Genomic DNA, 288,358 nt, shown 5'->3' with positions numbered 1-288,358 from the left:
AGCAAATCAAAGCTAATCGATTATTTGATCGAAGGACTATGAAGTCATTACAATCAGAAAAGTCGTTTTTGTCCATAAACTTTTTTCTCCAGATCAAAAATTTGGGGACACCTCCAAAGTGGGGGAACCCAACTAACATACCATTTAACGTACAATTTCCATTTTCTGTATGTAATTAGAAAGAAATCGAATGAAACTTACTTCGTAAGTATTTGCATCCATATAGGGGAAATGGATACAATGTCAGCCTAAATACCCCCAATTTGGACCCATACATAAATTCAGCAATTGACTAAATTTTCAATAGCAACCAAAAATATCCATAAGTACCGTCCCAATGACGCGTTCATCTAAATACAATTGATAAATAGCAGATTTTTAGCGATGGACCCTATCTTAGATCCATAGGCCAACATTAGAGCCATTTCCCCTAATATTTACTTTTTCGCAGAAGTTTTATCGATGTGCAGTCGTCGACAAAGATGTTCTGCGTAGAATTCTCAATCTATTTCCAAGATAAAATTTAAGTAAAATTTTAATTATTTGACATACATTTTAAATATTCCCACAAGTCTTGATCTTACGCAAATGTGTTCCAAATTTGAACCGTTGTTGGGAACCTCAATATACATCTGAAGGGCAGTGGGACCCACCCTAGTGATCATTCTTTGCAAAACGGTGCACTGAAATTATTGCATGTTGCATGTAGGGTAGGATGGTGCAAAATGCACCGTTTAAGCAAAACCGTCAATTGCTGGCGTATGGAAGCTAAAATCAAGTAGAAAGTAATGGTGTATGGTTCATTACCATGTTTTCTACGAAGATCAAGTGATTTCGAACTACAAAATGATGAATTTTCATGATTTTCAAGGTATTTTATAAATTGGTTCCAAAATGATAGCGGGGCAAAACGCCTGATTCATGGTGCGATATGCACCACAACATTGGGGTAAGACGCACGACAACAATGGCCAAAACGCACCACAACACTGGGGTAAAATGCACCGAATGATAGACAAACCATAACCCCTACAAGTAGATAATGCAAAGGGATGAGGTATTTTAAATGATTATTCCTTTACGTTATATCTGAAATAATGTCTCAATAAAGTTTTAAACTGTGATTCATGAAGTAAAACATCCAAAAAAATATAAGAAATGCGAATTCGTTAAATTTTTTGCGATTTTGCTGTTAAAAGCTTAATTTGCAGTCGACGAGTTTAACTGTATAATTATTCTCTTTTTGCAGCCTTCATTCAGACTGGATCTATTGATTTAAATTATTTGAGTTTTCTTCCAGCTCTTTGATGACGGAACATCACTAGATTTATACTGTAATGATTCACTCTTACAGCTTTCACCCTGGTTTTGTCCGTTGATTTGATTTGTTTGAATTGGTTTTCAGCTCTTTGGTGTTGGCAGTCGCGGGCGATCAATTTTGCTCATGCTCATGCTCTAAGTTCATTTTCAGCATTTCGATGATGGAACGTCTTCAGATTTATATTATAATGGGGCTTATTACGGATGTCACATCACGGTGAAAAGTTGTCACTTGTCGTCACGGTGAAGTGATTCCCATTTGATTTGTACGGTAATCACGGCTCTTATTCTGAGTATCACTTTCTTATCACCGTGTAGTGACACCCGTAATAAGGCCCAATGATACACCATTTGGTTTTGGCTTCGGGCAAATCCAAGTATAATGCATGATAACACTGATTCATTTAAAACCATGGTCGCATCACTTATCAAGGTGAATCCTGATCCAACGAACCCAACTTACTAACAAAATCTCCTTTTCTGTGTCTTTTGTTGGGGTGCAGAGGTAAACACGGCCCACAAACAACAAAGGTCACTCTAATATTCCTTCCCTACTCCCACCTGATTGCAAGGACGTGGCCGGCGCCGTTATTGATCTACAACATATAGAGTCACTGAAACTTGTACAATGAGAATGGACGGTCACTCCCAGCCCCATTCAGTTGATTCATTGTACAATTTCACTGATTCTGATCAATCACGGAGTGCAGTCAATCTAAGCTAAGCTAGCTATTGGTTATCCTATTTGTATAGTGTTTATAGTAATACATATCTTTCATTATTGACTTTACATCATTTAATATTATTGTAAATTACATTTTATTATACTTAATTCTTAATGTTAGCTATTATGAGCGGCTCCAGGGAAGCATAGTGTCAACTTGAAAAGAAATCTGAATCGTTCATTATCTGTTTTGTAAAAATCTTGTGTTTATTGTATCTTGTTACATGGCATTATAACGCATTTTCAATATTACATTACATTTAAATAAGTATTAACCCGGTTACACACATTTCAGGTCATCCAGGTCTTAAATAAGATGGGATCCGTTCCTTTTATCAACAGTTGTGATATTGCATTATATGCTGAAAATATATGAATTATCGCGTATTTCTGTTGTTCATTACATACCAGGTGAGGGCTTAATCATGTTTTGCCATCTAGTGTTTTGGTTTTGAGATGCTCGATAACCTTAGAGGGATCGGTTTTGCTTAATGAGCAGAACATCATGGGTTTAATCCCAAGCTCTCCCACAACATAACACAAAACAAACATATCAAGTATCATTCTAGCTAAAAATATTTATTTGCATAATATAACCTGGAAATTTCAGGGTTACATCTTCCTTATTGGGAGCTGAGGAGACATAGAGCTGCATCATATTGTATGTAAAATAATTATTATTTTCATTGCGGAATACCAGTTTTTTTATCCATATAAATGTATTTTCATTATTACGTATTTTAATGTTCTGATATATTTCATTTCTCCATTACATATGTTTACTATATATATAAATAAATACTGGGTTGGGAGGGAGCATCAGGGTATCATTTGACCTGGAACTGGACGATTGGAGTGGTATGACAACCGGAGTCTAGGAGGGAATAAACACTATCATTTTCTTTATCCTACCGATTCGATTGTGATGGTGTGAATTCTACTCCAACAGTTTCATGGAGATTGACGCGCCCTTCTTAACAAACCATCCTGTAGGAAGCTTAATAAGTATTGCGAATTGCGTTATTCGATTTGTTGGATCGTATCGTTGGAAGGAGATTCTTAAATTCCCGTGGATTTCGCGTAAGTGCATCTGCTTACGGGTCCACCCCACCGTTTTTGGCCCTTCATACAGCGATATTGTGAATTCAGATCGGTAGCTCAAATTGATCTTGCTATTAAGTGGAGCTGCATACAAGACAAGATCTTCGAAGGGATGGTGGCTACCTTACATACATACATACAATTTGCAGTCGACGAGTTTAACAACTGTGTCATATTTTGCACAAAATGCTATTTTTTAAATAAATCATTAGGTCAATATATGATTTTATGATCAAGAATTATTTGTGAAACCTCCAATTGAAAATAAACACAATCCGTTACCCAGAAAATGCATCTGAGGAAAAGTTATCGCTGTTTTTCTATAACTGGGCATTTTACCCCAGGGGTGCATTATGGGCTGTTCTCCCTTACAGTCCACTTTCGCTCGTTGGGCTAAACCTGTAGCCCAGAGACGTTGAAGAGAGACAAGCATAGACTGAAGTAGACCTGTGCGCCGATCAAAATATTTTCGGCGGTGGCGTGATATGTTGTTTTCTGCCGGCGGCGACGGCGTGACGGCATCACGTCGTTTGCCTTCGGCAGCGGCGGCGTGGCGGCGTTGGTCGGCGTGAGTTAATTTTTAATGATTTAGAAAAAAAAAAATACTTCCCAAACCAATCGCACATCGACAAAAAATGCTACCCACATTTGAGTTCAGATTACTCAAAATCGCTAAAACTTACGTCACTCATAGTATGAGTTAATTTTCCGACTTTTTCATGTGGAAAACTTCTTGAATATGGGGAAAATTTATGAAAATTAGGTTAGAAGTGGTTAGAAGTGTACTAGTAGACAGACTAAAACCACAATCAGAAACTCTTACTCAATTTTGAGCATTTTCATTGGCCGTGCATGCAGAATTTGTTTATAAAAGTATGTCAAGTGCTTGTTAAAATTGCAGGGGGTGTAGTCATACGACAAAGTGTTACAAGTCTTTTGTTAAGTATAAGAAAAGTACGTTATGTAGGGGTGGATAGTATATAATAGCAATCTGTTGCATTACCGAACAGCCACTGCTTACTGCAAAACTCTATTTTCGCAAATACTGTAATTGTCATGAATGGAGATTGTTTTATCCACATTGTTAGGGTGGATGCCTGACCGACATGCAGATACGGCCATCAACTATGTTAAAAACTCGTTCACTTGGTGTGCTGGTGGTGGGCACACACAAAACCCTGCGAACCAAGGCTGCCAACCAAGGATACTTACTTAAGGGTTCTGTACACCACCGGAGGTGCAAAGGGTCAACGCGAAAGACTTCCATCCTAGGCGGATGCTCGCTATTGTCTTGACCTGGGCCCAGGTCAGATTCCTATCGACTGGCTTTATTTCCTTGTTGAGGTTCCGCCATTATGAGCCCAGGGTCTGCCTCTGCTGCGATGTCCTGCAGGATTCCAATCCAGCGCTTGCTTTCAGATTTCGTTTCCGCCTTGTCGAAGTGTGTGGCCGACCCACCTCCACTTTCGCTCTCGAATTTCTGTTGCTATCGGCTACAGATGACATCGAGGATGGAGCTCGGCATTCGAGATCCAATTGTGTGGCCATCAGGCACGAATTATATAACGCAGGCATCGGTTGATGAAGACCTGCAGTTGCTGAGTGTTCTCAGCTGATACACACCACGTCTCGCTGGCGTATAACAACACAGATTTCACGTTCGAGTTGAAAATTCGGACTTATCTGGTTTGATCTTCATACGTTTTGTAAACTCGCAAAGGCAGTCCTAGCCTTCTTGATTCGTGCACCTATGTCGCTCTTGGTCCCGCCGTCCGACGCTATTTGACTGCCAAGATATTGGAAACTTTCGACCTTCTCCACTGTTTGTCCCGCTACCGTGAAGTTGGAAGGGTTGCCCGTGTTGACATCCAACGAATTGGTCTGGTTGACATTGATGGTGAGACCCGCCGTATAGGAGCGTTCGTCTAGGTCATTGAGCTTACTCTATATATCAAAGCGCCGTTGTGCTAGTAGAGCAACATCATCAGCCAAATCGAAGTCGTTGAGATGCTCCATGCTGATAGGCTGCCAAAGAAGCCCACGGTTCGGTACACGGTTAATTCCACCTACCACGATCTCGGCGATTACGGTAGCGGTGATAATATACATCCTTGTCTCATACCAGTGACTACCCAGATAGGATCAGACAAGGCTCCATTATGCAGAACTCTGCGCGTGAAAGCCTGATACTGCGCTTCGATGAGGTGAACGATTTTATCCAGGACTCCCTTGCATCTCAGGGCGCCCCACAGATTCTCGTGATTGAGTCGGTCGAAAGCATTTTCGTAGTCAATGAATACCAAATAAAGGGACTCCTGGAATTCATCGACCTGCTCCAGGATGATACGGAGCGTGACAATATGGTCCACACAAGATCATCAGAATCCTGCCTGCTACTGCCAGAGACTAGCGTCGATCTTCTCCTGTATCCGATTCAGGATAACTGTGCACAGAACTTTGAGAACAATACACAGTAACATCATAGAGGTCACTCTAAGACTAGAAGGTACCGAAGAAACGTGCTCAACTAATGGGCTAAGCTCTGGTACTATCTTCGGTCCCAATTAGCTTGGGGTTCACCCCTTGAAACATAGGAAAATCCAAAAACTCCTCATTTTATCTGTCAAACTTTCATAGCGAATCAAACATTGTGTAGTTCTAGAATTTTGACTAGAATGGGGTACGTTAATCGATTTGTTGGGGACCAATAGGCTAGTCATGTAGTGAGCCAATTTAACATCGTTAGTTTCGTATTGATTGTTGGTAACATGATGCCTCGCCAATTGCGTTCTTCAATTTTGAAAAATAAATCGGTTTTTATATATCATCTGAAAGAGCTTCGTTTTCTGAGCACAGCGATATTTTTTTCGAACCCACACACTTTCATCTCGATTGTTAAATCAATATTTAAAGCAAAATAATAACTTCACACTAAACTGACAAACTGGACCAAGGAAACGTAATGTTTGCCCATTTGTGTATTTTTGACTCATTTCCAAATTTTATTTATTTATGGGAATGAGAAGAAATAACAGTTCTGGCTATGTTACTCAATTTAGAGTAGATCTGGTTTTAATTAAATTGAGTGGTTTTCGTTCAATTTTTAGAAGCCACGAACGAGCGTGCACACAAGTTCTAATTTTAATGCGTTCAAGATGCATTTTACCGAAAAGATGCTACGGAATTTTCATCGCGTGACATAAATTTATTCGGCTGCGTGAGCCATTTTACTGCGACTCCGCGCCGGCTCAATTTCATCGGCGGCGGTGCACAGGTCTAGACTGAAGCAAGAAGAACCAAACGAACCGTCAAACGCTAAACCAGACGAGCAAAGTAAATAAACATTACTGTTCGCTCAATTCACCAGAAAGGGGTGTTGTGCTCAATGATGAAAAAGTGTGAAATTATTCGTTAAAATATTTGATATCTGTTATTTATTTATTTATTGTTGATTCAAATAAATACAACATTTATTAGTGATAAAAAAAAAACAATTTCGACAATTGGTAATGCAAATGACTGCACTGCAAGCAAAACAGTAAAATATGACAAAAGTTACACTATCATGGAGCGAATTTCGTACTTATTTGATCGAACTTTGAACGGCTCATGGATACTCAGCCTAAAGGTAACGAAACGCTCAATATTTTTTCTCCTGATATCATGACACTCTTCAAAAATGTTTGTGCGGAGTGTTTTCATAAGATAACCCAATTTGACAGCAACGTTATCGTTGGATGTGATGGTAAGTGACATATTGTCGCAGAATATATTTTCCAAAGCAACGAAGAAAACGTAAACATGCTCGGTGATATAAAGGGTGATACGGTCAAAATTTGGTCAAGGGAAAACGCGTGTAAATCGGTGAAATCGTTTATTTAAAAAATCAAATTAAATTTCTTTTTCAAGTTCAATTAGTATAAAATTCAGGAAAAATATTCAGTTAGGCTTCCGCTTTTCCAAATCCGAATTGCCGGGCCTTACGCTTGACCCCTGCCATCAGATTTTGTACAGCCACCTTGTTCACCTTCTTCGCCGCAGAAAGCCAGTTTGCCTTGAACTGCTGCTCGCCCTTAGCAGTTTTTTTGGTCTTCTTTAGGTTCCGCTTGACAATAGCCCAGTATTTCTCAATTGGGCGGAGCTCTGGCGTGTTGGGAGGGTTCTTGTCCTTGGGAACCACCTGCACGTTGTTGGCGGCGTACCACTCCATGGCCTTTTTACCGTAATGGCAAGATGCCAAATCCGGCCAAAACAGTACGGAACAACCGTGTTTCTTCAGGAAAGGCAGCAGACGTTTATTCAAACACTCTTTCACGTAAATTTCTTGGTTGACAGTCCCGGAAGCTATGAAAATGCTGCTTTTCAAGCCACAGGTACAGATGGCTTGCCAAACCAGATATTTCTTTGCGAACTTTGACAGTTTCATGTGCTTGAAAACATCTGCTACCTTTCCCCTTCCTTTTGCCGTATAAAACTCCTGTCCCGGAAGCTGCTTGTAGTCGGCTTTGACGTAGGTTTCGTCGTCCATTACCACGCAGTCAAACTTCGTCAGCATCGTCGTGTACAGCCTCCGGGATCGCGCTTTGGCCGTCGTATTTTGTTTATCATCGCGATTTGGAGTCACTACCTTCTTGTAAGTCGATAGTCCGGCTCGTTTTTTGGCTCGATGCACGGTTGTAGACGATACACCCAGCTTATTTGCGGCATCTCGGAGAGAGAGGTTAGGGTTTCGCTTGAAACTACCGGCAACTCTCTTTGTCGTCTCAACGGCTTCCGGTTTTCGATTTCTCCCCGATCCAGACTTCCTGGCTGTCGACAAACGTTCCCCAAACACTTTAATTACATTTGTAACGGTTGATTTGGCAACTTTTAGCGATTTTGCCAACTTTGCGTGCGAGTAGCTCGGATTTTCGCGATGCGCGAGCAAAATTTTGATACGCTGCTCTTCTTGCTTGGACGGCATTTTGACAACTGAAGAGTGAATTCCAAAATAAAAATAGGAGCAACATTCTACACACACACACCTTCAAAATGAGGGGTGTTCAGGTTTTTTAAATGCAAAATTGAAAGAAATACGTCAAGTTGATATTGACCAAATTTTGACCGTATCACCCTTTACAGCAATGCTTCGCCAGTATAATAACATTTTCTCAACAGCATTGCGGCACTGTATGAAAGTCATTTGAAGCCACTCGAAGAAACATGGTTGCCAGTGACATTGCCAAAAGATCCCTCAAAAACCGTGCTGCTGTTTTGACAGAAATTTTCTTTGCACGTTTCTATAAACGCCTCGTCCCACTTAGGGCAAAACTTTCGTTAGTTGGGCTGAGCTGTCAAGCTGAAAATTGCTTGAGGGATACACCGATTGTTTATTATCATCACAATCCTTTAACAACTATCCAAATTGTTCAAACATGAGCCCCTCGCAAAAAATAGCACTGTCAAAAATGACATTTGACTTCACTTTAGGTGGGCTACAGCCCAACTAATGGAAGCCCAACTAAAAGGTAGCCCACCTAAACATAGCCCAACGAGCGAAATTTGACTGTACCATCATGCAAAAAATCAGCGCTCAAGGAATTCATGTACCGCCTGTCGATAAAAGCTAAAGAAGTGCCTAAACCGTCATTTCCCCTAATCTAATCCGATTGGCATCAGTAATTTTCATATCGAACATGAATGCTACGTCAAATAGCACCATTTGCATCATGTCTCCGGATGGCCATCGAGTGATACCTATTTGGTGATACGTCTTTTGGTGGACTTAATAATTATTGACTACACTTTCAATTTAAATTCACCATTCAATTCCTTCCGAGATTCATACCACCACCGGCATAACAAGTTCCTCAAACTTTTTTTGAAACACCATCGGATTACCAGTACGTCTGCGGCACAATTATCACCCGCAACGCAATCAACGTCCATTAATCTAATTCCCTTTCCATTGCACCAGATCACAGCGAATTCCCACACCAACCGACCGGTGCGGTGAAAGCCTTCTGGGTCGTTCCGACAGGCGCGAGTCTGCATCTCAATCCCACCACCACCACCACCAGTAGTGTGCGATCAGTGTGCGGATGAGACAAACTCCTAGGAGCAACAAAAAATACCAAATTCGCGACATTGCAACAGTCCCGAAAATGTGCCGAAATGGACAAGATAAATGGCACAAGTTTAGTGATTTATGGTGACTTTCTTGGCTTCATCTCGGGGTAGAACTCACTACGCCACTTAAATTTGCTCCATTTCTTCGGGATTATCTGTGGAAATCTGGGTCGGATGCGATACAAGGCTAGAGGAGGCGGGAAGAGACGGTGGCAATGGGAATTCCAGGCAGTAAAAAAACGGCGGGTGTGGCTGGATAATCAATTTGTTACCCGTCAACTGCAAACTTTCAAAGATGCATAAGTTAAATAAAGTGGATTTTAGGTCGACTGTAGAGGATCAAACTTTCTGATTTCGGTCAGCAGTCAAATTCTTTGATTTAAAACGACATGTTTGTTATTAGTGTGGTTCTAAATCAGATAAATTTACTGCTCAGCCGAAATCAGATCGTTAATTGGTACAACAGTTTACGTGCAAAATGACAAATTTAATTTATGTTTGGCTTATGTCTATGTCCTGACCGGAACTTTACGCTGGTGATCTTTTCAGTACTTCTTCTTCTTCTTCTTCTTCTTCTTCTTCTTCTTCTTCTTCTTCGCATTTCAAGCTTATAGCTTATCGCATATTTGCTAATTGTGTGCCCTCAACTTAGTGTTCTAGATGTACTTCCATAGTTATTGATTGAGAGCATTCGATGCCTGTACCATTTTTGCATTAGTATAATTGTGTGACAAGTACTTTCATACTCTATGACCAGGGAAGTCAAGCCATTTTCCAACCCAAAAAATTCCTACTCGAAAAAAAAACCGTTCCTGTATTCGTGAACTGCAGCCGCGAGCCAAAAAAGTTCACGGTCCACGCCGTAGAAGGCTCTCGTTCACGAATATGGGAACAGATTTTTTCGCGAGTAGACCGGACCGGGAATCGAACCCAGCCACCTCCAGCATGGTCTTGCTTTGTAGCTGCACCTTTACCGACTGAGATAAGGGAGGCCCTACCACTTCTACACCTGTTAATAGAGAGCTTGATTAACCTCTACCATTTAGCCAACATACCAGGGAAGTCGAATAAAAATTCCTTGAGCAGACCGGGAAGTAAAGCCGCCTCCCGTTTGGTTTTGTTATACAGCTGCTCCTTTACCGACTGACCTATGGGATTCCTCAATGCACTCATAGGTGCACCAACAAAAGCAAAACTCGAAAAGCACACAAATACAGTGAACGAGATGCATCAATCAAGGTTCAAACAAAATGCGCACAGCTTGACCTGGACGTATATTGCATTCAAATTAACCTTCTAAAGTGCATATTTTCCACCTGCTGTCTTCCAGATAGCTTTTACTGAATGCAATCGAGATATTCGTGTGGAGTTCTGATTGCGATGAAGAATTTTTCAATTTATCATCAGGGGGATCATTTATCGGGAACTCAACTGGAATGGTGCTCAAATTCAATGCGATGCAATATTGAGACATAAGCTCGGGATTAAAAGCAGTGGAAGCAGTGAACGACATTTTTAACTTGAAATTTCTGCGACTTGTGGAAATTCGAGGATTTTGAACATTGAACTTGAGATGAAGGAAAAAGGATGCTAATCGTCCAAGATGAAAAATAATCGTCCATATTCGGTGCTGCTGCTAAAGATTCACCGAATAATGGACTTTCCATTTACCATCAATCGTTCCCCACCTAATGCTCAAGACTCCACAGTTCTTTAGCCACCTTGGCCGAGACACAAACAACTACAACAACAACAATAATAATAACCCCAAGCATCATCCATCTGGTTCCCTGGTTAGAAGGCAGACGTATTCTTTTCTCCTGTAATTCCTGTCCCTTCTGCTGCGGATAGTCCAGAATGACATCCCGGTTTAAATCGTACAATAAAACTGGGAAAGCTGTAGGTATAAATGGACTGTGAAAAGAGCCAGTTACCACCAACACGAGCAACGTTGCCAGTTTAACAGATTTTTCTTGACTTGTGCTTCACAGAATTCATTATTTTTTAAAGGAATAAATGTTTTCAATTCGATGCCTAGACACATTAAACGTTCAACAACATTAGCAGAATTTAAGAGACATTGCATTTAACACGTTAAAACTGTCTTTTGAACGGTTATCCAGTGATTTTTTTTATGAATTTACAAATTATGTATCTTGACGAAGTTATTTTTAACGTATTATTTTGTATGGATAGCTGTTGTAACGACTTTTTAATAATTATTGTAGCACTGCAAAAACTATTTTGTTCGCCACGATGGTGATGATGGATTTTTGATATTTGATTTAATAGTAGTAGTAAAAAAAAATAGTAGTCTACAAAGGTTTGAGCATCGCGCGCGTATTACGGATATAGAGGACTGAATTTAACATTCGATAAAAATGCAATTTTGAAGCTTATTTGGAAGAAACTTTGAGTTAGTAGTAAGTTTTCTGGCAAATGTTGGGGGTTCGTGAGCATTCTTGACATTGCTGAAAATTATGATAGCATCAGATTGCGGGGTTACTAGTGTAATAGGATGCTTTGTTGGTTGTTCATTAACTCTTGATTGCTTGTAATTATTTTATGAATATTTTAGGTGGACAAAAAAGGCGAACTAAGAGGTGGACACCTGAGCTTTTCAACATTTATATCGCTGTGAAGCAACTGTAAACTCTAGAGGGAATTTATATCTGTAACTGTAACCAGTTAGATTTTGTTTGCCAACCTGGTTAAAATGTCATATTCAATTATCTTAAAGATAAATCGTCCAGCTCAAACCTTTGTAGGGGTAAGAGGTGGGACCATCATCATCATCTGGGTTCTCCAGATGTGCAGTCGTCTTGCCAGATACGCAGACAGATCACTTTTATTTTCAGATATTTTAACCATTCCTCAGTCGTTCAGCTTCAAAATGATTACATTTTTACGACTAAGCAAACCATCAGCACTACAAAATACGGCTAATTTTGAGTTGCCATTAACACGCAATTAAAAAAAAAGGTTGCCGTAGAAAAAGAGACTGCTGACAATAGTCACACTCACCTGAAAAGTTTAAAGCGTTGTAAAAACGTTTTCAAGCCGTTTTGGACAATTCTGTCGCTTGGAATGAATAGAATAGCAAGCAGCAGGTATATTTTAACAAACAAACACGTCATATGTGTGCGTGACACTGAAAAATTTCTTATAGAGGTGCCGGCGCTGCTTAGATTGCCGAGAATACGTAAATTCCCCTATGTTCCAGATGATGTTGTTTTCTAGATTATTTAAAAATATCACATAATTTATCTTCCATTTCTTTTTCTTTTTACGTAGGACTACGTCTGTGATTTCTATACACACCGAAAATGGAACATGTAACAAAAATATGAAAGATTTTCAACATTGATAACTCAGCTGCCCATATATCAATTTCAATAATTTTATCACCTATCGATCAGAAATATGTCCACGCATCAATAGCAATGCTTATGACTGATGATTTTTTTAAAGAAGCTATGGAAAAAGTGGTATTGCATTGTCCAAAGTACAAATAAAAAGTGATAATTTTATCTGTTAAGTTCTTCCCAAGCCCATTCGTCATAATCGAGTACGCTTAGTTGCACATTATTCTGCTTTAACCTGAAAAGATATAAAAGAGTGCTGCTGTCTAGGCTCAACTCTTTCGCTCGAGTTCTCGATTGGATTTTGTTTCGTTTTGTGATGTCGCGTTGCGCCGTGGAAGTGTCGCCACCTTCTCGCGTTCTAGCAAGTTTACTTGAACTTGCAAACACGAAACAAAATTTGTACCATTTAATGGTACGTAAACGTGCCAATGAGTCAGCAGCGGGCCCTTCATAGAAGCTGCTAATCAAGCCCAGCGCGTCGCAGGATGACGCCGGAAAACGAGTACTGCAAGCCAACCAGTATGCAGTACTCCCGGAAGAAAATGGCGATGGTGACGCGCCGTTCCCATTGCAAGAAGAGAGCGGATTCCCCCGCTTTTCACACCAGTGAAGGATGTTGCCAAGCTGGATGACAAACTGGCAAAACACAAGCTGCTGCCTCGCTTCAAGCTTTGCAGCATTGGTAGCAAAGTAATGTGCTCCAGCCAACAAATAGTATGTTTTCTAAAGGACAACAACGTGGACTTCTTCACGCATGATCTGCCATCGAGCAAGCCACTGAAGGTGGTTGTGCGTGGATTACCGTCGTTCGAGGCGACTGCGATGAAATCCCAGCTGGAGCAGTTTGGACTCAAGCCTGCAACCACAACACCAGTTTCCGTGATCAGTTGTTCCTGGTACATTTCACGAAGGGATCCACCAGCCTTGCGGCTCTGAGATCCAAAATCCGTGACCTGTTTCAGGTCATCATCAGTTGAGAGCATTACAAACCCCAACATCGTGATGTAACGCAGTGTATGAACTGCCTCTCATATGGCCATGGCACCAAAAACTGCCACATGAAGACAAACTGTGGCAAGTGTGCTGGAACTCACTCAACTGCGTCCTGTGAGCAAGTCGATGACACCGAGCCAACGTTTGTCAACTGCGGTGGAAACCACCAAGCCACCAATCGCGGATGTCCCAAGCGAGTGGAGTTCATTAATATCCGTCGGAAGGCTACAATCGAAAACCAGCTCGGTCGCCTCCTGTACTCACGGAAGTCCAGTGCCCAGCTCTCCAGCCCCATCGACATGTTCCGAACCTAGACCCGCTTCCGCTCAACAACCAACAAGCCAATCCTGCGAGTATCCAAATGGTTCCCAACAGTCGGACAGTTCAGCATCGTCTCGCTGCTGCTGCGGCCCAGCCAATTCCAGGTTCATCCACGGCCCCTGGTTTATCATACGCTGGTGCTGTCTCAGGTGAACCGGTCGACGATTCTCCGTTCACCTCGGAGGAACTTGTGAAGCTCGTGGCCGAGGTCATCATCATCATGCGCACCTTCGAGACTCGATCTGAACAGCTACATGCTGCCCTGTCCCTTGTCACTAAGTATTGACCGTGAAGCCATCAATATCGTAAATTGGAATGCTTGCTCCTTGAAGAGCAAAAACATCGAGTTTGTTGACTCTCTCAACGAACAGCACATCGACATAGCCTTCATCACCGAAACTCACTTGAATCCCGAGCTGAACGTCTTCCTTCCCGACTTTCGATTCGTAAGGCTTGACCCCACCAGCTTTTGAAGTGGAGAGGGGCGATCGCTGCGAGATGGAACATCAACTGCTGGCTACTACCAAGCTTCCAGCTGAAAGTTATCGAAGCCATTTGGAGTTGAGGTGAGCACATCGCTTGGTCCAATCACCATCATCGCAGTCTACTGCCCCAAGCAAACCAACATTAGGGACGGCTCGGCCGCAGACCTCCGAAGAGACATCATCAAGCTAACACGAAGATGGCAAAATTTCGTCATCGCTGGCGACCTGAACGCCAAGCATCAAGCCTGGGCGAAAACAGAACGGCATAATATTATGCAACGATCTGCAGGAAGCCCACTACAACATCCTGTGTCCGGACACTCCCACCCGGTTGAGTTGTCACGTGACCATCGACATCTTCATCAGCAACATTGACGATAACATCTCTCAACCTATCGCCTATCAGGAATTGAGCTCGGACCACTATACAGTGGAGGCCGAAGTAGGTTCCTCGGCCAATAGGTTTCAAGTTTCCCGGCGAAATTAACATCGTTTCAACTGGCAGCAGTATCAGCGCTGTGTGGACACAGCAATCGATTACGACGTCCTACCGGAGTCGTTCGACGAAGTCGATCAGTGTATGCAAACCATCGAAGAGGCGATATCCCGTGCCAGGGAGCAACACGTACCAGCATCCAGACAGGTGAGTCATACTCTGAACCTTGACAGCCCAACCAAAGATCTTATCAGGCTCCGTAACACCATTCGTAGGCAGTTCTAGAGTTCTGGGCTGCCCCACTTGAAGACCAATGTCAATATGCTAACCAAAATTATGCAGGCCAGGATGGTGGAACTCAGAAATAACGATTTTGCCAACAAGATTCGCTGTCTCCCAGATTGTGCAAAACCATTTTGGAAGATGACCAAAATTTTAAAAAATAAGTCGAGACCGATCCCTTCGCTTTTCTCTGTTGATCAGAACTTAGACCCATCCCTACTCATAACCCCAGTTGAAAAGGCCAATGCTCTTGGCCAAAATTTTGTGATTTCACATAATCTTGGTCAAAGCATGGTGAGCCCCCATGGGCCTGCCGTACAGGAGGCAATGACTAGAATCGCTGACACCCCCGTAGTAGTGCATGATCATAGTAGAATATCGTCTGATGAGGTGATAGCAGCTATTAGAAGTACTAAAAACATGAAGGCTGCGGGTATGGATGGTGTAGTCAACCTCGAGTTGAAGAACTTGAGTATTGACTTCTTCAACCATCTTACCGTTATCTTCAACAAATGTTTGGAGCTTGGCTACTTCCCTGCATGCTGGAAGTTAGCCAAAGTGATTCCAATACACTAGCCTGGCAAAGATCCTACCAGTGCCAAAAGCTATCGCCCCATCAGCCTCTTGTCCTTCATCTCGAAGCTATTCGAAAAGTTGATACTCAGCCATCTGCTGGTGTTTTCAAATAATAATAACATCTTTCCCAAAGAGCAATTCGGGTTTAGAAAAGGTCACTCTACCATCCACCAACTCGCACGGGTTACTAACATCATCAAGCGGAACAATTCCGTTTCCAATACATCTGCCATGGCATTGTTGGACGTCGAAAAGGCGTTGGACAATGTCTGGCATGATGGTCAAGTGTACAAGCTGCATCCATACAACTTTCCGATCTACCTCATGAAGATCATCAAAAACTACTTTTCGGGCAGATCATTCCAGGTCTACTTGGACAATGTCCCCTCTGTTCCAGGTGACACCTTCATCATCTATAAGGGTCGAGTGATCCGTGCTCTGGCGAGTAAACTACAATCAGGCCTGGCTGTTCTGTCCTGGAAGATTTGTGTCAATGCAGCTGAAAAACACAAACTATTCTGTTTCCACACTCGAATTCACCTCGGCTTGTTCCGCCTGCTAACGTCAAGATCCATCTTGATAGCACTCCCATTGAATGGTCGATTGAAGTAGTCTACCTTGGTCTCACCCTCGATAGTAAATTGCTATTCCGATCCCATGTGGATAAGACATCCACCAAGTGTAACATCTTGATCAGGTCGCTCTTCCCTCTGATAAACAGGAAGTCTACAAGCAGATCATTCTGCCGGCTATTGAGTATGGTATGCCCATCTGGGAGAGTTATGTTAAGTTCCACCACCTAAAGCTTCAGAGGATCCAAAACAAGATCCTCAGAATGATCCTTAACAGTCCACCGTGAACTCGTAGTTCTGAGATTCACCACCTGGCTGGTCTTCAAACACTCGAGGAGCGAAAGACTTCCACGCTGGAAAGGTTCAGAGTCGCCTGTCTGCGATCAAACCACCAGATCATTCGTGATTTGGCAACCTAGTTTAAGTAGTTAGGTCGGTTCCTGTGCTCAAGTAGGTAGGTTATCAAATTTTTAAATTCAAACGAAAACAATCCCATAAGAGGGTATCCTGTAAATTAGCGCTAAACGCAATCGTAACATTAGAATAACCAATTAACAAGAACAAAGATGAAGAGCCAAAGGCTAACCAATTGAAATATTTAAACCAAATCAAGACCAACAATTCAAAAGGCCTCAACTCCATTTTGTAAACAAACCTTGTAAGGCCTTGACTTAATGAGGAAAACTATTTTTGTAGTTCTTTAAAAATTCTACTCTAACTCTTTTATTAAATGAACTTGGTGGCCCTTTGTTACTTGGTTAATGGTGATAATTATGCGTAGACGACATCCACTGTCTGCTCTTGGCGTGTTCAGTGACGGCATCACGGATCACATTTTCTCAGCACACCTTTAGCACACCTCGGGTTTGTAACCAGTTGGATTTTCGTTTGTATGAGTTGTTGTTGTTTGGAAAATTCACGTATTTTAAATATTAAGGGCAGAAGTAATTAGGCGTCAGTGTAGACCGGTATCGTAAAGTGCAGTGCCATTATGTGTACCCCCCCCCCCCCTTGTGGGATTTCTGGGATGTTGGACTGCCTCCGTTCAGGACCTCGTACCGTAAATAAAACGGTCTTACACGGCTCGGCTCGAAAGTCAAGATGGCTTCCGAGCCTAACAGTAAATGATACTCGATCGTCCGTCAGGGACGATTCCCTCAGGTCGGTGGCCTTAATTGCCAAGGAGGGTCCCGTCTCGGCTCGACCAAGGTGGCCATGCCACGGTCAGCCGATGCCGTCCAACAGCGCCATGGCAGATGTTTTCGAAACTGACTTGTTCCGTCTGAGAATGTTTGTTACTCGAGTCAGCTGGTGGACGGTCGAACGACCTTTCCGAAAACCAAACTGTTCCTCGAGTAACAAATTGTTTTCATCGGCAGATGTTAGGAGCCGGTGGTACACTGCAGTTTCGAAAAGTTTTGATAACCCTGAGAGGAGGCTGATTGGTCGATAACTTGAAGGAGAGGACGGATCCTTCCCAGGTTTCCGAATGGGTATGACTTTAGCTGACTTCCAACACGAGGGGAAGTAGCCAAGTCTGAGGCACATATTAAAAATCAGTGCCAGATGGTTGTAGAATCTGGTACTCAAGTGTTTGAGTTCCAGATTCAAAATGTTGTCGAAACCTGGGGCTTTCATGTTTTTAGATGATTTGATATAGGCCAACAGTTCGTCAGCCGTAATCTAGAAATGTTAGGAATCTGAAGAAGATTGGTTGCATTTTCAGCAACCTCAGATTCATGAGGGTTGACGATGTTTTATCCGAGATTATGGGAGCTGACGAAGTGTTGACCTATCCCGGCAGCCTTCTCTTCAGGAGTTATCAGATGAACTACTGGGTTGCCTGGACGATCCAGTGGGGTCAGTGGTGGAATGGACCTAGGCTTGTTTTTAAGAATTATTGTAAGTTTCCAGAAGGGCTTAGCACAATCTGGGAGAGAGTGGATCTTACTAGCAAAATCGTTATTTCTGAGATCCACCATCCTGGCCTGAATGATCTTTGTTAATCGATTACAATTGGTCTTCAAGTTAGGCAGGCCAGTACGCTGGTACTGTCTACGAATGGTGTTACGGAGTCTAATGAGATCTTTGGTAGGGCTGTCAAGGTTCAGAGTGTTACTTACCTGTCTGGATACTGGCACGTGTTGTTCCCTGGCCCGGGAAATCACCTCCTCGATGGTTTGTAGACACCGGTCAACATCTTCGGACGTCCCCGGTTGGACATCGTAGTCGATGGTTGTGTCGACGCAGTGTTGATATTGCGCCCAGTTGACTCGATGGTAGTTGCGCCGGGAAGCTGCGAACCGGAACGCGCAGTTAGCTACCTGTTATATAGACAACCTGCTCTGCCGGTACCATATTTTCTCACTTCTGTTTGGTTACTGTGTATAGCCAATAAGAAGCGAGAATGTGATCCATGATGCCGTCACTGAATACGCAGCTGCCTACACGTCATCATCATCTTCCAAAGCCTGTACTACCATCGGCCCTTTTCAGGGCCACCAACATTTTCCAAAAGAGTTAATTTTCTGAACATGTCCCAACTAAAATTCATATCAAAAGGTTCTTTTTAGGGTAATCATAGTCATACTAAAGATTATAAACAGAGAGAACCCCGCTAAAATTCCTATTCCTACACAAAACACAAGCTCCTGCTGCAGTTAACAAGCATATTTATTATATCATACCACCTAGTCCTACGTCATCATTGCGTACAACCCCATTGGGCTGTCCTTTGTAGTTTTTTGGGATTCTTGGCCCCCTCCCCCTGCGTAGTCAATTTTACATACAAAATTTTTAAAATTTGTATGAGCCGTGGATAATTGCCAAACCCCCCCCCCATAAACTGTCTACGTAGTTTATGAACAGCCCCTTAGTGGAAAAAAGATCAAAGATTTTTTGACTGAGTTTGAGTTTATGTTACGTTTTCCGGGAATGGTCCCATAGTCCATTGAATGTATTGTTCTGTATATCATAATATCGAATGGAAGAACCGTACATCAATCAAAGGTCGTGCGCGCTCTCTCCGAATGCATAACGAAGCTCTATATTTACGGTTTCACCGAGTCCATCCCGAAGTTCAAAATGTTGTTTGGTGAGCAGAGCCGATGTAAATCACGCCTCACTCAAGAACGAACCCCGCTTCACTCATCGTGATGCGTGTTTGTGGAAGTCCAGCTTGAGCATCAATCTGAGCTCGAGCTCTCTTGCGATCTTGGGATTTGACATCATTGCTTTTTATATGTGAGGGATGAACTAGCTCACGATGAATGAGCATCTATACGGCATAATCTGAGTTCGAGGAGTTTAGGCAAGCCTGCTTCTACTACAAGCCTTGCAATAATGGTCAATATCACATGGAAACATGTGATCTTGGTAGAAATATGATACATGTTCTATGGTCATACTCTGAACAACATATAACAAAGCTTGTAGTATGAACAAGGCAATATATTTATTTATATATTAGATAAATTAGTTAAACTTAAAGTGATTGATTGTTAATATCAGTATGGATGACATTTCGAGTGCAAAGCACAGCACATCAACAAAGATGTTCAATAAATCTAAAATGAAGTGATTTGCTCTTGATTTCATCGTGCTTCGATAGGGTAACCAACTGATTTTGGACCCCTAGAGGAAGTGAGATCACGTTTATTTAAAAATAATATTATTTGTTTATTATTATTATTATGCAATTTACATGCGGTTGTGTTCGAAAGCTACTCATCTTGGATGTAAAATGTCACTAGATGTTTTATTTATTGATATATACTCGAAAAATAATTCTTTTCACAACATGATATTCACATATTTTGGACCCTTCCACTTGATTTTAGACAGTGTCCATAATATATTTTGGACACACTGAATGGGAACGAATATATTTTGGACATGCTGAAGTTCTTTCAACCTATGAACCTAAAATTAATTACGACGGTCACTTCTTCCTATCTCGCATTTGTTAGGTCCGTCTAGGTGGGAAAATTTTCAAAGAAGGTGCCGTAAAACGGGGTGAAATTGATCAGCGGGGTGAATTTGATCGCTGAGTATACCCAATATTGTACTTATGCATAATATTTTTACAATGTATACAAAGATACATTCGTACGCTTAGTAACGAAAAACATGTTACACATGAAAAAATATCACGAGAAATTTCAGCGATCAATTTTGCCCCGCTGATCAATTACACCTCGTTTTACGGTATGTATAAAAGTTAACCCCCCGTTACTCGCGCTGTTGTACTTTGTACAACACATATGAGTTTTCCATTGCCATTTTGTTGCTGCCAATCGATCTGAAACCAACTTGTATTCCTCAAAAAACTTGTTTTGAACTAAAAAAGCTAAACTTTGATTACAATTAACCCCCAAAATGTGGATAATAGAGAAAATTTAAATGGAAACCGCCTAAACGGTGTCCATACCCAACAAACAATTTGAATTGATCAACAGCTGAATAAGCAATTTTTTAGCTGAAGAAGCTTATTTTTGCCTGCATAAGCTCTTATTCAACATTCAATGTTTGTTGGGATACTACGTGGGATTGACTTAATTGGTTACAACATGGAATATCTCGAGATCCTGACCAGATAGAAAGTTACTGTCTTCGGCAAAGTTGTTCAAGAGGTCAAAGCCTATTTCTTAGTGTACAAAAGTTCAGAATTATCTCACTTCGTGGTGCTAGTATACATGTGAAATTCTCGTGTATAAAATATCTCTAGATCCTGACCAGATAGAAAGTAAATGCCTTCAGCAAAGTTGTTCAGGAAGTCAAGCTCTTTTCGTTGGTGGAGTAGTTCAGAAATTTCACACTACGAGGCGCTAGTATATACGTGTAATTCTCGCATATACAATAGCTCGAGTTCTTGACCAGCTAGAAAGTTACTGTATTGGGCAACTTGTTCAGGGGGTCAAGACTTTTCGACTGGCAGACAGTAGTTCAGAATTTTCTCACCACGTGGCGTTTGTATACATATACACTTCTCGCATATGATATATCTCGAGATCCTGACCAAATAGAAAGTTACTGTCTTTGAAAAAGTGGTTCAGGAGGTCAAAGCCTATTGCTTGGTGTAGAATAGTTCAGAATTTTCTCACTATGTAGTTCTAGTATACACGTTAAATTCTCTCATATAAAATATCTAGAGAGCATGACAAGATAGAATGTTACTGTCTTGGGCAAAGTTGTTCAGGGGATCAAGGCCTTTTGGCTAGTGGACGGTAGATCAGAATATTTCACTTCATGGTACTAGTATATACGTGCAATTCTCGCATATGATATATCTCAAGACCTGCTAAAAATGTACTGTAATCGGCAAAGTTGTCCAGGAGATCAAACCCTATCGTTGGTGGAAAGTACATAATTTTCTCACTAGGTGACGTTGAAAGACACGTGAAATCCTTGCATATAAAATATCTCTGAATGACCCGCATACTAGTGCCACGTAAAGGGAAAATTCTGAATTACTGTACACCAACGAAAAGATCCTAACATCCTGAACAACTTTGCCGAAGACAGTAACTTTCTGTCTGGTTAGGATCTAGAGATATTTTATATGCGAGAATTCCTCATGTATACTAGCGTTGCAAAGTGAGAAAACTCTGAACTTAAGTCCACCAGCAAAAAGGCCTTGACTTCCTGAACAACTTTGCCGAAGACAGTAACTTGTTATACTTGTTATAGGATTTCGAGATATTTTATATAAGAATTTCACGTATATACTAGCACCATATAGTGAAAAAATTCTGAACTATAGGCTTTGAACTCCTGAACAACTTTTTCGAAGACAGTAACTTTCTATCTGGTTAGGATTTCGAGATATATCACATGCGAGAACTTCACATGTATACTAGCGCTATGTAGTGAGTAAATGTTGAACTACTGTCCACCAGCAAAAAGGTTATGATCTCTAGAACTACTTTGGCAAAGACAGTAACTTTCTACCTGGTCAGGATCTCGAGATATTCCATGTTGTAACCAATTAAGTCAGAACCCTCGTAGTATGGACACCATTTACGCGGTTTCCATTTACATTTTCTCTATTATCCGCATATTTTGGGGGTTAACTGTAATAAATATTTAGCTTGTTTAGTTAAAAGCAAGTTTTTTGAGGAATACTCGTTGATTTCAGATCGATTGGTAGCTCGGCTGCAAAATGGAAATGGAAAACTCACTTGAGTACTCGTGTTACAAAAGTTGGCATTAAGAAGTAAATCTTAATACGGAGACCTGACTCTATGCTTGCAGTCCATATTATTTTTTGTATGGGCTGTTCATAAACTACATAGACGGTTTTTGAGAGATTTCAACGGGGTTCCCCTTCCGTATAAGACAGTCTCAAACACAAAATTTAAAAAATTGTATGGACCGTAGACATCTGCCAAGCGCTCCCACCCCCTAAAGCGTCTACGTAGTTTATGAACAGCCCCTTAGTAAAATGCGTTTGGGAGATAGGAAAACTTTTGTGGAAAACAAGGAACTAGGAAAACTAGGAAAACTCAGAGTGGACCACTCTACGTGTTTTGCCGTTTTTCCCATTTTGAATCGCCTGATAAACAAGAAATATATTTAAAAACAATGAATTCATATAATTTTGATTGATTTACTTACCAATTTAATCAGAAATCTGAGATAATAGCACGATCGACCAACCGGAATTTTGTTTTTTGTCGCTCTTTTGATGATTCTCATTTGATAAGTGTCCAAAATAAGTTGGTAACATTTTTTTACGATCGTTTTTGGACACTTTTTATTTAATGCTTTTTAAGTAAAATCTTAAGGTGAAATCTTTATAAACACGTGAAATACATCTTCCAAAGTCAGATAAACTGATTTGATAAAAAAAATCATTGAATTGTATATTTTAGACCAAATTTAAAACAAGTACATTAACGCCGATTCCTCTTGACAAACGTCGAAACATGAAACTTTTTCGATAACATTTTCTAAAACTGCATAAATTGAGCAATTGTAAGCAATTTGAGGTGAACTAATGATCTTGAGACATAGCAAGTAATTGAAAGAATGTAATTACAACATCAACCCAGATGAATTTGAAGAAACTAGACAGTAAGCGAGGAAAATATATGAAAAGGGTCCAAAATATGTAGGGGTCCAATTCAAGTTGGTTACCCTATGATCTCTTCCAAGGGATCTGTACACCGAATTGCAATGTTTGGCAAGTAGTGCAAATTCAACAGCAAATCATGTTACATGAACATGACGTTTTTTTACCCTGTACAATGAAACCACTGGAAGCGAAACCCGTTCTGATGGATGTGGCTTATCGGATAGTGGAAGGTAAAGTGTCTATTGTGTGGTACCTTTTGACTATAGTTTTAAGATGTTTTGTATAGTGGAAAAGAATCCTCGAAACTTTAGAGTTTATTCGATTAAGCCTTATCAAATCAATTTGATATAGCATTATTTTAAAAACAGGAGTTTTACCATAAAGGTAACTCTAAGACTAGGTCCCGAAGAAATGTGCTCAACTTTTTGGCTCAGCTCTGGTACTATCTACGGTCCCAAGCTTATCGATGCACCCCTCGAAACATAGGAAAATAGTACTACAATTTCGCCTAGAATGTGGTACGTTAATCGATTTGCTTGGGACCAATAGGCTAGTCAAGTAGTGAGCCAATTCAAATCGATAGTTTCATATTGATTGTGGGTTTTACTCAGTTTGGATTTTGCAGAGCATTCCAGATTTTATATTTTAACTGGACTTGAGTGTCATGAAAATTACCTGGCAACACTGACCACGGGTTCGTCTGTTGTTTATTTTTTCTTCTCCTCTTTCTGGGAGCGCCAGCCACCCGCAGCTAGAGCTGAATTAAAGCGCCTGCTGAGCTTCTACTGAGTCTTCGATGCGGTAGAGAGGCAAGTGCGACTAGTTTTGTTTGGATATGTACGGTGGCCAAGACAAGGCGATAAATGGCATCCGGTTGAATCGAATAAATTGCGTCCTGTGTCTTGTTTTTTTTTTATCTGTGCTAGCTCTAGGATGCGGTTGCAAAGATGCTAGCTGCTGATGCCGTCAGCTCCCTGGGTAGTATAGTTTGAGTAAATAAAATTGTTTTTCTTTAACTCTTTTTTTTCTGAATGAAATATCTAATGTGGAGTGAAATGATGGGTATAAATAGTTATTTTCTTTCTCGTTAGTACATGGAGTAGCTTGAGTATTGCAAGGTTTGTTACTTCTGAAACTGGGTGGAGTGGAGGCCAATAGTGCACAGTCAAATCGATATGAAAAAACGGTTAGAAGTACTGCAATCAGTTACTGGAAAAGTTATTCCCATTCTTACAAGAATGTTTGACATAACTACACCACCCTTCTAATTACAAACTAAGCTGAAAAAAACAGAATGAGGAGATGAGAATCAATCATCAGCACTAAAAATCAGAATCACGAGAGCAATTAGTTTATAATTTGGGAATTTATACCCATCGACCTCGGTTGGTCTAACAAACCGTATTTCTTGACAGCACATTTAAGATCATGAAAGCTCCGAGTAAAGGATTGTAAAACAAAATACCGGAAGTTCGGTACTATGTGATAAGAGCAAAGGCTATCATACTCATACATACTCTTTTCTCAATCTGTTCGCCAAAGTTTTAATTAAAACACTGTGTCCGTAGTACACAAACACATACACACTCCCCCGTATACCACCACCAAATGCTCATGGAAGAATGTCTCGAGCGTCGGTCCATCTCTTCCTGCGCTGCCACAATCTTGTAAGGTAATTCAATTCCGTTCGGAAGAATTTCAAACTTTCTCTGCCGGTTCTATAGAAGAACATTTTTATAGCATAAAACCCGTAGACCGGGAGTTGCTGCAAAGTGAACCACTGATGTACCGATTGAAATAACTTTCGCTTCAGTTTTCTAATGCTTCAAGAAGCTCCAAATTATACGGCAAATACAATTTTAATTACGGATGGATTTTAGGTAAACGATGGAAGCCAATTTGATCTCCCCGGGAAGTTCCTCGTGTTAATTGGAGCTACATTTATTTTGCTTCATTTAGTAAATTCAGTACATGTTGGTAAATCTTTTATATGTATGTACATGTACATTTTCAAACATAATTAATCTACAAGCCAGGATCAGAGAAGCCAGTGTGAAGGTAACACAAATTTACCGAACGCATTTTCTCCAAACGGAAACCCTACCCATGCAACCAAAAATCTGCCAACTGGAAAACTTTTCAAACAAGCTGTAAATTACGGTACAAGATGCATTACACTAACTGGAGGTTTTGATTTCCTTTCTCGAGGAAACTTTCCGACAACGCCAACACCAAGCGGGAAGTGGGAACACTCATTAGTGTCGTTTGACTTATGCAGCAGGAGTTGGAAATTTATGATGAAAACTTTACACGGCTCCTGATTTTGGATAGTGACGATACCGAGAAGTTTCGACGGTGATAACCACAAAGTATAGAGACTATCGTCGAAATGTCTGAACTTTCAGCAGTGACAAGGGCACCGGAAATCTTGAATTTTCAATTTCCTGAAACAACACTACTCAACGAAAACGACCACCACGTTTTTGTTCCAAGAATCCATTTCAAAACGAAACGGAAAACCAATTGAGAATAAGAACATCCAATTCGTGTTTGGAATTTTACACGGTTATTTTGCCAGGTAGGTTTTTGACGACTGGTGATAGATTTCTCTCCATGGACAAAAAATCGAATCAACAGTCGAGAGCCCTCGACGACGACGCTGACAAAGGCAAGTGACTTTAACCATATAATTGGAATTCATCCTGCGTGGTGGCAAATCTCGATAATGTCGCTCGTAGGCCCCGCATATATCCAGTAACCGTTAGGAAATACTTCAACATCACACGATAACTTATAGGACAATTCGCTAAACCTGAAGCAAACTCTTTCGTGACAGATGCCCTCCCAAACGGGGACGATGGAATGCGATATGCTAGCTGGAAGAAGGGTTCCACTTGGGGAAGTTCTTCTCCCGGAGACAGTCGATGTGATTGAAGCTGATTGAATTGGTGTTTGATTTGTGTCTGATTGTGCTCGATGCAAGGAGCATCCGAAAGCTGCTGACTTGGAAGGTAACTTTGCTGTCTGAGGAATGATTTAAAGGGTTGAGAGTTTTTTTTTAGAAAAGAATGTGATGCATGGTGTAGAAAATGCCATAACAGATGTATAAATAGTCTCATGTTACATATGGTTTATGTACAATCAAAAATAAATTGTCACCTATATCTAATCATAATTCGGATCCTTGGTAACCTCCCTAGCTGGATTTTCCTTTCAATGTCAAAGGGAGGGGAGACCTTTTTAAATTAACTTAAGCATGACCCATTAAGTAATGGAACAACATCATTTGGGTCTATTTCGAATTTGAATTAACGGATTTGAAAATGATTTTCACTCAAGGGCATACATTTTAAGAAAAAAAAATACGAAACGATTTTAAAAAAACAGCAAAAAAGGTTATCTTCCATTTAATTCCACTTAATTAATTTTGGTATCCATGACAGATACGTATTTCGACTACAATGTGCAGTCTTCATCAGTGTCATTCCCACTAAAGAACTTATCAAAATCTAACCCCCTTAAGTACTCATCCCCTAGGTATAAAAGTCAAGATCACAGGTATATAAATGAAACTACAATGTGTTGAATCGGAACCTACCTAACTAATTAAAACCAAAGATTTAAGTAAGCTAAAGGAGAAAAATCTATTCAACTCTCTAATAAGGAAAATCCCAAAGGCTTGGTAGCCATCATAATGATTTTCCTTATTAGAGAGTTGAATAGATTTTTCTCCTTTAGCTTACTTAAATCTTTGGTTTTAATTAGTTAGGTAGGTTCCGATTCAACACATTGTAGTTTCATTTATATACCTGTGATCTTGACTTTTATACCTAGGGGATGAGTACTTAAGGGGGTTAGATTTTGATAAGTTCTTTAGTGGGAATGACACTGATGAAGACTGCACATTGTAGTCGAAATACGTATCTGTCATGGATACCAAAATTAATTAAGTGGAATTAAATGGAAGATAACCTTTTTTGCTGTTTTATTAAAGCATTCCGCTAACAACCCAATTTCATTACTTCATTACTTCAACACGAAACGATTTATTCATCGCGATTTCGAAGAAATTCTCTAACTTTTCCCTTATTACGACCCATCAAGCGGCACACAACGATCTCGTCTACTATTTTGGCGATTTCATCCCAGTCGGGCCTGAACAATTGGACAATTGGGTGGTTAAGGGTATTCGGAACAAACTGGACTCCGTTGCCATTGTTCCATTGTTCTACTTCCCGACTGTAGTGACAACTCGCAAGATCTGGTGAAAATGTCACCGGATGTGACTGGATGAAGGGCAGAAATCGCTTCTGGAGACATTCGGTTTTGTAAACCTTCGAGTTCATCATTCATCAAAACCTTTTTTTTTGCTGGCCGTAGCTGCAAATTCCCTACCAGATCATATATTTGCGTGCGAATTAATCCGCAAAAACAAATTTGAATCTGCCAGGGATACCACCTCGAGCCATCGCGTTGTAAAATTTTGGTCCAGGAAGCTGTCCGAAGTCAGCCCTTACATAGATTTCATCATCCATAAGTATGCACCACTCACCGGACTTGGTCAGCAGGTTGTCATACAGCTTTCGAGCACGGGTTCTAGCTACGATATTCTGCTTGATTGATTTATTTGGTTGCCTCCTGACGCGGTATGCCTGTAAGCCTTCGCGGTAGCGAATTCACTGCACTGTACTACGGACGACTTCATACTTTTTACTCAAATTGCGATCGGACATGGGGGAATTTACGTATTCTCGGCAACCTAAGCAGCGACCACGATGGGAAATACATAGGTGCCACAGTCGGAAGAAGTGTTAGTTTGTTTACATAAATGAACCATGCCCATTTTGTTATGGCATGTTTGCTATAAGAAATGCGCCTCGTGTTTATTAGCGAATTTCACATCAAAGATTGATTAATTGAGTAGGAAATCAGTTTGGCACGGCATTTGTGACCAGCATACACCTTCCGGTAGTATGAAACAGGGCAAAAACTGTTCAAACCCGCAGATAAAAATTTTTGTTTTGAATTTCTGTATAGCAAAATAGTGAACTTTTCGTGAACATTAACGGCAAAGAACTCACCAACACTGTGAGACTGTGAGTTCCTGCCCACCTGTCATTTACCATCGTGAGCAGCGACCTTCTTTCTATAGCCTTTTGACGTAGGACTACGTCTTTAATTTCTATATGGGGGTACACTTTGTGAAAACCGTAAATGGAACATGTAACAAATTAAGAAAGATTTTGAACGGTAATAACTCAGCTGCCCCTGGTCCAATTTCAATAATTTTATCACCAATCGATCAGAAATATGGCTACGCATCGATAACAATGCTTTCGAGTGTTGATTTTCAACAAGAAACTATTGAAAAACTGGTAAATGTCCAGCATTGTTCAAAAGTGTCGAATTAACTAACAAATCTACCAATTACCTACATGCATATGCTGCTTCCCCAGCACAGTCGTCAGAGAGTAGTAAGTAGACGAAACAAGTCGAAGTGGCATTCGCCTCCGATCCTCGGGCGCGTGCGAATAGGGAGGTTGGAATTGCGTAATATTTTACACACTCATCGCCATGTTCAGAACCAAACGCAAATTCTTCGAGATAACCACCATTCGTCGTCTGGCTCGCGGTGTCTGACGTATCTCCGGTCTGATTTACGAGGTGTGCTGAAGGTGTTCCTGAAAAATGAGATCCGTGATGCTGTCACCTACACTAAACACGCCAAGCGTAAGCGGCCATGGCTGTCATCTACGTTTTTGAAGTGACAGAGACGCACTCTGTTTGGTTTCGGAGGTTAAATCATCACCAACATTGGAAACAAAACGGCTCTTTTCAGGGCCACCAAGCTTATTACAGAAAAGAGTAGGAATAGAATTCATCTGCCTGCTTGTCCATATTCAGAACCACCGACCACACAAAATGCTCATGTAATCAAACTGGAAGCAGGGATACAAATTATTTTGATCAACCTTGATCAACTTTGAATAGCCACGGCCGGATATTTTCGATGGAAGAAGCAACAATCTAGCATCTAATTCGATGAAGACGCAGGAAACATTTCTGGATCAACAATAGAATAGGGCCCATCAGTATTTGCAAACAAACCGTTCCAAAGCCTAACAAATCGAAGGCCGCTCACACAAACCAACACCAACATCTTGTAGGTAGAAGTTTCCCCTATCCGATGATGGTGTTGGTTTGTGTGGGTGGCCTTTGCTTTGTGAGTAAAGGGCTTTGGAACGGTTTGTTTACAAATGCTGATGGGCTCTTTTCTATTGTTGATCCAGATTTGTGAAGCCGAATATTTACGAAAGAGAGTGTCGATGAAGAGAATCGATCAATGTAGATAGGACCTATTGAAAAGTGACGCGAGATTTGTTTTCCGTACTGAGCTCTAATGCTACCGACGCCAGGGAGGCAGCTCCCAGAGATGTTATGCCTTAGAACATGCCGGTGGCGCCGACTGAGATTGGACCCAGGCCTGCTGGGGTGAGAGGTAATCACGCTAACCACAGACGCCAATATCTATCACGGCGAATGAGAACGACCCAAATTTGAGTTTAGTTATCTCAGAAATAAGAAATAAAGTGCAGGAACTCAGCGATGAGTAAATTTGCCTCATGTTTTCCCAGGTTTTTCCAGGATTTTCCAGGGAAAAATTCCTAAATTTGAGAAAAGTAAAGATTGGATTCACTCAGTCTATTGGCACTACTCCGAGACTGAATAAAATGTTCGTCAATTTCCTCATTTTCTGGCAGATTTTTTAGGTTTTCTACACGAAATCATGAGACAAATTTACTCATCGCTGAGTTGCTACACTTTTGGCGATTATAAGTGAAATAAACTCAAATTTGGGTCGTTCTCATTCGCCGTGTACGCAAAAAGAAAATAGCCAGTGTCGCTACTTGATAGCAAACTACTCATAATGGGAGGAGTCTTTGTAGCTTTTATACCACTTGGTTGCACATCATTCTGCTTTAACCTAAAAAAATATAAAGCAGCGCTGCTGTCTGGTATCAGCTCCTCCCACATGCGCCAACTGCGGTGCCGCCCACAAGGCCACGAGTAAGGCCTGTCCGAAGCGGGCCGAATACGCCGAGATCCGGAAGAAGGCCTCGTCCAACAGCCAGCCCGGTCGCAAGAAGGTTCCAGAAAACAACGCGCAGAACTTTCCTCCGTTATCACCGGTCCAATCACGGCCAATTCCAGTGTTGCCGCCGCTCCCGCTCAACCAACAGTTGGCTGCCGCTGCAGTACCCGGTCAAGCCTCCGGGCCATCGACGGATCCCCCTGCTCCGGGATTGGCCGGTACAACCGGTGAAGCTACAGACGATTCTCCGCTGTCAACGGATGAGATCGTCACACTGTTGGCCCAGGCCATCATCATCAAGCGCACCTGCGCAACAAGAACACAACAGCTCCAAGCTATCATCTCCTTCGTCGCTAATTATGGACCGTGAACCCATAAAGATCGCCAACTGGAACGCTCGCTCCGTAGGGGCGAAAAACATTGAGCTTGCAGACTTCCTCCGCAAGCACGACATCGACGTGGGCCTTCTCACCGAGACCCACCTCAAGACCGGTGACAGCTTCTGGCTGCCCGACCACAGCATTGTCCGGCTTGATCGCACCAGCTCCAGGGGGGGCGGTGTCGCGGTCATCATCAAGAAAGGCATCAAGTACTGCACCCTACCCCACTACCGCACTTCCATCATCGAGGCCGTCGGCGTTGAGGTGGAAACATCGACCGGAAACGTCCGGTTCATCGTTGTCTACTGCCCCCGGCAATGTACCGTTAGCAATGGTACAGCACAGCAGTTCAAGAACGACCTTGCCATCATAACCCACACCAATGCCCGCTTTGTAATCGGAGGGGACCTGAACGCCCGGCACGAGGCCTGGCGGAACTACCAGCAGAACCAGAACGGCCGCCTGCTATTCGACCATTCCCAGCATGGTCTCTATTCCGTCTGGTTTCCGGACGAACCAACCTTCACATCACCGACGGGCAACCCATGGACGCTGGACCTGTTCTTGGCAAACACCAGATTAGCCAAGCCGGTTGCCGTCAACGACCTGAGTTCGGACCACCAACCGGTGCTGACCGAGCTGGGCTACAACGTGGCCCCTGCACCGTGCCAGCGGAAGGACTACCATCGAGTCAACTGGGTCCAGTTTCGACGCGTGGTCGACCGCCACATCGACGACAACCCACCGCTCGACACAGTGGAGGACATCGACCGGGCCCTGGAGGGTCTCCATCAAGCCATATCCGTGGCTGACGAAGAGTGCATTCGACGAGTTCCTGTGAGGGGTAAGTTTCAAGCAATTGATTCCCACACCAAACTCCTGATTCGGCTCAGAAATGTTCGTAGACGCCAGTTTCAGCGGACTGGGGATCTGCAGCGTAAATACGAAATGGTCGATCTGAATCGGCAGATCGCTTCCAGAATGGTCTCAATCCGGAACGAGAGTTTCGGGCGGCTCGTTCAGAACCTGGACGACCGTTCCAGACCATTCTGGAAGGTTGCCAAGGTGCTGAAGTCTCACCCCAAGCCCATTCCACCACTTAGAGTCAATGACGAACGGCTTATCACCAACGAAGAGAAGGCCAATGCAATTGGGGAGCACATTGCCCAGTCGCATTTGCTTGGTTCTACAATCCCAAGTCCACTCGAGAACCAGGTTGTGCAGTGCGTCCAGACGTTAGATGCCTCCCCTTGTGCCGTCCCTCCAGAAGAACGGATTACAGAGGAACAAATTTGCTCAGCGCTGAAACACAGTACGAACATGAAGGCTCCCGGGTTTGACGGAATATTCAACCTAGAGTTGAAAAATCTCAGCGCGAGGGTGCACTCGCTGCTGGCTGCCATCCTCAACAGATGCTTGGAGCTGCACTACTTTCCAAGCATCTGGAAGGTGGCAAAAATCATCCCGATCCGCAAACCTGGGAAAGACCCTTCACTACCGTCAAGCTACAGACCGATTAGCCTGCTCTCAGCGCTGAGCAAGCTGTTCGAAAAATTGATCCTCAGCCGACTAAACAAGTTTGTGGAGGAACATGACATTCTTCTTCCGGAACAGTTCGGGTTCCGCAAGGGGCATTCCACCAATCATCAGCTAGTGCGGGTGATGAATAACATCCGAAGTAACAAAGCTGTATCCAAGTCCACAGCCATGGCCTTGTTAGACGTCGAAAAGGCGTTTGACAATGTCTGGCACGACGGACTTATATACAAGCTTTGTAACTCCAACTTTCCACCATACCTTGTGAAAATCACCCGTAACTATCACCAGCAAAGGTCGTTCAGGGTGTCGTTGAATAGTTCCCTTTCGGGACAATTTCCGATCCCAGCAGGTGTTCCGCAAGGGAGTCTGCTAGGACCACTGCTTTACAGCATCTACACGTCGGACATCCCTCCTCTAGGAGACGGTTGCGTGTTCTTTCTGTTTGCAGATGACACCGCGATAGCCGTCAAGGGTAGGATGCCTCGTGAAATTACGAACAAGCTCCAACGATGCCTTGACACCTTTACTGATTATGCCACCACGTGGAAAATCAAAATCAACGCCTCGAAAACCCAAGCAATCATGTTCCTTCACAGACAATCGCCCAAACTAAAACCGTCTCCCTCCTGTACCGTAATAATGGATGGTACAAGGGTCGAGTGGTCCACTGATGTTACTTATCTCGGGATGTTGTTCGATGAGAAGCTCCTGTTCCGCTCGCACATAGAGAAAACCCTAGTTAAGTGCTCCGCCTTGGTTAGGTGTCTGTATCCGCTCATTTGCCGCAGATCCCGCCTCTCAAGGCAAAACAAACTGGCTGTTTACAAACAGATCATAGCCCCCGCGATCTTCTATGCCGCCCCGGTGTGGGAATCGTGCGCTCAGACCCACAGGAACAAAATCCAGGTTGCACAGAATAGAGTGTTGAGGATGATCCTAGATCGTCCATTCGACACAAGAATAGCAGACCTCCATCAAGAGGCAGAAATTCCCAAAGTAGATTCCAAAATTGATGATATGACAACTAAATTTATTCAAAAATGCAATCTTTCTGAACATGCTTTAATAAGCAATTTGTACATAGTAGGTTAAGTGTATATAGTAGAGTAGGTTAGTTTTAAGCTGTAAATAGTAGTATTAAGTAGTTTCTCTTCAAATTCTAAAAACAAAACAAACCAATCCCACCAAGGTGGTCGACCGTGTACTAAGTCTAGGACTAATTCTGTAAAACAAATTTTGAATTTTGCCCATACCTAAAGATGAAGAAAGCAATTAAATCACTTAGTAAAAATTTATATGGTAATCGTCCAAGTTAAACTAAAATAAAGATCATTTAAACTAAAACTAACTGGTATCAGCTCATTTTTGCTTCGGACGGCGTGGTCAGCAATAGCAGCAGTAGGTCGTGGCTGGTCGTGGCAAAGGAGGTGCCAATCGTCATCGCAAATTCTTCGAGGTAACCACCATCCGTCGTCTGGCTCGCCGTGGCAGTGTCTGACGTATCTCCGGTCTGATCTACGAGGTGTGCTGAAGGTGTAGCGTAAGTGGCCATGGATGTTCTCTTCAATAAAACGGCCCTTTTCAGGGCCATCAAGCTTACATCAGTAAAGAGTTGGAATAGAATTTATCTGTTCTTGTTTGTCCATATTCAGAACCACAAGCCCCCAATGACCACACAAACTTGGAAGCAGGGGTGCAAGTGATTTTGATTGATTCTCGTAATCAACTTTCTTTTTGAAAAAGATTACTACAAATTTGGATCGCCTACAATTCAGAAACGGAAAGAGTTGAGATAATAGATATTTCAGGCATAACATTTGATAACGGCACAAAAGCATTTGTAAACAAACATTCTAAGGCCCTTTACACGCGAACCAAAGTACGCCCACGCAAACCAACAACATCATCGCATAGGGGCAACTTCCGAAAGTGGTATTGGTTTGCGTGGGCGTACTTTAGTTCGCGTCTAAAGGGCCTTAGAATGTTTGTTTACAAATGCTTTTGTGCCGTTATCAAATGTTATGCCTGATTTGATCAATTAAAAGCACTTAATGCTCTTCACATTTATTCCGTCCCCTAGCGGTCCTACGTCAAGCTTCCGTTCGTGCCCCTAGGCACAGACCCTTCTACTTTTTCTCTATGGAACGCACACATATGCAGTATTGGTTTGTTTACAATCTTTTGCTGCCAGCTGCTCTAACAATTTCAGTCGAAAGAATTGTCAAAAACTGTTTTGAAACGCTTTTACAAAGCTCCAATCTTCTCTAGTGAGAGCGAGTATTGTCGGCAACCAGTTTTTCTTCGGCAACCGTTCCATTTGAACTGCATGTAAATCTGCTGTTCTATTATCGGCAACTCGAAATCAGCTACAATTTGTAGTGCGTGTGTTTCATTTCAAGAAAACCCTGCTAGATTGCTTTTTATCAGTGGTAAAAATATAGTCAAATTGAAGCTGAAAGCATAAAGAATCGTTTGCATGCATTCAGCGAAGTGTTTTCGTAAGAAAATCCAGTGAAAATAGTGTTTCAATTTGGGTTGCCGAAAATAGTCTGTCATGCCGAAGCCGTCATTTCCCCTACCAGGGTTGTTTCTAATGGACCTCACGACCTTTCCGTGGAGCTGACGGTTGGCATTTCCACTCCGGCGTTTACTTTGAGGCTTCCGATTCGTCGTCAAGGTTTGCTTGTACGTTTTGAGCACGTGCCGTACGGTGTTTCTAGGGAAACTCAACATTTTAGCCAGCTTAAACGCTGCCCACGATGGATTTGCTACACGGATAGAAATCTCCTTATACCTTTTGGCAAATTTCCATTGCTGATTATTCATAAAATGTATAAGTCAACTAATAAGCAGACGCCTTGCAAAAAGTTAATAAAGATCATGTGTCATATGAAATGTATAAGCGGTCACACATACCTTTTATGCATTCTAATAGGACCTATGTGGTTTGTCTTATGGAATGTATAAGGCTGATGCTTTGGCAAAAATGTATAAGTGAAACACATGAATTAAACAATTGATTTTCGTTTCGTGTAGGCACGATTTTTTTCTGCGCTCGTCTAGCATGGTGACTGTCTCCAAAACAAGAGCGTTTTATTAACTAAAAAAAATACACTGTTATTGTTATTATTGTTGTCAACAAATAGACGTCAAAAGCTTCCGAAAACGGCCACTAGGAGTGCTGTAATATGCAAAAGACTTTGTTCCATTACTAAGTGAACCACTTACTTAGTAATGGAACAAAGTCTTTTGCATATTACAGCACTCCTAAGAACGTGGGTAGATCACCTTTTCGTGGTACGTAACGGGATGTAAGATCTACCACCGATTCCTAGTCCTGACTACTTCATAATAGGGGAATAGGATTTTTCAATAATCCAAGGTACACATCTTAGTCCTTGTTACTTTTTATGCCTTGTTAATATAATAAGTCCTCGGGTTGCTTGGACCAAGGATGATCTTGAAACAAGAAAAAAATGAGTTAGTTAGTCTTCATCTATGTGATTCCTTATCTTCTATTCGTTGTTCCCTAGTTTGAAGTGGTTAAGACTAGGGTTCTGATGCATGGTCATTATCGGTGTCATTCCTTAATTTTGTTGCTAAGGAATCCAATTTAGACTGACAAAGGAGCCCGCCTTTGGAGGATGTTTCAACACTCCGAAGGGTATAAATAGCGGAACCTTTCAATTATAGTCAGATCCTTGCGATAAATGCAAGAATGACAACTGTAAAAAAAAAATCGAATACTTCATCATTTCTCAATAGTGATGGAATAATATCAACCGGTGGAAACTGACTATTTTAAATTGGCTCACTACTTGACTAGCCTATTGATCCCAAGCAAATCGATTAACGTACCCCATTAGGTCCCAAACAGAGGAAAAAGAAAGTGAGCCATGGTTTAATATTAACAGTTTACCGTCAATTACTGGATTTGCCATGATAAATTCGTATGTTGGTGCTTCTTGAAATTATCCTAAATTAATTTGATAATATGTAATGACAGATTTCTAGCATGAATACATAACGCGCTGTGTGGATCTTACATATGTAATGACTGATTCATTCATACGTCATGATAGCTTAAGCCTTGAAGCATCTAGACACTATATAAGGGAGAACAGCCCATAATACACCCCTGGGGTAAAATGCCCACTTTTAGAAAAACAGCGATAACTTTTCCTCAGATGCATTTTCCGGGTAACGGTTTGTGATTATTTTCAACTGGAGGTTTCACAAATAATTCTTGATCATAAAATCATGTATTGACCTGCTGATTCCTTTAAAAAATTACATTTTGTGCAAAACAGGACACAGTTGTTAAAATCATCGACTGTAAATTAAGCTTTTAACATCATCACAAAAAAAAAAACAACAAATTTACGTTTCGTATATTTTTTAGATATTTTACTTGATGAATCACAGTTTAACATTCTATTGAGATTTTGAGACCTTATTTCTGATGTAACATAAAGAAATAATCATTTGAAATACCGCATCCCTTTGCATTATCTACTTGCAGGGGTTATGGTTTGTTTACCATGGGGTGCATTTTACCCCAATGTTGTGGTGCGTCTTGTCCCAATGTTGTGGTGCATATTGCATCATGAATCAGGCGTTTTGCCCCGCTATCATTTTGGAAGCAATTTAGAAAATACCTTGAAAGTCATGGAAAATCATCCTTTTGTAGTTCTAAATCACTCGATCTTTGTAGAAAACATGGTAATGAACCAAACGCCATTACTTTCTTCTTGATTTTAGCTTCCATTCGCCAGCCATTGACGATTTTGCTTAAAGGGTGCGTTTTGCACCATCCTACCCTACAAGCATGTACTAACCGTTGCATCATGGACATTTCGACCCACTCAACCCAACATCGCCTGGTGTATACAGGGATATATGGATTTAGGAAATTAAATTCGCAGGTTTTTCCCGGTTGTCCATTATAGTTTATTGGTTTTCTATAAACAACTCAATAGGGTAAAATAGCATACCCAAATGAATCAATTTTTGGAATTTTTTTTATCCTATATAGTTTCATATTGTCAAATCGTATTCCACAATTTAGTATACAAAAGTTTTTAAGAGTCTCAGAATTTTCAAATTTCTCTTGGTGACATGTACAATTTTCAAAAGGCACTGGGCCGAACGCTACTGCCTTGAGAAGATTCGGCCCTTGGATCATATGTTATAAAATAACAAATTGAACTTGGAAATTTATTTTTTTAAACAAACAGATCCACCAAATAATTCTTGGGATCTTGGACTGTGAAATTTAAAACCAAATTACTTGATAAATTTTTCGATATTTTCAGACTAGAGCAGTTTTTAACATTCTTGAAATTTTTCGGGATTTCAGACACCGAAATTTTCCGATCCCAGATTTTAAAAAAAATCATGGCTTGCACTAAATTTTGTGATTCTGACACTATGAATGAATTATAAAAGAAATTGACAAATGAGTTGTAAGGAGAACTGTAGTGGTATTTATAATTATGAAGGAGTTATGAAGAAAAATCTAAAGAAATTTGACAAGAAGTTCCAGGTAATTTTGAAAAGTTTTTCAAGAGAATTGTTAAGAGAACCAAAGGTGAATTCCCAGGTAGTTCTCATTAGACTATTATGACGATTAAGAGGAGTTTTTTTTTATTTTGCTTTATTGGAGAGATTTTCAGTCATGCGCTGGTTCGCCTATTAAATATGAATAATTATACATTACATTTTATTCAAACTTTGTTCTCAACTGCTTGAACTGTAGTAGAGTTCCAAGAAACTTTTTTTTTATACTTTAAACTTTTTAACTTTCCAAATTTTAAGACATTCAGGGAGCATTCAATAAGGGAATGGCATTGTCTCCAATCATCAAATTATAAGTGATCATAATACTTTATGTTATGTTACACTTTAAGTACACTATACTCAGCAAAGGAGGGTCCCTTTTGATACATTTTAATTCTTTTCCAGAAAGGAATAATCTTTTGATTGTCAATAAATCAATCAAGCCGGCTCCGGTGGTGTAGTGGTAAGCGTGACTGCTTTCTAACACCTCGATGGGTCTGGGTTCAATACCAGCCGAGGTCGATGGGATTTTTCTGAGGCATAAAAATCTCTGGTCACGTCTTCCTTCGGAAGGGAAGTAAAGCCGTTGGTCCCGGCCCATGTGTGTTGAATGGGTGCGATATCCTACGCAGGAGTGGAAGCTGCCTTCCTGCACATTCGATTACCTTCAATGGATGGCAATCTATGTCCGTCGGTGATTGGATCCAGATTGCGGAACAGAGACCGACGTTAAGTAAAGGAAAGACAATGAATCAATCAAAGAAAATTCTGAGGAGAGTTACATGGAAATATTCCAGGGGAGTCTAATTCTGAACAAAGCTAAAATAACAATCTTTGGTGAATTATCGGTGTTCCATTCCAGGACATTTAAAGAGATTCTCTCAAGGGCATTTTAAGAAAGATTTCAACAGAATTCTGAGAAACATTTCCGTGGAATTAAGCAGTTGAATGGATTCCAAATTAATTTAAGGGCAATATTATTAGAATCATGTGAATTTCAGCAGCAAAGGAATCCTGAGGACAATTCCTTTATAATTCTGAGGAGAATTTCAATAAAATCATGAGATAAACTCTAAAGGAATTCTTTGTTTTTTTTTTATAATTACTTTATTTGTACAAGCTCAATCGAATAATCTTAACAGAGCCGGGTTATCATTTGCGTCATACATTAGTAATGTCTTGAACCTAAACTTAAAGAAATTGAACCGAATGCTCGCGGTCTTCTCGAGGTTAGTGGATGACATTTTTATAGATGGGGAAAGGGAGAAGGAGATTTTCAATATTTAAAGGAATTATGATGAGACATTTTCTATGAAAAGCTTTCAAGGTTCAAAAACTTAGAAAGTTATGCAAACTGCTAGACAAAAGACATTGAAATAGTTTTGAGATAGCGAGGCTAACATAATTTAAGTGCCTGAGGCTTGTATGATTACAAAAAAAAAAAAATACCACGGAGCTCTAGGATCAGTTAAATTAAATGACCACTTTAACAGATGCTCCGGATCTACCGGTGAACCATTCCGTGGCCTCAAGGTTGCATATTCCGGTCACAACTCATAATTAATCTAAGGCCTGTACTCGAATAAAAAGGCACCAGACAAAAGTGTTCGCCAAAAATTTCTTTTAAGTCGGATTTTCTTGAAACTTTCAGGGAATGAACTAATACATATGGATTATGTTTCGGCATAATTACTTTATTCAATTTCCTTTCCATAGCTGAAAGCCCGCACCTTTCCCTTAAGACCCCTCATTACATTTTGTGCAATGGTGGAGCCGACCTTTTTGGTCACTTTCATCCATTCTTTCTAGAACTCCAGCTCGTTCTTAAACACCTTGGACGAATTTCGAACTTTGGCCTTCATAAAGGCCCAACATCTTTTCACCGGACGAATCTCTGGTGAATTTGGGAGGTTAGCGGTTTTTGGTACAAAAACAACGTTATTGTCTCTGTACCAATCCAACGTCGATCACGCGTAATGGCATGATGCCAGGTCCGGCCAAAATAATTTCTCGCCTCCGTGGGACCACAGGAAGGACAACAAACGCTTCTGGAGGCACTCGGTGCGGTAAATTCCGCAGTTGATGGTACCCTTTGTGATGTACGGTTTACTCAGATTTTCATCAATTTTTACCCACGGATAACAAAGTTACACACAGATAAAAATGGTGCATTTTTTTTCGAGTACAAGCCTTAGAATCTGCCGTGCATTCCGGAAGCGTGTGGAGGCCGTAATTGCAGCAAGTGGAAACTCGATCGATGATTAACATAGTTTAAGACTCTGAAAAACATCCCCCCTTTGAATAAATAAAAAAACTCGAAAAAGAAATTTTTTATTTTTTTTTTTATTTTTGACATTGCTCAATGGTGCAAACATTATCGCGCATACGGTAGAAAAATATCAAGCTTATCTTCAGAAAACTTTAACTTGAAAACTGTTTGTCCGATCGGTTTGGTGTCTTGGGAAATATTGCAGGTAATAGATGAGACTATTTGAAAAATATATGCGCTCTAAAACAAATTAACCAACTCTTTTTAATTTTAACCAAAGTCTTAAAAACAATTTTTCTCAAAAAGGTATTGTTTGTACAACGTCATATATATGTACATTTACCTATACTGTATCGACACTACAGTTTTCAAAAACAATAAATAGTATCTCGCATGCCACCGCCATGGCAGAACGGCCGAACAATCGGTGTGCTTTTATTTCTATTTCTTTCCGTATCAACACAACGTAGGGATCCCACCCGTGCGCGATCAGGTATTTTTTTGTATTTTTTTTTTATTGATATGTTTTAGAAGATTAAAATTGCCATCTTTTGCGCTACAGCTCAAGATGCAGTTATGATGGACAAAAAAGTTATATTTTTTTTTAAAACTCAAGTTTTTGGAAAAATATCCAAAACTTTGAAATTTAAAAAAAGTTGGGTAGTTTTTTTAGAGTGCATATTTTTTCAAATAGTCTCATGCATTATCTGCAATATTGTCGAAGACACCAAACCGATCGGGCAAAAGGTTTTTGAGTAAAAATTTTCTGAAGATAACCTTGATATTTCTATAGTTTTTCAAAAATAAGGCTGGATTCAAATTGGCGATATAAAGATGCAAAATGGCATAGTCGGTCATAAGAAATGTTTCTGCAAATTTTCAACCAAATCAAAAAAATATAAGAATAAACCGATTTGCGAATTTGTAGGGAATTACTCTTCCATATTAATGTCTCGAAAATACAAAGTGAAGGCTGAGAAAAACACTATGGGGATTTTCCGGAGAAATCTCCATGAAAATCCTAGATAATACTAGAGTCGGTGTATAATGAGTCACGCCAAGAGAAAAACAGTTGAACTCGCATCACGGTTTTCAAAAGATTCTTTTTCTTTTCACTTGGCAACAGAGGACTTCTGCATCAACTTCAAATGACTTCTAGCGAGGGAAAAAAAGTAACGGCTGTAGTACATCGTTAAATTAGTGATTTTGTCAATTTATCTTAACGAAAAATAGTAGAAATTCTCATTACTGACCATTACAAAATGTATCACATGATAAATGTAATGCTCACTGCGTGTTTATGATCATTTCATCGATTATATTTTATATTTAATTGCAATACCTTTCGTGGACCTTTCATAGCATCGTAATGCTTGTTTACTTTGCACGATAGGTAGCCGGTTTGACAGTTCAATAGGTAGACTTGGCTTCACTCTTGGCGTGACTCATTATACACCGACTGTAGATAATACTACATAAATTACTAATAATTTGAAGAGCATTGCATATTGAATTCCAAGAGTGTTCTGCAGAGGATTTTCAAGGGTATTAAGGAGCAAAGTATAATAAAATTCCAGAAAGACGTCAAGCGATGATTCAAGCAAATTCTACATAAAATACTGAAAAAATCTTGCAAAAGATTTACAATGTTATCTGGATGATTCCAACACAGATATTTTTTTTTTTTTAATATTGGCAAAAAGAAAAATTAAGATCCATCATTTCGAAAAAAAAAAAAAAAAATAATAAGTTTTGATATTTTATGTTTAGAAAAATGTATGATCCTGGTGAAAATGATAGCGCAAATCGAACACACGACACATTCCCCTTTCTCACATGAGCGAGCTCAATGCTCGGTTAACCGCTCACAATTTCACCAATGAAATGAAGGGAGGAGAAAAGCAGTGCTAATAAAAACGCTTGCCATATCGTTTTCTTCGTCAGGATTCTCTGCTTGATCGTCAAGCAGTTCAGTTCGGTGTTAGCTCGCTCTCTCGAGTTGTTTGAAAAGTTCGTGGCGATAGTGTTCGCGCTCTCTTTCGCGGTTTGTCGTGCGTGTGTGTGCCCCGTAATGGGGAAGCATCGGTCGCGAAGCCCGGGGAAGGTCCAGAACCCCGGTGAAGGAAGCTCCGGTGTGCCTACTTCGAACAGGTTTGCTGTTCTCCCCATGGATGGGAATATCCAGCCGGCTGTGTTGGAAAAACGCAGCAAGAAAAGGAAGAAGAACCGAGGCCAGTCTGATGGCACGATTGGTCAAGACGATGCCTCTGAGACGAACGGAGATTTCGGTGACGCTGCCGATAAAGAAAATGCTGCTGACATGAGCGCGGCAAGAGTGAAGCTACCTCCGCTGGTGGTGAAAAATGCCCATCTCAACGAGCTCATCGCGGATCTGGCGTCGCTGGGCGTCAAAGCCGAATTCAAATTGGGCAGAGTCGGCACCAAGGTGGTGCTCCGTACCAAAGCGGAGTATGATTTGGTCATCGCCCACCTGAGGACTTCCAAGGTGGAATTCTTCACCCACGACATCCCCGGTGAAAAACCGTTCAAGGTCGTCATCAGGGGCCTACCAAATTTCGACCCGAAGTTTATCGAACATGAAATCAGGGACAGGTACAAGCTGGCCCCAAGTGCCGTGTACCGAATGACAAGAAGAGACGAGAATGTGAAGGCGTACCCGGATAGCCTTTTCCTGGTACACTTCCAGAAGGGAACGGTGACGCTCAATGCACTGAAAGCCATCCGGTCCATCAATTCCATCATCGTTCGCTGGGAGCCATACCGTGGCGGCCATCGCGATGTGACTCAGTGCCAGCTATGTCTGAACGCCACGCTGCGGAAATTGCGCTCAAGACCATGCCACCTCCGAATGTGCTGCGGATGAAGCTGTGGCGTTCAAATGCGCCAACTGTGGTGGTGCTCACCAAGGATCCAACAAGCAGTGCCCTAAACGCGAGGATTTCAAGCGCATCCGAAATCAGGCAAGCAACCAGCACGAAGGAAGGATAAGGCCAAAGCTTTCAGGGCGGAGGACTTTCCGCCTCTTCATGGATAAGCGAATCCAAGGGTGCGATCCGCCCCCCTCAAGAAACGTCTGGATCTTCTGCTAGACAAAGCTCTCCACCCCCCCCCCCCTGGATTCTGGAGACAACCAACAGCTCAACCAAATAATCCCGATCTGTTCTCAGCGGATGAATTGATGGAGATTTTCATCAACATGACCGGTGCTCTACGTAAGTGCCGCAATAAGCCCGAACAGATCCAAGTGCTCGGTAAGTTCATTATCCAATATGGTGTCTAAACCGCTAACCATCGTTACCTGGAACGCTTGCTCTGTAAGGGCAAAACAGATTGAGCTTGCCGACTTCCTTCGCAAGCATAGCATCGATGTGGGTCTTCTAACCGAAACCCACCTAAAGTCCGGTGACAGCTTCTGGTTGCCTGACCACAACATTATCCGGCTTGATCGCACCAGCTCCAGGGGGGGTGGTGTAGCGGTCATCGTCAGAAAGGGAATCAAGTTCTGCAGTCTGCCCCACATCCGCACTTCTATCATCGAGGCCGTTAGTGTGGAGGTGGATTCACCAACTGGAAACGTCCGGTTTGTCGCTGTTTACTGCCCACGCCAGTGCACCGCCAACAATGGACTAGGAACTCAATTCAAGAACGACCTGACCGCCATCACCCGTACTAGCTCCCGATTCATCGCTGGGGGTGACCTGAATGCCCGCCAGACGAATCAACTTTCATCTCTCCGGCGGGAAATCCCTCCACGCTGGACTTTTTCCTGTCAAACATCGGACTATCCAAGCCGGAGGCATACAACGATCTCAGCTCCGACCACCAACCGGTGGTGACTGAAGTCGGTGTCAACGTGGTGTCCTGCTAGAAGCTGCCTGCGTAAAGACTACCACTATGTCAACTGGGTGCAGTACGGACGAATGGTGTTGTTCGAGAAACTCATTCTCAATCGTTTGCTCAAGTTTGTTGAGGAAAATAACATTCTCCTTCCGGAACAGTTTGGGTTCAGATAGGGGCACTCCACCAATTACCAGCTAGTACGGGTGATGAATAACATCCGAAGTAACAAAGCTGTATCCAAGTCCACAGCCATGGCCTTGTTAGACGTTGAGAAAGCGTTTGACAATGTTTGGCATGATGGACTTGTGTACAAGCTTTGTAACTTCAACTTTCCTTTACATCTGGTTAAAATCACCCGTAACTACCTCCAGCAAAGGTCGTTTAAGGTATCGTTGAATGGTTGTCTTTCCGACACGTTTTCCATCCCAGCAGGAGTCCCGCAAGGCAGTCTGCTGGGCCCCTTGCTTTACAGCATTTATACTTCCGACATTCCTCCCCTCGGTGACGGTTGCGTGTTTTTCCTGTTCGCAGATGATACCGCAATAACCGTCAAAGGAAGGATGCCTCGCGAAATAACGAACAAACTTCAACGATGCCTTAACGCCTTTGCTGATTATGCCACCACGTGGAAAATCAAAATCAATGCCTCCAAAACACAAGCGATCATGTTCCTCCATCGGCAATCGCCCAAACTGAAACCGGCTCCATCTTGTACTGTAATCATGAATGGCACAAGGGTTGAGCTCCGGTGTAGGAGCACAGGAACAAAATCCAGGTCGTTAAGAATAGAGTGCTGAGGATGGTACTTGATCGTCCTTTCGACACTAGAATAACAAATTTACATGAAGAGGCAGGCATTGCCAAAATAGATGCCAGAATTAACGAAATTAAGACTAAATTTGCACAAAAATGTAATTTATCAGAACATGCTTTGATAAGCAATTTGTATATAGTAGATTAGATGTATATTAGACTGATGCAAAATTTGACTTTTTCGCTCCACAGTGTTTAAATGGTTTCAAATCGGGTCCTGATTAGTCTCCCAAAGTTACAACTCATTTGGTTAGAAACAGACTTCGCACAAGCCATTTGAAGTTTACATGCAAATTACTATGGGAAATCTCAACTTTTTGTTCATTGCCTTCTAGTCTTTTTCCATATTAAGCTGCGAAACAGTTCGATAGCCATTTTTAGAGAAAATTTTCTCAGCTACAACTTTGCTGAAGATCGTTTCTATGTAAAACGAGACAGGAAAAAATTATAAATTATTTAAGAGATTGGTATACTTATGACATGATCAAGCAGCTGCTCTGTAACCAACACTGTATTTTGCAGTGTGACATTGTAGCCATGATTTTTGTGTCCTATTCAACGCCCCAGAAACACCAATGTTGCCTGCTGAGCAGTTGATTGAGCATGATCATAAGCAGGGTTGCTTCCACTCACTTGCTATAAAAAGATGGTTTTCTGAATTTTGAAGTCATTACATGTTATAATGATATGTTGTCCTTGTTAGATACAGGAAGAGGTTGAAAGGCAAGTGTTTGACACAAACTACCTGTCAATTTCGATTCCAGAGTGTTACAATCGGCGATTTTACGATTCGTGAGCGTTCACTCAGAGTGAGCACTCGCGAGTCGTAAAATCGCTGATTGTGACTATCTGAAAGCGAATTTGACAGGCTTTATGTGTTAAATACTTGCCTTTCAGCCTCTTCTTGTGTCTGACAATGACAAAATATCATTATAACATCTAATGATTTCAAAATTCAGAAAATATTTTTTTTATAGCAAGTGAGTGGAAGCAAGCCTGATCATAAGACATCAGCGCATTGGACCATTGATTACTTTCGATCCTTGCATTTAATCAAAAAGTGGTCTTGAGCAAAGTTGTAGCTGGGAAAATTTCCAACAAGTAAAGTTGAAAGCTTTTGAAACAGATCCATATGGTGAATTATTAGATAGACATGCACAAAAATCTTGGTTTTACCATAGTAATTCCCATACAAACTTCAAATGGTTTGTGCCATCTCAGTTTCTCACCAAATGGGTTCAAATTTTGAGAGGTTAGTCAGGATCCGATTTGGAATCGTTTAAGTATTGTGGAGCGAAAATTTCAAATTTTGCATCACTCTAGTGTATATATTAGTTGTAGGTTAGTTGTAGTTGTAAATAGTAGTTATAAGTAGTCTCCTTTTTTAAATTTTAAAACAAACCAATCCCACCAAGGTGGTCATTCTCTAAAACAGGCCTGATAGGACTAGGAACTGTAATTAATAATAATTGAAATTTCACAGGAACTAAAGTTGAAAAGACGCATCTGTGTCACTTGATAAGTTATACATGTAAACCACACAAATTCAAGAAATATAGATCAATTAAAGTCAAAAAAAAAACTTTTCTTCGTCATTTGCTTTCGAGCAACGGACGGATACCGCCGAGTAACATCGCACCAATACAAAGACGACGACGACGACGAAAACACCCACATGGACCGGAGGAAAGGCTTCTCGCAATAGGCAGCATGACTTGGCCGCCGTCATTCGGGCGGCATTGACTACTGCATTGGTGTGGCCACCATTTGAAAAATAACCGGCTATTTTCAGAGCCACCAATTTAAAAACGGAAAGAATTAAGAACTAAATGATCAACATATTTGTTCCGTCCACTAGCGGTCCTACGTCAAGCTTCCGTTCGTGCCTCTAGGCACAGACCCTTCTAGTTTTCTCCTTTACTTTACTTAAATCTTTGGTCATTAGTTTGATACAGTGGTGGCCATTAAATTAACACAAAAGGCCGATTTTCATAAAAACTAGCCAACTTTGGCATGTTGCAACTATGTTTTGTTATGATCAATTGAGCTGAAATTTTGACACAAAACTACAAATATGTTGAATTTTGCGTGTACGAAATATCAAATTATTGGAAGCGGTTGCCGGAAATTGAAAGGCAGGTTGAAAATGGCCAAATATAAACTTTATTTATATTTCGAAATTTCCGTGATCTTTTTTAGGGGATGAGAACTTAGGAAGGCTAGATTTTGAATGACATTGATGAAGACTGCACATTGTAGTCGAAATACGTAAATGGGAGATGACCCTTTTTTGCTGTTTTATTATATTAAATGAACATGCCAATGAACAACGGATGACATTACAGTTTTTAAGTGACTTCCAAGCATGGCTAAGTTAGATATAAAAAAAAAGTATCCGCTAATCGGAGTCACTCAGCAGAACGGAAGCAGAAAATTAAAATCAACTTGTATCGTTGAAAGACTAAAGTAAACAACAAGCTTACAAAACAACAAACTGGTCTGGTAACCACAGAACGCAATATTTTGCTGGCATCCTGAGTTGCAATTAATTCAGCGTTTGACTGCAAGGTCTTCGTTGCGCTATTGCCAGTAGTTTTACTAAGGACTGTATCGGAAATAAGTTGTAAACAAATGTTTCCTTACATAGCCGTAAAAAAATGTATAGGAAAAAAAAAGTTCTTCTATTATTTATGTCATCTCCTTCTTTAAGGATTAATTAATCTTTTTTTGTTCAAAAAATCGATTATTTTTTTTTATTTTTTTTATTTTTTATACTATTTAGTTTCAGTCAAATTTTTAAACACGTTTTCCCAGAACCACTTTTTTCGCTGTCCGATAAGTTTTCTCACTAACTATACAACTTATCGACTTGAGGTTTTAAATTTTGATTCTTCATGCTTGTCTTCGGCTAATCTCCCATTTTCATGTCTAGATATTAATATTTAACATTTTTTCAAGTGCCCGAAAACAGTAAAAATGGGTCAAAATCGACCACTTTTTCGTATGGCCTCCATTTTGATAAATAACAATTGTTTTATGTTAGTGGGAGATTAGCCTCAATGTTTATATGTTAAAGATTAGCAGTTGCAGATAAAACTTATCGGTCAGCCAGGAGTGCACAGCGGATTCGGGTATTTTCGGCCGCCCTTTTTTAGTAATATCAGAAACATTTTTTTTCATCAAGAATATAATTGAAATCTTCTTCTGTTAATAAACATGATTTCAACATTGATGGAGTTAAAAGTATTCATTTTACCTTAACAACATATTGAAAAACAGTTTGAAGACGGCCCCTTAAGAGACTGGTATCATCTAATAGCGAATTCGTTTATTATCGGGGTTAACACCAGTTCCAACCTAGTGCGAAACCGAACTTTTTGTCAGTGTGAACCTCAACCTGAACTAGGTTTTAAAAACAAACGAGCAAACTGACGTTTGTCAGAAAACAAGCAAACCCAATCTTGATACCCGATCCAGGTTGGAACTGAATAATTCCGATTTGATAGGCTGAAATAATTAAAAAAAAATTGCGTTTTCTTCACAACCTTTTCCAAGAATACTAAGACATATGATGAATTTTCAGTTTAATATTACAGATGCAAAATTTTCAAATAAATAGCAGGGTTCCAGACAACAGACAAGGAATCCGTTTTGACAAACACCGTCTTGAAAATTGGCCGATCAACAACAGAAGGATTTTTGAACATATAAATTTATTTTCTATGTTTAAAATTTAAGTGAAAATTCGCCAAATGGAACACAGCCTAAGGCAGCTTAGATGATGAATGAACTTCAAAAATTATTGTACGTTGGGTACAAAAAGTGCGAAAAATTTGTTTTGACGCAACCTTCAAAAAATTGATCTTTATCATAAAACTACCTAATAGATCAGAGTTGGTTGGAAATGCTATCTAACTTGAAGCTTTAGTGTGAAAATTTATAATCTAGAGAAAGGTCTGTAAATGGTTGGTTGATAGTTCCACTAGAGTACCGCAGTATGAAAATTGAATAGAAGTTGAAAATGAGCGAAGGGCCATTAATGCGACATTACTATAGTCAAACGCACACTTCTTTACCTAACGCATACATTAATAGATGAGGAGACTTGAAGTATTTCTTCAAATCTACAGTCATGTTTGAGTAGTTCATGTACTGTGTGCGTCTGTGGAATAGTTTTAGCGACCTAATAGTTTTTTTATTTATTTTTTGTGAAGCTAAATGAAGTTCAATTTTTAAATTTTTAAATATATTTTAATACAAATTTGTTTGCTTCTTATTTTCGATACAGTCCGTATACCGAAGCTACCTCATCGTCATCATCGATGGTGATGATGGTGTCAGGAAGGCGGAAGTCATATAAAGCCTGCTAGGCAAAAGTGCCACTACTCTGTGCAACTATGTGTCTAGCAGCATAGTTAGGATCCCCAGCACGAAAACAGAGCTCAACCGTAGAAAGTGGTTGCCGGCAGCAGGCTGACAGAAATTCATATTTCCTGTTACGTGGTTTTCTGCACAAAGTTGTATTTTCTCACACCCCACATCTCCTGTTATTGCCAGCCTTCACCTACCAGCCCCAATAAAAACAACAACATGATTTTCAACAGCTGAACGGAGTATTCGTTGGTCGTGGAGTGTTTGACTGTTACGTTTACGTTTTAGAGACCTCCACCATGAGATCTCGGGAATGTAAATGCAAATCTTAGCTGATACAGTAATGACCCAATTTAATCAGTCCCTTTATTGATTTTTTTTTCTCATGTTCTACGAAACGTATGCGCTGTTCTAGAGGTCTTATTGCACCAAAGTATACCTTTTATATCCATCTTGGAATATTTGGAATTACGGTTATGTGAAATTATTGAAAGATAAAAGTTGATGCTCGGAGGGGCTGACAAAATCGGGCTATTGCTATAGGCAAACGAAGCAGAGAAGGATGTTCAATGGTCGGTATGATACTGCCTGTCTAGATCCACTTGTGCTTGCTCTATTTACTAATGGGAAATCTCTGCCCGGCTACCGATGGGTTCCGGTGCTTATCGGTACAATATTTGATTGTGCAGTCATCTTATGGCAAAACTTCCCGAAGTTCAAGAACATGTCAATTTGTATACACTCACTTAATCGTTTTCTGAAATTTGAGAACCATTCTTCATTGGATCTCTTGGACGATTTATCGAAACCGGAGGAGATGTCACCAACATATTGTCGATTTGGACTGGAAACCACCTGCTTCCTTCCTTAATGACACTATGCGTTCGTAATGGTTCTAGTCGTATTGAAAACAATATTTGGAAACACGGCAAGCACTTTATGGTTGGCAACTTGTATGGCTGTTTGCTGCTTGCGACTATGGTATCAAGAGCAAATTTTCATTACGTCGAAAGTAACAAAGGTAAACAAAATCGATATATCAGTGTCAATCGAAGCTCCGGCTATTACACTATATACTGTCAGAATATAGGATCACATCTCATTTTTTTAATTTCTATGGAGATGCCGTTTGTCTTAAGTAACAGAGCAGAGAAACCCGTTTAAAGTGTATATTCGTCGTTTCGCTTTCTCATTATTTAAGTGAATAAATCGAATTGTTTGTTGCTATGATGATTTCGGTGGTCCTAAAATGATGAATGGGCTGCACGCAAGGAGGCGTGATTGATAATTCTCCCGAATATCCTGGTAAATACACTTTGACTTAAGTAACATTATGGGGCAACCGAACGACGTATAATAACTTTTAACTCAAAAATTAGTATTCTTTAGCATGAAAGCTAGCGATCTGGTTTGTATGATTAAAATCTTGCTTAATATGTTAAACAATGCTATCACTATGAGGTTATATGTGTTTAATTGGAAATAGGAATAACTTTTCGATCATAAAAACAAAACTATATTTTTTTTGGATCGGTGCGAATGTTACTTTTAACATAGTTAAATTTATCTTGGTATTTATGTTTTGCTATGGAGCTTTTTGGTGTTTAACTGGCGCATACTACTGTACCATTTAAATCGAACGATTGCGAGCAAGAGGGAAACAGATAAGGGGGAAAACAAACCATCCATGCATGTGTGCTAGATAGAGAAAGACGATTAAACGTCAAAAAGGTCTATAGAGCACTTCTAGACTAACATTTTAAAAGGGTAGAATTCCTAAATCACCATATCAAGAAAATCACTTCCGAATTTTAAACAGAGATGTTTCATCGAATCATAAAAAGTGGGACATGGCCAATTGTGACGAAACTATTGACTGTAGTATTTTGAGGTCTTCTAGAATGTTGAGATGCAAAAATGTTTGCTTAAGAGAAGTATACACTCAGACAAAAAATTAACTTTTTTATGTCTTGTTAACTTTAATGAACATGAAAACATTGAAGATGAAGTCATGATGAAGCAATTTATACCCTACTGTTACATATATAATTCATAGGGGAATCCAAGGGGATGTCTGATGAATTTTCTAATAATATGCCTCAATATTTTGTTCCGTTTTGCAGTTTTCATGATCACTTACAACTTTGTAGAACATTGGAAAAAAAAATGGTAAAAAGTGGTTTTTAAGGGAGTACTTTCGTTTGTACTCTATTTTCACCTTATAACTTTGAGAGATAAAAAATTGTCGTTTGCGACAAAGTTTCTTAATATTACTTCATCTACAATGTTTCCATACATGTTCATCAATTTTAACAAGATATAAAAAAGTTATTTTTTTATCTGAGTGTATACCCCTCTTAAGAAATTTTTTTCACAAATCAAATAAAGCACTCAAAAAATGAAGAAACATTCTAGAAGACCTCAAAATGCTACATTCAATAGTTTCGTCGCAAATGGCCATGTATCACTTTTTTGGTTTCGTCCCACTGCTGTTATAATTTTTAATGCACCGTTAATGTAATATTTTTAATACTTTAAAATTTCGAAAAGCGTGTTTCTCGCCAACCATTGCACATAAGAATATACAAAAAAAGGTCAAAGTTTCAAAAAATAAAACCATTTTTAATCGTGTTACGGGTTGTAGTGCGTCAGAAGTAAATCTTACGTAAAATCTTGAAGGTGGAGAAGGCCTTGTCGCATTCCACTGACCAGACGAACTTCTTGTCGGCTTTGAGAAGCTTATCCAGTGGATATCGCAGCGTACGCATACTCGGGACGAATTTCCCGTAGTAATTGATCGCTCCCAGAAACGATCAAACTTCAGAGACGTCTGTCGGCGCTGGCATGTTGCAGATAGCTTCAACTTTCGCTGGATCCAGACGCAGACATTGCCCGTCGATGAGGTGTCCGAGGTACTTGATTTGACGCTGGCCAAACGAGCACTTTTCCAGTTTGATGGTGAATCCTAACCCCTGAATTCAACGAAGGACGGCTCGGAGGTTGCGCCAATGGTCCGCTTCGTCAGCTCCACCGACCAGAACATCATCGAGATATCCCGAACTGCAGTTGAGTCCAGCGAGCATTGTGTCTACTAGCTTCTAAACGCTCCGGCTGCTGCCTTAACTCCTGGTGGAATTACATTGTACCGATAGAGACCTACATGTGTGTTGATGCTGAGCAACTCTAGACAGCTTTCGTCCACCTCCACCAGCAAGAACGCATCAGAAAGGAGTAATTCTCGTTGAAACAAGGCCACCATTGACACATGGTCTTTTAATCTTTAAATATATCCGCTTGGTTGGTTGAAAGTGACGAAAAAGTGAGATTTCCACTTTTCTTAGCTCAAATTTATGAACCCCTCGCTCGCCAAGGGACCATAAAGTTTTCAAAAAAGTTGAATTTCTAGCAATTCTTGATATATTTATCATGTTAAATCTTTGAAATTTCATATGGAACCTTCCTGCAGACAACAAGTTATTATGAAGTGGAGAGATAGGGCTTCTTTCAAAAAGGAAATTATGTTGGCGGCCATCTTGTATCAGGCCGCCATATTGGATTATTATCAGAAGAATGTACTTTTCACTATGTTCGCAATCATAGTGAAAGCTAAGAAAAAATGCTATCAGATAAACACAACAGATTAGGTGAGCAATGACACTAACACTATGAAACAAAAAAATTCCATTGACGAGGTTCACAATTTTCCACTTACATGCTATCAACGTCAAAGTAGTGCCAGCGTTCAGCGAGAGCCATTCGGTCGAGGCTCTCTGACACCGACGTTCTGCATTCCAAGTCGCAATATAATGTCTGCCATACTATGGTAGTCTATCACTAACGTTTTCAAACATCGGTACTACTTCCACGTTAATCTCATCTTCATCATCTGTAACCTCCATAGGCTGACAAGGACGATTCTGCTGCAGGCGATTCGCTTCCAATCGGCAGATTGCACATGTTTTGCCTCAGAGATCTTATATAATAAATGTTATTTGTTAACTGCAGCAGGAGCTAGTGTTTTGTGTAGGAATAGGAATTTGAGCGGGGTTCTCTCTATGTATACTCTTTAGTATGACGCGCTTGGCATAGATGGCCCACAGAGACTCACAAAGAGCTACTGATTCCAATCAATAGCGGTGCGGCTTCTTCCTCCTTCAATGGATGCTCATGTGGGCTGCTGCTCGCTGCTTGCAGGCAGTTTTTAGTTGTGTACTCACCACGCGGTGATTGAATAAACACCGTTTGGTGAGACCGGATGGAATTCAACTTTGAAATCTGTGTTAGGCAAATCGATTTTCGCAGGCAATCGGTGATAATTTTAATTATCATAGCAACAGTTGCACATTCGTAGGGACATTTTGAAAAATGATAAAGGCTTAATTTTAACAAATTCTTAGAAAAAAATCCTATCGATAGGTGTATCCCTCATCTCTGGATCTCATGGAGAGATATCCATGTTCCCGACATTAGAGAAAGTTTTTTCATTCTTTTTCGACAATCTTTTGAAGTGAATGATAAGAGAGTTGTATCAACTTTTTAGCTAATGAAGTTGTAGAACAATTAATTTGAAGCAACTATACTGGAGAAACAATTTGTCTATACCTAATATTTAACGATTTACACTGGTTTGTAAAAAGTATCTTTAGACCCCTAAAATCGGTTTTATTTCAATTTATTTTTTATTTTTAAAATCAATTTCACTTGCGCAATCACTACAAATCCGGGCGCAGAGATGTTGTTTAAATAAAATTTAGTATTCTCAAGAACTTTTTCCTATAGGTTTGGTGGGCGAAATCGGGTTTATTGAAGATTTAAGCATATATTTTTTGAATATTAAAGGATAGGTTTTTTTATGGGGCTTCCACTGTTCAAATTTTCAATATGAACGCTTAAATTTACATAAAACATAAAAACGCGTTGTGGCGAAAAGCACGATTTTCTGAATCTCTATGCTAGTGTCATTATCGGCGATCCCAAACACATGAACTTATCCACCACTTTCAACAATAACATTGTAGAGGGAATCGAAATGAATCAAACTAGGGTTGCCAGAATGATAGATAAGCAGAAAATGAAAATTCTATGGAAGATAGAAGAAATAGAAGACGAATTGTCAGTTCCGGACTCACCAACCAAGACGAGAGGCAGTGCCGGTGGTGTAGTGGTAAGTGTGATTACCTCTCACCCCAGCAGGCCTGGGTTCAATCCAGGGAAGTAAAGCCGTTGGTCCCCGGTTCATGAGTTGATGGGTCGATAGGTAGGGTCCAGGTGTGGGAGCTGCCTCCCTGGCGTCGGTAGCATTTGTGCTCAGCACGGAAAACAAGATCGACGGAAAACAAACCAAAGGAAAAAAAAACAAGACGAGGAGCAAAAATAAGCAGCTAGGAAGCAAGTGAAAAAATGCATTTGAATTAACTGTATTTCTTAACAATATTTTCCATAGACGCACCAGCCTACGGCTGAAAGTCTCTCTAATAAAGAATACTAATCTAATCTAACATTGCAGATGAGCTCAAAACAATTCGACTTCAGCGCAAAATGTAAAAAAAAAGTGGGGATCAGTTGAGAGCAAGTGTAAAGTTTCAGTTGGGATGTAATAGCCATATAAGAAAATAAAGATCAATATCCCAAGGTGGCGACCTCCCTTAGCTCAGACGGTAAAGGCGCAGCTACAAACCAAGACCATGTTGTAGGTGGCTGGGTTCAATTCTTAGTCCGGTCTAGGAAATTTCCGGGTTGGAAAATTTCAGGACTTACCTGGGCATAGAGTATGATTGTACTTGCCAAACTATTAGAATAATGCAAAATGGAACAGAGGCAGGCATGGAAAGCTCTCAATTAATAACTGTGGAAGTTTAACGGCGCCGGTGGTGTAGTGGTAAGCGTGATTACCTCTCACCCCAGCAGGCCTGGGTTCAATCCCAGTCGGCGCCGCCGGGATGTTCTGAGGCATAACATCTCTGATCACGCCTTCCTTCGGATGGGAAGTAAAGCCGTTGGTCCCCGGTTCATGAGTTGATGGGTCGATAGGTAGGATCCAGGTGTGGGAGCTGCCTTCCTGGCACGTCGGTAGCATTGGTGCTCAGCACGGAAAACAAGATCGACGGAAAAAACAAACCAAAAGGAAAAAAAAAAAAAAAACTGTGGAAGTGCATCTAGAACACTAAGCAGCTTATATCCTATATGCAATAAGCTCTATCTAATGCCAACTCCAATAAAAAATAGGGCCATTTTACATATTTTTTTACGAAAGGTGGTATCCAATATTGATAACGATTTTGCTGAGAAATAATCACATGAAATGCTGCAGTTTATGTTCAAAGGGGATTAATGTGTCCTTCGTTGTTTCCTAGCATATAATTTGCCTCTGGATTCCATTCGCTGAAAATTACATTTAATGGACGGTCCACCGTTCTGATTAAACTTTGAAAAGAATATCAACACAATAAGCCGGCTGCGTATCAGACTCAGCTATCAAAGCCAATAGCGAAAATCATCCTTTCATCTTCGCGCAAATTAATACCCCGGCGAAAATAGGCTGTGTTCATTTGCGAATGGCGGTTACTCTTCTCGCTCTCACATCGAAAGGTCTTCAAATCTTCGCAAAACAGCCAAGAGGGTCACGCTCCGTTTTCAAGTCTTACTCGATTGTAAAGACGATCATACCTTGAACGTGCATGCACATTAGGGTCGGTTACCGTAAATTTACCTCACAAAGCGAGAACAGCTCTTTATGGGTTCCATTTTGGGTCCCAAACAACTGTGCAAAATTTTGGGACGATTGGTTGTGACCCAGCTTTCCGCATTGCGTTTGAAATTTGTATGAAATTAGTATGGGAAAAGATTTGCATTTTTATCCCTAGAGAGCACAATTTTCCTTGAACCATGCAACTAAACATGCACAAATATAGTCCAGTAAGTGCCTAACAACTTTGCCATGAACTAGAATGTCTCTGAAAAAGTTATAACTATTCAAATATTGATGGTTTGAATTAATAGCCAAAAATGTACCAATGGAAATCAGATCCCAAACTAAATAATTTCGGAGTTTCTTATCGATTTGGTATATTCAGATGAATTAAGGTGATACTCTAAGGAAGCCTTAGCGTGAAACTTCAATGGCACAAATGTCAGCTTCCACAAAACATACAAATTTGAAATTGCTACTCCTTGTTTGCTGTGCTACTACAAACAGAGAGTACCAATTTCATAATTGTGTGTTTTGTGCAAGCTGACATTTGTGCCATTGAAGTTTCACGCTCATACCCGTTCACATTACAGTCTATATCACGTAATATAGGCTGTCTTGCAATGAGCACTCATACATAGGATTTCCAGTGAAAACAACATGTATGAGTGCTCATTGCAAGACACCGTATATCACGTGATATACGCTGTAATGTGAACGGGGTATAAGGCTTCCTTAGAGTATCACTTTAATCAAAAACAATTGCTCTATCTCATATGCGGTGTTGTAGAGCGGGGGGTAACCTTACTACACCCTTCCACACCCCGCTCACTCATATCAGTGGAAGTAAAATTTTAAACTGAAATAACTTCGGAGTTTATTATCTTATCGATCTTCAGATGAATTATTCAAAAACAATTTCTCAATATCATAGGCATAGTAATAGAGAAGGGGGGGCCTTACTGTACCCCAGCCCCCCTCACTAATATAAATGGAAGTAAAGCTTCAAACTGAAATAACTTCGGTGTTTCTGATCTTGTGAAGATGATATGTTCAGATGTATTCAAAAACATTTGCTCCATTTAAAAGGTGTAGTTGGATATAAGGGTGGGCTTTCTGTATACCATTCTCCCCCTCACTTATATCAATGAACGTAAAGATAAAGACTCAAATAACTTCGGAGTTTCCCATCTCGAATTAATCGGATGGGTTATCCAGTTATAATTTTTTATTTGAAGCGTTCTAGCACCGTACATCCTTAGGCAACGTTATTAGACACTTCTTGGGCTATACTTTTACATGACAGGATGCATGGTTCACGTAAAATTGTGGTATCTAGGAAAGAAGATGCAAAACAGTTGATTTTTCGATACTAAATTCCATAAAATTTTCAAACGCAATACAGAAAACCGGGTTGCTCTCACCCCAGCAGGCCTGGGTTCAATCCCAGTCGGCAGCGCCGGGATGTTCTGAGGCATAACATCTCTGATCACGGAAGTACAGCCGTTGGTCCCCGGTCCATGAGTTGATGGGTCGATAGGTAGGGTCCATGTGTGGGAGCTGCCTCCCTGGTATCGGTAGCATTGGTACTCAGCACGGAAAACAAGATCGACGGAAAATAAATAAAACAAAAAAAAGAGTTTATATGAGGATTGGGATCATCCAAAGGAAGTAAACTTCTAGGGAGCTTTGAAAAGAATTTCAGGGTTTTGTGAGGAATACCTCAGGTTAAATCTGTGGAGAATACAAAGCTAGCTTTGAATAGAATTCAATGATCATCCTGAGGTGAATTGCATTGCGATTGTGAGGAGAAAACCCAGCAGAATTTGAAGGAGAAATCCATAGGAAATAACTAGGAAAATTTTCAAGATAATATAAAAGGAATTAGTAGAAAATTGTGAGGGTGATTTTAGAGAAATTTTATTGACAACCCAAGGAATTCAAACCACAATTCCAAAACAAAAATATGACAAGAACTTAAAAAAAGACTGGCATAAATTCCAATAATCCCAAAGCCGTATTTAGGAAGACAAAAAATTTACAGTTAAACCGTTATTTTTTGGTCAATGGTGTCTTCAGGAAAGTTTTTACATTTTTGATGGCCAATGTGGTTATTGAGTTCAAAAGTTCAACTTTTAAGTTATTTGAGATAGATCAGCGTAATGTTGTGCAAAGTTGTAAAACAATTAATTTGAAGCAACTTTCCTGAAGATACAAGTTTAATATATCTAATGGTTATTCTCAATTTATACTGGTTTTAAAAAGGTTACTTAGGGTGACTGCTAAAAAAATATTTGTGTTTCGTTATTACGTTACTACCCCCTTTTCTAGCTCAGCAACAACATATTTTTAATTTATTTTATTTTTTAGTACAAATTATCATCTCGCTGCCTTAGGAAGACTGACTAGTCAGGACATGAGAGGTTGGTTTATCAGAACTACGTGGGATGCATGGAGCAGGTACTAGAAGGGTTTCCGTGTTCTCTTCATCAGGAACATAATTTAACTCTTTTATTTGAGGAACCGCCTTCTGAGGTTCCCGGATATGATCCCGCCTTTTCTGTGCTGAACTACACCCCATGGGGCCTTCCTTAGCTCAGCCGGTTAAGGTGCAGCTACAAAGCAAGACCATGCTAGAGGTGGCTGGGTTCGATTCCCGGTCCGGTATAGAAATTTTTCAGCTTGGAAAATTTCTTGATTTCCCTGGGCATAGAGTATGATTGTACTTGTTATATGAACAACACGCACTATATCGTCACGCCACTTATCACAGGTTCGTATTCTTCTGGCAGCTAGTTTGATGTACGGTACCGGGTTGTTCGATCTTTGTCGTCGTTGGGGTATTCTGAGATCTGTAAGCACTTTCGCCACGGGTACGGCGAGCTAGTTAGATGTTCTTCCTCACGATGAGGAACTGTACCCAAACAGTGACGGAGTGGTGGTGTGGTTTCTTTACTACTTCTCTGGCTAGAGCGCTCTTGCAGGCAGCCTTGGTAACAAGCTGCTTCCGGGGAGCTTGTCCACCGGTGTCGTGTGTTGGGCGATCGATATGAACACGTCCGAAGTTCCAAAGGAAATGCGGCTTCGGCTTGCTTCGTTTGGAACCAACTATGTGATGGTTGTGTTAGGAAAAACACCTTGTGGTCTAAGCATATGTATGGGAAATTTTGATGCTACCAATTTTAGTTAAATTTCTTAGCTGTTTAACAATTTTCATTATTTGTACTATATGCCACAACATTGCTGAATGAAGCCCCCGTGAAATGGCATATTGCATGACATATGTAACATTACTGCTTTGGAGAAATATGCGTTCAAAACCTGACCCTTTTCGTTACATGTTCATTTTTCGTACTCGCAAAGTGTATCTCCATATAAAAAACAAAGACGTAGTCCTACGTCAAAACACACTACATGCCCCACCACTGCATCGTTCGTCCGGACAGTATTACGACGAAACTACGCGTCGTCTTTGACGCTTCGTGCCCCACTGACACTGGCGTCTCACTAAACGACGCTCTGATGGTGGGCCCAGTAGTTCAAGACGAGCTAAATAATATCATCCTACGATTCCGATTACCTCGCATGTTCCGGCAACTGCTGGTATACCTCATCCATCGTCTTCTGCAGCGCATCTTGTTTCGTTCCTCGCCTTCGGAACCCTTACAAACCTACAAATTGCTGACGAATACTTACGGTACAGCGTCGGCCCCGTACCTTGCGCGCGTTGCCTCCAGCAACTCGCCTCTGACGGTGACTCGACCCACCCAAAGCAGCTAAAGTGCTATCGAAGAACTTTTACATCGACGACCTAATTTGTGGGGTGGCTTCCCAAGAAGAAATCGAACTATGCCGCCAACTGATCGACCTCCTACAATCGGCCGGATTCAAGCTGCACAAGTGGGTAATCCAACAGTCCGACGATTCTTCAGAATATTCCAGCGGAACTTCACGTAGACCGGAACCTATTATTTAGAACTCGATTCGTCATCATCGCCTGTGAAAACCTTGGGGCTATTGTGGCAGAAAGTCAACGACGTATTCCACTTCAAAAGACCTGCCTGGTCCCACAACACCCCAATAAGCAAAAAATTGGTGCTTTCTGTGGCAGCACGACCCTTTTGGCCTAGTGTTAAGATCCAAACTCTTCATGCAGGAGTTGTGGAGGGGGAAAGTTTTAATGGGATAATCCCCTGAATCACCGCCAACAACACTTCTGGAATTCCTGTACTCGACTCATTCACCGTCCCACGGTGGGCGGCTCCCTGCCTAGATCTTGCCACCGTTGAGCTGCATGGGTTCAGCGACGCTTCCGGAAGCGCATAAGACGATTGCATCTATATCCGTACAATGTCATCTAGCGGAAACGTATCGGTGCACTTGCTCACAGCGAAGTCCAAAGTCGCACCGAAGGGAACCGAGAAACTTGGCCCCTTCTATTCACTTACCTCGTCTCGAGCCACTTGTTTGAAAAGGTGGGAAACAATGTGCAAATCAAAGGCCGTCCATTCTTCTGGACTGATTCAACGATTGTCGTCCATTGGTTGTCCGTTTCGCCGTCTCACTGGAAGAATTTTCCAGGCATCGATAAGCCCGTGGAATGCCAGCATGGAGCTCGTCGAACACACGCTGTGGTGACAAGGACGCCAGTCAGTGGTTGCAACAACCTAACAGATTTTGGCCCGATCTAGTTCAAACTTCCACAGATCTCTTCAGCAGAGAGCAACTCCAGAATAGACTGACGGTTTCCCTGCCTACAGTCGTACAAAACACCATATTCACACTTCAATCATAGCTCTCCAGTCTAGTTTGTCTGGTTGCCTACATACGAAGATGCTGCAGCAATACGAAGAAGCATAACAAAGAAACCTAGAGTTCCAGACCCCTATCTACGGCTGAATTGGAAAACGCGCTGGTCAAATTTAACCAACCAACCAAATTTTCCAATTTATCTATCTTTAGAATTTTTCAAGATAACTTCAATGAATCTCGGAGAGCATTCCATGGGTGTTTTGCGAAAGATTTCAAGCATATTTTGGAAGAATACTTAGGGAATACTGGAGAGAGTTCTAAGAAAATTTACAGGAGTATTTTGAGGAGAATTCTAAGATAATTTTGATTAAAACTTTAAGAAAATTTAGAGAAAACTATGAGGATTATTCCTAGGGAATATTAAATATAGTTATAGAGACAAATTTAAGCAAGCTCTTGCGAGAGCTATAAATAATTAAACCATCCTGAATCCCTCCTGACTAGTTTCGCGACTGAAGATGTGTCAGAATGGTCCGACATTACCATAAGTAAATTGATTATTTTTTATTATGCCCACAATGCCTCAATAGTATCCCATCAGCGGTGCTCTTGTTCAAAAGTGTGGCATTCGCGGATAAAGAGAAAAACCGGGATAAATTTCTCATAAATTTCAGCCTGTCGATGAGAAATGGGGTGTTATTTCATGAGACTACTGTATCCTGGGCCCGACGATGATGATGATGGCAGTCGGTCGGTCGATATTAATGGAAAGCGCAATGGGATAAAAGGCAGTATATTTGCTTCCGCCTATATTTTTCAATCGCGTACAAGACCGCGAGGGAATCGGCGTCGTCGATAGGCGCCGGTCGATGGCATGTTTCGAACAAAAGTGAAACGCAAAGTTTCGCTACATACATCTACCTTCATCGGGTGGATGGCAGTGTAAAACTGCAAGCTCGCAGTGTAATTTTTACGCGTCCGTGTGTGAAATACGGTTATGGGCCTCTTTTTTCAAGGGTTGTTATTTATTGCGCTTTTTTCACACGTGGCCTCTCAGGAAGTTCTATGGTTTCGGAACATTTATATGCCACATTAATTTAATGTACGAATGACTCTCGTGAATTATTTCCCCAAAGGTCAAGAGCATCAAATCTACCAGAACCAGTGGGTGATAAAATTGTCGGAAATGGCAATGATTTGCCAATTATTTCTTATTAAAAAGAATAGACTGTCGCATTCGAAGGCTCCACTAGTCGGTCGGTGGTAATAGCAGACTGTTGTAGTACACCGATCGAACCAACGCAACGGGAGACCCCGGGGTAGTTTTCAAAGATCGTTAATTCGATATTTATTGCCTCTGAGGTTATTGGCAACGACGAGCGGAAGCAATTTTCTGCTGGTGGCTGGTTGAGCCGGTGCAGCCCAGCGAAAGTCCCACGACCGACGCCGACCGGGCAGGAAACGATTACGCTAAAACGCGTCTGGAATTCTGCAGTTGGCAGTTGGTTCTGATTTCCCACAGTCGTCGGCGGGGGTGTACACAGGGTGATTCAGAATAACTGTCACCGTATTTTTGTTTTAAAGTGTGTACAAATATCAGTTATAGTACACAGCAAAAAAATAATTTTGATATCACATCAAAGTGGATGCACTACAATCATGTCGAAAATTTCATGTAATTTTTATGACCACATAAATAAACAAATGCAGTAAAAGCAGCGTAATGTCAGTTCATGCATTGTATTAATGATAATTTTGTCCTTTTTAGCAAGTAATATTACACCATATTTTCGACATGATTGTAGTGCATCCACTTTGACGTGATATCAAAATTATTTTTTTGCTGTGTAGGATTTGAAATTTCAATCGTTTTCGATTACAAGCAGCCATGGACGTAAAAATGGAGCATGTCATAAATCTGTAGAAATTCTTGTGTTATCTATTAGAATCTGAAATCTCTTCGAAAGAATGAAACATTTCACAGAAAAAAAAAATAATTTAAATATAACATCGAAGAGCATAATTTTATCCTTTTACATCATATTTTCGACACGATTGAAGTGAATCCACTTTGATGTGATATTAAAATTAATTTTGTGCTGTGTTATTTTTCGCATCCATAAAGAGGTAAAAAGGAACCATGTGTAGAAAATCCGTTCAAAATCAGAGCTTAGACGCATCGCCAGGACTCCAAAAGTGCTGGAGCTATAACGTGCGTGCCAGATGTAGTTCATTTTCGTGATGAATGTGGTTGGTAATTAAAGGTAAAGGGAGAGAACTTTGAATAACAGTATGCTCAGTTGAAGGTAATATATGTAGTATATCTGGAATATACTGTTATGACCATTTTTAAAAGTGACAGCTATTCCGAATCACCCTGTACCCACTGCTGGGAGATTCAATCATGTGGTTTTCATCGAATGGGTTGTTGCGGAATAGAATGCGCGAAAGTTGTGCAAGGCGTGTGCGTTTTATTGTAATTGGATCGAAACCAAAAACTGCCAGTAATGGGGATCTGGGCAATTTTGGCTATTTAGATTCGATTTACTATGAAACTTATTTTGTAATTGCTTTTTAAACTATGTGGACAACCATTGGATTCATCGGAGAGTGAATGGTACTTAAATATCCAAAATCTGCCATCTGTGTTTTGGAAAAATGAAAACAATTAAACGATTCAGATACATAAAAAAAAGTTTATGAGATCCAGGACTTCGAAAATTATTCAAGGTATTAAACTTCACAAAAACTTACTGGTACTTCGAAAAATGTACGACACATTGGATTAAGAAAAAAATCAAGATCTTAAGAACTTTCATCTCATTATTAATATGACTTTTAAAATCAGGTATTTTCAGATTACATTAACCCATATTCTGTTCGAAACGAATTTCCCAAAATTTATTTTGTTTTTTTTTTTTGTATGGGAAATTAAACGAAATACAGAATAGAGGTGATAGTTCCAGGTAATTCTTTCAAGTCATATTATAACAATTTTTAATTATGCATACATATGCTACTGTATAATTGATATTACAGCTTACTGGTTAAAATCATCAAAATTAAATGTATTGTAAAATTTGTAATTCAAACGTACCTGCGCTTTGGTAAAAGAGCGTATAGGGTGTCGTTGTGCCAATTTGGTCGTGGCACATTTCGGGTATGAGAGAGTGATTGCAGTTAGATCAAAGGTGCCTGAGAAAAACGCAAGTACTTTCGCAGTTTACCCGAAGTTGCGATAGTGAAGGTATGACCACAGACAAGCAGACATAACACTCTTAAAATGTTCAACGAAATCGCTTGAACCAGTAAAATCAAATTGTTTATAATGTTTATTGATGTTTTACATCAACAGGCTAGATAAAGCCACAATGATGTTAACCTTATCAACTATAGTAAATAAAATACATTCAAGCATGGTCATAACTAAAAAAAAAACATATATCTTATAGTCAGTTACTCCTGCCGGCGGAAAACAGAAGAAAACTTTCGACGAAGCGCATCACGGGAGAGATGAAAGTCGAAAACACATGCAACTTTGTTGAATGTTCTCTGCAGTCCGCAAATCGCACCGTATGCTCCATAATTTGTGCGACGTAGAGGCAGTCTTAGCATAAGGTTATTACGAAGCGGTCGGAGTTGAACGTTCAGGTCAATTTGCCTCACGATAGCCTCTCTCGATCAAGCTCTGCTTGATTCTCTTCTAGTCCAGAGAAGTTCTAGGTCGATAAGTTGACAATGGCTTTCGTAACTGGGTAATTGAAACGGATCATTCCAAGGTAATCTACGCAACGCAAAACGAAGAAAGCGTCGATCGAACAAGCGAACAATAGAGAGATTTTAGACAGTAGATATCAGTGAAGTTTTTAGCTATCCTAAAAATGAACCCTAAAGTTCTTGACGCCTTATCAACAACATATGCAATGTGTTGCTTGAATGAAAGCTGCGAATCCAAGATCACACCCAAGTCTTTCACCTGATACACGCGTTCGATTGTCGAGCCAAGCAGGTCATAGCTAAATATTATCGGTTGTTGTTTTCGCGACAACGTAATAGCGGAGCATTTGGCTGGGTTCACTACCATTCTGTTTAACCTGCACCAACTAGCGAATACATTCAGCTGAGGTTGAAGAAAATGTCAGTCAGCAATGGAGCAGCTTCGTAGGAAGATTTTGAGGTCATCTGCATAAGATAACCGAGGAGCTTCGATGACCAGATGCACGTCGTTGAAGTACAGTATAAAAATTAACGGTCTCATGTGGCTTCCCTGAGGTATACCTGATGTGGCGAAGAAGCTAGCTAATCTGCAATCTCCTATGGCAACCTTTAGTTGCCGACCGGTAAGATATGATCTAAACCAACTCAGAAGATTACCGCGAACACCGAGCCTGCTGAGTTTAGCAATCACAATAGCATGGTTCAACTTGTCGAATGCTGCGGATAGGTCTGAATAAATAACGTCCGTTTGAACCCGAACTGACATGCTTTCGGTTATATACGATGTGAGACACAGCAGATTGGTGGTTGTAGAGCGGCTGACAGTAAACCCATGTTGATCAGCACTCAAATACTGCTTGCAATGGAACAGCAACGGTTCCGTAATCACTAGCTCGAATAGCTTCGAAACGGCACGAGTGTACCCCATTAGGCATAAATACGTTAGGCATACGGACGTTAGGCATACGGATGTTAAGTATAATGAACGTTAGGCATAAAGTCATTAGGCATAATGGACGTTAGGCATAATATACGTTAGGCATAATGGACGTTAGGCATAAAATACCTTGCTGCTGTGCAACTCTAGAAACCTGCTTAACCTGTAAACCTGTAAACAATGCTTAAATTAGGCTTAGCGTTGAATGAAAAATGATACAAGTTAAACAAACATAGTTCTTTTAATAAGCACAGTTTGGAATCCATTATTTATCATATCATAAGAGACGTATCTACATATTTACTTAGATCCATGATTAGTAGCGATAAAGGTTAAGTAATCTTACAATGAAAACTCAGCTTAGTTTTGAACTACATCTTGAAATCAATCGCATCTAGAAATAAAAAAATCACACATTTGTTGTAATATATTCTTACACACATATTACAAAAGTCAAAGAAGAAAAGGTTTTCCTCAAAGAACAGCTCATGAAATAAAGAATGGTGAATTCTGTGATTTTTCATTCAATAACAAAAAAACAGCCAAGGTTGAATAAAATATGATGCCAAAGAACAGCTCATGAAATGAAGAATGGTTAATTCTGTGGTTTTTCATTCAATAACAAAAAAACATACCTGCTGCTTCCAGGATTTCCTGCCATACTTTTCGATACAACGATTCTGTTTTTGTTGTCATCAAAATGAAAACTAGCGGAACCGTCTGCTGATGTGAGGGAGCGATACTTCCATGAACAGTGACGAGTTACCGAAACATACAAGGAACTGTAGCAAACGTACCATCTGCAACACAATAATTTGCCTGTCCAAGACGTCGCAAGCTTTCATGAGTTCCAAAAATTAAGGCTCTTTCATTATTGTCACCGAAGTCAGCAATCAATAGACGGTCTCCATTATCATCCTTCTGGAATTCATCGGGTAGATTATGCCTAACGTCCATTATGCCTAACGTCCTTTATGCCCAACGTCCATTATGCCTATCGTACATTATGCCTAACGTACGTATGCTTAACGTCCGTATACCTAACGACCGTATGCCTAAAGTCGTGCACCCAAACGGCACTTAACGATGTAATTCCTCGATAGTTAGACAGCAAGATGGAAATATGCCACTGGAGAGAGACACTTGGAATAGGCGAAGAAGTGCAATTAACAAGCTAGCAATATGTCTCTTCAAAAATACAGATGGAACTCCATCAGGTCCAGGATTGAAGGATGACTTTAGCAGAGTCGCGGCTTTAGAAATCATCTCAGCATTAACATCAATTGCACCCAGCGTTTGATCATTTACTGGAACGTTCCTGGCAGCCAGGTTATTATGGTCGTCAGTTAGTATCTCATTAGTGAATACACTGGCAAACTTTTCGGAAAAAAGGTGGCATATATCGTGAACGGTGACAGCAACTTCTCCGTTGAATTCCATAGGATTCCGGGTGTAGCTTAAGTTTGCGCTGGATGCCTCGTTGGAAACTTGAAAAGCATTCACGACTGACTCGGTGGTACATGTGATTCATACTCACATAATGTAGTTTCAGAGGAAGCGTGCGATACTTCGTAAATCTTCTCAATGCTGCTCTCTTGATTGACTTCAACCTACGTAGCTCTCTCGTCTGACAAGGAGGGTGAGACGCTTTGTGGTGAGTTCTTTTCGGGACGTGTCTGTCAATGCCTTATGCCAAGACATGTGAAAAGGTTTGCGCTGCAGCCTCAACGTCATCTGGATCAAGGATGTTTACCCATACCATGCTAGACAATACATCTATTTAAGATGTTACGGTGGTCAGCTTTACGGAGGTCATAAGAAACCGTAGCAGGATAATCGTCGAAATCACGCACGAGTTTGTCCTCAACAGTGACAATTAGAGGAGGGTGATGTGGAACTAGCTTAGCTAGTGCACAAGGAGCCGAGAAAATTAATGGAGCTCTGTCCTGTGTGCTCACGAAGCATACGACCAAACTACGATCATTTAGGTTAACTACATGGTTAATTTGAGTCGTCAGCGTCGCTGCGCTGTAGTTGTCGAGAAGGCTAATAGCTCCTGCGTGAAATGTAGAGCTATCAGGATCTGGGTACAAGAATCCGCTATGAGATGGACTCCACGAAACGCCTGGCAGATTGAAGTCACCAACTGCAGTGGCACTTTTGATAACTCCGACAGTGAGTATCGATGAGTTCATTGTCCCGAATCAATCAGGGGGAATGTACAAAGCGCATAGAAATAGTGTGCGATTATCCAGATTGATGGCTGTCCAAACTTCCTCCACATAGTTCCATGAATCGTTCGAATCAGAATTCATTCCACCGGCGTTTTGGTAGAAGATCACGACGTCCTGCTTGTGGCAAGGAAACGAACGACTGCTCTCAGGCAATAACTGACCATCATCAAGTCTCATTGGATACTCGCCATAGTGAGTGAGTTGAAAGACCCCCTCTCCAGATCCGACAGCAGGTCCGGAACGACTATGATGAACGAAGGCTGCTGATGGCAGGACTGAGATGGAGAGATTGGGGCCTTCTACGGCGCGTTCCGGGTTCCCAAGATTGAGAGTTACAGAGGCATCATCACAATGACTAACATAGTCAGAATTGCTGAAAATTTGATCGGCATCTGGCAGTGAATAGTCAATATATTGATTGTACTTGCCTGTAGAGGCAAGGTGGAAGACTCCTGATTCATATCCAGCCACAGGTCCAGGACGACTATGCTGAACGCTGGTAGGAATCGGCACGACTGGGCTGGAGGAACCAGGAGCTTCCAAAGAGCGGTCTATTGTGCATCCCGGAGATGAATTAGGATTGTTCGAACAGTAAAGCGGATGTTGTGAATCAGCAGTATCATAAGTGCTTCTCAACTGGAAATAGCCGGCAGATGCTTGAGGCGTTGCACTGGAACACGGAAGCTGAACAGAAAAATTACTGTAACTAATGTATGCAGGTCCAGAACGACGCTGATTCTTAGTTGGTACTACCAACAATCAATACGAAACTATAGATTTAAAATTGGCTCACTACTTGACTAGCCTATTGGTCCCAAGCAAATCGATTAACGTACCCCATTCTATGAAAGTTTGACAGATAAAATGAGGGGTTCGTGGATTTTCCTATGTTTCGAGGGGTGCATCGATTAGCTTGGGACCGAAGATAATACCAGAGCTGAGCCAAAACGTTGAGCATGTTTCTTTGCGTCCTACTAGTCTTAGAGTAACCTCTATGGTAGTACCACTACTTGTTGCGCACATAATCAATTCCCTTGCGTTTGACGTTTACACACTACAGCCATCTGTTGAGTGTATGCCCATATCGTATACACTGTATATGGCGGTAGGGTTTACAATGATAAATGATCAACGTGTTGTGTATATTTGTCTGTGATATAATATTGAGGTAACGTTAGGATAAAATCAAAACATTGAGAAATATAACGCATCACTTTCAAAAATACTTCACTCAGCAAGCGATGAACCATTCTGACGGCCATATGAGTACCCAAGTAACCTAAAGTCATACAGTAAAAGTATGGACACCTGTCAAAAGTTGTTCCAATCGAACCGTCAAAATGCACTGCTTTGCTCAATTGGAACAGCTTTTTCCAGTTTTGTGGTGACAGAGGGCTTTAAAGTACCCATCTAGTCGCAATATAGCTTGTAGGGGAAATGGATGTAATGTCATTTTCAGCAATCGACTAAATTTTCAAAAGCGAACAAAAATAACCATTAGTACCATCCCAATGACGCGTTCATCTAGATAAAATTGATAAATAGCAGATTTTTAGCGATGGGCCCAATATTACATCCATAGGCCACCATTAGAGCCATTTCCCTTAATTTTCTTGAGTATATGGTTACTTGGGGAATCTGATGAAACTGTCACTTCTTGAAAATGATCCCTTTCGTATTTCTTTCATTCTGTTTTCGCACAATGATGTACGGAGTGCTCATTCCGAATGTTCGGTGGACCATCGACTTTGAACGAGAACCTCGTCCCAGATGACCATGGCAATACAGTGACAGATGGTGGACATGAGATCGATCATACCAACCAGTGAGGAAGGATTCAACATCGAACAAGGAACAGAAAATAGTACGGATTTACCTCTCTCGGAAAACAAGAAAAACCCGGAAAAGGCGTAATCATGTCAGAACCGGCCAAGGACGATCTTCGGAAGGGAATTGCCGGTAAAGCACGGAATGAAATACGAAGCGTTAGAGAAAAAGTACAAGGTATTCCAATAGAATAAATCAACGGAGGCAAACTAGCGGAACATGGTGAGACCCGGCCAATTATTCTTTATAAATTAAATATATAAATTAAACTAAAAACGCGTTAGGTTTGAAAAGAATACTTTCGGACCTGGAAGTTTGTTTGTAATACCAATATCCATTCGATAACGGTGATGTATACACGTGGGGCTTATTGTGAGTGAAAGTAACCTGACTCCAAACATTCTGAAATGGGTTGCTGGATCTGCAATAGAGTTATCACATTCTAACTCCCGGACTAAAGCTGTCTACAATGACCATAAATGCGGCATTGTAGAGAGAGTGTGGGTTAGAGGGAATAAACACACACACACACACACACACACACACACACACACACACACACACACACACACACACACACATACACACACACACACATACACACACACACACACACACACACACACACACACACACACACGCACACACACACACACACACACACACACACACACACACACACACACACACACACACACACACACACACACACACACACACACACACACACACACACACACACACACGCACACACACACACACACACACACACACACACACACACACACACACACACACACACACACACACACACACACACACACACACACACACACACACACACACACACACACACACACACACACACACACACACACACACACACACACACACACACACACACACACACACACACACACACACACACACACACACACACACACACACACACACACACACACACACACACACACACATACACACACAGGCGAAGGACAAAACGTCCTACGCTGCACTCCTCCGGAAAGTGAGAGAGGATCCGGAGTTGAAACAACTAGGCGAGAATGTGGTGAAAACCAGGCGAACCCAGAAAGGCGAGATGCTATTCGAGCTGAAAAGGGACCCTACGGTTAAGAGCTCAGCTTTTAAGGAGCTCGTCGAAAAATCTCTTGGCGAGACGGCGAACGTAAGAGCCTTATCCCAGGAGTCAGTGGTCGAGTGCAGGGATCTGGACGAGATCACAACAGAAAACGAGTTGAAAAGTGCGCTGAAGGTGCAATGCAACCTGGGAGACGTACCGATGACAATTCGGTTGAGAAAGGCGTATGGTGGCACGCAGACGGCGTCGATACGACTTTCTTCGGACGCAGCTAACGAGCTGCTGAAGACTGGTCGAATCAAGGTTGGGTGGTCAGTGTGCCCGTTGAAAGCTATTCCTCGGGTATCTAAGAAAATGGAGAGATGCTACAAATGCATGGGCTTCGGTCACCAGGCGAGACACTGCAAAGGCCCTGACAGATCTGATCTGTGCAGGAAATGCGGAGAGAAGGGGCACGTTGCAAAAGACTGTACAAAGCAACCGAGGTGCATGCTCTGCAAAAAGGAGGACGGAAATGGCCATGTGACGGGAAGTTTCAGGTGCCCTGAGTTCAAGAAGGCGATGGTGGGCCAGCAATAATGAAGGTAACCCAAATAAATCTCAATCATTGTAACACAGCACAGCAACTGTTGTGGCAGTCAACAACGGAAACAAAGTGCGACGTTGCAATCATTGCAGAGCCATACCGAGTCCCTCTCGATAATGGTAACTGGGTGGCGGATAGAGCAGGAATGGCGGCCATACAAGTCATGGGCAGGTATCCCATACAACAAGTGGTGGCAAGCTCATATGAAGGTTTCGTGATCGCCAAAATCAATGGAATCTTTGTATGTAGTTGCTACGCACCCCCGAGATGGACAATTGAGCAGTTCCACCAGATGCTAGATGGGCTCACCGAAGAGCTCATTGGACGGAGACCAGTCGTCATCGCAGGAGACTTCAATGCTTGGGCAGTGGATTGGGGGAGCAGATGTACCAACGCAAGAGGGTATAGCCTGCTGGAAGCTCTGGCAAAGTTGAACGTCAGTCTGGCCAACGAAGGAACCATCAGCACCTTCCGCAAAGATGGTAGGGAATCCATTATCGACGTTACTTTCTGCAGTACGTCGCAAATGGCAAATATGAACTGGACAGTGTGCGAGGAGTACACCCATAGTGACCATCAGGCGATCCAGTACAGTATCGGCGAACGAACACCGGTGGAAATGCGGAGGACGAAAGTAAACGAGCGGAAGTGGAAGACGAAGGCATTCAATAAGGATCTCTTCATCGAAGCTCTAAGGGTAGACAACAGCGTCCCGGGCCTAAGCGCGAATGAGTTGACCGAATTATTAGCAAGGGCATGTGACACAACTATGCCGAGAAAACTGGAGCCAACGAACAGGCGGCGTCCAGCCTACTGGTGGAACGAGGAAATTAGCACCCTCCGTGCTACTTGTCTTCTAGCCAGAAGGCGTGCTCAGAGAGCAAGAACAGAAGCAGACAGAGAGGAGCGCAGGGTGGTGTTCCGAGAGGCCAGGGCTGCACTGAAACGAAAGATAAAGCTGAGCAAGTCAAATAGTTTCAAGGAGTTGTGCCGCGATGCCGATGCCAACCCCTGGGGCAACGCATACCGAGTTGCGATGGCGAAGATCAGAGGCCTAACGATGCCGGTTGAAATGTGTCACAACAAGCTGAAAGTCATCGTGGAGGGACTTTTCCCACAGCATGACCCAACGAACTGGCCACCTACACCATATGGCGAGGTAGATGAAGACAACGTTGAACAAGTCTCCAACGAGGAACTCATAGCAGCAGCGAAAGGGTTGAAAGCGAATAAAGCTCCCGGCCCGGATGGAATTCCCAACGTGGCGTTGAAGGCGGCGATCCAGACGTTCCCGGACATGTTCAGGATGGTGCTGCAGAAATGTCTGGACGATGGTCAGTTCCCTGATAGGTGGAAGGTACAAAAGCTTGTGCTGTTGCCGAAGCCCGGAAAACCGCCGGGGAATCCTGCATCGTATAGGCCAATATGCTTGCTGGATACTGTAGGAAAGCTCTTAGAGAGGATCATCCTCAACAGGCTGACGAAATGCACGGAGAGTGAACACGGATTGTCGGAGAGACAGTTTGGATTCCGGAAAGGGAGATCGACGGTGGATGCAATTCGGACAGTGATTGACAGAGCCGAGAAAGCTTCCAAACAGAAGCGGAGAGGGAATCGATACTGCGCCGTGATTACGATCGATGTCAAGAATGCATTCAATAGCGCCAGCTGGGAGGCCATCGCCAAGGCGCTCCATAGAATGAGGGTTCCAGGCTACCTCTGCAGGATTCTAAGTAGTTATTTCCAGAACCGGGTCCTTGTCTACGTGACAGACACGGGGCAGAAATCGCTTAGAATCACGGCGGGGGTTCCCCAAGGCTCCATTCTAGGTCCCACGCTGTGGAACGGAATGTACAATGGCGTGCTGACGCTCAAGCTGCCCAAAGGAGTTGAGATCGTTGGCTTTGCGGACGATGTCGTCTTGACGGTAACCGGTGAGACGCTGGAAGAAGTGGAAATGTTGGCGGCTGAGGCGATAGATACGATTGGTAACTGGATGCAAGGAGCGAAGCTGCAGATAGCCCACCACAAAACAGAAGTGATGTTGGTCAGTAACTGCAAAGCAGTGCAGCGGGCAGAAATTACCGTTGGAGAGCACACCATTGCTTCGAAGCGCATGCTTAAGTATCTGGGAGTGATGATCGACGACCGGCTAAACTTTAATAGCCACATCGAATATGCTTGCGAGAAGGCGACGAAGGTCATCAACGCAATAGCCAGAATCATGCCGAACAATTCTGGTCCAAGCAGCAGCAAGAGACGTCTTCTGGCTAGTGTTTCCTCATCAATACTAAGGTACGGAGGTCCAGCCTGGATTGAGGCGCTGAAAACGAAGCAGAACCAAAGGAAATTGAGCAGTACGTTCCGGCTCATGGCCATGCGAGTCGTGAGTGCGTACAGAACCATTTCGATGGAGGCAGTATGCGTTATCGCCGGTATGATCCCAATCGGCATCACCTTGGCGGAGGACTACGAGTGCTATATGACGAGAGAAACCAGAGGAGTACGAAAAATGGTGAGAACGGAGTCGATGGCTAAGTGGCAGCAGGAGTGGGATGCAGCAGAGAACGGTAGATGGACACACAGGCTAATACCGACTCTTTCGACCTGGGTGAACAGGAAGCATGGAGAAGTCAACTTCCACTTGACGCAGTTCCTGTCTGGTCATGGCTGCTTCAGGAAGTACCTGCATCGGTTCGGACACACAACGTCACCCTTCTGTCCGGAGTGTGGGAATGTGGAAGAATCACCAGAGCACGTGGTTTTCGAATGTCCTAGATTTGATGATGTGCGAGAGGATATGCTCGCCCTTAGCACGGAGAATGTCGTCGAAGAAATGTGTCGAGAGGAGGGCACCTTTAACGCCGTCAGCAGAGCAGTAACGCAGATCATGTCAGCGCTGCAGCGAAAATGGCGGGAAGACCAACTAGAAAGTAGTAATGTGCTCACACAAGTGCGAAGTGAAAGCCGAAGCCGGGAGAACTCTCCGTCAGAGTAGGCTGTATCCACCACCAGGGATAACCGAGTAAAACGTGACGCTGGGAGATAAATGGCTCACAAATTGGAGAGACGATCAGCGAACTGGAAGCGCCAATTAGCTGAGGTAAAGTGAGGTGCGTAATGCACGGCCCCCTCCGAAGTAATACGACAAGTGGTTCCGGGGGAAAAGGGCAAGGCGTCTAAGGAGGTTTTAGTGCGGTAAGAATCCCACACACCGTGTCACCGCGACTGTGCGCCCAGTCGTCAAGCGGTGGCACGATGGCCTTTTTGAAGGTTTCCTCCTTGCCAAAAAAAAAAAAAAAAAAAAAAAAAAAAACACACACACGCACACACGCACACACACACACACACACACACACACACACACACACACACACACACACACACACACACACACACACACACACACACACACACACACACACACACACACACAACAGTGTAATTCAAACGAAGGCCAAATTTAAATTGTCGAAACAACACTAGTAAAGCATTAACTTGGGGCTTGCATTGCTAATACGCACCGAACCGATCGCCCACCAACCGTCTCCATTAAACAGTTTCAGAAAGTTCAAACATAGTCCTGGATCCTACCGAGTAACGTCCGTTCTCTAACAATAAATCATATCGTAAACTGGTGGCGTGGCGTCTTCTGCAAGTGTAGCTTTATTTTCTCGCTGCCATCATACTACAATACGTTTTGTTCGATACCTCCTGCTTATAGCTCTCACCTGCTGTTGACATCGGAACAAATTGCTCCCCTGACACCTGCCCTCTGTAGTAGTAGGTGACATTCTCCTACCACGTCGTGGCACCATCATTTATTTATAGCCAGTTTTTCTTTCTTGTCCCATACTACCCATAATCGCATAACAGTCCCAAATGAATAGGAAATCAAGCAAAGATGGGACTGATATGCGATTATGGGCAGTATAAATCTCTTGATCATGACGGGGGGGACACTGAATCCAACTCTTGATTCCGGATACTAATCAGAGCTAGTCGTGTGGAACAATGTGTGTCTTTTTCCTTTTTATATGAGGAATTAAGATACAGGTACCGGTGATAAATCAAAGGCAGCATACAAGCTGACGTTTCGTTTCTTGTTTTGCCTTGAGGCGAGGGCTTACAGGTAATGCGGATAATGATGAACCTGCCACATTTAAACTAGGATTTGGTTTGCAGCAACTGTTTCTCAAACTATTTGAATGGACGTTGGGATAAGCCTTGTTCCACTTCCAAGCTCCTCCCCTGATCCTATTCAGTAGACTGCCAATGAATGTATGGGAAAAATTTGACCAGCAAAATTTCGCTAACAAACCATAAAACGAGGTTTTTTGCCTCGAAAAATGACCCTATGCAAAATTTGAGCTCAATCGGACATGATTTAGGGGTGGCGCAAACGCGTCAAAGTTTGACTTTTTTCACTCTCGAAAATCTTCCATGAAATTTCGGAAATCGAAATTTTTTTTATGCCAAATGTCTTAAAAATGCATGAAACGTCGAGATTTGGTGTTATCTCGAAAAAAATATTTTTTTTCAAAAATCGACTTTCTGGGATTTAGATTTTTTTCATGAGTTCTATATGGAATATAGAAGATTGATGAGTCGACTTCTAAAACTGTTCACAATTGTCTCCAACCTGCTTATATATCGAATTAAACCACCATTTAGGATCTATAATTCACTAGGGTGATAGTGAATCTTTTTCTACCTATGCTTTAGTATAAAAAAGGATGTGATCTGAGGATGTATGATCAATCAGTAGTGCGTTTGAAGAAGACAACAAGCAGAGAACTGATAGAGAATAGTACGACAGTTTGTTAAAAATGGTTGACATTTGGCTAGTTGGAGAATATCTGCCGTCTTTCGGCCATTCTGTTAATTTACCGGCGTATAGTGAAGTTTTTCGTAAATATATGTTTCATTTGCGTGCTGAAAAAAAAGTTGTAAGCCTAGTGCCTTCCTAACAATAAAGGTATTAAAGGATGCTTGGAAGAAAAAAAAAACATAGCCCATTTGGTAAATGATATAAGCATATAGAAAAAACTGTTGCTATTTTTCAATACCTGGAAAGCCTTTTCAAAATGCAAACTTAGAATGGCTAAGAAAGACGTCGAAAAAAGGAACACATTTCATGGATCATTGCGGAGTTTGTTTGATATAGGGAAGAATTTTAAGGCAAAAACCCGTGAAGAAAAGCAGGCGATGCAATATTTGCAAAAGCAGCGGGAACAAGCTCATCTTGAAGAAGAAACTGAGGTTCTCCCTACCAATGAAACCATTCCGTGTAGCGATTTTGAGGAAGAAGGGTCAAGCCAAAGATTATAAGAGTACCAGGAAATCTGATTTGGTGTAGCTAATAAGGAAATATATGGCAAAGTATAAAACAAGAATTTTTTCATCTTTTCAGGCAAATGTTCCTCTGGTGTAAAACTCAGGACTCCCAAAAAAAAAACAGATTAACGCAATTCAAGATATTTTTACAATTGATTTTAGGAATTTTTGTGGTTTTTCATATATTTTTGAATGTTTGGACCACCCTTATGAAGAATAATTGGACCACCCTAGTGAATTATTTCGTATTAGATCCTAAATGGTGGTTTAATTCGATATATAAGCAGGTTGAAGACAATTGTGAACAGTTTTAGAAGCCGACTCATCAATCTTCTATATTCCATATAGAACTCATGAAAAAAATCTAAGTCCCAGAAAGTCGATTTTTGAAAAAAAAATAATTTTGAAATAACACCAAATCTCGACGTTTCATGCATTTTTAAGATATTTGGCATCAAACAAAAATTTAAGATTTCCGAAATTTTATGTACACCCCCCCCCCCCCCCATTTTCGAGAGAGAAAAAAGTCAAACTTTGACGCGTTTGCGCCACCCCTAAATCATGTCCGATTGAGCTCAAATTTTGCATAGGGTCATTTTTCGAGGCAATAAACATTTTGTATATGGTTTGTTAGCGAAATTAAAAATTACCATTTTTGCTGGCAGTCTACTATTCAGAAATAAATTAACGGTCTAACTTCGAGTAAACCGCGAGTAATGGGTTCCATCCCTAAAAATCTGTATCCACAATAATCCGGACACATCAAAAATTAAGTAAAACACAAATTTTGCATTAATTTTTAATTGTGGTTGTTTATTTTAGATTCATGGAATTTGATTTAAAAATTCACGAAGTCAAAACATAGTTGTTTGGTATTTGCAAAAAAAAAAACGAACTTTGCGCTTAACTCCATCCATCAGGGTTTGTACAGACTCCTCAGATACCCTGGTGGCCGTCTTTGTCCAAATTTGTTGGGTGTGTATAATATCTTTGATTCTTTGTTTCCTTCCAGAAAGCTTCCGCTTCATCAAAGCCCAATATCTCTCAATTGGATATAACTCTGGAAAATTTGGCGGATTTGCGGTTTTTGGTAAAATATTCACTTGATTTGCTTCGTATCACTCCATCACAGTTTTAGCATAATGGCTTGTAATCGATAATCAGAGGTTGCCTTTAGAGTCGGTGTACAATGAGTCACGCCAAGAGAAAAACAGTTGAACTCGCATCACGGTTTTCGAAAGATTTCCTTTCTTTTAACTTGGCAACAGAGGACTTCTACATCAACTTCAAATGACTTCTAGCGAGAAAAAATAATAGCGGCTGTAGTAAATCATTATATCAGTGATTTTGTCAAATTATCTTAACAAAAAATAGTAGAAATTCTCATTACTGATCATTACCGAACGTAAAGGGTGATACGGTCAAAATTTGGTCAAGGGAAAACGCGTGTAAATCGGTGAAATCGTTTATTTACAAAATCAAATTAAATTTCTTTTTCAAGTTCAATTAGTATAAAATTCAGGAAAAATATTCAGTTAGGCTTCCGCTTTTCCAAATCCGAATTGCCGGGCCTTACGCTTGACCCCTGCCATCAGATTTTGTACAGCCACCTTGTCTACCTTCTTCGCCGCAGAAAGCCAGTTTGCCTTGAACTGCTGCTCGCCCTTAGCAGTTTTTTTGGTCTTCTTTAGGTTCCGCTTGACAATAGCCCAGTATTTCTCAATTGGGCGGAGCTCTGGCGTGTTGGGAGGGTTCTTGTCCTTGGGAACCACCTGCACGTTGTTGGCGGCGTACCACTCCATGGCCTTTTTACCGTAATGGCAAGATGCCAAATCCAGCCAAAACAGTACGGAACAACCGTGTTTCTTCAGGAAAGGCAGCAGACGTTTATTCAAACACTCTTTCGCGTAAATTTCTTGGTTGACAGTCCCGGAAGCTATGAAAATGCTGCTTTTCAAGCCACAGGTACAGATGGCTTGCCAAACCAGATATTTCTTTGCGAACTTTGACAGTTTCATGTGCTTGAAAACATCTGCGGCCTTTCCCCTTCCTTTTGCCGTATAAAACTCCTGTCCCGGAAGCTGCTTGTAGTCGGCTTTGACGTAGGGTTCGTCGTCCATTACCACGCAGTCAAACTTCGTCAGCATCGTCGTGTACAGCCTCCGGGATCGCGCTTTGGCCGTCGTATTTTGTTTATCATCGCGATTTGGAGTCACTACCTTTTTTTTTCCTTTGGTTTGTTTTTTCCGTCGATCTTGTTTTCCGTGCTGAGCACCAATGCTACCGACGTGCCAGGAAGGCAGCTCCCACACCTGGACCCTACCTATCGACCCATCAACTCATGCACCGGGGACCAACGGCTTTACTTCCCATCCGAAGGAAGGCGTGATCAGAGATGTTATGCCTCAGAACATCCCGGCGGCGCCGACTGGGATTGAACCCAGGCCTGTTGGGGTGAGAGGTAATCACGCTTACCACTACACCACCGGCGCCGTTATCAGAGTCACTACCTTCTTGTACACTCAAAAAATTCCACACGTCATCATCATGTGTCTCACACTTAATTTTGCGCATATAGTGAAACACATCCATTTCATGTGTGAATCTTATGCTATGAACCATGCCTGAACACTATGGATTTGAATTGTGACACACTTGGATTCTATGTGCCTCATTTGGTGATATCTATAGCTTAACACATAATAGTTCAATATTCTACAATATTCTGCTTTATCGACTTCTACTTTACCGACTCTAAAAATGAATCGACAAATATATAAACAAAACTGCCAGAGGCCAGAGCTTTCACATATCTTCTTAATGGGTCTGATTTGGGATTCGATCATGGACTGTTGGGGTATGCTGCTGCTGGAGTCTTCGTTCGATCTCACTGTGCCACGGCTGTTCTCATATATGAGGCGGGTTGATAGGATTAAGTCACAACTCTTGTTTTCGATGTTTACCTTTCTGAGCAAGCAATTCACATAGCATTGAAATGCAAAACACATTAAATTCATCTGTTTTGAACAGTAGTGTGATTCAATGTGCAATACACTTGAATAGATAGTGAAAGATTTTCAACATTTCAAAATTTGAAACATTAAAAATTAACGTGTACAACACATTGAACCATGGTGAAATACACTTAAAGTAAATGTGATTGTGCATTTAAAAAATCAAGTGTTTAAACACTTCGATCAAACGTGTGGAATTTTTTGAGTGTAAGTCGATAGTCCGGCTCGTTTTTTGGCTCGATGCACGGTTGTAGACGATACACCCAGCTTATTTGCGGCATCTCGGAGAGAGAGGTTAGGGTTTCGCTTGAAACTACCGGCAACTCTCTTTGTCGTCTCAGCGGCTTCCGGTTTTCGATTTCCCCCCGATCCAGACTTCCTGGCTGTCGACAAACGTTCCCCAAACACTTTAATTACATTTGTAACGGTTGATTTGGCAACTTTTAGCGATTTTGCCAACATTGCGTGCGAGTAGCTCGGATTTTCGCGATGCGCGAGCAAAATTTTGATACGCTGCTCTTCTTGCTTGGACGGCATTTTGACAACTGAAGAGTGAATTCCAAAATCAAAATAGGAGCAACATTCTACACACACACACCTTCAAAATGAGGGGTGTTCAGGTTTTTTAAATGCAAAATTGAAAGAAATACGTCAAATTGATATTGACCAAATTTTGACCGTATCACCCTTTATCCCATGACAATTGAATGCTCACCGCGTGTTTATTATCATTTCTTCGATTATATTTTATATTTTATTGCAATACCTTTTGTGGACCTTTCATAGCATCGTAAAGTTTGTTTTCTTTGCACGATAGGTAGCTGGTTTGACAGTTCGATAGGTACACGGTAAGAAAAAATACTCAAAATTAAGTTAAAATAAACTCAACGTTGGGTTCTACCATTTGAGGTCCGCCGTTGAGTAAATCAGAAAAGCGGCGTTGGTTAAAATTTACTCAACTATTGAGTAATAATAAATGAACTCAAATATAAATTTATTTTCATTGAGGTTGCTCTTATGCGCCTTTAACCATTTGATAGATGATAGTTGATAGACGAGTGGTCAACACACGGGCCCCGTAATCTCAACGTCCATGGTTCGGTTCCAGTCTGCTCCGTTTTATTATTTTTTTGTCAACTTGGTCAACGTGGATCCATGATCAGGATTACTCAAAATTGAGTTTTCTTCTTTAACTTAATTTTACCTAGCCCCACGGAAGCCACGTAATGAGTGAAAGGAACTCAATTTTGGGTACTTTTTTCTTACCGTGTAGACTTGACTTCACTCTTGGCGTGACTCATTATCAGCGTTGCCAGATTGTTTTAAAACTTATCGGTATCAAAGGTATTTAAAAATCGGTATTTATCGGTACCTATTGACTATTTTTTAAATTTTCTATTTTTAGCGAACATTTTAACGATGGGGAAAACTGGGATTTGAGGGGAATTACTTTGTTTGACGGCTTTCTCAGTCTTAAAAAACTCTTTATTTCAATTTTTAAAATTTTTGTTGTCCTTAAGTGGTGATCAAAATGGTCACCAAGCGCTGTTTTTTTTCGATTAAATATCATTAAATGAAACCAAAATATGGAAAATCAGCCATGACTTAACTACTGGCAATAACGACAAAAAATATTTTCCCTTGAAAAAAGCCACAATCTATGGCGGAAATGTCGTGCAGATTACATTGTAGTCGTTGCATTGTTTTAAGACTGAGAAAGCCGTTAATCAAAGCAACATTTTAGCTTCTGAACGAAAAATTCCGGAAGAAAGCCCCGGGGAATGTTTGAATTAGTTTCTGAATGGAGCTGGAAAAACATCCAGAGAAATACGAAAGAAGCTCTACTGGATGAAGTTCGAGAAAAGCTGGGAAAACCTCCGGGAAACTTCAAGACACGAATTGAGAAACTTGTGGCGAAAATTTAAATAAACTATCGGAAGAAAATCCAAAGGAAGCCAGAAAATTTTCGGAAACCGGAAGTAAGCCATTTTCAGGGAAAGCCAGAAGAAGCTCGGAAAAACCTTTCAATAGAAGTCGAATAAAAAAAAACTTTAACTTATGGTCAAACTTCCAGAAGAAGAGGCAAGAAATTTCTTGGAGGATTAATTGAACTTCCTTGAGAAGACGAAATAAACTTCCTGGAGACGCTGGCAGAAACTTCCTAAGGTAGATTGAAACAAATATCTGAAGAAAGTCGGAAGCCAGAGCGTTTACGGAACAGTCGAGAGAAACAAGGACATTATTCCGGAAGAAAGAGATTCCTGAGGGATACAGAAAATGTTTCAATGATGATCCAATGATCCAGAAAATTTTCCGGATATTCAAAAAACATCCCTGAAGACTCAGAAATTTCCCTGAGGTTTTCAGAACATTCCTGAAATACACTTAGGAATATTCCATAATTCCCCGAAATTCCTTAAAAGTTCTTGTAATTTTCCGGAAACTATGGGCTGTTTTGGAGTTCTCTGGTCATCTTCGAAGTGAACTTCCCTGATTGTAATAAAACTACTGGAATATCTCTAATTATCTTAGAAGGTCTCTGGATTTTTTTGAAGATTACGAAATCACTTAAGTTGCATTCACAATTTTCTTGAATTTATTATAACATAAGTATTGAAGTTCTCTGATCTTCCCGATTTTTTTTTTATTTTTTAAAAGTTGTAACCCGACAGCCTTACGAGTTTCCCGTTTTTAGTAAAAATGGCTTAAGCGCCACTCCCGAGGGAGACCATCTACCGAGACTAGGGTTGCCCGACGATATGAGACCTTTCAGGGAAGGTTCTGTTCTTCTCAAATGAATGAGCGGGAAGCAAGTTGGCTGTTGATCGATTACGGTAAGGACGGGAATGCCCACGACCTATGGTCGTGAAAGAATCAAATAAAAGAATGAAGCATTCACGAAAACGATTTCTGCCACCGATGAATTGCTCTCGCGGATTTTATCATCACGGGCAGGCTTGACACAACACTTCGAACGGATCCCGTTCGAATAGAGAGAAATCCTGGTTGGTTTCGGGGCCAACTTCCCCAGTAAAACTCTGCAAAAACTTCAAACGAAAACGACCGGAAACGTGAAAAAGCCTTACATTCGCTTTTCTAGATCACTTTGGGAAATGATGAACAAAAACTTTTTATCTGTAGTGTGTTGGTTTATTGAAAACGCCTCCTATTCATCTTCAAACTACCTCTTGTTCATGATGGTTTATTTTCGTACTTCTACGTTATCGACAATTTATTATTCTAGGCCTATCTCAAATTCATTCCCTATAGTTAGCTATCCTTTTCTTCTTTCTTCTTCTGGCGGTATTTATCTAGTGTGCTGTGCGACGAATGGTATTCATTTTGTGTGTGCTACAAAAAGCTGTTTGGCGTTACCGACGCTTGCGCGGATCGGAATGGGTAACGGCTGAAGGAACAGCGGCCACGCTAGCAGTTATGCTATGCTAGGGGCTTTAACTCACCATGCGCATGGGAATTTTGTGAACATGCATGTTACTCACGTTTTGACTCGCTACTTGCGTGGAGGAATTGGCGGTTGCTCGATGATGCCGGTTGAACCCACGTGTACCACACGTGATACTCCTACGGACTCCGAAACTATGCTACTGCGGACTGCACATAGCCGATGTAGTTTTCCAACTACGCCTCACACGCTGAGTTGTGGTCTTCTACGTAGACGGGGTACGGCCGTCGCATCGATGGTCGTCACCGTCGACGGGAAACTGCGGAAAGTGGTTGCCGCTGGAGAGGGAAGTCACCGGTTCGAAACCAGTGGGTTGCTGCTCACTGTGCCTAGGGCGCTGAAACCTTTTTGCTGCCTTTTTCCGGCCTCTGGTACCACCGGGTGTTCTTCGAAGCTGGAAAATGGGGTCGAAAACGGTCGCTGACTGATGTGGGTGGTGTGACGAACTTCGCAACTTGCCACAAATCTGCCAAAGAGAAATTCCGTCGCGTGGCATTCAACATCTGCACACTGAACAAAGTTATGCACACAAAATTACCTCGGTTTCAATACACCTTCGCACACTCCTAACCGCCGAACTAACGCACTAAGCACTTTCTGCTCTAATTTCGAAAACTAACGAACTAATCGAGGGAATTTATAAAGAAAATCTAAATTAACAAACTTAAAGACTATTTCACGTTTACTAATTCACCTTTAAATTCACACCACGGCGCGATAACTGAAACTCGGACCGCTCTCGCCTCTTCCACAAACCAGAACGAAGTGAAAGAATCAAGTCTGAAGGTCCTCAGATTAGGCGCAAGAATTGCAATCTTCGTCGCCGGAAATTACGTGAAATCAACGAAGTTGACTTTCACGAAGTTCAAAAAATCGCCTTCAAGCATACTAATTTTTTGTAAAAAAAAATACGAAGGAAGGCATTCTCCTTCTATCAAGTTAACGCATAAGCCAATTCGCTTCCCACCCGAAGTGCATGAAAGGATGGGACGGGTCAACAAATCCTGAAAGCAGAATTGTGCATTTCGATGTCCGTGCGTTTACGCGTGGTTTGCTTAGACTCTTCGTTTGGCTATCGAATTACGCTTTGGCGCCCGAAATGGTACAGAGAACTCATTTACCATCTAATGAACATTTCGGTGAGTGAACTTTTTGCGAACGCTTCATGCGTCAAGGGGTAATTCGATGGTGTTTGAAAAATTTCAATTAATGTACAACTTTTTACATTTTGATTTTTATAATATGGCACCTGCCACAAAGTTATCGACACTGCCATTAAAAACATCGAACTTCCCATAAAATGTTATAGCAATGATCTAATGTTCATGTAACTTCCCTTACGTTTCCTAAATTTGCATGGACATTGCTGAAGTTTTCGGAAATTGTCTGAGTTTCTCGGAACTCCAGAAATTTCATTGAAATAATTGATCTGTCCTGATGCTCTCTGAGCTTCACTAAAGTTCCTGAAAACCAATAAGTTACCCTGAAGTTCTTTGGATTTGTGAAGTTTTCAAAATATTTATGATGTTTCCTTAAGTTCACTGGACTTTTCTGAAATTTCCGGGTTTTCGAATTTTAAGAGAAATTAATGAAACTGTCTTTAATTAATCGAAACTTACACAAAATTCTGGACTTTTCTGAAGTTTCAGAACTTTTTAAATGTGCCTGCAGCGAGTGTGGATCCGCAATAAAAATCTGATAGCATCCTTGAAGCTCCGGGAAAGTAAAAAAAAAAAAGCTGGCGGGAGAAGATGAAAGAATCATTTGAGCGAGGGCTGAAGAAGCTTCCAAGGGAAGGTGGAAGAAAATTCCAGGGAAAGTTGGATGAAACTTCAGGAAGTTTTAAAATGAATAAAAACTTCCGGAAGTTAATTAATGTTTAAAATATATATCTCGATTCCCTAGGAATTACGAGAAAGACCCATCGACTATTTCTCGATTGATGGGTTGCCAAAAACGGTGAGGAATGCAAACATTAGTCGAAAGAGTACCAAGCATAAGGCACCTTTAGAGATTATTGTTTAGAATTTTGAAGGCAAAAAAAAATAGTGGGTTTTCAAAAAGACACAAGTCTCTCACAAAAATTTTCTCTGAAAATCGATCGCGGGCAAATACTTTTGATTATTTAAAAAAAAGGTATAAATCGGTATAAAATCTTAAAAATCGGTATTCTGAGGAACCTTATCTGTATATCGGTATCTTGTTTGAAAATCGGTATAAATACCGATAAATCGGTATATCTGGCAACGCTGCTCATTATACACCGACTCTTTGCCTTGATCAAGAGAATGTTTTTATGTCAAAATTCAAATTCATGCAGGTAGTTGGTTTATCTGTTAAGGTTGTCTTCATTTTCAGCTAAGTTGAGTGTAGAAGGAATGATTTTTAACAGCACTGTTGAGCATATTATTCTTTATCCTATTTGCAATTCAACTAAAGTTTACTATTGATTTCAATCAGCTGTTGCTCTATTATTTTTTTTTCAAAAATGCTTAATTTAATCCGTAATCGCATTTAGTAAAATTAGAAAAATATAATCACCATATGTATAAAGCCTTCTCTAATATGTCACAGCTGCGAGTGCGTGTCGGATTATTACTGATGGGTAATAAATAACTTCACTAACAAAAAAAAAACCCCAACATAATAAAGGATCGTTCGGATATTCCCACAAACAATAATCCATAAATAATACACAGTACGTGACAATGTTTCCGATTATTATTGAATTATAATAAAAATCAACATGTTTTATTTCCATAATTATTGGTTTGTTACACATTTACCGCGCGCACGCCCCTTTTGCCTAGCATTTCCGCATTATTCCACAGCAGTGATATATTACTCTTCACTTATTTAACTTTAATTCCTGGGTTTTAATTTATGCACTTTTAATCGAAGTTATCCATATAAATTGATTACAATCATAATTATGATAATTGCTGTTTGATTTTATTGTTTGTTTGCAGTTTTCAACATCAATTTCCTGTTCTCTCTCTCTCTCTCTGTCGTTTTCTGTCTGTTCATTTCGCTCGCCTATCGTAGGGGATTGGTTTTATGGAATTGAATTGAATATCGAACTATGAGCACATGAACTGGGGATGCAATTGGGCAATGGTGCATGAACGGATTAAGCACCGATCGCAATCAATTGATCGACTGCAGTGATGGGAGAAAAAAACAAGGATACAAACAAGCCGATTGGAAGCAATTAAAACTGTCAGATGAATTATTACCCACGAGTGTGCTCAAATTCGTAATGTGATAAAAATGGTTCTGTAAAACAGTGCAAAAATGACTGACCGGAACATGGGAGATGATGGTAGCAACAGCATTAATCACTTTGTGCAGTAATTAGAGTGCATGTAAATGTGAATAAGTGAAACGATGCAGCCTGCCGCTGGTGATGCACACCTGGCAGCTTCTATAATTATAAAGGTTGTTCTGGGTGGCCTCGGTAGGTTAATTTTGTATTTGAATTTCACATAAGCGCAAGTTCGGCGAAATTTTAGATGATGGGCAAATTTTCCCGGACCGGTACCAGATTGTAATTAAAATTTATGATAACATTTAATGGTTGCAAGGGTCGCGTTGTCACGTGGTGGATACATAGGTGTGGGTGGGTTTTGTTAACAATGACTCTAAACATATGTGCTTGTTGTTGGCATCGAAAGGGTGACGACGATGGGTAAAGTAGATAATGATATTATAATGATTGCCGTTGATATGCGATGGGGTTGGGGATTAGGATCCCTTAAATTAGTGTCATTTTGTACAGCAAGGTGGGAGTTTTAGATCTGGGTAGAGGGATAAGGTTTAATTCGATTATGCTAGGTGTTGGATGAAAACCATTTGGGATTGAATCGTTTGGCATATCTGCTACTACAAGCTTCTTTACCCGCTACTGCCCAAGCCTGTCTTTTGGCGGCGTAACGGTTTAACAAGTTGTTGCCAGAATAGTTGATTTGTCTAGCAAACATTTTATCAAGCGGAACAATGGCTTAGGATACAAATGAAGCAAGAGATCAATTCTAGTGCTTTAGTGCTTCAGTTTTAGGCGGTTGACGTCTTCGGAGAAAATTTGCTGCATTCAAACCTCCTTCCTTTGGTCTTAATGATCTGCAAAATGTTTGCTTAGAGTCGTCTTGATTTAATTTGTCGACATCAAAGCAGCCGGACATTCTTGATCGGGATTTAATCCTAGGATAATACCGGTTGGAGTGTACCAGAAATTAATCGAACATTTAGAGAAGATTAGGGAACAAAAGTCCAGCGAATATCTAGAGAAGCTCATGGAACCTAGAGATAATCAGGAAATATCTAAATCAGGGTAGGAAACATCTAAAGACGATCAAGAGCAGGCTTCAAACAAATTATCCCGATAGACATGGATAATATCAGTGGATAGAAATAAACGTAGGTTATCCCTATCCACATTTCTTTCCATCCAGATAATATCCAAGTTAAAATTAACCGGGCAATTTTAGCTTGGGTATTATCGAAGACATCATATCAAGAAGACTGGCAACTTTCCCAGAATTCAAGCGACAGATACAATAGCGCTGCACTTGAGTGAAGGTGGAATCAACGCATAGAAAAAAAAATGGAAAATACATAAACCTCAAGTGCAGCGCTACTGCATCTGTCGCTTGGATTCTGGCAAAGTTGCCAATCTTCGTATATTTGTGAATTAATCATAAATGATGCGCATAGACTCTATCTGAACTTTAAAACGATTTGAAAAACCGAGCACATCTTATATACATGGAATAATGGATCGCAAATTTCACAACGCAAATTTACGTAGTTGTATTTGAAGATCATTTGATGTGAACTCCAGGACGATTTGGAGAACCTGAAAACATTTTATAAACAAAGGAATATGAAAATTTATAATATGTAATAAATAATTGATGCGCACAGGCTCCATGTATGGATGTTTGGATATGTTCTGTTGCTAAGAATATTGTGCAAGCCCTGATTGATCAAGTAGATCATATGATCTGAAGTCTTGAACGGTTCGGAAGACATAGAATATTTAATGGCCATGATAATGGATCCAGAATGATAAATCTAGCTTATATGCACATGAACAAGTACCATACCTTAGACAAGACCAGTGCCCAGATGATTTTAACTATAAAACCAAAAATAACCACTCAAAGATAGTTTGGATGGCCTAGGACATCCCAAAAAGAATTGTTTGCAGATATTATACTTTTTTGTAAGATTTTTGATTAAAAAAAACATCGAAACAAAAATTCAATTATTACACAAAATATGCATAGAAAAAAGTCGTCCTGAAAGTGTTAAAAATGAGGAATGGACAATACGTCGAATGTCAAAAGACCAAATGTTGCGAAGAGGGACAAAGGGTCGTATGGATGAAAGGTCGAATGAAGAGAGTGGGAGGGGGAATGATGAATGGAAATAACCACCGAATGATTCAAAGAGGGGCAAAAGGTCGAATGTAGTGCAGCCCACTTGGCTAGATACAACCAAAGTCCAACCCGCGATCGAACGACAAATCAACTAAGCTCTTTGTGGCCTACCAAACTGTATGTTTAATACCGATTGAATGTCGTTCTAGGTACCCCTACTCCATTCATTTGGATGAACCCACAAAAGTGACTTTTTTTACTCTAACTTGAAAAATAAATCACTTTCTGGAAAAAGTACCCAAGCGTGTAGTGTGTGAAGTAAATCCGAAAATTTCATACGCAAACCCATATCAAACTATTTTCCCTCTTTTGGGCATTCGACGTTTAGTCTATTCCACTTTTTGTCCCTCTTTGAAACATTAAACCGTTTTTCAATTTGAACTTTTATCCCGCTTCTCAACCTTCCGATTTTTGTCCATTTGACCTTTTGAGCCCATTATCATCATTTGACCTTTTGTTCATTCGACCTTTTGTCTATTAGACCATTTGTTCTTTCGACCTTTGACCCCCTTATCATCATTATACCTTGCGTAAATTCAACCTTTTGTACCTTTTTGGAACTGTTCATTAACTACACGAAACGAAAATCAATTATTTTATTCATGTGTTTCACTTATACATTTTTGCCAAAATATCAGCCTTATACATTCCATAAGACAAACCACATAGGTCCTGTAAGAATGCATAAAATGTATGTGTGACCGCTTATTCATTTCATTTGACACATGATCTTCATTAACTTTTGGCAAGGCGTCTGCTTATTAGTTGACTTATACATTTTATGAATAATCAGTAATAGAAATTTGCCAAAAGCAGATTTCTATCCGTGTACGTATACAATTTTTGTGGTATTCTTGACCGGGGGGGGGGGGGGCATCCCCCTGCGTAGACAATTATCCATACACAATTTTTAAATTTTGTATAAGCCGCAACCTCCCCACCTCCTTTACTGTCTACGTCAAGGGGTAGGTCACTCCGCACATCTTGGGTTATCTTTTTTGTCAGTGTGCCGCAAGTATGCCGATTGTGTCGGTCATAGAGCAAGCTGCGATTGTTTGTAAAATACCCATCCCGGCAACCCGGTATTTCTGACATGTTGAATATTTTGGTTTGAGATCGCAAGGATAAATCGGATTGAGGATGACGCGGGAAGTGGCGGGTGTGTGAAATTTTGATGTTTTGTGCTCATAGGATAATAAAAGTCCTGTGGTTTAGGGTTTTATAATGTCCTCAAAGGTAGACCAGAAACCTAGCCTTTCGTGATGTGAAAGCAACGGTCAATAAGCGGCAGGAAAGAGTTGGATCCGGTGGGGAACATTGTTGGAAACCGACAATAGAGGATTATGAATTGACTTCTGTAGTTTTTTTTGTGAGAGTTGCAGCGTTATTTGAATTAAGGGTACTAATGGGGTCTGATTAACTGCCTCTTTCTCTTGAGCCCACTCTAGAAACTACATTTCATATTTAGATCTATAAGTGAACTACTGGTCTCAGTTCCTCTGATATATTCAATTAGAGTTCCTGTTACTGAGTACATTAGTACTTAATAGTACATTAGTACATATTAGAGTACAGTTCCTGAATATACAATTCAATAGCACGTAATTTTGTGAACAACTTCAATGAAAGTTGTCCAGTTGTGCTCCCATTTTATTGTGCCGAAGGGTTTGCCGATGGATGTGCCGAAGCTGTGCTGAATCTAATTTCGGCACAATGTGCTGAGTGACTTACCCCTTGGTCTACGTACACACTTAGTAAAATTTATGTAAATTTAGGTGGTCTGAGACTGACATATACGAGGGTCAATTTTGACATAAAATTGGGTCATAATAGACGCAAAATTCAGCTCAATCAAACGTACTTTTCGTCGAGTAACGAAATTTTCAGTCTCGGAGCACTTAACTTTACATAACATGTTTGTTTACGTCTCATCCTTTATGTCAAAAATGGATTCCGTCAAGTGTAAAATTAGTTATTTCTAAGTGTGTAGTTAATGAACAGTAGACTGATGCAAAATTTGACTTTTTCGCTCCACGGTGCTTAAATGGTTTCAAATCGGGTCCTGATTAGCCTCCCAAAGTTACAACTCATTTGGTTAGAAACAGACTTCACACAAGCCATTTGAAGTTTACATGTGAATTACTATGGGAAATCTCAACTTTTTGTTCATTTCCTTCTAGTGTTTTTTTCCATACTGAGCTGCGAAACAGTTCGATAGCCATTCTTATACAACTACAACTTTGCTGAAGATCGTTTCTATGTAAAACGAGACAGGAAAAAGTTATTAATTATTTAAGAGATTGGTAAACTTATGACATGATCAAGCAGCTGCTCTGTAGGCACCACTGTATTTTGCAGTGTGACATATTAGCAATGATTTTTGTGTCCCATTCAACGCCCCAGAAACACCAATGTTGCCTGCTGAGCAGTTGATTGAGCATGATCATAAGACATCAGCGCATTGAACCGAGGGGGACGACTCTATCTACGATGTAGAAAAGATTGTGTTTTGCTGCGGCTAGCTGCTCGCACGCTGAGTAGATAGAAAGAAGATTGATGACGATTCTGATGATTTCCTGCAAAAAGATGATGCGTGGTGCAAGTAGATGCGACAAATGAAAGAAGATTTTTCGAAGATTGATTCGCTAGTGTGAGATTTGTTGAGCATCTAAACTTGAGATTTAGATGTGTCGCCTCCCTCGCATTGAACTCTTGATAACTTTCGATCCTTGCATTTAATGAAAAAATAGTCTTCAGCTGGGAAAATTTCCTACAAGTACAGTTGAAAGCTTTTGAAGCAGACCGATATGGTGAATTATTAGATAGAAATGAACAAAAATCTTGGTTTTACCATAGTAATTCCCATACGAACTTCAAATGGTTTGTGCCATCTCAGTTTCTCACCAAATTGGTTCAAATTTTGAGAGGTTAGTCAGGATCCGATTAGGAATCGTTTAAGTATTGTGGAGCGAAAATTTCAAATTTTGCATCACTCTAATGAACAGCCCAATCATTCGACAATTCGTCTATTCGACTTTTTGTCCCCCTTCTCATTATTCGACTCCCTTCTCATAACCCGACCTTTTGCCCATTCAACATATCGTCCTTCGGACCATTTGTCAATCGACGTTTTGTCCCACAACCGAAAAATTACAGAGATTCAGTGTAGCTGGCGGGGCACAGTTACATTAGTTCCTCGGCTCCGTATTAACTGTTTAAGATTTGAGCCTTCCAAATAAACAATCTGCATGCAAAATACAGAGACTCTGCAAACAACTAAGTCTGTAAAGAATTCGCATCGCATTCACAACATTTTTTTTTTGTGCAGGAAATCATCACACTATCACTTTTCGTTAATCTTCTTTGCAGGGCTGGTAGTGGGTATGTGATATAATAGTAGTGACTTTAGTGACTAAAATAATGCAAATAGTGACCAAATCACAAACCCATCAGTACATCATATTTTTCATACTTCTTGAAAAAAAAAAAAAAAAAAAAAAAAAACAGTGTAAGGATCCCAAGGAAAAATAAGTATTAATTTATTCAGCAAGAGCACGGTTCAATTATAACCTCCATTTCCGCACTGTGCACTCTTTTATGAACTTTGTTTTGAATAGAACGAACAATTAAAGAACAGAGAAAAATGTTCAAAGAGTTACATTCAGACAAATTTTGACAAATTTAGGACAGTCCATTTAAAGATCTAAGATATAGAAGCTTCTGTAACACCTCAAACATAGAAAAATCCTTACCCCGGGACCTAAACAACTTTCTAGGTCACAATCTAAGAAAAAATATCTTAATTTCACATGCGTCTAGGACTTGAAACCTCGAACTTGAAAACAGTTGTAGGTAGAATTTAGGGATATATTTTGGAGATTTCGGACCATTTTTTGCTGTAGCTGAGACTTGAAAAAACGACATCTCTAAGACAAACATATTATGAAAATTGTGCTGCTTGGAATGATTTTCGATATTTTGAACATACACTACCCGTCATAAGTGACGACTCGCGTGGAAAAGTATTGCAACACTCATTTGAATATTGCATTACCTGAAAAAGTATAGCATCACCCAAGAAAAGTTTATATTTTCACTAAAATTTGAACAAATTCACTGTTAAATTATTGTGGTAAACATTCAGAAAGCTCTTAATTAGACTAGGAAAGTTTTGCAGAAAGTGATGGCTCACGGTAGAGAAGTTAGATATCACTATGCATAGTACTGAATCATTTCGAGCTAGAAATCATTTCATATTTATTGATCCTTAGTAGATAAGTTTGAAATCACTATGAAAAATAGTAAATCATTTAATATATTTTACCCGCCATAAGATTAATATCGCTCCACGGAGAATCAGACCTGAAAAGTTTAGAATCTCGTGAAGTCGTTGCGATTGTATACACAAAAGTTTGGTATGATTTGAATTTGAAGTGAATCAGAACTGAAAAGTTTGAAATCACTTGAATATGATATGAATCAGACCTGAAAAGTTTGAAATCACTTGAATTGGATGTGAATCAGACCTGAAAAGTTCGGAATTACTTGAATTGGATGTGAATCAGACCTGAAAAGTTTGAAATCACTTGAATTTGATGTGAATCAGACCGGAAAAGTTTGAATTCACTTGAATTGGATGTGAATCAATCCTGAAAAGTTTGTAATCACTTGAATTTGAAGTGAATCAGAACTGAAAAGTATGAAATCACTTGAATAAGATGTGAATCAGACCTGAAAATTTTAGAATCACTTGAATTTGATGTGAATCAGAGCTGAAAAGTTTGAAATCAATTGAATTGGATGTGAATCAGACCTGAAAAGTTTGAAATCACTTGAATTGGATGTGAATTAATCCTGAAAAGTTTGTAATCACTTGAATTTGAAGTGAATCAGAGCTGAAAAGTTTGAAATCACTTGAATTGGATGTGAATCAGACCTGAAAAGTTTAGAATAACATGAATTTGATGTGAATCAGACCTGAAAAGTTTGAAATCACTTGAATTGGGTGTGAATCAGACCTGAAAAGTTTGGAATCACTTGAATTTGATGTGAATCAGAGCTAAAAAGTTTGAAATCACTTGAATTGGATGTGAAACAGACCTGAAAAATTTAAAATCACTTGAATTTGATGTGAATCAGACCTGAAAAGTTTGAAATCACTTGAATTGGATGTGAATCAATCCTGAAAAGTTTGTAATCACTTGAATTTGAAGTGAATCAGAACTGAAAAGTATGAAATCACTTGAATTAGATGTGAATCAGACCTGAAAATTTTAGAATCACTTGAATTTGATGTGAATCAGAGCTGAAAAGTTTGAAATCAATTGAATTGGATGTGAATCAGACCTGAAAAGTTTGAAATCACTTGAATTGGATGTGAATTAATCCTGAAAAGTTTGTAATAACTTGAATTTGAAGTGAATCAGAGCTGAAAAGTATGAAATTACTTGAATTAGATGTGAATCAGACCTGAAAATTTTAGAATCACATGAATTTGATGTGAATCAGACCTGAAAAGTTTGAAGTCACTTGAATTGGATGTGAATCAGACCTGAAAAGTTTGAAATCACTTGAATTTGATGTGAGTCAGAGCTGAAAAGTTTGAAATCACTTGAATTTGATGTGAATCAGAGCTGAAAAGTTTGAAATCACTTGAATTGGATGTGAATCAGACCTGAAAAGTTTGTAATCACTTGAATCTGATGTGAATCAGAGCTGAAAAGTTTGAAATCACTTGAATTGGATGTGAATCAGACCTGAAAAGTTTAGAATAACATGAATTTGATGTGAATCAGACCTGAAAAGTTTGAAATCACTTGAATTGGGTGTGAATCAGACCTGAAAAGTTTGGAATCACTTGAATTTGATGTGAATCAGAGCTAAAAAGTTTGAAATCACTTGAATTGGATGTGAATCAGACCTGAAAAGTTTGGAATCACTTGAATTAGATGTGAATCAGAGCTGAAAAGTTTGAAATCACTTGAATTGGATGTGAATCAGACCTGAAAAATTTGGAATCACTTGAATTTGATGTGAATCAAAGCTGAAAAGTTTGAAATCACTTGAATTTGATGTGAATCAGACCTGAAAATCTACTAGATCAATAAATTTGAAATGATTTCTAGCTCGAAATGATTCAGTACTATCCATAGTGATATCTTACTTCTCTACCGGGAGCCATCTTTTTCTGCAACACTTTCATAGTCTAATTCTGACTTTCTGAATATTTACTACAATAATTTAACAGTGATACAGTGAATTTGTTCAAATTTAAGTAAAAAAAAAAAACTTTTCTTGGGTGATGCTAAACTTTTTTGGGGGTGATGCAATATTCAAACGAGTGTTGCAATACTTTTCCACGCGAGTCATCACTTATGACGGGTAGTGTATAGGATAGTTGAGGGCGACCCCGGCGTAGTGGTTAGCATTCATACCTCTCACGCCAAAGTCACGAGTTCAAATCTCACCCCCGGACAAGTCACGAATGACCCAAGAGCTATAACTAAACTATAGGAATAAACAGGTTCACAGTCCTTGAAAAATTGTTATGATCTTGGACATGGAATTTTTATTTTTAAAACCTGGACTCAACGATTTTTTTTTAAATTCCGGATTACAAGTCCAGAAAAAAGGACATCAATACAAATTCTTCAGCAACCGGGATTCGCATTTTTCTAATTTCTGCCGTTTGTAAAAGGGAATTTTTTTTTTATTTTATAATCTGGACAAATTTTGAAAATAACAGATTTGAATGTACGGAAAATATTGGTGATTCTGGCAACATCAATTGAACAGTTAACGTTGCTGTCCGTTCTTTCCAGACTTTACACACTGATTTAAAAAAAATCTTTTTAACACAAATGTGTTACTAAATCAAGCTGTGATTTGATACGGGGGTTTAAATGCAAATTGTTTACTCTCAACAATGGTCTTAAAAACGTAGCTTTAGTGACTACATTTTAACAAATAGTGACTTATAAGTCACTGACGAGCAAATAGTAACCTAGCCACTAAAAAAGTGACCTACTACCAGACCTGTCTTTGGGCACATAACATATGTGGAACTAGATCATCGAAAATCGATCCCATTTCAGTGATTTCAAGTGGTATAGAAAGACATCGATCTGTCAAATTGATTATACCAGCTGTAAAATGAAAAAGGGAATCAAGGGGGCAGTCAACTCTATTAAAATATGTATCTAGGATTTATGATTCTATGACTTTTAGCACTTCTGAGTTTATGTCTTTGTTTATCGTCTTTACGTCCTTTATTTATAACTATATAGCTGGATTTCACAAATTCATCACCTTGCTTCACACAGCAAAAATATATTAACGTTTGCATTTAAAAAAGCAGACATTTTTCGTCGATATTTTATGCAATGACCTGTCGCCCAACGATTAATCCTGAAATGTCATTGTAAGCTACCATATTTTAACTGTTTACAGCCCAGATTTCTGTAATTATGGCAGAAAAGTAAAGAAACTCTTTCTGTTAACTTAGAAAAAGTATGTATGTACCATGTTTTTTTCATTAACCTTCTTCTAATTGATTGGAACCAATTGCATCAACCTTTGATTTCCTTTTGATTCGTAGGAGGGAAAATACGACCACGAAAATTAGGAGTTTACTGCATACATACAGAAAAGCAGTAAAATTTTGCAACAAGTGGCACGGTTTATGCGGAAAGTATGCAGTTTTTTGGGGTGAGTTTCGTTCCATTCGCAAGAATTTCGCCAGCAGGACGATAAATCAAATCGAGCGCTTTGATACCCGTAATATCCATGGATTCAACTCTCCATATGTTTCCCAACTGCGACCAATTGATATTTTTGGCTCAAACACAAAGATCTACTCCAATTACTTTGTACTAAAACACGTGAAAAGATTGATCTTAATGGCCAAAGGCCTAAAACTGACACACTTACCCTAGTTTATTTCTAGCTTTTTAAGAAGAAAAAAAGATATTTTTAATGTAAACATAAATATCCATCCAGCAGTATATTTCGTGCTGCAATCATAACATTCATAAGTATACTTACTATAAGCGCAATGAACAATATTCCAACATACGAGAGACAAAAAATGTTTGTTTTATTACACCTATTCAACGCAATGATCAAATCTTGGAATTGTTTACATTTAATTACATCAAATTATCGTAATTTCCGTAATGAATCCAACCCGGTTGAAGAGACGAAGAAAAATTACATCTTTAAATAGGCAATATTACTGATTAATAACGGACTTGGTTGGTTTCTGATCGCCTTGAAAATACTAGTTAAAACATCCTTTGATAAGCGCCCTGTAGAGCTATTTGAACAAATAATAGCCGTATTACCTTGACAATATACAAATCGCTTTTTCGGCCACTTTGTAACTCTTTACTCCTATGGTAAATTCCCACCATCAAACGTCAGTCTGTGCGTGAAACATGGTGAACATTTCCTTTCCATTTCAGTCCTATGAAAATCCCATAAGATACTGTCAAGCTTTGCGTGAAGAAAAGGCGAAGTGAATAGATAGACAAAGCACCGACAAACCGACAAAAATGACCATAGCTAAAACAGTTAAGCCATGAACCCGCATGCAAAAGTTATGAATTGGTTCGTGTCTGATCTATGATGTACAAATTCATTTTATCTAGACCAAAAAATCCTATAGTTTTGACAGATCGGATCACTGCACATTTAAATCGGCCGTTTACGATTTTCGGGCGTAAGCCAGAATTAAGTGTCAAGTCGGTTTGTCGGTGGACAAAGTCGGCTAGATTTCATGCACAGATTGTCAGATGGTTATGGGATTTTACCATAGGAGTAAAGAGTTGAAGAGTTATCGTCGGCGTTAATGGTTACTGAGCCAGCAACCATATATCTGCTTTTCTTTCATAAGAGCAAATGTCGGAAACGTAAACAATGACTTTTTCCGCGAATTTCTCCAGGATAAAAAAAAACCACTTAAGTGAACCATGATTGTGTAGAGGGAAAGTTCCCCTATCCGATAGAATTAATTGCTGACATGGATTAATTTTGAAATACGAGAAATTTACGAAAGAAGCCATTGTTTATGGTTTTGACATTGGTACTTGTGAACGCTGAAAATTTTATTTTGACAGATCGATGGCCAACTATACCAGTTATACCACTGTGGCGGGGTCAACTTTTAGTCAGTTATTTTGCATGAAGTTCCACATATGTTATGTGCTTTGGGGCTCTCGATATACCACGTGGATATTTAAGAGAGGAAGGGGGATTATCCTTGGTTCGCACTAAGATTTTAAAAATGGTGTGGATAATTGTCCATTCAGGTCTAAAGCTTTTCAAAAACTGTTCACGAGGTATATGGACAGAACCTTTCTATTTACTCAGCATTCACGTATCTCACGAAAGCAAAACAAAATCTTGGGTAGTCGTCTTTTTTTCCTTGATTTGTTTTCCGTCGACCTTGTTCAATGCTGCCGACGCCAGGGAGGCAGCTCCCACACCTGGACCCTACCTATCGACCCATCATCAACTCATGAACCGGGGACCAACGACTTTACTTCCCTTCCGAAGCAAGGCGTGATCAGAGATGTTATACCTCAGAACATCCCGGCGACGCCGACTGGAATTGAACCCTGGTCTGTTGGGGTTAGAAGTAATCACGCTACCACTACACTACCGGTGCTGTTGGGTAGAGGCGTCGTCCTTTCATAAACCGCATTTGTAGCACTTGCTGCACGAACATGAGCACGATTGATCACCCGCGGTCGCTTCTCCATCATTGTCAGCTTAACTATCACTTCGAACTATAACAGACACGTATTTCGATTACTAGGTACTTGCAAACTTCTTCTAGTCTATGGCTAGACATGGCAAAATTGTGGTACGCTAGAACATTCTATTTTGTATACATATAACCCATCTCTATGTAGAGTGAGGAGAGGTTTTAATAACGCGCCAAACGATTCAGTTTCAAACGATGGAATGTATCTTTCAATATCGAAAAAGGGAAGATAGAGGGGTTTGAATACATTTTTAAGGCATCAAGCAGGTTTATTACTTCAATGATTGAATATGTTCTATTTTCATGGTAGAATGATTAGATAATCTGGTTAAATTTCAGTAATTTAGTTGCATTACAATAAATCGACGTCGATGAGCTGTTTGACAATTTGTTCTTCTAGTTAAATGCCAACTCTAACGCCATTCAACAAATGCCACGCTCAGAAATAAAATGCTCAAACAGCTCACCAATAAACTTAATCAATCGATTCCGACAATAGTGAGATTGTCCAGACGACAACCTCGTTTATGAGGGCGAAACAATAGAATGCGCATAACTCAGTCTACAACAACCATGTACCTAATAAACTGCAATAACAATATCGAACTAACTACCATAGGGAGCGCGCGCCTTTCCTTGATTTTCCAACACAAACATGACCATACTCTACTGATGCTGCTGCTGTTGATATTATCTGAAGAATATTGCATGATGTGTACCTTCGTTCTAATATAGCTGAAAATTGATTCTAAAGCTAGCCTTAATACACTTCTTTCATATGCTATTATATCCAGATGCCTGTTTCAATGCTACACAACAGTAACCATTCCAACAATAGGAATGAAAAACCGAATAAAAAGACAACTGCACTCACTTGATGGTTTGGAGGTGGAAGGCAGAGTAAATTGAAAGTAACATAATGGCGACCGAACTCAATTCAATTAGAATGCACTTGATAGACGCACACGATCCTCGGGTGTTTGTTGTTTCCTTTCCATTGCAACAAAAACCCACAAACTGTACATGCACTAGGTACCTACTGAGGACGACGCAAACGAAAATAAACTAAAACCGACCGACGAGAGAGGATAATAAAAAAAAAACCCGTTAAAATAATAAAATTTAATTAAAAGCTATCTGACTGACTGACTCGGTATTGTATGTTTTGTTACGCGAAGCGAGGGACGACACACTTGCAATCATCTCCCGACTGAATGTGCGATGGAAATGTGATTTGGATTGCGCTGGAGATGGCACTCCCAATTACTCAAATTGACTGTGTGCTGGGGTGGAGTGCTTTCTTGCAAGCAATCCTTGATGTTCAATCGAATTACAAGTGCAAAGCAATTCCATTAGTTACGACTTGGTTCAATTTGATTTCAAGCAAACGATGCTTGGCACATAGGAACCTTGCATCACAATTTAGGACACACAATCCAAAACCCACCACGCAGCCGCCCCCGCTTCTTAGTACTTATTGAACGCAAATCTCCAACGCTGCATAGCAATACCCTCGTTTCCGCTTGGTTAAATCAACAGCTCATTCTGTTATAAATCCGTCGAGTCGGATGATTTAGGCCGCCCAACCGGTGGTGGCGGAGCCGGAACCTGTGGTCGCTTGATTTTTGCCTGGTCAAAACCACGAGGCGATTGCGGTACATGCTGAAGACTAGTTGTTATTGTTGTTGCGTTATTCGTCGATTCGACCGTCAGTTCTGCGGGAACAACCGTACTCGTCGGCGATTGGATGTCACTTCCGAGCGATCCGGTCGATTCCATCATTGCCAACGGGGGGACACCTTCCGGTACCGTGGCCACCAGCGTTGACGGTTTGTCCTTGGTTCGAGTTTTCTCATCGGCAACATCGATAATCGCTACCTGTTGTTTGTCGATGTTGTACATTTGGGTCCGCTCGAGGACAGTTGAGCCGCTTTCCTTGCTCGTCCCGGAACTGGTTTCGCCTCGGAAGCTTTGAGCTTTTTTGATCGAGGTACCCGAGCTGATTAGCGTGTTGGTTCCTTCGCTGACTTTGGATATCTCCGGAATGGAACCCTTGAAGCTTAGTGGCCTAAACAGAATAGCAGGTCGCTCGGGAATGACTGGCTTTTCGCGGATTGCCGAAAGCAACACGGAACTGCTATCGTCATCGGTGCTGTTTGAGTGTGGACCCGGGCCCGTTGGGGTGGGCGTCTTTACCAACGTAGTCCTCGGCAGGGCCACCGGTTTGATCGGCAGGGGAAACGTAGGACGATGGTGGTTTTCCTTATTCTCTTTATTACTGTAACGATAAGAGGGAAATGGAAACAATTTATTAATTGGGTTCTTGAAAAGGAATCTTGAATTGCTTTTGTGTGTGTTTGGTTTCAATACATAAAAAAACGGAAATGATTCAAATAGTTTAAACAGGTTAAAACAGCAATATTTGGAAACGACATGAATCTCATGAGGCTGTTCCAGAATTATTTTAAGGACTTCCATGAAAGTACCTTATCTTTATTTATAAATGTAGACATTTTTGATGAGCCTACATAATTCTTATTGATGACCTGTCCCCCATACACCCTCATGGCCATGAATTACGCTTTTACATGTCTTTAGAATCATGTTCAGAGGACTTCTGTGGTAGGCGTGGCGAGCGTCAGGCATGGCATGTCCCTATGTCTACCGGTAGATTAGACAATACATAAAACAGTAGTCGACCTGAGCACTTCACTATATAGCATGGATAAACGAACATTCGGGGCAACAGTATTCGCGGTATAAGACCAAATTTATTTATTACAAACCATGAGCCTTTTCATTTTTGCAAGACCCTTAACCTTCTCCTTCCCTCAGCACAGGTGATTCACAACTTTTCGGCCCATCGCATGTTTGTCAATCTACCAGTCAGTACTTATTTAAGCTTCTCCGAGTGCTCATTATTCTCGTCCATATATGTTCTTAAGAATTCAACTGAGCAACTATTAAAAAACAATTAAAATACTATTGATTTTAAACAAACACCTTTTTAACGGGTTCAATCATTCTAAGGAAAAACTTTTTGTTCAAGTACTTTTTTTCAAAAACATATAGGGGAAATGGCTCTAATGTTGGCCATCTAAGATTGGGCCCATCGCTAAAAATCTGCTATTTATCAATTTCATCTTGATAAACGCGTCATTGGGGCGATACTAATGGATATTTTTGGTCGCTATTGAATATTTAGTCGATTGCTGAATTTATGTATGGGCCCAAATTAGGGGTATTTAGGCCGACATTACATCCATTTCTCCTATTTGTAGTTCAAAACAACGAAACCCTTCTGAGAAGGAATCGTGTTTTGTTTTCGAACCTGGGATCGTGGAAAATGTCAGGAATTTTGAAAATGTATCTTCGTTCCAAGTTCGTTAAAATGTCTCCAATCATGATTATTGTTTAGATCGGAGTTTCAAAAACTTGTCTAAGTTTGAAAGCTGTAAAAAATATCCATATTCCAGAACCTGAAAATAAAAACAATTCAATTTTAAAAATTAATATTGTTACTGAATATAAACCCGCTCTGAAACTAGCCAGTTCAAAATAAACTTCCGATTGCAGTTGAAAAAGCTCCTGGAGAAGATGGAAATTGAAAGGAACCTCCTGAATGAGATCGGAGCAAATTTTAAGGACCAGTCGACATTGGCGTAGTTACTGGCCAGGCCCCCTCCAGAATTAGAATTATCTAGCCCCCCTAGAACTTTTGGTGTTTTTTTTATTCACCAGTATTTTATCAAGCTTGTAAACTTTGATGTTACTATTTTTTAAGTCCTTTATGTTGACTTCTTTTCCTACGTTCTGGACTAGAAGAAGCAATTTTGTAAAATTATATTATATCGATATTTAAACGATGGCATAATAAGACCTCTACAGGCTCTAGAAATTGGTAATGAGCCCAGGGATTTTTCTTTAACTTCTGGGAACTTTGTAAAACTTCAAGGACTACTAAGAAGTTCAGGGAACATCGTAGAAATTGAGGAAACTTATTAGAAGTTTTGGGAACTATATAGATCTCCAGAAAAAATCGTAGAAACAAGAAACTTGGAAATGTTCTGAATACTGCGTAAAAGTGGAAAATTTATTTGAGTTTGAGAAGTTTCGTAGAAGCTAAGGGAACATTATTTTATTTCAGGGAAGCTCATTATTAATCAGGAACCTCTACATAATTTCAGGGCACTTTTTTGAAGCCTCATGTTCTTGGAATAGTTCTGGATATTACGTACAAATGCAAGAATATTTCGTTCCTGGAAATTCACGGAAAATCATCGAGAAACATAGAAGTACAACAAAGTTTGTAGAAGTTTGCGAATTTCGTAGCATTTTGAGGAGCTGCGTAAAACTTCATATAAGTGTAAGGAATTATTAAAAAGTTCAGGGAATTTTGTAGAAGATCTAAAGATAGTTCAACAAACTTCTAGGAGATCTTAATTCGAAAAAGCTCCATGAACTTCTTGGGGTTTTGAGATAAGTTTAGTTAAATTTCAAGGAACTTTCCAGATGTTCAAGAATATTTGTAGATGACAGGTGCCTTTTCGGAAATGCAAAGTTGTTCAGAGATCTTCGTAGAAATAAGAGAGATTGACAAAATTAAGAATTTGGAATAAATTCAGGGAACTTCGTAGAAATTGAGGAAATTTAGTAAAACTTGAGGGAGTGTTGTAAAGGGCGAACACGAAATTATTGCGACACATTCAACAGGGCATAACTTTTTTACCATTGGGTAAAAATCAACCAAATTTTGCACACTTTCTCATTTATGTGTATTGTGTACATGCTGTCAAACTCGAAGTCGTGTTTTTCGATTCAACAAAAATGGAGGTGAACCAACGCGAGTTGAGAGAACAAATTCTTTACAAACACCTGGAATTTCCTGACCTGTCGCACCGGCAGTTGGGAAAAATGTTGAACATTCACCATTCAACCGTCTCCAGAGTGTTGAAGCGGTTCCAGGAGCGGTTGACGTTGGACCACGGCAAAGGAGCTGGAAGAAAACTGGGACCGGAGAACAAAAAGACGGAGGGAAAGGTGAAGCGGATGATTAAAGCAAATCCCAACGTCTCAAGCCTTGATTTGGCTAAAAAGATCGGCATGTCGCAGAGCTACGTCCAGAATGCAAAGAAGAGAGCTGGATACATACAAGGTACAGAACTTCCCAAACCGCGATGAGCGGCAACAATCGACGGCTAAAACTCGGGCACGGAAGCTCTACGAGAAGATGCTGACAAAATATGGCTGCTGTGTGATGGACGTATAATAAAAGCCGATTTTAAGCAAATTTCGGGGTTGGAGTTTTTCACCGGCAAGAGCAAGTTCGATGTGGACGACAAATTTAAGAAGAAGAAAATGTCGAAGTTCGCCTCCAACTATCTCATTTGGCAGGCCATCTGCTCTTGCGGACTGAGGAGTGAGCCTTTCGTGACAAAGGGCACAGTAAATGGCAAGATCTACAAATCTGAGTGCCTCGAGAAGCGCCTTTTGCCGTTCTTGCAGCAGCACGACGAAGCTCCGCTATTTTGGCCAGATTTGGCATCATGCCACTATTCTAAAAGTGTCCTGGAGTGGTATGAGGCCAATTCTGTCCATTTTGTTCCAAAGGACATGAATCCGCCAAACTGTCCGGAGCTGCGCCCGGTGGAGCAGTACTGGGCAATAATGAAGCGGGAACTTCGGAAGAGCAAGAAGACAGTCAAAGACGAGAAGGACATGTTAAGAAAATGGAAAAAAAAACTGAGAAACTGGTACCGGATGACACTGTAAAGACTTTGATGGAGGGCATCAAGCGAAAATGCGTTCAATTTTACACTCAAGGCTCCATCGATTAACTTTTCTTTTGATTTTTTAAGTAAATATATGTATAAAACTACCCTAAAATTTTGGTTTGATTCTAAACATTATAAGAAAATTGGCATGACATTTTCGGTGTCGCAATAATTTCGTGTTCGCCCTTTAGACGTTTAGGAAACGTTACATAAGATACAGTAAATTCTTTCAGACATCCTTCCTAGAAAGCAGGAAAAATTCAAAAGATCTCCATATAGACAAATATATAAGTAAAGTTCTCTGGACATTTTTCCAAGACTTCAAGTTGATCAAGCTCTGAGGATCTCCAACTGTTTAAAAATGCAAGGTTCTTTCAAGATTGTAAGGTTGTTCAGGAAGTACCGTAATCCGGGGGAAAATTTATCACTGGGGTGAAATTGATCATAATGTGTTGCACTTTTAATTGTCACGTATAACATGGTCGGTGATAGATATCAAGAGAAATATTAAAAGTGTCTTTTCCCAACAAAAAAGAAAATTTATTGCATATATTTAAATTTTATAGATCTGACGTGAAGTAGCATATAATATCAACATCCAACCAAACGATCATAGGACTGCAACTATTGATGAGATAACCATTCAAGTATCATGTTTTACTAAACTAAGTGTCAACGAATCTGAATCGGATTCAGCGAACCCACATTTCATAAGAACAATTACTAGAAATGCACTGGGAAGCCATTTGAGGGGTTGATCAATTTCACCCCATATCGATATTTTCAAATTTAAGATTTCAAAAATTTCCTAAAAATTAACAAAACATCCAATATTATAAGAAATCATGCAGAACGATGGAGGCCTCTTAGCTACTGATTTAAATACCATTAGTTTTTCAATATTTAGTATTGTAGAAATTTATTTATTTACGTTAAATAGTGATCAATTTATCCCCGGATTACGGTATTCAAAAGTTTTCCAGGTAATTGAGTTTTGAATGATGAATCTAGATTTTATGGACATGTTTGTACATTCTCTACAGGAAGACCCGTGCCTTGGTGAATTAGCTAAATTGTCAAGAATTAGCACTCCAGCAGCTAAATTCTGGGAATAAATTTTAACGAAAAGTGGAAATTTCCACACGCAAAAAAAACCGTTCCGGTATTCGTGAACAACAAATCACGAAAGCATGAACTGCTAGTTCGTTTGAATTCATAACTTAGTTCCCGTAAACGTGATCGAGTGAATAACATTTTCATGAAATAAATCCCAAATCCATGAACTTACGTCACGCCTGTTCAGCGCGACCATCGATTTCATAACGCTACAGAAAACACAAAGTAAAATCATGATTTCGTGATTATGAACCCATAAGTGTGATTTTCGTTCCTGAAATCGTGAACTTGGATCACATGCAAAGCTGCAGCTGTCATTTTCAGTTGTTGGTGATTTTATCCTTATAGAGTGCTCGGATCCGTCGAGCATAGTGGCTCGATTATTAGTGAGTGAGCTGAGCCGTATCATCAGAATGGGGTCTGGCACAATGACAGTTGCTGGTACATGTCATCATACTGGCCGTCCTCGAAGAAAAAGAATCCCCGAACGCATCCGGTGTTCTTTCTCCCGCCGCTCCGATGGCAGTCGAAGGTGATGTTGATTTGTTGAGCTGAAAACTCGGCTGAAAGTGTGTTCATTCCATCTGCTGGCCAGATAGCTGCTGCCAGTTTGGGATGCGGGTAAAACCTGCATAAAGGCTTCCGTTGTTTTCATTCCACTTCCTCACTCGATTTAAAATATTGGTAATTATAATGAAGTTGACATTTTACAGTCCATGAACCATGTTCCCGTTTTCGAGAACAAGGTTCACGATATCAATCACAACGCATGAACATAAATCACGTTTGCCAAAACTAGATCATGATTTTCCGAACAGAGTTCACGATTCTATGACTTTTGTTGCCTTTGCAGGCGTTACGTTTATTTTGTGGAACAATGTTCACGATTTCATGATTTTTATTCATGGTGTACTTTCGTAAACGAAAAATTTACTTGTTCCGAAAATCGTGACTGGAGGTTGACGAATTTCGGAACGGATTTTTCCCGTGTAATGTGTATAAATTTCTTTCTTTTCGATGAAATTTATGCCCGTAATTCAGCTGCAGGATAGTTTGAATGCCTTAGCACATACAAAAATCCATGTGTGTATTCTATGATTAAAAAAACTCGTGTAAATAATTAATTGGCTCCAAATGGGTATAACCAAAACTAACTTAATTAAAAAAAAATCCCAATACTTTTGTAAACATAAATTTAATTATTATCTAGTCACACACAGGGACACAATCATTCAAATTACGAGTTCCTTCCTTTTGATTAGAATTAAAGTTAAATCTTGATTGACTTCGGTGGTGTAGTGGTAAGCGTGATTGCCTCTCACCCCAGCAGGCCTGGGTTCAATTCCCATTTCAATCAAATTCATGGAATTATCTAACTCTGCGCATTTTCTTAAGTTTGAGGGGGAGGTAGCTCATCGATTCTTCCGGTTCGCCTCCTAGCATCGTGCTATAAGGTACCAGGCGATAACCAGAGCAGTTGATCGATAGCTCGATGACGTCATTTCGTTGGCGTCTGCAATGGGAAATTCTCATAGCAGGCGTTGACGATGGGACGCTGTCGAGTTGTTGAATAGCAACTATCGTGGTATCTCACCGATTACCTGTCGATCTGCCAAATTTCGAAAGACGTCTGCATTGAACTGTCTCATATAATAATATTCCGCCCACTATATCACAAGAAATTGCGAGTAGCTGAGTGGAATGGAGATAAGTTAAGCATTGGGTACAGGACCAAGTCTCCCCTGGGTGGTGCCAGAAGATGAGCGCAATAGAATCATCAAGTTGCCATAAGGCACGTAATGAGACTATTGCATGGCTGGGTAGTCAAAGTCTTCCATTCGTTAGTCATTTCAGGTGGATTAGAACAGGTTTAGGTTTAGGGTGGGCGTTGGCCAGATTTGGATTTATCAGATATAATCCTAAATAGGACCATATAACCTCAACTTCTGTCACAATGTTTCATGGTGACTAATCAACACTCAATGGGTAAAATATCAAATTTGCGGTAAATTTGAAAAAAAGGTAACTTGGAGTGTAGAGCGCACTGCCCACTGGACGATTCTGAAGCCTGACCAAGTGAGTGGGTTAAGGGGGTTTATTTGATTGTACGTCATTTCCAAGTTATATATATAGATACATTCATACCATTGGCATTTTGTATTTGATATGAGACAGAGACAGGATGCGGAGGGCCCGCTTAGGGGGAGCGTAACCCATGTTATGGCTTCCATTTATTAAATAGTTCAGATAGGCTGGAAATGATAGGTTCATGGTGAGAAAATGTACCATATGGTGCCCGTTCACTGATCAAAATTAGATTCAAATCGTCAGGCCCTGCCCTGGAATAAGGGGATTGACGATGATTGTACGTTTAGGTTTGCTTTTGTAATTGTAAGATAGATAGTTTGCCTCAATTGAAACATTGAGTTGTATAAACTTGACGTATCATACCTCTAAAATAGTAGTAGTTACAGTGCCGCATTATCTAACAACCACTGCCTGCAACTAATGTTGGAGGGGCCGGCAGGGCTGATTACGGATCAAAACTAACATAACTCTAACACTGAAATGATCCCGAAACTAACGTTCATTCATTGCACTTTGAGTCATAAAGTAGTTTTATTTATTTTCCTACTAATCTATCTACACACTTAGTTTTTTCTACCGAGCTCGGCTGTGCGGGTCTCGGCGGGGAAGGTTTCGCTGAGATCTCGGCGGGAGTGACATTTGATTGAGGTCTCGGATAATGTCTTTTCTAATGATCTGCATACGTTTCTTTTCTTTGTTATCTACTGTATCCCCTTTTTATTTTTCTGCTCTTCTTTCCTCATCTCTTCTTTTGTTTTGTTTGTTTACATATAACTAATACTAATACCTCCTTGTTTTATCTCTAATTTATCTACTATGTCCCACCATCACGATGAGAGATGAGCTACCGTACATGGTACACGCTCATATACACTCCCAAAATAGTATGCCGCCAGTAAGTATATCACAGAGGCAACTAAAGATCCAGAAACAAAAACCGATAACGCTGAAGATAATGAGCTGTGGTGATTTATATGACTATATAGTATTATTTATTTAAACTAACCTAAACACAACGTGGGGTGACCCAAATCCAAACGATCACTAACCAAAATAATAGACTTATCTTTTTTCAGCAGGTGTAATTTCGTATAGTTCTGTTTCTCTATTTTCAGCAAAACAACAACAAAAAACCTCTATAACTCTTCTCCATTCTTTTAATCTCCTACTATCCCCTATAAATGTATCGGAAACTAGTGGGACTGTCTGTGCAAACAGAAACAGGCCTGCTAGTGGAAGAAGGTCGTTATGCTATACGGTCTAGCATAGGCCTACGGCCAGGTTTCAGTAGGTGCTTATGCCTTTGTTGTCGTTTGGAACCAGTTTTGCGAGGTAAGCGACGATTGTGCGTATTTCTCGCGTAACTTTTGAAAAGGGCCTATTTATAGCCTGAACAATACGTAAAGAGCAAATTGAAACATTGAACGTCGCGTGAAAGTGGAACTTAATGAAGGCCTAAGTACTTTTTCGTAGTTTTTAGTTTTCGGATTTGAAAGATCGTCGGTTACAGTGGCCTGCTTACTGAGCAGAAAAACGCGGTTCCAGGTTTTTACATATCAAAGAGATTTATGGTAAAATCGCTCGTGTATCGTGTATTTTGCGAAACTCGTTGTTGTCGTTGATTCCGGGTTTGAATGGATACAAAAATTTGAGCAACGGTATTATGTGATATGAGGGGCTCGGTGGCCTTAGAGCAACCGTTTTTGCTTACTAAGCAGAACATCATGAGTCTAATCTCAGGCCCATCCACATTCAAGATTCGTCAATCGTTTTATTTGTTAATATGACTACATGGTAATAACAGAAACTCGGTGATTAAAAAGGTGCTCGTCTGCCTAGTGGCAAACATTTTTGCTTACTGAGCAGAAGACCGTGGGTTTAGTCCCAAGCTCCTTCACGTTATATGATCGTTAGGACATCAAATCAGCTTATCTTTTACCAAAACGAACCCTGCTGCAAACCCAACCCTCTTATCCAACATCCCAGTGATTCCTCGTGGAAGTGCAGAGGTGTTCTCGGCTTCCATCAAAGCGAGTGTCATGTCAACACAATCCTTCCCATTCCTTTCTTGACCTGTGTTCAGGCGCGGCCGGCGCTGGTATTGCCCAACTTAAGATCACCAGTTTTTACACATTGAGGATGATTGCTAGTCCCAAGCATCGTCTATTGGTTCTCTGTGTAATTACAGCTGATCTGGCAATAACAGAGTAGCAACCGTGGGCGGTCAATCAAGCTCAAGCTCTGCGCATTTTCTTAAGTTTGAGATGGTTAAATTTATGGCATCCGGTCGCTATGTGATTTCATAACAAAAAGCATGAACAAAGGAACATTGCTTGTTCAAATTCAGTAAGTTGTTAAGGCTCCCCCAATCGAGGTCACAATCAATGCTATCAAATAAATATAATCAAATTTATTGTTTCACCATTAAAATAAAAGTAAGCCTCAATGTCATATTATTGGTCACAGAAAAAAAATGTACCCTAAAACAAGCATCGTTGCGAGTTTTTATTTAACGGTAGTTTAGCAAAAAAATCAACAGGCCCCCTCCAGATAAATTTTCTAGCTACGCCAATGCCATTCGAAAGGATCTAACTAAAGGAAATAAGAAGACAAGCATTCCTAAGCGATGTTAGAACGAATTCTCGGGAATGCCGGAAGCTTCGGAGATAAATCTGAAGAATCTTCCAGAGCAATTTCGGAAAACAATATCCTGGGAAAGTTAAAAGAAACTACCGAGAGTCTTCCGAGGTAAGTCACAAAAACTTTCGAAGGAAGTCTGATAAATTTCAGCGGCACCGGTGGTGTAGTGGTAAGCGTGATTACCTCTCACCCCAGCAGGCCTGGGTTCAATACCAGTCAGCGCCGCCGGGATGTTCTGAGGCATAACATCTCTGATCACGCCTTCCTTCGGAAGGGAAGTAAAGCCGTTGGTCCCCGGTTCATGAGTTGATGGGTCGATAGGTAGGGTCCAGGTGTGGGAGCTGCCTTTCTGGCGTCGGTAGCAGTGGTGCTCAGCACGGAAAACAAGATCGCCGGAAAACATATCAAAGGAAAAAAAAAGTCTGATAAATTTCACAAGAGAAACCAGAAGGACTTCAACTTGAAATTGGAAGAAGTTTCCGGCAAAATGGTAGAAATTTCTGGGAGTGGTCGTAAAAAATTTCATAGGAAGTCTGCAGACAATTTCAGGAGAAGCCAGAATTCGTTCAACAGAAGGTCAAACATTAGATTATTATTATTTAGCTTTATTAAGGAGGCTTTCAGCCTTAGGCTGGTTCGCCTCCATAAAACATTAGATCAGCCTATCTGGTCCCTGGATATAAATAATAAATAATGAGAGGTCAACGGAAAGTCTAAATATTTAGCTTTATCAGGAAGTTTTGTAGCGCTGTCCGGTCATTAGGCCGAATGGTTCCCTGCTTACCGAGACTTATGAAATGTTGGTGAGCTACCATACATAAATCTCTTCGAAAACTTTTTATAGAGAGCTCGAACTGTGAAAGGGAAAATAGCTCTAATGTTGGCCTATGGATCTAAGATTGGGCCCATCGCTACTAATGAATATTTTTGGACGCTATTGAAAATTTAGTCCATTGCTGAATTTATGTATGGGCCCAAATTAGGGGCATTTAGGCCGACATTACATTCATTTCTCCTATTTAGTTTTTCCGAAATAGAATAATTTTCATAGGGGAAATGGCAATGTCGGCCTAAATGTCCCTAATTTGGATACATTCAGTAATCGATCAAATTTTCAAAAATATCCATTAGTACCGTCCCAATGACGCGATTATCTAGTTAAAATTGATAAATAGCAGATTTTTAGCGATGGGCGCAATCTTAGATCCATAGGCCAACATTAGAGCCATTTCCCCTATATCCCCAGAAATTTGTAAGACTCAGGTTTGGCAAGCAAATTTAAATGTATTTTTTTGTTTTAATATTTATTCTTTGTTGTTAGAATGGTCACTTTTTTCGAGATTTACTGCTATAGAAATTTTGGCACCAGAATAAGAATATGTAGGGCTTAGATCTTATTTGAGGCCTACCAAGGCGCCTTCATTACCTTTATTATTCGAGCGGTTTTTTTTTTTCACGAAATGGAATATTTTCACTGCAGATAGGGTAGAGAACTACTTCGGCCTAATCGCCCATTTTGGGCCTATCGAGCGGAAAACTTCAAATAAATCCATAATTTCAGAGTTAACCAGTCAATTATGCGTTTGGTACGATACTTAAGTTAATGAGCTACCGAACGAAGACAATGAGAACGCGTGATATGAAGGTTTGCACCCATTATTCCCAAAAACAAAGGAAGCGCTCCAACCGAATCATGTTTTATCTTCATCCGATAGGCCGAGTGAATTCATTGGCGTTTCAATGCGTAAGGCCAAGTTTAGAATCCGTAGGCTGAGTTTGGCGTCAAGAAGCAGTGTTAGATTTTGAAAATATCTCAACTATTGGTTTCTCTTTATAAAATCGTACGGTACGTACGGAAAGGTAAATAGATTTGAAAGCCATCAGTAATAATAATAACATTCCCTTTGCTGCTAAACTGCGCTAGATTAAGAAAGACTAAGTGCAGGTTGTGCTTAATAGGCTGGAAATGGGGTAGTTAACCCAACATTCTAAATTTATTTCCATACCGTACCGTAAGATTTGATAAAGAGTAACACATTGTTGATATATTGTCAAAAATATATCACTGCATCTTAGCGTTAGCGTTAGCGTTGTTATGATATACTTCGTAGATTGGATACTAGCGACACTCACGTCTCTTCTGAAATTCTCAGTTAGACTACTTTCAGGAATAATGCTGAGGAGTAAACATTGGTTCCAATCTAAACAAGAGTAACAGAAGCATGACTGTCGCTATTCCCGGCCACGCCCATCTTTACCATAACTAGGGATAGGGAAGGAAATGTTGATGAAGTACTTACTTAACGAGAGGCCACCGACTTAGCAACACCCTCATAAGTGCTACGGAGTTGGAGGGTTGGGTAGGGTATTCGGTTAGGATTCACCTCAAGTTGGCGATGCAACCAAAAGTATGTATTGTTTATTTGTTGTTTATTTAATCTCTCGATAGCCGGCTATCGAAAGAACATATTCATTTTGTTTAGTGATCATGAATTGTAAGAGTCATGACGGAGAGCTTGGGATTAAACCCATGATTTTCTGCTCAGTAAGCAAACACGATCCCTCCAGGGTCATCGAGCATCTCAGAACCATAACGCTTCGCGACAATACAGGGCTACCTTTTCGCTTGATATGCAAATAGTTTCCGAAGTTAATATTCAATATCAAATATACAAATGATGGTGGCGATTTATTGTGCTGTGGAAGAGCTTGGGGTTAAATCCATGATTTTCTGCTCAGTAAGCAAAATCGATCCCACCAGGGTCATCGAGCATCTCATAATCCACAGCACTTCGCGTCAAAGTACGAATATATTGATGAACTATCAATTATTGAATAACTATTATTTACGATAATTACATGAAAGAAATAAAATATAAACTACAAACAAAACGTGACTACTAAAATCTCAAAAAGATATGCTTACAAATATATTTCACGCAACCAGGAATTTTAAAACCATTAGACGCTATAATGATACTCTGCACAAGTTAGACACAAGAAGAGTCCAAAAAGCAAGCGTCCGACATACAAAACCCGCCAAATCCACTTGCAGTCACAATCAACGATTCTATGAATCGCGAGCGCTCACGAATCATAAAACCGCCGACTGCGAAATTGACAGGCTCTATGCGTCAAACACCCGCCCTCCAATCTCCTCCCGCATCCAACAACACAAATCTCCATTACAACATCTAACGAATTCAAAACTCCGAAAATCACTCATCTATAGCAAGTGAGTGGAAGCAACTTTGCATGCAACCATTCTTCATGATACACTTTTTCTGTCTATCTTTCTATTGGGCCTGTGGACATGCGTTAGCTTCGAAACTTCTAACCAAACTGGGAATTGTGCGCTCGACAAATTACAGCATGAACGTGGCTCTTCGAAAAGATTTCCAAGACAAAATTGTAGAAAACTGATAGATGGTATCGAAACAAGTGAAAAAATAAACAGGAACGAACTCACCAAATGAACGATGGTTTGCACGTGAAGCCAATACTTGAAAGACTGTTGCATCTCCTAATTCTAGCTAAACATTTCACAACATTCCGTCGGATCTTCAAAGAAGCTTTTGCACCTGCCTCCAATCAGAATCATTATTGTCAAAAATATATCACTGCATCTTGACCCAAAACTTGGCCAACGGATTCTAAGCTGTTTGAACCAAGGTGGCTGAGAAACGCTATTGCAGAATCGCTCCATCGTTCCATTTCTCCAGCAAATTTGCCACTTGTTTATTCCAATTGGTTTAACAGGATATGTTATGTCAAAACCGCTTAGCTCATAACAATCCTCAAAACCAATATCCTTTTTAGCTAACAACTTGCTCGTTAATGACGACTCCTCTCACACTGAAAAAAACGGAATATTTCGAATGATAATTGCATTGCCCGAGCCGTTTAACAATATGCTTTCGAATTTCGGATGATTGCCTAATGGTTGATTTTTTTCATCAGCTGATGAGCATCCGTATGACTGTCATCCAAGTTAAGGATGATATTTATATGAACATTGGCTGTAAAACATACAGCGCTCAGAGTACAACAATTTAATAATAGTATGACTTGCAAATGGTTTAAATTAGATTTATAATTCGATTGTTTACATTTCCATATAGCCATTTCATCATGGACTCAAAAATCGTTCGTTGGTACACTGTACCAAAACATCATCCTCTGTTCGAATGAAACCTCAGACCATTCAAATCGAAACCTCGAAATCGCTTTGTCACACGATAGCTGCAGCCGGTTGACGGTTGTTTTGTAATCAGATGATGCTCCTCTCGGCTACAGGATGAATATTGATACGAGAAGTAAACGGACCTCAGTTGAAATACATAACGATCTCTGTAGAATGATTGTCATCCTAAATTGAAATGCATAAGGAATTGGTTCGGCCACAAAACGCAAATCATCACAAACGATGATGTAAATAATTCTATCGATCGTCATTTGCTGCAAGAGCGAGAACCAATCAAGACTAAAAATTTGACATTGACCAAATTGCCTCTGCCAAAATTCTAATCCCAGCCTTTTGTATCGCACCGTATCGCACTTATTTCTCGACGTTAAGCCGGCCGTTACTTCAAGGAAACCCGTGTGGGTTGTTTTAGTCGAACCAAGGCATATGCCATATGCATATGAACTCCCGTTTATTTTAACTACACGTCGTGCATATTAACGGGGTTGATTTTTAATTTGCACTTCTAGTAACCCCATAACCGCCAGCAAAGCGAGTTAGCCTTATTTGCTGTTATGTTTTGATTCTGCGTTCCATTTCACACTCCATGTTATGTGCTAAATGATGTTTGAGCAATTTTCAGTTTGCACGGCGTACAGATTAACGGGGTTCAAACTGAAAAGTGATCAGATTACCGGGGGTCCACGGTACTGGATGCGATCCAAGATCAGTGTGACCTTCTTCGGGATTTGTGCTACAAATATATTACTGTATTTTAAAATCGGTCGGACACAGGATTAATTAATTTGAAGCATCACAGCATTGGTCTGCGATGCTTCGGAGGAAAGTAACACATGGTAGTGTATGTTGTTAAACGTGAGTTATATGATGTGCCCACGATAGCTTTGATGTTGAAGAGGTCCTTTCGGATAAACTCCACGATAGTGGGCTTTCACCTACTATTTGAGCAACTTGTTGTCTGAGAAATATATGAGCTTTTCTCATGGAAACTCGACAACTTCACGAATTAGTTACATGGGCCTCCCCCAGGGCTCATGTTTAAGCCCCCTTCTTTATAATTTTTATGTAAAAGACATTGATGGTTGTCTTGATGAAAATTGCTCGCTAAGGCAGCTTGCAGATGACGGCGTTGTATCCGTTATAGGGCCAAGTGCACCGGACCTGCAAGGACTATTGCAAGATACCTTAGACAATTTGTCTACTTGGGCTATAAAGCTGGGTATCGAATTCTCTCCGGAGAAAACTGAGTTGGTTGTTTTTTCTAGGAAGCATCATCCTGCACAGTTACAGCTTCAACTAAAGGGTAGAACAATCACTCAAAGTATTTCTTTCAAGTATTTAGGTGTCTGGTTCGATTCCAAATGCACATGGGGAAAACATATTGCGTATCTGAAACAAAAATGCCAGCAAAGAATTAATTTTCTTCGTACAATTACCGGAACTTGGTGGGGAGCACACCCGGAAGATCTGATTAGGTTGTACCGAACAACCATCCTTTCGGTTTTAGAGTACGGCAGCTTTTGCTTCCAATCCGCAGCAAAAACACACATCCTTAAGCTGCAACGGATTCAATACCGTTGCCTTCGTATTGCGCTAGGCTGTATGCACTCGACTCATACGATGAGCCTCGAAGTACTCGCGGGTGTTCTCCCACTGACAGATCGTTTCGCTGAGCTGTCTTTCCGGTTTCTCATCCGTTGTGAAGTAATGAATCCTTTGGTAATAGAACACTTTGAGAAGCTGCTCGACCGAAATCCTCAAAGAAGATTCATGAGTTTGTACTATGAGTACATGACGCTGGAGGTTGGTCCTTCTTTATTAATCTCCAATCGTGATTGCTTTCAAGCCTTCTATAGTTCCTCTGTAAATTTTGATCTGACCATGATGCAAGAAATCCATGGAATACCAGATCACCACCGGTCGATGGTTGTTCCCTCAATTTTTGCAATCAAGTACCACCATGTAAATAACGATAAAAGATTTTTCACAGATGGGTCAACCATAAATGCTTCCACTGGATTTGGTGTATTTAATCAATTTCATAGCGCCTCCTATAAACTGCAGAAACCATGCTCAGTATACGTTGCGGAACTCGCAGCTATATTTTACGCAGTAGAGCGAATTGCCTCACTACCTTCTGACCATTATTTCATTTTTACGGATAGTCTTAGCTCATTGAAGGCTATTCGTTCAATGAGGCCGATGAAGCACTCCTCGTATTTCCTGCCTGAAATACGATCTAAACTGAGTGCTTTATCTAACTGCTCCTATACTTTCACCTTTGCTTGGGTCCCATCTCATTGCTCAATTCCGGGTAATGAGAAAGCGGACTCATTGGCTAAAGTGGGCGCTATGGAAGGCGATATTTTTGAGCGACAAATCGCCTTCATCGAATTTTTCTCCATTGCTCGTCAGCAAGTCCTCATCAGCTGGCAACAAAAATGGAATGATGGTGAATTGGGAAGATGGTCACATTCTATATCACTGCTCGTTAGACTCGCATTTCTATCGAATTGGGCTCTCAGGCAGCAATTTATGTGCGTGTGGCAGTGGTTATCACGATATCGAGCATGTTGTTTGGTCATGTACCTTACACCGTGTTGCCAGATCTGAGTTATCCACATCCCTCAGGGCCCGAGGAAAACAACCCGCGATACGCGTTAGAGATGTCTTGGCGAGCCGAGACCTCGACTATTTGAATTTAATTTATGTGTTTTTAAAACGGATAGATTTGAGGATTTAGTAGTTAGTGTCATCTTGTGTTCTCCCAAGTTGTTAGCTGCCCATCGGTGTACCCCCATGTTTGTCTTTTTCATCAGAGTATCGCCTAGTTAGAGATCAAGAGCACATTGCTCCCCAAACCTTGTGTTCACAATCCCTACCCTGCCATCCATTTGTTACAATTTGTTACCCCTAACCTCGAGATAGCCGCGAGTAATCGGCCCCCGCTTTACTAACGTTAGTTTTAAGTAATTTTGTAGTCTAAACAATGAATATCGGCTCCGCAAAGCTACAGCAAATGAGCCTGGAAAAATAAACGAATTATTTAAAAAAAAATGTTAAATAGATCCCTAACACCTTCATTGAGTTGACACATGCCACGATCTGCCATTCTTCTTCTTCGCATTTCAAGCTTATTGATTATTGCATTTTTGCTTTTGCGTGCTCTCAAAACTTAGTGTTCTACATGCACTTCCACAGTTATTAATTGTTAGCTTTCGATGCCTGCACCATTTTTTCATTAGCATAATTGTGTGGCAAGTACAATCATATTCTATTGCCCAGGGAAGTCGAGAAATGTTCCAACTCAAATTCCAAGATCGGACGGAAAAATCGAACCCAGCCACCTCCAGCATGGTATTGCTTTGTAGCTGCGCCTTAATCGACTGAGCTAAGGGGCATTCCTAGCGACGACCATAGTTCCATTTTCCATATGTATTATTGCATCTTCAACTGACCAACTATTGAAAAACAATTGAATTTATTGATTTTAACAAAAATTATTTTACGGATTCGATAATTTAAGGCTGTGTGGAACGTTTAGGCAATGTATTTTTGGAAAAAGTGCTAGAACAAAATATATTTCATATAGTCCAAAATTATTGAAACCACATATTTTTATATAAATCAATAAATACTATTTTTTCAGTTGCTCAGTAGAATTCGCAAGAATACATCTGGACGAGAATCACAAGGAAGCTTAAATAAGTACTGACTGTTTACAAACATGAGACGAACCGAAAATTTGCGGATCACCTGTACTATCATGGGAAGGAAAGGGTTAAGAGTGTCACTTGGGGTAACTGTTTATAGTAAATGTACTTCAAATCAGCACTACGCTTAATGGAAACTTTTCTGAAAAGCGCGCAAACCTGAATGGGTTCAGACTGACTATAAAACCATGCTTCAGCAACGGACATCTCATACAGATTCGATTTAAAAACTGTGATACTATCTAAATAGTGCTACGATTTTGTTTGAAGAACATCCCTCGCTGAAACAACTTGCTCTCCGTGCATTATTAACATTCATCAAATACTTAATGGAAGAATGCTTTTAGTTTGCACGGTTTTCTCTAATAAAATCTAGCGCTCCGAATCATAAGGACCTAGCTGCAGCTGCAGGTACGTATGCTGTTCCTTTTGCTAGCCAATACAATCTTCTACATCATTGTATTGTAAAAAAAAATAGAGCATTTGGTTAAGTGTAGTAGTACCGCAGAGTGACATAATTCTGCGCAGCGCCGAATTCCGCATTTCGCCAAAAAAAATAAGTATATTACAATTTTGTCGAAATTTATATTTTTCCCATACACAAGTGGTTAATACCTACCTCCATGTACAGCTCAATTCAAGTGGTATACAATTTATAATAATTTTAGAAATTACCAAAACTGCGCAAAATTATAGCACCTTACGGAACTACCACGAGAAAATTGATGAAGAAAATCGATCATCGAACTTAAGCCCGTATGATTCTGAACGCTTGAAATATTGTTTTAAGACTGATTCAACTTACCCTATACTGCTAGAAGTATCACAATTGGGAGCATTTGGTTGTTTGCTGTTTTGGTGGTGCTGCTGATGCAGATTGTTCTGACCTTTGCTTCGGTTCAGGGTCTGGCTGTCTCCAATGCTGACCACTGCCGGCCTCGGTGGAGGCATTTTGTCTCCAATGCTTGCCACCGCCGCCGCCGCCGCCGTCGACGACGACGTCGACTTCAACTTCAGTAGATTGTCGTGACTTTCGGCACGGATCATGGGTTGCCGGTCGTTGGCATACTCTTGCTGGGCCTGTTTGTACGCGTGATGCTGTAACGATTGGAATCCTTCGTCCTCCCGATCCCGGTGATGATCATTGTTGTTCAGCTGTTTAAAGTATGAAGTCGATTGGAGCTTGTTGTTTAGCTCCCGGGAATTACTGCTGCTGTTGCTACCGGTGCTGCTTTTGTGATGACTGTCCGGCGGAGTTGGCGCAGCTTGTTTGTTGTGTTTCCTCCGTACCGTGGGCTTTGGACTGCTTTCGTGTGGTGGACTGGAATGATCCGACAGGGAACTGTTCGACTGACTTCGGTGCTTGTTGAGCTGATCGTTACTGTTGATTAGAATAAGACTAGTATCGTGACTACTGCTGCGGGAATGTGATGTAGACGCTTTCTGGGAGTTGTTGTTGTACGTTCCTCCTCCACCGCCACCGCCGCTTCCTCCTCCTCCACTGTTATAATACCGCACCTCGTCTTGGCTACCCGTGGTTGGCGTGACGAACATCGATCTCGACATCATTTCGTTAGGAACATATCGTACAGGCAAGTCTTTATCTACCGGAAACCCGCCGTTGTCCGGGAAGAGCGTATCTCTGGTCATGCTGACGTAGAAATTCACATCGCCATCGAAAAAGAAACCCCAATCGGCGATCAACGCTTCCACGATGGTGTTGACAGTCGCCGTACTGTTGACCTGATCGATGTAGTTTTCATTCTCATTCGGCGACCACAGCAGATTGGGAGACATCACAATTGCAATGTTCTGGGGGGACATTTTGTTCTCCTGGTTCTTCTCCGACAGATAGGACAGGAACTTGGTGAGGTATCGCAAGTTGTCGTAGTTTTCCTTCGGTAGCTGATTGATAATGTTCAGGATCGCTGCCTTTCGCTGGGTTTCGTTTTGCTTCTGGGCAGCCGCCACAAAGTCCGGGTAGAATTCGAACGTCAGCAGCGGATCCGGTAGGCTTCGGAGGTATTTCTTCAGCACTCCGGCTATCACATGTGGGTCGGCGTACTTTTCCGACAGCGGAGGAGTTACGTAGTTTGCATTTACTGCGGAGATCATTCGTCGCAGCTTGGAGGATGCTGGAATAGAGAAGACTATTAGTCAAGTAATGCGGGGATTGGTTACTTTAATATCGTTGAAAATTGTAATGTGATTTCAAATAACCGGTTAGCATATACCAAACCGCAATCACGTTATTATCATAGAATACCATTTAATTGCACGTGTTTACTGCTCAAAGCTGATAGCGGATAAACACCCAGCCCAGCCTAAACAAAATCACACAAAACAGAACCGAGTGTGCTTGCACTTCTATGGTAAATAGTTATCTGCTGATACGCGCTTCGCTGACGATGATGCGCTAAAACCGGCTTCCAAACAACCCACCCACTCGTCATTCCCCGGCAGTTGCAACGATGCAAGCAAACTAGCGATAGGTAATTATCATCCATCTATAAATACTTCTCACACCATCAATTTAATAGACAACGGTGTTGGACCAAACGAAAAGAGGCACACATTTTAATCTCAATTAAGTCTTTGCGGTCACGAATACGGCGCGCGGACCGTTGATGATGATGACTTATTCTCGGTTTTACACCATCGAATCAATACCCCACTCACATCATAGGAAAACAAAATCGCCCACTTACCACAGCCAACCCGCAGCAGTCCCTCCTCGTAGAGACCTTTCTCCAGTAGGCAGCACACGCAAAGCTCGATGACGTAAGCGATTTTGCGATCCGTCGCCTTCAGGTGCTCTCGCAAAGGCGTATGAAAGATTTGTTTGTTGTTCCGTCCTGCAATATTTGAGGAGAGCAATCAATATGAGTCATTAAACCGTCATGCAAACAAACACCTACGGAATAGACCGTCCATGCTGTTGATGGTGCTCTGGATTTCCCGCAGGGCGGAGGTGTAATACAGTTCCTGATGTTTGACATACTCCTTGACGTAGTTGGCAATGTTCTCCTCCTCGGCCAGCAGTTCGTACATGTAGGATTCGTACAGGTCCCGTTCCTTCTCGAGCTTGTTGTGCAGCTCCTCCTGGTCATCCTTCAGTTGGGTTAATTTGGCTTGGTTACCTAGCTGGTCGCTGTTACGCTGGGCAGACTGGAAAATGGAAGAAGGGCGGAAAAGCGTTAGACTATGATATATGTAATGTTGTTGTTAAGCAATTACTTCTGAGAATTTCAGCATGAGGATTTCTATTAATTAATGCCCGCATCCGCAGAAAGTAAAGGTATGTCCACGACTTAAAACATTCATGTTAACGAATTTTCTTTGCATACAGATATGATAGATGCTAGATATAGGTGTTCCTTATATCGCACATAGTGTACGAAGTTCGTGAAACTCCATTCAGATAGGGTTAACTATCCCATTTCCGGCCTATTAAGCACAACCCGCACTTAGTCTTTCTTAATCTAGCGCAGCTTTGCCTGTTAACGCCGAAATCATTGATTTATTGGATGATTTTTGCTTGATAGGCCCAAAATGGGCGCTTAGGCCGAAGTAGTTCTTTACCCTATATACTTTTTTTAATTTCACACTACAAATATGTACTTGTTTTAAAATGTAAAATTACACGATTGACAATCTTTTATTTATTAATGTAAAAAAATGTTTACCGTTGCAAATAGGACTCATAAAGTGACATTCGTATGATTTGGTAATTCCTGAAACCATTTCCAGACATTAATCCTAGCAGTAAAATGATTTTTTTTTAAATTCGATTTAAAATAGAAAATTTGGAAAAGTAATCAAAATGAATTTTATTACGAAATCGCGGACTAACTATAGAAGTTCCTGAGACTTCTTGAACCAAAACCAGAAATTTAAAAAAAAATCTATTTTCAACTATGTTTAAAATACGCTCAAAACTCGTTACCGGATTTTTTAAATAGCTCTTAAGAATTTCCTGTAGAATGATGTTTCTTCAGAACAGTGGCGTCTCGTCCATATGTGCACCTCGTGCACTGCACAGTCTCAAATTTTCAAAAAGTAAAATTTATATTTCATAAAAATTAAGAGGCAAAAATTTAATGCTCAATTAAAACCATTTTTGTCCCCCCTATTTATTGGTTTCATATGGATAGTAACTGAATTATCCACCACATCACTGGATAGTAGCTGAATTGTTTACCACATCGCTGCTCAACCTCCGTTTTAGCCACCACTGAAAGAAATGTACGTAAAACAGAAGCGAGGCATAGCGATCTTGTTTTCACGTACGGGCACGCTGGGATTTTACCACGTGCAGACAATACTCTTTTTGGGCTTCTATGGCGAATGAGCGACACAAAACAAGCAAGGAAAATGTGCCTTCGTTCTACCAAAGCCACCGCATCACGATGGAAAATACATAGGTGCCACAGTCGGAAGAAGTGTTAGTTTGTTTACTTAAATGAACCATGCCCTAGGCGAGTAAGAGAGGTGCCACAGTCGGAAGAAGTGTTAGTTTGTTTACTTAAATGAACCATGCCCATTTTGTTATGGCAAGTTTGCTATAAGAAATGCTCCTCGTGTTTATTAGCGAAATTCACACCAAAGATTGATTAATTGCGTAGGAAATCAATTTGGCTCGGCATTTGTGACCAGCATACACCTTCCGGTCGTATGAAACAGGTCAAAAAGTGTCCAAATCTGCAAATAAAAAATTTTGTTTTGAATTTCTGTATAGCAAAATAGTGAACTTTTCGTGAACATTAACGGAAAAGAACTCACCAACACTGGGAGACCGTGAGTTCCTGCCCACCTGTCATCTCCCATCTCGAACCATGCCCATTTTGTTATGGCATGTTTGCTATAAGAAATGCGCCTCGTGTTTATTAGCGAATTTCACATCAAAGATTGATTAATTGAGTAGGAAATCAGTTTGGCACGGCATTTGTGACCAGCATACACCTTCCGGTAGTATGAAACAGGTCAAAAACTGTTCAAATCCGCAGATAAATTTTTTTGTTTTGAATGTCTGTATAGTAAAATAGTGAACTTTTCGTGAACATTAACGGCAAAGAACTCACCAACACTGGTAGACTGTGAGTTCCTGTTACCATCGTGCCACCGCATGCTAAGTTCTCCCAGTCTGAGCACTTATGCTTGTGCACCAGAAGCGCTCGTATTTACAACCATATCAGTTGTATATGTATTGAAGTCCCGTAAGCATAATTGCCGCTGTGTTAGTGTTTATTTCGTACACTTCTATCTTTGCACAGTTTAAAGAGAAGAGAATAAATTGGCACGTATAAGCAACGTCGCATTTGAGTTTCTCTCTGAATTGATTGAATCTTGGAGAGCCGTCATTCGTTGTATACCTACCTACACGCACACATCGAATTTTTAAATTTTTAAATTTTCTCACTACCATGTCTGCATTTCATTCAGTAGCCTCAGAGCATTGATGGAATATTGTTCATAGCATAGTGCAAAATTAAATAGGAATCATGGAACAGGATATTGTTGATGACCTCCTGAAAAGACCGTTTGCCAGAATGTGAGTAACGATGACAAATATCATAAACATGAGACTTAAAAAGAAAATCAATGTTTCTATGCAAGAGTAAGCAAAACTGGTAGCAGAACTGTTTCCCATCATCATTTCGTTTATTTTTAATGCAGGTACCCCCGTCGAAAGATTTGTATCCCATTTTTTTTATTATGCATCAAAATTGGCTTCTACTGTTACAGACAAAATATAAATAAAATAGGTGCACAACTAGTGAATTTTCTCACGTGACGCCACTGCTTCAGAGAGTTCATTATCATTCTTCTCAGAATTACGATACAACAAATTTGATATTGTCTCCGAGAGATCCTTGAACATTTATTTGAAACAGACCATAACATTATATGCAGAACACTCCAAAAAATTCCAAAGAATTCACTGAAGCATCCTTCCACAATACTGTTTAAATTCGTTAAAATTCCCATGCAATTGACCATAGAATTGTCTTTAAATTTTGCTTAGAATTATCATGGAAATCTCCTCTAAATTCTTCTGAAAATTCAGTTGGGATTCTTCTCAGAATTCTAAAGAAATTCTTCTCGAAATGCCCTTGGAATTATCCTCAGAAGTCCCATCAAACTTTTCTCTGAATTTCATTGGAATATTATCCTTTAAGCGCTTTAAATTCGATTACCTTGGTATATTTCGGTGATGCAACAAATCAAGAGCAAATTTTCATTACGTCGAATGTAACAAAGGTAAACAAAGTCAAGCTATCAGTGTCAATCGATGCTCCTGCTATTACACTATATACTGTCCGAATATAGGATCACATCCCATTTTTAAATTTATTTACCAGTCGAATTGCTTTTTGACGTAATCACCTTCCGATCAAAATAGTTATCGATGTTACTTAAGTCACTCGATTTCTATGGAGATGCCGCTTGCCTTAAGTAACAGCACTGAGAAACCCGTGAAAAGTGTACTTTCGTCGTTTCGCTTTCTCATTATTAAAGTGAATAAATCGAACTGTTTTGTTGCTAAGATGATTTCGGTGGTTCAAAAATGATGAATGGGCTGCACGTAAGCAGACGTAATTGATAATTCTCCAGAATATCCTGGTAAATACACTTTGACTTCAGTAACAATAGGGGCCACCAAACGACGTATAGTAACTTTTGACTCAAAAACCAGTATGTCTTAGCATGAAAGCTAGCGATTTGCATTTGTATGATTAAAACCCGGCTAAATATGTTAAACATTGCTATAACTATGAGATTATATGTGTTTAATTGGAAATAGGAATAACTTTTCGGTCATCAAAACAAAACTTTATTTTTCTCGGATCGGTGCGAATGTTACTTACGACATAATGAAAATTTGCTCTTGAAATCAAGACACTCAAGTGAAAGTCGTCAACGCATTAACCGACTATCGCTATCGCTGACAGAACGTTTTGTCACGCAGTGACGGGTAGATCCATGGCAAACGACTATCACCAGTAATGGTCGCTGCTCACAGGCTAATTGTAACCCTCGCTGCTGATGCTGAAAAGCACAACGAAGACAGTGAAGACTTCTGCAGTACAATGATGAGAAAAAAGCGAAACGACAGAATAAAATGAAAACAATGCTTACGCATTCCAAGTTCGACTCGGCAAGTGCGACTGTGTGAGTTAAACCAAGCTGGCAAAATTAAATGGAAGCCGTTGGGCTCACGCACCAATACACTCGCATAAGCAAGTGAAGCAGGAACTGCTTCAAAACGAGCGCAGATGAGTGTCATGAATGTCGGGAATGACCATATCGGTGATGGTTACCGCCGAAGTTGACATTCACCAGTTGCTTTTTTTTTTTTTTTTTTTAACTCTTTATTTGTTCCAATTTCAAAATAAATTACATTTCATTTTTAACCTAGGTGCTCCAGTTACTACAGCAACTTACCAGCCTTAATTGTTATGATATATATCTAAGTGTTTTTACATTGTTCCTGTCTTGGCAATTCAGTATTTTAAACAGGTTTTTTAAACCTGCATGTCAGTATAACAATTGATAGCTTAAAACTAAATAACTAAAACTAAATCTTATCTAAGTATAAAGGGAATTAATCGTTGCAATTGAGGATTGTAACAATTTTTGCCGGAAATTATTAATTATTTTGTTGGACATTTGTGCTAAAGTCTCAACATTCGAAATTCTATGTACTTCGGTAGTACTGTACCAGGGAGGCAACTTCAAAATCATCTTCAGAATTTTGTTCTGAATCCTTTGAAGTGCTTTTTTCCTGGTAGTGCAGCAACTAGACCATATTGGCACAGCGTAAAGCATGGCCGGTCTAAAAACTTGTTTAAATATTAGAAGTTTATTCGTCAGGCAAAGTTTGGATTTCGTGTTAATAAGAGGATACAAACATTTTATATATTTGTTACATTTGGCTTGAATGCCCTCAATGTGATCTTTAAAAGTTAATTTATGGTCAAGTATTAATCCAAGATATTTCACTTGGTTTGACCAGGAAATTGGAACTCCGTTCATAGTGACTACTACTAGGTTTCAAAAAGGAAGCCCTGGGCTTATGTGGAAATATTATAAGTTGAGTTTTGGAAGCGTTGGGAGAAATCTTCCATTTTTGTAAATAAGAAGAGAAAATATCTAAACTTTTCTGAAGTCTGCTGCAAATAACACGAAGACTTCTTCCTTCAGCGGAAATGCCTGTGTCATCAGCGAACAAAGATTTGTGGCAACCCTGAGGCAAATCAGGGAGGTCCGAAGTGAAAATGTTATACAATATAGGCCCAAGAATGCTACCTTGAGGAACTCCTGCTCTAACAGGCAGTCGATTAGATTTGGAATTTTGATAATTTACCTGCAGAGTTCTGTCAGTTAAATAATTTTGAACTAATTTCATAATATAAAGTGGAAAATTAAACTTTTTCAATTTAGCAATCAAACCTTCATGCCAAACACTGTCGAATGCTTTTTCTATGTCTAGAAGAGCAACTCCAGTTGAGTGGCCTTCAGATTTGTTTGAACGAATTAAATTGGTAACTCTCAAGAGTTGATGAGTAGTTGAATGCCCATGGCGAAATCCAAACTGCTCATCTGCAAAAATTGAGTTTGTATTGATGTGAAGCATCATTCTATTCAAAATTATTTTTTCAAAAAGTTTACTTATTGAAGAAAGCAAACTTATTGGACGGTAGCTAGAAGCTTCAGCTGGATTTTTATCCGGCTTCAAAATTGGAACAACTTTTGCATTTTTCCATTTATCAGGAAAGTATGCCAAATGGAAACATCTGTTAAATAATTTTACCAGGAAAGACAAGGTACTCTCTGGGAGTTTTTTGATGAGGATATAGAAAATTCCATCATCACCTGGAGCTTTCATATTTTGAAATTTTTTAGTTATAGACCTTACTTCGTCCAAATCAGTCCCCCAGGAATCATCAAAAATATTTTCCCGAGAGAACATATTCAGAAAATCCCGAGCAACCTGATTCTCAATAGGACTAGTAAGACCCAAACTGAAATTATGGGAACTCTCGAATTGCTTAGCAAGTTTCTGAGCTTTTTCCAAATTTGTGATCAAAATTTTACCACCTTCTTTAAGCGCTGGAATTGGCTTTTGAGGTTTTTTCAAAATTTTTGTGAGTTTCCAAAAGGGTTTGGAACTCGGGTCTAATTTAGAAACATTATTTTCAAAAGTTTTGTTCCTCAGGGCAGAGAATCGCTTTTTAATTTGTTTTTGCAAATCCCGCCAGATAACTTTCATGGCAGGATCGCGTGTTCTTTGAAATTGTCTCCTACGGACATTTTTAAGACGGATCAAGAGCTGAAGATCATCGTCTATTATAATTGAATCGAATTTAACCTCACATTTTGGTACTGAGGCAGCTCTTGCTTCAACTATAGAAGTAGTCAGAGATTCAAGAGCATAATTAATTTCATCTTTGGTTTGCAAAGGAATGTTTGGATCGAAGTTATATTCCATAAATGTTCGATATTGCTCCCAATCAGCCCTATGGTAATTGAAAGTAAAGCTGTTGGGATTAGAAATTATTTCTTGGGATATTTCAAAAGTTACTGGAAGGTGATCAGAACCGAAGTCAGCATGGGTAACCAATTGGCTACAAAGATGACATGAATCAGTTAAGACCAAATCAATAGTTGAGGGATTTCTTGCAGAAGAAAAGCATGTTGGGCTGTTTGGATATTGAATAGTGTAATAACCTGCAGAACAATCATCAAACAGAATATTACCATTGGAATTGCTTTGAGCATTATTCCATGAGCGGTGTTTTGCATTAAAATCACCAATAATGAAGAATTTAGACCTATGACGGGTAAGTTTCTGGAGGTCACCCTTGAGAAAATTCTTTTGCTGGCCTACGCATTGGAATGGCAAATAGGCAGCTATAAACGTAAGTTGTCCAAATTTTGTTTCAACAGAAACTCCCAAAGTTTCAAAAACTTTGGTTTCAAATGAAGAAAGAATTTTATGCTTGATTCGTCTATGAATAATGATGGCAACGCCACCACAGGGTCCATCAAGACGATCATTTCTATAAATCAAGTAATTTGCGTCCTTCTTAACCTTATGGTCAGGTTTAAGGAACGTTTCAGTTATAACGGCAATATGCACGTTATGAACTCTCAAAAAATTAAATAGCCCGTCTTCATTATCTTTAAGAGATCGAGCATTCCAATTTAAAATGTTTAATGCTTTAAAATCCATTACTGAATTTTAAAGTCATGACAATATTATTAGCAAATTTTACTCCAGTTTGAATAGCATCAAACATGGAGTTAGATTTAAGCATATCAGAAATCATGTCAATTAATGAATTCTGTAAAAATTCCATTTTAGGGGCAGTAATGCTTCCTAAGTCAAAATTGTCAAAATTTCCGTTAGAACGTTGGTTAGTATTTTGATTTCTACCCGCTGCAATAGCAGCATAGGTAGCTCCATTAACTCGCTGAACATTGTTAGCAGCGAGGGGAGTAGGTACAGATGAAAAATTTGAAGCAGGGGTGATATTTGTACCTACGGGTACGAATGTAGAATTTGTTCCTCGCTGACCGTTGTTAACAGCAGAGGAATTTGTACCTGGTCGGAAACGTTGAGCGTTTCCTACCTGTCGCTTAGAACGAGATTGTAGGATCGCTTTGCGAGTCTTACATTCCCAAAAATTGGATTTGTAGTTTTCACCACAATTTGAACATTTAAATTTCTTAGGATCTTCCTTCACAGGACAGTCGTCCTTTGCGTGAGAGGAATCACCACAATTCATGCATTTAGCTGGCATGTAGCAATTTTTAGTTCCGTGACCCCATCCCTGGCACTTACGGCACTGGGTGAGGTTTTGGAAATTTCCTCCAGTCTTCCTGAAGTGTTCCCACTTCACTCGGACATGGAGCATAAGGCTAGCTTTTTCTAAGGCCTTAAGGTTGTTTAGTTCACTAGACTTGAAGTGAACTAAATAAAAAATCATTATCGTTGCGCGAATCGCCAGGACGGGATTTCATTTTCATTTTGATTACTTGGAGTGGCACAACTCCAAGTAATTTTGCCAGTTCATCTTTGATCTGATCCAGGGATTCACCACTGGGCAGTCCTTTCATGACAACCTTGAACACACGTTCAGTTTTGGTGTCGTAAGTAAAAAATTTGTGCTTCTTCTCAGTAAGATACTTGAGAAGACATTTAAATCCGTCCAAGGTTTCAGCCAATACACGGCATTCACCCCGACGTCCAATTTGTAGTGAAAACTTAACTTTCACGAAATTCAAAAGTTCCATGCGAAGAGCATGGAAATCGGTAGTGGTTATCACAATAGGGGGAATCTTTTCCTTCTTGGCATTAAGCCGGGAAAGTTTACTAGAATTTTTCTTGGATGATGGATCATTCTCATCATCCGTGAGCAAATCAAATTGATTACTCAAATTAATTTCTTCAGAAGGGGGGTCAAGAGTTTGCCCCTTTCTTTTGCGTTTAGGCGCCATGGCGGCAGTAAATTTTTTATCCAAATCGACTTCCAAGCAGATTACTATAAGAATCTGAAGGATCGAAGAGGAATTTTCCAAATCGATATCCAAGAAGGATTACCTCGGGTAGGGTCCAAACAAGGATCGAAGAGAAATAAGAGGAGTTGAACAAGGTAGAAAATTTTTACAGGTTGAGCACTGAAAAATGCGATTATGCGATTATCCAAATCGACTTCCAAGCAGATTACTATAAGAATCTGAAGGATCGAAGAGGAATTTTCCAAATCGATATCCAAGAAGGATTACCTCGGGTAGGGTCCAAACAAGGATCGAAGAGGAATAAGAGGAGTTGAACAAGGTAGAAAATTTTTACAGGTTGAGCACTGAAAAGTGCTGTTTAAATTTGTTGTAGCTTTAGGTAGTAGTAACACTTCCTTAAGCAAAAAGCAAATAGATCCGCACGGCATGAGAGCACGATGCGGACTGTTCACCAGTTGCTTTTTGTATCTTTCTTCAACTTGATGGATGCTCATGAGAAGAGCTTCGACAAACACATTGATAGGAATTTGCCTAGTGCTATTACCATCAGTTGTTTGGCGATCGTTATTGTGATAGATTGCAACTCTGGTATATTTCATGAACTTTCTTTAGAATCTAATTGGAATTATCTTAAAAATTTCCTCAGAATTGAACGGTATTGAACCATTGGAACTTTCTTGGAATTCAGAACTCCCTCGAAATTATTCTCGGAACTTATTTAGAGTGTTAATTAGAAATGGACCTGGAATCCTTTCCCAATCATCATGTAGAACTTCCCACAGAGTTTCCTAAAAAAAAAGATACTCTGAACCCACACAATCGGCTTGAAGTTATAGTCGAAGCTGTCTTCGAGTTCATCCCAAAACTCCCGTTATTGTTCTTCAAAATGACTAGTCCAGTCCAAGGGATTTTATTTTTTTTTTCAAGGCCCAGAAAATTATTTTTTTTTCCGAAGAGAGGATTAAGCATGTATTTTTGCCGATTTATCACGGGATTTCCCGTTTTTCCCGGGGATTTTGAATTCCCAGCTTTTCCCGATTTCCAAGTTCACTGGTCACCCTGTAAAAAGAACCCAGAATATTACCCTTTCTAGTGCATTGTATAGTCGCTAAATTCATAGTCTGGCGAATAGAATTTCGATTTATCAAAAAGCAGAACCAATTCAATATATTGTAGACCAACAATTGAAAAGGTTCTATCAACTTTTATAAACAAAACGTTGATTATTCTTTCCTCGCCAATCGAACGCAAATTACCAGCATCATCGGATAGGAGAAGCTTTCCCCAACCCAAAGATGGTATTAATTTGCGTAGGTGAGTCTTGAGTCACGAGAAAAAGGGGTCCGAAGTTTTGTTCGCAATAACTGATGTGCTCTTTTCTGTTGTTGATCGTGATTTGCTCGATTGGTTCCGCTATTTGACAGCTCAATTGGTTCCCGAGATTCTATCCGCCAGACTATGAATATAGCGACTATAGTGCATTGTGGTCATTTTTGGTCAGGAAACACTGTTTCTTCTGACATCGTCTGAAAGTTTCTCCGTTTTTTTCCCCCGGAGACTTCTTCCAACTTCAAGTTAAACTCCTTCTGGTTCCTCTGGAACTTCCTTCGAATTTTTTCTGATTTCCCTCGGACGATTCTTCCGTGTTCTCTTGGTAGTTTCATTAAACCTTTGCTATAATTTTCTTTCGACTTGTTCTGGAAGATTATCCCGATTTCACCCCGAATCATCTTCTGGCATTTCCAAGGGGTGGTCACTCTACACACTTATTTTGCGCTAACTTTTTCCTCAGTGTGCCTAATACCACGTTCACATTACAGCGTATATCACGTGATATACGCTGTCTTGCAATGAGCACTCATACATCTAGTTTTCACTGGAAATCCTATGTATGAGTGCTCATTGCAAGACAGTCTATATTACGTGACATAGGCTGTAATGTGAACGGGGTATAAGTGTGCCACAGCTGTGCTGACAGAGCCCAGAAGTCATTGAACTGACCTTTGTTTGCTTGTGAAAAATGCCTTTTTTGGCAATCCGGTATTTTAACAGCTCTTGTTAGTGTTTTGTTTTGTCAATGTTTACAAAAACTACACGACACAATCCTACCATCTTCAATCTTTAGTCAACCATGGTCCTAAACCAGCCCTTCTGGGAGCCGGCGGAAAAACATCGCCCGAGTTTCATCCGTCGGAAAACTGGAAACCAACACCGGCCGGAACACACGTCGGACTGATCAAGGACGCACCGCTGATCCGAAATGGACCAGCCAATTTCATTCAACCGGCACAGCAACAGGGCGCAGTGATGATGGTCTACGGACTCGATAACAACACAGCCAACACCGATAAGCTGTTCAATCTGTTCTGCCTGTACGGAAATGTCAAGATAAAGTTCCTGAAAAGCAAAGAGGGTACCGCCATGGTCCAGATTAGAGACGCCATCTCAGACGAACTAGTCGAACGCAGCATCCAGCACTTGAACAACATTCCAATCGGAAATGATGGTAGCAAAATTCAGATTGCATTTTCCAAGCAGAACTACGATCAGATTCAAGGACTACAGCGCCTTCAAGCACAATCACTTCCTTTCGCTTTTTGCCACCGAGCAAGATTCTCCACTTCTTCAATACCCCACCCGTTATATCCGAGGATCTGCTGCTGACTGCATTCACCACCAAAGACTGTCACCCGTCGCAAGTGTGAATGTTCCCGCTAAAATCGGAACGTTCTTCCTTCGGATTGGTCGAGTTCCCGAGCGTAGCCCTGGCAGTGAACGCCATCATGAAATGCAACCACAGCGCGATCGATCACAAAGGCACACTATTCCCGTTCATTATGAAGCTGTGTTTCTCCTCGTACAAGCGCATAGCATCCATCCAATGTCGGAAGCGGCCGCGACAACCTCCGTCGTGGCAGCAGGGTCCAGTGGTGTGACGCCCATTTCGGTGAACCAATGTAAGATGAACTCCATGTCCTTAGAAGGAAAGTAAAAGCAACGACGTAACTCATTCGTCAGCTCTCATCCCACCATCAACATCGTCGTCATTGTCAGCACCAAGTCCCAGCCCTTTCCAATACGATTCGAGACTAAACGGCGGAAAATCGATCTTGGTAACATCCACAGGGAGACACAATATCAAAGCTAAATTTAAGGCACAGTCCAACGTCCGTCAAGACCTAGTTCTTCGGACAGGCATCAAGATGTGCGCTGACAATTCGACTAGGAGATTCCATGGCGAGACTTAGTTCAGTTTCACGGTTGTGTTTTGAAACAAATTGATTATATTGTGGTAACATAAATAACACATTTCGACACATGCACACTGCGCAGGCGCAGAAAAAGTTCAGTGTTGCCAGTAACTTTAAAGATCAGAAAATTGTAACCATTGGTGCCAAACAGTGCCAATGACTGTACCCAGGTGTGCCCATGCTTGTTTTTGGCACACTGTGCGGAGTGACCAACCCCTTGGGCATTCCCCAAAATTCATTCTGACCTCGCTCGGAAGTGTCTGTCTTTTGACTTCCTGTCGGAAGATTTATCCGGTTTCTCCAAGAAGTTTCCTCTGAACTAACTTCCAGCTTCCGTCCTCTACAGGAAGCCTCTTCAACATCCATTATAAGTTTCACTTCGACTTCTTTTGGAAGTTTCTCCAGATTTCCTACGAAAGATTTTTTTTTTTTCAACTGGCTGGAAGTATTTTCTAAGGTTCTTCTGGCTTCTCCTGAAATTGTCTTCCGGACTTTCCAGCTGCCACAGAAGTCAATTACAGTTGTCTCGGCAGATTTGAAACGTAAGTTTTGGTAAATACCCCGGGATGTCCCGGGTAGGAAACACTATGTATGAGAAATGCGGACGATCAGGGTTGGCCACCCGTTAGCCATTTAGGATTTTCCCGGTATACAGGGGAAATGGCTCTAATGTTGGCCTATGGATCTAAGATTGGACCCATCGCTAAAAAACTGCCATTTATCAGTTTTATCTAGATGAACGCGTGATTGGGACGGTACTAATGGATATTTTTGGTCGCTATTGAAAATTTAGTGACATTTAGGTTGACATTACATCCATTTTCCCTACGAGATGATTTTCCCGGTACCGAAAACAGTAAAAAAAATTGTACACAGCTGCTAAATACATAAAATTTGTAGCATTAATATTAAAATACAAGTGGATAACTATTCAGAAATCATTTCTAACTGTGCTTATTTACATCTATTTTGAGAAAATTACTTGATACAAAACATAATTTATAGAAATATCAGTAGCATCCTGGGAAACAATTTTTGCTGATTTAATTCAAAATCATTTTTCCCAATTCAATTTAAACTGGAAAACAGTTAAAAAGTATATGGTAAATGAATATGTTGACAATAAAAAGATAACATCGACCAGAAAACTATTCCCAAGAAAATTACTCTAAACTAAGAACTATTAGTATAGTTCAATTTCCAGTGTGAGCTTATGGAAGCTTTTTGGAGTGGTAGGAAAGAACCAGTGAAGTCGGATTTTTTTTCCGGATAGGTAAGAAGAAACTTGAAACTTACATGTCGGAATATAAACATCCAGGAAAAATCGGAAGAATTTCCGGGGGCAGCCTGAAAGTGCTATCAGAGCAAGTCGGAAGAAAATTTCAGATAACGTTTAGAGAAATCTTCAGAGGAGGTTGGTATACACTTCCCGATCAAGTCAGCAGGACTTCTGGGGTACGCAGGAAGGTGCTACCCCGAGAAGTCATAAGCATATTCCAGTGCCAATCCGGAAAAAAAACTTTGAAACTGCCAGATGATGTTGGAAGAAACTTCAGGAGAAATCCAGAAGCACTTTTGGAGAAAGTCGGAATATATCAGGATGCAACTAAAGGAATCTTTCGATAGAATTCAGAAGAACCTCGAAGTCATAAATAAACTGGAATTAGCTTCCGTGCAAAGATATAAGAAAATTCCGGAAACATTCAGAAAAACTTCCAGGAGAAGTCGTAAGTAACTTCAGGGGGATGCCTGAAGAATCATTCGAAGGAAATCGGAAGAAACTTCCGGAGGTAGTAAGAAGTAACTCCTGAGGGAAGTTAGCAGAAATCGGAGAAAGTTGGAAAAAATCTGCTGAAGTCTAACGACACTTCTTTAAGTAGTTGATGTATCGATATATTAAAATTATATGGCTGAATTTATTTATTTACTGAAGATTTACGATTAAAAAAATAAATACGTTTCCGTGCATTTAAGACTAATGCTACTACAAAAAATTGTCATCGGAAGGTCGTGAAGAAAAAATATATTAATTTTTACTCAAAGTAAAAAAGATAACGAATAAGGGGATCCACACAAACCACCCAAAAATGTCAAAGTCGGTCAGAGTGTGTTCCATTGAAAAGTGAAAGAATTGTAGAAACAACTAGACAAAAGTGTTGCAAACATTTCATGTTGCATAAACGGTGAGAGTGACGATACCAATTCATTGTGCAAAGTATTCCCGGTGATGCCATTAAACACCCGGGGTTCTCCAGGAAATTCTGGTGAATGGTCACCTTGCAAGGTGGCCACCCGCACAGTTTCATGTCGTGATGTTCATGTTCACATCAATTTCCCCAAGGTTTAGGAATAAGCTAAAAAAGCTTGAGAGTCTTTATGATGTTCCTAGATGTTCTGAGATCTTGGGAGAATTAAATGATTTTGGAACGAAATATGGATCCTGGAAGAAATTCAGGGAACTTCTTAGAAGTTTAGTGAAGTTGTGTCCAGTGAACTTTCTAGATGTTTGGGATACTTTGTATGAGCTATGGAAAAATCGTAGGATTTTAGAGAACTATGCTGAAGTTGTTTGAACTTCCAGAAGGGAACTTCATAGAGGCTAACACAACTTCGGATAAGCTTAAGGGGTTGGAAGCCGGCTTAGAAAGGTTCGTTTAAATTCAAGAAGCTGAGTATGAGTTCAAGAAATTTCGTGGAATTAGAGGAACCTCTCCAACTAATAATTTTCACAATGTACATTTATTAGCTGAGTACAGGTTGTTAGTTGTTGAAAAAGCACTTGTGATGTTTATGTTATTCAGCAAGAGTGGTTGTGTAGAAGCCATTTAATGAGTAATATATTTACTTTATTAGCTTTGTTTTGCAACTACAATTTAAAAGTTGATTAATCAGTCGCGCACGGAACCCCTTTGGATACGGTTGAGTTTGTTCTCTGTTTTGTGCGTGCGTTCGCTTTCATAGTTTTCGGCTGCAATTGTCGGATTAGCGCTGGCACTCTGCCTCCCGGGCGGTTATACGTGTGTGATTGGTGGTTTTCTCGCTTTCTGGGAAGTTTTAGAATCGAGAAAGAAAACGTGATTCATCATGTTTGCAAGCGTCAGAAGATTTGGCGCTTTCTGAGTTGTTTGATTTTTTTTAATCCCCGACCAGATATTTGTGGCATCGCGAGTGATAATTTGTAATTTCATTTCATATACGCGCTGCAAGGTGCGTGAAAGAGCTTGGCACGATCGGTGTTGATGTTGGTTCACTTGCAACAATTTTTGCAAAAAAAATAATTAAGTATTTTCGAAAGAAATTGATATCGAAATTGTACCAAAAGTGCTTCTGAACGTGTTTCGCAGTTAGATGGTGAAATTCACGGTTGTTTTCAGTGAAAATTCCGTATCACAAATGTTCTCACCGAGTTCCCTTCTTTTGCCGTTTGACGACATCAGGAATGCGCTCCCGGATATACTGATTTGGTGAGTACGTTCCAGTTGAGGATTGTTCTTGTACATTCCTCGATTGCATTTTCGAGGGGACGTGTCTGCTTGTGTGGGCAGTGCGTTTGATGGTCGGTTTGGTAGTATCCTTTTAAATATAATATCTCATGTCCAAATAACCTCGATTTTCGGTCTATTGATTCAATACTTCAGTATTATATTTTCAAAACATACAATTATGCATTATGTCATTTCATGGCACATAAAACAAAAAGTGTGTGTATAGGACCCAATAATCTAGGTTATTTGTATTTTGTAAAACATCTTTATTTTTTATTATATTTTTCATTCTACTACATATTTTATATACATTATATATTACATGATTATATATAAGTTCATAATGTAAATTACAATAAATACTGGGAGGGGAGGGAGCATCAGGGCATCATTGAAGTTGTAACTGGACAATGGAGTGGAGTGCCAACCGGAGTCTAGGAGGGAATGTGTACTGTCATTTTAGATAGTTACATTTCACTCCAACAGTTGCAATGAATTTGACGCGCTCTTCTTTAACAAACCATCCCGTGGAAAGCTTAACATGTATTGCGAATTTCGTTATTCATTTTGTTGGATCATATTGTTGGAAGGAGATTCTCTTATTCCCGCGGGTTTCGCGTAAGTGCCTCTGCTTACGGGCCCGTCCAACCCTTTTTGGCCCTTCATACAGCAGTATGTTGAATTCAGAATGATGACGGAATTTGATCTTGCTGTTGAGTGGAGCCGCATGCAGGGCAAGACCCAAGCTAGGATGGTGGCTACTTACATACATACATACATACAATTTAAAAGTTGATTAATATTTGCATAGACGTGACATTAGCGTTTATTGGCTGCTGTTATTCAGTAGTACTGACACATTGAATAATGATTGTGAAAAAGTTGAGCAAACGCTCTCCAAAACCAGTTTGCTAGCTTCTGCTTGTAGCTGTATCTGCAGCTACTTTACAGCACAACGCTGGAAAAGTTGGCTTACAAAGCTGAAAATGTTAGTTGGGTCTGTAGACAGTCTGGTAACTTGGTATAATGTTAAAGAACTTCGTTGATAGTCACGAATTTTTGAAAGATCAATAAAATCCACTACATATTTTATTGTTTTCAGGAAGTAAGGATTGTACTCGAAAAAATGCACCATGTTTATCCGTGTGTTTTTTTATCCGTGGATAAAAATTGATGAAAATCTGGGTATAACTAGTTTGGAGTGAATTGTTTACATGTGCAAAATTTCATAACAATCGGTTCAGTGGTTATTGAGATGTCATCGAAACAAGAAGAAAATCGCCGGAGAATTTTGCGCGCCGTAATGGAAAATCCGACTGCGACCATGAGATGGATCGGAAGACAACTGGGCATCACCCATACAACTGTGTCTCGGGTGGTAAAATCGTTCAAGGAGTTCCAGACGACCGAGCGGCGGGCTGGAAGTGGAAGAAAATTGAAGACAGCTGACCCTGTGAAGGCCCGAAAGGTGTTGGATTATTTCAAGCGTAATCCGACGAGACGCGGCTCTGAAGGCAAAGTGTTCTGCCTGGTTCGTTCAGCAAACCATGAAACGAGCTGGGCTTCGTGTATTCAAGGTCCGGAAGGCACCGAACCCGGCGGCCAAATCCCGCGCAATGAAGTTGTATCGAGGGTGGTTAACGAAACCGATGTATGTGGTTATGGATGACGAAACCTACATCAAGGCAGACGCAAAGCAGATACCGGGGCTGGAGTTCTACGTTGCCAAATCACGGTTTGATGTTCCGGAAGACATAAGGAAGAAGAAAGTGGACAAATTCGCCAAAAATACTTCTCTGGCAGGCCATATGCCAATGCGTAACTGAGTAAACCGTACATCACAAAGGGTACCATCAACTGCGGAATTTACCGCACCGAGTGCCTCCAGGCGAGACATTATTTTGGCCGGACCTGGCATCATGCCATTACGAGCGATCGACGTTGGATTGGTACAGAGACAATAACGTTGTTTTTGTACCAAAAACCGCTAAGCCCCCAAATTCAACAGGGATTCATCCGGTGGAAAGATTTTCGGCCATAATTAAGGCCAGAGTTCGAAAATCGTCCAAGGTGTTTAAGAACGAGCTGGAGTTGAAGAAAGAATTGATGAAAGTGACCAAAAAGGTCGGCTCCACCATTGCACAAAATGTAATGAGCGGTCTTAAGGGAAAGGTGCGGGCTTTCAGCGATGGAAAGGAAATTGAATAAAGTAATTATGCCGAAACATAATCCATATGTATCAGTTCATTCCCTGAAAGTTTCAAGAAAATCCGACTTAAAATAAATTTTTGGCGAACACTTTTGTCGGGTGCATTTTTTTTTTTCGAGTACAGGCCTTATTCAAAAGAGGTCCATTTGATCAAATATTTGAGTTAAAGGGTGTCCCACATCAAATTGCATCACGGAAAAAACGCTGTAGAAAATTACCCATTGGGTATTTTCTCTTGAAATTTTGGGTAGAAGCAGTTTAGAGTATATTGTTTACACTGTATTTTTATCGCTGTCATTTTTTCGAAAGTTGGAAAAAATGGCGTCACCCGAAAAGCAACGTCGCGAATTGATTTTGCGCAAGCACCTGGAAAATCCTCAACTCTCTCATTGGGACATCGGAAAACAACTCGGAATCGTGCAGTCGACAGTGAGTCGTGTGATTAAATGTACGAAACTCTGAGCATCGATCGGAAGGAGAAATGCGGTCCGAATGGATGTTGTATTAGTGATCAGGGATGTGGCCAAAAAGTTGAATCTGTCCAAGCCTTTCGTTCAGAGAGCCAAGAATCGGGAGGGGCTGCATATGTACAAAGTGCAGAAGGTTCCAAATCGTGACGAATGGCAAAATACGGTGGGAAAGTCACGGGCCCGGAAACTGTACACCAATATGCTGAGGAAGCCTCATTGTCTCATCATGGATGATGAGACTTACGTCAAGGCGGACTTCCGGCAGCTTCCGGGGCTACTGTTCTTGACCTCCCAGCACAAGTTTGATGTTCCGGAGGAAGTAAGGAAGCAGAAACTTCCAAAGTTTGCGCCGTTCGTCACTACCGGTACTGTAAACGGGAAGATCTACCTAAAGAAGTGTCTACAGAAGCGTCTGCTTCCTCTGTTGAAGTAACAAGAGGACCCTACGATCTTCTGGCCGGATCTAGCTTCGTGCCACTATTCAAATGTTATCCTGGAGTGGTACGAAGCCAACGGGGTCACTTTCGTACCCAAGGACTTGAATTTGGCGTGTGACGAGGCCGTCCCCTATGTTTGAACTTGTAGAAAATATTCTCAGAACGATATGCACTTGGTATTTAACACAATAAAATACAACTATAGATCATCATAATCTTCAATTCTCCGGGGTTGTCGATGTTAAAAAATTGAAAATCATACTGTGTTTAACAAAAATAATTACCTTAAGTGCAATGCACCTAAGTCCTAATTTCGCGCAATTAAAAAAATCCTTAATAATGTCTAATGTGGATATTTTGAATTAAGCTGAAAATGTAGATAGCTATTATTTACTACCCGAGCAAAGTCGGTTAACAAAATGAAAACAAACCGATATTAAGTCGAGAAATAAGTCTGATATCAAATTAACCTTCATTATGTAGTGTTTTAAACGTGAGAAGCACGAATGCTAGCTATTTGCGCCGTTAAATATTATGAATGTAAAATCAGTATCCAAATTGATATAATTGAAAGCAAGATTTATGTTACGTTTGATTCAACAGTGTTATGCTCTCAGTATTTCTGTGTAAACAAACCGAAATCAACTGTAGTAATAAAAATAAGATACATAACAGTAAATTTTGATTTATTTATCTATTAGTCGTCAATCAAGAAAATACCGTTTGGTTACAATGATAATTGATTTAAACCTCATTGAACAATCCATATTACTGAAATAAGAATGTCAAGTTCATTGTACTGCAAAATCCAAACAATGCATCCCAGATAACCTCTTTCTCCAAACACCGCCACCAAGCATCATCTATGAATCATTCGCCATTCATTGAGTTGCGAGATTTGCACACGCTTAGCATTTTCCATAAGCAATAACACAGCAGAAAGCCATTTCAAAAACATTGAAACCCACCACACCGCAGCGATAAACATGTATAATAGCGATGATGTAGTTGTAGGAACAACAACAACCTTCTACTAGCTGGCAGCCAGTTTTAGTAATAACAACCCGATGAGGAGTCCGAGTGATTAAACTCCCCGCAGCTATAGCCGCTTTATCGGAAGGTTCCAAAAGCCAGTTCCACATGAATCATCGCCCGTAATGAACTCATCACGATTGCGTTAGACTCGGACCCGGACGGCATCATACTTACATCATACTTTTGCCTTGTGGCTTCGTACTCCTGGTGACATTTGCTGACGGTGCGTTTCTGCTTCTGGATCGTTGCCAGGTGCCGCTCGATGATATCGTTCAGATTTTTGCTGACCGAATTCTCTATGCTGACCTCATTGATGATGATTTCCGACGCGATGGTCTTTTCCAGGCGGGCTAAAAATAGAATCACCCGATTAATTGACAAGGGGTCAGGACTAAAGACAGATGGTGCAAACATACCGCTTCTATCGAGCACATCCCGCAGCAATCCGGCCGGTAGGTCCTTAACCGAATCTTCCATCAGCTGACCGAGCTGAAACTCCGGAACCTTGCGAACCCGTTTCTCTTTGGCGGCAGCATCCTGGGGTTGGCCAGCGGCCACGGTCGTCGCTATCCGTTTGTTGAGGTTCTGAAGAATGTCTTTGTACCGGTCGACCTCCCGTTCGATTTCCTGTAAACCGTCTGCATTTTTCTCCGCTTTGTTGGATCTGGAAGAGAGCAGAACAAAACAAGCAGTTAAAAACAGTGCTCAAGAATGGATTGTGGGATGGTGCTATTTTCGTCATGCACTGACAGGCCACCGGCGAAGCTAGGAGTTCAGAAAATATAACGCCCGATGGATCGCTCCCATTGCCCAGAACCTTCCTACGTCCGAGACCGATTTGATCTTGATTTGCAGCTGATGCTGTTTGTCTATACAGCTGGAACGCAGTTCACTGAGGCGCTACCGTTAAAAATAATTCATATGAATGCATGCACATCAGAGTAAAACACATGAAACGCGTGCCTCGCTCACACTACAGAGAATGTAATGAGATGCAGTGTAATAGCTCGATTTGAATGGAAGGTGGTGACGGCAGTGGATGGAGGAGATCTGGAAGAAGACCGTCTGACATGCACACATGCCCGGGAATGAACGGAAGATGATGAAGGTGATTCGAATGGAAGCGACGACGATGACGACCATGATGACGGATGCCGCGGCTGTACCTACCAGCAGGTTTGAAAGTGTATTTATGCGAAGCTTTGTTTTTATTCAACCAGACTGCAGACGATGAGTCAAGTTAGGTGTTCCAAATTGAGCAAAACGTAATTAGAATGCAAAAGCCAAGTGCACGATAATGAGGGTTGTTTTGGAATTGCTAATTCTGGCTGGCGTTGGCGTTGGCATTGCCAAATTTCCAGTGGGTTGTAGAAGGGAACGGGGTTTCTAGGTGTTCAAAATATAATTGGAGAATGGAGGTTTCATGGGATAAGCAAGGGATGATGACATGTGTTCCTAAACTTATGGATTTTTGGGCCAATTTCATATATTAGAGCTACTAACCATGATTACCCCGACTATGAAAAAACGAGTAGAAATCCAGAAAATATCGACCGCAAGAAATGCTAAGAGGACATCTATAGCAAGTTCATGAAAGCTAACAAGATCTGGAATGAAGTTAGCACGAAGGACTACTAGAACAAAATTTCTAAGCCGAGTAATATGGACTATGTCAGCAACCAAAGAACCTAGAGCAAGAGGAGACGATCGAATTAGTTCAAAGTTCTGGTAATCTGCCCCGACCCCTTAACAATTATGGAGATGCTCTCTGTACCTCAATACCTTATAAGTCTTATTAAGCTTCCTTCATACACTTAGCTCTACCAAAGTTTATTAAAATTGTCAAACGAACCTAGTCCCTAAGTCCTCTGTAGACCCCAGTTTAATGTAATTCATCGAACAACTATTGCCCTAATTAATGAAACACTATACTTAAAACTAAGTAATTCGCCTAACAAATTTCGGTAGTAATTGATTTGAGTCAACTAAGGTGTAGACTGCTTTGAAAAACAACACCAGTGTACGAATTGGTTCAATCGATCTCTACTGTTGGTTGAGATCTATGAAGATACAAAAAGAGCCATTGTCTCATAGCCGCTGTTCCTCTGTGCCGTTGTCTATTGACGATGCACCTCTAGTCACTACACCAGCATACGGCTGGTACTTCGGTTGTTGGTTTTCGTCTCCTTGTTGTTGTTTAACTGGCTGCTTCCGGTCCTTCCGCTTGGGACAGGAATTCAACCGATGCCCCGCCATACCAAAGAAACACAAATGTTTGATCTCTTAAAATATGTTCCCCTTCCGGTTGAGAAAATACATTGAGTTGGAAATTTCCTTTTTAACGTCCACATATGTATATGTCGAGACCCAAGTCCGCAGGGAATTTCTCTCGAATGACACGCTTCACATAACCACAAACAGTATTTCCCGAGCACCAACGCTAGATCGCAGTCCGGAACCTCGGAGGAAGATCATACACTCGCACGTATTGGACGTTGTCCCCCGCAGGCTTCCGGTTATGCAACAAGCAATGAAGCACCGCTTCCTCTGCCTTGAACTTTAGGAACAAAGAATCCTCCTCCGCAATCCCATATGTAGCGATCATCTGAACGGGATTCGTGTAAAAAGATAATTTCGCCCATGGTTCCATTTGACAAGCTGAATCTGATCGTCAGCTTTATCTCTATGGACATCTCCATTTGTTTGCTTTCACCGCCCACGACTAAAGCGAGAAAACAGGCATGTCATAACAAGATAGCTAATGTAACGTAATATCAACTTTAAACTGAACTTGGCGTTAATCTTCACCAACTTTCCTGTGATCCGCTATACTTGAAACATTTTTTGTCATTTTGAAAATTAAATCGATTCAAAATGATTGATTAAATAGGTGAATCGTTTATTTAAAAAAAAAATCGATTCACTAAGATCGATTCTTGCCTCAAGATCGCTCAATGCTAGTCTACACATTGCAGACGAAATACGCGTATATGTCAAGCATAAGCAAATAAGGTAGTGGAATTAAATGGAAATTACTAATTCTCTCTCTCTCTCTCTCTCTCTCTCTCTCTCTCTCTCTCTCTCTCTCTCTCTCTCTCTCTCTCTCTCTCTCTCTCTCTCTCTCTCTCTCTCTCTCGCTTTATACAGGTATTCCACTAAGACGACCACATTCACCAGGATTCAAGAAACTACAGAGTCATAACATCTTCTAATACTCAAGAAAAATGCAATCGAGATAGGTCTAAACATGTTATAACTGCTCAGTCTGGCTAGTGTTTTGAAGGGAATTTTTAGGATGATTTAAAAGAAATTCTGAAGAGGTTGATTTTAAGGGAATATCAAGGGAATTTTTATGCTATTTTAAAGGGATTCAGACAATAATTCAGAGAAGAAAACTTTAAAAAAGTTCTGGGAGAATTTTAGGGAAATCCTGATAAATATTCCAAGGCAATGCTGAAACAAATTCCAAGAAAATTCGAAGGTGTCTGGAAGTCTGGAGGGTACATCAAGCGATTTCCATGGAAACATTCCGTAGGAATTTAACACAGAATTATATGGAGAGGCAATTTAGTAAATTCATGTGGTCTACTACAAATTTCTCTTACACTCAATGTAAGGTTGGATTTATTACATCCTCTGCATATGTTTCATACAACAAATGGCAGTTCTTGCAATTAGAGCTTCCGTTTCCCGGGGGTACCCACCATCCCGAGATTCGGGAAATATTTATTTGAAATCCCGGGAGATCCCGGGATCCTGGGCAGTGAATAAAGATTATTTTAAGAGTCGTATTTTTCTAATTATTTTTTAACGATGTTCTGCAATGCATATTTGATTTCTTTTTTCACTGTTCATCTCCTTCGAACGAATAATAAAATAAAAGATTTTTTCAATACCAGGGACACCAGATTTTAAGATATGTTTTCATTTAGCTGACAGTTAAAATTTTGTGAAGGTTTTTTTTGCATGCGTACATTTTGCAGACTTTTCAAGATTTGTGAAGTTGTTTGAAGGCATGATGAATCTGAAGAAGACTTCTTAAGCTGGCATATGAACATTTTTGATAAATAATGAAAATGTCTAATATGAATCATGTAACCAAAATCAGATATTTCAGAATAAAACATGATTCACTTGAATATTCACAGGACTTCACTGAAATCTGCAATTAGCTGGATATCTGTTGAATACTTCTTTATCAACGTGCATTTTGGAAGAATATCTTCACAATAATGCTTGATCAACCTGAAGCTTTGAAAAATATCCAGAGGACCTAATTGAAATCATTGATCAACTGGAGATCTTTTAAATACTTCCGGACCGACCTGCCATCTGGAGAGATCCTGTTGAAGTTTTGACCAATTTAGGATCTTCCGATCTTCCTGATCAACCTTAATTTACTAATCTCTGATCAACCAGCAATCTAGAGAGACTATCTGGAGACGTAATTTGAATGTTATGAACAGTTGAATATCTTAAGAATAATAATTGATCAATCTGAAGGCTTGAAACATCCAGAGGGCTTTAAATCTCCGATCAGCTGTATTTACTTCAAGTACTTTCCAATCAAACTTCTGTTTGGAAGGATATCTAAAAGACGACATTTAATTTTTTGAACAGTTTCAATTCTTCAGAACATTACTTGATCAACTTGAAATGTCTTGAATAATATGCAAAGAACTTCACTGATATCTCATCGAAAATCCGTGAAAATTCACAAAGTCATCTAACATTCAGCGACACTTCCTGAACTTCTACAAAGATTCCTGTACTTTCAAGAAGTTTCTTGAACTTAAACTCAGTTGAATGAACTCAAAGCCTCTATAAAGTTCTTTGAATATGTGGAATGTTCGACGAACTCCTGAGATTTTTCGTCAACTTCTACGAAGTTCCCAGTACTTCAAATATGTTGCTATAGCTTACAACTTTTAATTTTTTGAACAAATGTTCTGTTATCATGTACAAAGTTCCCATAACCTCAAAAAATGTCTTAACTTCTTAAGATCCATATTTTTTTATTCGGTCTCATAACATCTATCAACTTCTTCAAACTTCCGGGAAGAACCTGATTTTTTCTAGGAATTTTCCTGAAACGAAGCTCCCTAAACTGATACGAAGATCCTTAATGTTCTAAGAAGTTTGATGAATTTCTGAGAATCTAAACAATGTTCTGAGCATATAGGAAACTTCCTGAACTTCTACAAAGTTTGCCGAAGTTTTTCGAAGTTGCTTGATCTTTAAAAAAATTCCCTTCTACAAAATTAACTTCACGTTTGAAGCTTTTCTGCGAAGTTTCCTGAACTTCTACGGAATTTCTTAAACGAACAAAAATCATTAACGAAATACCCTGTAATTAGGAGAAAGTCCTGGAACATGTTTATGAAGTTTCCTGAAATGAAACAAGGTTAGCTAAACTTCAACAAAGTTCCTCAAACTGAAGTTCCCACTTCAATAAAGTTTTCCTGAATTTTAACAAAGCTGTCTACGACATTCTCGGAAGCTTCATGAAGTTCTCCGATTTTCTCTTAAATTTCCTGAATGACTACGCTGTCTCCTGAACATCGGTAAAGTTGCTGGAATTTTACGAAGTTCGAAAGAATTACAGAAAAAATCCTGAAGCTCAATGATGTTCCCCGAGTTTCTACAAGATTCTCGAAAATTTTCTAAAGTTCGCTAAATTTCTATAAAATTTGCTGAAGTTCAACAAACTGTTTTTTCCTTGATTTGTATTCCGTCGATCTTGTTTTCCGTGCTGAGTACCGATGCTACCGATGCCAGGGAAGCAGCTACCACACTTGGACCCTACCTATCGAGCCATCAACTCATGAACCGGGAACCAACGGCTTTACTTCACTTCCGAAGGAACGCGTGATCAAAAATTGTATGCCTTTTGAGTGAGAGGCAGTCACGCTTACCTTAAACAAACTTCTCTGCACTTCTACGAAGTTCACTGAAGTTGTACAAAGTTCACCGCGCTTTCTCAAAGTTAACTGAACTCCTATTTAAATTTCCATAATGTCAACGTACTTCCCTTAACTTCCACGAAGTTGTCTAATATTCTACGAAGTATCCTGAAGATCTATGAAGTTGCAGTTCTTGAACTTTTACGAAGATCTCCGAAATGTTATGCAGTTTACTGAAATCAAATGAATTGCTCTTGACTTCTAAAATTATAGTTCCCTGATGTGATGATGTTTGACAGCCAAATTTTTACAATAGTCTATGAATGTGATGATGATGATGATGATGGTCCCACCTCTTACCCCTACAAAGGTTTGAGCTGGACGAGTTATCTTTAAGATAATTAAATATAAACATTTTAACCAGGTTTGCAAACAAAATCGAGCTGGTTACAATTACAGATATAAATGTCCTGTTAAATATGCTATAGGCATCAACCAAAAACATTCAAAGGTGTAACTAGTTATCAAAAGTCCAAGTATAGTCCTCGACAATACTTCCATTTACACGTGACCTGGGATTTACACGTTTAAGCTTCCGCAGTGCCAGGACTATATCCAAGGAAACGACTTCCAGCCAACCCTTTACTAATTCAAGGCTTTTGCCACAATTTCCACGTATTAGTCATTTATACCTGTATTCCGCGCGCGAGGCTCAAACCATCGTAGACTACTCAAAGCTATTTTTACTATTACTACTACAAAATCAAAAAACTAAAAATCCATCATCACCATCGAGGCAAACAATGTAGTTTTTTGTATATGCTACACCAATTACTAAAATGTCTATATGACAGTCTCCATACAAAATAATCCGTTTGAGATAACTTTGTCAAGATACATGATTTATCCATTCATAAAAATTTAACTGCTCAATAAACAGCTTTTACATGTGAAATGCAGCGTCTCTTGAATTCTGTAAGTGTAGTTGCACGCTTGATGTGTCTAGGCATCGAATTGAAAACATTTATACCTTTGAAAAATAATGAATTTTGTGAAGCATTATTCAAAAGATGTGGTGTTCTTACTTCATCCGCGTTTCTAGTGTTATATCTATGAAAATCACTTCCTCTTTCAATCCGATCACACAAATATCGAGGCAGCAAACCGTTAACTACTTTAAAAATGAACACCATAGTCAAAAACACAATTCTTTGCTTCACTGACAGCCATTGCAAAGCGTCCAGCATAAAAGTTGAGGAAGTGAATCTATTACATCTTAAAATCAAACGCATTACTTTATTCTGCAAACGCTGTAATCTCGATATTTGTGTTTCATTGGCCAAAAATAAAATGGAAGGGCAAAAGTCTAGATGAGGGGAGATGATTGATTTGTATAACTGTATTTTACTACCAATAGTTAAATCGTTTTTCAAGCGACATAGGATTCCATACTTCTTGGCAATTTTCTTGATGACATTGTCAATATGAGAATTGAACTTGAGTTTGTCATCAATAATCACGCCAAGATATTTAATTTCCTGAACGCGATCAAGTGTCTCATCATCAATAACAACAGAGACATCATCATCTACACGATTCCGCGAAATTACCATGAATTTAGTTTTACTTATATTCAATTCCAATTGTTTATACTTCAACCATCTACTTAGAGAACGCAAATCTTCATTCAAGCGTGAAACGGCTTCTTCTAAATCTTTAGCTGCAATGAATAACACAGTATCGTCAGCAAAAAGATTAATATCACAAAACCGTAAAACTCGTCGCATGTCATTAATATACATAATAAATAAAAGGGGCCCTAAAACACTTCCCTGAGGCACTCCAAGGTCATTGTCAACGGGACAAGATACAAAATCATTAAAAACAGTCCTTTGTGTTCTGTCAGATAAATAGCTTTCAAACCATTTGTATGCAGAACCCGAAATTCCAAAGCGCTTGATTGTTCTCAACAATAAGGGCCTAGAAATTGTCTCAAAAGCGCGTTTTAGATCCAAAAACACAGCAACAATCGTATCTTTATGCTCCAAATTTTCTTTCCATTTAGCTAACACTAAGTTTAACGCGGTTTCACAAGAATGGCCTTCCCGGTATCCCGATTGTTCCGGTATCAACAAACAGTTACTATTTAAATATTCTAACAGCTGGCCTTTTACAACAAGTTCCAAAATTTTCTCTAATGTGTGCAACATGTTGATGGGACGAAACTCTTCGGCTTTAATCGTCCCAGCAACTTTTTGTATAGGAACAACTAAAGATTCTTTCCAAATATACGGCACGTGCCCAGATTGCAATGATTGATTAATAAGGTCCCGCAGAGTGTGTCGAATGACATGAAAGCAATCTTGAATAACTCTAGCATTAACATTATCTACTCCAGCCGTTTTTCCTAATGAAAAGCAAATATTTTTAAGTTCATCTAATGTAATTGGGTGAAAACCATTAAATCTAAAATTACTATTAATCGGCTGTTTTAAAGGGTGTCCACGATGAAATTGCCACACACAAAATTGATTCGCAAAATTCGAGTTTTCATCCGATTGCCATCAAATTTTCAGGGATTGAGAAATAACTATTAAACTTCATTTTACCATTTTACTCGTATTTTATTTACAGTCCATACGCAAATGCCCGCACCTTGGCCTTAACCCCGGCCATAAGATTCTGCACAACCTGTGAATCAACCGTTTTTTGCATGTAAACCCATACTTTCTTCAGTTCCTCGACTGTCTTCACTACCTTAGGTCGTTTAAGAAGGTGCTGCTTCATAATCGCCCAGTACTTCTCGATGGGGTGGAGCTCCGGAGTGTTGGGAGGGTTGAACATTTTCGGCACGAAATTAACCTTATTGTCCGCATACCACTTCAGCACGTCCTTGGAGTAGTGGCATGAGGCCAAATCCGGCCAGAAGATTGTTGGGACGTTGTGGGCCTTCAGGAGAGGAAGCAGCCGCTTCTGGAGGCACTCTTTTATGTACACCTGTCCGTTCATCGTGTCCTGGGTCACGAAAGGTGCACTCCGCTTCCCGCACGTGCAGATGGCTTGCCAAACTAGGAATTTCTTCGCAAATTTGGACATCTTCTGAGTGCGGACATGTTCCGGAACACTGAACTTATCCTTGGCCGTGAAAAACAGGTTGCCGGGGATCTGTTTGAAGTCGGCCTTCACATATGTTTCGTCGTCCATGATGCAGCATTCAACTTTCGTCAGCATGTTGAGGTACAACTTCCTGGCACGGGTTTTGGCGGACTTGTTCTGCTTCTCGTCGCGATTAGGGGCCTTTTGTACCTTGAACGTTCGAAGCCCAGCCTTAGTTTTGGCCTTCTGGACAAAACTTCGGCTTAGGTGCAGCTTCTTAGCCACATCCCTAACGGAGGCGTTCGGATTTCGGTTGAAGGCCCCAACTACGCGGTTGTGATTTTTGGTGTTGTACGGAATACTTTTTCCTTCACTTCTGGGCTTCCGATCGGTGGTCAACCGTTCCTCGAACCGCTTAATCACTCGCGACACCGTGGAATTCGCGATTCCCAACGTTTTAGCGAAGGAACGATGCGAGAGATCCTTGTTCTCGTGATGAATGCGCAAGATTTTATCACGCACGAGCTGTTCTTTCGACTCCATTTCCACGAGTTTTGATCACAGGACTTTAAAACTTGCAGGATGTAAATAATGCACTATGAACTAAATCCACCCAAATTTTCATTAAATTCTACCCAACGGTTAAAAAGTTAGAGGAATTTCATAGTGTGGCAATTTCATCGTGGACACCCTTTATTTCGTCCGGTTCATTGATCAGTTCAATAGATTGATTGATCAGTGAAACGCTCTCGACGAAATAGCCATTAAACTTAGAAGCAATTACTTGTTCTGACTGTTCTAATATGCCATCAAAAGTTATGGTCCGCGATTTACAATTACTAGGCTTCATCAAAGATTTCAAAATTTTCCATAACTCTTTGCTGTTGTTTTGATGCTGATCAATTTTCCTCTGAATATATTCACATCGAGTTTTCTTAATCGATTGTGAATATTTATTACGCACGACCGTGTACCTATTCCAATGATTATCATTATTAGATCTACAAAACTTTTTGTACCATTTGTCCCTCTTACGTTTAAGACGCAAAAGATCCAAATTGTACCAGCTGTTCGAGTTTTTCAAAGAAACAAACTTTTGTTCAACTAATTTATTGGTACAAGTTTTCAAAACGTTAGTAAGAACAGCTGCATCTTCATCTAAAGTTCCGGTAACTAATGGAAAATCCACGCTTCTCTCAACAAGATTCGAAACAGCTTGCTTCGAATATTTCCTCCAGCACTTCAATTTTACAAAATTATCGTTATCGTTAACACTGTCTAAGAAATTAATTACTAAAGTTTCATGATCGGTTATTTTCAAATCAGCTTGAGTAACTGAACTGACAGAATCAAAATTAGAATAAACATGGTCAATCAAAGTTCTACTGTGCCGGGAAATACGCGTACATTCACTTACTAATTGTTTTAAATTAAAGAAATCAGCTAATTGCTTCAGATGGATCGAATTGCTAGTATCATGCCAATTAATGTTAAAATCACCCGCAAGTATATTTAATTTACTAGATAATTATGGTGGATGATTCCTCTCATGAATGTATCTGTAAAAACTATTTTGCCGTACTCTAGGATTGCATAGATTGGATATGCTAATGGGTAAGAATAATCCTTACCTGTGAACGTAAGGAATATTTAGGAAAAAAAAACAAAAGATACATTCCGGTGGCCAAATTACAGAATCTCTTCATGACGTGGAAATGCTGCATATTTTTTATGCAAATCTGTAATATAATCTTACATTTCGCGGTTGGGTGTAGATAGTAGAATAAGCCTCCGGAAAGAAGGAGGATTAGCTTGCAGAAATAAGCTTCTTGTATCAAGTTGCTACACGGTCATTCAGACGGACTCAAAACTGAGCCGAGTAGCTTCAATTTCAGAAAAAGTGGATTATTCAATAGTAAAAAAAAAAAATCTAAAAAAAAACTAATCGAATATGAGGAAAACCGATTGGGGTTTCACTCAGTCTATTAGTATACTCCTATACTTACTCGGAAAATTTAACTCACTTTAGAGTAAATCTACTTTTGCCGAAATTGAGTCGGAATGAACAATTCTAGAAAGAATGAGCGAAAAACTTCAAGTTGCTCTTCTAGAGAATTATTTTCGTTTTGGAAATTTGTATGTCAGTCTATCTGTGAAATAATATTCTAAAAATATTAAAAGGGACAGTCCTATGGGGTTGTACGCAATAGTGAAGTAGGACTACATGGTCTTATATAATATCAGGCATAACATTTGATAACGGCACAACAGCATTTGTAAACCAACTTTCTAAGGCCCTTTACACGCGTACTTTGGCCACGCAAACCAATACCACTTTCGAAAAGATGATAGTTGCCCCTATCCGATGATGTTGTTGGTTTGCGTGGGCGTACTTTGGTTCGCGAGTAAAGGGCCATAGAAAGTTTGTTTACAAATGCTTTTGTGCCGTTATCAAATGTTATGCCTGATATAGTAAATCTTATTTGTTAACTGCAGCAGGAGCTTGTGTTTTATGAAGGAATAGGAATTTGAGCGGGTTTCTCTCTGTTTATACTCTTTAGTATGACGCGCTTGACATAGATGACCCACAGCGACTCATGAAGAGCGACTGCTTCCGATCAATAGCGGTGCGGCTTCTTCCTCCTTCTATGGGCTGCAGCTCGCTGCTTGCAGGCAGCCTTTCGTTGTGCACTGGAGAACAATGTTGAACGCCACGCGTCCAAAGCACTGCTGCTGCTGCTGATGCCGACAACCAGACATCACCACACACGGTGATTGGAACTGAATCCGATCAGCGGTTGAGGTCAGCCTTGATAGCTAGCTGCTTTCGGGGAGCCTTTCGTTGTGTACTGGAGAACACCATCACTAACCACGCGGTGATTGAATAAGCACCGTTTGGGGAGACCTGATGGAATTCAACTTTGAAATCTGTGTTAGGGAAATCGCTTTTCGTAGGAAATCGGTGATAATTTTAACTATCATAGAAACAAGTGCACATTCGTGCAATTTTCAATAGTAACATTTTGAAAAATGAAAAAGTCTTAATTTTATCAGATGCGTAGAAAATATTTCTGATCGATTGGTGACAAAATCATTCAAATTGGTCCAGGAGCAGCTGAGTTATTAACGTTCAAAATCTTTCATAATTTTGTTACATGTTCCATTTTGTTGCGAAGAAATCCAGAAATTCTATAGAAAAAAGTTGCCAATTCAGGCACAGATAAAGTTTTTTCAAAATCCTGAACACAAATTTCGAAAACTTTGACTTTTTTTTCCCTTGATCTTGTTTTCCGTGCTGAGCACCAATGCTACCGACGCCAGGGAGGCAGCTCCCATGACCCATCAACTCATGAACCGGGGACCAACGGCCTTTCTTCCATTCCGAAGGAAGGCGTGATTAGAGATGTTATGCCTCAGAACATTCCGGCGGCGCCGACTGGGATTGAACCCAGGCCTGCTGGGGTGAGAGGTAAACACGCTTACCACTACACCACCAGTGTCGCTTGAAAATTTTAACTTAAAAATACATGAAACGTTAAGATTTATTATCATTATTTTGTGTATTTTTTATTGCAAAATACTAACGTATGAAGAAAAAATACTGATATTTCAAATGTGGCTTTAATGACCCATAATCATATTATCAGGTTGATCCATCACTACTAATATGAGTATATTGGTCGAATTGCGCCGATGCATCTAGCATTTCATTGGTAATTTAAGTACAATAGACCATATTTTCGCTTAAAACCACAAATGCTGGCATACAGGAACATTTCCAAGAGATACCAACACAAATTTTAAAACGAATCCGGTTGAACACAGCAGATGCCAAGTCAGCAACAAGCCACGATTGAGACAATCAAAACAAAAATCACCAACCAAAATTTGTCCAATAAAGCCCCAATCGACCTCCTACGAACTGCTAACCACTCATTTCTAGCCTGTCTAATGGGCTGCAGCAGTGCTTAATACCCGTTTCGAAGTGGATCATCATTTCGCTGCTTAACAGTGCGCTCCGACCAAAAAATGCCCACCATCGAACCAAACATCCATCGAACCAAAAAAGACATCAACAATCTATTTCAGACCGACATTCAAATCCATTCGGTTATTAACTGAAACGGACCCAAATTCGGGTCTCTTATTATCGTTGTATTTTTCAAGGTCATCGGCCGCAGTCTCCGCCGTAGAATAGGAGCAAAGAGAAGGCGATAGATGCCCTACATTTCGTTTCACTAGTATGACTCACTACAACTGGTGCAACAATAATGATCAGCGACCAGTTGGACCAGTACCAACAATCTAATTATTTTTTGGAGCCCTGCTTTGGATTTGTGCGAACAAACAGCACGACGTTGGCGAGAAACAAATTTTAGAAAATATTTGCTTGTTACACCATGCTGTGTCTCGGTAACTCGTTCGATTTAAAAGCGAATCAATTAACCGCAATCCTAAGCAACTCTATCACCATCCACGTGTAAATAACGGCAATCATGCTTTAACTAGGCATATCTTCTCGAGATTATTATATCGCTTCTAGTATCGTAAGCAAGTTGCTAATTATCTGCCATCATTGGGCGCAATTCCACTTTGAATAACTTCAAAGCTCCACTAACCGAAAGGGGCCAATATCTTCACCTAATAGCAGCACCTTTCGATCGAATATTCATTCGGTAATTCACCCACCGCTCTCCGCACTCCCGTCCCGTCCTGCAACATCCAAATAAACGCGATAATGAAAGCGATTGAGCAACACTTTCGTTCGATGAAGAAGTTGATCTCAGCTGATCTGCGTGCATTCGGTAATCGTGAATTGTGAACAGCAGCGAAATCGATTTCTAATTTCTTGGCACAATGCACCATTTTTTCGTACGGTTGGGGTAAATGGGTTTATCAGTCTATTTCCTAAATGGATGTTTATTTTTTTTTTTATTTGTCCGCAGAAAGAGGAAGCGATTCCTCGGGCAATGACCAATGTGAAATTGATTCAATTTGTTGAGCCTAATTTTTGGCGATGGATTTTTCAAATGAGGAAAATGCCGGGTGGCGTTCAGTTTCACTGTTTAGCATCAGCTTTGATGGGTGGTCTACTTGCATCCTTGGTGTAATATTATTTATATGCATTTGTGTAACCTAATGGAGTGTGTAGGTCTAGGAACTTGCGAACACTGAAATTGCTCATGCAGCAGCAGAGCGGACGAAAGGAGCATGGTGCGAAGCATAGCACTTCATTGCTCGGTCGTTAAACATATTTTTGCACAGCGATTTATTTTTGTGCATGACTAAGTGCTCAAGTACGACATGAGTGAATGTAGCCTTCGCCTATGCTGAAGGGAAATATATTTTAGGAACGATAATTTGCGAGGATATTGTCAGTTTTTTATGTCATACGGGACCTCCCAATAGTCTAGTCAGTAGAGATGCTGCATCCATCGGATTAGAGTTCCGATCCGGCCCGCGGTCTTGCTTTGTCCGAACCTCAATGTGTTTGGAAAAAATACTCGTACCCGGCCCGTGGACTATTCTATACAGCTAATGAATCCCGATGAAGGTGTTTTCGCATGTATGAAAAACCAGACAAGACCTGAATGTGCCAAACATTGTGTCTTAAAAGTAGATGAAGAAATCCGGTCCTTGGATTTAAAGATTCAAAACTAAGCGCATTTTTTAGTTAATCCGAGTGTGCGTATTAGACTGATGCAAATTTTGAAATTTTCGCTCCACAGTGCTCAAACGGTTCCAAACCGGGTCCTGATAAGTCTCTCAAAATTTGAACTTTTTTGATAAGAAACTGACTTGGCACAAACCATTTGAAGTTTATATGGAAATTACTATGGGAAGTCCAAACTTTTTGTTCATTGTCTTCTTACCTTTTTCCATATTGCACTGTTCAAAAATTCAAAAGCTATACTTATGGTCAATTTTCTCAGCTACAACTTAGCAGAATATAGTTATTGAGCCAAACGTCAAATAAAATAGTTATTAATTGGAGTTGGTTGGAAATGCTAACATGAAGCTTTAGTGTGGCCCTTCGCTCATTTTCAGATTCTATTCAATTTTCATACTGCCGTACTCTAACGGAACTATCCACCTACCCTCTTCTAAAGATCATTCTCTAGCTAATAAATTATCACACTAAAGCTTCATGTTAGCATTTCCAACCAACTCTGAAAATCGCTAACTTCGCGTATGAAGTAACATAAAAACACTTTGAATGTAGTTATTAATTGTTTAAGAGATTGATGATCTTATGGCATGATCAAGCAGCTGTTTTGTGAGCAACACTGTATCTTGCAGTGTGACATAGTAGCCATGATTTTTATATGGGAAGTACTATGGAGAAACCATAATTTCGGTTATGTATCTCAAAATTCACCAGTTCACTTTACTTTAGAAAACGATAGCTGAACTTGTTGAAAATTTGCTCAGCTACAACTTTTTTGAAGACCATTTTTCGATCAAATGTAAGGAACAAAAATTATAATTATGATTATGCTCAATCAACTGTTCAGCAGGCAACATTGCACACTGGGCCAGAAATCCAATCTAGCAGAGCAAAATTAATAACTCCGAAACGAAGAATTTATGTCACTTGGTGTTTTCGGCAAAGTTTCTCATCATAATAAGAACCATCTATTGACATAAACAAATAGTTCAAAACTCTTCCACAAAGATGGTGCCAAAATCTAACTTCTTTCTCTGACGATGTGGAGACTTGATGTCTTCGGCAAAGTTGTTTGCCTTGACAAAAATAAAGTTTTGACTTTTTCAGAAGAGTTGTTTATTTTATCAAGATAAACAACTTTGCCAATGTCGTCAAGTCTTCAAAACGCCGTTTTAATGCATTAAAAAAAGTTATAAAAAAATACATGCTCCACTAAAATGATGAAATTAAAAAAAACACCAAAATATACCTCTCTCAAATTTTGATATTTTGTTTATCGAGTATTGCTTATTTTTTGCTGAAAATGTCAGGTTGCAATTTTTTGCGCTTTGGAAAATATTAAAGTTCAAAAATTGTTGTTTTTTTTCGGTTTTTCAACAATATCTTAAAGGTTTTAAGCTTAAATCAGTATTTTTCTTCACAAAAGTTATTTATTCAATGCATTTGCGTAAGAGAAAAATATAAAATTTTATGGTTGTAAGCAAAAAAACCAAAACAGAAAGAAAAAAGCATATTTTCCACTTTTTTTTTCTTTAACTCCATATAACTCGGAATCAGTAGGCTGCGGAAATTTTACGTCTTCAAAAGAGTTGTTTATTTTGTCAAGGCAAACAACTTTGCCGAAGACATCAAGTCTCCAAATCGTCAGAGAAAGAAGTTAGATTGTGGCGCCATCTTTGAGGAAGAGTTTTGAACTATTTGTTTATGTCAAAAGATGGTTCTTATTATGATGAGAAACTTTGCCGAAGACACCAAGTGACGGAAATTCTTCGTTTCGGAGTTATTAATTTTGCTCCGCTAGATTGTATTTCTGGCCAAGTGTGCATTGGTGTTTATGGCACGTAGAATAGAGGACAAAAATCATGGCTACTATGTCACACTGCAGAATACAGTGTTGCCCACAATACAGTTGCTTAATCTTGCCATGATTATCAATCTCTTAAACAATTAATAACTATTTCATTTGACGTTTCGCTGAAAAACGGTTTTCTGCAAAGTTATAACTGATAAAAATTCCCATAAGAATAGCAATAGAATTTGTTAACAGTACAATATGTAAAAGGCTAGAAGACAATGAACAAAAAGTTTTGTTTTCCCATATAAATTTCAAATGGTTTGTGCCCAGTCAGTTTCCCACTAAATGAGTTCAAGTTCTGGGAGGCTAATCAGGGCCCAATTTGGAACCGTTTGAGCACTGTGAAGCGAAAATTTCAAATTTTGCCTCAGTCTTATGTGCAGTGATGAGCTCAAATTGAAGTTTCTAATGTTCAGTCCGCATTGTGCTCTCTTGCCGTGCGAATCTATTTGTTTTTTGCTGAAGGAACGGAGGTGAGCCAGCCTCAGGCTGAAAGCTACTCTAATAAAGAAAACTTAAAATAAATTTTGCTGAAGGAAGTGTTACTGTTAACTAAAGCTACAACAAATTTAAACAGCAATTCGCAGTGCTAAATATTACCTGCAAATTTTCTACCATGTTCTATTCTTATTTCTCTTCGGTCCTTGTTTGGACCCTACCCGAGGTAATCTTGCTCGGATATTGATTTGGAAAATTCTTATAGCAATCTGTTTGGAAGTAGGCTTGGGGAAACTTTCTTCTGCCATGGCGCAAAGTAAAAGGGAAATCTCTTGATCCCCCCTCTGATGCAATTAATTTGAGCAATCAATTTAATATGCTCACGGATCACGAGAATGATCTATAATCCAGGCAAAACTCCAGTAAACTGTTTTTTACCTTGATTTGTTAATTTTTTCTAGGATTTGTTTATTTTTTCCTTGATTTATTTTCCGTCGATCTTGTTTTCCGTGCTGAGCAACAATGCTACCGACACCAAGAAGGCAGCTCCCACACCTGGACCCTACCTATCGACCCATCAACTCATGAACCGGGGACCAACAGCTTTACTTCCCTTCCGAAGTAAGACGTGATCAGAGAAGAACATCCCGGCGTCGGCGACTGGAATTAAACTCAGGCCTGCTGGGATGAAGGGCTCCAGTAAACTTTCCCGGCTTAATTCCAAGAATGCAAAGGTCCCCCCTAATGTGATAACCTATTCCGATTTCCATACTCTTCGCATGGAACTTTTGAACTTCGGAAAATTCAAGTTTTCACTTCAAATTGGCCGTCGAGGTGAATGCCGTGTATTGACTGAAACCTTGGACGGGTTCAAACTTCTGCTCAAGTATCGTACTGAGAAGCTACACAAATTGTGCACTCACAATACCAAAACTGTGGTGAATCCCTGGATCAGATCAAACATGAATTGACAAAGTCCAAGAAATCAAAATGAGAATGAAATCCCGTCCTGGTGATTCGCATCGGGATTTCTAATGATTTTTGTTTAGTTCTCTTTAAGTCTAGTGAACTAAACAACCAACCAATATACCAACAATTGAAAAGGCCTCAACTCCATTTTGTAAACAAACCTTGTAAGGTCATTTTATAGCGAACCGAAGTCCGCCAAGGGATACCAACATAATGAGCAGGTAGGGGAATTTCTCCTTCACCCGATTGTGGTTTAGGTTTGCGAATGTAGGTTTCGGTTTGTGAGGAAATGGCCTTACAAGGTTTGTTTACAAAATGGAGTTGAAGCCATTTCCATTGTTGGTCTTGACATGACATTTCAAGCTTATTGCTTATAGCATTTTAGCCTTTTACCTGCTCTCAACATAGTGGTCTTTGAAGCACTTCCACAATTTAATTGAAAGCTTTCTATGCCTGTACCATCCTATCCGCAAGGAAAATAAAAAAAAGTTCCATCCCGAAAAATGTATAGACCAAACGGGAATCGAACCCAGCCGCCTGGGCTTGCTTCGTTGCTATACCTTTACCGACTGAGCTAAGCCAGTATCGTTTGTACCCTTAAAAATAACAATGTGTCACCTTCAGTTATGTATGGTAGTACCGCAAAGTGCCATAATTCCGTGCCGCAAAGTGCCACAGCACCTAATTCCGCGTATTTTGTGAAAATGTTACAGTATGTGTATTACAATTTTATCGAAATTTATATTTTTCGCATACACAAGTGGTTAATACCTACCGTCATGTATAATTCAATTCAAATTATATACAATTTATAATTATTTTCGAAACTTACAAAACTGCGAGGAATTAGGCTTTAGGTGCACAAAATTATGGCACTTTACGATATAAATCCTGAGAATTTAGTGAACCTAATAAAACATCCTTATATTACGAGATTCCATTGAATAAAAGCGTCCTTGCTTTTCTTAAACCTTCTTTTAAAACATTTATGCATACTAATTTGAAAGGCGAAGTAACTTGAAAATGATTAACACCCACATCCCAATAAAAAATAGGGTGCATAGAACGGAATCCCATGCAATACATTTAATTTGAGGTTTCCATTTTCAAGAACAATAATACTGAATATAATTCTTCTTAGGAGTATTTCAAAAGAGTTTTAGGAAAAATGTTGATATAATTCCAATGACAATTCTAAGGGAATTGAATTCAAAATTCCGAGGATAGTTAAAACAGATTTTTGAGGAAAATTTCTAAAGAATTCTGAGGAGTATCCCAAGGATATTCCGATGATATATATTAGAAAATTAAAAAGAGAGTTCCAAGAAAATTATGAGGAGCATTTCATGGAAATTCTGAGCAGAACTAAAAAGGCATCCCTATGATAATTCCATGGGAATTTCAGGAGAATGCTAAGTGCATGCTGAGCAGAGCTTCTAGTGTATAGTTCAGGAGTATTTTTCGGAGAATTGCCAGAATTATTAATAATATGAAGAGCATTGCAGAGTTCATTCAGAGAGTGTCCTGCAGAAGATTTTCAAGAGTATTATGGAAGAAATTATAAGAGAATTCAAATTTTCCAAAACGAATTTTAAGATCCTGGACACAGAAAAAGGATCAAGATTCAAGTTTTGGGAAAGGAATAGAAATTCTGAGGCTAAGATTTTTAAAGATTTTAAAAGAAAAATCTTCATGTTTCAGGGTGTTATATTTAAAGTTAAATATTCAGGACATGGGAATTAGGGAAAAGATTAGGACCGTGAGAAGTATTCATGTTGCAAAACTAGCAAAAATATTTGAAATGCTGAACTTTGAACATTAAGATTGCGAACTTGTAATCAATCAAATGGCTGACGTTCTCGTAACTTTAAAAAATACTACCAGGGATAGCCTTATGGGGTTGTACGCAATGGTGACGTAGGACTACGTGGTCTTATATAATAAATATTATTTGTTAACTGCAGCAGGAGCTTGGGTTGTGTGTACGATGGAATGTTCAGCAGTTTTTTTGTGCATTAGATATCAAAAATGGCTGGTAGGGGAAATGGCTGGTAGGGAAAATGGCTCTAATGTTGGCCTATGGATCTAAGATTGGGCCCATCGCTAAAAATCTAATATTTATCAATTTTATTTAGATGAACGCGTCATTGGGACGGTACTAATGGATATTTTTGGTCACTATTGAAAATTTTAGTCGATTGCTGAATTTATGAATGGGTCCAAATTAGGGGCCGACATTACATCCATTTTCCATATTTTTATCGTCAAGTTGCTAAATTTTCGGAGCTTTACGGAGCCATTTAATAAAATAAAATTGCACTAATTAACTTGATTAAAACTAATGTCTTAAGATTATTCGTATCGTTCCATTGTGAAAATCTTTTAAAGCATTACTAGAAGTCGATCATTATCTGAAAATTTTAGAACATTTCTATGGAACCGGAAATGATTTTTGTATCGCACTTCCACATCCCGTTTTTCTTGTTGCATGAAGCGTCGTAAACTGCTATCTCCGTCTTAATTGAAAATCGTTCAACGTTCCTATTTTCAAACACTTCATCTTACCTCATGCGTCAATTTCGCGGTCAATTTGCCAATTATCGTACGTATGCCAAATTACCATTTTTCATAAGCCACAAGGCTCCCGCGAATCGAATCGAACCGAACACACCTTCCTCGTTCACAGTTGTAGAACCCCGCCCGCTCGTCCGTGAGTCCGTCTGGTACGTGACAAATCTGGCGCCGGGCTTTGAATAAAAAGCAACAGAATTACCAAACACCCAACCACGGTGACGACGGCGGCGGCACGATGATGTGGTGCTTCATTCGCATTTACATATATGCTCATTCAATGCTGCACGATTGTACCTCACCATCAACAGCACCAGCAGAGCCACGCGATGTTGACCCATTTTCGGAGGTTTTGTTATTGTTATCTGTTTCTTGCGGATCAAGAAGTTTTATACCTCTACCCTTGATTGCAACAGCCGAGCGCGAAGGAAAAGTTGCATTAATTTGTCCAAACAAATGAGAACCATTACATTCGCCGAGCCGGCTTGCAACAATAAAACCACCCATTTTTTGCCTTTATGCTGGGCAAATGCACATATCAACTTTGAGCTAAAATTTCACACGACTCCCACCCAACCGAGGCGAATTTGTACAATCAGTCAGTCAGTCAGTCAGGCAGTCTGGTGGTCTGTCAGTGTGTCGACAATTAAATTGTGAAGAAATTGAGACTCTATACGTACTCTGAACAACTAGCGGTGGGGTGAGGTGAGGTGAGGGAGATGTGAATTGAACCACCCAACAGCTTTGTACCGCGGTCATCGCTGACACATGGTGAATTATGAATAGTAGGAACAATACACCGTGCAAAACCAAAACAAACAGAGCTGAGATTGAGGAGATGCGTGCAGGAAAAATTAAATGAACTCATATGTGGATAATGGCTATTACATCAGCCGAGGGGCCTGCGTACCGTAAAATATGACGTGAAAACTACCTGGCGAAGGTGGTGGCAGAGGTGTTGCTGGAAAGGAGATCTAGCGAGGAGGTAATGGTACGCTCTTGTTACGGCTCATTTCTCGGCTCATTGGTTTCCGTTTGATTCGGATCTGGTGCTGTTTCGGCAAGCAAATTACCTACCCACCTACCGACCAACTTCGGGGAGTTATGCGAATGGAACATCGCAGACGGCAGGAGGCAGTCTTGAACGGTTGGTAAAACAGCGGGATACACGACTCAGCGAGTAAATTGTATTCGATTCGACGCGGAAAGCAAGCGGAACGCGATTTATTTGGATAAAGACGAGAAAATTAGGTTGATAGATTTTCGACGATGGAAGTCGATTGCAAAGAAAATTTTCCTGAGAATCTGAAGATGTTTAGGAATATGGGTTGTGAGTTGCTGTTACCTGACTATTAAATGATTTGAACGGTTGACAAACATCTACCACTGCCCGGCAGTGCTTTTATAGAAATAAATGAATCTATGATTTGCTATCACCTGTTGAGCACTATAGATGGCATGCGATAGCTTTATTGTATATCCAGCGACCCATTTTTAGCACAATAAGCCCCACTTGCATATCAAATGGAGTAGATGACGACCGCGTCTAAAACTTTACCTATTTCGTCAGGAGGATAAATGAAGTCTGAAATGTGGTGAATTCTCATACTAATATAAGCTTACATGGGACTTTTCTTACCCCCTGACGAAGTAGAAATTTACCCTGTATAATGACACTGTATTCACACTTTCGGATTCAGTTGCATCAAAAATACATTTGTAAAAGAACTATATAACTACAATAATCTCACCCACAAAACACCAGCCATGATGAAAGTTGTGTTCCAATATGTCGCATTGTTATAGGTAGCACGAGCTCTGCGGATTTGATTTCTGTCGCATTATACGTCGTGGCAAATGGAAAACGGTTTTTGGGGCACTAATTTCACAATCTCAATCATTTTCACTATTAGTACTACCGCTCAAAATTCGACCAGGAGCGTGAGAAAGGTTCACCATAAAAACCACACACGTTTGATCGCGACCCAGCCACACTTTCGAGTGGTTGTGGACCAAATGTGACTCATAATGGACTCGTACGGTTTTATGGAAAGCTTCTAGCGGTGCACCAAAGATAATGTTATCATGAAATTCGCAAGCGTAAAAACAAGCAGCTGTTCAAGATGAAAATCTTTCTCGTAGGTCCTATGTGTTCTTGTGCTGGCCTTAAAGGGTGATACGGTCAAAATTTGGTTAATATCAACTTGACGTATTTCTTTCAATTTTGCATTTAAAAAACCTGAACACCCCTCATTTTGAAGGTGTGTGTGTGTAGAATGTTGCTCCTATTTTGATTTTGGAATTCACTCTTCAGTTGTCAAAATGCCGTCTAAGCAAGAAGAGCAGCGTATCAAAATTTTGCTCGCGCATCGCGAAAATCCGAGCTACTCGCACGCAAAGTTGGCAAAATCGCTAAAAGTTGCCAAATCAACCGTTACAAATGTAATTAAAGTGTTTGGGGAACGTTTGTCGACAGCCAGGAAGTCTGGATCGGGGGGAAATCGAAAACCGGAAGCCACTGAGACGACAAAGAGAGTTGCCGGTAGTTTCAAGCGAAAGCCTAACCTCTCTCTCCGAGATGCCGCAAATAAGCTGGGTGTATCGTCTACAACCGTGCATCGAGCCAAAAAACGAGCCGGACTATCGACTTACAAGAAGGTAGTGACTCCAAATCGCGATGATAAACAAAATACGACGGCCAAAGCGCGATCCCGGAGGCTGTACACGACGATGCTGACGAAGTTTGACTGCGTGGTAATGGACGACGAAACCTACGTCAAAGCCGACTACAAGCAGCTTCCGGGACAGGAGTTTTATACGGCAAAAGGAAGGGGAAAGGTAGCAGATGTTTTCAAGCACATGAAACTGTCAAAGTTCGCAAAGAAATATCTGGTTTGGCAAGCCATCTGTACCTGTGGCTTGAAAAGCAGCATTTTCATAGCTTCCGGGACTGTCAACCAAGAAATTTACGTGAAAGAGTGTTTGAATAAACGTCTGCTGCCTTTCCTGAAGAAACACGGTTGTTCCGTACTGTTTTGGCCGGATTTGGCATCTTGCCATTACGGTAAAAAGGCCATGGAGTGGTACGCCGCCAACAACGTGCAGGTGGTTCCCAAGGACAAGAACCCTCCCAACACGCCAGAGCTCCGCCCAATTGAGAAATACTGGGCTATTGTCAAGCGGAACCTAAAGAAGACCAAAAAAACTGCTAAGGGCGAGCAGCAGTTCAAGGCAAACTGGCTTTCTGCGGCGAAGAAGGTGGACAAGGTGGCTGTACAAAATCTGATGGCAGGGGTCAAGCGTAAGGCCCGGCAATTCGGATTTGGAAAAGCGGAAGCCTAACTGAATATTTTTCCTGAATTTTATACTAATTGAACTTGAAAAAGAAATTTAATTTGATTTTTTAAATAAACGATTTCACCGATTTACACGCGTTTTACCTTGACCAAATTTTGACCGTATCACCCTTTAGAATATACAAATGCAAAAATCTTATAGACTTAGAAAGCTCTCACATAACAACTGTGCAAGTGCTAAAAGAACACTGAAGGGAGACATATTCTAGAACGTCTATGTAGTTGAATCATAAAACCTCTGATGATGACTTAGCTGATTAAGATGGTCTCTAGGCTTGGGACCTCATAGCCTAATCAGTGAAGGTACGGTATTACCAAGCCGGAAGCGGCGGGTTCTTTCCTGATCCGGTCGAGGAAATCTTTCGGGTTGGAAGTTTTCTCAACTTCCCTGGGTATAGAGGGTATCATTGTGCTTGCCACAATGCCACAATACACATTCGTTCATTGGTTGGCATATAAAGGTCTCAATTTATAACTGTGGAAGTGCATCTAGAACACTAAGTTAAGAGCCGGAAAACGCTCGCTACAGAAGCGTAGAATCTGTACAGTTGACCTTACAACAACACTCTTAAGGTCAATAAAGTTGATTCATAAGATCTCTAGAGTTTACTCATAATATATTTGAAAGTTAAACTTAAAGCTTCTGATTTGAATAACAAGAACCCTAAGGTTAAGGTAATACGGTTTCGGTTTTAGGTGTAATTGTAACTTCCCATCTTCTAGCGCACTTTTAGGATTGTGGTAGACAATAGTGATTGGACATGAGACGAGACATCACGCGTAAGAAGTCTAGACCCAAGTCCAACCCTTTGAACCATGCAAACTTCGACACCTTAGGGATAATTGAGTGTAGCCATCGTCCCAAGCTCCCTTCACTCCATTGATGTTGCCAGCTAACGAGCGACTGCTGACGATAAATAGAGAAAAATTCACTATAGGCGATTTGTCTATCATAAATGTATCCTTCCAGTTCCCACCTTCGCAAGTGAATCCGCCTTCTCATTGCCCAAAATTGAGCAATGCGAAGGGACCCACGCGAAGGTGATGATGAAAGAGCGCACGGATAAAGTACTAAGCAGTTCTCGTATTTTCAAGAGAAAATACGAGAAGTGCTTTACCGGCCAAATGGAACGGATAGCCTCGACAGAACTGAGACTATCCGTAAAAATAAAGTAGTGGTCTGGAAGAAGTGAAGCAATAGTTTCCAAAGTGTAGTGAAATGCTGCAAGTTCAGCCACATACACAGAACAAGGAGCTTCAAGTTTTCGAGAGGCGCTATGAAATTCATTAAATACATTAAAACCAGCGGACTCCTCTATTAGAGATCCATCTGTGAAAAACGTTCTTGCAGAATCAACATGGCCAAACTTTGCAGAGTATAATGACGGAGCAAGCATAGGTCGATGATGCTCTGGAATTCCGCGGATTTTCTGCGTCATAGTTAAATAAAAAATCATTGAATTGCCGAAATCGGAGAAGACTACACGATTGGGAATATTTCTTGAAGGGCTGACATCCTGTACAGTAGTACAAAGTCATAAAACATGTTTGAGGATTTAGCTCCAGAAGCTTCTCAAAGTTTTCGATCACCAGTGGGTTCATTACTTCGCAACGGGTGAGGAGCCTCAGAGATAACTCTGAAAAACGGACGGATAGTGGCAACATGCCCGCCAGCACTTCGAGACTTATAGTATGAGTCGAGTGCATGCATCCTAACGCGATACGAAGACAACGATACTGGATCCGTTCCAACTTGATGATGTGCGTTTTAGCTGCCGACTGGAAACAAAAACTACCATATTCTAGAACCGATAAAATCGTTGTCTGGTTCAACGTCAGACGATCTTGTCGATGGGCTCCCCACCACGTTCCGGAAATTGATCCTTAGTTGGCATTTTCGTCTCAGATACTCAATGTGGGATCTTCAGCAGCACTTGGAATCGAACCAGACCCCAAGATATTTAAAACAATTCGTTTGAGCGATCGGCTTACCCAAAAGTTGAAGCTTCGGTTGTGCTGGGCTATGCTTCCTAGAAAAAAACGACCAACTCAGTTTTCTCCGTGGAGAATTCGATACCTAGCTGAATAGCCCAAGTAGACAAATTGTCCAAGGTATCCTGTAAGGGTCCTTGCAGGTCAACCTCTTTTGGCCCTGTGATAGACACTACGCCATCATCTGCAAGTTGTCTCAACGTGCAATTGTCACTAAGACAGTCGTCAATTTCTCTAACGTAGAAATTGTACAAAAGGGGGCTTAAACATGAGCCTTGGGGGAGACCCATGTAGCTAAAGCCATGAGAAAAGCTCATATGTTTTTCTGACAGCAAATTGTACAAAAAATTATTCATTAATGGAGACAATCCACAAACGTGGAGTTTCTCTGAAAGAACTTCAACGGATACTGAATCAAAAGCACCCTTGATATCCAAGAACACAGAAGCCATTTGCTCTTTCTTAGCAAAAGCCAACTGAATTTCCGAGGAAAGCAACGCGAGACAGTCGTTCGTTCCCTTACCCCTACGGAAACCAAATTGAGTATCTGAAAGAAGGTGGTTCGTCTCAACCCAGTTGTCGAGGCGAAAAAGGATCATTTTCTGCATCAATTTCCGAATACACGACAGCATCGCGATGGGCCGATACGAATTGTGATCCGACGCGGGTTTAACAGGCTTTTTAATGGCTATCACCCTCACTCGTCTCCAATCGTCGGGAACAATATTGAGCTCCAACAACTGATTGTACAATAGGGTGTTTCATTTTGAAAAAAGTGATGAATTTTTGATAGGCCACCCTCCAGTTCGATTCATAGCCCCAAAATATGAACCTGTGCAAAAAATGGTAAAGATTGATGAAGGTTTAGAGGTCGCGCCAATGATTTGGATTTTGTATGGAGATTTTGGTGAATTAGTATGGGAAATTATTGATTTTCGTTTACATTGCTCTAACTTTGGTTGCAGTTGTCCAAACGTTGAAAAAAAAAAATATGTGGTTGTCATGACAATGATCAACAAGCCTGTTGTTGTTGCGATGAAATTGGCGTTGTTGCCTTGTACATATTCATCTGTCAATTTACCCTATTTTGCCATTTTTTCACATTTTTATAATTCTTGATACGCTGCAAAACTGAGCGTAGCAACTGTAGGCTTTTTGTTTATTGCCATAGCAATAACATACTAATTTTTTTCGACATTTGGACAAGTAGAAGCAAAGTTATAGCGATATAAGCGATTTTTTAAATTCTTCCATAGTAATTCCCATACAAATTTCAAATCATTGGCGCGACCTCTAAACCTTCATCAATCTTTACCAATTTTTGCACAGGTTCATATTTTGGGGCTATGAATCGAACTGGAGGGTGGCCCATCAGAAATTCATCACTTTTTTCAGAATGAAGCACCCTATTGTACAAGTTCAACATGCGCCTCTTAGCGACGTTTTTCTTAGGAGGTTTTTCAGCAAGTTGAACTTGATTCTATCAGATCCCGGGGCAGAATTGCCACACGAAAGGAGAGCGAGTGAAAGTTCGACCATTGAAAAAGGTTGACTGATTTCGTCTACCGAATTCGCGAGTATTTCTCGCTTTCGTTGTTAGTACACCGGTTACGCATTCTTCGCGCCGTACTACAAAGCGTATTCATAGACGTTTCTTGCGACAATCCGTCTACAAACTGCCGCCGGTAACCCCGTTTTTTGGCCTTGATGAGGCTCTTGAGTTCGCGTTCAAATAATTTAAATTGTTGATGTAAAATATATTTTAAAGTATTTTTAGTAGCACTGTCAGTATTGATTTAGAAATATTTTGTAAAACGTCATGAACCAACAAGCTGTGCACAGAACAGAGGTGAAAGTGCAAAAGGAATCAACACATAAAAATGTGAAACAGTAAACAGTAAATAATTTTCCATACGCACTCAGACCAACTGCCAATCTTAAAAACTGTAAGCTGCGGGTAAAAGCGTTGTAGGGTATACGTCCCTAACCTCGGTCTAATATGCAGCCATCGATTACGTTTTTAATCATAACTCATCAATGAATTTACCTGCAAACGATATTCTACTGCTAAATGGTATGCTTAGATATGCTTATCATGTCGTTTGCTATCAGAAACCACGAAAAGTTGAAAAACTTACTTTTTTTAAGACAATAACTCACGAGGGAAATGTATGTAATATGGGTCTATTGTCCCCAAATTGGGTCTATTTATGGATGCAACTTCGTCCTATCTTGTTTGATCCTCAAAAAAACGCTCTTGGTAACGTTTTCTGATGTATTTTTTTTTATCACTATCACTGTTAACTTAATGCTCTTCATTCCTCAAAACATTTCTTAGAGAAAATTTTACGAAAACTACATTAAATCACTCAATTTAAAAATTAAAAATTAAAAATTTCGCTTATCGTCTTTTGACCGCAGAATATCTAAATCAGAACATTGTGATGTTCATTATACAGGTTTGGCAGAAAAAATCTCCCTTCCTGTTCGTTCCTTATCATCCAAATGCAAAACAACATTGTTGACGTTACTCTTATTGCTATATGCTGTCAAATGAATTTCATGGGCCATAGTTAGGAACATAGAAAAGAAATGTGTCCCTAAAGTTGGGTCCATGTTTTACTTGTGAAAACGTTGTTAAACAATTAAAATAAACATAAAATATTCAAACAGCAACTGTAAGTTTTACGTCTAGTGTGTATTATCAGGTAATTCCAATCAATAAATGCCATAATCAGGCCATTTGATGATCGTCAGTCAACCTTCCCATCTTAACCTTATAAGTCATGGCGGCTAAAAACTCCGAACATTGTGATATTCTCAACCAGTTTTATTACTTACGAGAGCTGAAAATGTATTGAAATGTTGTGATATAAATTGATTTGTGTGTGGTACACATTTATCAACCATCAGTGATCAATATTTTCCTTATTTTTTGTGTAATATTCCTTAATTAATTATTTATTTGCGTGATAGGCCGAATGAAAGGACTAGACCCACATTACATACCGTAACCCTATCTTGTATATTTGTACTCAGCTGGATACTTACTCTTGGATACTCAATGAGTAACAAGCGCCGTAAATCGATTTTGTTAAATCAAAACTAGCTGGGCGCAAACATTATCGATCTACGATGCCCCAAGAACTTTAGGGAATATCCTAAATGTTCAGATAAGTTTCAAAAACTTCAGGTAAGTTCTGAGGACTACATGAAAGTGCTGTACTTTAGGAAGTTTAAAGATCTTTTAGGGTAAGGTTGAACAGTTCAGAACAGTTCCATTCCATTAACTCAACAAAAATTGTGGGTTTGATGAAGATTCAGAGAACTTCATGACCATGACAGTTGCATCAACTTCAAGAAATATTCTGGTATGTTTAAACATCTATAAAAAAATATTAGAGAGCTTCGGGAAAGTTTTGAGGAATTCAAGGCAGTTCCATGAACTTTCGAAAACAATGGGGAAATTCCTAAAACTTCAAATTTGTTTTATATCACTTCAGGACTGTTCGATTAAATTAAAGAAAAAATAGTTTTGATATTCTTTAGCTTGAATTTTCAGGAGTGGATTCCTTACAACATACTTTTTCTATCTCACAATGAAAAATGTTTTGATTGCGGGAATGTTTCAAGATCCTAAATATTAAGCTCCAATGGTCTCAGGGATTTTCTATAAATTACACGAAAATTTCAAGAACTGTTCCATTAAATTCGGGAAAATTACAGAAACTAATCAGAAGTTCAAATGATGCTATGTGAACTATGTGGCTGTTCTGAGCAGGGGTTGAAACAGTTGACATTTTTTACTACACTCGCTTCGTTGTCGTACGCGACAGTTTGTTTGTATTCGTACACTCATGCTCTACCGTCGTCTCTCTCACACAACACAACGGTAGAATAACATTCGAGCAAAAAGAAAATTAACAAATAACTATCATATGACATGTGTGATTTCGTTCTAATTCCTCAATACGATGTAAATTAAACTATTTCTTATCCGAAATATTATTACTAGGACATCATTGCTTGCTATTTTCAGAATTCGCACAAGCACAACATCAGCAGCTCTTATTATGAGAAAAACTAAAATACATACATTTGTGACGGTTTTCGGCGACAGTGTCGTATGGCAGAGCCTGTCATATGACATTTTAGTTTGGTACTGTGATAGCTTGTTTTGCAAGTGTCGGAGGCAAAGGCAGTCGTTTATCACAGAAAAATGTGTCGACTACCGTGATCGCTTACAAGACTGCTTCTGAGAACTTCAAAATTGTCCCATGAATAACAGGGAAATTGCGGAAGCATCAGGAAAGTTCTGAGAGTTTCAAATATATTTCGAGAATTTTAAGGCAGTTAAAATTGGAAAAAAGCGAGGAATGTCAAGAAGTCCAAACAATGCTAGATTTTCAGAACACATCAGGGAGGTTAAAAGAACTCAATAAAAATTTCTGAAACTTCTATGAAATTCAAGCAACTTGACAGGGCAGTTTCAGCAACATCCTCAGAAAAATAACGAGAACTGAAGGATAGATTAGATAATTCGGTCGGCGGGACGGCGGGTAAAATCGGGACAGAAGGTAAAATCTGAGAATTTCTATAAAATTGTGGGCACTTCAGTGAAGCTTTGAGTATTCAAGGTGGTTCCATCAGCAGAAACTTTTAAGAAGTTCTAAGATCGTCAGGGAAGTCAAGAAAACTTTAGAGAAGTTCAAAGATTTTGTGGATGCTTTATAGAAAATCCAAGAACCACGCACAAGCTAGTTCTTGACATCTTTAGACTAGCTCAGAGATCTTAAGGCCAGTTTCAATAACTTCAGTAAATTCCAAACTTTTACGTAAGTTTAAAGATCTGTAAATGATAATTTCTATAAATTTAGGATGGCTCCATGAATTCTAGAAAAAAAACTCCTGAGAAATTTGGCAAACTTCAAACATATTTTCGAAGCATAACAGAAGTCCAGAAATTTTCAGAGAAAATCTTCAGGTTCAGAAATTTATGAGAACTGCACGAACTTCCGGGCAGCTTCCAGAACATCAGCAAAGATCAGAGAACCTCGGTGCAGTTCAATTAACGTATAACTAGAAATTCTGGAAACTTCCAAAACTTCAGCAAAGTTCGCAGATCTTCAGAGAAGTTTTGAGAACTTTAGAGACGTTTTTATATGTTTTGGTATGTTCTGGGTATTTGATGGATGATCAGAGATCTCCAAAGCAGTTTCTTCAATTAATTGCTGGATCTTTCAAGAGTTTCCGAGAAATCAAAGAATTTCAGGAATGTTTCAAAAAATTCAGGAATATGTTGGAGTTTTGATGGAAATTTCATGAATATGAGGAAAATTGTTGTATGTTAAGGAACTTCTTAGAATTTCTTGATCATTTAGGGAGGATCGAAAACAACAGATAAGTCTAGAGAAGTTCAGGAAAGTTTAGAAATTTTAAGGGATGTTCCATGACTTTAAGTTTCGACAACTTTGGGAAAATTAAGCAACTTCTTGATAAATCAATGAACTTTTGCGGGAGCTATTAAAATGTTCTGATACATTTAGGGAACTCTTGAGAAATTTGTTGTAGTTTAGAGATCTTTAGGACAGTACCAATAAAGTCAGGGCTAGTTTTAGTAGATCATAAAACTTGATATCTCATGAAGAAGGTCAAGTCCAAAGACTGAAACGTCGGACATAAAACATCATAGCGTTTTGATCCACCGTTAAACTGAAAAGCCAATACCCAAAAAAAAATCTCCGGGCGTAATTCCACTCTCACAACATTTACGAACGAGAAACCCAGGCGGAACAACAAACAAAAAATCCCGAGGGTGTATTTTCACGGCGTATCACAAGCGGTGGCAGTTCAAAGGGTGGAAGATCCGGGGGTAACAACATGTAAGAAATTATCAGGGCGTATGGTGTTTTCTTCTATATTTAACGAAAAAGACACATTAGTTATGCATGATGTTAGGTTACACTATAAACTATAGCTAATAGAATCATCCAGAAAATGGAAAGTCGAAGAATGGGATCACTTTTTATGTCATCAAAATTCGGAAGCGGCTTTCTCGATATGGTTATTTTGGAAATCCACCCTTTTCAAATGTTAGTCTAGCATTAACGTTTTAATTGTTGTTTCCGAAAACAGTAAATGGGTGCTGAAGTAGAAATTTACCCTACCTACGCTAAAAATATTAGTTTGGGTTAAGCAATTAATAATGTACCTCAAGCAGCTTTATAAGTAAACTATAAAGATTGAACATGTTTTGATAAAAAAAATTGTAAATACGTGTACTTTAAAGTAAATTCTCAGTAGAATTAGAAAATCGTTTCATTGACGGCTTTGTTGATTTTAGACTCTAGTCCAAAATTATAAATCTATAAATACAGAAAAATTGTATAGGGGAAATGACGGCTTCGGCATGGCAGACTATTTTCGGCAACCCAAATTGAAACACTATTTTCACTGGATTTTCTTACGAAAACACTTCGCTGAATGCATGCAAACGATTCATTATGCTTTCAGCTTCAATTTGACTATATTTTTACCACTGAAAAAAAGCAATCTAGCAGGGTTTTCTTGAAATGAACCACACGCACTACAAATTGTAGCTGATTTCGAGTTGCCGATAATAGAACAGCAGATTTACATGCAGTTCAAATGGAACGGTTGCCGAAGAAAAACTGGTTGCCAACAATACTCGCTCTCACTAGAGAAGATTGGAGCTTTGTAAAAGCGTTTCAAAACAGTTTTTGACAATTCTTTCGACTGAAATTGTTAGAGCAGCTGGCAGCAAAAGATTGTAAACAAACCAATACTGCATATGTGTGCGTTCCATAGCAAAAAAGGCTATAGAAGGAAGGTCGCTGCTTAGGTTGCCGAGAATACGTAAATTCCCTTATGTTAAGTTTAAATTATCATTTGGAATTTGAATCAATAGTAATCAATATGTACCTTCCTTAAAAGTTGTCCTAGCTCGCTATTCTACTATCTATATGCAATTTTCACACTGCCGTACTCTAACGGAACTATCAACTCTATACTACTCCATATATCGTATAAAAATTACCACTACAGTCTGTTATTTGAAATTAGCATCTTCAACTATAAAACTGAGAGTTGACTCGACACAAAAATAATTCCATTGCACTTCGTTCTCTTAGAAAGAGAAAGTATATAGTATAGTACAGTCATCGGAGACATACACGAAGCTACTGTTACCAGCAGTGACGGTAGTTTCGGGTCACGTTCAGATTGACAGTTAAAATCATGAAACTCAAACTCACCACGGTTTGGTTAGAATTGTAGATGGTGAGTTTTGTTAGCTTGATATTCGTAGCAACTATAGCACGGCTTGTAATATCATCCGCAGTTGCTTGCTTGTTGATTTTTGTCTACGAAAATCAGGCATTGATGGGATTTGATAATTGATATTTTCCTAAAACTGGAGTTGGCCGTGAGGGACGCATTTATTAAGCACTCGGAGTCTTTAATCTTACATTATATTGATAGAAAGTCACCTTCACAGAGATGCAAAATTTCATAGAAATTCTATGGGGAAAAATGTTTTATTTCCATCCATACATTTTTACAGTGACATTATTTTCAGAGTTGGCTGGAAATGCTAACACGAAGCTTTAGTATGATACTTTATTAGCTAGAGAATGATCTTTAGAAGAGGGTAGGTGGATAGTTCCGTTAGAGTACGGCAGTATGAAAATTGAATAGAAGTTGAAAATGAGCGAAGGGCCATTAATTTTTTTAAAGTTAGACGCACATCTTTTGCCTAATCCGTACGATGTACGCAGAGATTTGAAGTATGTCTTCAAACCCGCGTTGTCTTGATAAGCGGTTGTCACTTAAGAACATTAAATCTTTAAAATCTCCTAAATAAAGTTTAAAAAAAAAACTTAAGAACATTCACAATATGGTTCTGCAAAAATCGTCAATATGGCTACTACAAGAGCCCTCGACAGTTATTCTAGTAGCTATGTATATCCTGCAGCAAGTTTTCAATAGATAAATCACGCAACATTGTGAAATGCTGACAATGCCACAAATGAAAGGATTTGATAATACTTTAAGCTTTTTTCATGCCTACAGGACTTGATTTATACACTTCGACAATTAAAGGATGAAACAGGTTAACAATAATCCCTCCATTCTTTGTTCACGTACTGGTAAACGTCGATAGAACAGGAATCAGTAGAGGTATACTTGAGACCGTAGTTAATAAAACTGCTGAAGCGCATACTTTTCGCCTCAAGAACATCGCGACATGGACTCGACCTAACCATGGAAAAGAAAAAGAAAGATCAACTACTGTTTCAAGTCGTTCTTCCTCTCAAAAAGAGACGCAAAGAAGAAAGAGAGTAGAAATCACGTACCAGCTAGCACCCGACCAGTGACTTTCCCAACACAGCTGCCCAGATCTTCTGCCTCAAAATCCGGGAGGAAAGGTTTCAATTAAATGTAAATCATATTTTTCCCCTGCAGCCACTATATAAGCACCGATCATCAGCAACAATGATGCAATCTCTAGTGCCGTGTAAAGTAATCATCGGCAATCAACAGTTCAACAACTGCCTACCGTTACAACGACAGACGATGATGGAACCTAGTATTTATAGAATCCTGCGCAGATCGAATTTATGGAAGATCCCTCGCGGAGCGGAAATAATTCAAAGCTCAGCGCAAACCAATCTCAACAGCCCGACCGGCGTTGTTCTTGTTGTTGGACGTTATGCTGCTGCTGATACAAAGATGACTGGATCGTGAGTTCGTTGCTTCTTCGGTACCTATACATATGCGAGAGACAGAAGACAATTGCAAGTCATAAATAATAAGGGAAAATAAAATCGCGGATGCAGCAATTTTGTTCTGCTCCCTTCGCGCCGCTAAACGGGCAGCTCAAGATGATATTCTAGCTGCTGATAATTGCTAGGCTGTACTTGGTGCCTACACATACACTAGGCAATAATATTGAAAACCAGTGTTGCTTTCACTCACTTCGCTATAAAGTATGTGATTCCGAATTATGGAATCAGTGGATTCTTTACTGAAATTCTGTACTTGTAAATTATAAGAGAAGGGTGTAAAGTGCCCAAAAAATTCCAATACCGCGCCAGGAAACGAACACAGCCACCTCCAACATGGTCTTGTTGTGTAGTTGCGCCATTACCGACTTAGCTAAGGGAGGGAAATTGACAGGTTTTATGTGTCAAACTTCATTAGTAATTTGCTGGTACAAAATATCATTATAAAATCCAATGACTCCATAATTCCGGAACACATTTTTCATAGCGAAGTGAGTGGAAGCAACCCTGTTGAAAACAAACTACCGAAAAGTTCAATCCCGCATCGTGGCCATTTATGACCGTGACATTCCACTACGTCAACGGAAGAAGATCGTCGATTGGTTCTGTATGATTTGTGGTGTTTGCAGATGAGTCGAAGAATAAAAAAAAAAAAAATATATGCGAGGGGGATTCTTGAGTGGAGCAGCTTGAAAGCAAGATTGTCTCTTATCGAGTTAGTAGGTCTGTTGGTTGAATGTGCTTCCCGGCAGTTATCGCTGAGTGGGGCCCAAATGACTAAGTAGACTTTCATTCGGAAATTTGAAGAAAAAAATATATGAGCCTTTAATAAGAAACACAGTGCTATCTTGTTCAAGCACTTGACATAAAATTTAAACAGCAGTTCGACACGGTGTGAGATATGGACTGATGGATTGTTTTTCTCAGCTTCATATCAGACCATTAAATTGAAGTGGATTGTAAACAAACACTGACGTGTGACCGTTTGTGAAGCAGCTTTGGAGTGATCCTAATAAAGGAAATATACAAATTTTAATACATAGCTTCATTAGGTTATGATCACTGGTTAATTATAGAAAAACTCCAATCACCCAAAATTCTTAGTTTTTATAAGATTGCTTAAACGTTGAAAAAATTCAAAACATCTTCCAAAACATGGTTTTAAATATTCCTTCCATGCGACCTAATAGACTATAGGACTGTAGGTAGTATTTTAAGTATTTAACTAAAGTATTGGAACAAACGTATTATTTCAAGCTAAACATTGCATTAGGTCCTAACATTGACAGATTATCTTCGTCGACTTTCTCTTTGTATCCCCATGGCCATGTAAAGACAATCCCAGGTATTTTCAGCACACAATACACAGATAAAAGAAGCTTTTATCTACACGCAAACCAAAAATCTATTACAATGAATGTTAGTTCCGTTTCCTATCATCCTCTGTTAATGAACATCGCAACGAATGTTAGAAATTGACCATGCAGGCGATGTAATGGTTTTTTGTCTTTTCTATTTCGTTTCTATCTACGCTTTCGACTATACCAGTAAGCTTGTAGAACGACGCACATTGTAGAACATTGTAGAACGACCCACACACTTGCCTCGAATCTCTCCAGCAGAAAAAAGCATAAGAAGTCGAGTATGCGAGAGGATGAGCGCTATGCATATTCAGAAGCATGGAGAGAGCAGTGGAGAAAGCACAGGTTTGCAGCGTTCGTGGTTCGAGTCCAGTCGGCAATCTGATTCCTATTTTTTTTTTCGACATTACTAATTTACCTCACTAATACACTCTACATTTTTCGGTCTCCAATTTTCTTGCATTGGACCGCAGCTAGGTATATCGCATCCTCGGTTCATGCGGTCTCCACTAACATCCTCTGATGATGAATCCCACATAATTGTAAGCTAATCTCACACCCCCCGGTTGGGTGTAGCATCTAATATTACATACACAACAAGAAACGGTTATGTGCACAAGTTATTAACGAAAGAGAAAGTCGACGACGCGAATCGATCAATGTTACTTAGGACCTAATGCAATGTTCAGCTTGATTTGATTGTATACGATTAAATCACTGTTATTTTTGATGTTATTTAGCGAAATAGCACTCTACCATAAATAATGATTTTTTTTTAAGATCTTGGCCAGAATATCAATCGGTTCCCCGTAATTTCTCCGAATCCCATCTGGCATGAATGTTTTATGCATTTAGGGAACATGCGCTGTCAACTGTCATACAATTGTAGCAACATAGTTATTATCATCAGGATTCTATGTAATATATTAAATAATTGAATTTATATAGAATCCTGATGATAATACATATGGAACTTCGGGTAGAATTCAAAAAGAATTAAACGATTAAGAAGCATTCATAATTTTATGGCATTCTGACGATAATCATCATTCCAAGATAATCATTAGACGAAGTCCTAAGCAATTCCAATGGGTTTCTGGGGGAAGAAAGGAAGTTCGTGAGGAGCATAGCAAGTGCGTTTTAATTGACATGCCGAGCGTTGTGATGAGAATTCAAAGAGAATTACAAACATAATTTAAAGAGTGTTCAGAGAATGATTTCAATGTAGACCTGAGGAAAATTCATAAGAGAACCTAGAGAAATTTTTTGGAAAAAAAATCAAAAGAATCGTATTTTGAGGTAAGTTTAAAAAATTAAAGATTCAGAAGATTTATGAGGGAAATTCGAAGAGATTCCTTAGGCTTAGAAAAATTCCAAACAATTTATGAGGAGAGATTTCACTAGAGTTAAAAAAAAATGTAAAAGGAATCAAGTTTTCAGGATAGTCTTCAAGGTTACTTTCCGGTTCTCTCGTCGAATTGCAGGGTTTTTCCCGGTCCTTTTCAAATTCCTGATTTTTCCCGGTTTCCCTGGTTTTCCGACCACTTTGGTTCTTTAAAGATGATTAAAGGAACACTCTGGAAGGTCCATAGTATTCCTTTGAAACTTGCGATGCTCCACAGAATTCTCTTGTAAATTTGCTTTAAATCCTAGTCCTACTCAGAAATCCTTCGCAATTCTACTTAGAACATTGACTTAGAGTCTGAAGTTCCTCATAACCAGTAAGCGGTCACGGTAGTCGATACATTTTGTGGATCATCTGCGAAAAAGAGGGTAAATCGATTAGAAATCTGGGTGCATGTAAATTATTCTATGTCCGGTAGTCTTGAATATTTATTTTCGTTCCAGATTCTTGAAAATTTTTCCGAGTTTGATTTCATTAGGTCCAAGATTAAAAAAAAAAGTGTATGTTTAAAATCTGTAGAAGTTATCCATGTTCATAACCTTAAAAAAAACATGTTCTAGAACCTTAAGAATTTGAGTTGTTACTGAAGATAAATCCAGTCCAGAATTATTATGTTCAAGGAGTAAAAGTAACTAATGAGGAAGATAAAGATGGTTGTATCATGCAATATTTTTAAATTCCTGAGAAGGTTCTCTGGCGTTCTTCAATATATTATACTTAAATATTTGCTTGATAAAGAAATTTAAAAATTCCCGAAGGATTCAGGTAAAATAAAAGTCCCTGAAGATTCCAGATAGATTCTAGGAGTTTTAAATATTTTCTAGATCTTGGAAGAATTCCAACGGATATTCAACTCTGCACACCTTAATTCTTGCCGAGTGATTAAGCTGTGCCTAGCACTGTGCCGAACGTGTCTATCAGGGTAAATCAAAGCATGCCTATCAAGGTGTCAATATTCCATGAGTTTGGCAACTCTGAAAGTTATGAGTTGTGATTGTGTTTACATTCTCAATTTCTCTGATGGATCATGGCAAATCATTATCATTAGAACCAGAAGTTATCGCTCAGCTTCTGAGACGTGCAGACGTTTTTCTCGATTGCGCTTATCACTAGTGAAGCATTTACGTTTTGGATACCCTTCTATCCGCTGCGCCGCGTCGCGTGCAAAAGTGTTTCGCGATGAGGCGAGAAAACACTTTTAAGATTGACTATTCGCAGTTCTCCGTCAAGCCGTCGGTCGAAAAACTCTATGGTTTTTGTCGTTCGGTTCTCGGTCTAAATAGGGAAGACATTAAAAGACTTCAGTGCCACAGAGGTGGAGCATGTGCCTTCGTCAAAGTCAGTGACTTGACGCTGGCACAAAAAGTCGTTGACGAACATGACGGGAAGCATGAAGTGGAGTGTGAGGGGAAGAAACACAAGCTTCGGATCACGTTGGAAGATGGTAGTGTTGAAGTGCGGGTCTACGACCTTCCCGAATATGTGTCTGAAGAGAAAGTCTTTAGTTTCCTAAGTGCGTTCGGGGAAGTGATCTCAGTTCACGAGGTATCGTGGGGTGAGAGTAACGAATGTGAAGGCATACCGCTCGGCATATGGTCTGCTCGTATGCTAGTGAAGCGGAACATTGACTCGTGGGTCACCGTCGATGGAGAGCAAGCCTTCGTTGTTTACAAGGGACAGCTGCAATCCTGCCGCCACTGCAAAGAGCAAGCGCACACTGGCATATCATGTGTCCAGAACAAAAAGCTACTGTACCAGAAAAGCTACGCGAATGTCACGAAGCAAACTGGACAGGCCAATAGGTCAACAGCCGGTCAGCAACCCAAAAAAGCTGGTGCGAAACCACCAAACACGAAACTAGTCGGTCAAAAATCCACTACTCCGCCATCGTTAGAGTCAGACGTTTTCCCCGAACTACCGAAGAGCCAGAGTGAATTCTCAGGCCCGAAAACACACACACGCAGCCAGCCTGCAGCAGGGTCTGCGCAAGTACAACGAACGCACAATGTGTCAAGTTCGTTCCTAACACCACCACAAGCTGTCGTGGCTTTGGATGACGTGTTCAAAAAGCCAGAAAATGCGCTGCGATCGCAGAGCAGAAGCGGCAACGGGAACGAAACCGATGAATCCTCCGCTTCTACGAGCAGTAGACGAAGCCGAGGAAAACCAGCCGGCAAAAAACCCCGCCGGGATGACGACGACGACGAGAGGGACGAGGACAATCGCTTATAAATGGCTCTCACGTCGTACAACATCTCGTCCATCAACATCGGCACCATCACGAACCCCACGAAACTGAACGCGCTCCGAAGCTTCATAAACAGCCATAGCCTCGATATCGTGTGTCTACAAGAAGTAGAGAACGAGCAGCTCTCCTTGCCTGGCTACGTCGTTTTCTTCAATGTGGACCATACGAGAAGGGGAACAGCTATTGCCCTGAAGGAACACATCCAGGCCACTCACATCGAGAGAAGCTTGGACGGCCGACTGCTTGCGCTGAGAGTGCAAGACACAACGATCTGTAATGTTTACGCTCCCTCCGGCTCTTCGCTACGTGCAGCTCGGGAGAACTTTTTCAATGGGACGCTTGCCTTCTATCTCCGCCATCGTACCACGCATGTCATTCTGGCCGGCGATTTCAATTGCGTGCTTCGAACAAGTGATTCTAGCAGCCCAAACACTAGTCCCGCCCTCAAAACAGCCGTCCAGCAACTGCAGCTCCACGACGTATGGGAGAAACTGTGTCCGCGTGATCCAGGTTTCACGTACGTCTGCCGTAACGCACAGTCGCGACTCGATCGTATTTACGTCAGCAGTGATTTGCGCGATCACCTGCGAGCAGCACATGCACACGTCTGCTCATTTACCGACCACAAAGCGCTGGTACTCCGACTTTGTCTCCCCCATCTTGGTCAAGAGCATGGCCGTGGATTTTGGTCCCTTCGGCCCTATCTTCTGAGTGACGAGAACGTTGCCGAGTTCCAATACCAGTGGCAATATTGGACCCGGCAGCGCAGAAACTATGGCTCCTGGATCGAATGGTGGATTTTGTTCGCTAAGCCCAAGATCAAATGCTTTTTCAAGTGGAAATCTCGATCCGTCTTCGATGAATTCCACAGTGAACATCAGTATCTCTACAGCGAGCTTCGGTTAGCCTACGACGGGTACTACCAGCACCCTGAAATGATAACCACCATAAACCGGTTGAAAGGTGAAATGCTAGCACTTCAACGGAGATTTTCCTACACGTTCATGCGAATGAATGAAACACATGTGGCGGGAGAACCCATGTCAATATTCCAATTGGGGGAGAGGCGAAGGAAGAGAACCGTCATCACGCAGCTGCAGACAGAGCAAGACGAAACGGTAGCAGAGCCACGAGCGATCGAGACGCATATGATGGACTACTTCTCGACGCTGTACTCGGAGGAGGAAACAGAAGAGAATGAGAACAGTTTCGTCTGCGAGAGTGTTATCCCACCCAACGACCCATCGAATGAAGCCTGCACGGACGACATTACGACGGCAGAAATCTGGTCTGCAATAAAAGCGAGCGCCCCACGAAAATCTCCCGGCTGCGATGGTATTCCGAGAGAGTTCTACCACCGCATGTTCGACGTCATCCACCGAGAGTTGAATCTGTTGCTGAATGAAGCACTCAGCGGTAATCTTCTTCCAGCGTTTGTCGATGGCATCATCGTGCTGGTTAAGAAGAGAGGCGGCGACGACACAGCCCGTTCATATCGTCCGATCTCGCTGCTCAACAGCGACTACAAGCTCTTCTCCCGCATTCTCAAAACCAGACTCGAGCAAGTGATGAGAGAGCACCACGTCTTGAGCGACGGGCAGAAATGCTCCAACTCAGAGCACAACATATTTCAAGCCACTCTTGCTCTCAAGGACCGGATAGCACATCTCCGCCACCACCGCCGTGCCGGGAAGTTAATCAGCTTTGATCTCGATCACGCTTTCGATCGGGTCCGGCACTCTTTTCTCTTCGAAACCATGCGCTCGCTCGGCTTCAACCAGGATCTCATCGCTCTACTCTCGCGAATCGCCAGCCGGTCCACCTCTCGGCTGTTGATCAATGGGCACCTTTCTCGTCCGTTCGAAATTCAACGCTCTGTACGGCAAGGGGATCCGCTATCAATGCATCTCTTCGTTCTTTACCTGCATCCACTAGTGTGCAGACTCGAAAGAGTGTGCGGGAATGATCTGCTAGTGGCGTATGCGGACGACATCAGTGTGATCGTCACATCGACCAGGCAAATCGATGAGATAAATAGGCTGTTCACTCGTTTCGAGAGAGCTGCTGGCGCAAAATTAAATTTGCGGAAAACTGTTGCCGCCGATGTTGGCCTTTGCGAAGGCAACAGAATCAACACTCAGTGGCTACAAACAGTCAATGTAGTTAAAATTCTGGGTGTTGTTTTCGCAAATTCAATACGACTGATGACAACGATGAACTGGAATGCGCTAGTGGGGAAGTTCGCACAACAAATGTGGCTGCATTCTCTGCGCACGCTGACGCTGCACCAAAGGGTCATCATGCTCAACACGTTCGGAACGTCCAGGATATGGTACCTCGCGTCCATACTACCGCCGTTGGGAGTGCATACGGCAAAAATCACATCAGCAATGGGTACGTTCCTCTGGAGAGGGACTGTCGCCCGTGTCCCAATGATGCAGCTGGCACGCAGCAGAGAGAATGGAGGCCTGAAGCTGCAATTACCAGCTCTGAAATGTAAGTCACTCGCAATCAACCGACACCTACAAGAGATCGAATCCCTTCCTTTTTATAGATCCCTTCTTTTCCACGATAATCCCCGCCCAGCCATCTCAATAGATCTTCCCGACCTTAGACAAATCCTATCAAACTTATCCCAAATTCCCCACCAAATCCAACAGAACCCCTCCACCGATCAAATTCACCAGTACTTCGTCCAGCAAACTGAGCTACCAAGGGTGGAACGTAACAGTCCAGCAAGTGGCTGGTCACGCATATGGCGAAACATTGCATCGAGGCAACTTACTTCAGCGCAGAGGACGAAGCTTTACTTGTTGGTGAACGAGAAGATAGAGCACCGCAAACTGCTATTCGTGATGCGGCGAGTAGATGACGAAAACTGTACGCATTGTGGCAACCGTACAGCAGAAACTCTCTCCCACAAATTTTGTGCTTGTGCTCGCGTCGGCCCGGCTTGGACGGTTCTTCAGCAGAGAATAGCAGTCATCTTGGGTGGATGGAGGCGACTCGAGTTCGAAGACTTGCTAAGACCTGCCCTATTAGGAATAAACGACAGACATAGAGTGGCAATTCTGAATATGTTTATTACATATATCTGCTTCGTTAACGATTGTAACGGAAGAATTGATTTAGCTGATTTGAACTTTAATCTTGATGTAGCAAATTGACGGTAAAACAAAAAAACTTTGTATGCTAAACTGACAAATAAAACTTCACTTTTACAAAAAAAAAAAAAAAAAAAAAAAAAAAAAAAACTCTGAAAGTTATGAGTTGTGATTGTGTTTACATTCTCAATTTCTCTGATGGATCATGGCAAATCATTATCATTAGAACCTTAGCGGAATGGGAGGTGGAGGAGTAACTTTAAGCCACCAAACCTAAAGGGTGTTCATCTAGGTTAAGCAAATTCAAAGCATCCATGAAATGTTGCCTCGATGTCCCTTTAAACTGTTGATTCTTTGCAGGTGTACAGGAGCAAAGAAGAAACCCGCTCGATGATTAATGAAATTTCTGTCTATTATATCCTCCCCGACTAAAGTTAACCAAGAACTCGAACGGGCGTTCAATCCTACCCTAGGAGTAACATCGTCCAATCAGTTTTAAATCAGTGCGGGTCCTCAAAGATATCACCCAAGCCTATTGTATCGCTGATTATGATGCTTTCTACCAGCTCCAAATTATACACCACCAACCGTTCAAGCCTACCAAGCAGTTGTGGTTCCTACTGCAATGTACCACCGATTAAAACTATCAAACATCTACCCCTTAGGATCTGTCATGCTTCGAAAATAGGATTCAGCAGAAGTGCGTTACCCGTCGTTTGTAAGTCTGTATAGAACTCGAGAAGTTTTCGCCCCATCCACTCAGCTCCACACAGATGTCAAACGTTGGTGATTCATAATTCAAGAGCTTATATATTAGGGATCAATACGTATTGGCATCACCCACCAGTGCTGAGACTTCTTTCAAAATTATGTGGTCAAGCATATAAGTAAGCAGTGGATATACCATCGGAGTCCATGACAATTGGAATTAATGACAGGCAAGAATGTCCGAGAAAAACAGCGAATTTTTTCCATCCCAGCAGATGCTTGGCAAGACCAGGATTCGAATCTGGTTGCCCCCTATGATAAAATTTCTTCTTTATTGTTCATTTTGCATAACAGAATTATTAATGTAGCTCAACTCCAGCAGAAGATTCTGCGCTGATCTTTCGTTGTACGCTTCGTTAGTACGGTAGTATTAGTTCAAAAATAAGAAGCGTATTCTGGAATAAAGCGTCCAGTATGTGGCCTTTTGGTAAGGCATGTGGACGATAATGTGGGCAGGGTTGGAAAAAAATCACAAGTCATAGTGAGTTATGGTGATCTTTTCCAATATACTGCATGTTAGGATTCATCGAGCTATAGATGCTCGATGCTCACCGTTCCAAATATAAATCCGTTCTTCGTAGGATGGATGATAGTAATCTTTTCGTTCGAATAACAGCATAGTGTAGGTCCATCCATTTGGTTGATATAAGTGAACTTTTTTTGTGTGGCCTTCCAAATGTATCATCAAAGGAAACCGCCTGGCACGAATGGTCACTAGAGGTAACCCGTTTCAGCCGTCTTGACTGCCGTATCGACATGACACTCTTGACTGGCCATGGTGTGGATGAACTCGATTGAAGTGAGGCCTGACTAGTAGCTGTTTAGATGAAAACACGAGCCGCTGGTATTTTTGCTGTGATTCAAAAGGGACGGTTTTTGCTAGATCTGAAGAGATTCGCGCTTCAGAGAATACTTACAGAATTTGTCGAACGATCCTCAAAATCAGTGGGTTGTTGGTGGGTCGTTGTTTCACTAGTTTTAACAGTAATACATTCTATCACTAGCTTCATTTTTGAGTGAACAAGCTATATAACCAAGTAGTAAACATTGGCAACAATTTGCAAAACATCAACACTCAACAGTGATGCCATTTTATACTATATTATATTTCAACTTGTCAAAGTTTGCCTTAAAGAGCCGAACAGTTTGACATGCTGTGTTTCGGCACAGTTTGCGGAGTTGATTACCCCTTGAAGAATTCAGATCTCGGATACAGAAAAAAAAACAAGATTCTGAGGTCGCTAAAAATAAATAACCTCGGATTACGGAAAATTTCAGAGCAGGGTCCTGCCAAGGTTTTTAAATTATCATCTTGAATTTTTTTCCAAGATTTTAAGAAAATAAAACGAAAGGTCTTTGAAATTTTTTGAGACCACGGATTGTGGGAACTATTCAAGATTCTGAAACTAAGTAACTTTTAAGAAATCAAACTAAGAACAAAACATTCAGGTCTTCAATCTTTAAATTTTGTAGAACTTCTTAACGGAATCCCTTTATGAAGAGCTTTGAGTGTGTGGGTTGAGTACTTGGCACTGATGAAGTCTGCAAGTAGTAGACGAAATACGCGTATCAGTCAAAAGATAAGCAATTATAACGGAATTTAAAGGAAATAAACCAACACACTCAAAACTCTTCATTCGGTCTTGAGAGATGATTATTTTCCATTTAATTCCACTTAGTAACTTGCATCTATGACAGATACGTATTTCGACTACAATGCGCAGGCTTCATCAGTGTCATTCCCACTAAAGACCTATTGAAAATCAAATTCCCTTAACTACTCATCCTCTAGGTAAACATGTTAAGATCAGGTATAAAAATGAAACAACAACGTGCAGAATCGGTCACCCAAGATTCAAGTAAAGCAGGAAAATCTAAACAACAGAAACATTAGAGCCCGAAAGATACTGACTGTGTTAATATGTCCAGTCTATCCCACCGAGATCATCAACATGTCAGCATTTGTCTGTCGTAATCATCGTCATGTTATGTGCAAATGCTGTTCCAAACTGGCATCCATACCAGCCGTTTCACCCAATCATACAAGTTATAGGCGGCAGCACCAAGGTGCGTACGGTAGATGCGTTTGCAAGCGCAGCATACCCGACGAATCACCTCAGAAGCCTCTTGGTTATGGTAGTTACTTGCCGAAGAATTACTGCCAGCAACGATAACAACAAGCCGTAAGTGCGCGAGCTTATATGCAAATCACACACTCGCACCCGAGGACTGAGACGAGCAACTGGCCATCATCAGCCGCCAGCCAGCGGGGGAAGTTTCGAATGATTGAATAATCTTGCGCGGGGCCTCAATTTGACCGAGTTTGCCATGCTCCTCAAATGAATGCGAAAAGTACATGATGAATCTACATAGAAGAAGAAAAGAGGCGAACGAAATGAGTGTTATCATATCGAAGATAAGCACTAATATACAGAGTCTTATGCACCTCCGCTCGCTGTTGTTGTGCGCGTGTCGATGAAAAGGGGAAAAACGGTTGGAGGTACCACGCCCTGTCAAGAATAAGTCGCATTCCAATACCGGCTGTTGACTGAGCGAACGGCTAGCAATTTTCTCCGGCGCTGCTGGCCGTTTCTTACAATGTCAAGCGGAACCAAACAGTTGAGGAGTCCGTTATCTTATCTGGTTTCAAACCGTTTACCTTCGTCGATAGCGCATGAAAGGATTTCCATTGTGAGTGCAGTGCAGTGCAGGGAGAAAAACTGAACGCTTACGACGCTGACCAACCAGAATCATGCGAGGTGACAAAACTGCCAAGATTGAATCGGACCTGGCTAACGCGTCACGTCGTAATGGATTACCTATACCTATAAACACTGAAGTTCATGATCGGTGATGTTGCCTTGAAAACGGTAAGCATGTTTACGACATTTTGCTACATTACTTGGATGATGAGACAATCAAGATGAGTGGGAATAGCTCTGATCTCGTGTTGAGCTGAGTTGTGGAATACCGGTTCGACGATTTTTATTAGCCAAACAGTTGCTGCTAAAGGGGATTACCCAACCGGCATCGACACGAAAATTTGAAAAGGTAGTCAAACGGTATGGTGAAATTTAAAATGTCATGTGGTTAAAGGTTGATTATTTATTGATTTTGCTAAAAAAAAATGGCAAAAGTATGATTCACAGCTTACATAAGTTTTAACCGTTTAGAGCTGTGGCAGATAAGAGTGGGATTACGGAAACGACTTTCTCATAAGATAAATCGAATATCTTCAGTGGAGATTTAACTTAACTTATCTATAGCTAGAATTATGTACCTGTAAAATGATAACTTCCCTGAATCTTCTTGATATGCCGATCGAAATCGGATAACAACAGAAGTATATCTATCGATACGGAAAATTTGCGCACATTGCAAAAGAATAAAAAAAAATCTCAAACCGATTAATTAAGACAAAGAAATCAGAATCGCTAACAATAATAACTGCTGAACGTGTAATGTTCAAGATTGTATTGAAATTTCCCTTAGAATATTACTGAAATTCCACATAATGACACGTTCAAATAACGCCCTAAGGGAGGTAATATAGAGCGATTCGTGATATAGCAGCTATATCACGTTTAATATTAAGTGATATCCAATGTAAACCCTCCTGTCAATTTACATCACGAATAATCAGGAGATCAAACATATATCAAAATAACAAAATGATTCGACAACAACGGCAAGGAAGCTGTAGAAGAGGTTGAGGTGCTTGTGAAACATCCAAATCCCAATAAAAATAGGGTGCATAGAACAAATTAACATGAAATAAACTTAGCTTCAAGCTTTCATTTTTGAGAAAAATAGTACTGAAAATAGTTCTTTTAGTAGTATTTCAAAAGAGTTTTGAGGAAATTTGTAAGGTAACTCCAACGAAAATTCCAAGAAAATTGAGTTCTGAATTCCGAGGATAGTTCCAGGGTGACTAGTGAATTTTCATTTTGAAATTCCCGGTTTTTCTCCGGTTTTCCGGTTTAAATCTTAAAAACTTCCCGGCTGTTAGTATTCAACAAAAAACGAAATTGTACGTATTTTTTTAAAACGCGGCTAACTGCAAATTTTCGGAGGTTATTTGTGGGAAAAATAAAGGCAAAACTATAGAAAGTATTTTTTTTAAACTGAAAGTATAAATTAAACTCTATGAGTCACTTAATGTATTCAAACCATTGATTTTTGAAGATAAATACTTTGAAAAATCAATTTCTATCACTTTTTTATGCTCGATACATCTTATGATTTCAAAGCTCTAGAGTTTATTGTGTAACAGAAACCAAGATTGCTGGGGGACAGCTGTGAATGTGGACAAGGTAACCAGGACGCAAATCACATTACTTGGTCTATGGCTGAGCATCGTGGAGTCAGATCTGAGCTGTACGATTCCCTTCGAGCTCGAGGTAGACAACCTATTGTTCCAGTTCGGAATGTTTTGGCTGGACGCGATCTGGAGTTTATGAAGCTCATATAGGGGAAATGGATGTAATGTCGGCCTAAATGCCCCTAATTTGAGCCCATACATAAATTCAGCAATCGACTAAATTTTCAATAGCAACCAAAAATATCCATTTGTACCGTCCCAATGAGACGTTCATCTAGATAAAATTGATAAAAAGCATATTTTTAGCGATGGGCCCAATCTTATAGTACATTCAGACTACAGAGTTATAACATGTTATAGCGCTATCTTGATGGTGGTTTCTGTGTTGCAATTATTTGACAACCGTTATAACATGTTATAACTCTCCAGTTAGATCCATAGACCAACATTAGAGCCCTTTCCCCTATGTTTTCATTAAGAATATTAACCTTACATTGTAAGTTTGATAAAACTTGTGTTTAGTTTGTATTTTGTGTGTATGTTTGTATTTTTTGTATATTTGTTTCTGTAATAATACAGAGTTTATATAAAGTTGATAGGATTAAGTACATTTTTTTATCATAAATCATATTCCAAATTTCCTTCTCCCTCTCCCAATCCATACAATTGTCATCCACTAGCCTCGAGAAGACCTCGAGTAATCGGTTCAAATCCTTTAATTTTAGATTTAAGAAATTAATAATGTATAACGCAAATGATAACTTGGCTCTGTAAAATTTATTCGACTGAGCCTGTACAAATAAAGTAATTAACAACAAAAAAAGATATTAAGATCACTAGGCTAAAAGCTATCTGAATGAACAGACAGAATTGTGAAAAATGTTTCAGTAAAGATGAATGAGATTTAAGAAGATTCCCAACATTCTGGGGCTTTGACATTTGTGTAGAGTCTGAAACTAGAACTTCTCTTCATAATTTGTGATTAATAACAATGTTTGGGATGAAAAATTAGGAGAAAACATAATTCAAATGTGAGATTTTGAATTTTTTTTTCTAGATCACAGATTTCAAAAAAATATCATACCTATGGGTCGTGGAGTCATAATTCTGAGACTTGGATGCATTTTAAAGGTTAAAACAAATTACAGAACATTTTATAGAATCTTGCGGACAAACCCTGGAATTTTTGGTAAAATTTAAAGTATTCAAATTGTTGATTTCAAACAATTATTGAGGAGGATTCCCATTTTCGAAGGAGAAGTTCTGAGCTGAATACCAGAATAATTCTGACATGAAGTCCTTAGAAATTGTTAGGATTTTTTAGCAGAAGAATGCAAGTTCTAAATTAAATTCTTAGGTAATTTTAAAAGATTTCAAAACAAGTTGCGAAAAAAAAAACGTGATTCTGAGGAGATTTGTATGGGGATCGTGAGGAAAATGACAGATGAATTTTAAGAAGAATTCCAAGAAAATTATGATGAGAATTTAACAAGAAACAGAGTTCTAAGAGTATTCTAGGGATAATTTCAACCCTAGTGCGAAAGATTCATCACAGAGCTCGATCAAAATTGATTGCAAAAAAATTGCTGATAATAAGATTTTTTTTTTAATACTCCAAGGGGTTTCCAAGTAAAATTTCAAAAGATTTCTGCTCCTTTAAATAGAGTTAAAAGAAAATTTTGAAAACAATTTTAAAGGAATCAAAATCTCCGAATAGGATTGAGGGAATTCTACGAAGGAAACCAATCAAATTCTTGGAAGGGGTTTCAAGGGAATTCCAAAAAGAATTCAACGGTTATTATTACGCGGAGTGTTTTCCGGTTAATTTCCGAAAATTTCCAAGATAATTCAGAACAGAGTTCCAAGTTAATTCTAGAATTTAAATTAAGGCCTGTTCATAAACTACGTAGACAGTTTTTTTTGGGATTCTTGCCCCCTCCCTCCCCCTGCGTAGACAATTGTCCATACAAAAATTTTAAAATTTGTATGGGCCGTGGATAATTGTCAACCCCCCCCCCCCTCCTAAACTGTCTACGTAGTTTATGGACAGCCCCATATGAGAATTTCGAATAACGAAAAATTAAAACCCCGGAAAAGAATAGTTCAGATTCGATTTTCACAAATATTTGTTTCCAAAGTCCAGCGTCCAGCATCTTCAATATTTTCTTTTAATGGCCATGCACTTTACATCTGAAATTGAAATGACAAAAATCAATTTGAAATGTTGCTGAGTGATTAAATTCTGAAAACAATAAGACGGGAAACTGAAGAAAATTATGCAGCAAATAGAACAAGACATTCATTTGGTAAAGAATCACTCTGTTTTAACGGTTTATTCTGAAATTCTGGTGCAAAGTGTGTTCCTATGTATATTTCCCGGATATTTCCCGGTATTCCCGGTATTCCCTGTTTTCCCGGTTCACTGTTCTAAAAAAAATGTTGAGGTAAATTTCTAAGGAATTCTGGGGTGTATTCCAAGGATATTCCGATGATAATTTTTAGAAAGAGAATTCCAAGGAAATTATGAGGAGCATTTCAAAGTTGTCATTGGAATTCTGAGCAGAATTAAAAGGAAATTCTTATGGGAATTTCAGGTGAACACTATGTGCATGCTGAGGAGAACCTCACGAGATTTTTTTCAGGAGATTGCTAGATTTATTAATAATACGAGGAGCATTGCAGAGTGAATTCAGATAGTTTTTTGCAGAAGATTTGCAAGCGTATTATGGAGGAAATTATAAAAGAAATCCATTTTTCCACAAGTGGGCACAGAAAAATGTCAAAATCCTGAGGGTTTGATTTTTAAAGATTTCATGCTTGGAAAATGATATGATCCTGGATTCAGAAAAATCTTCATGATTTAAGGTGTTTTATTTAAAATTAAATATTCCGGACATGGAGGGAAGGATTATGGAGAAGATAAGGGAACGCGAGAAGTTTTCAAGTTGCAAAACTATCAAACATATTTGAAACGCCGAATTAAAAAATTTAAGGTTGCGAACTTGAAATTACTCAAAGAGCTGAGACTTCATTCCTCTAATTCTGGGATTTTGGAACTTTGAAAAATTTCTAGATCTCATGGTGACCAGTGAATTCCGATTAGCAATTTTCCGTTTTTTTCTGGATGTTTTCCCGTAATTCTGGAAATTTTCCCGGATGTGTGATATACATTAAAATGTGTAACGCACGACTAGCAACCAGCGAGATCTCAACCACTGAATACGCTTCCTGTCTCTAAAACGAGTGGCTTAAGCGCCACCTCCGAAGAGGACCACTCGTCAAGGTTTGATTTGCCCGGTAAGAAAGCCCAACCTCACGGTGGGTTTATGAATGAGAGAGACCGAAATTTAGTTTGTGAAAGACAACGAAATCGGAGCATAAGTGGTGAATACTTAGGTGGTAAAGGGGATGCTAAAAGGAGGATAACAATTAAATCTGAAAATAGCTCCAGAGGATCTTCAAAGAAATTCGGAAAATAATTCCAGGAGAGATTGCCAAACAAATTAAGGGGAGAAATACAAGCCATTTGTGAGGAGAATTGAAAATTAATTCTTAGGAGACTTTCAATGTGAGTAGAATTCCAGGAGAAGGAGTGAGATTAAAATGGAAATTTGAAATGAATTCAATGAAAAATCTGAGAATCTTTCCATAAGATTTCTTACTGAGGAGAATTTCAAGGCAATTCCTAGGAAAATTAACAGAAAATTCAATTCGGAGGATATTTCCAACGACATTTTGATGAATATTTCAATGGAATTGCAAGAAGTATTCTAACTATATTCTTGTGATATTTTTTAGAGAATTCAAAGAAGCGATCCAAGTGAATGAGAGTTTCGGGAAAATACGAGCGAATTATGAGGAGAACTCCAAGCGAATTTTCAATAGAAATCTCGGTTGAATATGTAATAGACAATTCTGTGATCTTCAAAACAGCTTGAAGGTTCCCAAAATATTCCTGAAGTTAATGAAACTGCCTTGAAGTTATTTTGTAGTTTGAGAAACTAGCCTGATGCTGGCATTACTTCTCGTCAATGTTTTCAACTTCTCTAAACTTTTTCGGACTTCCTATAGTTTCCAAAATTTTCAGAACGATCATGAATCTTCTCTTAAGTTTTTACAATTAACTGAATTTCTCGAAACTTCATTAAAATTTATGAATTTTCGCTGCTTTGGAATATCTCTGCTCTTTGGATCCTGCTCTTTGGATATCTGTTCTTTCTTGTTTTTTGTTTAAGAGCAAGCGAGATCAATATCTTTTTTGTAGTACTCGAAACTTCTCTAAAATGTTTGCAGTTCGCATGAAGCTTGTTGTACTACCCTGAGTTTAATTGAACTTTTCGAAAAAAATTTAAGCTTCCGTGAACTTCTGGACTTATGTGAAAACCTAAATAATTTTTTTAACATCTCTAAAGTTCTCTGAAAATCTGGGAACATCTTGAAATTTCCCGCTAATTTAGAGAAACTAATGGAACTGAACTCCCCTGAAATTCGACTTGTATTTGGAGCTTTACTAAACTTATTTGAAATGCTCCCGAAATGTCCACATAAGTTTCTGAAGTTCTCGAATCTTCCCTTAAGTTCCATAGACTTTTATGAAGTTCTCGAAATGTTTCTGACGATCTCTGTGCTTCTGTGAAGTTTTCTGAAATTTCAGGCACTTATTTAAGCTCCCGCAACGAAATAATTAATATAGTTCTACGATTTTTACTGAACTTCTCAAGTTCAAATTATCGAAACTTTCATAACTTCTTCAACAGTCTAGAGTTTACTGATGTTTTTAAGACTGGTCAAAATATTTCTCAATTTCCTCACGATTCTCTATACTGCCCTGACTATCTTAGTATTTTTTAAGCCCACCATTTTACTGGAATTGATTGAATTGCCTTTAAGATTTACAATTTTCTTTAAGTTTACAAACGCTCACGGAACTTTGCTTTAAATCACTAATTCCTTGGAAAGTCCAGCTCTGTGCTGAATTGATCACATGGTCCGGTAAATTTTCTGATATAAATTTATAATTTCCTGAATCTTCGAAAATTTTCAGATCAATCAGAGAATTCTCCTCGGAACATCCCCAAATTCCAAGGAACTCATTGTAAGTCACTGCAAATTTCCTTAAGTTAATGTTATTATTTATATTATTAAGTTAAGTTAAGGTAAGTTTGCTGATGTAATCTCATCGTCCTTGAAATACTCGGAACTTCACTGAATATAATGAAACAATCTAAAAATATCTAAATTAATTGGAAGTTCTCTGGAATTTCTTGAAAATACCGGTGCTTACTAAAAGTTATCTTTTTTTTAATTAGTGGAATCTTCAAATTTCCATGATATAACTCCTCTGAAAAATTCTCATATTTTCCAGGTGTTCATATAATTTTTATTGCGTTTCAGAAGTTTTCTCTGAGCAAACCGAAGTTTCCGGAAATTATTTTGAAACTTTTTTAAGGTTTCTGCAATTTCCTTGAAATCTTTTTAACTGCCCTTATATTCTATGTTCTGTCTTGATGTTCTCGGAGCTTCCTAAAGCTCTCAATTCTAATGAAGATCTCGATTCTGCTTTAAAATAAATGGAATTCTCGTGAACACTTAAACTTCCCTGGAATTCTCTGGATGTCTGTGAAGGATGTCTTGATATATTTCTAATTTAATTTCAGCACCACAAGGAACTATGCTGAATTTGTCTAAACTAACACTTATATTTTTTAAAACTAATCAAATAGTCTGAGCTAAAGTTTCAAGGACTTCCCCTTAAGATATCTGGAACTCTCGAAATATCTCTAGATCTAGCTTTTCTGAGAACTTCTTAAAATTTTCCACAATTTAGCTAGTACAAAAATTGAAGACATTAAAAATGTTGTGATCCTAGACTTACAAAAATAAAATTAAGCTGTTTCTTTAAAACTGATTGTCATGTTTTAAAAACGTTTGCATGAATTGTTGTTGTTGCCGTTTAAAAAAAAACATATTTTTAACGCATTTCATAAAAAGCTTTCTTATTATAAACCTAGAAATTATCCGTCAAAGTTATGGAATAACTTGGAAAACTCAGGGAACTTTATTTATCCAAACGGGTGGACACTAGACTGATGCAAATTTTGACATTTTCGCTCCACAGTGCTCAAACGGCTCCAAATAGGGTTCTGATTAATCTCCTAACAGTTGAATTCCTTTGATAAGAAACTGACTAGGCACAAACCATTTGAAGTTTATGTATAAATTACTATGGGAAATCCAAACTTTTTGTTCATAAACTTATGGAAAATTTTCTCAGCTACAACTTAGCAGAATATAAGTATTGAGCCAAACGTCAAATAAAATAGTTATTAATTGTTTAATAGATTGATAATCTTATGGCATGATCAAGCAGCTGTTTTGTGAGCAACACTGTATGTTGCAGTGTGACATAGTAGCCATGATTTGTGTGCTCTATTCTAAGCGCCAGAAGCACCAATGTTGCCTGCTGAACAGTTGATTGAGCATAATCATAAGACATTAGTGGCTTGAATTATTGATAACTTTTGATGCTTACATTATATTGAAAAGTGGTTTTGGACAAAGTTGTAGCTGAGAAAATTTGCTACGAGCTCAATTATCATTTTTTAAAGCAGAGCGATATGGTACATTGTTAGATGGAATGAACAAAACATTTGGTTTTCCCATAGTAATTTCCATATAAACTTCAAATAGTTTGTGCCATGTCAGTTTCTTATCAAATGAGTTAAAAATTTGGGAGGCTAGTCAGGACCCGATTTTGAACCGTATGAGCACTGTGGAGCAAAAATGTCAAAATTTGCATCATTCTAGTGGACACCCTGTCGGTAGAGAAAGACGATTAAACGTAAAAAAAAACTCTATACAAAGTCCTCAACTTAAAATTGTTCGAAAATTAGAATAAAATGTAGGCCTATCTTACACACTGCAACAAGCATGATCAGTCTTGAAATAAATTCACGTTAAAAAAAATTAAAATAGTGTCTGATTACAAGAAAAAGTGACTCTAGTGACTTGGCCTTCAAAAAGGAGAATTTTTAGTGACAGGCTTGAAAAAAGTGACCAAGTCACAAAAAAGTTACTTGCTACCAGCCCTGCTATATATAAGTGGACGTACGTTCACCGCCAAGAATACATGTATGAATTTAATTGTAAAAAAAAAAAAAACAAATTTTATGCAATATAATTAAATACGGAAAATTGCATAGTTAGGAATTCTGTACAAATAAATAACTAAATAAATAAATGGAAAAGTGAACTTGTTACAAATTGAGCATAACACCGAAAACCGAAAGAATTACTAAATTAAATGGGTCATCTAAGACCGCAGCATTTTTCCCGAATCAAATTCGGATTTGTGTTGGAATTCTTCAAAAAATTTCTATATTCGAACTTTACGCAAAATTTAATCGAAAATATTTACAGTACATATGTTATTAGAATATTCTAAGAAATTCCCTTTTGAATCTTTTGAAAGATAGAGATTCCCTCTGAAAGTCTCTAAAAAAATTATTTAAAACAATCCTAAAATTTTCTGCGATCCATAAAAAAAAAATGAAATTCATTCTTAGATTTCCTTCGAATTTCAAAGCTTTTTCTAGGAATTCGCTGAAGATTTCTGCTATAATTCTATTCGAAATTCGTTTTAATTCTCTTTTGAACTCCCAAACAATTCACTTCAAAATTGTATTGAAATTTTTTTCCAGAATTATCTTGGACTTCTCTTCTAAATTCTTCTGCAATTTTGCTTAGAAGTTTCCATAAAATTCTCTAGAAAATCGTTTCGTGATGCTCTTGGAATTATCCTCGGAATTTACTTGAAATTATCATCAGAATTTCTTTGGAATCGCACGCTCAAAATTGGAATTATTTGGAATTTCTTTAAGAACCCCTGGTGTTATATATTTTTTTTTTTGTGATCCAGTGGCAGCACTTGCTTAAACTCTACACTGGACCCCTTTTATTGATAAATTTTGCTTCTATGAGCCTCTATTTTAAATCAACACACAGACGTTCCTAGGCTATGGTGCCCGTTTGGTCACTGTTGTTTTTGTGCTGATCCAAATAGTTTTGATAATATAATTGCGCATTCTTTTTTTTTTTTTAAGGTTGATTTTGTCCCAGTCTTATCTTCTGTCGTCACTTATTTTGTCATTTTGTCTTGTGTATTAATCCCCACTTGTCTTGTTTATTGTGTCAACTTGTGTCTATTGTCCTTCCCCATCTGTTACTCTGTCATGACTAATTTCATTGATATATAAAAATAGTAATAACAAGTACAGGATAATATGGTTATTTCTCGATTACTTTTTCAAAGGGAAGCACCAGCTCCTGCAAACAATGCATCCGATCGTCGATCCGGCGCAACCGGCAGCTCGCACACGCTTATCAACGCCACCAGCAGGTAGAGGAAAATTTCCCCTATCTGATGATAGTGCCAGCCCGCGTGGGCGAGCCACCAGTTAAGCCAAATCGATGACCAAACGCACCGCCTACAAAAGCCGATACGCTCCCTTGAAAAAGTTATCGAGACAATTACCTCTCATGATCCTTGGCTCTGATTTTAACTTACCACTTTTTGATTATTTATCAAATACCTCTCCCAGAATATATAACTCCCCGATGCCTTGTTGGTTTCTGGTCTCATTTGGATTGGTCCTGAATTTGTTTGACATCCTGTTCGAAGTAATTCTTTGAGTTCCAGCTTGTACGTGTCTCACGTCATATGATTCGCCATTCATAAAGATAATGGGTTAAAAGGGAGTAAAACATACATAAAGGTAGATTAGTATTAGTTGTACTTGATCCAAACAATAGAAAGAAGCATAGATGACTTAGTAGAAAAATAAAACTAATATATAACTAAAAGTGCAATGGATAAGTGTTAGTTCCGGGATCATTTTAGTGTTAGTAGTTATGTTAGTTTTGATCCGTATTCAGCCCTGCCGGCCCCTCCAGCACTATTTGCAGCAATTGTGATAAGATTATGCGACACTGCTACTACTACTATGTTAGATGTATGACTTGTCAATTTTCGCAACTCAATGTCTTTCAATAAATCACTAATGTTTGAAAATTTGCTCAAAAGGGCTTTGTTGACACATCATAACTTACCGTAAACTAAAGCACAACAATGCTAATTCTTATTTCAAACCTATCAACATATTTAACACATCTTTCCTAAAACTTCACTTGTTCGTAAGCGCCTGGTTGAAGATATGACTTTCGCTATTGACATTGTCTGTAATTAACAAATACACTAAATAGGAAGATTTATTATACAACTTCATGGGCTAGTCGCCTCCCTAAGCGGACCCCCCGCGTCCTATCTCTTATGTTAATTAACTTTCTGAATTCTATAATTGAAGTTTATTTAATAAATAACTGAAATCTCTAATCTACCTACACAATCATAACCCATGCTTTTAAACTACAATTTAACGTGTTTCAAGTACTTCTGGCTTTTACATATATTCGTCCCAGATGACACCTTCAAGTGACTCAAATGCTTCACTTTGAAGTAAGTTTCCAAGCTAATTTTAAATTGTATATTGTATAGGGTAAATGTTCCAACTACGCTCTCACGCTTCCACTATGTGGCACCACAAAAATACAGATGGGTATGTCACAATAGAAGCACACCACAGTGGAAATCCCGAGCCATTGTTCAAACACTTATCCCAAATTAAAATGAAGCACATATAAGATTAGTTACAATACCATGTACAAAAATGATGTTTAACATTGTTTCCTGAGTAATAATTCAATGAAAACAACAATGAAAGCTTGTCACGCAAATAGAAGGAGCACTGTTGGGCACTTTCTGAAATATTTCAATAGTATAATTCCCTTGCAAACCCAAATGAATCTATCTGCGTAAAAATAAATAAAATAAGAGTGATTTGCGGCAAAACCCGCCAGTATCACACCCAACGTCAGTGCCTATACGTAAGCGTACTACGACGCGGCTCTCAATTAAAGGAGTAACAAGTGTGATACTATCAATGCTAGACTAGATCTTTGGTTCTCTCATGCAGTGGTTTATCAGAGAGGGGAAGCTCAGTAATCTCCATTGCCTGCCCATGACGCCATTCTATCGCGGCATGAGCCAGCAACGCCGACCATAAACCCACCGTCTCCAACAGTCCACTAGCATGAAATTAAGCCCGCCCACCAACAGCAAGGTGCAAAAACTAGCCAAGGGGAGGGCTTAAAAACCCCTGGTGTTATCCATTCAAAAATCTTTTCAAAATTCATTCGAAAAAAATCTAGTCTAGCAGAAAAATAAAATATGTTTCTCTTAACTTTCATTCCATTATTATATGAAACAGTAAATGCTGGGTACAGGAGGGTCCACCAGGGCACTCGATTGAAGCGAAATGGATGGGGGCAGTGGAAATGCTAACTCCCTATCTTTAACATTTCGTGAATAGAGGTCGAACTCTTCTCCCCCACTCATTGGGGCATGGCCTGTTTTTTTGACCGGTTTTGTTGTTGGAAGGAAATTCTCATTTATCATTTATCTTATCATCTCATTTATGTTGCCTACGGATTCACGCAAACCGTTTTTGGCCCTTCATACAAAGGTAGGATGAGTACAATTAGAGGTTATTAAACTTGATCAAGTCGAACAGTCTACCGACAGTTGTCTTGCTACAGTGAGTGGTAGTTCCTCATCATCCTAATCATATCAATTATTCGAAGGATAGTAGACCGAATTGATAGATTGAGTATAGACATTGTTTTAGAATATAGTGAGATCTACGGAATAACATTTGAATTCTCGGACTAAGAAATTTAGTGGAATTTATTTCGATATTTTAATGTTGGGCCAGTTTTTACACTTCAGAACTTCCCGAGATTTTTGACGTCAATACTGCGTTTTAAATATCTAAGCACAGATAAACAGACATAACACTCGTAAGTTGTTCATCGAACAAGCATTTAACGGACAATTTAAAAGTATCGTAGTTGGTAGTACCGCCACCTGTGGCGCGCATAGTTAATTCCCTTGTACTCAACAGATGGCGGTAATGTTTTAGCGACGATGTTTTACAGTGAGAAATATTCAATCAACAAAATTGTTTGTCTGTGATCTAAGATTTAAAAAAATTAAGACTCATGGACTTCAAATATTTTTATGATTCTGACACTTCTATGTAGTGAATTATGATGAGTATGTAAAATAAATTACGGAAAATTGTGGATGAATTTTAGGGATAATCTGTCATAGAATTTTCCACAGAACCACCGAAAATTCAAGTTCGGAATCTTTTTTTTTTTTTTTTTCGAAGAGAGGACGAAGTATATTTTTTTGCGGTTTGTCATCGAAATTCACGGCCCTTTTTCTCGGTGATTTCGAGTTTCCGACTTTTTCCCGAATTTCCCAATTTCCCGGTTCACTGGTCACCCTGAAATGTATAACTCATTTTCATGAAAAATTCGAATAAGACAGTAAATTTTGTGATTCTATTATGCTGTTCTCTGAAGTTCCTCGAAACCATATTTTGCGTAGATTTTCAACGAAGATTTGGACAGAATTTGACATGCAATTCTACTAACATTTTATTTTAATCAAACTCTTCCCGGAATGATATTACCTCGTGGAACTTATCCGGAAACAACAATAAGCTTCATAATTACAATTTAAAATTGATTTAAGTGCAGTATACTGGCGTTATACTCATAAGAGTCCCACGGTGCATAAGGATTGCATAGAACATGGAACAGTTATATGTATAACGGCAGTTTAGCAGTATCAATTGTATTTCATAGTTCTCTTCGAGTTGATAAGCTGATGCTTACTAAGAATTCATTTCGTATTGTTTACTGCAACTTTCCTCACATCAGCATACGAAACACTCTCACTATCCTTAAACCTCAATAGTATAGAGTTGTAGTATCTTCTTCTCCAATCCAATTAACCAATCAACCACAAACTGAACCTTCCAGTTATAGTCTAAAACATTGCCTTCAGATGAACTACTCACAGAAAACCATCTCTGAGCCGCATCAGAAGCACATGCCTTCAATAACAGTGTGATGAAGTAATCAAAACAAACACTTGAAAATCAAAACCCGTTCTTCTCCTTACGATATACCGTCAGCCTCGAATTCAACTCGGCAAAGGACAGACAATAGAAATAGATGTCAAAACGAGCACTCTTCACAATCTACATTCTCCGTGGGTAAGTTAAGTACCTTGTACTACATTCATGGAACTTACCTTGTCAAATTTGACTTGAGCTCCTCCTTAAACTTCTCCAGCTGGCGTTTCATATTCCTATTCATTTATCTCCGCTACTGGTTGATATCACTGCTGTACGGCGAGATCTCCGTCACCAGATGCATTGATTTTGCTTCAGTTGTATTGTAAAAGCATCCGCTATTCTTCGCTGCACTTCACTTACGCTCTATACCAGACCTGATAAGGAATTTCGATAATGATTATTAGCAACGCTTGCACACAAGGACACTATTCCAAATTGATCTTCTCAGGGTTTACTTCCGGAAGCAGCGATATTTCACCATCGCGCCACGTTGCTTCTCTAATTTCTTCAGCACATCACACGACTGCCCCAAAAACTTTTCCTGCTATTTTGGGTGGAAACGAAATTGATAACGAGCACTGGTAAAATTGCACCACCCAGAAAAGGTAGGTGGTATACGATTGGGCGTCCGAATCCAATGATAAACAGCGGATTTTTTTATTTCTCTTCAAACGAGTTGACACTTTGTTCGCACCAACCGACTACGAATCGGTTCCAGAATCATCGTCCTCGTCGCAGTTTACCTTTGCCTCATACACTGTCTGATAACAAATCAATAAAATTCGACCGAACCGAGTGTGCGATAACGAACTGTCAAATGGGGTGGAAAACACGAAAACAACAACGAACGAACGAACGAACGAACACGAGTGACACAGACACTCCGTTTGCGACTCGCCCACAGCGACGGTGTTTGGAATCTGACGGAACGGTGAACTGCTGGAAATGGCCAGAAACAGAAGCGCACAAAGATTGTGTGTATCGACGGGCAGTGGAGATGAATGTGTGGCATCGCTCGCTGATGTTGGTTTAGAAGGATGGATAGTAGTTTTGTTGAACAGAGATAGAAGTATGTTTACGTTAGCGCTGGTGTGAGTGCACGTGTGGCGTTAGAATTGTGTTTGCTTGTTTATGAAGTAAGTAGTGATGAGTAAATTACGCTGCACGGTGGGGTCGAAGCTTATCACATCAACTTGTTTTTGAGAGTGATTTTAGAGGCCTATAGGGTAGAGCGCTACTTCGTCGTAATCGCCCATTTCCGTTCTATCGATCAGAAAAGATCAATAATATCAATAATTTCACCATGTACAAATCAATAATAGGTTTGTTCGGATGCGTTAGTTCATTAGCTACAACATAAATCCTATTATAGCGCATTGTATGACTATTTACGCTCATTGTTCTCAAAACAAAAGAAGCGCTCCCTGTGAATCCCCTTTTTCTACGTTTATCCGTAGGACGAAGAAAATCTAATGGCGTTTCAATGCGCTAGGACGGAATTGAAACTCATAAGACGAATTTAGAATCAAGAAGCAGTATTAGATTTTAAACAATATCTAAACAATTTGTGACTCTTTATCGAATCCAGCTGTACGTATGGAAAGGTGAATAAATTTAGAAGTCATCGTTCACAGCAATATTCAATTTTTTGTTCAAATCCGTTCAAAAAATAGAGGTAAAGCGAGAGTTGTGCTTAGTAGGACGGAAATTAGATCAAAAACCCTACATCCATACAAATGTAAAATGGTATTCAAAATTTATCAGTGCTCAATTTTGGACGAGCGATGCTCTGAATCATCATGCAACAAATTATCGCTCAAGAACTTTTCAAAAATATGATCGGTTTTCCCGAGTCTTTTTCTCTAAAACGCCGGTTTACTCTTGCAAACTCGAAATTCAAGGAAACCATCCACTTAGGAAGGTATCGAGTTAAATCACAATTCTTAAATTGGGTTCTTTAATTATTTCTTTAATTATATATATCATCTGAAAGAGTTTCGTTTTCTGAGCACAGCGATATTTTTTTCGAACTCACACACTTTCATCTCGATTTTTAAATTAAGATTTAAAGCAAAATAATAACTTCACTGTTTGACACTAAAATGACAAATTGACAGCTCGCTCCCATACAAAATGACACCGAGGGGTGTTAATAAGGTGATTTTTGTAAATGTAATCGTACTTATTTAAAATAGTTCCAGTGTACCAAAATTGATGAAATTTTGGGTTTTGGTCACATGTTTAATGCAGAGTACGAATATGCATTTACTTCAATACCCAATTATTTTCCTTTATTTCGTTGTCGTGTCAATTGTCTATATTGTTGCTTGCTCTTTGTGTATTGATACCGTGCTCTCCACTCAAATTAAGATACAGTCAGCTCTCTCGGACTCTATATTTAAGGCTCACCTAGTAACGGAAGATATCGAACTGAGAAGGCGAATTTTGGAAATGTGGACCGCCGTTGAATCCGACTCAAATTTTAAATTCGTTTACACAAATTTACAAAAACGCAGGTCACTCATCGGCTGATTTGCCTCGATATTCATAGAAAATCTGCATGAATACGAGGAAAATCTATGACAATTTTACTCAGTCTGTATTAGTATATTCGTAGACTGATTTGCCTTATAATTCCATGGTTTGACGAGTTGCCATAACCGTAAGAATGCGCAACAGTGGTATCGCGATAATGGAGTAGACGTCATTGAGAAAGGAATGCGGGATTTCCGGCCGAAATGTATTGGGGTATAATCAAAGATTAACTGAAGAATACTGGAAAATGGCTAAGGATGCTATTTCAATGGCCAGATACTGAAAAAAAGCAGCCGGTGAAGTTCATTAGCAGCGTGCGCAGAAGTTGATGGCACTTATCAAGCCCAAAGTTTAAATTTTCATTCGAGAGGAATGAAAATCGCAAAACCCATATTGTATCTTTAAACTACAATAAGTACATAACATTTTCTGCTAATAACGTTTTAAACAGATTCTAAGTAACATCCGATTGAAAGCGTACCGACTCTAAATTGACAGGGCTTTATCAACTAGATTTTTAAGGAAAATCAAGGAAAGATTGCCTCAGCCTATGAGTCTCCTGCGTTTATGCGAATTTGAGTAAACGGAACTCAAAATTGAGTATGGGAAAATTATACGTTGTTTGAAGTCATTATTACGTTAACAATATATAGGCAATTTCGACCAGGGCATGCTGTAGAAGAGGTTGTTAATTATGAAGATATTGACTTCGGTGACCAAACTAATTTAAAAAAAAAAACTATAATTTATCCAATTATGGCGAGATTTCTTAAGTAATTTCTGCAATCATTAATACTCTTACCGACCGCTCTGTGCTTACGTCGTCGCCAATTCAAATTCTACCTACATCTAGTTATGAAATAATGCCTGCAGCGATCAATCGCCAACCTCTGTGTTCGGAATCCAGATCCCCTGTCAACTACAACCCTGGCATCCATCTATTGCAGCTGAGCAGTACAATAGCCTGTCCGTGCAACCGCCGGGCGGATTTGTTTACGTTTGGGCTATTGTCTACAGTCTAGACCGTACAATATATACCATCCAATGATGGGGATAAGGAATCGAGGTTTAGGTATATAAAAATTCATCTCTTCTCTGGTAGCTTAGGTCAGTAGGTACCACATATGTAGCAGCTAAAGTGATCTAATGAGAGTATAAGAGAGGATGATAACGTCCGATCAGTGTGTCGACCTGGCTTGTCGTGTTCCTTTTTGTATAATCGTGTAGTTTAATTGATAAGGCAAATAAATGTAGTGTTTTGACTAAGTGTTTCCATCAAACGAAGAGTTTTATTGTGATGCAAAAACGGATTAATATCCTCCTGATACACTCGCTGCAAGAAGATCCCTGGCAATAAAATTCGAGGCTGGTTGGATGATGGTGCTACCGTTCCTGCCGCTGCGTTTCTCAGTGTTGGAACTCTGATCGAATTTTATCCACTACATATCGAAGGTGAGAAGGTTCAGGGCACAACACTCTGTTTATTAGCAAAGAAAGCAGCTCACAACTCCCGGTACCAGGATCATTTTTCTGATCGCCTACGTCTGATTTCACACTATCTGTGTACTACCACAGACAAACAAACGTAACGCTTTGAAAAAGTTTTTCTTCAAAACATAGTATCTCAAAACATAGGACCTAAGTAACGACATCTCTCGGGTTTCTCGCGGAAAACAAGCTTGCTCGCTAACTCGCAAACAATATTGCATAAAAGTTCTATAGAATGTATAGAAACGTCAGTGTTCCGATGCCAGCGCTGCGGCGAGTTGTTCGCGGAACTGATAATATTCAAATCAACCGTTAAATTTGTGAACGAAGATACACAATGAAGTGTTACGTCTGTTTGTCTGTGGTACTACCAAAACGTGCGTGGTATGCAACGACTTTTCTTGGCTGCAGCATCGAGTGGTTACGACGTGATTGTGCTAACGGAAATATGGCTTCGCAGCGACGTAAACAATTCGGAATTGGCTCCGAATTACAACGTTTACCACTGTGATCGTAGTCACGCTACCAGTCAATTTCAACAAGGCGAAGGAGTTTTCATTGCAGTGAAACGATCTTTACTAAGTGTTCCTGTTCGACTTAATGGCGATCAGTCTTCGTGTGTGATATCTATCTGGAACCGAATAGCGAACCCAAACGCTACACTCGGCATTCCGAAGCTGCCTTACAGACTTTAAATGCTGCTGCTGTATGTGATACTGTTTTGGTTGTTGGTGACTACAACCTTCCCCACTTGTCGTGATCTTTTGTAGAAGATATCGGGGGTTACTTGCCCACGAACGCTTCCTCTGAGCAGGAGCTTGCGTTACCAGAGAACTTGGTGGCCAGCGGACATCAACAAATATGTAAAATCCATAACGTCAACATTGGCAACACTGTACTTTCTCTCAGCCTGCGAAGTGCATGTGTCAAATATGTGTTGTTGACACATACCAATTTATGGATTCGGAGAACCATACCCGTGAATTTTCAGCCAAGTCCCACGATAGATTCCCCAAAACCTAGTACAGATTCCCCAGCAGTGCACATCCTAATGCCTGTCCAAAGCAGTGATTCATTCTGCGTAAGGCAGACCAAAATCAGGGCTAATGATCAGTTTCGCTGCATCCACATTCCACAAAGCACCGGTTGTGCCGAAATTGCGTCTGTTTTACTATAGAGATAACGTAAGAAAGGAAGAAAATCGGCCCTATGCTACTAGGTAATCTGCATTGTGTTTCAGTTTGGGCAATTCGAAATTGGCTTGACTAGTTTTAGATGGCTTTTATTTTACTATGGCCGCGAGATTGCTACTTTCGCACATGATTGTTTCGGTGGCACTCCGACGTTGATCGCCGCAGCCGATTGCGATCCTCGGAAGAAATCCAGCGATTTGAACAGAAGCTTGACCCGGTGACTTTGGATTTAAAAAACAATCAGATGCGTTTCGATATTCCTTTAGCCGAGGTCTTTGTCAAACAGCGGTCTGAGGAACTCGATCGCCTTTTTTAAGAAAACCTCCGGTCGGGCCAGTTTTTCCGGTATCAGTTTGTACAGCTGGAGTGACTCTGGATCATTGTCTTGGTTCAGACTCCACTGCTTGGACCTTGAAACTGTATCTAACTGATGTCTTTTCAATGGGATGGAAATGAACGCGTTCGCAAGTAATCTTACGCTACTCGTTCAATTCAGAAGAACTTGACCGAGTCAACTTTTTTAAAGACCTAAGAGTAAAGACATAAAAAACTGTGTCGAATTCAGTGATATTCACGCTGTACTGTACTGCTCCATGGTGCGCAATATTCTTGAATACGGAGTTCAAGTATGGGCTCCTTACACGCTTGCCGGCTATAAAGGGTTCAACATTATATCATCAGATTTGCTTTGCAGAACTTGCCGTGTAATGACCCTCTTCGACTGCCTCCATATGAACACCGATGTCAACTGATAAGTCTAGAACCTCTTCACCAGCGCAGGTTGTGCTTGCAGAGATTGCTTGCAAGCAGGGTTACTTCCACTCACTTGCTATAAAAAAATGTTTTTCAGAATTATGAAATCATGAGATGGTATAGTGATAATTAGTGCTTGTAAGTTACAAGATGAGAACGTGAAGTATGTGTTTGACACATAAAATCTGTCAATATTGCTTTCAGTGCGTCACAATCAGCAATTTGACGACTCGTGAGTGCTCACTCTGAGTGAACGCTCACGAATCATAATATCGCTTATTGTGACGCTCTGAAAGCAAAATTTACTGGTTTTATGAGTCAAACACATACATTAAACCCTCTTCTCATTACTTACAAGTACAGCATATCATTATATCAGGCATAACATTTGATAACGGCACAAAAGAGTTTGTAAACAAACTTTCTAAGGACCTTTACACGCGAACCAAAGTACGCCCACGCAAACCAATACCACTTTCGGAAAGATGATAGTTGCTCCTATCCGATGATGTTATTGGTTTGTGTGGGCGTACTTTGGTTCGCGTGTAAAGGTCCTTAGAAAGTTTGTTTACAAATGCTTTTGTGCCGTTATCAAATGTTATGCCTGATATCATCTAATGATTGCATAATTTCGAAAAATATGTTTTTATAGAAAGTGAGTGCAAGCAACCCTGCTTGCAAGTTAGCAGTCAAGACAAATCGTCGATTGAAGTGATTGTTTACAAAACCTGATTCGTCGATTTGAATAGTTACGCTTCAACTATGAAATTAATTTAGTGAGTATCAATTTCGTGGCTTTGGAAAAATATATGTTAGGGTTTTAGAAAGACGTTAATTATAACATAAAAGTCATTCGATATGCAAAAACCAAACTGACAAGTTCAATTATCGTCAAGGGTTTTCGTATGCAATGTTGCACAAATAAATTATACGGCTTTGTTTATCAGCGCTGAACCCACCGTGTACGTAAAGGTAACTTACTCATCTCGGCACCAACACACCAGTGCACCGATCCACCAATACGGCATCCCTCTCTTGGCTTGACACCACATCCAAAGCTCTTTTGCGAAGTACTACTGATGTTTACGGTTCTCGATTGACTGATGCAAATCCGCAAACAAGCAAACACGCACACACCAACACCAACACAACCTTGCCATCGCCATTCGGTTCGGGGGCGATCATCAGTAGTGAATGAGATCATCGGCCACGGGAACGGGAGCGAAAACGAAAAGATATGAAGACCCAGCGCCAGACCCAGAACTAAACCCATATCCATCAATACACAGTAATAAAGGGAGTATACTGGGAATTGCACCAACACAAACGGGTTCATGAAAAAATTGCACAAATGTAATTTATCGTACCAAATTTGACATTGAAATATTTTAAAGGTTTAAAATTAGTCACTATAGTTCGGTTGATTCGATTCGTTGTTCGTGCTGCTGAAGAAATCCACCAATTAATCAGATCACCATTTTCGGTCGCGTTGACCCCGAAAAAAAACATAACTGCGCCCCCAACAGCAAAAATCGGAACACACACACGATATATTTAGAGCAACATTTTCCCGTAATTAAATTATTCATCTTTATCACCAACGATAGCCGTAGCGCGAATTCCACCGAAAAACAACAATTATTTTCGTTCCTTTTTTAATCACCATCGAAACGAACCAGAAAGTCCCCCAATCAGATGATTCACACAGACCTTTTTCTTATTGCCTTCCGCTCACTAACCACGTATTATTGCTTCTTTTCTTCGACCTGTTTGTCTTTCCCAGTAGAGTTCGCAATATTTTGTCTACGAGAAGTCGGCTGACATCAACATTGAACTTCTTCGCCACACTCGAGTATTTCCGAATAAAAATTCCCGATTATGACCGCACCGCACAAGACCGATACTGGCTTACAGAGGCTAACGAGACCCTCAATATTGACAAAGTATCGTGCGAGCTCCAGCACACAATGCACAAAATTCGACAATAATCGCAATGGACTTGGACTGACTAAAAGAACGATTAAAAAAAATACCGATGCAGATTGGAACTTGTAGAACACTGAACTGAGTGCACCACTACAAGTGCGTCAACAGTTATGCTGTTGAATGACAGCATAAAACGAACTGTCACAAATGGACCATTGTTCGATTGTGTGTGAGAGATTATGCTGCGTACCGTTAAGTGGGTGGTAAGCTGGGCAACATGTGAACTTGAATAGGTTTACGATATAAGTAATTTTCTTTATAAGCTAATGGTTTGAATCTTCGGTAAACATCGGCTATGCACGGTCGACGATATAAGCTCAAAATTGAGTGGTTCTTCATTCCGAATCACATAGATAGAAATCGGAAACTAGCACCAACTCAAAATTGAGTCGAACATGCTCATTTCAGCGGGAGTATAGCTACTCAAAAGTGAGTAGGTGCACTTTTACTCACTTTTGAGTAAACGAAGTTCTCGCGCAGAGTGATATTTTCAGCCGGGAGGTTTGGGTTTTTCTTTGGTTTGATAAAAAGAAAGAAATGGAAATTACCTGCTCTAAATTCACTGGATCTGAAGACGACGGAAAATCGTCTCCGCATGCAATTCCAACTTACCTTAATACCGCCGATGTTTTACAATAATTTTGCCGTTTCTTAGAACGTTTGCTCCGACCCGGCTGGCATTTTTTTAAGTCCCGGGTATGGCTGACTGAGAGGGCTTTTACTCAGTTTGACATTTCTCGTTTACTCAGATTTTGACATTGAGTACGATCGACTCACCTGGTGAGTAAACTAAAGTAAACGTGTAGACACACTAATTCAGCATTTGATTGTTCGGTATAGTTTTTTTTACCTGTGCTTGATGTGTAAAACAATTTTTTTACAGAAAATTTCTTTCTAATTTGCGGCATAGAGGTAACTCTAAGACTAGTTGGTCTCGAAGAAACGTGCTCAACTTTTTAGCTCAGCTACTATCATAGAGGTAACTCTAAGACTAGTAGGTCCAAGAAAAGTGCTCATGTTTTTGACTCAGCTCTGGTACTATCTTCGGTCCCACGCTAATCGATGCACCCTTCGAAACATAGGAAAATCCACGAACCCCTCATTTTATCTGTCAAACTTTCATGGCAAATCAAAACAAACATTGTGTAGTACTAGAATTTCGACCGAGGGACACGCACTAGTCTGTCAATACTACACAGCCTGCTGACCAAATATTTAAAATCTTGCCATTACTGCATTAAATACTTTAAATACACTCTTAATTTCAATGAATACTTTAATTACTCACAAAAAATTATAATTACATTATTTTCAATATAGTTAAATTATTTGTCATTACATAAATTATCGTTAATTATTTGTTAATTATTTTCAATACCGTTTAAAGTATTTAGATTCAAATTAGTACTATCTTCAAAGTATTTAAATTACTACGATGTATTATAAATATCACGCACTTATATCTGGAAGTTATGATTTCGACTATAATGGGGTAAGTTAATCGATTTGCTTGGGACCAATAGGCTAGTCAAGGAGTGAACCAAATTAACATCGTTAGTTTCGTATTGATTGTTGGTAATAGCATAGAGGTAACTCTAAGACCAGAAGGTCCCGAAGAAACGAGCTCAACTTTTTGGCTCAGCTCTGGTACGCTCTTCGGTCCCAAGCTAATCGATTCACCCCTCGAAACATAGGAAAAACCAATAACCCCTCATTTTATCTGTCAAACTTTCGACTAGAATGGGATTCGTTAATCGTTTGCTTGGGACCAATAGGCTACTAAAGTGGTGAGCCAATTTAAAATCGTTAGTTTCGTATTGATTGTTGGTAATAGTAAGTACTGAATTGACCGTAAAGTAACCGAGGCAGTTTTACGGGAAATGACTGAAACTCAGTTAAATAGAACACCGAGTTTTCACTGAAACCAAATTTATTATATTAACAATATGATCCCCTCTTTCGCTTAGCTGGTGAACCTAAATTTTAGCGATGAAAGCACCTCTGTGGCCAAAAAGGCTACCAATGCAGTTGTTTATCTTCACAAGGGGTAAACCGATTGAAAACTGGTATAATATTTAAAATGTATGTATTTTACCATATTATCAACAATCAATACGAAACTGTAGTAGATACAGTTGAGTTAAAAATAAAATAAAATAAATGATTTAAAATAAAGAAAATAAAATAAACTAACCCTTTATTATTGAGAGAAAAGAAAAAAAAAGTGAATACATGATACCCAGTGATAGACAAGTTTGCGAAAAGTTATTATGACTCGCGAACATTTCTCATGGAGAACTAGATGTAATTGGAAGATTGCCGTAAACGCTCGACGTAGATGTCGCCAATGCATGATGATGATAATGTTGACAGACTGCATATAAAATTCGTGAAAATTAGCGTTGAATCATAATTTTCATCAAGCCTGTGTAAAATCCTTCCAATATAACATTCGAATTGAAGAAGAAAACGTTTTTACGATCAGACTGATGTGCATCTTTGACTTTTCCCTAGACTTTTCCAGTTGAACTTTCATAAGATATATTCATTTCATTTCACGGCTCCACCAATGCTGCATCGTAAATATGATGGTAAACAGAAGTAAATTACTCAATTACTCAAAATAAAGATGATTTGTCATCTTGTTATCACTTTGAAGACCATCTAGCACCATTTTATAGTATGGTGCGTGTTGAGTAAATCAAGTTCCGTTGCGTTTTCCGTCGAAAATTGTGAGTATCAATCTGTTTACCTAAAAAAGGCTAAAATGAACATTTATCGAATAATAGCGTCCTATACAACCATTTTCATTATCACCAGCATGATACAATCTTTCCTTAATTTCACTTAATTTCCACATTCATCCTAGTGGAAATCGCACATATTCACCATTTTCCGAAAAATGCAGCTGCGCAGGAGGTAACCTCTCCCTGTGGGTGCAAACTTGTTATGCATAATTTTCCATGAAAACATCTCCGATCCATACCGAAATAATAACAGTTAGTTTGCAAACACGTTTTCTTACACGATTCAAGTAAAAGTATCCACCGGAAATTATTAGTTTTTCTTTATGGACCGATTTGCCCCAAAAATCGTCTGTTTTACTTGGAGAATTTGGAAACTATCCTCCTTCTAGTAGTTCTCACTTCGAAATGTAGGTGGCGAAATCTTGGAAAAGTTTCACTGCAAGACGCCAATAGAAAATCGGTTACTAGTCAACCAATCAGGATCGCCTATAACGCGGGGAACGAAAAACCGTGGGCACATGTTTCATATAAAAGCGCATTAGGATTCATACAACTGATGTGAAAAGAGTAGCATCCAGCAACAGCAATAACCGCGAGCAGTGTCGCGCATCGAACCGAGAGAGAGAGAGAGAGAGAGAGAGAGCAACGGCAACAAGACCACGACCCGTTGCCGCGAAACGGAGCGGTGAACCATCGGGTGCGAGAGAGCGCCTTCCAGCAGTAACCGCAAACAGTGTCGCGCATCAAATCAGCGAGAGGACGCCTTCCAGCAACAGCAGTAACCGCGAGAAGTACCGCGCAACGAACCAGCGTGTTCAACAAACAGCCTTTTTCAAGGCTAACAGTTGATTTTGAATTTTTTTTACACCGAATTCAAGTTGCACTCCCAGACGGTGTAGACAGGATCCAGCTTATCAGCAGTCACCATGGCCAAGAGTGTCGACTGGCAAATTAATCATGTTTTGTTGTTTTTGACATCATCCACATCCAGAGGGCCAGTCACTTTCGAATGTATGAGAATGGTAGGAAACCATTTGGAAATGCATGAAAATTTTAAGATTTTATTCATTATCGTCTTTATGGGCAGTTTAAGATGCACAAAAATTGCACGAGTACATTACTATGGTGATAACCCAAGTAACAAATCTAGAGCTGCTTGGCTATATTCAAAATTTATAAAGGTTTTATTGCAGCTGCAACCATTACCTACAGCTTTATCACGGTCATATACAATGCAAGTCATGAAACATTCTTATAGCTATCTACAAAACCCCTATAAAGCTAATTAAAAAACCAACTGATGCTTATGCTATTTTCACTTATGAAAGGTTTTATGATTGCTTTGAAGTATACAAAAAAGTAAAATGAATTGCCCTTATAAAACCAAAAAATAAATCCTTTCGTTGCTTTATAAGTAAGCGCAATAAAACTAGTTGGCCATGAAACAGTTATTTTAAAACAATTATAAGCATTCAGTTGCGACTTGTCAGAAATAGGTGGTTTATGTTTACAACATAGAAAAGAATCAAAACTTTCCGGTACTTCCAAGCGGAGCGCAAAGAAAATCAACAAAATTGTTAGCATGACCATGAAAACATTTCGTGTATACGTATACGCGACGTAGTGTGCATAAGAAAAACGTCAGCAATCTCCATGATTCTTCCATTCTCGCTCGCATATACATGGGGTGACACGGACGAATCTTGGTCGAAATACATGGAATGGTGACAGTCCTAGGGCAAAAAGGTTGAAATCACGCATAACTTTTCATAAAGGTTAATGTACCATTCAAAACTTTTCTAAATGTTTGTAAAATTCATCGGTTGCACCCGTAGAATAGGAATATACATTTGCCCTCAAATAAAACAATGAATTCAAGTTGAACATTGCATTAGGTCCTAAGTAATATTGACAGATTCGCTTCGTCAACTTTCTCTTTGCATCCCCACGGTCATGTAAAGACATTCCCAGGTATTTTCAGCACATAAATCGATAAAAGAAGCTTTTATCTAGCATCCAATACGACAAACACATCAAGAAACGGTTCTGTGAATAAGTTATTAACGAAAGAGAAAGTCGACGAAGAGAATCGATCAATGTTACTTAGGACCTAATGCAAAGTTCAGCTTGAATTGCTCTTGTAAAAAGAAAATAGTGCTCGTAATAAAATCATGCATTATGCTTCTCTTTCCTGCTTTCATCCAATGCACACTGGGCCAGGAATGCAACCTAGCGGAGCAAAATTCATAACTCCGAAACGAAGCATTTCCGCGACTTGGTGTCTTCGTCAAAATTTCTCGTCATAATAAGGACCATCTATTGACATAAACAAATAGTTCAAAACCTCGAAAACAGTAGGCTATGAAGTTTTAACGTATTAAGAAAAGTTGTTTATTTTATCAAAATAACCAACTTTGACAAAGTCGTGAAGTCTTCGGAACACAAATTCAATGCATTAAAAAAATTTATAGAAAAAAAATCATATTCCACTAAAATGAAGAAATCTAAAAAACAACACCAAAATAAACCTCTCTCAAATTTTGATATTTTGTTTATCGAGAATTGCTTAATTTTTGCTGAAAATGTCAAAATTGTGTTTTTTTCTCGTTTTTTCAACAATGTCTTTGAAATTTGAAGCTTTATCCAGTATGTTTCTTCACAAAAGCTATTTATTTAATGTATTTGCATAAGAGAAAAATATAACATTATAAAGCTGTAAGCAAAAAACCGAAACAGAAAAAAAAACCATATTTTCAACTTTTTTTTTCTTTAACTCCATATAACTTGGAACCAGTAGACAGTGGAAATTTAAGGTCTTTGAAAGAGCTGTTCATTTTGTCAAGATAAACAACTTTGTCCAAGACATCAAGTCTCCAAAACGTCAGAGAAAGAAGTTAGATTGTGGCACCATCTTTGCGGAAGAGTTTTGAACTATTTGTTTATGTCAATAGATGGTCCTTATTATGACGAGAAATTTCGCCGAAAACACCAAGTCGCGGAAATGCTTCGTTTCGGAGTTATTAATTTTGCTCCGCTAGGTTGCATTCCTGACCCAGTGTGCAATGTAAGCATTAGACATTTTAAGAAATTGCGCTTGATGTTTTTCTTGCCTGCTGTCCTCTGTTGCCATATTGTCATTATGAAAATGCCATTAGCCTTGGAATAAAATCAAAGAAATTTCAATAAAATAATGGCTAAATAAGAGATCCGAAATGATTTCAGGTGTGCATTGGTATGAATTTATGTATTGAGATCTATTTTCTGTAAAATTAAGGTGATTCCATCAAATTCATTTGATTTATGAAACAATCTTTTTTGTTAACTTGAATTATTTAGGAGGCGCATTTATTTAACGCTCATATTATCTCAATATACACGATAACATTTCAAGCGCATATGTTTTGGAACTTCTAAAAAGTAATATATTTACTTTAAGATTATCACTAATGTCGCCATGAAACAAAATTGATTGCATGGTGATCTTGACACCAACACTCAAACCTATTTTTACCGCTAAAGATTTCCATTTGGAAAAAAAAAAAGTTTCAGCAGAACAGAACAACAACAAGCTAATTTATGGCGGTTGCTTTGAAGCCAATACAAATTAAATTGGCTTTATAACTGATTTTCACCAAAGCGTAATAAAACTGCTTGGATACAATAGTACCATAGAGGTAACTCTAAGACACCTGGGTCCCGAAGAAAATCATTATTATTTTTGGCTCACTCAGTACCAGAACAACGGTCCCAAGCAGTCCCAAGCTATTTCACTCACCCCTGCATGTTCTGCATGAATCCACACACCCCTGATGTTATTTGTCAAACTTTCATAGCGAATCAAAACAAACATAGTGTAGTAATAGAATTTCAACTAGAATAGGGTACGTTAATCGTTTGCTTGGGACCAATAGGCTACTAAAGTGGTGAGCCAATTTAAAAACGTTGGTTTCGTATTGATTGTTGATAGTACTCTTATAGAGGCTATGAGAACCTTTTGTAGAGTATGAGGCTTCCTGACAAAAGGTTTTAAGACAGCTTTATTGTGATTCTCAAACATGCTTTATAAACCTTTTCAAGAGTGGTCCACTAAGCTGTATGACGATCTTATAGTGGTTATCAAAAGGTTGTGCTGGAGCTATTAATTTTATTGGCGGTTTTATGAAATTGATCTCAATAACCACTAATAGAGTGCAATAAAACAAGAAATGCTACTTGGGAAGGTAAACACTCGTCTATTTGTTTTCTTCTGTGAAAGCATGTTAAGTCACAAATCGTAGATTTTCTGATATTCTCCATACTGCAAAAAAGATTTTCCTATCACTGAAGATGCGACATCTCTCGGATCTGCAGTATAGCTACTACTCAAATCATATAATTAATTGAAAGCGTGCCCGGACGCGACAGAAACTATCGATTTGAAATTGGCTCACTACTTGACTAACCTATTGGTCCCAAGCAAATCGATTAACATACCCCATTCTAGTTGAAATTCTAGTACTACACTATGTTTGTTTTGATTCTCTATGAAGGTTTGACTGATAAAATGAGGGGTTCGTGGATTTTCCTATTTTTCGAGGCATACATCGATTAGCTTGGGACCGAAGAGAGTACCAGAGCTGAGCCAAAAAGTTGAGCACATTTCTTCGGAACCTACAAGCAACAATCCATACGAAACTAACGATTTTAAATTGGCTCACTACTTGACTAGCCTATTGGTCCCAAGCAAACGATTAACGTATCCCATTCTAATCGAAATTCTAGTACTACGCAATGTTTGTTTTGATTCGCTATGAAAGTTTGACAGGTAAAATGAGGGGTTATTGGTTTTACCTATGTTTCGAGGGGTGAATCGATAAGCTAGAGACCGAAGAGAGTACCAGAGCTGAGCCAAAAAGTTGAGCACATTTCGTCGGGACCTTCTGGTCCTCTATGCTACTAGTCTTAGAGTTACCTCTATGATATTTGTTAACAACAGTAACACGTCAGACAAACGTGCCTGTAAAATGTAATTAATGGAAATAATGGTAATAAATAAACGGAAAAGTAATTTTTGAGGAATATTCCCAAAAGTAAATTGGACAGCTATAGCAACAATCAATACGAAACTAACGATTTTAAATTGGCTCACCACTTTAGTAGCCTATTGGTCCCAAGCAAACGATTAACGTACCCTATTCTAGTTGAAATTCTATTACTACACTATGTTTGTTTTGATTCGCTATGAAAGTTTGACAGATAACATCAGGGGTGTGTGGATTCATGCAGAACATGCAGGGGTGAGTGAAATAGCTTGGGACTGCTTGGGACCGTTGTTCTGGTACTGAGTGAGCCAAAAATAATAATGATTTTCTTCGGGACCCAGTGGTCTTAGAGTTACCTCTATGGCTATAGGGAGGTGTCTTTTGCTAAATTTTGAGATCATAGGGGGGTGTCGTCTAATTTTGAAATCAACAATTATCAGTTTTTATGTTGTTAAAACGCATCCAAAACATCATTTTTACAACAAACGTTAACATTACCTAACGGAATAATTGATCAGACCATTATTCCGCAAGAAAATTTGAAATTGCATTCAGAATGCGCCATCTTCATGTCGATCACGATACTAATGGAATCGATCTTTTCTTTACCGATTTCTAAGGAAAAGTAATTTCTTTAGCATTCCGTGTCCTATCCCGTAGCTTGAGCTTGAGCTTGATTGACCGCCCACGGTTGCTACTCTGTTATTGCCAGATCAGCTGTAATTACACAGAGAACCAATAGACGATGCTTGGGACTAGCAATCATCCTCAATGTGTAAAAACTGGTGATCTTAAATTAGGCAATACCAGCGCCGGCCGCGCCCGAACACAGGTCAAGAAAGGAATGGGAAGGATTGTGTTGACATGACACTCGCTTTGATGGAAGCCGAGAACACCTCTGCACTTCCACGAGGAATCACTGGGATGTTGGATAAGAGGGTTGGGTTTGCAGCAGGGTTCGTTTTGGTAAACGATAAGCTGAATTGATGTCCTAACGATCGTATAACGCGAAGGAGCTTGGGACTTAACCCACGGTCTTCTGCTTAATAAGCAAAAACGTTTGCCACTAGGCAGACGAGCACCTTTTTAATAACCGAGTTGCTATTATTACCATGTAGTCATATTAACAAATAAAACGATTGATGAATCTTGAATGTGGATGGGCCTGAGATTAGACTCATGATGTTCTGCCCTAATAAACGAGCACCATACATGAACGATACCACAAATCGTGCCACCGTACCACATATTGTTGGGATGATAACCCGAATAGGTTGTTAGGCACTCTTTATGGTTATCGTTTATGCGGGTGCTCAGTAAGCAAAAACGGTTGCTCTAAGGCCACCGAGCCCCTCATATCACATAATACCGTTGCTCAAATTTTTGTATCCATTCAAACCCGGAATCAACGACAACAACGAGCATTCCGTATTCACGTAGCATGTAAAAACGTCATTACTTTTCAGCTGCGTACCAGGCTTATGGAAAGGCATGAATGGATCATATTGTTAATATAATATATTTGCTGAAACAGTCATCAATCGAAATTCCAAAATTATAGATCACAACAGTAATTTGGATTCCTTTACTTCATCCTCCTCCGTTCTAATCGCGCACTTGTTTTTGGCAAATCTTAATTTTTTTTCTTCCAAATCTTTAAGCCCGTATTTCTCCGTAAATACGGCCTTAATGGTGGGTCTAAACATCTTTAAATTGATTTATCTCCGTAAATCCGTAAATTTTTAGGTGTCAGTAATTTTTTTTCTCAATAAAAAAATCCTAATCCATTGTTTTTAGGCTGCCGGGTATGAAAATCTTTAAATCGATTTATCTCTGTAAATACGGCTCTAATGGAGATTCAGGTGTCAGAAATTTTTAACCCCCAAAAAAATTCCAAAACCCAATAGTTACAGGCTGGCTGGTATGAAAATCTTTAAATCGATTTATCTCCGTAAATACGGCTCTAATCGAGATTTGGAGGTGTCAGATTTTTTTTCTCAAAAAAATTCCCAAACCCTTTAATTTCACGCTGGCTGGTATGAAAATCTTCAAATCGATTTATCTCCGTAAATACGGCTCTAATCAAGATTTTGAGGGTTTTCAGGTGTCAGAAATTTTTTCGCTAAAAAAATGTCCCAAACCCATTAATTTCAGGCAGGCTGGCATGAAAATCTTTAAATCGATTTATCTCCGTTAATACCGCTCTTATCGAGATTTGGAGGGTTTTTAGGTGTCAGACATTTTTTGGTCCAAAATAAATTCCCAAACCCATTATTTTCAGGTTGGCTGGTATGAAAATCTTTAAATCGATTTATTTCCGTTAAAACGGCTCTAATCGAGATTCGGAGGGTTTTCAGGTGTCAGAAAGTTCTTCGCAAAAAAAAAATCCGAAACCCATTATTTTTAGGCTGGCGGGTATGAACATTTTTAAATCGATTTATCTCCGTAAATACTGCTCTTATCGAGATTTGGAGGGTTTTCAGGTGTCAGACATATTTTTGTTCAAAATAAATTCCCATACCCACTATTTTCTGGCTGGCGGGTATGAAAATCTATTGATATATCAGTGCCAACATTTCAAAGGGGCGTAATTGTATTTGTAAACAATGGCTTTAGCCATCGATTTCTCGCGAATAAAAGCTCACTAATGAAAAATAATGACACCAGCAGGTAGAGGAATTTCTCCTCTACCAGCTAGCATGGTTATTTTAGAGAGGCAAGATTTCATTCGCGAGAAATTGACGGCTAAAGTCATTGTTTACAAAAGCAATTACGCCCCTTTGAAATGTTGGCACTGATATCTCCGAAAATACGGCTCTAATCAAGATTTTGAGGGTTTTTAGGTGTCAGAATTTTGTTTGCCAAATTTCTTTTTCCAAACCCATTATTTTCAGGCTGGCTGGTATGAAAATCTTTAAATCGATTTATCTCCGTAAATACGGCTCTAATCGAGATTTTGAGGGTTTTTAGGTGTCACAGTATAATCTTGTTTTTTTTTTTATATTATCCATATTTAGACAGTCTTCTTTTATCTACTCATCGTGCGCGCACAGCAAAACACTATCTTTCCTGCATCGTAGATAGAGCCGTCCCCCTCGGGTTCAATACTGTATGGTATCAGCCGCATGAATGGATTAAATTAACAACAAATAATTCAAAAAAGTTGAACCAGTTTAGGACATAGACAGCTGGTCAGAGCAAAGCATATCGGAAACCAGTTAGGTATCAAGTATGCCAAGCCAAGCTTCAAGTTCAAACGGAGATGCATAAGAATTAATCATACATTTTTAAGAAGAAAGGCAGAGGAAGGAAACGAAGAAAAAATCCCAACCCATCGGGGATCCACCAAACTGGCTTGATGTAGAGCATTGTAATGTGCGATCGCACAGCATATATAGATTAATCAGTTCTTGCTTGCAGTAGTAATCAGGCATCCGCGCAAGATGGAACGAAAGTTGTTAGTTTTGGTGATTATACTCATAGTCCCGGGGAAGGGCACAGATGTTGAGATCAACAGTACCGTTAGTTCTTCCAGTTTTGGATATGAGCTGACCATGACGGGACTGGAAGCAGTCAACTACAAGTAAGTGTATTTACTGACCGTTTGAAAATTTAACGAGAGATCCCTGTTTTAGTTTGCAAAAGGATCATCTTCGCTCCAAGGAGTACCACCAGGTGATGTCCGCAGAAATCGAAGACCTCCGGAAGGCGGTGACGACTACAGAAGCACTGGTTATGCGACAAGCTAGTGTGTTGAATAACGTTGAAGCTCAGTTGAAGAAGCTGTCAAAAACTGTCGAACTGGTCGATGAAGTTCCGAGTATAAAGAACGAACTGGATCTACTATCATACAATATTTCTCGTGTTCTTAGTGACACCAGGTGATTCTAGTGACCATCCTGAATGACGTTTGTTTTAACAAGACTTATCTTGCAGTAAAATTTACCGAGCTCAACAAACCCTGGCCACAACGAAAATTTTGAACGATTTCCTGTTACAACTTTTTGGCAATCAACTGCGGTCCAAGGTTACCTCGCCGATGCTTACACTTCTACCAAAAGAGCTACCACAATCTTGCACGGACGTTGGTGATCTACGCTCAGGAGTTCATCGAATTCATCCACAGTCTGGATTCAAGGACTCCTTCGATGTGTACTGTGATCAAAACTACCTGGAAGGAGCTTGGACCGTAATTCAAAATCGCTTTGATGGATCAGTAAACTTTTACCGTGGATGGAATGAGTACGAGCACGGATTCGGTAATTTGCGGGGTGAATTTTGGCTTGGGTTGAAAAAAATTCACGAACTCACGTATGCAAAACAACACGAGCTGCACATTGTCATGGAAGACTTTGATGGGAAAACGGCTGTCGCCAAGTATAGTCACATGCTGGTGGGTGGTGCAGAAGAAAAGTACGCCCTCAACAGTTTGGGAACGTACAGTGGAGACGCCGGAGACTCCCTTCGCTTTGCAGTTAAGCAAAAATTTTCGACGCTCGATTCCGATAACGATTCCCATGCTCCTGATAATTGTGCTGTGCTGTACCAGAGCGGATGGTGGCATGCTGCGTGTCACGAGAGGTGAAATGTGATGTTAAATTGCGATGAACTTGGTAAAGCATCCAATTATGATTCATTGCAGTAATCTCAACGGATTGTATCTGAAAGGGAAACAGGAGGTATTCGCCACGATGATGTGTTGGAAGGCATTCCGAGGCTACAACTATGGGTTGAAACGCTCACGGATGATGATTCGCCCCGTCACCTGAAATGCAGGAAAAAAAAAACCTATTCGTATTTAAGGTAAACTCTGCATTAAACAGCTATTGTATTGTAAGCATTTATAATTACGTAAAGAAGTGGGCAATAAAATCGATTATTCCATGATGTAAAACCGTTTACTCAATTTCGCTCGGATCACCCACAGCGAAAACGGGTAATGGTAAGTGATAATAACTCCTCCGCGAAATGCTGTCATTCAACGTCATTGGCGGTCAGGAGATCTTTAAATACCAAAGTGCGGTTGAGGAAAACAAATTACGAGAAAAAAAAAAATTGGACGTACTAGGAAACAGTGGATTGGATTCGTCAGTGTCAGGCGTGAAAATTGGATTTTGCGGTTTGAGATATTTTCAACGGAAATAGCTTGAACGGACATACGTTCACTTAAATCAAAAATATTAAACAATTTTCCGCTATCAAACTCGGTGGAAATTATAGAAATGGTCGATGTTCATAAAATAAACAAATTTGAATGTTTCTACCTATGGTGAGCTCGGACCCATCCTACATGTTTTGAAATTGAATGGTGCACAATGGCCGGAAGCCAGATAATTCTGAATGCAGCTTTAGAATTTTTATTTGTTTTATAAGCTTTTCCTAAATCTTCTATTTTTTTTCCTTTGATTTGTTGTTTTCGACGATCTTGTTTTCCGTGTTGAGCACCAATCCTACCGACGCCAGGGAGGCAGCTCCCACACCTGGACCCTACCTATCGACTCATCAACTCATGAACCGGGGACCAACGGCTTTACTTCTCTTCCGAAGGAAGGCGTGATCAGAGATGTTATGCCTCAGAACATCCCGGTGGCGTTGACTGGGATTGAGCCCTGGCCTTCTGTGGTGAGAGGTAATCACATTTACCACTACACCACCAGCGCCATAATTGTTTCGATCTGGATAATGTCTTATATACAATACAATATTTGTGGGTTGAAGCTCTTAGCTATGCGTATCATGATGCCACCCTTAGATTAGTCGGAGAAGGCACACCTATAAAGCAAGACCATTATGGATGTGGTTATGTTCGATTCTCGGTACGGACTTATTTCGTGAGTGGTGATGCTCCGTGATACCTTTCGGAGTTTGATTCATCAGAATGCGCAGTTCAACCAACCGGTGGAAACTAACGATTTTAAATTGGCTCACTACTTGACTAGCCTATTGGTCCCAAGCAAATCGATTGACTTACCCCATCTAGTTGAAATTCTAGTACTACACTATGTATGTTTTGATTCGTTATGAAAGTTTGACAGATAATATAAGGCGTTCGTGGATTTTCCTATGTTTCGAGGGGTACATCGATTAGCTTGGGCAGAAGATAGTACCAGAGCTGAGCCAAAAAGTTGAGCAAGTTTCTTCGGGACCTTCATGTCTTAGAGTTACCTCTATGATTGAACTCTCCGCTGCAAATTATGAGGTTGCATGGAAGGTACTTCAAGATCGATTCGAGAATTAAAAAGAAACTGATTGTGAAGGCGTACCTGGATGCACTCTTTTCGCTAGAGCCGCTCCAAGAAGGAGTCAAACGATGAATTGACCCACCTCATCAGTGAGTTCAAAAAGAACCTGCAGATGTTGGAAAAAATCGAAGAACAAACTGCCGATTGGAGCACTATTGTTGCGTACATGATGTGCTCTAGATTGGATACAGCAACATTGCGTTTATGGAAAGCTCATCACAACAGCAAAGAAGTCCAACGTTTCGGAATTAGATGACATTCCTGCGCAATCAGTGTTCAGTATTACAATCAATTACCCCTCCGAAGTCTACCAGTTCCGATCAACGTCAGTTGAAGTTGAAGTTGTTGCGGTTTGCCATGCTGCGGTGATGTTGTCCAACAGGAGTCAGGAGTATTTCGTTCGTTCGTCATTGATCACGAACGTGCGAGCAAGGAGTATGTCACCACTGCAGGCAAAAACATCACTCAATGCTCGATATAAACACTGATTCAAATCCACAGCAACCGAACTAACAATGCACCCACAAACATACAGCCAACTGGTCAGCTTCCTGAAGCCAAAATTATGTGGCACTCCACAAAACACCTACACACAACATTCTCTTGTCAACGGCACTAATTCGAGTTAAGGCCGAAGTGCAATGTGGGCGGAAGCGGAACGGAAACGGAAAGTTTGACAGTTGTCACAAATGATATCAAGATGCCTAACCGAAGTCGATTTGGTGCTAACTAGTTTTCAATCCGACAAGTGGGCTTACTCAGATCGGGCTTTTCTGCTGCCGCTGTCATTGTGCTTGGGCCTTTAAAGACCGGTATGGAAACGTTGCATTGTTGGATTTTTGCTCCCAACAGTGCTTGAGGATCAACGAGTTCTCGAACAAACTCTGTCTGTGCAAGGTATTGGTTCACCATATCGTTGCCTGCTGCCAGCTTCAATCCGTCGGAGTGGAACCTTCGTTCCTAGCAGATCCAGACTTCAACAGACAATCGGGTCCGGTAGGCTTAATCATCGGGGTGGAATACTACTTGAATCTTTTGGCCGATAGACAGCTAAAGGACTCACATTGCAGAATAATGTATTTGGATGAATCTTGTCTGGTTCGAGTACCGAATAGCCCAATCAACGAGTCGCGTTCCCTTACTAATAATGTCTTCTCTACTGCGGAGTTACATGACCAGCTAACCAGATTTTTTTTCCTCTGTTCGAGACCTAACACCACTGCGACCAGTAATTTGATATATTGTAGTATTAGAGTGATGCAAAATTTGAAATTTTCGCTCCACAATACTTAAACCATTCCAAATCGGATCCTGACTAGCCTCTCAAAATTTGAACCCATTTGGTGAGAAACTGAGATGGCACAAGCCATTTGAAGTTTGTATGGGAATTACTATGGTAAAACCAAGATTTTTGTTCATGTCTATCTAATAATTCACCATATCAATTTGCTTCAACTGTACTTGTAGAGAATTTTCTCAGCTACAACTTTGCTGAAGACCACTTTTTGATTAATTGCAAGGATCGAAAGTTATCAATGGTTCAATGCGCTGATGTCTTATGATCATGCTCAATCAGCTGCTCAGCAGGCAACATTGGTGTTTCTGGAGCGTTGAATAGGACACAAAAATTATGGCTACTATGTCACACTGCAAAATACAGTGTTGCCTACAGAGCAGCTGCTTGATCATGTCATAAGTTTACCAATCTCTTAAATAATTAATAACTTTTTCTTGTCTCGTTTTACATAGAAATAATCTTCAGCAAAGTTGTAGCAGAGAAAATTTTCTATAAGAATGGCTAGCGAACTGTTTCGCAGCTAAATATGGAAAAAGACTAGAAGGTAATGAACAAAAAGTTGAGATTTCCCATAGTTATTTACATGTAAACTTCAAATGGCTTGTGCGAAGTCTGTTTCTAACCAAATGAGTTGTAACTTTGAGAGGCTAATCAGGACCCGATTTGAAACCATTTAATCACTGTGGAGCGAAAAAGTCAAATTTTGCATCAGTCTATTGTAGTATATTCCGTGTCCTTAGTTTAGTGCATGTCGTATTACCCCATCACTATTGAGAAATGATGAAGTATTCGATTTTTTTTTACAGTTGTCATTCTCGCATTTATCGCAAGGACTAAGATGTGTTCCTTGGATTACTGAAAAATCCTGTTCCCCTACACAGCAAAAAAATAATTTTGATATCACATCAAAGTGGATGCACTACAATCATGTCGAAAATTTCATGTAATTTTTATGACCACATAAATAAACAAATGCAGTAAAAGTAGCGTAATGTCAGTTCATGCATTGTATTAATGATAATTTTGTCCTTTTTAGCAAGTAATATTACAACATATTTTCCACATGATTGTAGTGCATCCACTTTGACGTGATATCAAAATTATTTTTTTGCTGTGTAGTTTGAAGTAGTCAGGACTAGGAATCGGTGGTAGATCTTACATCCCGTAACGTACCACGAAAAGGTGATCTACCCACGTTACGGGGCGTGTTCGTTACAAGAATGTCTTTTTTTTTTTTTTTTCTTTGGTTTGTTTTTCCGTCGATCTTGTTTTCCGTGCTGAGCACCAATGATACCGACGTGCCAGGAAGGCAGCTCCCACACCTGGACCCTACCTATCGACCCATCAACTCATGAACCGGGGACCAACGGCTTTACTTCACTTCCGAAGGTAAGCGTGATCAGAGATGTTATGCCTCAGAACATCCCGGCGGCGCCGACTGGGTTTGAACCCAGGCCTGCTGGGGTAAGAGGTAATCACGCTTACCACTACACCACCGGCACCGTTCACTGATAACAGTTTTCAGTTGAATCTCACTAATAGCAGAATCCGTTTTCAATGTAATGTCACAGGAAGATGTTTTAGTTTTCAATGTTTATATGTTAACCGTTAAAACGACCAAAACGATTGTAACCTGAGTTATCGTTATCAGCGACATCAAACATCAGGTTTTCAATTTTATCTCAGACTTGCTTTGCTCGGAAAGATTTCCCTATCAACCCATCAAAGTTAAAAGTGCACTTGTTGAATTTACCGATGGTTATTTTAAATGTTTTGATTTGTGTCTAATACGGTATTTTATTCATATTTGTTTGATTGTAAACCAGGTTATTTATTTATGAGCAGCAATACGAAATGTGTCCTTTTTTTCAACACATCTTCAGTGTCTTCATTTTGCTTGTGATCTCAAACATGTAGACCCTGTTTTACTGAACACCTCAGGACCATATAAATGTGTCCCAAGATCTCTATACAGCGTATTATTTCATTTCAGTCCAACAGAATGCTTACAGTAACAACTGTAAGTCATCTTCGGCAGCCACCTTTTCCCTAGTCCATTCATCGATTTGCTTCACCAGCTCCTCCGAGAGTTCCCGCTTCCAGCCATCGGCCTCTCCTTTCCTGATCAACCTAAAAATACACATCTTTTAATCAGAACCAAAGTTGTACAAGAATTTACTCACATTGTGTTCATCGAAGGATTATTTTTCATCGATTGAAATGACAGATGCTGACATAGTTTCTCAACCTGATCCTCACTGTAACTTTTACCGAAAAATGAACATACCTGGCAGATGACCAGTTTGAGATCCTGTAGGAAGCATATAGTTTATACGATTCTTTCACTTAATATTCAAATAAATCACCTTCTTCATATCCTCATAACTGATCAGCAGAACGTTATCCAGGTGGTTCAAAGCGTTAAACTCGAGCACGTGTTGGTGATACGGAGTATAAGATATGAGATTATTAGTGAACAATTGAACATACTGCTCCATTGTTCCATGGTATCTCGAAATTGCCTGTTGGTGATGGAAGAAAGACACGGCCACGGATTTTACATTTCGATACACGTAGATGATCTTTGGCTTCACGGTCCACATCGTATCCGGTAGAAGCGATGCTGGGATGTGCGTTTTGATGAATCTTGGATTCGACATCTTCTCAACAGCCATCACACTGTCGATTTCATCGCTGAAGAGACTATATCTGTAATTAACCCTGTATGAATTAATACTTGCGCATTTCATTCAGCTTTCTTAATTTTACTCCAGAAACCGAAACCGCTTGCGGAGCTTAATATCACGTGCCAAGTCGTACTTCAAATGGTTACAGATCAACCAAACCATTTCTGCCGTCCATGTTGTTCCACTTTTCGGGTAAGAAACAACCCACACGTCATCCTTTCGCACTTGCAGGTCTTTTATGCGTTGACCTAGATTTTGATAGCTTGATGCATGAAATAAACTTTATCTATAGCTAAAGTTTGTTAATGAATTAATATTCATGAATCTTACCGCCTTACCATAAAATATGGAACAGGTTCCTTGAGTGAACCTCGGAAGGGTACATTTGAATAAGTTTTGGTTCGGACGAGTACATGATCTTGGGCGGCTTGTGTTTCACGAACCAGTTGGTAGGCAGGATCGGAAACATTACTATATTCAAGCTCCATTGCGTTACGACGTATCGGTTGATACTGAGTGTAGCGATTCAATGAAACCAACTATTACGATGTGATTCTACTGTTCTTGTACTAGCTGAAAGAGTATGAGTATGGCCCCAACAAACAATTGAGAGCTCTTATAAAACACCTGAGTTGATCAAACGTTGAATAATAGCTTCCAGAGTTGAACAAGAATGTAGTTGTATTGCCATTTGATTAAAAGTTTTAAAAGCTGTTGGAGCACTCTTAAATGATTGTTTACGTTCGGTTTAACTATATGTTTTATAAGACCTACGTTAACTTTTATAGCACATTAGTTAAACTGATTCACAAGAGCTATACAGAACGTGGAATAAACGCATCAAAACAAACCATTGGGAGCTCTTATACAACACCTGAGGTGATCAAACGTTGAATAATAGCTTCCAGAGTTGTTCAAGAATGTAGTTGTATTGCCTTTTTGTTTAAACGCTTCAAAAGCTGCTTGGAGCACTCTTAAATGATTGTTTACGTTCGGTTAAACTGTTTGACAGGAGCCATATAGGATGTGGAATAAACGCATCAAAACAAACCATTGCGAGCTCTTATACAACACCTGAGTTGATCAAACGTTGAATAATAGCTTTCCAGAGTTGTACAAGAATGTAGTTGTATTGCCATTTGGTTAAACGCTTCAAAAACTGCTTGGAGCACTCTTAAATGATTGTTTACGTTCGGTTAAACTGTTTGACAGGAGCCATATAGGATGTGGAATAAACGCATCAAAACAAACCATTGGGAGCTCTTATACAACACCTGAGGTGATCAAACGTTGAATAATAGCTTCCAGAGTTGTTCAAGAATGTAGTTGTATTGCCTTTTTGTTTAAACGCTTCAAAAGCTGCTTGGAGCACTCTTAAATGATTGTTTACGTTCGGTTAAACTGTTTGACAGGAGCCATATAGGATGTGGAATAAACGCATCAAAACAAACCATTGGGAGCTCTTATAAAACACCTGAGTTGATCAAACGTTGAATAATAGCTTCCAGAGTTGAACAAGAATGTAGTTGTATTGCCTTTTGGTTAAAAGCTTCAAAAACTGCTTGGAGCACTCTTAAATGATTGTTTACGTTCGGTTAAACTGTTTGACAGGAGTCATATAGGATGTGGAATAAACGCATCAAAACAAACCATTGGGAGCTCTTATACAACACCTGAGTTGATCAAACGTTGAATAATAGCTTCCAGAGTTGAACAAGAATGTAGTTGTATTGCCTTTTTGGTTATAAGCTTCAAAAGCTGCTTGGAGCACTCTTAAATGATTGTTTACGTTCGACCAACCACCAACCACAATTTTGTTGCTAAAAATAGCACAAGTGATAGGCATGTTTATATAACCATAAGGCAATGATTATTCAACTGCAAGAGAAGTTACTCAAGATGAGCTTGATATACTTCTCTCATATGATCAAAATTTGTATTCAAGAATAGAGCAGATGGAAACAGAAGCGGCTGGCAATCCGGGATCATGAGTTCGAATCTTGCTTCGAGAAACCTTTGGTGGAGTAGAGGTAAATTATATATAGGTGTTATATTAATAAATGCAAACATTAATTTAAGACATATATCATATAATCAACGATAACATTTCTAGATAAATTCTCTCAATTAATTATTAGAGAGATTAATTGAAAGAATATCAATCAAAGATTAAACAGATGCCTGTTGCTACTTCCTCCATGATCACAGAATGTAAATTATGGCATAATTACATATTTTTTCAATGTGCACAAATAAATTAAATTAATAAAAACTGTACAAGCAATTATTTTGGCGTACCACGACAATTGTTAAACTAATTTTAATCTGTGAATATTGTGAGTACTTACACAACGGTTATTAAGGAGTCATTAAAAAGTGCTATAAACGCTTTTCACCGCTTGCTGTACAATGATTATTTAGGAGTCATAAAAGAGTGCAACAAACGCCTCTCAGGTTTACTCTCTACTAAATTTCAAAGCAGCTGTCAAGAAGTGTCTACAAACGTTGTATAAGCGCTTTCACCAAAATAATAAAGCTTGAGTTTAAATATGCATCTATAAACGTTGTATAAAATTTGCTTCTATCCGGTTATTAAGGAGTAATTGAAAAGTGCTATAAACGCTTTTCACCGCTTGCTGTATAGTGATTATTTAGGAGTCATAAAAGAGTGTAACAAACGCCTCTCAGGTTCAATCTCCAATACATTTCGAAGCTGCTGTTAGGAGGTGTCTACAAACGTTGTATTAGAGCTTTCACCAAAATAATAAAGCTTGAGTTTAAATATGCATCTATAAACGTTGTATAAAAGTTGCTTCTATCCGGTTATTAAGGAGTCATTGAGAAGTGCTATAAACGCTTTTCACCGCTTGCTGTATAGTGATTATTTAGGAGTCATAAAAGAGTGTAACAAACGCCTCTCAGGTTTCCTCTCTACTAAATTTCAAAGCAGCTGTCAGGAAGTGTCTACAAACGTTGTATAAGAGCTTTCACCAAAATAATAAAGCTTGAGTTATTTATTTAGGAGTCATAAAAGAGTGTAACAAACGCCTCTCAGGTTCAATCTCTAATACATTTCGAAGCAGCTGTTAGGAGGTGTCTACAAACGTTGTATTAGAGCTTTCACCAAAACAATAAAGCTTGACTTTAAATATGTATCTATAAACGTTGTATCAAAGTTGCTTCCATCCGGTTGTTAAGGAGTCATTGAAAAGTGCTATAAACGCTTTTCACCGCTTGCTGTACAATGATTATTTAGGAGTCATAAAAGAGTGCAACAAACGCCTCTCAGGTTTCTTCTCTACTAAATTTCAAAGCAGCTGTCAAGAAGTGTCTACAAACGTTGTATAAGAGCTTTCACCAAAATAATAAAGCTTGAGTTTAAATATGCATCTATAAACGTTGTATAAAAGTTGCTTCTACTCCTATACCGCGTATACATATAATGCTGTAGTTGAACAGGTTCTCCAAACCAGTGTAAACAAGAGTTTTACAGAAGTTGTAATAAACAAATTGTGCAGTTATTATTCAGCATGCAGTTGAATAAAATCACAATGGAAGCGTTTCTTCAACAAGAAATTGATTTTGGGTAAACGTTTTACTGAATACGTTAGACAACACCTTTGTGTTTCAGCTGTATAGGTTCTCCAAACCAGTGTAAACAAGGGTTTTATAAAAGTTGTGGTGAACACATTGTGCAATTATTATTCAACATGCAGCTGAACAAAATCAAAACGAAAGCGTTTCTTCAACTGGAAATTGTTACTTGGGGCACTCATTGAGATAACATACATCTGGTACTAGCGAAGTAATCGAATTGTGAGGAAATTAGTGATGATGACCATGATAGTTCGGTGGTTCGAGCACAACATAAGTCATTATTGCTTTATTATCGTTAAATGACGGTGCAATTATGTATAATATTGACCGTGTTTGGATCGAGTGAAGGTAGTTTCTTATCACACTTTAGTGGCTTTGAATTATCTATCTCTATGTCGGTATGTATTGATTCTATCTATTTATATAAACATGAATTTCTGTCTGTCTGTCTGTCTGACCCTTATAGACTCGGAAACTACTGAACCGAAGGGCGTGAAAATTGGTATGCAGGAGTTTTTGGGGCAGAGAAAGGTTCTTATGATTGTCCGAGACCCCTCCCCCTATGAAAAGGGGGGCTCCCATACAAATTAAACATAAATTTCTGCATAACTCGAGAACTAATCAAGCAAATGGAACCAAATTTGGCATGTGGAGGTCATAGGGGGTAGCCCCTAATAAGAAGGAGGGGAGGGGGGGCTACGTACAATATAGCATGTTTTTTTTTAATTCAAGTTTATTATTTTAACTCAAGTTTATATTGAATTCCGAGCAAGGCCGGGCACACTCAGCTAGTGGTTCATAAATAATGAGAAATCCATAGAAACTCTAGAAATATTAATGAGGAATAGAAATGATGAAGTATTCGATTTTTTCACAGTTGTCATTCTCGCATTTATCGCAAGGACCCGACTCTAATTGAAAGGTCCCGCTATTTATACCCTTCGGAGTGTTTAAACACCCTCCAAAGGCACGCCCCTTTGTCAGTCAAAATTGAATTCCTTAGCAACAAAATTAAGGAATGACACCGATAATGACCATGCATCAGAACCCTAGTTTTAACCAATGACATTTATATAAGGTCTGGGCCAACAGGCACCTTGCTGGTGTTAGAAGCAAAAATGTTGTAAACATTGCTGAACATCTGCGAACAGATAGATATACGTCACTGCCAACATACTGAGAACAGATAGATATACGTCACTGCCAACAGCTGTTTCGTGTAAAAAGATAAACATTGCAATATAATACGAACACCACTAACCATTTGCACATTTCACTAACACCAATAAGCCCTTTGGCCCAGACCTTATATAAACGTCATTGAGTTTTAACCACTTCAAACTAGGGAACAGCGAATAGAAGATTAGGAATCACATAGATGAAGACTAACTAACTCATTTTTCCTTGCTTCAAGATCATCCTCGGTGGACAAAGCCGAGTCTTGTCACTATCAACAAGGCATAAAAAGTAACAAGGGCTAAGATGTGTTCCTTGGATTACTGAAAAATCCTGTTCCCCTAGTTTGAAGTAGTCAGGACTAGGAATCGGTGGTAGATCTTCCGTAACGTACCACGAAAAGGTGATCTACCCACGCTACGGGGCAGCTAACCAGATTATGGAAAGTCAAAACCTGTCGAATCATCAGCACACATTGCGCAGCTTGTGAGGAGTTATTTGCGAAGACAACTGTACGCGACGAAACCAGGAGATTCGTCGTCAATCTGCTGAAAAAGGATTTCCTCATCGAGAAACTTGGCGAATCAAGGTCCACTGCTTAGCTTGGAGCGTAGATGTTCAGCAAACCCCGAGCTGAGAAATATGTAAATAGAATTTATTCAGGAGTATCTGGGTATCGGACACTCTACAACCAGCCTCCTGCAAAATGTCAACAGGGCTCTCGTTAAATGATGCTTTAATGGTCGGACCTGTCATACAGGATGACGTCGCAGGTGATGTTACCAAAATGTACCGCATGATTTGTGTATGTGGTCCAGATCCGAAACTCCAGATGATTGTATGGTTGGGTCCCGACAATCAAATCATCCGATCGTTTGATTTGACCACCGTAACTTACGGAACCGCATCCACTACCTATATGACTACAAGGTGTCTGGTGAAGCTAGCAGAAGATGAAAAGCAGTCACATCCAGTAGCGGCAAAAGTGCGGAAACACGACTTCTACTTGATTTAATGCATTCTGGAGGTCTTACACTGAGAAAGCAGAATTCAAATTGCGAGGAGATTTTGCTGCACGTTCCGAAGCATCTGCGGGACGATTGGACGATTTTGACCCTGGAATCAGCTGATTTCACTGTAAAGAATCTGGGATTGCAGTGGGAACCACGAAGGGATTGGTATCACTTCAACACACCGGAATGGACTGAATCAGGAACCATAACCAAGTGAATTGTTCTCTCGAACATCTCTAGATTGTTCGATCCTCTGGGATTGATTGGTCCTGTTATCGTTCAAGCCAAACTGTTCGTCCAGGAATTGTAACTGGGATGATCCACTGAACAATGATCTACTAGAAATATGGCTGGAGTAGAGAAGAAACATGATCAGGTTGAATGGATTAACGGTTCCACGCTGGGTTGGAGTTACCAAATCGTTGGAAAGATCGAGTTACATGGATTCTGCGATGCTTCGAAGAAAGCCTACGGGCCTACATCAAAACCGGAAGATGACACAGTTGAAGTTCACTTCTAGATAGAGCTGGAATTAGGGCGTAAAAGCTTTTGTAAACAATGACTCCTCTCGATGATTTCTATCCAAGGCTCACCCACTCAAATGAACGTCCCCAACGGGTAGGGGAAGACCTCTCCTTGCAGTTGGTTATGTTGGTTTGCGTGGGCGTGCCTTGAGTTTCGAGAAATCATCGAGATAAGTCATTATTTACAAAAGCTGTTACGCCCTAATTCCAGCTCTATCAAGTCTTGTTCACATCAAAATCTCGAGTTGCTCCCCTCGAAAATCTCAAGAAGAAGAAGAAGAACAATAAGAAGAAGAAGAAGAAGAAGAAGAAGAAGAAGAAGAAGAAGAAGAAGAAGAAGTCATCTCTTTCAATATCTCGCCTCGAACTATCATCAGCACTACTACTTGAATACATTAGAATCGTTCTTCTGGATGGATTCCACTATCGTGGCATCGATACCATCCAGATGGAAAGAGTTTGTGGCAAATCGCGTATCAGAAATCCAGCACATCACCAAGGACGGAACCTGGAATCACGTTTCCAGGACGGAGAATCCAGCAGATATTATATCTCGTGGAATGGCTCTACCACAGTTGCAGTACGAGTCCCTTTTATGGAATGGACCTCACTGGCTGTTGCAAGATGAAGCAAACTGGCCAACAGCTGAACCAACCCAGAGCGAACTTCATGCGTCGATTTTGGAGGACGGCTGGTACGCTTGGCACAGATGGAATGCTTCCCCCAAGAGTATTGTGATTTGTTGAAAGTTCAAGGTTCTTCGAGAATTGCATCTCTGAATTCAAAGATTGTAGATGGCATTATATGCGTTGACGGTCGGTTACGAAACGCTAAGATTCCAACTTGTAGAAAGCATCCGTACATATTAGATCATCGTCATCCACTTACCATGCTCATCATGACTGAGTACCTCGAGAATCTATTTCACGCTGGCCAGCAACTACTGGTCTTATCCGTACTTGGGAAGTACTGGCCTACACACATCCGAAATCTAGCGAGAAAAGTGTCGTACGCTGCTTTCGTACCAAATCGAAGTTCCATCGAGCAGCTAATGTCAACGTGTTGGCATCGATCTCTGTGGTCCATTTCTGGTCGCTTATCCTCAGCGTCGCCGGGATCGCCTTGTTATATGCCTCGTCGTTGTCTGTAAATCGTCATAAAAGCAGTGCACCTGGAGTTAGTGACTGACCTAACAACACTAGCTTTTCTAGCTTCCATCAGGCGATTTTCGTCTCGATGTGGAAAATCTGTCATCATTATGTGCGACAATGCCAAAAACTTTATCGAAACCACACGCAAACTCTTCATCAGCCAAGAATTCTTCGAAGGTTTGTGGGATAGTGCTGTAAAATCATTCAAATCACTACTGAAGAGAAAGATAGGATCACGAAGCTTGATGTATGACGAATTTCAGACTGTTTTCACACGGATCAAATCAGTTCTGAATACTCGTCCGCTAACCCCAATCAGCAACGACCCGAGTGACTATGAAGCTCTCACACCGGGTCACTTTCTCATCCAACGTCCGCTGACAGCAATTACGGAACCCAATCTTGAAAACCGCTTATTGACATGGCAGCAATATCAACATTTGTGTGGGAGATGAGATGAGGTGCCGTAATTAAAACTTATTATAACTCATAACTAAATGAACGGGTGAAATTAAAATATAGCATGATGAAAGAAACTTGGGCTATTTTCAGCATCCGGGTTAATACTTAACCATACCTTTATATTAACCTCATAGAGTGGAACCCACCTACACGGTTGGAAAAAAGTACCCAAAAGTAAGTTCTTTTCACTCATCTCGGCACTATAGTGCAGGAACCCAAAAGTAGGTGAAGCGGGTCAAAGTAGTTTTCATTTACTTGTGTGCAATTCGTATGGAATTTTCCATTAGCTTTCAACGCAAAAGTAAATTAGTTGTACCCAACAGTAGGTAAATATAATTATACTCAACGTTGGGTTCCCACACTTTACTACCCCTGTTGGGTGGTTTTGCTCCTCCGTTTTTGACAACATTAGAAGGAGAAAAGGAGACAAACTAGTCAAAATTAGGTAAAAGTGAACTGGCCGTTGGGTACTTTTTTCTTACCGTGTAGGCGAAAAGTCGAAACGAGTCCAGTTCTTTCTCTTCCCCTTTCCTTGAGTGGCGTGCTCTAAGAACAGAGGCATTGTGTGTATTGATGTCAGTGTGCGTTTATATCTAGACCAACAATTGAAATAGGCGGAACAACCAAACGTAAACAATGGCTTTAAACGCAAATTCCTCGAGAATCAAAGCACATCCAAGCAATCTAACACCATCATCTAATAGAGCAAACGTCCTTTATCGAATGGCTTTGTTAGTTAACGTGGGAGTGTTTTGATTCTCGAGAATGTTGTGTTTAAAGCCATTGTTTACGTTTGGTTGTTCTGCCTATTTCAATTGTTGGTCTAGATTTCTTGCTTCGTGACGCAAATGGAAAAGAGCGGACGCTCATAGATATGGAGTGTTTACGTGTAAGTCACATCTACCAGTGTATACACTTATAAGATTATGGATTTGGCCGTATGCTTGAGAACTGAATTAAGTGTGTGAGTGTGTTGAGATAGAAATTGCTTATGGAGGAAATGGTCGACACAATATCTGTACAATCTACACAACCGTATAAAGTGGACCAAACAGCGAGATAACGTGCAGATTGGAACAATGGTAAAGTCTGGAACGCGCAGAAATTAGTCAATTTCAAATTTGTGTATTTCTGTTAAAAATGCATTGAAAAAAAAACCTGGAATGCTGCTTTTGGAAGTTGAGTGTATAGAGTTCTCTACCACCGTTAGTATTAGTGAGCAGTTTCACTAATACATGTGTTTTACTGGTTGAAAATAATAAACAAACTGCTGTCAAGTCGAACACTTTGACAGCTGATTTCGTGGTTGAAAATAATAAACAAATCGATTTTACACGAATTCACTAGCAAGGTTGTGTTAGTGAGATCTTGTGTCGAGAAGTCAATAAACAATGGTTGCTATGATGAGTTTGCTCTCCAGTTTTCAAAATAACGTCCAAGCAAGAGGAAATTTTGCTCGCGCAGCAAGAGAATCCAACATTCTCACACGTCAAGTTGAAAAAATGGCTGGATGTGGCCAAATCGAACGTGACAAACGTTTTAAAAGTGTTCGGGGAGCGTCTGTTGATTGACAGGAAGCCTGGAAGCGGCGAAAATTGTAATCCGGACGTTGCAGCGACGATGAAGAAGGTGGCGGTGAAATATAAGCGGAATCCTAACCTCTTCATCCGGGACGTCGCTGGCAAGCTCAATGTCTCCCATACTACTGTGCAGCGGGCCAAAAAACGAGCCGGGTTGTCGATGTTTATGATGGTGAAGGTGGTGAACCGAGATTACAAACAAAACACGTCAGCAAAGCAGCGGTCCCGAAAGCTGTATACGAATGTGCTCACAAAGTTCGACTGTGTCGTCATAGACGACGAAACTTATGTGAAGGCGGATTTCAAGCAGCTTCCGGTACAGGAGTTTTATACCGCATCAGGAAAAGGGAAGGTGCCTGAAATGTTCAAAACCATCAAACTATCGAAGTTCCCGAAAAAATATCTCGTCTGGCAGGCCATATGCACGTGTGGTCTAAAAAGCGGCTTTTCATTACTACAGAAACCATCAATCAAAAGATCTACGTCCAGGAATGCCTGTAAAAGCGGCTGCTACCATTCCTAGAGCAACATAATAGACCTGTGCTGTTCTGGCCGGACTTGGCGAGCTGCCACTATGGGAAAAGGCAATCGAGTGGTACGATGCGAACAACGTGGTTGTGGTGCTCAATGACCACAACCCTCCCAACAGCCCAGAACTCCGCCCTATCGAACGGTATTGAGCCTTGGTCAAACGGAATCTAAAAAAAAAAACAATAAATCGCTGGAAAACGAACAGCAGTTTAAATCCAACTGACATTCACCGGCGAATAAGGTCGATGCACTGTGCAAAATTTAATGGAAGGGGTTAAGCGAAAGGCATGACAGTTGAATTGAACTAACAAAAGAAAAATAAGAAGATTGATGTGATATGAATTTTGACTTAACGATACGATTTTTTGTCGACCAATTTTTGCACGTTCCAGTCTTTAGTGCTGAAAGGCGAAAATCAACCCCCGTTGTGAAGTGGCAACTGGGACGTATCTCTGAAGTTAATGCTGGATGGCTGCTACAAACGAGCGATCTCCTAGATTTTCGTACTGCCAATCTCTGATAATTTACCATCTTCATCAAGGGAGAACTAGGTCGAAAGGCCTCCGCATACAAGTTAAGCTATGTAATGTTTGAAGATAATTTTTTTTGTGGTGTTTGAGCATAGCTCTGTGAGGTTTCGATATCTCTGACTTACAACATTCTAAAGGGGCATGTTGATATAATCAAATATAACATGTTGTATATTATCAGCCATTAAAATAAATAAATAAATTATACCATATTAAATAAAGTTGATTTATTACATGGGAATCCTATTTATTAGTATTCTATATAAATCAATTTGACTCAAAAGCCTCAAATGATATAATGTCAATAAATACTTAAAATAACAATTGATAACAAACTAAACAAACTATTAGCTGCTGGCTTCGAACGCTAGGTTTTCGCTGGCATTGTTATTGCCCTCCGTCAAGAGTGAGTTTAGCTTTCCACTGATTGGGCCGCTAGTGGACAGCCCGGACCGGATGAACATGCTGGGTACGTTCCGATCAACCGCCTTACGAGCTGGTACTGCAGCCTCACTTATAGGTTGACTGTGTTCATTGGCTCTTTCGAGGCGAGCGAAACGTTCTTTCATGTCCTTCACTTGATATTCCAGCTCAAAAGTATTCCACATGAAATCCTTTAGCACCGGCGTCATCGACTGGATGCTGAATGGTTTGAAAATAATTATATTAAGTTTTTTCTTCGCTTCGTTCGTAAAGGGTGTACTTACTGTTGTTGCATCCGGGTCATTTGCTGGTCGATTTCGTTGGAGAATTTCTTGATGCCTAGCGAACAGCTGTCACTGTTGGATTGTGCTCGAGCCACAAGGCATACCACTAGCAGTACGAAAATGTTTGCAGATACCATTTTGACTAAACGTTGACAGTGCTCTTTCGACAGGTCAAACACCAACTGATGCTGCTGACCGTTCGGGTTGGTCCTATTTAAGCCCCGTGTTTCTTTTTCTTTTCGGTGTTCGTATCCCGAGAAGCCTTCCAAAATTTCACTTCCAGTTTACTAGGGTAAGAGTCGGTATTGTCAATCACTGGTCAATTTGGTGGGAGTTTTGATTGAAGCTCGTGTGCTACCCTAGTCACTGTGGGGCCTCCCTTAGTTCAGTCCGTAAAGGCGCAGCTATGAAGCAAGGAGGTGGCTGGGTTCGAGTTCAGGTCGAAACCTTTCTCGACTTACCTGAGCATAAAGTATGATTGTACTTGCCACACTATAGTATTAATGCAAAAATGGTACTAGCTTAGAAAGATCTCAATTAACAACTGTGGAAGTGCTCAAAGAACAGTAAGTTGAGAGCCGGCGTAAAGTCCCAGTAGGGACGTAATAAAGCTAAACAAGAAATTGTGTGATATTGTATAATGCCACTGCTCTAAAACCGTATCGGTGTTGTTCCAGCAGTTGATAGATTTGGGGGTCTGCATTATATCAGGTTCATTATAATCCGGTCATCTGGTTTTGCACGAGCCGATCAGCATAAGGAACTCACAACAACTCCTTACCTAACCCAACAAACGGGAAATGAGAATTCAAAATTAGACATTTGCGAACCAGCCGCTTGTAGCTTGAATTTTGACCCATCGACCGATCGCTGTTTTTTATAATTTTGCTTTGTCTATCTCACATCTATTAGCGTGGACCCACTGCTTTGGTTGATTATCAAATTCAAAAACGTGTGGAGATTTCGAATGCAAAACAGGTTACACATTGCTAGACTGGCGATATGACATATTTAGGAACTAATACCAGGTTCATACTACAACCTATCTTGATATCGGGTTCCATACATCAAGTTTTCACTGGAAATACGTAATATGTATGACATTTGATATCCAGATACTCTATATCATGTAATATAGGTTGTAGTGTGAACGGGTTATAACACAGCTGAATAATAAGGGGGAGTGTGATCTTTGGCTCGGTTGACTTACTTAATAATAATAACTGTCGGTTAGGTGCCCCTTGTATTTGTCCATTTTTAAGTTATGAACATATTACCGAATTTGTAACCTGATATGGGTCAAGGTTCGTACTCACAAAAGGTTCTGGTTTGCACGGACTGAAATCTGAGGTGATAACGATACTTTCTTCCAAATAAATATCACTGTGAAATCGCATGGGGTAAAAATTTAGTGACATATTTACCAGCTCTGGTTGGAACTGGGTGCAAACTGAAGAATAAAAAAAAATCCCCATTAGATAGTCCATCCATTCAAATTAATTCCTTACCGTATGCTTGATTTACAAAAATGAGCTCGTAGTTAGAAATAAAATTGAATCTATGTTTGAATCAGATCAACGTTAAATTTTCCACATTTTCCAACTGCCTAGCGACGAAACTGAAACACATTACACCGGCATCATTTGCGTGAACCGGTGTGCAATGACATTTGTGCAGCAGTCAGTTGCATCTCGTGGCACCCGGCATGCTCCGTGCTTGATTGCGATGAATTTTCCCCAACCCAAAATCTCACATTCATCATCATCTCACATCGAACCCCTCTTGAATCGCGCGGTTGACCCTCCTACCATCTTTAGCAGCATCCACGGAGCAGCTGAGCGGGGTGGTTTGGTTCGGGATTCTCTCATCGGGATAATCGTCTTTATTTATGCAAAAATCGTGTGTGCATTTATATAATAATAACAGCCACTCTTGGACTGAACGCAGCGCAACGGAAAGTAGCTACACACAACATCGATCGGGATACGATTATTTACAAGAAAAATGCACTCCAGGAGGTCTCAACCAGCCCGTGCACGAGAGCAATCCAGGCTCGGTATAAAAGCACCCGGTTCGGAGCAAAGGATTCTTAGTTGTGATTGTTCATAAGTTTGAGATACACGCGAGAAAATCATACCAACAGCGAGCGCTATTGTGTGAGAATAAAGCCAAGAGATCGTACAACTTTCGGCTTCAAGGAAAATCACAAGGTGGGCAAGAATGCTTCCGTGGGCGGTTGGATTTGATGAAAGGTTCTCGTGTTTTCCGGTTGGTGGTGTGGTGGGACTGGGAGTCGTGAACGAGTGATTTATTCTTATTCGTGGATGCAAGTAGATATGTTTAATCTGATGGTTAATTGTTCCAAGGATTATTGGAAATTACGTGTGTGTTAATTAGCTGTGTGATGAAGCATATTTATCACCATGAATGCACAAAGTAGAGTGAGATGGCTAAAAGACGCCTGAGATCTATTGATGGATATGTTTTGGAGCATCTCATGTTTTGATTTTAAGAACATTTATTTTATCTTTTTCTGTGAATTTAGTTGAATGTTCAAGTGAATTAGCTTATTTGAATATCCTAAAACGCTGGCCAGACTGAGCAGTTATAACATGTTATAACGGTTGTCAAATAATTGCAACACAGAAACCACCATCAAGATTGCGCTATAACATGTTATAACTCTGTAGTCTGAACGTACTATAATGGAAGCACCCATAACGTCCAACCTCCAATAGAGATTTTTTATAAATCACAGCGCACACACTTAGAAAAATTGATGGAAATTGAGGTGCTCTGAGACTGACATATACGACCGTCAATTTTGACATAAAATTGAGTCATAATAGACGCGAAATTCAGCTCAATCAAACGTACTTTCAAACTTATCAGACTCGGAGCACTTAATTTTACATGTCATGTTTGTTTACGTCTCATCCTTTATGTCAAAGATGGATCCCGTCACGTGTAAAATTAGTTATTTCTAAATGTGCAGAAGATATAAGAATTAAACTGTGTTCAGAAACTATCTGAATGATTTCATTAAACACGGCAGCAATGGAATCGTAATATTAAAACGATGAAATGCTCCTTTATTGCATAGCTACTCAGGTTTTCTGTAATGCCCGTGTTTTTCTTTAGTCAGAGGAGCGGAGTGATGGGCATGCGTTTAGAATGAGCTTCCAAAAGAAGCTTCGTTTAGAATCTCATTAAGAAGCCTCTTCTGGAATCTTTGTTATAAGCTTCATTTAGAAACATATATAGAAACTTCTTTAAGAATCTTCTTTTTGAAGCTTATTCTATATGCATGCCCGTCGCTCCGCTCCTCTGACTGAAAAGAAAAACACAGATAGGGCAGTTAATCTGAGTAGCTACGCTGTAAAGGAGCATTTTTCCAAAGTTCAAGGAGCATTTCAGCGTTTGAATTCAAAACCATTTTCTTTCTCGAGCCTCTAATATGATAAATGCATTCTAATAGATAAATTCCCGATTTCATCTGATCGTACCCAACCGGGTAATGTACAATTCTATTACATATTTTGATTGCCATCATATAGGGGAATTTACGTATTCTCGGCAACCTAAGCAGCGACCTTCTTTCTATAGCCTTTTTCTCTAAGGAACGTACACATATGCAGTATTGGTTTGTTTACAATCTTTTGCTGCCAGCTGCTCTAACAATTTCAGTCGAAAGAATTGTCAAAAACTGTTTTGAAACGCTTTTACAAAGCTCCAATCTTCTCTAGTGAGAGCGAGTATTGTCGGCAACCAGTTTTTCTTCGGCAACCGTTCCATTTGAACTGCATGTAAATCTGCTGTTCTATTATCGGCAACTCGAAATCAGCTACAATTTGTAGTGCGTGTGCTTCATTTCAAGAAAACCTTGCTAGATTGCTTTTTCTCAGTGGTAAAAATATAGTCAAATTGATGCTGAAAGCATAAAGAATCGTTTGCATGCATTCAGCGAAGCGTTTTCGTAAGAAAATCCAGTGAAAATAGTGTTTCAATTTGTGTTGCCGAAAATAGTCTGTCATGCCGAAGCCGTCATTTCCGCTAGATATGGATTTCATTAAATATACCTAGACCTAGTTGTCGCGTTGATGGGGTGATATACGCTACTCGATTGGGTTTGGCTTTAAAAGTTCATTTGGCTCAAAATCAGTCCTTCGTGGGGTGTTTTGATCACTCGTGTGTCTTTTAACAATTCATTATAAACCAGTTATTTATTAGCTATAGGGTGACTACTGCCCATAATCGCATATCAGTCCCATATGGGTAGGAGTTCAAGCAAATATGGGACTGATATGCGATTGTGGGTAGTTTACATCTGTGCGAACTTGGCCAAATAGCACGAATTTCAGTTGCTCCTCAAATCTCATGCTGGTAGACACTGATGCGCTGTTTACATTATGCTGGTGCCATGCTTGGCATGCACAGTTTTGCACACCAACTGCTCATTTGTTAATAACTTTTCACTCAGTTGTTGAAAGTAATTGATAGATTAGGATCATAGTTTACTGTAGACATGCAAAGAGTAGGTTAATCTAATCATTTGAATCAACACCAATGAATTTCTACACTTAGAATCCATGATGTGCAGCGAGCATTTATCACTTAATTTTTGCAACGCAAAATCAAATACAGTTTATTACTAGAGTAAAAATCTCTTTTTTTTTAGTATTTATAACAAGCTTAAACTCTATTCTATCGACTGCTTCAAACAGAACTATGTTTCGTCAACTCTGTTATTTCACTAACGCTTATGAGCCAGCTGCTAGCAAAAAAGCGCACCAGTCATGCTTGGCATACACAGTTCTGCTCATTTGCTAGCAGCTGGCTCATAAGCGTTAGTGAAATAGCATTATCATTAGTGTTTACACTTATGCTAGCGCACTACCAGGTCAACTAGCAACTAGCGCGAATTTCAGTTATTCCTGAAATCGCATGCTGGTAGGTGCTGACGCCCTGTTTACATTATGCTGGCTACGTATTAGTATTGAAGTAATGAAATTGGGTTTTTAGCGGAATGCTTTAGTACAAAAAAGGTTATCTCCCATTTAATTCCACTTAATTAATTTTGGTATCCATGACAGATACGTATTTCGACTACAATGTGCAGTCTTTATCAGTGTCATTCCCACTAAAGAACTTATCAAAATACAGGGTTTTTTGGTTCCGGGTTTTACATATTTTCAGGGTAGATAGGGCTCCTAAAGTTATGAAAAAATCCCCATGAAACATAGGGTCGGAAATGACTGCTAACTGCTACTGAGTTCTTAAGGTGGTATGGTTCAGCGTCCACAAATCATAGGCACTTTCACTGCCACTTCGAGTTTTCTAGGGAGTTAATCTCGGGCACTGTTGCGATTTGAGGCACTAAATTATCATCACAGTTTTGTTATTGTATGTTTTCCGGTAGCAGATAATGGACTCCTGGAAAAAGCGAAGTGGAACCAGAGCCCAAGGTTCTGGATCGTATCACCTTAAAACAATTTCTATGTAAAGATCCCTTCAGACCGATCGCGTTTGTCATAGTGGTCTTTGGTTTTTTGTTCATGATTCCGTTATAAAAAATCTGGGACTTTGAACAGTTATCTGAAGTCTATGACTTGGAAAATTGGTAACTACACTGCAATGCTCATTTCTGTTTACAAACTTTGTAAACATATCAAACAGAAATGAATAAATAGTGTATTACTGAATTATAAGTGGGGATGGGTGGCATTCACTAGCCCGAGAATACCCTCCACATGCTAGCCTCTTCACCAACCATACTACATACCATCAGTACATACTTATCAAGCCAGTAATTTTTACCGAGTTTTCGAATTGCGGAACTCTTTGGTAAAATTTAAAAAAATCTGTGAGAAATTCAAAGTTGAGAAAATGTGTTACGAAATTTTACAGACTAACTTCTGTTAACCCCGTGCAGTGATGAAAAATAAAAAAAAAAAAACGATTTTATCCAATCTCTACGAATAACAGTCATTTGAATTTTAACCGAATCAGTAATCCAAAAATCCAGTAAAAATACTAACTCCTGTAAAAAAATCTAAGTGTGTATACAGAAGCAGCGGAGCTTTACACTCCTCCATCAAAACAGCACCGCAGCTGAGCTGCGAGTGCTATGAAATAAAAAGGTCATCGACTTATTGGCGTTGACGGCACCGTCGAAAAATTTGCTCTTCCAGCAAATATAGACAGTTTCTTATGGGAATTTTCGGTGGAGTGAAAGGATAGTACAAAGTCCGCCATGTTTCACGCACAGTCTGACGTTTGCTTATGGATTTTCTCATAGGAGTAAAGAGTTACAGAGTCGCCGTCAACGCCAATTACCACTACCTACTTCTCTCCCTTCCGCTCTTAGAATTCGCCGATTCGGTGTCTCTCGTTGTGTTTTCTGCTGAGACTGAGCAATATTCGATACCGCGAAACATCTCCGCAGTTATGTTTTCTTTCGGCGCAGGAGATGTGCGGTAATCAAAAGTTAAGAATGTATCTAAACATTTACAATAACATACTACCAAATTTTCATGTGCGTAGTCCACTGCAACAGCCGAACGTACGAACGAATAGGGTGACTATAGCGCATTTTATGAAAACGTCACAAGATTTTATGGCTGTTTTAAATCAATAATTACGAAGAAACCATAAAGCCTACAAGGTTACTACCAAAGGCACAAATCTAGGGAACTGCATGGAAATTGTTTTGTAGAACAACTAAATAAACAGAAATGAAAATTTTCAACTTAAAAAATTGAAGTTTGAACCAGTTTTTTTGGTACTTTCAACTAGAGTCGGTGTATAATGAGTCACGCCAAGAGAAAAACAGTTGAACTCGCATCACGGTTTTCGAAAGATTCCCTTTCTTTTAACTTGGCAACAGAGGACTTCTGCATCAACTTCAAACGACTTTTAGCGAGGAAAAAAATTAACGGCTGTAGTAAATCATTATATCAGTGATTTTGTCGAATTATCTTAAATAAAAATAGTAGAAATTGTCATTACTGATCATTACAAAACGTATCGCATGACAAATGTAATGCTCACTGTGTGTATATGACCATTTCTTCGATTATATTTTATATTGATTTGCAGTACCTTTCGTGGACCTTTCATAGCATCGTAATGCTTGTTTACTTTGCACGATAGGTAGCCGGTTTGACAGCTCAATAGGTAGACTTGGCTTCACTCTTGGCGTGACTCATTATACACCGACTCTACTTTCAACATACTTTTCAATTTTAATGTATCATAATTAACTTTAATCGAGTTCTTTTTCAAAGAGCATTGATAGCTAAGACTTTAATCTTTCATTTGCTATGTTGAAATTCGAAAACCACATTAAGATTAAAAAATATAGCTAACCAAAGTTGGCAATACAAAAAAATATAAAATGTTGAATAACTCACTTAGCAGTCATTTCCGACCCTATGTTTCATGGGGATTTTTTTCATAACTTTAGGAGCCCTATCTACCCTGATAATATGTAAAACCCGGAACCAAACACCCTGTATAACCCCCCTAAGTACTCATCCTCTAGGTAAACAAGTCAAGATCACAGGTATAAAAATGAAACTAAATTTTGCTGAAATCGACTTGAATTTTTCATCCTACTTCGTCTATCTTTTGAGATTTCCTTGTCATAAATTTGGCTTTTATTAACTATGAGGAACCATCTTTTAAGCTCTATTTGTAAACAGAGTAATTGGAGAGTTTATGATGCACTTTAAAAAGCCTAATAAGCAACAATAAATGCGTTTTGCTCTAATGCAAAACCTAATGGTTTTATGGTTGCTTTTATAATGATAGAACACATTTATAAAGTATTTTATCAAGACATTAATAAGCATTTGCTAATGCCGTTTATGCTTGAATTACAGAACAGTTTTAAGGAGGGTTCGAGAACTGTTTTAAATTTATTTTTAAAACAAGACAGTTTTTGACTTTCTTGCCAGACTATAAAAAGTTTTTTTAAAACAGCAAAAAACTGATTTTTTAAGCAGGAATGTTTTACACTTTGAAATACTATATTTAAACGAAATGGATTGTTAATTGCCGTTATAAAACCATCATAAATCAGAGTGGATGCTAAATGGCTACTGAATTGTTACTTGGGTGCAACTACTTGTTCTGACTGTTCTAATGTGCCATTAAAAGTTATGGACCGCGGTTTGCAATTACTAGGTTTTAATAAAGATTTCAAAATTTTCCATTACTCTTTGCTGTTGTTTTGATGCTGATCAATCTTCCTTTGAACATATTCACAACGAGTTTTCTTTATCGATTGTAAATACTTATTACGCAAGATTGTCTACCTATTCCAATGATTGTCATTATTTGATCTACAAAACGTTTTGTACCATGTGTCCCTCTTCCGTTTAAGACGCAAAAGATCCAAATTGTACCAGCTGAATATTTATCACAGCACTGCGAAGTACACTATAAAGTTTGCCATTACAAATACCGCCATATTTTGTGTACATCACGCATACGATCACGCTGATTCAAAAATATTTTTCGTTGAATTAATCGAATAATATACTTCAATTTATATTAAACATCTATTAGGCCCTGAGTCAAAAATATATCGAGTTGAATTTAAAAATAATGTCTCTGCTTTCATGGCAACCGAAGCAAATGTTGGTCCCTTTTCCTCCAACAATCAACAAGAAGATACACACTCATTTTTTATTGCTGGAAACCAGCAAAATTTTGCAGGATTTTGCCGAGCTGGAAAGCCAGCAATCCTTCCAGCAAAATAAATTTTGCTGGTTTTCCAGCAAATCTTTTTTGACAGAAGGTTGCTGGCGGTTACTGGTTATCACCAGTATTGTCGATCGTTCAGCAATTATAAACGCACGTTTTTCTCACTTTATTAAACAAAATAATGCAAAACGAATGAGAACTCATTTAAAAACTATTTTATTCAGTTCATATCTGCCCTTAAGCACTAAACGTTCAAATATATCCAAGATCATCTCTACTAGCACCGGATGATAATTTTTCCGAAAGAATCTTTTCCACCGGAATAACCTAAAATTAAACACAACCTGCTAAGAGATAATATTTCCTTCAATGTATTCCCGTCTTACCGTTATTGTTACGAACAATAGTGAACTTCTTCAATCAGAAACCAGGAATTCTTAATACAATACATTTTTGGTGAATTTTGCGGTCGTCAAACTAATGAGAAAAATCACAAGTCTTTTTGACAGTTTATGATTTGCTGGTTTCCAGCAAAAAACTGATTTACTGGGTTTTCAGTAATTCAAAAGGTGTTTGCTGTTGTTTCAGCAAAAATCGTATTGCTGGATCATTTTCAGCAAACCATTTTGCTGGAATATGAAAACAAAATTTGGTGTGAGCTGAGTGCACTGAGGCAAAAGAACGAAAGAATTCCACAATAACCACTTAGGGGCTGTTCATTAACTACGTAGACAGTTTTTTTTGGGAATTTTGCCCCTCTCCTTCCCTTGCGTAGAAAATTGTCCAGACACATTTTTTTTTAATTTGTGTGGGCAGTGGATAATTGCCAAACTTCCTCCCTCCTCTACTCGTCTTTCAACGCTCGGGGTAATTAGATTGTAAAAGGCGTATAAGAGCTACATCATGTTTCACGAAAATCATTCATAAGTTTGGCATATGAAATTCAAATGTGTCGTTCAAAAGTCGAGCCTTATGAAATTCTTAAGTTTAATTGCCCCAGTTTGGTTAGCACACGAGACAGACATGAAAATGAACTGGGTTCAAGACTCGTTGAATTCGTACAGTATTTATTTTTTTTATTTTTTATATTTCTGTAATAGCTCAATAGGATATTGTTATTGTGAAGCTCAAAAACTCTGTTATTCATGAGATATGTCAATAGCTTACTTTGCTATTACTCGGTTATTAGTCCATAGGTTTTCGGATATTATTTTTGATATTTTTCATCTCATATCGATCAAATCAATAGCAGAAATAGTTCTTTAGATTTACTATTTGTGATATAAAAATATGCTATAAAATATCTTACCAATTTTATTATACTCGAGATACACTTTGACGATTAATTTCATTGATTTACTGGTTAATATTTCAATATCAATAAAATTGTCAGCACTGGAAACAATCACACATTGGCTAGAGTACAAGTATCGTTGGAGTGGGCGACCCCGGCGTAGTGGTTAGCATCCATACCTCTCACGTCAAAGTCACGAGTTCAAATCTCACCCCCGGACAAGTCACGAATGACCCAAAAGCGTTAAAGTGACTATAATAAAAAAAGTCTCGTTGGAACCATGCTGATGTTTGTTTTTATAATTACTCATTTTGCAAATGGTTTGATAGTAGGTTTGATATTTCAACAACTAATTTTGCCATTAAAACTTGCTATTGGTTTGATATCCTCTTCTAATCGGGTAGGTACGCATAGCTTAAAGACATTCAAGTAGATAATGTTTTTATCATGTACAAAAGGGTCTGACTATTGATGCAATTACCTTATGCCCTTATTCCCCATTGAAACAATCACAAAATTATGTTATATTCGTTTCAAACACCACTGCACGGCAAATGAGAACAACCCAAATTTGAGTTAAGTATACTCATAATCGCCAAAAGTGCAGGAACTCAGTGATGAGTAAATTTGCCTCATGTTTTTCTGTGGAAAACCTAAAAAAACTGCCGGAAAATGAGGAAGTTTGACGAAAATTTTACTTGGCTTAGTAGTATCAATAGACTGAATGAATCCATTCTTTACTTTTTTCATATTCGGGAATCTGTTACTGGAAAAAACCTGGAAAAAAACCTCGAAAAACATGAGGCAAATTTACTCATCGCAGAGTTCCTGCACTTTATGTGATTTATGAGTGAGCTAAACTCAAATTTGGGTCGATCTCATTCGCCGTGTGTATTAACCGTAATTCTATGTCAATGCCCAGCAGTATCGCCTCCTTCCACGTCTGCTTGACAAGCATTAGGACTACATTTTATTATTATGCAAACACCATTTAGTAATGGCACGCAATTTTCCACTAGCCAGAACCATTTTCCAAAACATGCTATTTCACTTCCCTTTTCACGCCGGGATTCCCTGTCACTACACTCGTTATCAATTATCGACGACACGGAGGACTACTACTACTACTGTCGAATGGCACCATTTCCCGGTTTCTCCTTGGAAGATTGATCTCTCTCTATATATATACATTGTACAACATCCTAGACTTGTCCGGTAGAAGCCTTTCATGCTTCAAGTCAAGGCCTTGAATTTTACTTGTAATAGTTAAAACGCGTGTGTACTTGATGGATCTGCATTAGCCTGATGTTTACAAGAGCGTCTTCTTTTCATAATCCTATCTTATGTTTTCTGATTGCAGCCGCAACTGTTCCAGGCCTAAAAAAAGAAACGCCACTGTCGCCGACGACAACGATGATGAATCCCACCACAGCCACCGTCCTGCTGGGGCTGGCTATAACAGTGCTCTGTTTGGTTCATGTGATAGATTGTGGCGTAATGGATAGGGTAGGTGTCACGTGATTTTTCCCCCATTTGCTCACAAACTGACTCTCACCCCTTTTATCTCGCTCATACACACACATTGCAAAACGTCAGGAACCACGTGCCTACAAGCAGTACAACACCGAACCATCGCCGGAGAAGCGACCGTTTTGCAACGCATTCACCGGATGTGGCAAGAAGCGTTCCAGCGTGGTGCCCGTGACGCCGGTTAACATGATACACAGACACCAGGCTACCACGTCGGAGCAGAACCGAGCGAAGGTGACGGAGGGATTCGACCCCAACGAAGACTCGCTGTCCAATCTGATTGACCTGAACACGGAACCCGCCGTCGAGGACCTCATGAGACAGATCATGTCCGAAGCGAAACTCTGGGAGGCCATTCAGGAAGCCAATCGGGAAATCTACCTGCAGAAACAGGGACAGAAGTCGGAATCGAACTCGTTTCCAATTTCGTTCAGCACGCAGTAAAAGGGGGTTGTTTGTCGGGGTTTTAGATTAGGGTACGGTTTAACGTAGCTCACAGGCGCAAAAACTTAATAATATACTCCTTTGATTGAAACTCGCTCGCATTGAGAGAATGGAAACGGTTGCTGTCCAGAATCACTCTTGCTCCAATGAAATTCCTGTTGCCAAAGATTACCGCAGTTATCATGTGTCTATTTTTCGCTTAAGAATTATGGAACAGTTTTAGGATTAAGGTCAATGTAAATAATGCTAAAAGAGAGGTGAAGTTTTACAAATTTCCACTTGAGATTGTTGCAATAAATTTCGAATATTAACAGTGTAAGAGGAGCTTTTCTTTTTAACGGTATCGGTAACAATTCGCATTGGTGAAACATACATAGAGCTTTAATCTTGCAGAAAACAATCAATCAACAATTATAATGAATCATCGGGTGAAATTCAGAGATGGTGGACCTAGAGGTCGGCGACGTATCCCTCCACGTAGATTCCCGGAGCGATCTCCTCCTGTATGTAGTTGTTCCTGTTGTCGTCGTCGTAGGGCGTCGGCGAACGGCTACGGGATGGTCCGGCCTGAGAGGTTTCGTTGAACATCATCGTATCGTGGGAAAGCGAAAATTTACGTGACACTGGCGAGGTTGAGCCGTTTGCATTATCCAGACCCTGGCAAGACTTGGGACGATTCTCGGACATCTTGCTTTGGTAGACTATATTACCCTCCGAACGGTTGAAGCTATCCATGTACGAATTATTGTTGTTGTTGTTGTTGTTGTTGTTGTTGGCATCGTCGAAATCAAAGTTGGATATAGACATTCGTTGGTTGTCGTTAGCGCGTTTCATCGAAGCTCGGTTATAGTTGGTTTTACGGAGCATTCCCTGAAAGTTGAACGGTGGTTCGTCGTCCATGTCTTCGTTCTAAAATAATATGGACCATTTTACTTTTTCATACTCAAACACCGAGCAAGGGAGGGGGGGGGGGGTGTACCTTACCTCATCCATGCTCTTCTTGCCAATCATTTGCATTTCCTTGATCGGGTTAATCTTGCTCGGAGTGATCTTTGGTTCGTAACTGTAGTCTTGGCCAGATTTCGGTTCCCATTGTTTGGTGGGCTGCGGAGCTGGTCGTTTCTTGTTGTTTCTGCTTTCGATCGGTGGGGATGGCTCCTTATCCATAACGGCCGGTGCTTTTGGTGCTGGACGTTTCTTGTAGATGGCTGCCTTCGGCATAGGATCTTCCATAGTGGGCGTCGTAGTGCTGAACCTATTTCGGATGTCATCGACGCTTTGCCGAGCATAAGGAACCGGAGTGTACACCGAAGACATGTTCACCGGTGAAACCGAAGATTTACGTGCTGGGTATTCTGCCTGATGTCGGGGTGATAATCTGTGGAAAATAGAAATGTAATTAATTTCATTCTCAATCAGAAGAATGCGACCGTACTTTTTGATCGGTAGGCTCGGATCTCTATGGAACGGTTCGTTGGCCATGCCGTAGTCCATGGAGCCATTCTGATTGCCACGTTGCGCCGAGTAGGTTATATCCGCAGATAAGTTCTTCCTCCGTCTCAATGGAGCATCCCAGTCTTCGGTGTCGGAATCGTTCCCGGTGTACATGTACGATACAGCCGACGGATCACACATGTACGTCGTATCGAAGAATGGAATTTCATCCCAGCGGAAACGTAGTTTCCAAACGGTCGGGCGAGTTTGACCCAGTACGGCTCGATTTCGCTGGGATGAATCAATCTTCTCCAGCAGAATACAGTTGCTACATGTTACAGCTCCAGCGACAAAGCGTTGATTAAAAATGTGAACCTAAAGGTACGTTGCTCAATCAGTTTCTGAAATTAAATGTAATCCTAAACGAATACCTGTTGGGAGAAATTGACCAGATCCTGATAGCGAGCAGCGCGGTACTGCAGTAAAATTTGATACATCGATTTCTTCATCCATCGAGTAGCGAATGGTCTCACAAATTCTGCCGTTTCACTGTCCAGCTTTCCAGTTCGTTCGTTAATCAACGGACAGTATTTTTTCCTAGCCATATGTCCCCGAAAAGCTGTTTGGATTCTCAAAGCTGCTTGTTCTGGATCGTCCATTGTTTGTCGTTTTCGAACTAAAATGATCATCCACTTCAGATTCTCAACCTGTCCTAAAAATCATAATACTCACTTGACTCTCTGTGTAGACTCTTCAACTTTGAAGCAATGCATCTCTTTGCCAGGAAAGCTCTCATCATTGCTTGAACCTTGATGATCTTCTTAACCTGCGTCTCGTACAAATGCGACAAATACTCCACATTATAGTACTTTAAGAACACCTTCGTTTTCCCAATGACCCAACCTTCCAGTTTCAAACGAATCAACAGTAAACGGCAGTTGTCTCTAGTCATTTCAACATTTTCTTCAAATTCAAACGCCAAAAACTGATAGCGTCTCAGGAATTCCTGGAACGGGATCCGGTGCGAGAAGCCCTTCTGTCGAGCTTTGGCCGTATCCAGGACGGCCATCGCTCGAACCTGTTGTCGAACCATCTCCCTGGATAACCCGTTCGGTTGGTACTCCAGATCGGATCGGATGCAACGAACAAAGTGAGTACCACCACTATTCGGTCCAATAGCCAAGGTGCGAATCAACTCCAGACAGGTGGCCCGGAACACATTGGAAATGGTACGCATTTTGTGAACCTGCGAGTACTGACCCTTGGACAATGTGTTCATCATCTTCTTGGCTTTGCTCTTCTCTGCCACCAGCGCGGCGCCCCACCGTTTCTTCTTGTTCGGTTTCTGCGTCTGCTTTCCTAGGGCTTCCTCGGCAGCCATCGTCAGATTGCCCGTCCGGGACAATTGATTCGAGAACATGATCTTCACAACCGTTTCGTTGGAATTCCTCAGTGTTTCAATCATCTCCGGTGGGATAAAGTCCCGGTTCTTGTCGGCCATGTCCCGGGCGTCGTACGTGATCCGACCGGTATAGTGAGCGATACTGAATTCATGGCCACTGGCCCGTTTGATGAACGGACTGTTATTGCCGTGGATCGAATCGATGATGTAGTTCTGACCGTGACGACCCCGGCTGGCGTCATCGATGAAGCTAAAAATGCCCTTCGGTTTGTTCATCAGATGATCGACGGCCAGTTTGTTGTCGTAGAAGTGCAACTGAACGATCGGGATTTGTTCCTCTTCCTGCAATGAATGTCGGTTTCAGTTTGTTGTGATAAGAGATGACGCGAAAGTAAAATATTGTACAAACAAATGCAATGACCCATTAGTGTGTCCGAAATCGGTAACAAATTTGAATTATCCAATCAAAATTATAGTCAAATCAACTTTAAATTGAATAAAAAACAAATGATCATAGTGTCTGTGAGCATGAAAGTTTGCATAATTGTTTGTTATGAGCAATGATTAATATTTTTGCAACAATTCGACCTTTTTGGATCTTGTAAAATTTTCAAATTGACGTACAGAGTGGCCAGATTATTTTTTCATTATCGGTAGCTTCTCAAAACTTTTATCGGTAGTTATCGGTAGGCCGCCTTAAGAAGGCTTCCTCCGAAACTTAAAAGCTTTGTGAGCGGGGGAAGGATGACTTTTAAACCGAGCCATCAGTCCTTCAACCTCACACATTGGATAGTCTAATCTAGTGTATAATGAGTCACGCCAAGAGTGAAGCCAAGTCTAACTATTGAACTGTCAAACCGGCTACCTATCGTGCAAAGTAAACAAACATTACGATGCTATGAAAGGTCCACGAAGAAATGATCATAAACACGCAGTGAGCATAAAATTTTCATGGGATACGTTTTCTAATGATCAGTAATGAGAATTTATAGTATTTTTTCTTAAGATAATTTGACAAAATCACTGTTCTAATAATTTACTATAGTTTGACTACATTTGAAGTTGATGTTGTTGCCAAGTGAAAAGAAAGGGAATCTTTCCAAAACCAAAAAAGGAGAAACAGAAAATAGCATCTCCGCTAGCAGACAGACAGAGAAAGTCGATTAAACGTAAACAAACTCATCCGTTTGGATTGAAGTTGCAAAACGCATAGCATTCGATCAAATTGATTGACTACACGGAAAACAAAACATAGGTATTGAAAAGGGGTAGGTCACTCCGCACACCAATCCAGGGTCATATTTTTTGTCATTGTGCCGCAAGTGTGCCGATTGTGCCGGTCATATAGCAAGCTACGATTGTTTGTAAAATACCCATCCCGGGAACCCGGTATTTCTGACAATTTGAATGTTTTGGTTTGAAATCGGAATGAGGATGACGCGGAAAGTGGTGGGTGTGCGAAATGTTGATGTTTTATGTTCATAGGATGATAAAAGTCCCTGCCCTCAAAGGCAGAACAGAAACCTAGCCTTTCATGATGTGAAAAAGCAACAGTATATCAGTGGCCGGAAAGTGATATATCCGGTGGGTTATGTTAGAGACCGAATATAGAGGATGATGAATATGACTTCTGTAGTTTGTTTTGTGTAAGCAGCATTATTTGAATTAAGGGTACTAATGGGGTCTGATTAACTGCCTTTTTCTCTTGAGCCCACTCTAGAACCTACATTTCGTATTTAGATCTATAAGTGAACCGAGAAGTGAACTGCTGGTCTGATTTCCTCTGGTACATTCAATTAGAGAATGTCAAACAGCACGTAATGTTGTGAAAAACTTCAATGGCAGTTTTCCAGCAGTGCTCTCATTTTATTAACAACAATCTAATGCCTACAAGATTGTGCCGAAGATATGCCGATGGATGTGCCCAAGCTGTGCTGAATCTAATTTCGGCACAATGTGCTGAGTGACTTACCCCTTGGGTATTGAACATTTGTCATTGCTTAAAATCCGAGGGGAACGACTCTATCTACGATGCAGGAAATATTGTGTTTTGCTGTGGCTAGCTGCGCGTACGCTGAGCAGATAGAAAGAAGATTTATCACGATTTTGAAGATTTCCTGCAAAAAGATGATGCGCGATGCAAGTAGATGCGAGAAATGAAAGAAGATTTTTCGAGGATTTATTCGCTAGTGTGAGATTTTATGACCATCTAGAATTGAGACTAAGATGTGTCGCCCCCCTCGTTAAAATCAGTGATTCTCGGTAGGAAAAGTGAAAAATCTGTAGTTTTGAAGCTTTCGTCTGTGAATCGGTAGTCATCCCAAAAATCGGTAGGGCTACCGATAAATCGTTAGGTATGGCCAACCTGTTAGCGAATTTGATATATGCGATATTTTTTTTTTCACAAAAACATTTTCTCTACACCTTTGTCTTAGTCGTCATTGCATCAGCAGTGCTGTTTCCGTGCTACAATTTTTTGACATACATCGAAGACAACATATCAAGAAGACTGGCAACTTTGCCAGAAAATCCAAGCGACAGATACAGTAGCGCTGCGCTTGAGTGAAGGTGTAAGCAACGCATAGAAAAATGAAAGAGTTGCCAGTCTTCTTGATATGTTGTCTTCGATATATGTCAAAAAATTGTAGCACGAAAACAGCACTTCTGATCCAATGACGACTAAGACAAAGTTGAAAAGAAAATGTTTTTGTGAAAAAAAAAAACAAAACAAACTATGTTTAGTCATTTCGAGTAAAAATTTAAAAAAAATAAAGCTACATTTGTGTTCGATATTTTATGTTGTTTTTAAAAATAAAAAACACATGAAAATTATTAGAACGTTTAAATTATGGTCACTTAAAAAATCACAAAAATCGTAAAATAAGAAATACTAGAAGTTCTTGTTCTTTAATTTTTGTCAGTTTTCAAGTAGGGGAATTTACGTATTCTCGGCAACCTAAGCAGCGACCTTCTTTCTATAGCCTTTTTCTCTAAGGAACGCACACATATGCAGTATTGGTTTGTTTACAATCTTTTGCTGCCAGCTGCTCTAACAATTTCAGTCGAAAGAATTGTCAAAAACTGTTTTGAAACGCTTTTACAAAGCTCCAATCTTCTCTAGTGAGAGCGAGTATTGTCGGCAACCAGTTTTTCTTCGGCAACCGTTCCATTTGAACTGCATGTAAATCTGCTGTTCTATTATCGGCAATTCGAAATCAGCTACAATTTGTAGTGCGTGTGTTTCATTTCAAGAAAACCCTGCTAGATTGCTTTTTCTCAATGGTAAAAATATAGTCAAATTGAAGCTGAAAGCATAAAGAATCGTTTGCATGCATTCAGCGAAGTGTTTTCGTAAGAAAATCCAGTGAAAATAGTGTTTCAATTTGGGTTGCCGAAAATAGTCTGTCATGCCGAAGCCGAAGCCGTCCACTTTGACCACTTTGTCAAGCAGTTTTGGCGTGACTTTCTACCAGTGATTCCACAAAACTGGACCAACTAATTTTTTTTTTTTTTATGAAACGCACAAATGATGGCTACTTTTCTCGTGGTTCTAGAAGAAAAATCTCAAAATAATGTTTTATTTCAAAGTTCGAGTGGTAGTAAACGTCATTTTAACTGCTCGAATAAAGTGGTTAATTACCTGCTCAATCATTTCATATACGAAGATTCGTTGGTTGTACAAATACTGCATCTGCTCATTCACCGAGTTAACGACCAGTTGATCGATGTGATTCCGATGGAAGCATTCAAACCCGAAGTGGTCCGTTATGGTGATGGAATGCTGATCTCCGCTGGAATAGAGAATTATTATTGAAACCATTCTACCACAAATATTCCCCCAAAGACAACTTACTAAATCGCCCTTCCAAACGACATCTTATGATTAATAGTGTTAATAATCCAATCTACCAATCGAGTGTAGATCGTGGCAGCTAGCACATCTCGAGCATCCCGTGCCTCATCCGGTGTGTGCCGCCTGCGCTCAGCCGAGCCACGAATGATCACACAGTAATTCAACAGTGCCCACTGGAACTTTTTCTCGTCCAACTTCAGCAACGATGCCACTTTGGTAGCAACTTCAAAGTCCTCCAACTCCGTTGCCCCTTCATTATCTTTAAATCGAACCTCACCCATCAGCAGCACTGCCGCCAGCGTCCGGTAAATGGTTTCGAGCAGTTCCGGTGTAAGTTCGAGCTCCAGCAGCAGCTGCTCGAACTCCTTGAACGCCTGAACGTTGCCGTGAACATCGTCACGGCAGTACCGGAGCTTGGTTTCACCGCTCGATTCCGGAATGCGAAGGTAGCGATAGTTGCGACCACCCTCCAGCGAGAAATCACGCAACCGTTCCTCCGCTTCCATCGTGTCGTAGAAGTAGTAGAATATGTGAAAGTTCGATTGGTTCCTGTCTCGGGTGAAAAGAGGTAAAATCGGTGAATTAGTGAGCACGTTATTTCAAAACTACCCAAATTATGTGTAGAATACACCCAAATGGGCCAACACTGATCCTACCTATAATTGGGAGTGACAAGTTGACAACTGAACAACGTCGATTGGATTCATGTTGTCCTCTTGTTAACTTATAACTCCAAACATAGGGTACCCTTTTTTGTGAAGGTTCAGTTTTGACCGATCTGGGTGGATTCAACCTAAATTTGGGAGTTTTAAAATAGCGTGCAGACTCATAACGTCGAGCTTTACGCTCACTGCCGTTGAATACAACCGAAGACAACAAAACAAAACTACCCACCGCTTGGGTTTTTTAAACTCAAATTTGAGTTATTTGACCTCTGCCCGTTTCATTTCCTCTCGCTATTGTTGTCAAAAATAGAACGAAAGATTCGACTCAACCGTCTAGTTCCGTACGAGAAGCCAAAATTGAGTAATATGCGATATACCCAAATTTGAGTTAATTGAACTTAATTTTGGGTAGAAAAAATTGAAAATAACTTAGCGATGGGTAATTTTTTTTGCCGTCCTTAAATGCAAACTACTTTGAGCCGGTTTACCCAAATTTGGCTTATCGTACGGAACATGGGAGATGAGTGAAAAGAACTTAATTTTGGGTTGTTTTGAATTTCTGTGCTGGCTTCTTGATTTGTTGTCTTCGATACAACTCAAATTCGCATAAACGCTGGATTCTCATAGACTGAATAAATTGCCCTTGATGATGAACTAGCCCAGAAATGGCTTAAAATCACTGTAATCAAGAATAATAAATAAAAAATCCATAGATCTGCCTCCAATATTTACGTGATTATGAGGTAATATTTTGCTCAGTCTATTCAGAGTATATTCATACATTGTATTCTGTTTTCTTCATATTCAAGCACGGCGAATGAGAACACCCAAATTTGAGTTTGGTTAACTCATAAATCATATAAAGTGCAGGAACTCAGCGATTAGTAAATGTATCTAATGTATTTCCGGGATTTTCCAGGAAAAACTGGCCGCATATGAGAAAAGTAAAGATTGCATGCACTCAGTTTGTTGGTGCTACTCCTAGACTCAGCAGTTTTCGTAAATTTTCTTCATATTCAGGCAGTTTTTTTAAGTGTTGTACAGACATGGGGCAAATTTTCTCATCGCTGAGTTTCTGAACTTTTGGCGATTATGAGTGAACTAAACTCGTTCTCATTCGCCATGAGAAGAATCGAGGAAAATTTACTCATCCCATAGTGAACTGCGTTTTTTTTTTGCGAGGTTGAGTAAGCTGATCTCAATAAATGAGTTAGATTCAACGGCCGTGATGAAGATGAGACTAACACAAAACTGAGTTAAATTTTCAATCGCAAAAAGTGGAGTTTAGTTTTCATAGTATATGAGTAAATGTCACCCTTGTTCTAGTAGATTTTTGCTTACGACCAATGACTAGTAAGAATAACTAAAAAATGAGCTGAATTCGACTCAAAATTGCGAAAAGTAGGGTTACTTAGTGAATTAAATAAAATTCACCTCGTTTCCTCGATGAAGAAAATAGAGCGATATTTTACTCAGTCTATTAGTATACTCCTAGACTGAGTAATATGTTGTTCGATTTTCCTCATATTCAAGCAGTTTTTCCCGGAAACTGAGTAACCACACTTTTTGCAATTTTGTGTTGAATTCGACTCAGTTACTTACTGAGTTACTCTTATCGACCGTGGATACGAGGAAACCCTACACAATTTTGAGTTAGTCTCATCGGCCGTGAATAATCTAGTACTGCCACCATTCGAGCACTTACATGTTGGTAGAGGAAATCCGGAGCTTTTCCAGCAGGTACACCCAGAAAATGGCACCGGACAGTTTGCCGGTTGAACCGAATGTCAGCTGCGTTTGCACGATGCTCCGAGTCGAGTCCGAGTTCAGTGGCGTACCGGCATTGACCAGCGCCGAGAGGACCCTGTAGCCGGATTCGATCCGGTTGTACACTCCGGGATTGCCTTCGCCCAGGATGGCCAGATGCTTCATGCACATCTTGACGTTGGTGGTTTTGCCGGAGTAGCTCTCGCCGGACATGATAACGTGCTGGGGTTCCTCGTGGTGCAGCATATCCTGGAAGGCACTGTCAGCGATGGCGAAGATGTGCGGTGCATTGTCCGAGCGGGACTTGCACATGTACTTGGAGTGGAACTAATGGAGTGGAATAAGACGTTTCAAGGAAATTATTGTAAAAGTATCATCGAATCGTTTAATGGTCATGCTTTAGTTTGTATTTTCAAATTGGATTGAAGTACTCGGTTGGACTCGATTATCGGTAACTGCATTTTGTCACTCGACGATAGAGATTTCCCTCTAACAACATCACAATCATCCAAATTGAAATTACCAACAGATAGAAGAGGATTGTCATCTCTGTCTGATGGTGGTCTTGAACGCTGTCCAGACTGGAGAGTTATAACATGTTATAACGGTTGTCAAATAATTGCAACACAGAAACCACCATCAAGATAGCGCTATAATATGTTATAACTCTGTAATCTGAACTAGAGTCGGTGTATAATGAGTCACGCCAAGAGTGAAGACAAGTCTATCTATTGAACTGTCAAACCGGCTACCTATCGTGCAAAGTAAACAAACATTACGATGCTATGAAAGGTCCACGAAATGTATTGCAATAAAATATAAAATATAATCGAAGAAATGATCATAATCACGCAGTGAGCATTAAAATGTCATGGGATACGTTTGGTAACGATCAGTAATGAGAATTTCTGCTATTTTTTATAAGATAATTTGACAAAATCACTGATGTAATGATTTACTACAGCCGCTATTTTTTTTTTCTCGCTAGAAGTCATTTGAAGTTAATGTAAAAGTGCTCTGTTGCCAAGTGAAAAGAAAGGGAATCTTTCGAAAACCGTGATGCGAGTTCAACTGTTTTTCTCTTGGCGTGACACATTATACACCGACTCTAGTCTGAACAAGGCATTACTTTGCATGCTAGAAATCGGTGTTGGAAGAGACAGCAGTTAGTTATCGGGTTACCGGTAATCGAGTTCGACCTGTATTTCTGGCGTTCAGAATCATAAGGGCCTAACTGCGATAATCGATTCTCTTCGTCTATTTTCTCTTTTGTTTATAATTTGTCTGGATTCACATTTTCGGCGCGTTTGATATTTCTTTTGCTAGCTAAGGCCGTTCGCAATGCTGTTGTATTTTATAAGGATTGTTTCAATTTGAAACTAAAACAGAAACGCACCTCTCGCAATGCTGAGTTGCAGTTTCATTATTCGAGCACTATTTTGCACCAGATTTGCAACTGCTCGACTATTCTGTTTTATTTCTGAGCGAGTTTGAAACACGAATGGAACTCTGTTTCAAATTTCTTTGTATGTATTTAAAGATGTTTCGAAGAGCTTCACAAAAAACTCTATGAACTTCATAGAAAACAGTAAAGTTTATGGAACTTAATGATTACAAACATCTTTTAGAACTGTGCGTTGCGCTGATCGTGTTGCAGTTTTATTTTTGACAGTTTCAAATTATAGAATTGTCGAGGAGTTTAAAACAATTTTGAAACTCAGCATTGCGAACGGCCTAATTAACCATTTCATTCGAGCAGTTAAAATGACGTTTACTACCACGCGAACTTTGAAATAAAACATTATTTTGAGATTTTTTCTTCTAGAACCACGAGAAAAGTAGCCATCATTTGTGCGTTTCATAAAAAATAGAAATTAGTTGGTTCAGTTTGGTGGAATCTCTTATAGAAAGAAAGTCACGCCAAAACTGCTTGACAAAGTGGTCAATTGGCGTTGACCGTCAGTGATGCCACATTTTTTCGAAGTTCAATCTGTATTTTCATCGGAAAAAATCTTTTTAATCTGTATCTGGCTGACAAAAATCTGTATAATTTCTATATTACGGTCTCAGTACGGATTCACGTAAATATCCATTGAGCAAATTCAGCTCCCCTGATGTTGAATGTTAAGAATCACGAAAAATTACTAAAGTTTGCTTTCTAAAGAATTTGTCTATTTTAAAAATCTTGAAATCCTACAATCTTGATTTTTTAAAGTATTTTGTTTTTCTTCTACTGTCTGAAAATACAAAAAAATAAGCAACAGCTGTAAGAGACAAATCTGTTTTCGACTGAAAATTTCCTTAATGAAGTAACTATCACAATTCCCTAGATTTTCTAAATGTCTGAGATTAAACAAACCTTTATCTGGAAATTGGACATAACACAGAACTTTTACATAAAGTTTGGTCGAATTGCATGCAATATTCTGTATTTCTGTAATTACGCTTTTTAAATATAAAAATATCTAGTTGACTCTTTGACTCACAAACTGTAATCAACCACTTTGTGGTTCATCCTCGGGTTTTTTTTTTTTCTAAAATGGCTTGTTTACCGAGTTGACAAAAAAAAAAAAAAAACATTTAACTAACCTTCGTATCTGTCACCATGTGACATGGTTAATTAAACAAATAGAAAGGGAAACTAATATTCCTTACAACGAGAAATCAGAACATCTGAACATCAGAAGTCCATTCGAAAGATTCCAAGTCCATTCGAAGCTTAAACAATAATAATTTATTTAGTTAAAAATACGATTTGGGTTTGATGCTCAGATTGAATTCAAGCTGCTCAAAAGGAAGAAGCGATTATTCATCGGAATTAAAAAATATAAAAACAAAAACAATACAAAATATATTCCCTTTATTTAAAAAATCTGAAAAATCTGTATATTTTTCAAAAATCTGTAATCTGTATATACAGATATCTGTATCAAAATATTGAAAAATCTGTATATGTGGCATCACTGCGTTGACGGCGATTCTGTAGCTCTTAAGGCTGGCGTACAATGCATACGTTTTCGGGTTTTTTGACAGATAATGCATGGACTAACTGTCAAAAAACCTGAAAACGTATCCATTGTGCGCCGGCCTTTAGAAATACTCAGAGAGAGAGATAGGCGGAGAAAACAAAATACAGGGATTTGTTCCTAAATTATCTTGCAACCCTTGCTAGAAGCTAACATTTCAAATGACTTGTATTTTTTATTCGATTTAGGTGCAAAATAATAATTGATTGCATCGCAATATTTTGCACATTTCTTGGTACCATTCGTTAACCGGCGAAGATCAATTAATCAATAGAGTTAGAATATTGTTTTTGATTCCAAAAACTAGTTGAATTTGAGAAGCACACAAAACATAAAAGTGCTTGGATTTCTGTTCGATTGCAATACTCTCAAATTTATTCTAGTAAGAATAAGAAAAAATCTAATTGGAATGTTCGATTGGCTCAGATTATGACAGTTCATTTGGCTCAAAACATTCTCTCCGCCCATCTCTCCCTCTGAGTATTTCTAGTAGCTCTTTACACCAATGTTAAAATCCATAAGCAAACGTCAGACTGTGCGTGAAACATGGCGGACTTCGTACTATCACCTACGTACGTTACCTCTATGGTACTATCCCTTCACTCCACGGAAAATTCCCATAAGAAACTGTCAATCTTTGCTAGAAGAGACGATTTTTCGGCGGTGCCGTCAACGCCAATACAATCTCGCATCAATTTTTTAAATAGACCAATGTAACATATCCACCATTTTGAGAAAATCGAAGTTGAAGTTCGACATATTATTATTTTAACTATTTAAAAACAATACATTTGGCAATACTATTGTCAATGTAGGCAGTGTATAATAACGTTGAAAATTCAGAAGAAACGGTAAAATCACAATTTTACTTTGAATTTCATGCTACAACATAGAAAAAACCACATAGGACGTTTTGACAAGTCGAGTTGTACATCGGACATGTTACATTGGACGATTTTTCTCAATGACATAATCAATGAGTGTAACATTGGCCGTTTTGTCTACACGATACTAGATTCCCTTTCACAGATTTCAGAGTACAGTACCTAACTTTAGATTGGCCCCGCCTTTGGAAAATGAGCACCAATCATGTTAGGCAGTCCGAATGACCGAAGTAACAATCATATACCCATCATTTCAAACTGTACATTGGACAATTTTTGATCAATGATTATTATAAATAAATGAAGGTAAATTTGAATGGATGTTTTTGTTTCACATACAATGATAGAAGAGCAGTAGTTTGTATCGCTTAACTCAATTTGTTTACATTTGTTACATTGGTCTATTTGAAAAGTGACGCGAGCAATCTTTCACTACATTGTATTGTATTGTTAAAATTTCGGAAAATTCAAGCTGAACAATGCATTAGGTCTTAAGTAGCATAGATCGATTCTCTTCATCGACTTTCGCTTTCATTCATAATTTAGATACATAACCGTTTCTTGCCGTGTTTGTCGTATTAGAAGCTAGATAATAGTTTCTTTCATCGATATATGTGCTGAAAAAAGCTAGGAATATCTTAACATGGCCGTGAGGATGCAAAGAGAAAGTTGACGGAATGAAGCTGTAAATGTTACTTAGGACCTAATGTATTGTTTTGGTTGAATTGGTTCACTGAACTGTGGTAATGCTAAGAGAAAATCGATGAAGACAATGGACCATCGCAGTTACGCCCGTATGATTCTAGACGATAGATTATATTTTATTAACTCTAAATCCCAAGGAGGGGGGGGGGGAAGGTGGCTGTTAAATACGAACAATCGTCGCCTTCCTCGCATAACTGGTTCCAAACGTAAACAAGCCATAAGAAACCTACAGGGTTTGTTTACGTTTGGAACCAATTTCATACAAGAATGATCAGTAGGCTGATTTGACAGCACGTCCCACCCCAGCTATATCCCACACCTTCACTCCGCTAGTGATGTAAAGAAAGAACAAATTTAACCTTATTTTTTTTTTTGATAGTGGAAAACCTTTAATTTAAATTTAATAAGATATTGCTGAAAATTAAATCAAATTTGAAATTCCAGAAAGAACCTTCCCCTATCCGGCGATGTTGATGGTTGGCGTTGGTGTCATATGGATGGCGAGAAAAGGGCATAAGAATGTTTGTTTACAAAAAGCTTGTAGGGGCTTAAGGGAATTCATAGACCGTTCTTGTGGGCAACATTGGCAATTCTGAGATAGAGTAATATGCTTAACCTTCACGCGTTTGAATACTAAATAAAAATAAGTGCTGAAAGATTGAAACCTGTTTCTTCGAAATTCAACATATTTTATTCCAGTCATATCAATCGTCTCTTCAATATCGACTCCTGGTAGCCTGTCTTGGATGAGCTGTAGTCCCATCCCCAAGGAATCAAAAATATCTTCAAATGACAAAATGACAAGCGATCAACCAGCCGAACGAAATCGCTTTGTCAGAAATGAAAAGCAATACAGGTACACCTCGATATAACGTAACTGTCACTTTTGACTTCCATCGTAAATCTCTCGCAAATAACAATTGAATCTCGCTAATAACAATTAAAATTGCCAATATATTGAAGAATATCTCATCTCCAGAACAACATGTAAAAAGGGCATACAAGCTTTTTGTAAACAAACCTTTTTATGCTCTTTTCTTGCTACCCACATGACACTCACCAAAACCATCAACATCACTCGGTAGGGGAAACTGTCTCCTTCCCGGTGATGTTGTTGGTTTGCGTGGGCGACCCTTGGTAGGCGAGAAAAGGGCCTACACAGGTTTGTTTACAAAAATCTTGTATGCCCTTTTCACATGTGGCTCTTGATCTGTCCGATGGTGTTATTACAATAGAGGTAACTTGTTATTACTTTGCTTGTTTGAATGATCGTTTGCGAGAAATCAGCGATGGAAGTCAAAAGTGAGAGTTACGCCACCAACGAACCGACATGCCACTGGAGCATTTCGTTTGTCCACAATTCGATTTGTCAAATGAGTAATTCGATCTCTCAAACGGACGATCAGACTTGTCAAAAGGGGCGAGACGTAAACCAAGTCAATATAAATTTAACGTGTGTTCGTGTCCACGATATGACGCGATCGGATCAGTAGATGGCGGTAGTGTTTAACGTATTTTAAATACGGCGTCTTGAGCAAGAATTTGAATGTAGCTTCTATGAGCTGGCACGTCGGTTCGTCGGTGGTTACGTTATATCGAGGCTTACCTGTAATGACATAATCTTCTTCTTTTTTATGATAAACAGCTTCTGCAACACACCGGTGGAAGGAAGCGACCAAATTGTTGGTAAGCTGCTTCACGAAGTAAATCTGAAGATGATACACGTGTGGTAATGGATATTTTTATGTTATGCCTTTTCTCGATTCCGATCAAACTATGTCCTCATCCATGTGTATTGCAACAAAGCAGGCAAGCAATATATCATTATCCTTCTACCACTCCGATCGAGCTGTGTTGCAGAAAGAGTTTTTCGTCGTAGTCGTTGCAAGTCTTTTGTTTTAATTGGTTCCATTATGTGTTTGGATTCGCAGCCTATCCCAGATCCCATTGCTGCTCAACGACGCACTTACCCCACGCACATACTCCGGAGGTGGTTGGTTGGTGTTCATCGAAATTAGCACGTCCCCGATGAAGGTATACGTCGAACCGTTCCGGTAACGTTGGATCAGTTCGTCCAGGATCGTCTCCTCTGTGACGGTTTCCAGCGCGGCCAGATCTTCAACAAACATCTTCTCCGTTTTGTTATCGGCTGCCTTCAGGGCTCCCTTGATCAGTTTGAATTCCTCCTTCTTGGGAAGCTGCATGTCACCAATGGATGCCGCGAGCATCTTGAGCTCTTGGCTCAGCTGTAATGAAGGAAGTTGACGATTTAGGTCATCTAAAATATTGAAAAATGTTAAGTTTAGTCATACATGGTAATCATTTTCCGGTAGCTCAGTCAGGAAAGGATGTTCCATGATTTCCATCATAAATGGACGATGGTCGGGATTCTTCTCCAAACATTCCATGATAAAGTCGTTGTAGTTCTGAGTCCAATTGGCTGGGCGGTACAAAGTCGGCGGAGGATTGCGGACAATCTGAAACATCGTGCGGGTTGGGTGCATATCTCCGAACGGAGGTTTGCCATCTCCAAGCTCGATGGCCGTGATACCGAGAGCCCACACATCCGATCTGTTGTCGTAGACTTCGTCATCTGAAAATGAAGAATAATGTTTTGCAATGCAATTCTTTAGAAAGCAACCTTCAACCCGTTGTTACCATTTTTAGAGCTGCTGATAATTTCCGGTGCCATCCAGTTTGGTGAACCGATGCAGGTTCCACGCTTCCCCAGCGTGGATTTGCTGTCCCGCGAAAGTCCAAAGTCACATAGCTTGACTTCTCCTTCTTTGGTTAGCAGAATATTGCTTCCCCGTACGTCTCGATGGATAATATGGTTTTCATGAAGGTAGATCAGTGCTTTTCCAGTTTCCCGCAAAATGTAAGCGATTTGCTCTTCGGATACTCGACGGTTCTTGATTTGGATCTTCCTGATGACGTCGATCACTGGACCATATTCGCAATACTGTAAATCGATCAAATTTACAAAAAAATATATACGATTTTAGGATATCCTTCATGACCTACCTCCAACACAAACCAAATTTCATCCGCCTCCCCAGGAACGCGCTTCCGATAAACACCGTAGAAGTCCAGCAAATTTCCATGGTTAGAGTAATCCCGTAAAATGCGATACTCCTCCTGAATGGCAATTTTCAGTTCTGCCTCGTACTTTTGAATCTTAATTGCCACATTCTTATTGCTCGCCTTGGTATCCACCGCTGTGTACACTTTGGCACAAACTCCGGTTCCGATCAACTCCCCGAGCTGGTAGCGGTTGCCCGGATCGGGCAGCGTGTCAATTTTCAAGTGGGACATCTTAATTGGTGGGGCCTTTCACTTCCGATCCGATTCCATGCAACGTCTAATTGCACCAGCCGTCCGACACGTGACGAGCTGAATTGTTATGAGCGTAGAACATAAACAAAAAATCAGTCAATTAGTACTCACATATATGCTGACTTGGGGCAGCTTCCGCTGTGCCGCCCGGGATCAATTAGGGTAATCATATTGCCAAGCCGTGCTTGCATTGATACGAATTTTCACGCTTCATCGATGCTATAGGTACGTGGTGATGGAAAGGTCGTGACTTGAGAGGGAACAGCGTTTGCCCTTTCGTCGTTGCGACCGTTCGTAATGACATACATTCTCGCGGTCCCAGACCGAGTATAGGAAAAATAAAAACAAAGGAATTCAGCTTGCAGATATCAATTTACATTTTAATCGATTCGTGCGATTGCCATTTTTAAACTCCAACAACATTCAAGGTGTTGCGGTCGATCAAAACTAATTGGTTACAACGGTCGATCAACGCTCGGATGCGGTGCGGTTACAGATGTGTGGATGTCCACCGACTTCAGCTGAGCATTCGTCACGTGCGCCGCGGTGCGTAATTTGAGATGCGTTCCAGAAATGTATGTTCTTGGACGGCACGGTGTTGGAATAATGTGGTCACCCGAGCAGAATTGTGTGGTAACAAGGAGACACACGGCAATGCTTGCGTAATTTGGCACCACAATCGTGTGGGGGAAATTATTGTGGGCTGAGTAGCAGTGATTGAATTGAGCGATTTCTTTTTCTTTACTGGTAGTTTCTGGTTCATAGGCTGATTAAACCGGTATTACAATTTTTGTTTTGTTTTTGATATTGCCATAAATTCACTATTCTCGGTCTGTTTTCCTGATTTATGTCTTTTGATAAAACTCGGGCAAGTTCTGTTTAAATTTTCTGCGCAAAAGTTTAAGGATAATACTGCATCGATTCCATAATCTGATTGGCATAGAACAATTTGTGGTAAGTAAAGAGGATTGGTTGAAAATTTACCAGACAAATTACTACAGATAGTTATAAGTGAAAATTTAGTGGGACGAGAGGGGCTTGCTACCCAATAATTATCAGATTCCAATATAAACTATATGAAAAAAGTGGATTGAATTGCGAAAAATGGAAATACGGCTTTGACAGGCAGTGACTGTTTTTGGGAACCAAAATTGAATCATTTATCTCCTGAGATTTTCTCACCAAAATACTCGAATGAATGTGCTCATACACGGCCAAAGAGATCAACCCAAATTTGAGTTCAGTTAACCAGGTTTTTCCAGGGAAAAATTTCTGAATATGAGAAAAGTATAGATTAGATTCTCTTAGTCTATTGGTACTACTCCTAGACTGAGTAAAATTGTCGTCAATTTTCCTCATTTTCCGGTAGATTTTTGAGGTTTTCCACAGGATAACATTAGGTAAATTTACTCATAGCTGAGTTCGTGCACTTTTTACGATTATGAGTAAACTGAACTAAAATTTGGGTTGATCTCATTGGCCGTGAACGATGGCATGGTTTTACCGATGCCTAATAAAAAGAGGTCGCCGACAAAAGTCACAATCAGTTTTAGACAAATCTTTCAATCCGTAAGCTAATTGCTTAAAAATAAGCGTTGATTTAGAAGTCCAGCTACAGTGAAAGCGAATAGTTCGAAAATGGGTTTCAAGAAGCGAAAGAATCATTCGAATATCGAGTGCTGAAAAAAATAAAATTAAAAAATGGATCCCAAACCTGAATCATCTGATAGTGAAAATGATGGTTCATCACCGGAAGTTGCGAAGGCTCCTCGAAAAAGAAACAGTGCTGCTGGCGAGGGCCGCCAGAAGAAACAGAAACTGAATGACGAAGAATTTCAACAAGCATTACCATAGGGCGAAGAACGATCCTCTGCAGGACCTTCCGAAACAAACCAGTTAAGAAAATGAAGAGGAGCAGCAAAACAGCTCCTTTGGATCGTTCGTAACGATTTCGGATAAGTCCAAACCATGCATTTTAAATTATTGAATTGTTTTATCATTATTTTTAGAGACAATTACATACATTGAACTATTTTAAAAGTTCAAATATGTTTAAAGATATTTAGATAAAGTGACCGATATCTTCAACTACCTTAGACTTGCCGGCGCCGGTGGTGCAGTGATAAGCGTAACTGTTTTCTCATCCCTATGTGTCTGGGTTCAATCCCAGCCGAGGTCGGTGGGGATTTTCTGAGGCATAAAAATCTCTGGTCACGTCTTCCTTCGGAAGGAAAGTCAAGCCGTTGGTCCCGGCCCATGTGTGTTGAATGGGTGCGATATCCTACGCAGGTATGGAAGCAGCTTTTCTGCACATTCGATTGTCGTCAATGGATGGCAATCGATGTCCGTTTGCGATTGGCACTAGATTGCGGAACAGAGACCGACGTTAAATAAAGGAAAGAAGAACTTTCTTAGAAATCATCAACATTTGCCCTTGGCAAATACAATTTTTGTTACCCAAATTGATCCCCAATTTTCACAAGTTGTTTCACAAGTATTTGATGATATTCTGTGAAAATTTCAACCGATTTGATGGAGGTATTCTGATATGTTTATGAACTATTTTAGAAATCCTCTACTTTTGCCATTGCCAAATAAAATATTTTGACGTAGAACTACGTTTGACTACGTCACACTTTGCGAAAACCGATAATGGAAAATGTAACAAAATTATGAAAGAATTTGAACGTTTATAAAACAGCAGTCCCTGAACCAATTTCAGTCATTTTATCATCAATCGATCAGACATATTTCTGCACATCTGCTTAACTTAAGACTTTATCATTTTTCAAAATGTCACTATTGAAAATTGCACGAATGTGTAACTGTTGCTATGATAATTAAAACTATCACCGATTACCTGCGAAAAGCGATTTCCCTAATACAGATTTCAAAGTTGAATTCCATCCGGTCTCACCAAACTTTGTTGATTTAATCACCACGTGGTGAGTGGTGGTGTTCTCCAGTACACAACGAAAGGTTCCCCGCAAGCAGCTAGCTATCAAGGCTGCCCTCAACCGCTGATCGGATTCAGTTCCAATCACCGTGTGTGGTGGTGTCCGGTCGTCGGCATTAGCAGCAGCAGTGCTTTCGTTGTGTGGCGTTGAACATTGTTCTCCAGTACACAACGAAAGGCTGCCGGCAAGCAGTGACTTGTAGCCCACATGAGCATCCATAGAAGGAGGAAGAAGCCGCACCGCTATTGATCGGAATCAGTAGCTCTTTGTGAGTCGCTATGGGCCATCAATGCCAAGCGCGTCCCCCTCATTCCAGCCTTGAATTCCTAAAAATCATCGATAGAAGCCATTGTTTACAAAATCTGTTGCGCCTAATTTCAGCTCTATCTAGATATGTTTAAATATAACATACCATGCTCTTGAAGGCAACATTGGGGGTGCAATTTCAAAAACCAAAGACGGTCGCGGTACGAAAGTGGTCTGATTTTGATCCAGAGATGATGGATTTTAATTCTGAACAGGCCAATCGATAGGAATTTTTCTACGAATCTGTTAAAATTAGGACTATAATTTTTCAAAATGTCACTATTGAAAATTGCACGAATGTGCAACTGTTGCTATGATAGTTAAAATTATCACCGATTGCCTGCGACAAGCGATTTCCCTAGCACAGATTTCAAAGTTGAATTCCATCTGGTCTCACCAAACGGTGTTTATTCAATCACCGCGTGATGAGTGGTGGTGTTCTCCAGTACACTACAAAAGGCTCCCTGCACGCAGTGAGCTGCAGTCCACATGAGCATCCAGAGAAGGAGGAAGAAGCCCCACCGCTATTGATCGGAATCAGAAGCTTTTCGTGAGTCGCTGTGGGCCATCTATGTCAAGTGCGTCATACTGAGTATAAACATACTGAGCAAAAATTCCTATTCATACACCAACTACAAGCACCGACGAACCGACATGCCACAGGAGCATTTCGTTTGTCCACAATTCGAATTGTTAAAGGAGCGATTCGAACTTTCAAACGGGTGATCAGATCTGTCAAACGAGGTGACACGCAAACGAAGGCAATGTAAATTATACGTGGGTTAGTGTCCTTGCTCATGGTATGATGCGATCGGATGAGTAGATGTCGGTAGTGTTTAACGTATTTCAAATATGGCGTCTTGGGCATGAATTTGAAAGTAGCTTGTATGAGCTGTCACGTCGGTTCGTCGGTACTACAAGCACCTGCTGCAGTTAATATATAATATTAATAATACAGGGTATTCGGTTTCATAGTGCAAATAATTTAAGGGCGATAGAAGATCATATTTGAAGTAAAAAAAATGTTCTACGAATATGATCAAATCTCAAAGATTACTGAGTTATTGAACTTTTTCTGTTTTGGTATAAGCTTGCCATAAATTGGCTCTTACTCAAAAACAATGCCATTAAGCACAAAAATTTTTTTTATTAGGTTGCCCAACAGCTGTCTACAGCAGCAGTTGTTTTTTTTTTATTTATTTCGGTGTGAAACACGCGATAGCCTGTTTTCGAGACTCGCTATTATATAGTTGCTCTTTGTTCGTTGCTAGCAGTTCGGAGACTTTTGTTGCTACGGTGCAAAATGTGTGAAATAAAAAACACCATCATGTTTAGCTTCAGCCACCATGATGCTAAGCCAAACATTGGAGAGATTGTAAATTTTGCCAAAGCACTCGACGCGGATCCGGCTGAAATGGAAGCTGTTTATCGCATTGGTGAGGAAAGGGGAGTCTTCATGAAGTTCAAATTAGAGGAAGCGATGCTCCATGCTCTGACATACAATTCGGAGGATTGCGAATGGAACGATGGCAAAGGTACGCATGTCGCATGCTGGTGAATTCATTCAATATGTGCGTGTGTATGACTTGCCACCAGAGGTACCCGACAACGAGCTGGATAAAGTGCTGGGGAAATATGGAAAAATTTCCAACTGATATGTGCTTTGGGGTATATACAGGGATACGCGGTATATATATGAATGTGAAGAAGGAAATCTCCACGGCATTACATTTCTTCAATCGCAAAGGAAATATATTTTATGATGGCAACAAAGATAAATGATTTCTGTGCAAGGCGGATGGACACCGGAAGCTTTCCTGCCTCAAACGGAAGGCTCGGAAGGAACCGGAGAAGCAACTCAAGGAAATAGGAAAGCAGCAAAGTGAAAGAAAACAAAACAGTAGCAGTACGTATGCTGTTGTAGTCGTGGAAGGTGCGTCGTTTGTCATTAGCGACGAGGAAACGGACACGGGGTTGGAGATGTTGAATGAAAATAATGCAATTGTGTTATTTTTATTTTAAGTAAGCTGCATTTAGATACATTTTAGGGATAAACGAGTCTAAAACTTGTGTTTTCCTACGGGTTTTCCCTTATTCTTTCAAAAAAATACGTAATAAAGTGTACTGTTTTGTCTAACCAAAAGATGCCTCACAATGCGCTCTACAACTCTCTTTTAAATACCAATCTTCTATCTTGTTTAGTTTTGTCGCAATTTCGTACTAAACACATCATGTTGGGTCGTTAATTAATAGTTGCGTAAAACATGAATTCAACCCCACCGTGCGTTGCTGTTGACGTCTGTTTGCAGCGCGCATAGCACACTTGATTAGGCTACCTCAAAATGACGAGTTGACAACCTGGAAGGAGCGGAATGCCTAGCTCTGGTCCTCACATGTTCCTACTTCACGCCTCCCCGAGTCATATGATAACAAAAGACTACCAGCTGAGACATGAACACAGCTGGGTGGCGTAGCCTGGGCAATGTTGCCAGTCCGGCAATAGCAAAGTGAACAGGTGCGATGCAAACACTGGCGCGGTAACCATAGTACCAACCGGTGGAAACTAACGATTTTAAATTGACTCACTACTTGACTAGTCTATTGGTTCCGATCGATTAACGTACGCCATTCTAGTCGAAATTCTAGTACTACACTATGTTTGTTTTGATTCGCTATGAAAGTTTGACAGATAAAATGAGGGGTTCGTGGATTTTCCTATGCTTCGAGGGGTGTATCGATTAGCTTGGGACCGAAGATAGTACCAGAGCTGAGCCAAAAAGTTGAGCACTTTTCTTCGGGACCTTCTGATCTAAGAGCTACCTCTATGATAGTACGGTGATAGAGGAAATGCTTCACCAAACCCGAGCGTCTGTTCACCATGGAGGTGCGGCTCAAAACGGCATCTGTTCTCCATGTTAGGAGCGCCTAGTGCCAGCGTGGGACTCTACACAGAGTTGTGCACGATAGTCGCCCGGTGAGACAGGCAGGCCCAACAAGCCCCATTTAAAAAAAACATAAAGTTGCAAATACTGAAGAAAGAAATGCAGAAAAATCAGCACAGACCGACGCGACGAAATAATGACTACGATTGGAAACTCGGAACATGGAACTGCAAATCGCTCGGCTTCCTGGGCTGCGATAGGTTAATCTATGACGAACTTCAACCACGCAACTTCGAAGTCGTAGCACTGCAGGAACTTTGCTGCACTGGACAGACGGTATTGAAAAGCCGCCATCGAGCTTTGTAGTCCTGGGTAAGATGCGCCAACGCGTGATTGGTTGACAGCCGATCAACGCGAGGATATGCAAGTTGAGGATTAAGGGCCGTTTCTTCAACTACAGCAACATCAACATCACTGTCCACACGAAGGGAAACCCGACGTAGGTTCGTGCTTTTTCGTAGCTTTTAGTCTTCAGATTTGAAAGACAGTGGCTTGTTTGGCCAGCAGAAAAACGCTGTCCCAGGTCCATTCATTTTACAGATATTTATGGTCAAATCACTTGTTTATCTGTATTTCGCGAAACTTGTCGTTGGCGGTGTTGGGTTTCAATGGTTAACGGTATGATGTTATCAGAGAGGTTCGGTGGCTTGAGAGTGACCGTTTTTGCTTACTGAGCAGAACATCATGAGTCTAATCTCAGACCCATCCACATTCAAGATTGGTTAGTTTTATCAGTAAGCAAAAACGTTTGCCACTATGCAAATGGGCTCCTTTTTAATCATCGATTTGCTGTTGTTACCATGTAGTGACATTATCAAGAGTACATGGTAACAATAGCAACTCGATGATTAAAAAGGAGCAGGTTTGCCTAGAGGCAAACGTTTTTGATTACTGAACAGAAGACCGTGGGTTCAAACCAATGCTCGTTCGCGTTATATGATCGTTAAGACATCAATTCAGCTTATCGTTTACCATAACGAACCAACCCTCTTACCAAAAATCCCAGTGATTCCTCGTGGAAGTGCAAAGGACTCCTCGGCTTCCATGAAAGCGAGTGTCACATCAACACATCCCAACCCATTTCTTTCTTGACCTGCGTTCGGGCGCGACAACTGCTGGTATTTCCAAGTAGATCACCAATTTTCACACATTGAGGATGATTGCTAGTCCCAAGCATCGTCTATTGGTAGTAGCAATGATGAGTATCAACCGTGGGCGGTCAAACATGTTCATGCTCATGCTCAAATATAGAGAAGCTCAAGAGACATCATTCAGAATAGTAGTCTCAGAACATAAAGTATTTTCTGTGCCCAACTTTCTCGATTTCCGGCAGAGTTTAATTTCAAAAGTGCCATAAGCTTTTAATTTTTAAGTTACTGTCGCACCATTGCAAATTATTTATGTTTTCTCAAACTGTGGACATAAAAGCATATAACCAATCTAGTCGTACCATAGAGGTAACTCTAAGACCAGAAGGTCCAGAAGAAACGTGCTCAACTGTTTTGGCTCAGCTCTGGTACTCTCTTCGGTCCCAAGCTAATCGATACACCCCTCGAAACATAGGAAAATCCACGAAGCCCTCATTTTATCTGTCGAACTTTCAAAGCGAATCAAAACAAACATTGTGTAATACTAGAATGTTGACTGGAATGGAGTACGTCCATCGAGGTAGTTGGGTCCGATAGGCTAGTCCAGTGTGAGCCAATTTAAAATCGTTAGTTTCTACTGGTTGGTCGTACTTTCAATATTTTGGAACTTCGACGAATTTGTGAGATCTTAGGCTAGGAAAAATCTAAGTTGGCTGAACTTTTTTAGATTCCACACTTGATACAATTTTGAACATGTACTATATGACATTTTGATAATTTTTAAGTTTTAAAATTTAAGAAAATGTATTTTGGTCTAGAACCTTGTAAAGGGCTTGAATACCTATCTAAAATCATTTCAATCATTTTTCAATATCTTTGATCATTCCTCAAGATTCTAGGGCATTTATAATTAGCAAAGTTTCATAGCTGCGAAACTATTGATGATTTCTGACTTAGGTATTTTTTAGTACTCAGGTTGAATATTTGAAAATTTCTCGAATTTTGAATTTTTGGATTCCATATCCTGGAACATAAATTTCATACTTAGAAAATATTGAAGATTCTGAGGAACTTTATTATCCATGTCAGAGCTGATCAGTTCCTCGCCATGACGGATCAGAAAAACTCAACCTTCTCCGATTTGCTTAAAACTTGATAATGTTTAGGTGCTATTTTGAGTATAGTAGGCTGTTATAATCATCTTTAAATGTGTTCAGATTTGAGGACTAAGCGCCAGAATTCGAGCCTTTCTCGGTAGAGCAATTTTGAAGGCATTAAAATCTTGTAGCATCATCCATTCCTCTCACGCTAAAGGTCAGGAGCGCATATATCATCCCGGACAAGTCACGAGTGACCTAAAATGTTGTAAAGTGCCTTTAATACAAAGAGAAGTTTCCGTTGAGGTATTTGATTTAGCCATTTTAGTCGTTTCTTGCACTAATGCCCTGGAACCTCTAGATTTATTTTAAAGTCTACCAAACTTACAAAATTGAAGTTATCAAAAATTTTGCTAAGTCAAACTTGGTTTAAAAATTCGTTTTATACTTCGACATGAATGTTCACAAAAATGTTTTCAATGTCAAACTAGAATCCTTAAGCAAATAAAGCTTCCGTTCAATTAGTAGTAAAAATCCGTTCCCAACACAGCCCACCAGAGTATCTCGTTTCCCGTTTCCCCCACCAGCTGCCAGAATATCTTAAATTTTGCAATTTTCATACAAAACACAAACGCCTTCCAGTATCCAGTTTCGCCAGTAATTTGACCTTAACAATCCTTTCATGCTTCTTCCCGGCTAGAAACTTTGTTAGCACCGGCATTTCCTCTTCCGCGAAAGAAGCCGTCACCTGTTGGTGCTAACATTACACTTTGCCATTTCGCACCACGTTCACGTAACCACATCGATCGCAGATGATTGGATTTCGGTGACTTCGCGCGTTTTAATCCTGTTATGGCTATCGATTTTCCACGCCACGGTTCACCACTGCCCAGGACGCCACCTTTCCGGTGTCTAGATGATGCAAGATTGTTGGCCAAACAGTTTTGCTCGCATCATCATCTGGGCATCGATTTCCGATGCCTAATGAAATTATTTTCCACACACATACGCTTTGAACTCACATTAGCTTGCTGATGAACAAGTTCTGCAGGGTTGTTGTTTATCCAATTGTGACGTTATTGCACTTTGATAAGTTTTCCAATCAATCTTCTTCGTATAATCCGCACAAATTCAAGAATTTTCAACGAGGCTAAATATTATGATAGACACACAGTTTTTCATTAAAATTTCACGTTTATAACCACTTTTCAAAAGGGTTTATCGGATCGCGGAAATACATCTTTGATTACAAATTCTTTAATCAACAGAAGATTTCCAAATTGGCCTTTGCCCTTTTGAAAAGTTCACCAATTTCCACTTCAACGAACAGCGGCTGCCCGTACCGTTCGTTGGCTAGTCCTTTGCTTTTCCGACCGAACTGTTCAACTAGAAAACCGCAACTGAAAGTTTTCCCCAAAAGTTGCTCGCCAGGAAAACTGAACTGAGCCCGAACTGGGGAATCCTTTCAAGTGTCCCCCACGGCTCCCTAATTGAATTGCGCCGGTTGTATGAGTCGTCGGGACGGCCGACTGTCCGACCACGACCGACCCGAAAGGAAATTTGACCCGGTTGTTCCACGTTGGTGAGTTGTAATTTGTTCGCTTCATGCTTTGTAAACAACGAGTCATCTCCCACTGACAATTGTAGGGAAAAAGAGTTGGTTCTAATCCTTTCCCATTCCAACATGTGCTCTCCCGGGATGGAAGTGCACGTGAAGCCAAATGAAGTCACTTTACGATGGTGACCTCGGTTCAGCCGAATGAAGGTCGTTGATCATTTGAATAGTTTAATTGGTTTATCGATGTACGACATGATTGAAATGTACCCTGACCGCGTGCGTGTGCGTGTCGGATCGATGGATTTGATGCAATCGACCCGATTCCTGGAAATCAATTGGCTGTTATGTGTTTAATCCAGTACATGACATTCATTCGGCAGCTGTTGGACAAAAAGGCTCGAAAGTCAAGCTGCGTGAAATTCCTTCCTGCTAGACAACAAGCTGAGGCACAGTCCAGGAGATAATTGAAACATTATCTCCCATCGATTGTGATTCTGCTAAGATGAAAAACGGTCCTCGAAAGAATAAGGCCCATTAAATGGACCATAGAGATACAAATCGCCTTCATGGTGCAGTGGCGCAGAGCTCGATGAGAATGGAAGGAGGATCTGCTTCGAAGCGACTAAAATGGGTAAGCGGTGGCAGTCGGGCGCGTAATTCGATGATCTGATTATTCTGTTTTAGTTTGGGCAATGTTCTTTTGTGTAGTGCTGAATTGGTAATCCTATTTTCACCTCCGTCGTCGGTGCATCGGTGCGACTTCAAAGGGGCGTTGCATGTGTGTACCAGTAGCATTTGCAGTGGCCGCTGCGATTGAGGAGCAATTGTGATAGATAATGTGTAATGAGGTATTGTTCAACTTTCAGTGTGTTTAATATTGCTCATAAAATATTTTCGAAATCTACAATATTTGAGTAACATGCGTTGATATAAATCATACAAATTGACAAGAATTTTCCAAACAGCGTTCACAGTTAAAAAAGCGTTTAAGTTAGCATTTTCAGCCCAAAACTGAAACATTTCTCATATGTTTGTTGCTGCCAATGGTTCTTTCACTTATATACGATTTTTTTTCTGCAGAGTAGCTGAGAATAACTGATATCCGTCGCTTCCAAAGTTCGTTACAAGAATGTCCTCAACGAGACTTTTTTACTTCAAATGATCTTTATTTCTTGTATTTGTTTGGCTTAGGGTTTTTGATCTAATTTCCGTCCTACTAAGCACAACGCGCATTTTACCTCTCTTTTCTGAACGAGTTTAAACTAAAAATGTAATATTTCTGTCAGAGATGACTTCTAAATTTATTCACCTTTCCATACGTACCGTTGAATTTGATAAAGAGTCACAAATACTGCTTTTGATTCTAAATTCGTTCTACGAGTTTCAATTCCTTCCTAACGCATTCAAACGCCATTAGATTTTCTTCGTCCTACGGATAAACGTAGAAAAAGGGGATTTGCAGGGAGTGCTTCTTTTGTTTTGAGAACAATGAGCGTAAATATTCATACAATGCGCTCTAACAGGATTTATGTTGTAGCTAATGAACTAACGCATCGGAACAAACCTATTATTGATTTGTGCACGGTGAAATCATTGATATTATTATTCTTTTCTGATCGATAGAACGGAAATGAGTGAATAAGGCGAAGTAGCGCTCTACCCTACATGTATGAATTATCAAGTGATGCGTCTTTTCAACGTTAGTACATTTGAAATTTTAATTATATATATATTACAGTTCCTAGTCCTATCTGGCCTGTTTTTAGTATGACCACCTTGGTGGGATTGGTTTGTTTTTAATTCGAAAAAGGAGACTACTTAAAACTACTATTTACAACCAAAAGTAACCTATAACTACTATACACACCTAACCTACTATATACAAATTGACTATCAAAGTATGTTCTGATGTATTGCATTTCTGCACAAACCTAGTCTTAATGTCATCAATTTTGAAATCTAATGTTGCAACCAGTGTTGCCAGTATTCCAGATTTATCTTAATTTTCCTGATTTTTGATCGTCTTGCCAGATACACAGACAGACCACGTATATTTTCAGATTTTTTAAATATGTTCCAGATTTTCCCAGATTTGTTAAACATGCTGCTTTAAAAATATCACTGCAATTGATTTACCCTCTAATAAAAAATAAAAAGCCAAACTTGCTACTCTAATTAATAAAGGCCATCAACGTTGGACATTATTGGAATTTTAAGGTACTTCTGAAAATAGTTCACAATTAAGTGAGAGGCGAATTCTTTGTGAAATCAAAGGAGAATTTCAAGCTACTTTTGAGTAGAGCTACATCCATCTTTGTGGGCTTCGGGGTCGTGCGGCGTCACCCATTATTTAGGCGTATTGTGAGTGCCACGAAGTTGAGGGTTCGATTCCCGCTCCAGCCGGTGCAAATTTTGGTAATCTGAAAATTTCCCTACTGTTCTAATGGGTGTGGTGTGTTGTCCGTTGTCTAGTGTTAAATATTCAGTCCGTGCAACCTCTGGTTAAAGACGGTGTCAATTTTCTTGTCAACTATGATGACAATTGCATGTAGATTTTGTCAAGAAAGGAAATACAATCCGGAAGAGAAATCATAGAAAATTCTTATGATGAAACTTAAGGAGTATGCTGATACGAATCGTGCGAATAATTTCAATGGTATCCTGTCCAATATTTCTATGGAGATTAATTTTAATAAAATTTTAAGTGCAAATTCGGGGAGACTTTCAAAACCATTTTGGCAAAGTACTTGAGTACTTAGGTAATATTGAAAAGGATTTCAAAACAATTCTGGCCTTACCTACAAAGCAGTTTGAAGGGAATTATCGGATAAGTCTGAAAAGAGTGTGACGGTCATTCTAAAGAGTGTACCAAGGAAATTGTTAAGAATATTTTAAGAATTTCATAGAGAAAAATGGACACAAAATTGAGCCAATTCTTGGGAATTATTACCAATTTGATGGAGCTGTGGAATTGGAGAGTGATTTATAAGAGATTTCAAGAGGTAATGCTAAGAACTCTTAGAATGTTACTGGAAAAGTTTAGATATTTTCAAGATTATTTTAGGGGAATATAGAAAAGAAATATGATGGAATTCTAGGATGATTCAAATTGAACTAAAAAAAGGCGAAAAGTCGAGTTACCCGTAGTTTATGTAAACTGTGTGTGAGTTCCACGATGTTAGGCTTTGATTCAGCCCGGTAAATTTTGCTTCAAAATAAAATTGCCTTCTGGTCTGCTGGATGTTGTGTGTTGTATGATGTCAAGAATTAAACTGTAAATCTGATCAACCTCAGAGTAATATTATAATTATTTAGAACTAATAAAATCTTTAAATTATGGCACTGCTTCAAATAGTAAGAACTACATCGACTATTAGTTCCAAAAATCCATCCTTTCAAATTTCCTTGATTCTTTGCTTCTCATTCTTTTTAAAAAAGTTATAGTTTAAAAAACAATTCTAACCACATTTTCTGCTGTTTTTACCCACATTTAACTCAATTTTTGAAATGCTGCGTAATGGATATTTGAACTTTTTGGGCACACCGTGTCAATGCTTTTCAACTTTTGAATGATTTTAGCAATGCTAACAAGTTATTTGCTTTATATAATTTATTTAAACATGTAATTTATAACCATTCTAGTACTTTAAATAAATTCCAGATGATCATACTGACCTATTTTTACGGGAGATTAGCACATCACTTTGATTTCAATAGCATTATGTAAAAAAGAGGATTTTTTGGGGCATTCCAGATTTTTCCAGATTTTATATTTTACCTGGTCCAGATTTTTCTGAAAATGACCTGGCAACGCTGGTTGCAACGTTCGTTTCTTGGTGGAGGTCTGAAATTCTTGTGTCAAAGGGACTATCAAGGAACATCCTAAGTGACCTGGATATTGTTTCTGTGAGACACAGGAGCTGCGTATAGGATCGCAGGTGCTATAATTTGTTTGTAGACAGCCAGTTTGTTAACCATTAAGAGGCGGATAATTGGGGATGGGGGTGGATTGGGCTGGTGGGTTAAGAATCCCAAAAAAAAATTAAAGGTTGTTTCTTAGACACGACCGCAGTATGACGTAGAACTACGCAAAATTGATGTATGTCATACATTTTTGACTGTTATACTTTATCTTAAATTTTTCAAATATTACACGGTTATGGATCAAAACTCGCGACAATTCATGTTAGCATAATCAGACCACCAAATCAAATTGACGTTCTAAGATCACAAATAGCTTATTTGGTTGTGGAGTAATCTCGTCTGAAAGTTGAAATTTTTAAAAATCTCGAAAATCCAGGGTTGTAGCTCAGAAGGATCTAGGCACTTTAGAGTAAAATATAAAAAGGCATTTGCTCAGAATGCCAAAATCAGCGGTTTGGCTAAGTTTGGCTCAAATCGGTGACATCGACCACAACTTTTTTAAATTATGTACCCACTTGAGCTGGAATGACCCATATCTATTCACTATGTTTCAAAAAATGTTCCACTAGGGTGCACGCTCAATTTTGCGATACACTGTTCGTTATTTCCATAACCATAACAAACAATTAGACAAAGTTTCATACAAATCGTAGAAGGTCGTGTCTGATCGATTCGTCATTTGGCGTGAAACTGCTCATTATCATTTACCAAGTTTATAATCCCCTTTAAAATTTTATTACGAACCTTCGACCCCCTCCAAAGACATCGGTAGGCAGTGTTGCTCTGCAAACATCGTCACGAGATTCAAGAACGGCACCTCATGGGCTAACTACCTATTTACTGTGGAAATAGGTTTTCCCTTTTTACAGTTGAAACAAATAATTCGTAAGCTGTTTGTGTGGCTTTTTAAATTACACTATTTCTGATAAAAATGTACTATTGGACTGCCCATACACGATTGTAGAGAGATGTTGAGAGATAGGGGTCCCCTTCCCTTGAATAGACAACCGTTCACGCATATTATGGGAAGTTTATATTTATGAACCGTATACCCTGCTACTCTAAAGTGTCACGTAATTTATGGATTCAATTATACGTTTGGTACGATACTGCAGTTCAAAACCTGCATTTCAAAGTCTTTAAGAGTGCAACGTCTGCATATTTAGACCCATCGGAAACAAAAGAACCACTCCAACCGAATCAATTTTTCTATTTCATGTGACGAAATATATTCTAGGGGAAATATCGGCTTCGGTAATACCTTAACCTATTATCGTCAGGGGTAAACAAAGTCCTAGAGCACTCAAATTTGGCCAATAGATGCTCGTAAACACAATGTATCCACATGCCAAAATTGAGCTCTCAAGGACGTTGTTCCCCCTGACGATAATAGAATGACGTATTGCCGAAGCCGTCATTTACCCTATGTATTTGTGAGAAATTAAAACCCGTTGGCCGAGTTTTGAATCAAGAAGCAGTGTTGAATTTTTTTTATCAAAATACTAACTGATTGTACCCGGCCTTGCTCGGGATTCAATGTTAGCTTGAGTTTATACGTCAATTAAAAAAAAACAAACTATATTGTACGTAGCCCCCCTCCCCCTCTTAAGTAAGGGGCTACCCCATATGACCCCCACATGCCAAAATTGGTTCCATTTGCTTGATTAGTTCTCGAGTTATGCAGACATTTCGGTTTCATTTGTATGGCAGCCCCCCTTACAGTGGAGGGAGGGGTCTCGAACCATCATAAGAACCTTTCCCTGCCCCAAAAACCGCTGTATACAAATTTTCACGCCGATCGGTTCAGTAGTTTCCGAGTCTATAAGGGTCAGACAGTCAGACAGACAGACAGAAATTCATTTATATATATATACTAGCTGAGTGTGCCCGGTCTTGCTCGGGATTCAATATTAGCTTGAGTTTATGCGCCGATTTAAAAAAAGCATGCTATATTGTAAGTAGCCCCCCCCCCCTATTAGCTAACGGGCTACCCCCTATGATTATCTCCTTATACCCCCCCACTCGCCCCCACATGCCTAATTTGGTTCCATTTGCTTGATTAGTTCTCGAGTTATGCAGAAATTTCTGTTTCATTTGTATGGGAGCCCCCCCCTTACAGAAGGGGGAGGGATCTCGAACCATCATAAGAACCTTCCACGGCCCCAAAAACCCCTGTATACAAATTTTCACGCCAATCGGTTCCGTAGTTTCCGAGTCTATAAGGGTCAGACAGACAGACAGACAGACAGAAATTCATTTTTATATATATTCGGAGACGAGCCAGCCAACGGCTGAAAGTCTCCTTAATAAAGATATATAAAAAAAAAATTATATACATAGATAGATATATCATCAGTTGCTATCCATCTCTCGAACCGATCAGTCGCTTTATCACCAGACACTATATTCGAGATTCTTTTGTGCGGCGTGCGAGCGTGTGCTTTTTACTTTACTATGAAAGTGTTACGAGAAAACTGTGTCGTATTAGACACATCGATCCTTCCCAAGCGACCGTGTATTTCGGTCATAAAAACATTCTTGGACAATGAGCTGCAGCTCGATATGTCGCTTGTGACAAGTATCCAGCCTCACAACGTAAAGAACGTTGTGTACCTGGGCAGGCATGGAAAATCATTTGCATTCATTTCGTGCATTCATTTACATTCATTTGTCCCTAACTTTTTTCATCAACAGAATTCTGCAAAATGGTGTATGAAGCTTTTGTAGGTTTTGTTATTAGCTACAACTTTTGTCAGCATTTCAAATCCGTATTTCTTATGTATGACGAACCAGAGCGAACAGAAGCCACTACTGTTTTTCAGTGAATGTATTTTACATTCACTGAAAAACAGGAACAAGTTCTGCCCGCTCTAATTCGTGATGCATAAGAGGTACAGATTTGAGTTATGGACAAAAGTTGTAGCTAATAACAAAATCTACTAAAGCTCTCTACATTATTTTGCGAAATGCTGTTGATGAAAAAAGTTAGAGGCAAATGAATGTAAATGATTGGATGAAATGAATGTAAATGATTTTCCATGCCTGTACCTGGGTATGCGAGACAAGGACGCGGCCGACAACATTGCTTCAGCCCATCATTTGAAGCATTGTATTGAAAGTGAGGGGAAAAAGTTCATCTACGTCGAGAGCAGTGCTGTTGACGTACGGATTCACGATCTCCCGTCGAATATGGATAATGTGGTTATCGTTAACCATATGCGCCAGTATGGAGAGATAATTGCAATCAGAAGTGAAGTTTGGAAAAGCTACTTTCCAGGCTTCATTAATGGAGTTTGCGTCGTAAGGATGAAGCTTAATCATCCGATTCCCTCTTACATTACTGTGGACGACGAAGTGACTTTGGTGTCATATAAAAACCAAGTCAAAACTTGCCGTAACTGTGACCGAAAATCTCACCCGAAACAACGTTGCTCCGAAGTGGCAACAGCGGTAGCAGCAGCAAAAAAACAGAATTCACAATCGGAGATGGGGAAAAATAACACCAGCAGCGGTAAAAATCACAGCAACAGTAACATCAACAACAACATGAAGACCAACGCCAATAGCAAGCTTGCGGACGCAGCTAAAGATAAGCAGTGGCCTTCTCTTCCTAAACCGGCAACTGATGCAGATCTACACATAAACAATAGAGCAGTGATGAACAAGCGACAAAGGTCCGTTGAATCGGAAACAACAAGCAACCATACGAAAAAAGTTAACACGAACGAACCAACTTCCAGTGATAGTGATTGCAGCCTGACCACCGTGAGTTACATTTGTCCCTACACGCAGCGACCATACAAGATCCCTTCGTTTGAGTGGATTGAAGATGAACAGCAGAAACGTGCTTTGATCGAGGATTACAAACAGAAAGTGGATGCTTTGTACCTAGCGCAGCAAAATGAACGAGACAAAAATATTTGAATTGTTTTTTTTTATGATACTTGGCTCCGTTGAGTCTTTTTAGAAATATGAGCCTTACAAATAAACAGATTGAAAAAATAGATAGATATATAGATAGATACGTATAGATAGATAGATAGATAAACAATAAGTAACTATGAAGAAAGAGAGAAGAATTAGTAATTAGGTCAAAAAGCAAGAGGAAGAAGGTCTAACACACATCTTCATCGAGGACAACCAACTGACGACGGAGGACATCACGATTTTACGAACCGTATATACACCATTGAAATCGGATGTTTCAGAGAGCCTCGAGATCAGAGCTTAAAATTATTGACTGCCTAAGCTGAGTGTGAAAGCACTGCACTATTCAATCCATTGTTCTGTGCAGAGTCTGCAGACCGTTTGTACCAAACGGTAAAGAACAAGGCAATGAAAGAGCCAACAAAAACATTCAGTCACTCACGAACAGGCAACGCACACCGCTTGCCTTCGCTCACACAGCATGTAATTAAGTCATTTTTCCATAGAAAATGTACGCTCAGTCATTCAAAACAAATATTGGGTACCATCACGGCAGAATAAACGTATTGACTGAGCTACTGACTGAGTGCTCGGCTGTCAGTGACTCGTTTACCGCTGAATCATTCAGACTCTCACGAGGCAGTGAATGATGAGGCAGATGGCAGTTCATATTCATATCAAAATAACTCAATGAACCTGACTGTTTTGCGCACTGCTCGAGATCAACAAACAACGAGATTCAACTTTACTCAATACGCAACACCACCCTACTGCTTCTCTTTGAGATGATTACCCAAGTAACCAAAAGTTCTAATAAGAGGTTATTTGCGGCTTAAGCAGCTTGGTTGAAGGTGGTCTATAGAATTCTAAGCAGCCTCATTTTTAAGTCGTTATAAGAACTTGAAAGGTCCGGTCAGGGCTGGCAAATGTCATTTTCAATGAAAGATCTCACGCGATATTTACAGAAACACTTCTATCACTATAATCGGATGAGAAAACGATTATATAGATTTTCTTCTAAACCTCATCGAATTTTTTGTCATGACAGAACGCGACAGTGTTGTGATCATCGTAATTACTAGCTCTTTAGAGCTATTAAAGTTACTTGTACCGACGGAATCTTAATAATATAGTCTTTCTACCGATTACATACCGTTGCTTACTTAAATTCATCTAAATTAGTTAGAAATGTTGATGTTAAAACCACATAAGAATTATTCTCATGAGTGCTTGATCATTGGAAAATGGCAAGAAAGCTAATGATAGCTAGTTTCGTCTCGTGATAGTGAGAGGACCTGTTTTCTCATTGTCACATGATGGCCGTGATATTCACCAGCTCTGGTTCCGGTACCATAATTGAAGAGCGTTCTAAGCAGCTTCTGGTAGAACTTGAACGAAAATTTTAGAAGATAAGTTAAAAAAAGGTTTTTGCCCGCTACACCAATTTTATATTTAGTTCAATCTTTTGTGAAAGTAAGATCTTAAAGTCAGACCTTAATGAAAGTTATTTCTTAATGCGGGTTTGAACGTATATTGATTTATCAGCATTAGTAGTTGTATTGGGATGTTTGACGATTTAAATCCAGTGCTTCTGCGTGAGGGCTCCAGCACGAGCCGCTAAATTATCTGAGATATTGAAGTGAGCTGTTGTCCCGCCTACTGTTGGAGTTTTCAGTGCCAGCTGACAGACTTGTATACGAAACCTTGATGAATTTTAAATTGGTGTTTTCCCGCCTGTTATTCCAGCACACTTGTGGGGCAGAGGTTAGCGTACGTATATCGCATGCCCGAATACACGGGTTCGAATCCAGGATATTGCTCTTTATTTGTTTTATGTTTGGATAGAATATTGATGCACTGCATATATTTAGGAATTATGATTTGTTTGGTCAACTGATCATTTCATATTTATGTACATTAATTTTTTCACTCATAAGGACTTGTACGGATTACTTCATGTGGGCTATGTCGGCCTTTTAAGAATCTTTCAAGTTGCTGAGAAGTTGCGCAGGGAACTTTTAAGATACTTTAAAGTTGCTAAGAAGCTCCGCTGGGAACTTCTTCAGTACTTTATTTGAACTTTATGGAACTGTTGGACCTTTATTCAAACTTTATCGAACTTGAAAGTTCTGTCATAACTTTATTCGAACTTTATGGAACTTGGAAGTGAGTTTTATCGTTGAATACGGAACTTTTGGTTACTTAGGTACAAGGTTACTTCCACTCACTTGCTATAAAAATATTATTCGGAATTATGCAATCATTAGATGCAATAATGCAATAATTTATGATTCGTGACCGTTCACTCAGAGTGAGCGCTCACGAGTCGTAAAATCGCTGATTGTGACGCACTGCAAGCAATATTGACAGATTTTATGTGTCAAACATATACTTCATGACCTCTTCTTGTAACTTAAAAGTACTAATTAACATTATACTATATCATGATTTCATAATTCCGAAAAACATTTTTTTATAGCAAGTGAGTGGAAGTAACCCGGCTTGGGTACGTTGGTCATGACGAGAGAAACAAACAATAATTGTAGTGATATGCGTCTCTAGAACTATTCCACAACCAAAGACAGTAAATGAGCAAGTCAAACGCACACTCTTTTGCTTGAGGATGTGAGGAAATATCTCAAAACCCCTCACCCATCAAGTGAGCTATGTAAAGGAATGTGGCTTTGATTAGTATTGTCCCCTTTCGCTCAATTTCAACTTCTGTTCAATTTTCACATGGCCATGCTCCAACGGAAATATAAATCTTTCATCTACTTATAGAACTTTCTCTACCTTATACATTATCGTACAAAAGCTTCAATTTGATATTAGTATAGCATTTCTTTCCAACTCTATATTCGGTAAGTTGCTATAGTTTCTTCAGTCGAGTATTAGTATAAGACACTGAAGGAGTCTGCACATTGTAGACACAGCTACAATGCAAGACCATGCATTGTGCATGGTGGTTGGGTTTGATTTCCCGGTCTGGTCTAGGAATTTTTTGGGTTGGAAAATTTCTCGACTTCCCTGGCCATAGAGTATGATTGTACTTGCCACACAATTATACCAATACAAAAATGGTACAGGTATCGAAAGCTCTCAATTAATAACTGTGGAAGTGCATCTAGAACACTAAGTTGAGAGCACGCAATAAGCTAATATACGATAAGCAATAAGCTTGAAATGCGAGGAAGAAGAAGAAGAAGAAAAAGAAGAAGAAGAAGAATAATAATAATAAGAATAAGAAGAAGAAGGAGAAGACGAATAAGAAGAAGAAGAAGAAGAATAAGAATAAGAAGAAGAAGATATTGTAGACGAAATTTGGGTTTCTGTCAAGCATAAGTAATTAGTGTAGTGGAATTAAATGAAAATTACGAATCCTTCTCTCTTTTCTTTATACAGTTATTCCATTAAGATGACCACATTCATCAAGATTCAGAATGTGTGACTCATTATCAATTGCAACGATACATTAAGGTGAATAAATTTAGAAATAATCTGTAGTATAAACATTTCAATTTGTGTAAAAATTCGTTCGAAAAAGAGAGATCTTAACCCTACCACACGGCGTATTCTGTTATAAAGTCGGGGTGACCCTGGTGACTCAAGATATACAACTGAAGTTGGGAACGTAATAAACACTTGCACTTATAAGTTAACACATACTGCCGAATTATGGCTTTTTGCACCGTACCTAGCTATAAAATCGAACCAGTTTTATCGAACCCTTCAACAAAACCCGTGGGTGAAACCAACGGCTTTATATCCCTTTCAAAGGAAGACGTAAGCAGACAATCCCAACTCGTAAGACTTTATATTTTTTTTATAGTCACTTTAAAGCTTTCGGGTCATTCGTGACTTTCGGGTTCAATTCCCGGTCCGGTCGAGGGAATCTTTCGGGTTGGAAATTTTCTCGACTTCCCTGGGCATAAAGTATCATTGTGCTTGCCAAAAAATATACAAATTTATGCATTGGTATTGGCATCGAAAGCTCTCAATTAAAAACTGTGGAGTGCATTTAGAACACTAAGTTGAGAGCACGCAATAAGCTAATATGCACTAAGCAATTAGCTTGAAATGCGAATAAGAAGAAGAAGTCATTCGTGACTTGTCCGGGGGTGAGGTTTGAACTCATGACTTTGGCGTGAGAGGTATGGATGCTTACCACGCCAAAGTCATGAGTTCAAATCTCACCCCCGGACAAGTCACGAATGACCCAAGAGTAAAGTGACTATAACAAATATAAAGTCTTACGAGTTCGGATTGTCTGCTTACGTCTTCCTTCGAAAGGGATGTAAAGCCGTTAGTTTCACCCACGGGTTTCGTTGAAGGGTT

The 288,358-nt window shown here is 39.7% G+C and overlaps 4 protein-coding genes and 1 pseudogene across 5 annotated transcripts; 2 read left to right on the top strand and 3 right to left on the bottom strand.

Moving 5' to 3' along the window:
* Positions 1-98,348: 98,348 nt before the first annotated feature.
* Positions 98,349-207,912, bottom strand: LOC135703276 (rho GTPase-activating protein gacI-like). Of its 2 annotated transcripts, XM_065224440.1 has the most exons (8): positions 207,635-207,912; positions 200,132-200,329; positions 140,469-140,716; positions 140,227-140,402; positions 120,558-120,807; positions 120,348-120,494; positions 118,445-119,774; positions 98,349-100,382 (listed from the first exon to the last, which is right to left on the bottom strand). In XM_065224440.1, the coding sequence occupies exons 2-8, from the start codon at positions 200,194-200,196 to the stop codon at positions 99,653-99,655; spliced, it is 2,946 nt and encodes a 981-aa protein (XP_065080512.1). In that variant the 5' UTR covers positions 200,197-200,329; positions 207,635-207,912; the 3' UTR covers positions 98,349-99,652. The 2 variants fall into 2 exon arrangements, with proteins under 2 accessions (XP_065080512.1, XP_065080511.1); XM_065224439.1 differs by lacking the exon at positions 207,635-207,912 and having other exon boundaries at positions 200,132-200,684.
* An 11,174-nt stretch (positions 207,913-219,086) lies between these two features.
* On the top strand, positions 219,087-220,475 carry LOC135703256 (microfibril-associated glycoprotein 4-like). The gene is made up of 4 exons (XM_065224380.1): positions 219,087-219,261; positions 219,314-219,559; positions 219,615-220,259; positions 220,321-220,475. The coding sequence occupies exons 1-4, from the start codon at positions 219,122-219,124 to the stop codon at positions 220,445-220,447; spliced, it is 1,158 nt and encodes a 385-aa protein (XP_065080452.1). The 5' UTR covers positions 219,087-219,121; the 3' UTR covers positions 220,448-220,475.
* Positions 220,476-225,223: 4,748 nt separating this feature from the next.
* LOC135703205 (luciferin sulfotransferase-like) lies at positions 225,224-226,373 on the bottom strand (annotated as a pseudogene).
* A 22,203-nt stretch (positions 226,374-248,576) lies between these two features.
* On the top strand, positions 248,577-249,471 carry CCAP (Crustacean cardioactive peptide). Its single transcript, XM_065224500.1, has 2 exons — positions 248,577-248,684; positions 248,775-249,471. The coding sequence occupies exons 1-2, from the start codon at positions 248,592-248,594 to the stop codon at positions 249,150-249,152; spliced, it is 471 nt and encodes a 156-aa protein (XP_065080572.1). The 5' UTR covers positions 248,577-248,591; the 3' UTR covers positions 249,153-249,471.
* Positions 249,472-249,511: 40 nt separating this feature from the next.
* Positions 249,512-275,997, bottom strand: ninaC (STKc_myosinIII_N_like and MYSc_Myo21 domain-containing protein ninaC). The gene is made up of 14 exons (XM_065224401.1): positions 275,958-275,997; positions 275,637-275,764; positions 265,913-266,281; positions 265,547-265,850; positions 265,201-265,481; positions 264,859-265,134; positions 258,212-258,600; positions 255,842-256,390; positions 255,629-255,779; positions 251,319-252,330; positions 251,018-251,262; positions 250,588-250,961; positions 250,137-250,530; positions 249,512-250,061 (listed from the first exon to the last, which is right to left on the bottom strand). Exons 3-14 carry the CDS (start codon positions 266,201-266,203, stop codon positions 249,603-249,605), a joined length of 4,725 nt encoding a protein of 1,574 aa, XP_065080473.1. The 5' UTR covers positions 266,204-266,281; positions 275,637-275,764; positions 275,958-275,997; the 3' UTR covers positions 249,512-249,602.
* Between the last annotated feature and the right edge of the window lie 12,361 nt (positions 275,998-288,358).

Source organism: Ochlerotatus camptorhynchus, unplaced genomic scaffold (genome assembly GCF_037179485.1).
Source record: "Ochlerotatus camptorhynchus isolate MF236.1 unplaced genomic scaffold, CSIRO-AGI_Acam_v1.1 ptg000211l, whole genome shotgun sequence".
Classification (NCBI taxonomy): Eukaryota; Metazoa; Arthropoda; class Insecta; order Diptera; family Culicidae; genus Ochlerotatus; species Ochlerotatus camptorhynchus.
The sequence above is the reverse complement of the archived record's forward strand: the minus strand, read 5'-3'. Positions and strand labels throughout refer to the sequence as shown.

Excerpts from the sequence above, each read along its gene's own strand:
- LOC135703276 (XM_065224440.1), bottom strand. The coding sequence starts at position 200,196 with ATGAATAGGAATATGAAACGCCAGCTGGAGAAGTTTAAGGAGGAGCTC. Across the intron at positions 119,775-120,347 it reads ACTGCTGCGGGTTGGCTGTG|CATCCTCCAAGCTGCGACGA; the intron begins GTAAGTGGGCGA and ends TCTCTATTCCAG. Across the intron at positions 100,383-118,444 it reads GATACTTCTAGCAGTATAGG|TAATAAAGAGAATAAGGAAA; the intron begins GTAAGTTGAATC and ends TTATCGTTACAG.
- LOC135703256 (XM_065224380.1), top strand. The coding sequence starts at position 219,122 with ATGGAACGAAAGTTGTTAGTTTTGGTGATTATACTCATAGTCCCGGGG. Across the intron at positions 219,262-219,313 it reads CTGGAAGCAGTCAACTACAA|TTTGCAAAAGGATCATCTTC; the intron begins GTAAGTGTATTT and ends TCCCTGTTTTAG. Across the intron at positions 219,560-219,614 it reads CGTGTTCTTAGTGACACCAG|TAAAATTTACCGAGCTCAAC; the intron begins GTGATTCTAGTG and ends CTTATCTTGCAG.
- CCAP (XM_065224500.1), top strand. The coding sequence starts at position 248,592 with ATGATGAATCCCACCACAGCCACCGTCCTGCTGGGGCTGGCTATAACA. Across the intron at positions 248,685-248,774 it reads ATTGTGGCGTAATGGATAGG|GAACCACGTGCCTACAAGCA; the intron begins GTAGGTGTCACG and ends GCAAAACGTCAG.
- ninaC (XM_065224401.1), bottom strand. The coding sequence starts at position 266,203 with ATGTCCCACTTGAAAATTGACACGCTGCCCGATCCGGGCAACCGCTAC. Across the intron at positions 250,531-250,587 it reads CCGAGCCTACCGATCAAAAA|ATTATCACCCCGACATCAGG; the intron begins GTACGGTCGCAT and ends TATTTTCCACAG. Across the intron at positions 250,062-250,136 it reads GCAAGAAGAGCATGGATGAG|AACGAAGACATGGACGACGA; the intron begins GTAAGGTACACC and ends ATATTATTTTAG.